Genomic DNA, 288,358 nt, shown 5'->3' on the forward strand with positions numbered 1-288,358 from the left:
AACTTTTCTGCCTGCTTGGCCATTTTCTTCTTGTACTTGGGTGCTGAAAAAATGAATAAAGAGAGAAAAATCTGTACCACGTAGCTGCATGGCCTCACCACACCCACTGAATGGCAGAAAGAGTCATCTCTACAATGTGGTGGGAATAAGAGTGAGAAGTATCTTGTGGTACCTCTAGAAAGTGTGTGCAAAAGGACAACATGGGTCAAACATGCTAATGCTGCTCCTTTGTGTGTACATGCGCGCGTGTGTGTGTGTGTGTGTGTGTGTGTGTGTTGGATGGATGGTTAAGAGCAAATGCATAAGAAACCAACAGCAGCCCTGAGAGTAGGTGGCTTGTTATGTCCATCAGGATAATTGGACAATGAACTATGCCAGAGAATCAATGCCAAGGCAGAGTACCAGACCCACGGTGGTTACCATATGGGCTTTGAGGTCAGAGAGAGGAGAAAGTGCAAGACCCAGTTCCACCACGCTCTTGCCAGACATTAGTGAGACCTTGGTAGGCTGTTAACATGGCTCTTTTATCTATGAAATGAGGATAAGAGTAAATGTCTGTTCATAGCCCCCTGCAGCATGCTGGTCCCTCAACTGCCTCAGTGAATCCCATCTCCCATATGTCCTTGCTATTATCCTCCCTCGTTGGTGCTAGGCTTGTCCATGTATCCACATGATTTTCTTTGACCAATCGGCTGAAGCTGATGATGCTGGCACATTGCCCTCTTGGAGTACTGCCATTGCCATCTAAGAAATCCAAGATAGTTTGGTGGAAAGACTACCACCAATATACGATACCCCAGGTGGCATCCCCAGATCAATACCAGATACATTATAATAATGAGATGGTCACCATATTGGACCATTCTACTCTAATTTAGCCACATCACTAGAAGACTGCAGTCACATGAGTGGCCTCAGAAGGACCAAAGGACAATTGTGCAACCTACAATTGTAGAATCACGCACATACACATGCACAAAGGAAAAACAGTTGTTATTTTAGACCACCAACTTTGGGGATGATTTGTTATATAGAAATAGTTTACTGGCTCTTGTCAGGATCAGAGCAGATAATGTGAAGTGCTCAGCAGAGTTCCTGACACCTCGAAAGTGCCCTAAACGTGGTGATGATTACCTTGCCAGGTCCAGGCCTACCAAATCCTGTTACCTGTTACCCAGCCCAATTGCAGCCAGTTCAGTTCTTTCTCCAAGCCCACTCCAAGAAAAAATATTGAGTCATGAAAAACCTTAACTTTGAATTTGTTTTTTTTAAATTGTTTTCATGTTTTAAGAAATTGATTTTCATGTACCAAAGCAAAAATAGTTAAGATTCAGATACTGCTAAAAAATCTTAATATTAAAAATAGAAGTCTATGTCCTGCCCACTAATCTAGCATCTCCTTATTGTATGAAGCCAGCATTACACTCCTTCCAAAACCAGACAAACACATTATACAAGACAAAAACCATGAACATAAGTGCAAAAATCCTCAGCCAAATATTAGCACATTGAGTACAACAAAATGAAAATATGATACATCAAAACCAAGTGGACTTTATCCAAGGAATGCAGGTTAGTTCAACATTAGAAAATCATTGAATATAATTCACCATATCAACAAACAAGAGAATGCCCCTGCCATGAACTTCCAGTATACAAATCTCCATTTCCAAATCTGCTTCTGGGAATCTTGATCTAAGAAAAATATGCTAGTGTGATCGGCTTAAGCAAGGGAGGGACCTGAATTGATTCACGTCTTAGAAAGTGTTTCAGCAGCCGGGCTCGGTGGTGCACACCTGTAATCCCAGTGGCTCGGGAGGCTGAGGCAGGAGGATCTAGAGTTCAAAGCCAGCCTCATCAAAAGTGAGGTGATAAGCAACTCAGTGAGACCCTGTTTCTAAATAAAATACAAAAAAATAGAGCTGGGGATGTGGCTTAGTGGTCTAGTATCCTCCAAAAAAAAAAAAAGAAAGAAAGAAAGAAAGAAAGAAAGAAATGGTTCCAGCACCACATTTCAGTGTGGGAAAGAAACTAAGGTCAAGAGGACCAATCAGGATCCTGCTCCAGGTAAGGGATGGAGAAAGATGATACCAGAGCGGTGTCAGGGAGGATAGAGAAAAGAAGGGCAATGTGAGGTCCAGAGGAGGCAGAATTGATGAGGTTGGGAAGGTAACTAAATGGGGAAGAGGTGGAGGGGCAAACCAGGCAACACTGAGATTCTGAACCTAGTCTACTCCACGAATGGTGAAACTCTTGTTTCTGGGACAGAAAACCCAGCAAAGAAAAAACAGGTTCATGGAGAAAACTGTGAGTTCTCACATTGGTCCTGAAATATGTTGACTAGCCCCAACCAACTTCTCTGAACCTTTGTTTCCTCCTCTGACAATGATAGTCCACATGGGGGTGCCTAGATTGGAACCCGAGCCCCTCTATCATCAGGTCCCCACAGTCTTTTCCAACCTCTTCTTTCCTGTCCCTCTCCCTCCCTCTTCCACTCTTCTCATCATACTAAACCTCCTTCCAACCCTCAGACCCACCATGTATGTTCCCTCCTTGGGGCCTTTACTCTTGATGATCCTTCTGCTTGAGAAACTTCCCTACAAGATCTGTATTTGGCCGCCCTTCTCACTGAGGTCTCTGTTCAATGTCACACATACTCCTCGCAGCAGATCTTCTCTGGGTTAGCCCCTCCCACGATGCAGTCATTCTAGGCCTCAGTATCTACCTGGTCTTCTTGGCGACACTTAGACTCTGGAAATCATCTTATTTGAGTTCTCCTGAGTTGTGCACTCCTACGGTAGAGGCCCTCAGGTCACGGGGACTCTTCTTTGCCTACTGCTGTTCTCCTGGCACTGGAACACTGCCTGGCACAAAAGAGGTACCCACGATTAGGGCAGAGCTGGAACTCATACGAAGGCAACTGGGTGCCGAGGGGTTTCTCAGTACACAGGACATCCAGTGCCGACTCCAGAAGTCCCAGGCCACCAAGAGGGTCGGTCACCCCAACTCAAACCCAAGTCTCCTCTGCCCAGTGTTGCCTGCCCAGTGTCTACCCTGCCTCTGGGATCCCAGCACGGTTCCTGTTAGGTCAGAGACCTCATGCTTTACCGCAGGACCTGAGGGAGGCCTCCAAGGGAGGCCAACAGAAATGAATGACCAGACTTCCTAAAAGAAAGGAATGAGTGACTCCCCAGAGTAGATGCCACACAGAATCTCCCTCCATCAGCTTGTTGGTTTGAACCAGGTGACCTGGCTGCTCAGCAACATCGTGGGTCAGGCCCTCAGCTAAACTAGGCTCCTCATCCAAAGCTGTGAGCTGTAATGAAGCCCCAGGCAGTGGGTTGTGCCTGCCTTTTATTTTCTCCATTTTCTAGCTGCTGGCTCTCAGCTATAAGCCAAAGACCTGCGCTGAAGGGGTTCAGAGGGGCTCACAAAGAAGGGAAAAGAAGTGTTTTTTTCTCCTTGGAAATTGTTTTCCTTCATATTTGAGTTTGATGATAAACCTTGCCGGGCTGAGCAGAAGGATGAAGAAGGGACTGAATGCTCAAAGGTGGGTCAGGATCACCACCTGTCCGTGCCAGTGAGAAGACGTGAGACAGGGAGGAAGTGCGCATGCCTATGAATGGTGAAGCAAGTCTGGGGCTTCCCTGGGAAGGGACAGGGACTAAAATAGACTGCTCTGCTTATCAGGTTCTAAGCCAAGAGGCAAGGAGAGAAATTTCTCATTCCATAGTCTCAGAACCTCGGCAACTGGAGAGAGGATGGCCGTAGAATCTACATGACTTGAATTTGAATCCCAGCTCTTCTAACACACACACACACACACACACACACACACACACACACACACACCAGGAAGATGATTTAACCCCTTCAAGTCTCAGTTTTTCCTTCTTTAAATTAGATTGCTGTTGAGAATTGGAGATTATGGACCTAAAGCACAAGTTACATGTAGATGGTAGCTGTCTTTACAATCATGACATTGCATGTCTACATCCAAAGGAAAAGTGCTTGGGCCAAGGAAGGTGGGTGGTTTTGTCCCTGGAGAATGAACAACTACTAGTGCTTTATGAACTGGCTCTGGCATCCTCACGGATGGCAGTGACAAAGCTGCTGACTTGGATGTTTGCTATGTAGGCTGACAAAGTCTCCCCCTCGCTCTCCAATACTAATTCCTGGACTTCATTTAGATTTAATAGATCGGATTTAACAAGCTAGCTGTTAAACTTGAACTAAATACCGACTGGCTAGAAATGCACTGTTTACTGCAAATTAGGAACAAAAGAGGCTGCTTTGATTAGATCTCTGGTATATCTCAAGCACAGCTTTTAATAATTAATTTGCCATTCTGGTAATACACAATAACTGGCCTATTAAGCCAAGAGTCCTGCACTTATTCAATGCTAACTTAGTGGCGAACAAACAAAATCTGAGTCAATAGTTGTTTCGCCAGTTATTAAAACTCCTCTCCCTGAGGATTTCTGTGCAGGAGCCAACCACAGGATTGGGCAGAGGAAGTCAGGAGCAGGTGAAAGGAACGAAGGGGCATGCAGGAAGCTGCTCGAAGCTAGCCTCTGCTCAGGCGGTTTTGTTACTATAATAGTCTGCGGTAGGGCTGGGGTTGTGGCTCAGCGGTACAGCACTCCCCTCACATGTGCGAGACCCTGGGCTCGATCCACAGCACCACATAAAAAATAAATAAGTGAAATAAAGGTATTGTGTCCAACTGCAACTAAAAAATAAATATTTTTAAAAAATAGTCCGCAGTAGGTGACAAAGAAACCACCTGGGTTCCCCCACCAGCACTGGACCAGCCTCATCCATAGCAGCTACCAGTTACGTTTGCTTTTTCCTTTGAGCTTTTTTTTAGGCTCTTTATGACCCAAAGACAGGGCCTAAAGGCAGAAAATGTGTGGAAAGAGGTAATCCTCATGTTAGAATCTTTTGCACCAAGAATAATGGAGAATTGATCCAAAAATAATGGAGAATTGAAGAATACAGCCTGAGTTGTAGTTGCCTACATGGTATAAATGTGAACAGTATGGGTTTTGGAGAAGAAACAATTAGGATGGTATTGATTGCACATAAAAGGAACCCCAACTCCAAACAGTGTACACATTAAGGAAATTAATTCTCACCCAGCAGGAAACCCAGAAATATATATAAGTTTCTTAGTTGGGATCGAACTCAGCTGCATATAAGTACAAATATTGGTGGTTTATATAAGATAGAAATTCCTATTTCTCTCACTTAAAGGAAGCCCAGAAATTAACTGGTACCCAAAGTCATCAAGGACCCGCAATTTCTTTAGCACATGACTTCCAAGTTTAAGTTAGCCTCATGATCACATTTTGACTGCCACAGCTCTAATCATGGTGCCCAGATTCCAAGAAATAGGAAGGTAAAGTGGGCTGAAGCAAAGGACCACTTAACTTTCATCGGCTAGCCTCATTCACAAGAGAGTCTGGAAAATGTGATTCTATATCTGAGAACATCACTACGCTCATCAGTATAGATTTTCTGTTATTTAGGAAGAAGTGAAAGCATTAGGAAGGTAACCAGCAGTTTCTTCTACTAGAGCCTTCTGGGATGTGTTATTTAGTACTCAACTCCAGTGTCAAGAACCCAGTTTTTCTCTATCTCCATTCTGCCATCTTGAGTATTGGCCTCATTCTCAGATTTGACAGCAAGTAGCTGCTAACTGTCCCAAATAACCCATCTGGAGGCGAAAAAGGAGAGAAGCTCTCCCTTAGAAGAGAGAAAACTCAGAATCCCGCCGGTAGATTTCCAATGGTCATAGTTAGATCAAGTGGAAAAATCAACCTCCCCTCTGGAGGTAAGGATGAGATCATATTTCTTGAAGCATATGGCTTCCTGGGGGAGGGTGGGAGAGCTGGCCACATTTATGTTATGTTAGGAAAGTAAAAGAAAGGTCGTAGGAGTGGATGCTAGATTCAAAGGCCAAGCCCGCCATGTTTAAGCTCAGGACCTTGGGCCATGGACTTCATACCTCCAGGCTGGGGTTTCCTCCCCTATCAAGTGGGGATAACACTGACTATCTTGTAAGGTGCTGTGAGGATGGAATAAGATAATGTATGTAAGCTACATTTGCACATAATTTTATGGTTCTGTATGTACAAACTGCACCATGCTCTTGTGACAAAAATAATGCCATAGGTCTTTATTTCTTTTAAAAAAATGGAAGTTGCTCAAGCTCCCATCCATCAGACTGGAGGAAGCTCAGTTATCACACTTTCAAGACATCCCTTCCCCAGGGCCTCTGCGGTCCAAACGGGAGGGTCCCCAAATTTCCACTTTTGAGCATAGGGCAGTCCCCAGTCCTTTACTCCCATTTCCTTTGCTGCTACTACTTCTCACTCCTTCAGAACAAGTAGTAAAATACTACTACTGGGGCTCACTATTGTAACAGTGGTCAAGAACGTCCTCTGAGCCACTCAGGGTCTGTGGCTTGCCACATGTCCAGTACCACTGCTCCATGCTGCCATGGGTGCCATTCCCCAGCTCCCTGCTTATGCCAACATAGCCATAGGAGGGCATCTCCTCCACTGGCCTCCCTGAGAACCAAGAAAAGCCCTAGAAGCCCCTGTCCAGAACTCCATGCCCAGTTCTCACAGGCACCCCCGCAACCATCCTCCCTGACAGCCCCCATCTCATAGCCCCAGAGGTACAGCACCTCTGAGGGCTACTCTGCCCCATAAGTGTGATTGGATAGGTTTCCTAAGCCACCCTGAGTAGAGCCCATCCTCACTGTCCTGCTTCTCAGCTTCAGAAATCCTCTGTCACCCTTACTTATTGATGTTATCTTACTTCAATTCTATCCACACCCCACACACTCACTGACAGGAGCTATTCCTCTATTCTTGTTTCATTGCTCCAGACTAGAGCCTAATGGCCCCCTGATATGCCTTCCACCTTTCCCCTGTTATGCAGCTACCATATAGGATGGGGGTAGTCCTTATTACCATGCCATAAATGTGATTGGCTCAGGAAACAAGCCAGTCAGCCAATCAGCGTTCCCTGATCCAAAAGACAGTGGTAGAGCCCTTGCCTAGGGTGCATGAGGCTCTGGGTTCAATTCTGAAACAGAAAGAGAGGGAGAGAGAATACCATCAAGAGATTTTTCAAGAAGCTTCTAGGAGAAAATAAGTTTTCTCAATGTCCTTCTAGATGTGGGGAGGTAAAGCCTAGAATTGTCACATCCATTTTGTTACCATAAGAAGCTAGACTGATGTTGGGTGAAAAACAGAACAGAAAGCTTGGAAAGGAACCAGCATTTGGTGGCATTGGTAAGCCAACCCAGAAGATCTTCTAATTAATTATGCCTTAAATCTATCTCTGTTATTGTTTAAGCCATTTGGAGGTGGGTTTCTCAAAGTTAGAACAAAAGGAGACTCAAGTAACCCAACAAGGCATAAGAAGTGGTATAAACCCTTGAAAAGGCTTCACTCTCCCTGGTTGAGGGGGAAGGAGGATGAAGGAGGAATATGTGGAATATTGACTTCACTTGAAGATAATTAGACTTCTAACAGAAGCCGGCAAGAACTCAAAGCAACATATTTAAATGGGGCTGGGGCTGGGGCTCAGTGGTAGAGCACTTGCCTAGCACATATGAGGCACTAGGTTCAATCCTTAGCACCATATGAAAATAAACAAATAAAATAAAGGCATTCTGTTCACCTACATTTACAAAAAAAATATATTAAAAAAAAAAGACTGAAGTGAAGAAACACATTCATGTGTCCACCCATCTCCCACCCAGCCATGCACTGAGAATTGGCAGGCCAGCTGCAGTGGGTCCCTCCATCCCTCAGCATCATCAGCTTAGACTCCATGGGTCATGGCAATGGCACCATTCTGAAAGCCTGAAGCCAATTCAGGGGATACACCTCACTCTCTTGTTTTTTGTTTGTTTGTTTTCTTCTGTATTTTACAGTACTAGGGATTATATCCAAGGCCTCTCACATACTAGGCAAGAGCTCTACACAGAGCTACGTATTCAGATTTTTCAAATCAAGAGATTTTTCAAGAACCTTTTAGGAGAAAATTAATTTTCTTATAAAACAAGATCTTGCTAAATTGCAAGGCTGACCTTGGCCTTGTGATGCTCCTGCCTCAGCCTCCTGAGTAGCTGAGATTACAGGCCTCCTGGTTTTAATGATACTCACTTTCTTTTCCATCTCCATGGCTGCCTCCTAAACTCAGATGCTTCCCACCTTGATTCCTGGTCCACTGGGGCAGCTTCTTGATGGTCACCTGTCTAATCTTCTTTTTGACAATCTGGTGCTATGAAGCATAACTCATCCAAGCATCAAGAATTCCCTTGATTATTCCGTTCTGCTCAAAAGTATATGGTGGATATAATGAATTTATAGGAGCCTGGTGCACTGGCATATGCCTGGTATCTGAGTGACTTGAGAGGCGGAGATCACAAGTTTAAGGCCAGCCTCAGCAACTTGGCAATACCTTGTCTAAAAAAAAAAAAAAAAAAAGGACTGGGGATGTATCTCAGTTATAAAGCACCCCTAGGTTCAATCCCCAATACCAAAAAAATAAAATAAACACTACAGGAGCATATTTTTAATTTGGTGGAAGAGGTACCAGGGATTGAACTCGGGTGCACATAACCACTGAGCTACCTCCCAAGTCCTGCTTTGTATTTTGTCTAGAGACAGGGTCTCACTGAGTTGCTTAGTGCCTCGCTTTTGCTGAGGCTGGCTTTGAACTCACAATCATCCTGCCTCTACCTCCCGAGCCACTGGGATTACAGGTGTGTGCCACTGAGCCTGACCATATTTTTAAAAATTTTTAAGAAAGGAAAAGGGAAATCTTTCTCTTCAAATTTCCTTTCCCCAAGGAAACCCATTGTTAACATTTAGGTATGTATCTCCTGGACTTTTTGCCAGGAATACATATATTTTGTACTTTTCTTTTTCAACAATGCACAGTAGGGCTTTATAAAAGTTACTATACTGCAAGAGAGGGACTTCCCTGGAATCACATAAAAAAACCATCCCTACATGGTTCCTCAGGGCCACATTCACTCAAAATAATGGAAATTTAAATTCAACTGCCCTGCTTGGGGAGTGTGCTGAAGCCCAGGACTCCAATTTTTGTTGCTGTTTTGCTTCTGTTGTTTCATTCTCCACTGGTTTAATTAGTGCATGATATTGTCTGAAGCAATGTCATTTTCATTCCAGTTATAGCCAGAGGCAGTTAGCACAAAATTCACAATATTTTTAATTCCAATAAAACTATTCAGGCCAATGGTCCTGTTTCAGCAACTTTGAAAGATAGAACACCCAGCATCTCAAGCTGCACACAAGATAAATGCTTTTGATCTTTAGAAAGAGGCCTTCTCACACCCGACACACCTATAATCCCAACCACCCAGGAGGATATGGTGGGAGGGTCCCAAATTCAAGGCCAATCTCACAATTTAGCAAGACATTATCTTAAAACAAAATGAAAAGAGCTGAGCTGTTGCCCCTGGGCGTGGCCCTGGGTTCAGTCCTCATCCCTCCTCTCTGGGTTTGAATTCCTGAGGGTTCACGTTTCTTGGTCTCCCAATCATGGCCCACATAATAGATGTAAAGGCCTGGCTTATAATTATACTACTGAGAAACTAATGTGACTCCATTTTAAAAAATAAATAAATAACAGCAGCTTCTACCTCAAGGCCTGTCCTAAGGAAGGGGGCGTGACCCTTGTCCTTGGAAAAACCCACAGAGCACTCCAAAGTACATACCCACCCTGCTGAGTTGTTTGTCTGTCTATAACGGGAGAAGTCTGCGGTGCCAGGTGTTCCTGACTCAGTCAGGCTAGGTGAGGACCCATGGCAACCTCCCTAGCAACCTCCAATCAGCATAAGACAGTGAAAATACCTGGAATGCCAGATGACCCCCAAGTAGTTTAAGGAGGTTGATAACATGACGGGAAACCATGTAGTTTAGCACGTACACCCCTCGTGGCCTAAACCAATCAGTTCAAATGAACCTCCCTCTTATACTAGCCAACACCCCTAACCAACTTGTTCCTGCCATTGAATGTGTAATCAGTGTTAAGAGTTGTTGTTTGACTTTCCCGCGGTATGGAATGATTTGCTGTGTGATGTTGTGATGCGTAGAGCATCCCCCCAAAACCTATAAAATCTCACTGAACAAAAGACCAGGACTCACTCCTTGGGACCGCTGCATGGGCAATGGTTGTGAGTCCAGGCTTGAGCTTGGAATAAAGACTCTTGTGTGATTGCATCGGATTCGGCTCCTGGAGGTCTATTGGGGTCCCACGAATCTGGCATAACACTACCACAGTGCTGGCTTGGGGAACCAACATTATACCAGGTTCCCCATTTGTTGAGGTTTCTCAGCCCTTCTGTGACTGGTCCCAGAGCACCCAGGAAGTGCTGCGGAAGTTCTTGGGTCCTTGTGAATCAGCTTCCAGACATGGAGGAGGGGTTAGAATCAGGTACCTGGAGACACACTGGCCTAGGTTCAAACCTGGCTCTACCACTTAAGAGTTCTGTCAATTTGAATGATTCACTTAAACTCTGAATCTTAGTTTGCTCCTCTGTACATGGGAGTTACAAAGCACACCTAAAAGGATTTGCAGGGAGACATGAGCTTCCAGGCAGGTGTCAAGACTTAGGAAATGGAATGGTTACTAGTGCATCCCTGGTTGTTAAAAGACATGGCTTCTGCCTTCGTCTAAGTAATTTCTGATCATTTCCCCAGCAACTTCAGCTCATCCTCCAAACAAAACACATCACAGGAAAGGGGTGGGTAGCCGAGAGGAGGATTGTTGACCCTGGGAAGGACGCTTAGGTGCTGCCAGGAGGGAAGGTGGCCAAGCAAGTCCTCTGTGGCACAGATGTTGCCAGGAGGCATTACTGAGAACACAAAGCATCCCCCAACCCCACCCCGGGCTGGCCAGGCTCCCTGCTTCTCACTCTTTCCTCAACCTCTCAGGCCCTGGCTGGGCTCCTCTTTCCTAGGAAACACAGATGGTCAGCACAGAAAATGCAGTTTGAATCCAAGCAGGCCTAAGACAAGCCCTCAATCATTCTGCCCGGGGGCAATGTAAAGTTTTCCCTCCCCACCCTGCATCTCTGACTCTCTCCCTTGTCTCTCTCTTTCTCTCTCCATGTCTTGCTCTCTCTCTCTCTCTCTCTCTCTCTCTCTCTCATACACACACACACACACACACACACACACACACACACACACACGGAATACTCTGCATACCTTCTATATGCTTTAGACTCCCTATGCCCAAACCACTGTAAAATGCCAACTAATGGTAGAAGAATCAGGAAATGCCCTATTACTTTCCTTTATCCCTAATCAAGGTCTCCAACTCCCTTCCTGATGGGGGAGTCAGCACTAAACAAATTCATGGAAATTTTGGATCCGTTAGCTGTGGGAATCAGAAAGACAAGTGTTGTTATTTGTCATGTGGGTGTTTGCTATCCTAATCAACATTTATTCAGACCCAAGGCGGATGTGTCACTTCGTAATGTATCACAATGCAGATGACAGATCACGCTGCTTGGTTTTGATTTTCATTGGCTCTCTGTAAAAGATGCACAAAAGACTTTTTGTTGAGATCTTACAATACAGCTCCACTTGTTGTATTCATGGCTAGAGATTTTTTTCATTATTATTTTAAGAGTGACACAAGAGTTAAATTTTTTAAAACATCAAACAACACAGAAGTGTTGGCCCCACATGGACCAGTCAGGTTCCCCTTCCTGGAGTGTAAAACCCTGATGGGAAGGCAACTGTAGCTGAGACATCTTACACATCTTCTGATCTTTTTTTTTCTTTTAAATATATTTTTAGTCGTAGATAGGTATAATACCTTTATTTTTATTTATTTTGATGTGGTGCTAAGAATCGAACCCAGTGCCTCACACATGCTAGGCAAGCACTTTACCACTGAGCCACAACCCCAGCTCACATCTTCTGATCACAATTGTAGAAGGCCTCCTGCTTACGTACCCACGCTGCTCAATTCTCCTGCTTGCCCCGGTCGAAGGGCATCTGTTCTTCCGTGGATGCCATCACTTGCCACCAGAGGAACCTCTATGATTCCATTGGAATGAGAACAGACTTTACAATTGCACAGACAGGCATTGAAAATGATGCATTCTTTATCGCCATGTATCTGTTCTTACTTTTAACTTGAGCCACCACACACATCCATTAGTACACACACACCATTCCCACAATGCTCTATGCAATACAAAGTGAAATGCACACAGTGAAAAAGTAAAAGTGCTTCTACCACGTGCAGACTTCCTGAGGAGTGATGCTGCTGTTTATAATTTGGGTCTGGAATCTCCCTCAAAGGCTCCCGTGTTGAGCAGTGGTAAGAGCCGGGGCTTTGGGGAGATGATTGGCTCATAAGGGCTCTGACCTCAACAGTGAATAAAGTGCAGAACTGACAGCATTACGGGGAGGTGGTGGCAACTGCAGGAGATGGGACCTATTGGGGATCGTAGGCCACTGGAGACATGCATTGGAAGGGTATTTCTGGTCCCCAGCCCCTGGCTCTCTCCCTTTGCTTCCTGGCCACCATGAGGGGAGCTGCCACACCCCTCTGCCATGACATTGTATCTTTGTCAGCACAAACAAAGATACAATGGAGCCCAGGAACCATGAGCCCAAACAAACCTCTCTTCCTTTTAAGTTGTTCACATCAGGCATTTTATCTCAGTAAAGAAAAGCTGCCTAACACAACTAATAACAGGTTAGCAGGTGTCCTCTCAGACATTTTTCTATGCAGTGGGGTGTGTGGTTTTCAATGTTTATTTAAACTACTATTTGCTAGGAGCTGCATTAAATCTTTTCACCTGCTATATTTTATCTAGTCCTCATAATCTCCTTTAATTCTCACAACACTCCTGTGAGGCAAGATTAATGTTCCATTTTACAAACCAGAAAACCAAGATGGGAAGACATCTACATAGTCCAGCTGCTCTCACAGATCCTAGGGCCATGTTGGTCTGCCATTGCCCCTAACTGAATGCCCCTCTCAGTGGGAAGGACGAGATGGTCAAGCTCCACACCCCATTTGCTGGCTGTGTGAAGCCAGGGTGTCGTGCATGGGAGAAGAAAAATGAGAGGAAGCTTTTTGTTTCTTACCATTTCCTCTTAATCATCTTAGAGCTATTTTAAAATTTTTTAATAAAAACTAATTCACTCAGAATAGAAATTAATAATCAGTGATTATCTCCTCTTCTTCCCTCTCTCTCTCTCTCTCTGACTCCCTCTGATTATTTTCTCTACCTTTTTATCGTCAGAAACAGACAGGCAAAGAAAAAAGATTTCAAAATAATCTCTCACTGTCTTTTTTCTCAACCCTTTTGCTTTTGGTTTTTCTTTGCTTCCTCCTTTTTTTAATCATAGGTGCTGATAAGCAAGAAAGAAACCACCACTGAATGAGAGAGGACATTTTAAATATTCCAGCTTTTAAACAATTCTTGGATTTCTTTCTCTGTCCCCAATCCTGGAGTTTGAGTGGACATTGTAACATACATGCAGCATGTACATGTATTATGTGGAAAACCAGAGATAGTAACCAGAGATAGTGCTCTGCGGATGTGAAGAGCACTGAGCAAAGAGGGAGTATATGTGAAACCTTCTGAGGTGGAAGTCAGGTAAAGTGGGTTCAAGTTCCAAGTCTTACAGGAAATAGCTGTGAACCTAAGGTTTATCACCCAATTTTCTGAAGTTCAGCCTTTTCCTTCATTAAATAGAAATAGTAACTCATTCTTGCCCTGCTAGCCCTCCCTTGCAGGTGGTTGTGAAAATTCACCAAGACTGGCATGTGAAAGTGCTCAGCAAAACTGCAAGGAGCTACATAAATATGTCACTATCCTTATTCTTCAGCCTCTGTCTCACTGCTCCTCAGGCTGAGATGGTCCACTACAGCCACTTTTTAAACTCAGGTGGCAAGAAATGGCCTCTAAGGTTTCTTTCTTTCTTGTTTCCTTGGGTGAAATGAACTGGAGATATTCAAGAGTGGGTCTCAGCACATGGCACATAACCAACATGTTGGCCCCACAGAGGACCCACAGGCTTCCTGTGGCAAGCTCAGAGCTGGTTCCTGGGAGAGCAAAACCAGAAGAGAAATGACAATGGGTGTTCTCATGCTGCCATCCTTACCAGGCCAGTCCAGTCCCAAATCAGAGATGTTGCTGTCCCCTGGATGGTCAGAACTTCTTCCAACCACTCATCCCCACCCCTAGATATTAATCCCAGGAGGCCTCCTATTCTGCAAGATTCTTCCCTGTAGATGGCCCTGGGCTCAATCACTCAGCAGAAGAGAGAAGAAATGAAAGTAGTAACTCTTTCAACATGTTTGGAGGCACCATTACCAAAGACAGAGAAACCCCCACGTAAGGGTCCCCTTTGCTAACTCACCAGGGTGCGTCCAGCCCCAGGAAGACATGTGGTACAGGTTGAATATCCCTTATCCAAAATGTTTGGCACCAGAAGTGCTTCAGATTTTGGAGTATTTGCATATACCTAATGAGCTACCTTGGGGATGGAACCAAGTCTAAACAGGAAATTAATTTGTTTCATGTACATCTTACTTGTATAGCCTGAAGGTAATTTAATGCATTATTTTTGCTGCCCCCTCCCCCTTTTTTAATATGTCCAGTCACATGAGGTCAGGTGTGGAAGTTTCCATTTGAAGTGTCCTGTCAGTGCTCAAAACGTTTTGGATTTTGGAGCATTTTGGATTAGGGATATCCTGCCTATATGGTGGTTAACTAACTGGGGTCTTAGTTGGAGTTCCTCTTCTGTTACACAGCAGAAGTCTCCTGGGCCGAGTCTCGCTCTCAGAACATTCCAGTTTTCCCATCAATGAAATGGGGGAACACCATCTCCAGGGATGAGAAGCCGGTATAAAAGACAGTGCTTGGAAAGCTTTCAGCACCCTGCAAGGTGGTAAAAAGTGTACAGTGAAACTGTTCAAAGGGTCCACTGGAAGTCAGCATGCCGCATCTGGAGAAATCTCAACCGTCTGTCGAGCTGAGGTCGAAGCTGCGATCCTGGGAGGCCCAGTGGAGTAGCCCTATTTTACAGGATGAAAGAGGGAAATTTCACCCATTTCTCCACAAACGTGGGGTGGGGAGGAGACAGGAAGGAGAGGACAACTAAATGAATGAAGGGGAGTAATGTGACCCCCACCCAACAAGCCCCTCAGAACTTCAGCGAAGTCATTACGCTCACGCGGCCTCTGGTCCAAAGGAGGTGGTGGGAGAGGTGTGGACCAGGTGTGGAACTGCACACCCATGTTCATGGGTGTGGGAGACAGGAAGTGAAGGCAGAGAGACCAGCGTAAGGACAAAGCTCCAGGGACTCAGAACAGAGAAAGGCTTTGGACCCTCCGGGGCCATGGAATAGGAATCTGGGTTCAGTCTAACTGGATCGGGAAAGAATGGGGAGGCTCCACCTAACAAGAGGGCTGTACCATTCTCAAGCTCATTATTATCATGAAGTTTTTCTGACTCTGCCCATAGTATGCAGAAAACCGGTGGCAGGTGATGAAAGCTGGGGCCCAGGAAGCTGGCACATTCTGAACCAGGGCTGCTTTCCTGAGGAGCCACCAGCAGGCTTTTCCCCACCTCTCCGTGGAGATACAAGGCTACCTCTGTGTTCACTATGCCCTGCCGGCGAGTGTCCACAAGTCAGTTCCCTTTTGCCTTTTCATATTCTTGCCTGCCCCTTTTCAGTCCGATATCATTCTCTTCTTGGGTCCACACTAGGCTGCTCACGATTCAGAGGCCACTCATCTGCACTGCGGTGAGCCCCCAGTTATAAATTACTTACCTACTGGCCATCATTTTAATGTAAATGGATTTTAAAAAGCAGCAAAGGAATATATTTTCATTTGGAGTTAAAGCATCCATTTTTTATTTGAGTTTGAGTCTGATCTAGAGAGATGGCAGAAGAATGGCTCGGAGGCTAATATAGTTAATGATTATGATGGAGATCCCAGGAGCAGCCATATTTCACTCGTAGCCACCTCTATCCCGGCTTCGCTGCCTGCAGTACCTTTTTTTTTTTCCCCACATCTACTTCCATTAACACCCACCGCGGATGATGGAACCATTATGATAATATCTCTGCTCTCTGCAGCCTCGATTGGTCTTGACACATTATCACCCTAAGAGCTCAGCCATGTCGCACTAAGGCCTATTTATAATAACCCTTGGCAGGAGCCACCAAAATAAAACCTGGTGCTTATGGGCCACCTTTCATCGGAGGAAATCAGAAAGCTTTACAAGCTTAATTAAGCTTCAGCATCTATCTGACTGATGAGAGGTGTGGGGCCTGGGGAAGCTGAAGAGGCACAGAATCGCTAATTGTGCACTGGATAAAGCTCCAGGCAGCAATGAGGAACAAAATCAACAGAGCCGTCGAGAGTTGCTTCTTTTCATGGGAAATGTTTGTTGAGTGAATTTCTTCAGAGTGGGCTGAGACGAGCAATCACAGGTGAGCGATGAAGGAACTGTGGCAAGAGTCTCTGATCTGTCTGGTCTGGTGCCTCCCAATCTGAAAAGGGGACCTGAGATTTTTTTTTTTTTAATCAAAGAGGATTAAATTAATCCAATACTCAAGTGCATTCAAGGATGAAAAAGCTGAGCTCCGCCAAGATGTGGTCCTCTGCCTGTGGGTACCCAGCAGCTAAGCTTACATTCTGTTCCATCTTTGCTTACCCAAATGTCCTTCCCACTCTAATTCAGACCTGCAAACCTCAACTTGCCCTTCAAGACTCATTTTATCATCTGCCTCCTTGGTGATGCCTCCTGGATTTCTCTGGCAGAAACAGGACCTTCCAATTCTGTGCCCTTTTTGCTTTCTATTTCCATCATAGCTACAGCAGTCGATAAAATTTATTGAGCATTTACAGTACATCTCATCCACATAATAATGAGGCAGGCACAGTTATCATTTCCACTTCACAGATGAGTTAACAGGCTCAGAGAAGTTAAGTAACTGTCCCCAAATGGCACAGATCATAAGTGCAAGATTCAACCTGGCAGCAGTTCCAGAAGACTAAACTATACTGCCAGCTCAGAAGCCCCACTGTGACGGAAGAGATGTCTACCTGTCTGCCTCCCTCTCTAGTTTGTAAGATCACCTGTCAGGGGGGATAGCATTTAGAAACATTTTGGCTACAAACAAGAGAAGTTCCAACTCAAGGTGGGTTAAACCACAAAGTCCAGAGAAAGGGTGGCTTCTGAGTTGATCCATTTGGGGGCATGACACCAAGGACTCTGGCTCCTTCTATCTTTCTGCTCTGCCATCCTGAAAGTATGAAGTTAGGTTCACCTTTCAGTTACAGGGTAACTGCCCTAATTCCAGCTCTTTCACCCAGACCTGAACGGCCATCTTTTTTCTGGTGTCTCCATAGTAGTAGAACATCTCTTCCAGGAACTTGCCCTGAATTTCCCTTTGTGTCTCACTGGTCAGAACAGAGACACGTGCCTCTGCCTTAACTAATTACTGACAAGAGATTGAAAGCACTATGACTGGTTTAGCCCAATAAGGACTTAGCTTCCCTTCAAACACAAGGCTCAGGAGAGGGAGATGGAGAGGTGCCAAGAAGAAAAAAAGGGTAGGTAGAGAAAGAAGAGAGGCCAAACAATATTTCCTGATACAGACACTAAGGACAAGAGGACGCTGCATTCCCCATCTATTCCTGTCCCAACCTCTGGCCTTTAGCATGGGAACAAGAAATGTTCTGTTAAACTAAATTATGATACAGAAAGAAATCCATGTCTCCAATGCACAGTCCAGAATTCTTACCATTATTTTGTGAAACGAGGGCTCAAATATGTGTTGGCAACTTTCTCTTGAATTTGCAAAATTAATTCACCAATGCTTCAGTCTCCAGATCTAGTCTCTAACACGAGTGACTGCATGGACTTTCTTCAAAAGCAGGTCAAAAAGAGAGCTACATGGAATAAAGAGAATTGAAAATGTTAGTCTCACCGTAATTGAAAGGGTTCATGTCAACCTTGACATTCTTTCCAGAAACACAATATGGGATTCATTCAAGCAGATAGGTTAATTGCATTCAAAGACTCTTACATTTCCTGACCTCCTTCTAGCTACCCAAAGGATTTAGCTGGAACCAGGCATGCGCAGTAGTCTCCTCTTATCTGTAGTTTCACATTCCATGGTTTCATTTTTACTCATTCAACCACAGTCTGAAAATATTAATTGGAAAATTCCAGAAATAAATAATTCATACATTTTAAATTGTGTGCCATTCTGAGTAGTCTGATAAAACCTCATGCCTTCCCACCTGGGATGTGAATCCTCTTTTTGTCCAGTGTATCCGTGCTTTATATGCTACCCACTCAAAATTAGCTTTCTCATTTCTCAGATTAACAGTCACAGTAGTGTTTATGTTCAAACAACTCTTATTTTACTTAATAGTGACTCCAAAGCTCATGAATAGTGATGCAAAGAAGGCACCAAGGGATAAAACATGGATTAGCTTAATCCAGGGCATAAACATGATTAACTCTGATACTAAGTTGCAACACGGCAGAGCATACGGAGTAATACATTGTATATATAGGATTTAGTACTATCCATGGTTTCAGGCATCTACTGGGAATCTTGGAACATGTCCCCTGAGTATGGCGGGGGGGACTAACACACACACACACACACACTCACAAACACACTTCTTAAAGGCCACATATGACATGAGATCAGTTAAGCAATTCTTAGACAACCCAGATCATGGTCAAATAGAGACACCAAAAAAAGGAAAAATTATCCCCAAGCAAAATTATCTCCAAGCATAAAAACAATATACCCTACTGGAAGAGAAAATGGAAAATAAGGACTATCTTAGTTCATCCTGCTATAACAGGATATTATAGCCTGGGTGACTTAAACAACAATTATTTCTCACAGTTGTGGAGTCTGGGGAGTCCAAGATCAAGGTACCAGCAGATTCTGTGCCTTTTGAGGGTACTCTTCCAGATTCATAGACAACAGTCCTCTTGCTGCATCCTCATGGGGTAGAGAGCTTACGGGGCTTCCTTTATTAGGGCACTAATCTTGATCACTTCCCGCAGGCCCCACCTCCTAAAACCATCACAATGGGGGTTAGATTTGAACGTATGAACTTGGAGGGGACACAAACATTCCATCCACAATAGGACGCCATAAATAATGGAACTGTAGCCCAGAGGGTCAGAGAATGGTCCAAGGTCAACGTTTGACCAACACAGACATCATAGTTGGTAGGAAGAAATATATACTCCTCTTGGCATCCCTTCTCTCTCTTCCCTGTTGTAAAGCATTGAGAAGGATACTCTTGGCAACCTCTATTTTTGGGAGACTCAGAACAGGTCAGGATGAAGAAGGAAGACTAGTGAGCGGGAACCAGAAGCTGGCTGCCTAAGGCTGGCTGGAGTCTCTGGGCTGTTAACAAGAGTTGTCCTGGGGACCCAGTAGAGCCCAGATGATCCAGCTCCATGGAGAGTCACAACAGCATCTGGAAAGATGCCAACTGGGGCATAAAGAAGGTGCACTGGGCTGGAATAGCAACTCAGTTAGGCCTCCCTAGACCCAATGAGGCTTGGTAGAGACAACAGAAGAAGAGAAGACGTTCTCCAACTGGACAATGGAACAGTGAGACAAGAAAAAAAAAAAAAACAAAATATAAAAACATTGAACATCAGGTCACCTTTTAAGCACTTTGATCTAGGGACTAATTTAATCATCATGATAATCCATAAGATTTGTCACTATTAATTACTATTGACCATTAGATATCATGTTTATTGGAGAATCCTTGGAAAACTGGGAATGGAGCCACCATTTGACCCAGCTATCCCACTCCTAAATCTATACCCAAAAGACTTAAAAACAGCATACTCCAGGGACACAACCACATCAATGTTTATAGCAGCACAATTCACAATAGCTAAATTGTGGAACCAACCTAGATGCCTGTCAATAGATGAATGGATAAAGAAAATGTGATATATATACACAATGGAATATTATTCAGCACTAAAAGAGAATAAAATCATGGCATTTACAGGTAAATGGATGGAGCAGGAGAATATAATGCTAAGTGAAATTAGCCAATCCCAAATTAACAAATGCCGAATGATTTCTCTGATTTAAGGATGCTAATTCATAATATGCTATGGTGGGGGGGGGATTAAATGAATTCTAGATAGGATAAAGGGGAAAAGGGGAGGGAGGGGAAGGGGAGGGCATAGGGGTAGAAAAAATAGTGGAATGTGATGATCATCATTAATTACTCTAAGTACATGTATGAAGACCCAAAGGATGTGATTCTATGTACAACCAGAGATATGAAAAATTGTGCTGTATATATGCAGTATGAATTGTAATGCATTCTGTTGTCATATATAACAAATTAAATTAAATAAAAACAAAATCTAGAGAACAATAAAAAAGATATCATGTTCATTAGTGATAATGTTAATAGTACTATAATGACTGATTTTATAGTTGAGTACATTGAGGCACAGAGAGGTTAAGAAACACACCCAACGACACACTACTGGTAAGGGGCAGGGTTAGATTTTTAAACCCAGTAATCTGATTTAAGAGTTCACTCTCTTCACCATTTCATTTAATAGCAGCCCTAGAGCACATCATAAAGCAAAATTCCATCTGAGTTTAATCTGCTTTGATTAAATGCAATACTTTTATATTTGGCACTATCCTAAGTAGTTCATAATTTACAAAGGATTCTAGAACCTCAACCTGTCAGTTAGCACTATATGACCTCAGGTTTGTCACTGCTAAGCTCCAGTTTTCCTAACTGTAAAGTGGGGACAATACTACCACTTGTGGGTAGGGTTAAATGGGATAAAACACATGCAGGATTTAGCCCCACACCCATCCCATAATGAACACTGAATGGGTGTTTGCTGCCACTGTTGTTATGGTTACTATTAATATTTCATTTGAGCTGCATAACAATCCCATGACTTAGGTAGGATTTATTATCCTCATTTCTCAGGTTCAGAAATTGAAACTCATAGCAGGTAAAAAACTAGCCCAAGGAACAAGCCAGAAAAGGAAAAGGCCAGACTTGGAAAATCTTCCAGCTTCAAGCCTTCTTCCCTGCTCCTAGCACTCAATCGCCACCCCCGCCCCTTCCCTGGGAGGCATGGTTATATGAGCCAGATCATTTTTCACACAAGACTGCAGGCAAGTTTGAAGATATTGGAGGTCTAGGCTTGGGGAGAAACTCTTGAGGAGTATTAAGAAAGTCTTAAAGGTGCAAATAAGTTCCCATTTAGGGACAGGCAAGCAGCACCTCATTCCCAAGCAACAGCCAGAGGACAGAAAGGACTGAGATTACACTCTCGTGATCTGTGTATCCTAGCCACCAAGGCTTGGTCTCTGCTGGGCTTTGGGGGTATCTTCAGGCTGGGAAGTAAAGAATCCTTTCCTTTGTCCAACAGGCAAAGGAAAGGATGTCTTTAAATGCCATCTAACATAAATCAAACACCCTTTTAAATCTGTATTGCACTTTAGGGTTAAGTAACACACCCAAGGTCACACTTAGTAAGTGGCAGGGCTAGTACATATGGTGGGGTTTATTCCATTGGTTTTCTGTAATTCTGCATTTCAACGCACTTATCAAAGTTTCTATTAGTACACTCAGTTCTGCTCCATGGTGCATTTAGTCCTGGGACTGAGACAAAGGGCCACTCAGTGATAAAGTCAGGCCAACTTTTAAGGTATAGATCTTAACCAATTTTTATTTTTTAAAAATATTTTTTTAGTAGTAGGTGAAAACAATATCTTTCATTTATTTATATGTGGTGCTGAGGATCAAACCCAGTGCCTCACACATGCTAGGCGAGCACACTACCACTAAGCCACAACTCCAGCCCCTTAACCAACTTTTTCTAAGCTCCTGTTTCTTCATCAGTACCCGTAATAAGATTAGGAGACCCTGGAATTTGTCTAGCTCTGAAGCTATTCATCCCAGGCTGAAAATCATGTGCTTCTGCCCATATCCTTTATGCAAAGCCCTCAACAATATTTTTTCCTTTTAAGATCAAGTTCTTAAGTGCTGGGAATGGCATTGGCCAAATTATATTGTTATATTGTGTACACCTATAAATATGTAACAAAAAAAATCCCATCGTTGTGTATGATTGTAATGCACCAATAAAGAATTTGTGTGTGGTGGGGGGATTAAGTTCTTATTTTGTGTCCTTTAGTGGTAAGGTGTTAAAAAAAAAAAAAAAAAAAAACTCCATACATGCCACTTGCAAAGTTTCATCTCATTGGCATTCCAATTATTTATTCAGCAAATTATTACTGAACACCTACTAAGTGCCAGGAATTGTGCCCAGGCAGCCCTAAAATAATGACAACAGATACTCCTCATACAGACAATGAAGGCTTCCTGGTAGTTATTTACTTATACCTTGTGTTAACGGCCAAAAGGCAAAGCCACCAACTACACTGGATTTCCCCCATGGCCTCCAGGACATGGTTTGGGCCCTAGTAGCCATTTAATACTCTCACAGTTTAAGTTAATTAATCATCCAGTTAAAATGTACTTTTCTTTAATTAGATGATGTTCTACTTATGTCCACAAGGTGGAGATCTTGCTTATAGTTTCAGGCTGAAAGCATGGTATGAAAAATACATTCCCAATTGAAGTTAAACCAAAAGACAAAAAATTAAATTCAATTTACTGAGCACTTATTTAGTGTAGTATACTATGTTAGGTGGTAAGAGAAAAAAATGATAAGACAGTCCCTACCCTCTAGGAAAACTTGAGTGAAGGGAGCTTGAACAAGGAAGGAATATAACATCTTTTAATGAATTAATATATTTGATGTATCCATAGGGGAGCTATTGTAATCCCTTCATCAGATAAGAGCCATAAAAAGGCATGACCGTGGTTCAGAACAGGTTCAACAAAGATCCCATTCTTCAGTCATATGTACTTACCATACCTGCCGAAATACTCAAAAGCATAGCACTAGGTCAGGGCTGGAAGGCCCAGATGTTATATGAGCAATGAGACCCGGATCTGTGGACTTTACCTCTCCAGATACAGCTTTTTTGATGCCTATGATGAGCCACAAATATTAGAGTCTCTGCCCTACAACTCAAGGGCATTTATTCTTTGGAGAATAAAATATACATGCTGCCAGCTGATGAGGTAGTACAGTTGAAAGTTCCCCAAGAACACCTGATGGGGGAATGAAAGGAGGAAAAGAAACACTTGTAAGGAAACATTTTAAAACTCTGGCTTTCAGGAGGCGGATTCCTCCCCCATAAACTCAACCAGGTGTCTAACTTGGGAATTTCTAAAGGGTAGATCCCGGATGCAATGGGATGATGCAAAGAGGGAAGGGAGAAGGCCAGTTGGCTTCTAAGAGAATTCCTGGTGGGTTGAACCCAAACTCCCCACCATTACTTTTCCCTTTAAATGATCAAAACTGGTAGGTCAAATGCAAACTGGTGTTCTTGTTTGGTTTTCATTTGTTTGACTGAAAATTATAGCCGGGGAATACAGTGACAAACTAAAATGGCAGTGAGGTGAAATATAAAATAATATATATAATGTAGAATAAGTTATATATACATATAATAAAGTTAAATGCATAATTTTCTTAAAGCAGAGAAAATCAAATGGCATACAGCCCAGAGACCTAGGTTTGCCTTTTAGTGTCTCCACTTTGCTAACTGTGAAATCCTGAGGAAGCCCCATCCCTTCTCAGTGCCTCAGTTCCCCAGTAGGCAAAGCAGTCTCATTTCTTCAGAGAAGCCATTCCTGACACCTCTCTCCCCAGCCCGAAGGTGATATCCAGGCTATGATGCCTTAACGGAGACCCGGATCTGTGGACTTCACCGCCCCAGACCAGAACCGAGGACAATGGCTTTGTTGAGTGGATGCGGAAGTGAACGGGAACCGGCCTCGGTGATCTAGGTGCACCACCAAGAGGTTTGATTCCCGGAGTCCCTGGGAAAGGCGGAGCAGGCAACCTCAGGACTCTAGCCCGCAGTGACCGGCGGGGTGGGCGTGGGGTGACAGGGGGATGTCGGTTGAAAGTTGCGTGCTACAGAAAGATTCCTCTCCGGGCTGGAGTCACATACTCGGTGGCTCCGGTAGATTCCCGGGAATTTACATAAGGCAGCGTGAATCATCCTGAAGAAAGCACAGGGACCCGCCCTGATCCTCGCCTGGCAGCGCCCGGGGCGCGGTGGGGGTCGGTGCTAAGTTTGTGGATCCGGCGCTGCCCCACGCGAAGGGACTGGGCGTTCACCTTCTCCCCCCCACCCCACCCCCCAGCCAGGGCACGGGGCGGGTCCCTCCAGCCCAGCCAAGAGTCAGGCTTAGCGCCGCCGGCTCCGACGCCCCCGCGCGGGCGCCGCCAACCCAGCTTCCTCCCGGCCCCGAAGACCCGACCAAGTGTGGGGCCACCTCTCCCTCCTGGAAGGATCCATCGCCGCTTTAAGGGGAAGAAGAGAGGAAGGGGCGGGGGAGCGGGGGGCGGGGAGCGGCGGCGGAGGAGGGGGAGGGGGATCCCCCTCGCTCCCACGTGGTCCGGGCGCCTGTGAATCGCGCCCGCCGGAGGGTCTCACAGCGAAATACAAAAGCAGCTGGGAAGCCGCGGCGAGGCGAGTTCCCAGCGCCGGGCAGAGCGCCGGACAGAGCCCCGCAGCGCCCCGCGGCCGCGATGGGGCTCAGGCGCCCAAAGCCCCGGAGCCAACAAGCTGCCGGGCCCGCCTCGCCGCCCCGACCCGGGCGCCGGGGCTCGGCTTGAAGCGGCGGCGGCGGCGGCACCGGCGCGGCCGCGGGAGCATGGGGAGGAGGATGCGGAGCGCCGCCGCCACCGCGGGACTCTGGCTGCTGGCGCTGGGCTCGCTGCTAGCGCTGTGGGGCGGGCTCCTGCCGCCGCGGACTGAGCTGCCAGACTCCCGGCCACCCGAAGACAGACTCCCCCAGCGTCCGGCCCGGAGAGGCGGCCCGGCGCCCGTGCCTCGCTTCCCTCTGCCCCCGCCCCTGGCGTGGGACGCCCGCGGCGGCTCCCTGAAAACTTTCAGGGCGCTGCTCACCCTGGCGGCCGGCGCGGACGGCCCGCCCCGGCGGCACCCTGGCGAGCGCAGGCGGCACGTGCCCGCTGGGCCGCCCGGGCTGGCGGAGCGCGCGGCGGTGCACGAGGGTGTCTTCTGGAGCCGTGGCCTGGAGGAGCAGGTGCCCCGGGGCTTTTCCGAGGCCCAAGCGGCGGCGTGGCTGGAGATTGCGCGCGGCGCCCGGGTGGTGGCCCTGGAGCGCGGGGGCTGCGGACGCAGTTCGAACAGACTGGCCCGTTTTGCCGACGGCACCCGAGCCTGCGTGCGCTATGGCATAAACCCCGAGCAGATCCAGGGCGAGGCCCTGTCCTACTACCTGGCGCGCCTTCTGGGCCTCCAGAGCCACGTGCCACCGCTGGCACTAGCTCGGGTGGAGGCTCGGGGCGCTCAGTGGGCGCAGGTGCAGGAGGAACTGCGCGCCGCGCACTGGACGGAGGGCAGCGTGGTGAGCCTGACGCGCTGGCTGCCCAACCTCACAGACGTGGTGGTGCCAGCGCCCTGGCGCTCAGAGGACGGCCGTCTGCGGCCCCTGCGCGACACAGGGGGCGAGCTGGCCAACCTCAGCCAAGCGGAGCTGGTGGACCTGGTGCAATGGACCGACCTGATCCTCTTCGACTACCTGACGGCCAACTTCGACCGACTTGTAAGCAACCTCTTCAGCCTGCAATGGGACCCACGCGTTATGCAGCGCGCCACGAGCAACCTGCACCGCGGTCCCGGAGGGGCGCTGGTCTTTCTGGACAATGAGGCGGGCTTAGTACATGGCTACCGGGTGGCAGGCATGTGGGACAAGTATAACGAACCGCTGTTGCAGTCGGTGTGTGTGTTCCGCGAGCGGACGGCGAGGCGCGTCCTGGAGCTGCACCGCGGTCAGGACGCGGCGGCCCGGCTACTGCGCCTCTACCGGCGCCACGAGCCTCGCTTCCCGGAGCTGGCCGCGCTTGCCGATCCCCACGCTCAGCTACTGCAGCGCCGCCTCGACTTCCTCGCCAAGCACATTTTGCACTGCAAGGCCAAGTACGGCCACCGGCCGGGGACTTAGCGTCACCCTGAGGAAGAGAGGAAGAACCGGGACTGGGGTGTGGATGAATGGGGGAAGGGCTGTCGCCCCTGCCACCGCCTGGGACCCGCTGGGCCAACGCCCAGACAGTGACCTGAGCGCAAAGGTGTTTAAAAACTAATGCTTCACCCACCTGCCCTCTTTTTTTTTTTTTTTTTAATCTCTCGCTTTTTTCTTTCAAAGTTCTAAGAGGGCGAACTCACCGAGGCGAGAAGTGTAACATTCCCTCCACCCAGCTTATAAAAGGATTCTTTCCTGTGCAGGAGCGGAGACTGGATCCGAAGAAACTGGCTGCTGGGGTTTGTTCCCAGGGTGACGGTCTCTGTGGGAGATGAACCCCATTCTTGGACATCCTCCCCCTCCCTTCCCAAAAAAGGAAAACTTCCGTTTGAGCGGTTGAGCTAATTCTGCAATTTCCTACCAAACGCTGTGCTGGTGGCCCCAGAGCAAGGCTGTGACATTGGCTGGTGGAGCCCCCTTCCTGTGTTCTGCCTTTGTTCCAGCGCAGCGATGGTGAGATCACTGTTCAGAGAAGGGGGACAGCTCCCTCCCGATAGGACAAAGAGAGCAAGACCTCCACACCCTGGGGAGTCCTGGAGACCCTGACAATTTGTCTGACTCATTTCTGAACTCTGTTTTGGCCTGAAGGCTATGAATGCACTGAGTCAAATACGAATTGCTTCTTCCTGCCCCTCCCAACTGACCAAAATTTTGACAATGACGATGTTCACCAGAAGAAAAACCAGTTCCATGCACTTTACTTTGTTTTATTTTAATTTTTTATTAAGAAAAACTTTTTTTATTTGATAGAATTTGCCTTCTATGTATATTTGTGCATAAATTGTGGTGTAAATATACTAAACAAACTTATATTTCAATAAAAGGGAGTTTAAAATTTAGAATTTTAATTCCTGTGGTTTTATATGTTTGAGGTATCTGATGCCTCATCTGCTTTCAGGATAAGCTTTAAGCTATTTCCCTTGTGGATGTGCTTTTAAAACAAAGGATGCATATCCACTCCATTTGTGACTGAAACTTACAGAATTCAACAAAGACAAGAAGAGCTCATTCTCTCTCCTCACTCAGATGAACCCAGTGCTGGAATTTTGAGTTCAGGGAGAGGTTGGGAGAGAGATGAAGGAAAAGTGTTCTATTTCCTAGTAAATAAAACTGATATGAAAGGATTTCACTGTAACATATTCCTATATGAATCGTTTGGTAAACATGCTAGAACCAGATGTGTGAACTAAAATATGACAAATGCCCCCTTCTTAACTAGTCACATGCTGCACATTATTTTCAGCGTTGTAATTACTGTGCATCACAATGTGTTCAGATAATAAGCTGAGCACATATTGCAAACAGGTAGAGAAAGTCATAAATTAATTCTTCTCTTTAATCTCCTGGCATAAATTCCATTGCATTCAGGAGACCATAATCTTCAACATCTGGAGCCATCCCGTTCTTAAATAGGTTGTGCTGATTTCCTGGTACTTACTATGGGGTCCCTTCAGAGCAGCCATTGTAAGGTTAAGAAAGTGCAGAGTACTTTGTACCTGACATTTGGATCCTTGCTTTTAGGAGACTGCAAACTTAAGAGAATGTTTTTGGATTATTTGACCTATGGGGGAGAGGATTAGGTTTTGTTTGTTTTATAACCCATTGGTGTTCTATTTTGGCATTTTATTTGGTTTCTGGACCCAAGTGATCTTGCCTATTATCTTCTTTTTGTTAAATGACTTAAAGGAACTTTTAGTTACAACTTTGTTTTTTATTTGACTGGAATTTGTAAATTTAGAGTTTTATAGATTCACAAAGATATTAAATTTCTGGAGGGGTCCCCTTCTCACTCTGTGCTATAACTGAGTATGTAATTTAACTATTTAATATTACCCTATGGTTTCAGTGCCTTGTGCTAAGCTAAATTTTAGCTGAAGGAAAAAAAAAAAACAGTCCCTAAGCTACTGTGTAAGGAAATTTTTTTCCACAGGATAGTCACAGAATGTACTGATAATGGCAAATATATCTTATTTAAGACATTATGAGACCTCTGATAATTACACCTTTCAAAAAGAAACACTTTCCATTTCTGATGATTAATAACTGAGATTTGCTGCCTAAATTAATAGAGGCTGCTCCAAGAAAAAAAGAAATTTTCAGCAACCTGTGTTTTTACCCAACACATTCATCAAGGAAAACAATGAGCAGAAATAAGTTAGAAGTTTCATATGTTGCACGGGAAATGCACCTCATACAGCTCCAGCTCTGGTGAGTTCTGGACCAGCAGCATTCTCTACATTCTTCCTATCCTTCAGTTCCAAGCCTGGACTTGACCATGGTTAACCATGAACAAGAAACAGCATAATTTGAAAAAACTCCTCTCAGATTCTTTAGTGAACCATATCTGCCTGTTGGAGAAATAAGTTTAATTACATGGTGGAGTTGTTAAGGGAACCAAGACTTAATTACAAAGAAGGGTTTTTAACTATTGCTATTCCTTGTGGATAATAGGTAGGCTGTGGCATGGAAAGATCAATTAAAGTTTGCCATGGTCAGTGAATGCTGTCGGGGACAAATCATTTTTCAAAGAAAAAAAAAAAACCCAAATCTTTCAGGCTGCAGCATGAATTGTGAAGAGTAATGGGTTCTGCAGGCAGATTATATTCTGAATTCTGTCCCTCACGTATTTACCTTCAGCAGGTCATTTAATTTAGTTCCCTCATCTGTGAAATGTAGATTCGATCAGAGTATTGTGGGATTTAAATGTTAATATATAAAACATACAAGGGCATAATAGATGCATAAAAAAGAACCACTTCAGATTCCTCTTTAAATTCTTGCTCTTCTTACAGTTCAATAAACTTCTACTAATGTTCTTCATCAAAACCAAATCTAGCTGTTTCTAAGACCAGGATCAGCTTTAGACCTATATTAATAAATTAATCCAATAAAGTATTTATTAAGGAACTTCTTCCCAAATTATGGAAGGGACTGGTTCATTAAGCCAAGGGAACAGGTTTGATTTCCACACTGGCTAAAGTGTGTGGTTTCAGAACCCAACCAGACCCCAAGCACTGGGGCAGCTATACTGCAAATATATGAGGGAGATTTAAGAGAGAGAGAGAGAAACGGAGATGGTTCCTTGCAAATCCATCACCACTTCTGGAAAGCATCAAAAAGTGATGAATCTTTGCAAGAACAATCCTCTTCCTAATTCCTTCTGCCAAGAGAAAGTAGGCAGTTGACCTTTTCTCCCTGGATTTGACTGTTGATTAATTCCCTCTGTCAATGACACAGTTCTAAACTCTATTAAACATGCTCACCCTCCTGTCTTCAAATCAGAAAGAAAAACAAATTATTTTAACACATCTCAACACTTTTCAACCTTCTGGCTACAACTGCTGCTGGGCAAGTCCTCTAAAACCTAGAGGTTGATTATGTGGATTAAATGAGTAAATATTTATAATTATTCTCAAAATAGTGCCTGGCACATGGTAGATGCAATATAAATATTTATTGGTAGGACAGATCATTTCTCCTCTAAGTCAAAAAAACAGAGGCACCTGGAGTTCCAGGCAGGATCCTCTTTCACAATCCAGCTCTATCACTGCTGTTATAGAACACTTTCTCCATGCTTCTGTTTTGGCTCAGGAAGACCAGCCAGAGTGTGTGGATCTGGCAAGAATTACCTAGATCCTAAAATTGTCAGCTGGTTGTCTTGTTTCTGAAAATGCCCTTTATGGGAGTCGTCTATGTACCACTCTGTTTTTCACAGGGAGGTTGTAATTTTCATTCTCATGAAGTTCAACAGCTTCAGGGAGTAGTGAGCTATGGAATTTCGCAACCTCCTGAGCCATTGTGAGTTATCCATGAGTCACGGATCATCCAAACCTGGGCACTGATCATTTGCCCCTCTGCACACTTGTTCCATTCCACAGAACCACTGATTCCAAAATGGTAGAAGGGTGGTAGGAGCACTAGAGAAGGAGGAAAGGGAGTCCAGTTGATTCGGAAGGACAGGAAATGCTCCAAAATAGAATAGAATACTACTGCCAATGTGGTAAAGAAACCCCCAGGGCAAGGGTAGACATCCACCTCCAAGCTTATTGTGAAGAGTAGAGTATGGTAGAAAGGATACTGGGAGCCCGAGACCCAGGCTACTTCTGACTAATTATATGATGTAAAAGTCATTCACTTCCCCTCTCTGGCTCCAGTTGTCCCACCTGGGAAAGGAAGGTGTTTGATTAGATTGGTAATTTCCAATTTTTAGGCCAGAACCCACAGTATGACACATACTTTACATTGTAACCCAGGACATGCACACTCACATAATTGAAACAAATGTGTGTGTTACACACTTTTTCTTTTATCCAATTTTACTCTATTCCAACTCTTCCTCTACTTCCTAATGCTAATGGTGACCCTACAAATTGATTTATAATTCATCAGTGGGGCACAGCCTGTATTATGCAAAACACTGGGTCAGATAGTCAGCAAGCTCCCTTTCAGCTCTCAGGCTCTAGGGAAATTCCATTTACAACCAGTTTACCACCCACAACAATTTTTCTCTGAGGAGACTACAAACAGGGTTCGATTTTGTATACTCTAAAAACAAGACTAAAGTGTGTTATTCAAAATGTAATTGGGAGAATCTATAAGCTGGTCCTGGAAAATAGAGTCTTTTTACAAATACTCTAAAAATACCTTAAATATGGGAAGTAATGTTCAGTCTGTTCCAACCACATGTGGGCAACTAATGCTTTATAGTAAAATAATAATAATAATTCTTTGTATCTCAGCTTCAACACAGCCCAAGGACGACTCAAGAGGACAGTTTCTTTTCTGTGTATTCATAAAGATCAGACGTAAGAGTCATAATTTTTTAATGTGACTGTTTTACCAGTTTCTCTTTCTGTGTCCTGCTGTGGGGGAAACTGCATTAATAAACTATGTCTCAATGCTGCCTAGCTGGAATTCTTCTCTCTGCAGGATTCCACCAAATATAGCAAATGAATGCTTATTTTATTTATCTTTTCACGTTATTTCCATTTTGGATATGTCTTCTTGAGAATTTTGGAATTTTTCTCTAATGGCACTTTATTATTATTTTTTAGGAGAACAGAGGACTAATTGTTCATTGAGTAACAACAAACACAAAAAAAGAACTCCGTTTTCCCCTTTCTTGGGTGCCATATGGTATCCTTTATGGTTTTCACAGTTATTTTACACCCTCTGCAGAAAAGTTAAGTAGCTTATAGAAACTGGCATTTTTCCAGTACCAGCTTATAGATTTTAATTTGCTGAGAAATTGTGGGTTAATAATAGAGACGTGTCACTGTTAATTTGATGGTGCCATGTCATGCATTTGTTTCTGCCTGTTTTTACACCTTTCTTACAATGACTTCTTAAAAAATGTGTTCCATTAAAGACCCTATCCCCATTCCACAAATGGCCTGGAGAGTTAAGTAAGAGAATACCACAGCTACTATGATCCTTTTTTTTTTTTTTTTTTAAGTTGGGTAAAATAGATGTAACACAAAATTTATTTTTTTAATCTTTTTAAGTGTAGAATTCAGTGGCATTAAGGATACTCACAATGTTGGGCAATAATACCACTGGATATCCAAACTTTGTTATCATTCCCCCAAAATACTCTCATCAGTAAGTAATAACTCCCATCTCTCCCTCCCCTAGCCTCTAATCTGTTTTCGGTCTCTATAAAATTACCTATTCTGGATATTGCATTTCAGTGGAATCACACAGTATGTGTCCTTTCGTGTCTAGTTTCTCTGCCTTCCGTGGCCGTGTACTGGTCATGGAGCCACATGGAGGAGGTAAAAGCAATATTGTTTGGAAACTGGCAGAACTGAATTTGAATCTGATTTCCACACTTCAATAGCCCCAGACCTTCAGACAAATGGATGAACTTTGAATTTCCCTCATCTGGAAAAGCCATGGAACATCTACATGGTCTCTAGAGCCCTTTTCAACTCTAGAAAGATGCTGTATTATTATGTACAGTATCTACACAGATGCATTCTATCCCTAACTTCCAGTTTTATTTCTCTGGTTGTAGATTCAGTAACCTTTTCAGTGCCTCCTACAGAAGTCCCAGGCCTTGAGTTCAGCATTGTGGATTCATGGGTGAGCCAGATAGGAAAGGAGCTCGCCCCTGTGGAAAGTGGTGGCCAGTGGGAAGTCAGAAAGTTATCCAGCAGAAGCAAAGTGTGATAAATGCAACCCATGGGAGGAAAGTGTAATGGGATCTTTTAGTAGGACTGACTTTTTAAGTTTATCTGGAAAAAAAAAAATCAAGGCTGACAAATTGGCCTGTGTTTATTCTCAACTTTTAGGAAAATCTTGAAGACAAGGAAGGTACAAAAAGAGCTATTTTGCAGTAAGTAGTTCCCTTGAATAACCTGTGGATGTTCTGCTGAGGAGATTGCTGAGAGGCAGGATCTCCATAGCTTGTTTTGGAGAGCTGAAGGGATAGTGGTAGTTTTCAGTAGTTCCAGCAAGGATGTTATTTTTCTGCAGCATGACAAATATTTAAATATTAATCATCCTGAGATTGGTTGCATGGGGAGTGTATGGTAGGAATTAATTTCATGAGGAAATTAGTTCTGTCAATAATATTAATATCTTCTTTTGCTGCATACACACTAACAAACAAGGCTTTGTATTAGGCATTTTGTAGGGTTGTTATGAGGATTAGCATTGCTATTTATAGACTGAATATTTCTTTTACAGATGTGGAAACTAAGGCTCACAGGGATTAAGTCAACTGCACCTATGGATAGAAGAAGTGGGGCTGTGACTTCAAGACACATCTGTCAGATATGTCTAGTACCAGAGTAGGTGAGATTTTTTTTCTCCCTTACCTTCCTTCCTTTCTGTATTTTTTCCTTTTTTTTAATATTAATCTTTTCTAATTTTTCTTTTTTCCAGATCTTGTCTTTGTCATCCTGTAACTTCATTATGAAGTATTTATGCATGGGTTTTAGGGTTTTTTTTATTATTTCTGATAGGAAAGTAATGTATTTCTGAGGCTGTGGATATAGCTCAGTTGGTAGAATGCTTGCCTCACATGCACAAGGCCCCGGGTTCATCCCCAGCACCACCAAAAAAAAAAAAAAAAAGAAGGAAAAAGAATTCATTCTTTTTTTCAATTTAGACACATTCTCAGTCATTGTCCTATCAGTTACTTTCTCTTTCTTATTCTTTCTGTTCCTTCTTTCTAGAAATAGTATTGGGCATATGCTAGATCGTCTTTCTGTCCTCTGTGGCCCACCTCTCTCACATATTTTCCATTTCTGTATCACTCTGAATTGCCCTTTGGATGCTCAGATCTGTCTTCTGGTTGACCAGTTCTCTCTCCAAGTATCTTATTGATTAGGTAATCCATTCCTGAAGTTTTACTTTGTGTGTTTAAACTTAATGACATTTTTCATTTCCAAAAGTCCTATTTGGTTCTTTTATACTGTCTTCTTCTTTTTCCATATTTTCAAGACTTTCCTTCATGAGTTCATTTACAAATGTGTATCTGATTACTCTGGTATCTGAAGTTCTGGAATAGTCTAATCCTACTACATAAAGTTCAGGACACCCAGTCAACATGGAATTTCAGATACACAATGGAAAAAAATTTAATACCTGCGTGTTGCATGCAATATTTGGGATGTGCTTATATTAGAAAATTGTTATTTATCGAAATTCAAAATTAACTGGGTATCCTATTTTGTTTGGTTTGTTTTTTCTTCTTTTCCCCCTAAATATAGCAACCTGGTTCATGGAGACTTTGTAGTTTGTCAACTCCTGGTCAGGCAGGATTTTATCTGTGCAAGCCCCATTTTGTTTGGGTTGAAGATATGCCCTTCCCAAAAGGTTCTCATTTCTTGAGTCAGGGGCCTCATCATTAAAGCCCAAACTGGCTCACTTGTATGTTAATCATTTTGCCTGGAAGTTGAGTCCTAGTAGGTAATACAAATTTAAATAACAAATGTGGAGGAATAATAAGAAAGAAGAACCTTCCCGGTACTTTTTTTTTTTTTAGGCATTTATATATTTTATTTACCATAGAAACTAAAAACAAAGAGTAACATAAAAATGAGATCATCTCATTTTAATGCTATTAAGGAATTCTAAATATTATTTTTTTTTACAATTTTCCCATAGCTTTATTGAGGTAAAATTAAAGTACAGTTAAAAGCACATATTTTAAATATGCAGTTTGATCAATTTGACATGTATGTAACCAATAAAATCAATATAAAAAAGCATTTCTGATACTTTTATTAAATTTGAAATCATGCAGACTGTGTTACCTGCTTGATTTATTACATTAGAAATCAATCATCTTAAGATATATAGAACCCCACCCCGACATGTCAACTATTTCAAAATTAAATGGCACGTGGGTTTTTTTTATTAGTTGCACATGACAATACAATGATCTTGACATATCATACATTTGAATCAAATGGGATATAATTTCTCATTTTTCTGAGTGTACAGGTTGCAGAATCACATTGATTATATAAACACATATATACATACAGCAATACTAGTGTCTATTTTATTCTGCTGCCTTTCCTCTCTCCCCTTCCCCTCCCCTCCATTTTTCCCCTACCAGTTTCCAGACTAAGAAAAGCTATCTCCTCTCACATCTCTCTTTGCTGGAGGATAGCTTTTTCCTTTGATGGTCCTGGGTTTATGGAGGGTCTTAGAAAGATCCAACTTTCCCTCCAGCTGGGGTACATTAAATTCAGTCTGATTTCTAAAATCAGGTGTTCCCCTCCCCCCACACAAACATACCAGGGCAGCCCCAGTTTCAGTTAGCACCTATCAATCTGCTTTTTGGTTCTCTCTTTGTTTTGGGCCCCTGGGGATTTTCCTACATTTTTATGAGCTCAGCTATGCATTTAAAAAGATGTTTGTTATATTTTATAAAACATTTATAGGTATTTTACAGAGGGAAGGTTTTTAGGTCATATTGTTTGCCTTATTGCTAGAAACAAAGTCCACCTGAGCGCCTTCTAACACTGCTCTCAAACCCCTGTTTTCAATAAACTGGCCCTTACTTGAGGATTAGATACCCTGTTTGATTATTCAGAGATTTCCCCACAGTGGAGACATTTACTCTAATAGGATTTGACCTGAAGTAATCCATGAAACAAGTGACCTGGGAGTCAATAACAAATTCTGTTCTGTTTGCCACTAGCAAATTTGAAGTATGATCCAGGAAGATGATTAAAAGGAAAAAAAAGAAAGGAAAAGATTGGGAACCAGAGGAAAAGGGAGGGATGGTTAAAAAGAATCACATGTGGGGGAGTGGCAAAGGAGCAGCCTTTGCCTCTGGTGCAGAGAGCCCTCAACTTGACCCTCAATCAGCATCAGAGCCCACAAAATGATGCCACATTGCCGAGAAAAGAGCCATTGCCTCTGCAAGTTACATTTAGGATTAAAGAAAGGTCAAGTAACTCCAAGGAAAATTATTTTTCATTTACAGTCAGCTTCCTGCCTCTGGCAGCTCCCAACGATGCCAAGTCTAGCCATCACCACTTGATCTTTGGCTCCTTGACATGGAAGACCACCCTCTGCCAACCTTTCAAAGAAAACAAAGCCTTTGCCATCACACACTGAATCTCAACCTTGCATTTCCACAGGCAGCACCCTGGGTTTCATTATTTAGTGAGCCTATCTCTAGTGACCTATTAGGGAAAAAAAAATGCTAATGAAAAAGAGGTTAAGCATCTTTGGCTTCTCAAGGCATTGAGCTAATAAAAGATGTCCAAAAAAAAAAAAAAAAAATGTTGCTGTGTGGGCTCCTTCTTCTCCACCTGTTCATTGTTGGGATTCATCCAAAGTCTCCCTGTGATATAATATTCATGACCCAACTCTATATAAAGTATGTGTCTTTTCTGACACTATGATCCTGGATGCATGACTCATGCCGTAAAAATTATTGTAATGATTCTGATCAGCAATTCAGAAGTTGGCGCTCTGTTTGAAATCCCTGTTGGGTTATTTTCAAGTGATTACTCATGGCCCGGGTATGTGTTACATGTACAAATACAGTTATGTTGGCTATTAGGCTATTGAAATACTTCTACTCACTTGATAAATATCTACTACTCCTCCAAGTCACCAAAGTGTCTCTTTCACTTTACCAACCTCTCCAGTCCCTCTCCTGAACAAACCCCTCCTTCCCAACTCCATCCCATGATCTAACAGCTAACAATACCTGTCATTGCAGGAAGTTTCTTGGGCCAGTTCCCCAGCATAAGATTAACAGTAATTTCTGGTTTCTTCTTATATGATTGGAACAGCATCCCTTGGGTATATGGTATAATGGCATGAATCCATGCAACAGTGGAGTTGATGTCCTAAGCCCTATCTTTGGTTCTTTTGCTTTATTCAGAGCCTTCCTTTCCTGAGCAAACAATGAAAAACCGCCACAGCTTTGCCCAAATATTTCCTAGCTGCCTACTTTGGGTCCAGCACTGTGTTAGGTCGAGGGGAAAAGTCAGTTAACCAGAAAGACATGATTTCTGATCTTCTAGCGTATAGTCTGGTAAAGAAGACAGACATTAAGCAAATCATTCCTGTAATAAATGGCATGACAGGAAAATACATGGCCCCATAAGAGCCTTAATAGGGGACAACCTCACATGGAGGTTGAAGGATGTGGCATTTAAACAAAGACCAGAGCAATGAGCAAAAGGCACCAGCATGAAGGGAGACAAGGGAGTGGAGAGCGTTATTTCAATCAGAAGAATGACATGTATGAGAGCCTGAGAGAAGGAGCCTGCTGTTCAGAAACGGAAGAAGGCAAGTTCAACCAGACAATGTGGTCCAGGGAAAGAATGGCAGGGTCTGAGGCTGCAAAGTTCAGCAGGTACTAAGCGCCAGGCACAGAGGGTCCTTAGGAAGACACCATAGCACGGTGATAAGCAGCTGAGTTCTAGGGGAGCATCTCTGGGTTCAAACCCTAGCTCTTCTGATTTCTAACCCTGTGACCTTGGGCAAGTTACTTAAGCTCTCCGACCCTCAGTTTCCTCATCTGAAAATAGGACAATAAAAATTATCTTTTATAGGTCAACACATGTAAAGCACTTAGAACAATGCCTAGCACCTAGTAAGGACTCAGTAAACATTAGACATTAATCACCAGGACCCAAGATAGAAGTAGAAGCACAGCCAGATTAAATGGCTTCTTTTCCACTCATGTTCACCCAATCCAAAGGTGGTTATGCAGTAAAATAAACTGAGTTTAATAATCCCATTTAAAAGGGCCACGACCGTTGCATCAGTAGCCCAGGAGAAGCTTATTTATTGATCCCCTCCCATGGCCCATTCTGTCCAAAGCAGATTCCATATGTCTTTGGAGGTTTGCTACTGAATCTTCCCTGTACCAATCTCCTAGCAGATTCCTTCAAAAATAAACAAATAAAAAAAGGCCACAGAATCCTTCTGTTGTGTCCAGATAGTGTCAAACAAGGCCATCGTGCACAGAGCTGTCAAAAGCAAAAACAAAATAAAAGAAGGATGCATAAAAGAGGTTAAAACCACCGACATTGATCATCATGTGGACTAGAAGTAAACAAGAGATTCAAAGTAGCAGAGCATGCTCAGGACCAGCAGCACTTCTGACAGGCTTACAAAAGACTTTCCCCCAGTGCTTAGCCGGAGCCTCTAGAAACATGTGGGGGCCTGGGAGGAAACAAATTGTCCTATGATGCCATCCCAAGATTACAGATCCCTGGGGATTCTGTGGGGCTGTCATCAAAGCCATCATTGCATTAATCACCGTGGGCAAGAACAGGAGAAATTGGAAGTGAAAAGGGCGGATTGAGTTCTTCAGGCTTTCCCCAGAGGATGCCACTTGGAGATGGCTCTGTGAAGGGCACTCCCATGAACTCAATAAACTCTGGGATTATTCAGGCTAAAGGCTCGATGTCTTCCCTTGAGGTCATTTTTTTTTCCCCCAGCAATCTGGTGGGCCTTGGAGTTTTTACACATGACCATGCTGCCGACCCATTCTGTGAAAGACCATGCAAGGGAGGTTTTGTTCGCATGACCATCCCCTTTGCAGAAAGAGCCCACAAAAACCTCTCCCACCGTGGGAACTAAGAAGGTAGAGGGACCATTTATCATGGTTGTGGCTACCCGACATCCATGTCTTCAAGAACATCTGGCTTGCCTTGGGAATATATCCAACTGTGGTTAATTCTAGTTACCCCCACACCGCCAAAGAGTGTGTGATCTGAACTCAGCAAACTGAGTGTTCCTTCTTAAGACTTTGCTTCTTAATTATTCCAACTGGGAGATACTTTGGGTGGGGAAGAGTCCTACTACCAGAAGTTTCTGCAGCTGCCTGGGACCTGTGTGTTTCAAGCCACTGACCTCACACTTCCTGCCAACCCTGGGAGGGCTCCTACTTCCTGCCATTAATTCCCATTTTGCTTACCTTTGCCAGAGTTTGTTTTTGTTGCTTACAGGTAAAGAACTTTGACTTAGGAAGCATTCAAAAAGTGGGAGGGCTAGAAGTGAAATAACTGAAGAGATTATCCCCTGAAAGAAGATATTTTATCTAATTCAGAGGAAGAGGAACAGCCTCTCCCCATCTGCTTGATGTGGTGCCAGCCTTTGACCTGGCCAGGAGCCCTGTTCTTACCTAGCTCTGTGTGTGTGTGTGTGTGTGTGTGTGTGTGTGTGTTGGTGCATGTTTAACAATTGGGTTTGGGTAGAAAAAGGTGAGAGGGTGTGATTTGTCATGTTTTCCCAATTTCCATGGTATAAACATTCCCATTGTGGCCAATTTCAAGCTACCAATGTGAAATCAGTACATATAGACTTGGAAAGACATACACACAATCAGCTCTCCTGAGCCGGTATTAGCAGGCTCCAACACACCCACTGCCTCTTCCCTCTACCTGAGGCAGTTGCACAGGGAAGATTCCAGCTAGTTATAGTGCCTAGCTTTTATTAGACCCTTTACCTTGCTCCAGGTACCATGCTAGGCACATTATCTCATCTAATTAACCTCACCTTTGGGGCAAATATAATTATTGCCTCCATCCTAGAGATCAGGAAACAGAAGAACAACAACAAAAACAACAGAGAGAGAGAGAGAGAGAGAGAAACTGTTCAAAATAGTAAGGCTCCGAAGTGGATGTACGTGATCTGATCCTGGCAACGGACTTTAGGACTGACTTGCCTAATCACAGTACTATGCTGATAGACAGAATTGGATTATGCAAGGTTTCTGCCTTCTAAGATGTGAGAGGTGGTATCAGACTCAAACATCCTGGCAGAAATGACCGTGACAATGTCCTCAGGTAAATTCAACACAGATGGTTTCTATTTGAATCTAAATTTTAATTTCTGTATGTACATTCTTATCATTTGGGTCCCGGCTATCATGAAAAGGATGGGAGATACCTTAAAACAGTCATCTCTAACAATTATCAAGTACCTACTGGGCGCCATTTATAGTTTATCTCATCCTCAGAACACTTTTTTATAGAGAGGAGTTGTCCTGCCCATTTTGGAGATCAAGAAACTAAGGCTCATTGAAAGCTGATCTACCAAAGCCAATACAACGAATAAGTAACCAACGCAAGGTGAATTTTTTAAACCCTCTTTATTTCATTGATGGAAAACCAGAAAGAGAAAGGTTAAGTAACTTGTCCCATGCGACAGAGTTAATCAGGGCTGATGCAAACCTCAGTTCATCTGCTGCCAAAGCCCGTGATCTTCATGCCACACCCAGTGACTTCTCTCTCCAAGCAGGCCCCCGGATACTGCAGCCAAAAGTGATTTTCCTAGAAAGCCCTGCCTGGGCCACTCAGGATGATGACTCTGCCAAGTGACCACTGAAGGGCCAACTGCGATTTTTTCAGTTTCGAGGACTCTCTCCTAACCTCCTGCCATTTGTTCCTTACCTACAAAGTCCACCCACACCTTTCTCCAAAATATTCGCCTTTTTTTGCTAAGATCAGCAACAGGTTAAAAGTCACATCAAAAGAATGAGTTTGGCTTCTGAATTGTGGTTACATCTGATCTTCTGTAACTCCCCTCTGGGGACTGGGCTAGATGGGTGAGGTGTATCACCGAAATGGAGGATTCACCTTGTGTATAAAGCTAGAGCCAGCTTTTGCCAAATCCATTCACGACCCAATATGACTGCCTTGACAGGTGAGATATGGATGAGGTGCTCCAGTTATTGGTGATAATGAGACTTTTCAGTGTCTGTCAGTTACGGAACAATTGATGTCATCAAGTGACTGGCAGCTTCCCGGCTAACCTACTGCTCAGAGGCAGGGCTGCTGAAACATCAAATACTTTAAGGAAGTCATTGATGCTGATTCTGGAAGGGTTAACACATCCCAATGTGTCTGCCTTAGCTCTTCCAGCAGAGAGAGAGAGAGAAGGAGGTGGGCTGGGGGTGGGATAAGTGCCATATTCAGGCACATATCCATAGCAAAACAGCAGAGAAACAGTTTTAAGCCATATTGCTCTCCGTTCTGGCTTGCATACTAATATCTTTGGGATTACTTTCTCCTTTGGCAATCTGTCACCTGTAACTGAGGAGGAGAGGCAATCATTAGAGAGCCTAAAGAGTCGACTGAGTAGTTTGTTTTTATAGAGCAGCCTTATAGGTCTTTGACCCAATTAGGGGACTGATGATGGGGCAGTCCTGCAGGAACACCTGAGAATCCCCAGAGCACCTCTCAAGATCCCTTCTACTCCAAATATGATATACAAAAGACACTCAGCCTGAGATAATTAAACATAAAAAATTAAACACAGACTTACCATATGATCAACAATCCCACATCTGGACATATCCCCCAAAGAACTGAAAGCAGGACTTGAATAGATATTTGCACACCAATACCTATAGCAGTATTATTCACCATAGCCAAAAGATGGAAAAAATCCAAATCCCACCAAGACATAAATGGATAAACCATACATACAAGGCAGAATATAATTCAGCACTAAGAAGGAGTGACTTCTTGACACATGTTACAACATGGGTGAATCTTGAAGACTTTATGCTTAGTTAAATAAGCCAGATGCGAAAAGACAAATGTGGGTTGGGTATTCCTTATCTGTTAATGCTTGGGACCAGAAATGGATTTTGGAGTGAATATTCTCATGCATGTAATGAGATATCTTGGGGATAGGACCAAAATGCAAAAATAAAATTCATTTATGTTTCATATACATAGCCTGAAGGTAATTTTATACAATATTTTAAGCAATTTTGGGCATGAAATAAAGTTTTGTGGCATAGAATTCTCCACAGGTGGCATCCTGTTGGCACTCAAACAGTTTCAGATTTTGAAACATTTCATATTTTGGATCTTTGGGTTCGGGATGCTCAGCCTAGATTGTGTGACTCCACCCACATGAAGTAACACAGAGTAGTCAAACTCAGAGAGACAGAAGGTAGAATGGTGGTTGCCAGAGAAGGGGGTGGGGAAAATGAGGTTTTATTGGTTAATGAGTTAATAAGTTCAGAGCTTCAGTTTGGGATGATGAAAATGTTCCGGAGAGGGGTGTTAGTGGTGGTTGCCCAATAATGTGAACATACTTAATGCCACTGAACTGTACACTTAAAAATAGTTAAAATGGTAAAATTTATGGTCTGCATATTTTACTATATTTTTAAAGACACCTAGCACAGTGGATGTAGTCAAGAGTCCTTGCAAAACATGAACCCAGTGAAAGACACTTTGGGTACTCATAATCTAACATGTGTCCTACAAATGTCAGCTGAATGTGCACATTTGTCTTGCCTTACTGATTCTTCCAGGAGATGTCATCAGTTTCTTTTGACAAAGGAGGAAATCAAAGTTCAGAGAGGTAGAGTAAGTTGGCCAGGTTCCATTGCAGTGGTAGAAAGAAGAGTCAAACCTTGATCTGCCTATCATTAAGTGCACTGCAATTTACATGTCCCAAAGTGCCTGAACAAGTACCCCTTGTTCAGGGTACTCATATGCCAGACAGTCAGATGAAGCCAAATTGTCCTCTCTCTGAAACATGAGAGACCTGAGAAATATGCTAGAATTCATCAGTAGGAGACAACTTGCAATTCATAGAACTAAAATATACTGTCTGCTCTGAGAATAGCTAAATGAAGAGAGACTAGGAGAATTTACCTAATAAAGATGCAACTATCTGTCATGTGTGGCTTTGGTTGGCTTATATAAATAGAATCATAGGATCCAAAACACTCTATAATTGAGAAAACCATCCCTCCACTGCACTGGTGATAACCACAGATCACTGGTTATTTTTCTAACCCTGGTTGGAATAACTTACTTATCATTAGAAAGGTCTTTTTCTTGGTTAGAAAAAGGTAATCATGTGTCATTCCCACTAAGTTCTTTTTTTTAAAAAAAAATAGATTTGAAGATATTGAAGAGGTACTCCCAGGTGGTGACACTCTCAATATTTATATTAGGATGTGTATTACTGTCTAATCCGGCAATTCAGCATAGTGTTTAAGCTCATGGCCTCTGGGATGTCATCTCCTGGTCACAAATCATGCCTCTAGCATATACTGGTATATGAGTTTAGCCAAGTTACTTCACTTTTCTGTGCCTCGGTTTCTTCATGTGTGATATGGAAACAATAATAGCACACAATTCATTGCACTGTGAGATTTAATAGCAGTCAGTAATGAACAAAAAAACTGCTCAAGCTGGTACCTGTCTTAAACATACATTGTACATTAGGCATTCTTATTTAATTTCTTTGAATACAGTGATGCATCTCATTTCCCAAATTCCAGTGCTAGGGAACGGGGCTGAGACTGTTTCTCCTTAGAGGTGCACCCACTCCTAATTCAGGAGAGGGAGAGGCAGAGATTGGGAGGTGAGGAAAGGTGGCTTTGAACCAAGTATAAGCATCACACATTCTCCTCTGGTACCAATTACTGTGATAAATTGAAGGTGACAAGTTATTTTATGACATAAATGCAAATCAGCATTCACTTCACTGTTATTTTCCAATGCCCTGGCACTTTAATGGTGCCCATAAGTTTGCTTCACTTGCAGCAAGTATCGGTATGTTCACAGTCAGCCAGAGAATTTATTTTTAGGTGGGGAGTGCAATGAACTGAGCCCACCGGCTGACTTAGAAAAATGATCACATTCCCATCCACAAATTATTCACAAAGCTAGTTAGCATTTGAGCCTTTGTTGGTAAAATAACACAATAAATAGAGATGTGTCAAAGGGGCTCATTTCCACCTGCCAGACTTCACTTTCTAAATACCAGGCATTCACGCGTTGGTGGGTGCCTGTGTGTTTATGTGTGTTTATTAGATAAACAAAAACCCATCCCAAAATGGAACACGCCTTGCAAGTAACAAGGAGTTGAGACCTTCTGCTTCTCCACCAAATGCTGCCAAGAAGAGAGCGTGGCTTCCTATCTGTTGCGCCCATGAAGCGGCGGCTGCTCTGTGCCTGAGACGGATGCCTGCGACTTCGACATGAAGGGAGACAAAAAGGAAAGACCATACTATTTGTTTACTTTTCACCATTTGAAGTTGATTTCTTGTCCTGGCAGTTCCACCAGCCTGTCATCCTTCTTTTCTGATGTTGATAGGTAAAGAAAACAAAAAGAAAAATAAAAAGCAAACAACACCAAAGAGATAGGCAGCAACTGTCACTGTAAACAGGACCCTACCCCTCCACCCACCACTCCTGGGCATGTCGACAGACAGTAGAGGCTGTTAAATACACAGCCTAATTAATTTAAAATACAACTTCGGAGAGACAACCCCTAATTGTTAAAAGCGCTTTTATTAGGACATAAAGATAATCACAGAATTAAGTCATTAAGAGTCATAATAAGGAAACGGGTGTACAAAACGAGACATAGTCCCCAATGTCACCCTTCCTCTGCTGAGGAGTTCGAGGCTGCATTCAATCATTTATTTATTAACCAAATATTTGGTGAGTACCTACCACCCTGATCCTGCTAGTGAGCCACCAAAAGAAAAGTCCTGTGTTCTAAAGATAGGTGGATTTTTTAAAAAAATATTTCTGCTTCATTCCTAGAACTGATGTTTGCATGTGTGAGTGCATGTATGAGTGTGTGTGTATATATGAATGTGTGTGTGTGTGTGTGCATGCATGCATGTGTTTTGCATCCTGAGATGTAATCAGTATGCGAGGGCAGGGAGGGCTGAGGGAAACGGGCAGTGAGAAACATTTTTATGCACACTGCAGAAAAGAAGGACTTTCTATCAACACCTTTCCTTAAGTGCACTGCATTAGGCATTCCGCCTGACAAGGTGCCACTTGGAGACAGTCTTAAGCCCTTCCTCACCCTCCAACTTGAAACCTGACATTGCTTCACATCAAATGTTTAATTTCCCATTGTTTGAAATAAAATGGTATGTAAAACATGTGTTGCCATGGATGCAAAATCTAACGGTGCATATAGAGGTTGCTGGAGCTAATAACTTTGGATCTGCCCAGGTAACCAGGGGCTACATGAGGCAGAGGAAGAAGTGACCCTCCCAAAAGTTCTTCCATTGCAACTGAGCAGCAGTAGGTTCACCAGCTCCATACTCTTCCTGGAGAGAATGTGTCTGCTCCATCTTTCCTCATATGCTGTTATGAGAGTCATTTTCTTCTCCATGGAATATTTCCAGGGTTCAAGTCTTTGTCTGGAAGTTTCTCTGAAGAAGCTCCTGAGCAATGCTGTTGTGATCCCTAAGCGAGGCTATACAGTTTTTCCTAAAACCAAATATACATTCAGTACGACTACACCCAACAGAAATGTGTCCCTACTTTCACAAAGACACATACCAGAATGTTCATAATAGCTCTATTCATTATAGCCCTAAACTGGAAATTGCCCAAATGCCCAACATTACAATGGAATAATCTAGAGCAATGAGGATGAATGAACAGTGGACACAACGGAGAATCTTGCAAGAAATGTGGAGGAAGAAAGTCAGACCCCCAAATGGGGGCATATTGAATGATTCTGTTTGTATTCAGTTTAAAAGTAGGCCATGCTAATCTGCGGTGACTGTAGTCAGGGTAATGACTGCCTTTAGGGAAAAAGGGAAAGAACTTTGGCCACAGACACAAGAGGGGGCTTTGGGTGATGCTGGTAATGCTCCATTTTTTAAATGAAATTATTGTCTACATTTCTGTTTGTGTGATATACTTCACAGCATGCGCGCGCGCACACACACACACACACACACACACACACAGAGTTTAAAAAACCTTCAAGTTGTCTTGTAAGCAAGCAAGGGTGACTCTTTACTCATTAGAAACTCCAGTTTCCTTGCAGCCTCTTTGTGGTTGAAACTCAGTGGAAGTGCATTTACCAGCATGTGTGAGGCCCTGGTTTTGATCCCCAGCCCTGAAAACAACAACAACAAAGTCAGATAACACAGGGCAGAAGCAAGACAGGTCTTTTTGCTCCCATTCCAAGGTGGCTTCTCAGTGCTGACAAGAAGTCAGGCTCCAGGCTCTAGGACTGCCTCAGTTTCCCAAAGGTGAACATTCTTTTGGAATATAAAAAATCAGAAAGAAAAAATCATTGGTTTTTTTTTTTTGTTTGCTGGTTTGTTTTTACCAGTTGTCAGAGGCACCTCCCCCAACACGCATACACATCTTTTTTACATCTGTGAAATGGGGACGTGTTTGACTGTTGATAGAAAAATGTGGCGTTGGCTTAATTGGCAGCATTGTTCCCCCTTAGGAGTACGTCAGACGTTGGTGTGTCTTAGGCTTGATAAAAGCACAGTACATTTCTCTACCATGGCATGTTTTGCTTTCTCTCTCTCCCTCTGCCTTACACAGGAGAAGCCAGGCTTTCCTGACCCCACCCCCCCCACCTCCCCCACTGCATGGTTTCAGACTCAAGATGAGCCAATGACAAGTCCTCAGTGTGAGATTTGGAAGGCAGGACAGGAGAAGCCGTTTTCTTCTGTGGCTACAAAGCAGAGGCATGGGCAGGTGTGAGATCCCAGTGGCTTCTAGCAGATCCTCAACAGTCCCTTTCTTTGGGTCAGGGTTGCTTCTCTGACTTTCAATCCCCCAGCTATCTTCCTTAACCCAAGTTTGGAATTCCCTGTACCATCAGCCTTCACTCTTAGAATACATGGAGTGGACTTTGTTTTTTGCTAATGAATCCTGACAAAGTAGAGTAATATAAAGACTCGCACAGTTCTGGGGCCTAATGTCTAAAATTCCGTGGTGCCACGAGGCTGCAACTATATTCTGAGTCTCACTTGAGGAACTGGTTCAGCAACAGAGCTTAGAACCTCTGTGATCCTGCCTCTGGCTCTTACTCTGACTTCACCCAACACCAACCATCAGCCCTGGTTCTCTAGGTCCAGTTGAGGTGGACCATCTTGGCTTTGGGCTCTTTCCCAAGTCTTGTTCTGCATGGACACCAAGTCCTGACATTAATTCATTCCCTTATGCTGGGGCTCTCTTGCTCCTGGGTGCCTACCCCCTCAACCACCTGACATTCACCCTGAAAGCAGTCATTAACCAGTCCCTTCCTCAGAGGGATATTTTCTGAACTCCTAGTAACATCCGACTCCCTGCTACATATTTCTGTTGCATCTTATATTTTTATTTTGGACTTAATTCTTTTCAGTGCTCAACTTCCACCAGACTGCAAGCTGTATAAGGCCCAAAGAACATACCCCTGTATCTCCAGCACGTAGCATTCCTCCTTGGGATAGGGAAAATGCTCAATAAATATGCATTAAATGATTGGTATTCAAAGTCCATCTTCATGGGTAAATAATGTATTTCCCTCTAGACAAATGGAACCCAGTTTTATAGCAGGTGGAACTGGCAGGAAAGAAAAGGGAGAATTAACATATATTGGGCACTTTCTGTGTAAGGTGCTTTGGTGCCAAACATTATCGTCATTTAATCCTTGCGAGAACACTAAGAGGTAGATGCTATTAGTGTTTCCATTTTATAAATGAAGGAACTGAGGCTGAGTAACCTGGAAGAGAGGTTAAGCAACCTGGCCAAGTCTTAATTCCCCATCCTCTATTTCATCAGTAATTGTTCATGATGTCATATGTCCCGCACACAGCCGGTAAAAATGTCTCAGAAATAGCAACAGTTAATTTCCATAGTAATTATGTGAGGTTGTTTTGAATGTGTCCTGATATTCTATTTTGTCACTTTAGCAATGACAGGCTTGCATTTCTGCAACGCTTAGCTACAGGGGCTTAGTCTTGACCTCTCACCTTTCCCGACTCTTTGAAATTGCTTCATTTCTCTCCCTTCAAAGGGAGCCAGCCCTGCTTCAGTTAGGAGGCCCCACAACAATTTCCTTCCAAATCCCTCTTTTTCTTCAGATTGAATTTCTTGTTCTCAGAGAGCCTCTCCCTCCCCCACTCCTAAGTAGCCACCGGGGCACATGACCTGCTGGAAAAAAGAGGTGGGTATTTAGCCACATAATATCAGGGCTGTATGCATGGGCCCTGGAATCAAAATAGGGGTTTAGATCCTGGCTCCACCTCTTATGTACAGTTGGGTAAGTTACTCTCTCTGCCTCCATTTCCTCATCTTTCAATTGGAAGCGATAATCATATCTGCTTCTTGGGATTCTTTATAGGATTAAGTGATGGAAGAAATGGGTCAGGCTCGGAGCAGCGGTTGGTCCATGCGACAGCTTGACAATGTGAGCATTCATCGTTATCTGTGCCATGTAAGAATTTGGGACAAGACATAAACAAACGTTATCCTGGGTCCAAACTTCAACCTAATCCCTCCTTTCTGTTTTGTTTGGTTTTCCTTTTCCAAATGGACCAGAGGCAAAACAACCCTGGGCTGTTTAGCAGTGACTCCTTGGAGAAAGCTCCCAGGGGAAGAATATCCCCCAGCAAGGGAGCCACCGATGTCCATCCTGCATTTGGTGAAGGATTCTTGGCCCAGCAGCTCCATCCTGTTCTCGCATCCCTCACCGGCACTCCTATGGCAGAAAAATTCACTCCTCTTTTTAACCGAATCACAGCTTTAATAAAGCTATTGTATTTGACCACAGGCTTAGGAAACAGTAATATAACAAAATAAGAGAAGATCATTAAAGTTCTCTAAAGCGAACATTCAGGCTCCTTCATTTCCAGTGTCCCCGAGCCTTAGATAAGGGATAAACATTTTTTAATCAAAATCTAAATAACAGTAAATCTCACTTTTCATTTCACTTCAAGTATTTTTCCAGTTAAGTATGTGGTGTTTTCTAATTTCCTGTATAGATCAGATGGACTATAAAAGCAGGGTTTTTTGGTTGTTGTTGGTTTTTTTTTTTTTTTTAAGTTTTCAGGGCACTTCTCTGACTGCAATTGCAGCACACATCTCTGGTTAGGCTGTCAGAGAAGCGAGCCAAGAATGATTAAAATTCTGGAGACAGATTTGTAAAAGAATAAGAACAAATAAGTACTGGGAGGTAAAAAAAAACACTTTGGGGGGATAACTGGATAAGTAGCTCAGAAAGAATAAGGAAAAAAAATACATTAATTATATGATCCAAAGGGTTATGGTCTGGAAAAAAAATTTAAAGGAAATAAGAGCCTTTATTTTCTCCTTGATTTTTATGTTTTTTTGTTGAATGACTAAGGACACAAACACTAAAGTTCCACACAGAAACTCAAGTGTCGTGACTATTCTTTGCTGACTGGTGGCCTTGGACAAGTCGCTAAACTTCTAAGACCCTCAAATGTATTGTGTGTATTTGACAATGGTAAATACCTAATTATTCATAAGATGGCCAGGAGAAATCAAGAGAGACATTTAATGCACTTAGCTTAGTGTCCAGTGCTTAATAAATAGTTTATATCATTACTAATACTTGTGGATATACTTATGAAAAACACCATGATTTTAACAATACAAAACTTCAAAGGAATTGTCCAAAGGGAACTTAATTGAGACATTTTAAAACTGTCTGGGGTAACACGGAGGACACCTAAATCATAAGTAAACCTGGAAGTGAACCAGCAAATGGGGATTTGACACTTCATCAACATCATCATCAAAAAAATTTTTTTCTACTCTATTTTATGGACTCTAAGATACATATTTTTTCACATTTTGACATCTCTAAAATCAGGAAGTCTTACAATACCTAGCATTTTTTCTTTCTTAGTGCTGTATGGAATGGTGGTACATATTCCAACTGATGACATCGGAGATTTGATGAAATATGGTATTAAGCATTAAGCATCTTGGTGCACTGTTCTGAGTAAATCAGCCCAGACAGCTCTGGCCTCCAAATAATTTAAAATGTTAGACAGACAGTATAAAAAGAACATTGAAACAACTAAGTCAACACTGCCCAGATACAGGGAGGATTTGCGTTTCTTTGTTGGCAAAAAAAAAAAAAAGTAAATTTAATTAGCTAGCTAACTAAAAATTTCATTTCATCATTTACTTATTGTGTAAACATATCCAAACTAATTTCTATGAGTCTTCATTTCTTCCTCTGTAAAGGTCATGTTGAGAATTGAGGACATTACTATGTAAAGAGGAGCAGCCAAATCAGCTCTTGGGTTGGCACCTAGGAGGTGTGGCTTTTGTCCTCCCTGTCCCCTTCCGGTAGTCCCCTGCTGCCAGAACTGATGCCCCTGACCTCCCTGAGCCCCTTACACAAAGGAGCCAGTCCATTCTAACCTTGAGATTTCCACTGTAGGATCCGTGGCTCCTATACCAGCAAGTCTCATCAGGCTAAAGTCAAGGTGTCACCAGGACTGCATTCCTTTCTGGAGGCTCCAGGAGAGAATTTGTTTCTTGCTCATGACCTCCCTCCTCCTCCATCTTGTCAGAAACAGCAGTCTAGGCTACTCTGACAAATTACCACAGACTGGGTAGATATCAGTGGGAATTGATTTCTCACAGCTCAGGGACCTGGGAGGTCCAAGATCAAGGAATGAATAGGTCCAGTACCTGCTAAGAGCCTGCTTCCTGGTTGCAGAGAGATGTCTTTTTGCTACGTGCTCACATGGCAAAGAGGGGAAACATGTTCTTGTGTTTTTCTTTTTATAGGGCACTAATCTCATTTGTGAGGGCTCCACCCTCCTGACCTTTCCACCACCAGAAGTTTCCACCCCCTAAACCCATCACACTGAACATGAGGGTTTCAGTGTATGATTCTTGTGGGGATACAAAAATTCAGACAGAATGGCAAACATCTGTGCTTGTCTTTGTACCAATTAGCACTCCATATTCTATTGTCACTTTCCTTCTTCAGATAGATCTCTGTTCCACATCTCTTCTGTGTTACTGTCATGACTTATATCTTCCAATTCTCTTTGGAAAAGTCTATAATCTTTACCAAAAAGGCTTTTATAAAGTCCTGGTTGTGCCCCATAAACTCCATGTTAGGGCCATGCCTTCTTATTCACAGCTGAGACTTTGTGGTGTCAGTCACAAGGACAAATCAGGGAACTACTCAGCAGCAGGTCTCAACAGGCTAAAGTCAAGGTGTCACCAGGTTCTGCATTTCTCTCTGGAGGCTGCAGGGGAGAATCTGTTTCTTGCTCATGACCTCCTTCTTCCATCTCTAAAGTCAGAAACAGCAGAGGGAGTCCTTCTTACACTGTGGCTACCTCCTCTGCTTCCCTCTTCCATTTTTAAGAGCTCTTGTAATTACATTGGACCCCCTGGACATTCTTGTACAATCTTCCTATTAGAAGGCCAACTGGCTAGTAACCTTAATTCCCCTTTGCTCATAGCAGCTTATCTATAGGTTCTGAGGACTGGGACATGTGAGGCCAAGGCTCTATCTACCATACTAGGTTACATTTTTATTAATAATAGCAAGCATTTGTGAGAGCCTAGTCAGGTACTGCTGGCTAAGCACTTTCCATGTCTTCTCTGCTTTTATCTTCACAATAACCCAATAAAGCTGAAGCCCTTATAGCCCTAATTTTAAACATGTCAAAGCCAAGGATATCAAAAATTTAAAAGACCTGTATAAGAAGATCACTATTGGGATTTGAACCCAAGACCATTTCCAAGCCTCTTGATGGCTAGACTATATAATTAGAGGTGGCAAGCATATCCATAGGAGCAGATGACTTGGATGAGAAATGAAGGTTCTGAGTAAAAGTTCAGGATACCTTAAATCAAAGTGGCTGTTTGGTGGATGATTTTTATAGTGAATACCCACTTAAATTATTTTCCTTGCAAGTAATAGACAGTCTTATCAGGATAGCCTATTCAAAAAAAAAAAAGGGGGATAGGTCAATTAAACTGAAAAAAACAAAGGCTGGGGCCTCAGGCAGGCAGATTAAGGACTTGTGAACTCATCAAGAATCGATTATTTTTTTTTTTTCCTCTTGGGTCTCCCTTCCTTAGAATTTTCTTCCTCTTGACTCTTCAAGTCAGCAAGATGATAACAAAATGGCTCTAGCTGCTCTAGCTGCTACCTCCTCTCAGCTTTCAGGTTCAGCAGAAAAAAATGGGGGTGGGGATCATTGCACCTCATTGGCTCTGCTGGAGTCCCTGGTCCATCTCTGAAGTGGCCACCGTGGTCAGGTTGGTGCATGGCTGATACTGAGCGCTGGGTTACAGGCACTTTCCTGATGGCAGGAGCGGAGCTGGCATCTTAGAACCTCAGAGTCAGGGGAGTGTGGGGAAGATGCTTTATTGTAAGGATTTATTATCTCCCATAACAAAAAGCCCAGAGGCTGACAGTTCTGGACTGGATAAATCTGAAGCTTATATTGTCAGTGGTCTAAGTACTCCTTTGCAGTCCTTTAGATTATCCCCGTGGTCACAAATGGCTTTCACAGTTTGCTCCCCACAACAAGATTCTAAAGCCAGAGGAAGGAATTGGTGGGGGTGGGGCGCTTTCTTTCTTACATGTCTCTTTCTGGTTTTGTTTTGTTTTGGAGAGGGTAACTGGGGATTGAACTCAGAAGTACCTGAACACTGAGTCACATCCCCAGCCCTATTTTTTGTATTTTATTTAGAGAGAGTCTGAGTTGCTTAGCACCTGGCTATTACTGAGGCTGGCTTTGAACTTTTCCTGCCTCAGCCTCCCAAGCCTCCGGGATTACAGGCGTGTGCCACCATGCCTGGCACAAGTCTCTTTCTTTTGTTCAGGAAGAAAAATATTTTCCAGGAAATCCCCCTGAGACTTGCCCTGATGCTTCATTGGCTAGAGCATGTCACATGTTCACCTCAAAACTAACTACGGGCAAAAGTGGATGGGATTCTCGTGAGCTACTTCCCTCTAGGATGGTTCACACCCTAGGACTGACAAGATTAATATCTAAATATACAGCTAAATCAGGGTTCTGTTCATAAGGAAGAAGGAGGGATGGCAGTTGAGTTGTAACCAGTGTGTCTGGAGGGAAACTGGGAAGTTTGGTCACCAGAAGGAGGTTGAGTGGGCACTACTGGGGGTGACAGAAACAAAAAAAAAAATGTATATTGAAGCTTAAACTGAGAACAGAGAAGGTGTCAAGATCTGAAACATACTAGGCACTGCACGGGGCAGTCACAGAGTCCAGAAATTAGTGGAAAATTGTGATTCATGCAGAGCTTTAGGCTCAAATATGGACTCTCAGAACCAGAATGTACCACACAGATTGTGGTAACTGCTTTGAAAAATGGCCCCAATCATCCCTCCCATCCTGCATGTCTTTTTATAACAAAACTTTGAAAGCCTGCAGGAGGTGAGCGTTTCCCCCCTTTCCTTGAATCTTGGCTGGACTCTGGCTTGCTTTGACAAATACTCTACAGTGAAAGTAATACTGTGCAACATCTGGTCTAGGCCTTAAGAAACCGTGAAGCTTCCCTTCTTGTCCTCTGGGAAGCCAGCTGCCACTGAAGAAGTGTAGGTTCTCCAGCTCCAGGGGCTATGCAGTGAGACAATAGCTCTAGAAGATGTGAGGGCTCAGGGAGGAGGGTTGAGCTGCCAAACACAGCTGCCAGGCATCTGAGTGACACCTTTTGGGATGTTCTAGGCCCAGTTGAAAGCAGCTGCATGAGTGGCCCCACCCAACACCATTCAGAGCAGAAGAACCACCCAGCCAAGCCCAGACAATTAGCAAGGTCCTGAGAAATGATGAATTGCCATTGTTTCAAATGAGGTAATAAAGGCTGGGGTGATGTGTAGCATGTAAATGGAAAACAGGAACAGGAATCATCTACTCTGGTTCACTCAGTGCTCAGCTGAAGAGCCAGCAAAGTTAAAGCCTTGTGCAGAGCCACAGAGGTTAGCACAGGAAGGGCTTGGGAGGAAATTTCTGTACTTTTTTTTTTTTTTTTTTGAGGAAATTTCTGTACTTTCAGTCCACTGCACGGTCCGTCACCTGGCATGATTATTTTTTTTTGCAGACAAAATAAGTGCACTTGTAACTTTAATTGATGTGCATGTAAAGTAATAAGTCATACTGAGTGTTTATTATGTGCTTGGCACAGAGCTAAATACATTATCTCATTTAATCCTCTCAATGAGCCTGTAATGTAGGTCTGATAAGACCACCACATTTTTCACATAAGATAGCTGAGATTAAAGGGTTTAAATGATGTGTTTAGAGTTTCATGGCCAAGTAGCTGTGGAGCCAGGGTTCAAATACAGATGTGGCAGGTTCTGAAATGCTTGCACGTTAGCCACCATGATATACAGCTTCCGCTGACTCACAAGGGCATTTTCACAGCAGATGGAGTTTTTCTTTCTTGCATGATGAAGTGATTCCACTCAGCCCAACTCTCATCACGTCTTAAATGTGCCTTAGGGTAGATATAGATTTCAGGATGAAGCCAGAGTAGATCTGTTTGGATTACTCAAAGAGTTCTTCTTTATTGAACATTTGCTCTGAGTCACTAGGACTCCTTCTGAGGAGGGAAGTGAAAAAAGTCTTTTGAGTTTTCATCTCTCAGAAAGGCTACATTCAAGACACTGCCCACCTCCCCCCACACACTCTCCACATTAGGATTCATGGACTCCTCTCATGCTTAAATTACCCATGAAGTAAAGGATGAGAATTGTAGGGTTGTGGTTTAGCAAATTTGTACTGTCTTGCTGAGCAGGAGAAAGGGGCAAAAAAGGAAGGGAAGAGAAATGGAAAAGAAGGGGTAAATGGAAAGGAAGTTGGATACCCAAAAGATAAAATATTGATCTAGGAGGATTATTTGGGAACTAGAAATCTAGGGCTGCCTCTTGTCACCCTCTAGGGAGGACTGTATGTGACAGTTTATACAGAATGGTTCTGGTCTATAGTCAGTGTCCCGAGGTTATGGTCAATATTGCACTTTTCATTTCAGAGTATCCCAGTTTGGATGACAAGTCCTTGACCATGCTGTCAATCCATTTCACTCTTAGCTTTCTACCTCAGGTTTCAAGGAAGAAAGCTTGGTACCAGATGCTATCATAAGTACCAAGGACACTGGGGTCAACAGACACAGCCCCTTTCCCAAGGAGCTCGCCATACAGTAGGGGAGGCACATAATAGCTCTCTGATTTATGAAGCAACAACAGCAGGCATGGCAGGGCACGTGGTAGGCAGTGAGCAGGGGAAGAGATGAGGCAGCCATGACAGGAGAGGGAGGGACAAGCCCAAACTCTCAGTTATGGCAGGGTGGCTTGGTTTTAGGGAAGCATAGTAACAATGGCTCTCAATGCCCAGATGCAATGCAAGATGCCCGCCCCCAGGTTATTTCTTTAAAAAGAGTTATCTTATGTTTGATTTTTTTCCCCAAAGGACTTCATTTTATGAAGTGATCTACTGGTTACCTTATAATTTATTTATTTATTTACTTACTTACTTATTTATGCCAGGGATTGAACCCAGGGGCACACAATCTCTGAGCCACATCCCCAGCCCTTTTTATTTTTCTTAATTTTAAGACAGGGTCTCGCTAAGTTGCTTAGGGCCTCGCTAAGTTGTTGAGCAGGAGGATCACACCTTGAATTTGTGATCCTCCTGACTCAGCCTCCTGACCTGCTGGGAGTATAAGAGTGTTCCACAGTGCCCACCTGATTACCTTAGTTTAAATAAAAGAACTAGGGGCAGGGGTTGTGGCTCAGCAGTAGAGTCCTTGCCTCACATGTTCGAGACCCTGGGTTTGATCCTCAGCACCACATAAAAATAAATAAGTAAAATAAAGGTATTGTGTCCAACTACAACTAAAAAAAAACCAATTATTTTTAAAAATTTTAAAAAAAATAAAATAAACACAGGGGCACTTAACCACTGAGTCATATCCCATCATAACCATTTAAGGAAGAAAGTGAAATTAGCTAAGAGAGAAAGAGAAATATGACTGCCCAAAGGGTATGATCTGATGCTAAAAGGCTGAGTGGGGAGACCCAGCAAGTCCTGTCTGTTCAGATTCTCCGTGGTATTTCTGGGCAGTATTCTGTCCTTCCAGGTAGGAGGCAAGATCCCTTCTGAAGTGGGGGGTGGGGGTAGTTTATGATCTCTATCAGATAATTTTAGTCAAAGAATTTTTTTATCACCAACTCTAAGATAGAAAGGCAGTGGGGAGATTAGGGTATATTTTTAGTTTTTATGCCCTGCCAAAGTGCAGAGAAAGCCTAGTTTCTAAGCCTACCTTGCAGAGAAAAAGAAGCAGGTGAAAGGAGGGAAGGAAAACGTCCACTTGTGAGACCTAAAGAGCCCCAACATTCTAACAGAAGATTATCTTTCAACTTCATTGATGTCAAGTTGTTCCAAAGCTACTATAGGAACCAAGGAAAAAAGACAGTATACTTTAACCTTGTTGTTCTAGTTCGGAAAGAGCTACAGGTGTTATGAGCCGGGAACTTTGGGTGAAATACACACACACACACACACACACACACAGCTCACCACATCACACACAGAAGACCAATCAGAGATGGAATAAGGTCAACTAATCCTAGCAATACAAATATGCTAGCAACCCTTCTTTGGTTTTGCTCATCTTCAGAGTTTACAAGAATATCTGGCCCCAGGAAAGCAGTCAATACTTACTGAGTGAATGAATGGCCCACCCTGAAACTCCTTGTTCTTCCTCATCCCACCTTATCTGAAGAGGCTGACTCGAAATTTCAGGATGGCTACCTCCTTCAGTTTTGCTCCTCTAATGTCTGGTCATCACAGTCTAAATTACTATGATGGCAAACTATTTTCTTAAAACCTTTTTATTTTTGAAATGTGATAATTTCACAGAACATAATGGGGAAATATGTTGCCTGTCACCCACCCCCCAGTCTCTACTCTTAATTATGTTATTATGATACCTGTCATCAAATAAACTTCTTCATTCATGGCTGAGATTTTAAATTGAGTCAGGTAGTGATAAAATGGTCTTAATCTAAAGAGAAAAACAAAGTTGGATTCCTACCTCAAGATGAAATAAAGACAAATCTTAATGTGAAAAATATTAAAATAAAAGATGTTGAAGCATGTATTTATGATCTTGGGGTGGAGAATGATTTTTTAAACAGAATGGATTTGATTATATGAAAACAAACATCTCTTTTCAAAAAGTACACCGCTGTAGACAATGTTAATAGGTGACAGATTGAAAGAAGATATTTTCAATGTGTAGAACTGACTACAGTTATATCTAGAAGGTAGAAGAAAATGCTGCAAAAACAATAATAAAATAACAGAGAACTCAATTAAAAGTAGGCAAAAATTATCAATAAGTTATTTACACAATAAGAGAAGAAACAATTGTCCATCTTAATTAATAAGCAAAGACACTAAAAAATAATGCCATAATGAGTTTTTATTTTATATCCATTAGATTCAGAAAAGTTAAAAAGGTAGATGATATCAAATGCTGTTAAAGAGAGAATAGTCAAGATTTTTTTTTTTTTTTTCAGTACTGGGGATTGAACTCGGGGGTGCTCTATCACTAAGCTACATTTCTAGCCTGCCCATCTGTCTTTCTTTGTTTCTTTGTTTCTTTCCTTCTTTTCTTCCTTCCTTCCTTCCTTTCAAATTGAGACAGGGTCTCACTAAGTTGCCCAGGCTGGCCTTAAATTTACAATCTTCCTTCCTCAGCCTCCCAAGTAGCTGTAATTACAGTTGTGTACCACCATGTCTGACAGATATACAAGATTTTAACAATCACACCATTGTGTTAAAAAAAAATAAAACAGAACTGGGCATGCCTGTAATCCCAGTGGTTTAGGAGGCCCAGGCAGGAGGTGTTCAAGTTCAAAGCCAGGCTCAGCAATTTAGTGAAATCCAAAGCAACTTGGTGAGACTCTGTCTCAAAATTTATAAAAGGGATGGGGGATATGACTCAGTGATTAAGCACCCCTGGGTTCAATCTCTGGTACCATAAATAAATAATAAATAAATAAAACAAGAAACATTCTTTAGTGCCATAATTACACAAAGCTTAACACATAAACAAGAGAAAAAAATTAAAAGACATACCCCATATACATACGTTACACATATACATTAATCAAACATATTAAAGATAGTTTCTGAAGGAGAAAAAGTTGGTGGAATAGGAGTGGGGTTTGGAGATAAAGGAGAAATAAAACGAAATAAAACTTAAATGAAATAAGAGGGTTGTCTTTCATAAACTAGGGACAGATAATGATCTGAGTGGTATGATTCACTGGCCTATCTGCACCAAAGTTCCAAAATAAATAAATAAATAGCAGGAACAAGCCTCAGGGAGATTTTCCCTCATAATCCCTGATTTACAAGGGCAGCACACCAACCTCTGAAATGCAAAGTCTCTAATTAGTTCCAGTCCAGAGATGACTGCCTTTCCAACTGGAGGCAAATTTGGGGATTTTAGTCACTCCCAAAGAGTGTTGATCTCACAGATGTTTAAGTGTCTGCCTTCATTCTTTTCAGCCCACACAGATAAAAGGCAAGACCACCCCTAAGAATGCATTTCCAAGGAGACAGTTTGAAAATCATCATTTTGACAAAAAGAATTAGCATCATCAGGGGGTTAGGAAACTGGCTTGAAGACCAGGAAGGAAATCAGAGATTTACTCACAATTGACTAGATGTTCTTTTAAATAATTCTCCCCCTGCCTGTAGTTTTCACACTGGTAAAGTGGAAGCATCCACTAGCAGGGAATTTGTAGAATGTATCCAAAGAAAACTGAAACAAGTATCAAGAGAATGTTTAAAATCTTGTGGTTATGAAAATAGGTATCTTGAGCAAGTAACAGATTGAATGTAATGGAAATATCTTGATCAGAGCTTATCTGGAGTTATCTTTGCAGGTGTTTATTTTTTGAAGGGGGAAGTGTTTAGAGGCTTATAATATTACCAAGCAGTGAAACAGTCACTTGTAAGCACTGAATGAACATGTTTAGAAGAATGTGGGGCCAAGGAATTATTCTGTGTATCCATCTCCAGCAGGCTTCTGAGGAAGAGAGTCAGGTCCAGCCTTAAAGGCTTCATTCTTTATATTTTGACAGGGCTGGGATGGGCTGGGAGATATTATATTTCACTGCGCTGACATAACAGGATAAGATATTAGCTAATATGATAACAGTATGAGATGAGAGTTAGATGATTTCAGGGGCTTGTTGGGGAAAATGAAACCAGACACTGAAGTGACAGTATAATTACACAAGAATAGGATTGGCTGAGGGGGTGCGTATACCTTTCCCAGTGGGTTTTGAAATTTCATTCTGTTCTCTGCTCAACTTCTCATGTTTTTTTTTTTTTTTTCCCCTAAAATTAGTTGTACTATGTTGTGAATCTCACTAAACTCAACTCTTTTCTGGAAAAGGTGAAGGGGATCGAAATTGATTTAACAGCTGGAAGGGAAAGATGGGTAAAGTTGCTGGTAAACAATTTGGCAATCTGGGTACCACCTATTTGTCCCACTAATAAATATGGTAAGACAGAGTAAGAGAAACCTGAGTTTGAATTCCAACTCTCTTACCTTCTGGATGGGTAGCCTAAAATGAGTTTCTTCACCTCTCTGAAAATACAATTCGATTTCTCATTTGAACAGAGTTCAAATGTCTAAAGATTTAAGAGCTAATATCCACATAACAGCAGACCCTTCTTAATTTAGAAATACACCATTGGTTCCTGGGAGTCTCACCTACATTCACAAAGTAGTCAAAACTGCAAAATGCCCTGACCTTCCACATCTGCTTCCCGCTGAGCATCCTGGAGATGCCTTACAGATGTGGCTAAGCACAGCCAGAAGACAATGCCAATGCCAAGCATGGTGATCAGCCCCATGATGACTCAAAGTTTGGGAGTAATTTGTTATGCAGCAATAGACCACAAATACAAATTTCCTTACAGGGTGAGGTTCTTCCATACCACAACACTGATGTGTTGGAATGGCTTTGGCACTGGGCAGCAGGCAGAGGCTGAGGGACTTTGAGGAGAATGTTAGTGGAAGCCCAGAGTCTTCAAGAAACTGTTAGTGGAACCCTGACGGTCTTTGAGAAGGTTACAGGGAAGGACTTAATGGGAAATGGGGAAAATGTTATTGAAAACTGGAGGAAAGAGGTGATTGTTATGTAGAGGCAGAAGCTTAGTAATACTGTTAACTGCAGTCATGTGGAAAGAAGAACATGTGTGGTACTAAGAACATTTCCTGGTAGAATGGGGTTTCATTATTGGTTTTTGCAGTGCTATGAATGGAGCCCAGGGTCTTGTGTATGATAGGCAATAGTTCAACCATTGAGCTACATCCCCAGTCCTCCTGCAGAGTCTTGAAAATTCTGGCAATATCTTCTGGCTAGATATACCAAAATGTGAAAAGAAAGGGATTATCTAAAGAAGGATTTAGGAAAGGAAAGAAAGAAAGAGAATCTAGAACTAGCTAGGTTCTAAAATTCCCAGCTTCTCCACATGGCAAATGATGCTAAAACAAAGAAACTGTTTCCAGTCATAGATTAACTCCAGAATGCTACCAGAAAAACATCACCAATTGATGAAGTGAGAGTATGGCTGTAAACCCCCTTTGTTTAAACCTTAAAAAGGTCTAAAGAGTTGATTTAGGGGAGCATGCAAACATAGGGTTTCAAAGATGACTTAGGGTATTGTACCTTAGCAGTTTCAACAGAGGGACTCCCCCATTAGAGGAAAAACTTATCTTGAAGAGATTTGTGGGTATCAGTTTTGTCCAATAGAGTGAAATCCATTAGATTTACAGGAGACTTAAAGAAAACTAAAGGTATTACATTGGCAACAACACTGCTAATGTGGATACATAGAGTACAAAGTGAAAGTGACCTTTGGGCTCCCTAAATTCTACTGGAAGGAAGCAAACCAACAAAACTATACAGCTGCAAACATGTGCTACTTTTAATATAAAAGGATGACTCAGAGAATGGAACCAAAGAATCCAAAGGGTGAAGTCAAGAATCATAGAAAGTTTTTCCCATGCAAGAGTAGACCTGAGCTATACCAAGGAAATTCATCAGATACCAACCTGGATTTAAGGATGCTATGGCTGAGTAACTCTTCAGATACTCCTATCTTCCCTCTTTTTTGAATAAGAATGTTTTTCCCAGTCATCTGAAGCCTGCCCCATGGTTGTTTTGGGATTATAAATGAGTTATAAATATGAAGAGGAACTACACTTGAGGAGTTGTACTTCTATACAGGAGACTTATCTGTACCCAAATCCAATTAAGGTGACAAGATTCTGGATTGACAACATAACTGGTTAAGATTTTTTGGGTCTTTGAGAAGTGAAAGTAATTGCTTTAAGAGATACACGAAATCGTTGGAGATCAAAGGGCAGACTGTGATATCTAGCCGCAAAGGTGGCTCCAAAGATTCTGTACCTCTTGGTATTTGTGCCTTTGTGTAATTTCTTCCCACACTGGATAGAGCTGATCTTGGTAACCAATAAGCTGTGTTGGAAACGATGGTGTGTAATTTTGGAGTTTAAGTCATACAAGACATAGCATTTTCCATCTTGTCCTCTCTTGCATCCAGGGCTTTGGGAGAATTCAACTGTTATGTCACTAGGACAATCAACAGTACTGTAGGAGGTGCTGAAGCCCCCTGCCTACAGCACACGTATGAACCATGTTGGAAGCATATCCTGCATTTATAGGTTAGCCTTCAGGAAACTATGGCCCAGTCAACAGCTTTTCTAAAATCTCTTGAGAGATCTAAGCCAGAGCGTTATGGTTTGGACGTGAAATGTCCCACAAACGCTCACATACATGTTAAGACAATGCAAGAAGGTTCAGAAGAGAAATGATCACGTTGTGAGAGTCTTAACCCAATCAGTGAATTAATCCCTTGATAGGATTAATTGAGTAATAACTGAAGTGTAGGGTCTGGCTGGAGGAGGTAGGAATTGGGGGCATAGATTTCAGGTATATATTTGTATCTGGCAAGTGGAGACCTCTCTCTCTGCTTTCTGATCTCCATATGAACTGCTTCCCTCTGCCACACTCTTTGTCCATGATGTTCAGCCTCACCTGGAGACCGGAGGAAAGGATCCAGCTTTCTATGAACTAAAACCTCTGAAACTGTGAGCCCTCAAATAAACTTTTCCTCCTCTATAGTTGTTCTGGCCAGTTACTTTAGTCACAGTGGTGAAAAAGCTGAGTAAAACACAGAGATACCCAGTTGAACCCTCCCAGATTTCTGGACCACAGAAACTGTGTGAGATAATATTTTGTTTTAAACTGCAACATTCTGAGAAAATTTGCTATGCAAGGGGTCTATCTCTGGATGTTTCCAAAGCTTCCAAATCTAGAGGGAACTGAATGGTTCTGATTTCCATGTAGAGGGGTACAGAAGATCCACCACATTGATATTGGCACACTATGAAACCAGAACTTTATGAAAACCCTTTCTAATAATTTCATCAGCTTCTGCCTCACAAACCCTGTCTTCACGGGCTCAAACAAAGATTGTAAAGTGTCAGATACTGAACTGCACAGTATTACATTTTAACTCTGTCAGGTTATGATTAAGGAAAAATAATAATAATGATAACAACAAGCATCTCCCTCCTCTCACCAAAGATCCTAAATGCACAAATGCCCTTTAAAGACATTGAAAAAATAGTTTCAGCCAAGTGAGGTGGCACATACTCATATTTCCAGAGTCCCAGCCTTTGGGAGGCTGAAGTAAGAGGATTACTTGAGCCCAGGGGTTCCAGGCCAGCCTGAACCAAATAATGAGACCCTGCCTCAAACAAAACCAAACAAACAAACAAATTTTTTTTTTCCAATGGAAAAAGATTCCTAAATGCAATAACATGTTTTTAAAGGCTAAATTGCTTCCTGTTTCGCTAGGGAAGGAGGTGGAAATAACCAGGTAAGAAACACTATTCACTAAATATACTAATGTTGGTGTTTGAGTTGGCATTGATTGCATTTTGTTTTCAGAACGGTGCATCAATCCTTGTTTCCAATGCAGACACAGAAATAATTTTCAGAGAAATGAATTGAAGGAAAAAAGAACTATATGAAATTGGAACAAAACAAACCTAATGCTCTTCAGAATTCTTTAGAATTGTTCTGAGGTTTAAAACAAAGTTTCTAAAAAATAAACATCTAACAAAATTGCTCAAAGATTAACCATATATTATCCACAGAGACACTCCTTGTACCCTAGTATTTTTTATGAAGATCATCTGGAAATTCTAGCTTAAAATTATGTAAGGAAATCAATGGAAAACTGACACCATTCCAACCCCTTCCATTCTTATCAACCATATTCCCTCCCCTATGTAAAAAGGCCCTTTTCCTCTCTCAAATACCAAAAAAAAAAAAAAAAAAAAAAAAGCTTTTCTGTGAATGAAAAGACATCAATATGGTCTAAATACAAGCAGCCAGACAAAAATACCCTATATATTTAAAATACATTTCAAAACCTCCTCTAAAGGGCCATTTCGAGCACTAACTATAATTTGTGCAGAAGTAATAATTAAAGCTTAAAGAACATTCAACAGTGCAGGCATCTTTACAATAACCCATGAGATAGGTGTTACTATTGTTCAACTTTGCAAAGTTCATTTTTTTTTTTTTTTTTTAAGATGGAAAACAAAATGATGAATTAACTTGAGTGTGACCACAATGCCGATTCAGTAGTGGTCCTAGGATTTGGGAGCCCTGGGCAATAAGTCTTCTAACACCAATCTTTTAAAGAGTCATGCAAAGATTTGGCACTTTAATCCTTTCTCTTGGAACCTAATGTGAATCTAGAGGGGCTCCTTCCATAAAGGAGTGAAGGAGTCAGACTGGAACTCTCACTGGACAAATACTCTGGATAGCTCAGTCTAACTCAAGTTAGGCTCTCGGGAAAAGGGTCTGGACCCCTAGGAGGCAGGAATACAAATAGACTTTGCAAACAGACAAAGCTTAGTCCGCTTAGGATGGGAAACGTTTGCTTGCACAGCCTGACTCTGAGATTCCCTGGGCCTAGGAGAGAGAACAAACATAGCCCTTCTGGGGCCGGTGGAAATCCTGAGAGGTCAGGTTCAGTATGGTAAACAACACGGTCCTGGCACCTTGTAGAACACTGGGGACTGTGCCTAGCAGCTGAAAGACCGAAGTCCACCCGGACCCCAGACTAGAAGAGGTTTATGGGGAAGACTGACACCTCCAGGGAGGGAGCGGGGGAGGCGGGGCCCAACGTCCGCCCCCGCAGCGAGCCGGAGACTGCATCCCTCCTCGTTTTGCCGGGGATGCTGCGATCCCGAGTGGCGGAGCTGAGCCCCGCGGGAAAAGCAGAAAAGGGCCGTTGCCACTTTAAGTGACTCAGGAAGTGAAAGGAGGACGCCTGACGGTGAGAGGAAAGTGGAACCGGGGCGGTGCGGGCCGGCGGCGGCCGCGATCTCCCCGGGCAGCGGAGGTCGAGCAGCGGCGCGGCGCAGCGCGGGGGCCGACGGGGCGCGAGCGGCCGCGCCGGAAGTGCCGGCAGCAGAGGAAGCGCTGCGCAGCGCCGCGCGAGCAGGCCGAGCCGGCGGGGAGGCCTTGAGCTCGCGGCCCGGCGAGGGCGGCCGCGGCCCCAAGCCCCGCTCCCGGACGTCGCGCGGCCCAGCCGAGTGGCGACTCCCGAGGAGGGGACCCCGGCGCCGGGGGAAGGGAAGAGAGGAGGCCGCGCCGAGGGGAGGTGGCGAGCCCGCGGTCCCGGAGGCCTCGGCCGCGTCACAGCACCCACATGGCCTCCGGAGTGGGCGCGGCCTTCGAGGAGCTGCCTCACGACGGCACGTGTGACGAGTGCGAGCCAGACGAGGCTCCGGGGGCCGAGGAAGTGTGCCGAGAATGCGGCTTCTGCTACTGTCGCCGGCACGCCGAGGCGCACAAGGAGAAGTTCCTCAGTCACCACCTGGCAGAGTACATCCATGGCGCCCAGGCCTGGACCTCGCGAGCCGGCGGGGAGGGGGCTGGGAAGGAAGAGGTCGGGGCCAAGGTGGAGCAGGACGGGGAGGTAGAAAGCGAGGCGGGGGAAGAGAGCGAGTCGGAGGAGGACAGTGAGTCGGAGGAAGAGAGCGAGACGGAGGAAGAGAGCGAGGACGAGAGCGACGAAGAGAGTGACGAGGACAGTGAAGAAGAAATGGAGGATGAGCAAGAGAGCGAGGCGGAGGAAGACAACCAAGAAGGAGAGTCGGAGGCAGAAGGGGAAACCGAGGCAGAAAGCGAATTCGACCCAGAAATAGAAATGGAAGCCGAGAGAGTGGCCAAGAGGAAGTGTCCAGACCATGGGCTGGATTTGAGCACCTATTGCCAGGAAGATAGGCAGCTCATCTGTGTCCTGTGTCCAGTCATTGGGGCTCACCAGGGCCACCAGCTCTCCACTCTAGATGAAGCCTTCGAAGAATTGAGAGTAAGTATTGGGTATTGAAGAGCAAAGGCCTAGGGGTCAGGACAGGTGGGTTTCAATTCAGATGACCTCGCAGTGACTACATTTGACTTGTCCCTCAAAAGCTAGACTATTCAACTTCCTGGGAGCTGTTGTTATTCACCCTTTTTGGTTGAACAACTTTGAGAATCACTTGAAGGTATGGCCATTAACCTGAAAAAACGTGTACATATGAAATCTAGTGTATAATTTCTGAAAAATTGCAAGCCTCTTGTCTCTTCATCCCAGGCAAAGCATTCTTTAAAAGTTTTTGACCCCCACTTTGGTCAGTCTCCAAAGCACGATCATTTGTCAAAACTAGTGCCTTGACCCAGAGTTTTTGATAGAGGGATCTCTGCTTCCTTAAAAACAGGAAACCATGATTTTGTCAAATAAATCCAAGCAGTGATTCCTCTGCAAGGAATACTCCCTAGGGTAGTGATTTTCATAATTACTTGATGTGAGTCTTGGATGCTGCTTTTTGGTTCTTCATGTGTGAAACTTGGTAGGAGTGTAAGAGGGCCAAGGCCAAATGGGGGTAGAAATGAATGTTCTCAGGTTTTCTGTCTGGGCTTTTACTTACCTTGAACTTTGCTGGTACTCTAAGAACAGTGTTTTGCAAGTAGTAGAATTTAGTAAATATTTGTTGAAAAAATGAATTTCCAAATGTATTTGTATTTTGGATGCTCACAACAAGCAAGAGAAATTGATGTTAATCAAGTTGAGAAGTTTGTGTGATCAGCATTAAGTGATCAGTACATTAGTAAATGTCATATTATGACAACTTTTGCTCCCTAAGCAACCTTACAGTTGCTAGCATTGAGATAAAAAAATTTTTTTTTGGTACTGGGAATTGCATCCAGGGGAATTTTACTAAGAGCCACACCCCCAATATTGTAATTTTTTTATTTTGAGACAGAACTTTGCTGAGAGTCTTGCTAGGTTGCTGAGGCAGGCCTCTAACTTGTGATCCTCCTGCCTCAGTCTCCTGAGTCTGGGATTGCAGGCATATGCCATTGCACCTAGCTGGATAACATATTTTGATAATGAAAATCCCTTGTATTGACATGTTTCCTTTATTATTGCTATTATTATTGTAAAGTACACATTCAGAAAGTATGTAAAAACATGCACAGTAACAATTATAGAGCAAATAGTGATATAACTTCCACCCAGGTAAGAAGTAGAATATTACTAGCAATATTGACACCACTTATACACTTTTCCAGTTACAGTCGTCTCTCTCCCCCATAGGTAACCACTATCCTGACTTTGGGGTAGTTTCCTTGCTTATCTTTATACTTCTACCACGTATATATACATTCCTAAATTTATTTGAACTTGACACTATTGGTATTATGTTTTTATTATACATTCTTTTGGGTTTTGCTTCAGTTTTTAAATGCAAGATTCATCCATTGAGTGTGATTCATTTTCGTTGCTGTATTGAAGTCTATTTTATGAATATGCTACAAGTTACTTATTCTGTCATAGATGAATATTCTTGAAGCTTTGGACTGTTACAATATCAGTATAAACATTCTTGTTTATGTGTCCTGGTATATGGTTACTTGTGTTTTTAAATAGATTATGAATCTGGGAGTGAAATTGCTGGATCACAGATTATGCCTATCTTCAGTAATATTAGATGCTACCAACTGTTTTCTAAAGTGGTCGTACCAGTTTGCACCTGCATGAAGAGTATGAGTTCCGCTTGCTCTATATTTTCACCACTACTTGCTGTTGGAGTTTTTCATTTTTGTCAATCTTATGGGCATTTAATGAATGGTATCTTATTGTAGTTTCTATTTGCATTTCTCTGGTTACTTATGACTTTGAGTATCTTTTGTATTTCCTCTTTTTTGTGAAGTACCCCATCAGATCTTTTGCACATTTTCTAATGGAGTGTGTATCTCTTTTTTTTTTCCTCATTAATTTATAGGAATTTTCCATGTATTTGTTCTTGATTTCTTTGTTGTTTTATATGGGTTTCAAATATCTTCTAATTTGTGTTTTTTCTTTTTTTTTTAAGTTCTTGAATGAAGATTTTAACAAGCTATAATTTATCAATACTTTATGGTTTGTGCTTTTTTGATCTTATTCCACTTAGTAATGATTTTTTTTAGTGAAAGTAGGGGTCTATTTCATTTTTTGCCCCCCATCCAGATAACCAGTTGCTCTAACAGCATTTATTGAAAAATAACACACTTTGCCAGGTGTGTGTGGTATGCCTGTAATCCCAATGACTTCCAAGGCTAAGGCAGGAGATTTGTAAGTTCAAGGCCAGCCAGGGCAACTTAGCTGGACCTTGTTTCAAAAAACAAAAAATTTAAAACAAGCCTGGGATTTTAACTCAGAGGTAGAACACTCCTGAATTCGGTCCCCAGCACTGCCAGGAAAAAAAAAAAAAATGCCCTTTATATGCTGATCTGCTATGCTGTCTCATATATCTAGTATTTGTGAGCATGTGTCTTGACTTTCTTTTCCATACTGTTATAGTATATTTCTCTGTGAACAAAATGTTTCTCAGTTACCATAGCTTTTAATATCTGGTGGAGCAGGTCCTTCTACTTTGTTCTTCTACAAGTGTTTCAGCCAGCCTTATTCTTTACATTTTGTAGAATTATGCTATATTTAAAAAAAATTGTTTATTAGTTGTAGTTGGATACAATACCTTTATTTTATTTATTTATTTTTATACGTTGCCAAGGATCGAACCCAGGGCCTCGCACATCCTAGGCGAGCACTCTACTGCTGAGCCACAACACCAGACCTATAAAAATTTTTTTTTCAAGATTTTTTGGAGGTATTTTTTGGGTATTGTATTGAATTTATAAACCAATATAAGGAGAATTAATATCATTACAATAAAAAGTCTTGTGGTCCATTTATTTAGGTTTTATTGCTTCAGTTATAGTTTTCATAAAAGATCCTTTGTGAAGTTTATTTTATATATTTCATAATTTCATATTGTAAAAATGTTTTTAATTTTTGCTGTTTAATTACGTATAGGAATTTGATTAGATTTTCCATATTGGGTTTTTCTTTTTTTTTTTTTCTTCGTACCAGGGATTGAACTCCAGGACACTCGACTACTGAGTCACATTCCCAGCCTTATTTTGTATTTTATTTAGAGACAGGATCTCACTAAATTACTTAGGAACTCACTAAATTGCTGAAGCTGGCTTTGAACTTGCCATCCTCCTGTCTCAGCCTTCTGAACTATTGGGATTATAGGTGTGTGCTACTGTGTTTGGCCTCCATATTGGTTTTTATATTAAGCTATCTGCTAAATTCTCTTACATATCCTAATAATTTATTTGAAGTATGATATATTTTATAGTTTTTAATAGATATGTTTCATCAGATTAAGAAGATTCTCTTTTAGTCCTAGTTTGCTAAGTTTTTCTCAGATATTTCTTAGATATTGAATATCAAGCTATTTTTCTGCATTTGTTGGAATGATCTATGTTGATGTGATGAATTAATTGATTTACTTTTTGTGATTAAATTAAAAATCAGAAATATGTTCACATATCTCTGAAGCCTCTGTTCTTTGCTTCTTCCACTAGCTGGTAACCATTTTTATTAATTCTTTGCTTATTCGGGTTTTTTTATTTTTTTGCTTGTTTGTTTGTTTTGTAAATAGAAGTGTATACATATGTATATGGCCTTATTTTCATCTCTTCATGTTTGTATGTTTTATAATTAAATCAACTTTGCATTTCTGGGATATATTTGACCCACCTTGGTTATGATGAAGTATCACTATGTTTTTGTATTTGGTTTATTAATAATTTATACAGTATTTCTTTTTCATTATATTTATCAAATTGCCTATAATTTTTGTTGAGGGGGGATGCTGGGGATTGACCTCAGGGGGCATAGGGCCTAATTATGTCTTAGAGGCTGGCCTGGAACTTGTGATCCTCTTGCTCACTAGGATTACAGGTGGGTGCCAAAGCCCCTGGCAGTTGTTCTTTTTTTGTACTGTTCTCATGAGGTTTTGTTGTCAAGGATATGCTGGCCTCATAGTCTAAAACAGGGTATAATATTTCTGACATGTCCTGTTCTCTCAATGTTCTAGAAGTATTTTTGTAAGATTGGGTATTTCTTCCTAAAAGTTTGATAGAACTAACCATGGATGTTATCTGGACCTTCTTTTCTCTCCCTCCTTCCCTCCCTCCCTCCCTTCCTTTCTCTGCTGGAGATCAAGCCCTGGGCCTAGAGCATGCTAGGCAAGTGCTCTATCACTTAGCTAAATCCCCAGCCCAATCAGGACCATTCTTTTCTCATATGTAGCTATCCTCTGTTTCTTTTAAGAGCAGTAGGCATATTGATTTGTAATCTTGTCTCTGATAATTCCAATATGTGAAGCATTTATAGAGCTCTATCTGCTGGTGTTTTTGATTTTTTTCTTTGAAATTATTTCTCTCTCTCTCTCTCTCTCTCTCTCTCTCTCACACACACACACACACACACACACACACACACACACACCCCTTTTATGCTTGACTGAGTAACTGAGTTGCCTTTAAAATATTATTTTTGGGGTCAGGATATGGTGGCATATGTCTGTAATTCCAGCAACTCAGGAAACTGAGGTAGGAAGATATCAAGTTTGAGGACAGCCTCAGTGACTTAGCAAGACTCTCAGCAACATAGTGAAACTTTCTCAAAAAAGTACTGGGAATGTAGTAAAGTGCCCCTAGGTTCAATCCCCAGTACCAAAACAAAACACCAAAAACTGTGGAGGCTCTTGAAGACTTGAATGAAGCTGTATTTTTCAATAGAAGATTTTGGCTTGCTTTTAAAGCTGAGGCCTGAGAATACAACTTCTGTAGAACTCCCTTAAACTAAATTAATTTTTAGAGGTTTCTAGGGCCAGATTTTCAGGAGGGCCTTCCCAGGGTTACAGTCTCTTTTTAAAGATATTTCTTTCATTCTCATTCCTTCTCTATTTTGTACAGCTTCAAAATACTCCCTCCAGTTCTTGGAGGTTCAGATAATGGCAAATTTACTTTTAGTTTGCCTTTACTCTGGATTTTACTCTTTGACAAGGATTGGAAAGGTAGAGAGTCTCAAGTCTATTATGAAAAGGATCTTCTTTAAATGTTCCAGTCCAAGCTGGCCATAAGCTTTGCTTTCTTTTACCACTTCCTCCCCTCCCACCTCACCTTCACTCCCAGCCAAATGCAGTCCATTTTCTGGGAACTAATAAGTATCTTCAGATCTAGGGCTACTTCTTGTAACTGTTTATTCTAACATTGGAACATTATTACTAACTAAACTATAGATTTTATTGAATTTCACCAGTTTTTCCCTGATGAGTTCTATTTCAGGATCCTATTCAAGACCTCACATTACATTTAAAAATTTTTGATGATCTTATTAGTTTTGAGAGTGTTAGCCAGGTATTTTGTAGCATGTTTCTTAATTCAGATTTGTCTAATATTTTCTCCTTGGTGAAACTATAATTATGGGTTTTTTGAAAGAATATTAAATAGCGTTTTGTGCTTTTTAGCACTGTTTCCTAGAAATCACTCCAAAGATTTACTCCTCCCAACTTCCCTCCCTCCCTTGCAGATGCAAATACTTTATTAGGTATTCATTAAATTAAGATACCATGTTTTTCAACATTACAACATTGATTTGGTTACTTTTCAGAAATCTGTTTCTGGATCTTTTTGAGTCTCCTCCTTGATTATATGTCATATTTTGCTGATTCTTTTTATGTCTCATAATTTATCATTTAATGCCAGACATTGTGTTTAAAAGAACTTTTAGAGACAAGTAATAATTTTTTTCTTTGTTTTTTATTTTATTTCCTCTGTGTGTTTGTACGCATACTAAGAATTGAACCTAGGGCTTCACATATATTTTTTTCTATATAACTCATATAACTATTTTTTTTCTCTTTCTCTTTAGAAAGGGCACATCATTTGCTCTCTTGGATGTGAGGGAGGGACTAAGACTGGGGAAGGGACTGATCATTCTGAATCAATAAAGATTTGAACATAGTGGGAGCTTAATTGCAACTTTTGTTTCAGTTCTCCTCTGGTTTAAAATATTTTAAATGAAATGCACATTTGCTGTTAGCCAGAGAGTAAGTCTTTTGGATTATTAAAAGCGATTCATTGTGATGATAGGTAAAAGAAGATTGTTGTTTTACTGCATTCATTCATTTGTCCAATAAGTATTATAGATTAGCTGAGAGTAGTACTCTCTAAAGTTGAGGATATAGCAGTGAACAAAGTGGAAGACGTCCCTACTTCTGCTGAGGTTTCATTGAATTAGAGGTAAATAGAGAAGAAAAAATAAGCAAAAATTTATGTATTATAAATTTTAAAAAATAAGCATAAAATGGAATTAGAAAGGTATGGGCATTATCCTAGCTCTGCATCTTACTTTTTGACCTTGGACAAGGTATGTAACAATTTGACTGTGTTTCCACATGTCTAAAATGGATATAAGAAATAAAATACATTTTTTTTTGTGTGTGTGTGTGAGAATGACATGACTTAACAGGTGATAAGAGACTATACCATTTTTAGCCCTCCATGAGTATTAGTAGTTATTATTATTAATATGAAGAAGCTATTTAAACATGTAAATTTAGAGTTGGGAGGAATTTGTACAATTCATGTTTTAATACCTCAGCACTGAATCAGGCTGTGAATGACTGATATTGGTGGTATAAGGCCACATTTTTGCTGAGGTTTGCTGATATTTAGGAAAAAAACAAATGTAACAGTATACCAGAATGGGAAGAAAACCAGAATTATTGTACATCAAGAGGGGAATAGGTGTAGAAGCAGCCTGCTTAGGCCAAATAGAGGTGAACACCCTGAAGAGGTTCAACCCTTCATCACCGAAACACTGTTTTGCTTTTCTCCTTGTCTTTGCTATATTGTAGTTCAACTCCATTGGATTTAGTCTCTGGAGAATTTTGTGGGCCTAATATTGAACTGAGCCTGGACTCTAGCTTTACACTAGAAAAATAGTTACACAGCATACTTGTCACTCATCTCGATCATGATTTCTCAACTCAAATATGCAGGTTTCTCTTACTTTATAATCTCTGGCTCTGGGTCATTGAGACAAAGGAACTTCATCTAATTTATAGATTTCCTGATATGGAAGTTCTCATGTTGTGAAGGGAATTTACATTTAGAGGTACATTTATTGAATTTTTTGTTGCAGCAAAAGTATAGTTAATCAGTACTCTTGGCCAGTAGGTGGTTCTTCTTTTTTTTTTTTTTTTCCCTTTTTTTTTGGTGCTAGAGATTGAACCCAAGGCTTTGGGCATGCTAGGCAAGCACTGTAACACTGAGCTACATACACCCCCAGCCTCTTGATCAGTAGTTTTAAAAATTATTTTGAATATAATCAACATTAGGCAAAATGTATTTTAATTGTGACCTTGTTCATACCCTTATGCACGCATATGATATACCTGTTAGATAATTCAAATGGAACAGTTTACTTGGCTGCCTATGATGTGTTGTATTTCTGTTTTGTTCAAAATTCTAGATCCTCCCACTACATTGATTTTATGGCACACTATGATCATGTCCTGTGGTTTGAAAAACACTTGTCTAGTTCACCCTAAAATAATCTGAAGAAAAGGAAGAGTCTTAGAAAGTGGCAAAGGGAGAAGTGGTTGGCATAATTCAGCAGGTATATAGCATCTGAAGAGTTCTTAACATGGCTTTGCTATGAACAATTTCAAAGGTTTGGAAGCCATACCCTCTTGCCTTTGAGTTTGCCTTTAAGTCATATTTGGGGAGAAACAGGTAAGTGATATTGGGAACAACTATAGGGGGAAATGGAGTAATTGAGGGGGTACTGGGAGCGGTAGCAGGATGGTTGGAAGGATAATAGGTTTATGCTTAGAACAACTGACTCTAGATGGGCTGAAGGTGGAGGGATGCCATGTTGTATCCCATAGTGGTCAGTGGTGCCTGTGGTAGGGAAAAGAAGGTTAAAGGTGTACTATAGTGTACCTATTTATATATTTTTATTTCTTCTAATTTTCTGAAAGGATATAGTACACTTTTTAATAAGAGCATGAAGAATTGGCTACACAGTAGTTTGACAAGTGTCTTTTTATTCAAAATAAGAAAAAAATCTAAGGTAAAGGAGATGGCTTGGTATCATTAGTTGGAGCCACTCCTAATTGGTTCTCTGGGACTCCCACTTTAGCCTAACATTCAGAATACACTTTTTTTTTTTTTTTAATTTTTAAATTTTTTCTTTTTTTTATTATTAGTTGTTCAAAACATTACAAAGCTCTTGACATATCATATTTCATACATTTGATTCAAGCAGTTTATGAACTCCCATTTTTACCCCGTATACATATTGCAGATTAACATCGGTTCAACATCCACTTTTTTACATACTGCCATACTAGTGTCTGTTGTATTCTGCTGCCCTTCCTATCCTCTACTATCCCCCCTCCCCTCCCCTCCCCTCTCCTCCCATCTTCTCTCTCTATCCCATATACTGTAATTTATTTCTCTCTTGTTTTTTTTCCCCTCACTTCCTCTTATATGTAATTTTGTATAACAATCAACAAATGGGCCAAGGACCTGAACAGAATGCGCTTTCTTAACCTGTTCTGTCTTAGAAATGAACAGGACAGGCAGTGCCCTAATTTTTTAGAGTTTACACTCTAGTGTGGGTGAAGTAGTTTTGGATGATGATATGTACTACGAAAAAAATAAATCATGGTTATGAAAGAGTCAGTGGTGTGGTGGGTATGGAGGGCATCTCTGACTATATAGTATTTGGGCAGAGACCTGAAGTATGAAATCTTGCAGAGATCAGGAAAACCTTCTATTGTGTTATCATTCAGTGGTGCTTACAAAGTCACAGCAGAGACAATTGGTTTGGTTCATAAACTTCCTAGAAGGGATTATTTGGCTTTGGAAGTGAGAGATTAACATTGTTCTAGCAATTGTAATGCAGTGTTAGCACAAATAGAAATACTCTATGGCTGAATCTGTGCTTATGGAGATCCATTTTTCAGTTACATTTTTCAGGGGATTTGATATTAACAGTGATAGAACTTTATTAGAGAGACTACAGGGCCTCTGCAGGGTTAGGTGGAGTAGGATACCCTCTTTTCTGTGGTATCCTGTGAATAGTGATCAGATAGTGTCTCTTACACTAGTCTGAAAATGTCTCTTTGCCTTTCCCTCATTCACTTTTATTTTCTTTTAGCACACCATAATTGTGTCTTGTTAAGTGTTTGGACTCTTCTACAATCTTTTTTTTTTTTTCCCTTGGCTGGGGCTTGAACCCAGGCAGGTGCTCTACCACTGAGCCCTTTCATCAACCTTAACTCCTAACATTATATTTTATAATCTAAGAAATTTTTTAAAGGCCTGGGAGAAAAGAGGTTAAGGCAGAAAGGAAGGTGAATGTGAAGTCTAGAGAGATGAACTTTGGTGTTGGGAGGGCAGCAAGAAAGCTATTATAGGATAAAGTGGAGTGAAAGAGGAATAATAGGAGGTGAGGTCTGCAAAGTAAACTGTTTATCTGTCTTGACTCCACATTTGAATCACTTGTGGGTGGGGGTTGTTTAAAGAGTAACTGTGATTAGTTTCATCCTAGCCAATCAAATCAAAATCTCTCAAGATGGGGCCCAGGGATATGTGTGTATATTTAAATAAACTTCTAACTTTTAGTATTGTTTTAATTTTCAGCAAAATTATACAGATAGCTTAAAAGAATTCCTATATGCTGAATGTTGTTTCCCCTATTATTAACATCTTACTTTAATGTGATACATTTGTTACAGTTAATGAACCAATATTTATACATTATTAACCATAGTTCATAATATACTCATATTTCCTTAGTTTACCCCAGGGTCCTTTTTCTGTTCTAGGAGTTCACCTAGGATACCACATTAGGTTTAGTCACCATGTCTTCTGGTTATTTGGTTCTGGGGATTGAACCCAGGTGTGCTTTACCACTGAGTTACATCCTCAGCTCTTTTCTAAAATTTTTTTTTTTTTTTTTAATTTTTGTGACAGGCTCTTGTCAAGTTGCAGAGTCTCACTAAGTTGCTGAGGCTGGTCTTGAAATTGTGATCCTCTTGCCTCAGCCTCCCAGTCACTGTGACTATAGGTGTGTGCTACATGCCCGGTTGTAAATTTTTAGAAAGACAACCACAGCAGTAAGGGTCCATACAATTAACATGACTTTTTACTGTCAATGTCTGAGAGATAGGGGATCTTCTCAGGTTCTGAAATTTCTGACCCTCTTTTTCTGTGGTATCCTGTGAATAGTGATCAGCTAGTGTCTCTTGCACTAGTCTGAAAATTTATCTTTGCTTTTCCCTCATTCACTTTTATTTTCTTTTAGCATAGCCTAATTCAGGAATAGTGATTAAAAATAATATTACTTGGGCTGGGGATGTGGCTCAAGTGGTAACGCGCTTGCCTGGCATGCGCAGGGCGCTGGGTTTGATCCTCAGTGCCACATAAAAATAAAATAAAGATGTTGTGTCCACTGAAAAACTGAAAAATAAATATTAAAAAATTCTCTCTCTCTCTCCTCTCTCTCTCTTTAAAAATAATATAACTAGCTAGCACCTATATACTATCGTGTGCAGGCATTTTTTAAGTGCTTTGTATATATTAACTTTTGTAATCCTCATGACAACCCCAAATGTGCGTTCTTCTATTATATCTACTTTACAAAAGAGGAAACTTAGGCATAAGAGAGGTCAGATACTTGTCCAGGATCATACAGTTGGAAATTGGCAGAGCTTAGCCTGGGGTTTGAACAGCCCACCTTTAGAGAACAGGTATAGGTTTTTAATGCTTTTTCTCCCAAGACTCCAGTGATCTCCTTTTTCTCTTCCTTGACCTTCCAATTAAATAGAATGAATTGAGAGGCATTTTATACAGTTACACAATTGATTTTCAGAGTAAGGTTGCTGATGTATTGAGTTCCTCTGGGGATAAAGGACTGTATACCTTTGACACCAACCTTTTAACCACAACATACTACATGGAGTTTTCCCTGTCTGCCTGTCCATTAGTGTACCCAGTTCAATTTGGGATGACAGCTCAGTTTCATGCACTGAACTCCTATTGGTTGTTTTAAAATCCAAAACAGGGACTAAACTTGCAGTAGGAAGGAGTACAGATGTTCATGGACCTCTCAGAAAAGGAGAGTATAGACAAAGAACCTGAAATAAAAGCTTTAGCCCTGATATATGGAATAGAGAGAAGTCCTGGCCCTGGAGAGATGGATCCTATTACTTGTATGTGTAAATGTGTATGTATGTATATATGTATCATTGTGATAGGGATTAAGCCAACATGGTATTGTGGGGGTGAGTAAAAGTTGATATCTTTTTTAGATGTCAGAACTAATCAAGAATGAAAAAACAAAATACTCCAAATATATTAAAGGCTTAATCCATAATTTATAGCAAATAAGCACATGGCAATGACTTTGATGTATACTCTAGTATGCTAGATAATTCTTATTGAACATTTAATTATATATTAAACTCACTTCAGATGTGTTTAGCTAGTTTTCTTTTAATCAGCTAGTAATTTGTTTTTAACTTCAGTAATGGTATTACAGAAAACTTCCATTATAATATGTCCAAACTGTAACATATAGTTAGCTTCAGTTTCAGAGTCTTTTATTTTTTAAAGTTAATTTTATTTATCTCTGTTTTTGAGCACTTACTTTGGTGAGATGTGTAGCACATACTGAAAAGAATAAGAAGAGGTTTTTACTTTAGAAAGCTTGTATCCCATCAGGAAAGAGAGTCTTTTTTTGTGTGTTAAGTATTGGAAGAGAGGCACAACAGTATGATGTGTGACTTTAGAGAAAAGAAAAAATATTTTTAATTGGAGGGTATGGAACCAGGAATGGTTTCTTGGAAGAAGTGGTATTTGATATAGACTTTAAGAGATGGGTAGAGCTGGACACAGTGGCACATGCCTGAAATCCTGGCGGCTTGGAGCCTGAAGCAGGAGGATCATGAGTTTGAGGCCAGCCTCAGCAACTTAAGGAGGTCTTAAGCAACTTTGTGAGACCCAGTCTCAAAATAAAACTGGCTGGGGATGTTGCTCAGTGGTTAAGCGCCCCTTTGTTTAATCCCCGGTACTAAAAGATTAAAAGACGGAATAAATAAATAAGTAAAAAATGGGCAGGGTTTTACAAGGTAGGTAGAGGCTGTTCAGGTAGCCCTTCTCTCTGTTCCCATAACAACAGCTTGTGCACTATTTTTTTTTTTTTTTAGTAATAGATGGATACCATGCCTTTATTTTTATTTTTATGTGGTGCTGAGGATCGAACCCAGTGCCTTCCACATGCAAGGCAAGTACTCCACTATTGAACTGCAAGCCCAGCCCCTTGTGCACATTTTTGTCCCACAAAATATTGTAAACTGTTTCAGTATTAACTCTTTCCATGTCTGTCCTCTATGGGTTAAGGACTATATGTTATTGATCTTTGTGTTCCTGACACCTAGCACAATGCCTGCTAGATAGTTAGATACATGTGAAATACTTAGTAAATGGTATGATATGAAGTTTAATAATTTCATCTTAATCCTAGGACATTAATGAAGGCTGAGAGTTTGCATAGGGGCTTAGCATATCAGTATTTATATTGAAATTTAGTTCAGATACATCTAAAGTAATGAAATAACTTGGGAAAATTCAAAATAACAGCAACTCAAACAAGATAGTTATTTATTTCTCTCTCATGTAAAACAAGTCTGAATGAAAGAAGTCTAATAAGATTGGAAGAACCATGAAGTTAAGAGGTATTTAGACTCTTTCCTGCTCCTCTTTGTCATCCTTAGGGTGTAGTCCTTCTTATGGACCAAGATGACTGCTGAAGGTGCAGCCAGTTCTTCCAAATCAGAAAAGTGAAGGCATACTCCTCTTTTTAAAGGAAGCTCTCCAGCAGCTCTCCCTTACTCTTCTCCTCTTTGTATTTTAGGTCCAGTGAACCCTTGCAGGGTATAACCAATATGAGTGGTAGATTTTGAGGATTGAAAATGCTTACCTTTGGCTGAGGTTATGACACTATGGAACGTTTAATTATGTGTTAACTCACTTCAGATGTGTTAGATTAGGTAATTTTAGTTCAGGTAATAATCTTTTTTAACTTCAATAATATTATAGAAAACATCCATTGTAATATGTCCAAACTTTTAAGATAGTTAACTTCAGTTAACTGTCCCACACAGTATGTCCAGCTAAAAACTGAGGTTCTGTTACTAAAGAAAAAGTCTTTGCCCCAGTTGTCTTTGCAGTCTGTGAGTTTGATTTCTGGCACTTGTACTTCCTAGCTGTGTCATGTTGGGTGATTCATTTGGCCTCTCTGAGTCCTGGTTTCTTATTCTGGGCATAATTGTTTCTCATGAGTGGGTTATAGTGAGGAGAAGTAAGATCACAGATCTTGTAAGGAGCTTAACATGGTGCCTACAGTATAAGAAGATGTTTAGCAATTGTGGCTCTTTTTTATTACCATTAAAGAGCCATCTAAGGTTCTGCTCTGAGTTCAGTTCTAGACAAGTTAGTCTGGCAGCAGTAGATGTTCTGGACACCAAGTTTTCTTTGGGTGAAAACTGTTCAGCCCCCTCTCCTTCTGCTCCTTCTGCCTGCTTTAATCTGGTGAGTTGATAGGCTGTTGAAAAACTCATCTTCAGAGAAGAAGCTCCTATATATTTCAGTGTCCTGCTGGTGCCTTATGCATTAGCTAAACAAAACACAGTTGGTAAGTCTAATTTTAGGTTCACAAGTCTTGCTGGTTGTCCTCTTTAGATTTTGTTTTACATTTTGAACTGTGGGAAATTTTTATAGAAGACTATGGGAGGCTGAATGTAAGAAGTCTAATAAGGTTGGAAGGACCATGAAGTTAAGAGGTATTTAGATTCTTTCCTGCTCCTCTTTGTCATCCTTAGGGTGTAGTCCTTCTTATGAACCAAGATGACTGCTGAAGGTGCAGCCAGTTTTTCAAACAGAAAAGTGAAGGTCACACTCCTTTTTTTTTTTTTTTTTAAATTTATTTCCATTAAAGAGCCATCTAAGTTTCTGTTCTGAGTTTAGTTCAAGACAAGTTAGTCTGGCAGCAGGGGTAATTTACCCTCTACTTTTGGGTTAGAAAGTATCCTCTATTTTCTCTCCCATAGGCAGTTATGAAGAGAGGTAAGGGTAAGTTTATTATAGGCACCCTTACTCTTCTCCTCTTTGTATTTTAGGTCCAGTGAACTCTTGAAGGGTATAACCTGTATTGAGTGGTAGATTTTGAGGATTGGAAATGCTTACCTTTGGCTGAGGTTATGACACTAAGAGACAAGTAGAAACTTTTCTGTTGAATTTTGAGAATGTTCTATAGATGAGAAAAAATAATAGCTGTCATTTATTGAGCAGTTTGAGATCAGTTGCTTTTCATACATTACTTAATGTGATACTCAGTATAACTCTGTACCAAGCTGTGATGTTATGATTCCCATTTTGTAGGTGAGGAAACTGACACTCAAAGAGGTTAACTTTGGGTGGGTGTTACCCAGCTTGTCAGTGGAAGGACTTGGATTTGAATCCAAGTCTGACTTTGAAGTATATATTCTTTCTAACATCTCATTTGCCTATACTCTCAATTATTGCCACTCACATTAAGCTTTCTAAGTCGCACTGACATATTCTCTTGATGTTTACTATCTATATGAAGGCATTTTTTATGTAAATATTCCAAAATCATTTTTTTCCCATTTCTTTGAAGATTTTGAGACACGTCCTGCAAAGTTGCTTAGGGCATCCCTAAATGCTGAGTCTGGCTTTGAACTTGTGATCCCCCAAGTTCCTGGGATTGTAGACTTGTGCCGTCATGCCTGGCTGGTACTATAAACTTTTTACACATTATTTCACTTAATTTTTACCACAGTTTTTTCACATACAGTATTTATTTAAGGTATGTTTATATGTTACTTGAAGTTAATGACATAATTTTTTTTCTTTTAAGCTCTTCACTTATTCAACATATGTTTATTGAAGGCTTGCAATTTGCCAGGTGGAAGCTGGTTCTGCAAGGCTCAGGAGTAACCCAGGAGGCATAGAATCTCATCTACACATGCCTGATATTATACTAAAGCTGAGAACCTTAGATCACATGCTATCTGGGGTTTTATTCCTGGGGGAAGCTTGACTCACTTGGCTGAAGAGTTGTAGGACTTCCTGTCTAGGAGGAACAAGAATAGCCTTAGTGACCTGACTTTTTCCTTTTTTCTTGCTAAGAGTTCTCAGAGTTAACTGTAGAAAGTGCTGGAAATGTAACATCCTGAGATAAGCCTAGATTCCATTTTTGTTCCTCCTAGACAGGAAGTCCTGCAACTAACACAAATACATGGAACTAAATCTAAAACCCTTCTTCTATCATCCCTAATACCAATCCCAGTAGTTATTACTTTTCTTTTACATACTTACATCACCTATAGAACATATGTTTATTATGTATATTATTTTACAATTTTTTTTTAATTTTACACTATGTCTTGCTGTATGTATGGATCTACTTTATTCCTTTTATTTGCTATAAGGTATTCCTTAGTTTGTTAATTACATAGCTTATTTAGCCTTTCTCTATGTATGAATGCTTAGGGTGTTTACAGTTTTCAGTATTACAAGTAATGTTGCAATAAATATCTTTGTGCATGCCCCCTTGAAAGATGAATCAATGTTTCTCAAGAGGAAAGGAAAAGTGGACTTGCTAGGCATGTGACTTCAGAGAAGCATTTCCATTTTACACTTTAGTCAGCAATATATGGAAGCCCCCAGTTTACCTTAAACCCCTTAACACTTGCTGTTATTAGATTACTTTTTTTTTCAGTCTGATGGGTAAGAAATGATATCTTGATTATGAGTAAGTTTAAACATCTTTGGATGTATTTATTAACCATTTTACATTTCTTCTATGTCCATGCCCTTTTGTTGGGATTTCTTTGGGGTTTAATTGTCTTTTTCTTATTAATTTACAGGAATTCTTTTAATATTCATGATTAATCTCTTCTGTTGTACATGTTATAAATTTTTTTATTTTTCATTGTTCTGATCCTGGTTTTGCTGCTTTTATTTGGGGGAACAGTTGAGAATTCACTATCTCCTTTTATTGTGTTATCATGAAATGCTAATTAAAGGGTGTATGAGCTCTGTGATTTTTGGGGATCCTCATTTTATTTCTACCAGATATTATTCTTAGCTGTAAAGTGAGAATACACTATCTTTTAGAGTTACTGTGAAATGCCAATGAAAGAGCATATGAATATGTTTCAGAGAATAAAAAATAACTTAGTATGTAAGGTATTTTTTTTTTTTATCATGACTCACTTCTAGAAGCTGGCTTTTGTGAAGCCTTTTACACTTCCACAAATTGATCAATTTCTCAGGGGTAGGTGTCACAGCATGGTGCTTGTCTCTTTATTCTGTACTTTTTTGGGGAAAGAAAATAGTACATAAACAAGATATGTTCACATTGAACTGTGTTGTTGGAATGCATTGGTGGATGAAGGTGCAGTGTGGATATCAGGAAAGTCCCACTTCTTCTCTAGTCATAATGCTTGCCTCAAGATTGATACTCATACTCGGATGCCACCTTCAGACCTAGATAGACCCATGTTCTGTGTTCCATGCTTTTGAAGTCCCCTCCTTTGACCATGCCCGTCACCTTCCTGTTACCCGAGTACCCAGGATCCAAAAATTATTCGATAAAATGTCCTGAGCCTGCTCTGTGGTCCTATGGAGACTCTTCCTGAGTTCATCTGCTTGCAGATGGACCAAAGGCATTGAACCCCACCCCTGGTATATATGTATCCCTAGGTTTCAGGTGTGGCTAAAGGGACTGTTTGAGAGGTGTCTTCTCAGAGCTTGGACAGTAAATAGCTTGAACACCTGTGTACAAGGCTCCTTGGGGTACAGAAAGGGACTGGAGAATGGAAGAAAGCAGGGATTGGGTGGGGAGGATTTGGATCGGCATCCTCCATACCAGCTCTGCAGCTGTCAGGGTCAGGTCTGCCCAGAAGAGCCTTTCTCTTTTGACCAGCTGCTTTTTTTAATGTTTTTTTTTTTTTTAAGCCATTGGGGAAGGTTTTCTTCACCACTCATTTAGAGGCTGAGGATAGCATTCTCAACATAGAGCCCAATTAATCTTTGAGAATAATTCTCAGAGAGTCAGCTGGGGAGGCCAATGGGTGAATTTCCTGATTGGAGATGCTCTTCAGGTGCTGCTGCCTGTCCCTAGGCGAAGGCAAGCCGCCTGTGCTTTGTGTAAAGGAGGAAGGATTCTGCTGACACTCTGCATTTTTATGAAAGAAGGTGAAGGGCTCCCTTATCTTTCTGTACAAGGCACATCTGCCTGCAAACAGACTGTCTGCTTCTTAGGAATTCCTTCCGTAGTTCTGTTTTGCTGAAAGGTTCAAGGCCCAGTTTGCTACATTCCTTTCTGTTTTTAGAGCCATGGGGAAAGTCATAACACATTAGGCTTTTGCTGAAGAGTTTAAAATGGGTGCTGGCAGCTGGGATGGAGTGAAAGAGAGCTTTCCAGGGACAAATGACCTGCTTGTTCAACCAATGAGAAGCAGAGTAGAGGAATGATATCACTAGACAGGCTTTATTGTCTGATCATCTGGTAAAAGCAGGATTGTCTGACAACTTAACCCTTTTTTAGGTACTTCAGATCTCTCTCACTCCCTCATATGTGACCTCTAGATTCCTTTTCCCAGCTGTCTTTTTCTGAGACCATAGAGATTAAAGATTGTTTATAACTCCCCTAATTTCTGCAATCATTTTAAGAAGTAGAAATTAGTACAATGTAGAACCATAGTTAGCATAGAAATGTGATCTGTTCAGAAAGCATATCTAAAGCAGATATTGGTCATAGTCATGTTACATTTGACTTTTGCTTTCATATGTAGACTTGGGAGAAGGAGTAGATTGGGAGGGGAAAGATTTAACATTTAATGTATTTTAATCCTTTCAGTGGTTCTTACTAAGTATTTCCTGTTTTGGAGCAACTGAAATTAGCTCTATAAATCTCCTCAATGATCTAGAGGCCAATTTTGAGTAAGAGATAGTTGTAGTGTTTGTTTATTATCATCCCTTCCCCTATAAAAATGACAATAAATTTTTTTTTTTTTTTTTTTTTTTTTTTTTTGTGGTACCACAGATCAAACCAAAGGCCTTGCACAAACTAGGCAAGTGTTTCTAACTCTCAGTTACATATCCAGCCCACCTTCCCCTCAACCCTTTTTTCAGTGGTGTTGGGGATTAAGCTCAGGAGCATTTGCCACTGAGCTACATCCTCAGCCCCTTTTCATTTTTTTCTTTTAAGACAGGCTCTTGCTAAATTGGCAAGCTTGAGTTTGGGATCCTCCTGCTTCAGCCTCCCAAGTAGCTGGGATTACAGATGTATGTCACCACACCTGACTCTTCTTATTTCTTTATGCCTTCCTTTCTTCACTGGTAAAATGAATGGTCATACCCTGTGCAACAGAATTGTTGAGATAAGAAAATAAAGTAGTTCTTAAAATTGCAGATAATGACACACGTGCGTACACACGTTATCATTAATGCACATTCATGTCTTAAGGTTAAGTTTGTTCATTTGTGCACCAGGCTTTTTACAATGCCTTCTTATGCTGGGCTCAGGAGACAGAGATATAAAAGATGTAGTTCTTACCTTTAAAGAACTTTTAAAACAAGAGAGAGACAAAGAGTAATAATAAAACTATCTCATACTCCTATTGTGTTTACCCTGTGCTAGGCCCTGTTCTGTGAATCTTGACATATTAACTATTTAATCTTACTACATACCTATGAAATAGGTACTACTATAGTTAGTTCCAATTTATAGGTAAAGAAATACAGACACAAGGAAGCTAAGTGATGTGCCTAAGATCACACAGCTAGTTGAGATTTGAATCTGGCAATATGGTTGTACAGTCTGAACTCTTAAGTTTGGGTTGACCAACATGATAGTCACTAGCCTTCTGTGGCTTTGGAGTACTTGAAATGTGGCCCAAATTGAATTGGGCTATAGGTGTGAAAAAACAAAATTCAAAGATTTAGTGCGGAAAAAAATGTAATATATTGAAATTACATAGTGCAAATGATAATATTTTAGACATACTGAGTTACATTAAATACATTAAAATTACTTTCACTTTTTTATTGTAGCCACAAGAAAATTTAAGTTATATACAGGCTTACCTGTGAGGGTTCTTGTTACATTTCTGTTGGACTGTACTGCTATAAATCATTACACTGTAATAACAACAGGTGACATTTGGAGCATTTACTATGTGCCACATACTGTGCAAACACTGTTTCAATTAAACCTCATAATGACCTATTTATTTTCCCCAGTTTTTTAGAAGATTTTGAGAAATTCAGTAATTTTCTTTGGTTAGTCATTGATAAACCTCAGATTTGAAACTCTATTTGTCTGATTCAAAAACCTTGTACTCTTAACTGGCACATTGTAATTCTGTTTTCTGTTAATCTTGGATGGTTTTCATCACATTTATTTTTATAAGAATATTTAGTATTGCATAGTTCTGTCACTGATACATAAAAGTTTAAAATAAAAATCAGTAGGCCATAAGATGCAAATTTCTTTTGCAGGGCTTTGGCCTTCAGTGAACACCAGCACAGTTGAGTCTGAGATGAAGCAGTGAGTCAGCCTGTACAAATTGCATTTAATTTTCATTCTAGCAGTTCTTTCAGGTCACTGGGCAATTTATGTCCTAACCCTCTTTGTCTGTAGAGAAGGGGAAGGGGTCAGTGCAGTGCAGGTCTCCCTAAGTTGTTCAGTTCTCTTGGATGATAAGAAGAAAAAATTGCTTTCCGTTTCATTGTCCTCTGAAATTCTGTTTATAAGAGAAAAACAAAATGCTCTCCAGTGACCCTTGACTTTTCTTTCTTCTAGAGCAAAGACTCAGGAGGACTGAAGGCAGCCATGATAGAATTGGTGGAAAGGTTAAAGTTCAAGAGCTCAGATCCTAAAGTAAGTATTGTTTTGAAATTGATTGGATGTTGGTACCCCAAGCATTTTGTTCTCCTTGAGCTACATTTGAGGAATGTTAATGATCATCTCTCTGAACATTACATTAAGGTCTAATTAAAGCCAGGCACGGTGGCACACACCTATAATCCTAGTAGCTTGGGAGGATGAGGCAGGAGGATTGTGAGTTCAAAGCCAGCCTCAGCAAAGGTGAGGTGCTAAGCAACTCAGTGAGACCCTGTCTCTAAATAGAATACAAAATAGAGCTGGGGATGTGGCTCAGTGGTCAAGTGCCCTTGAGTTCATTTCCCTATATCTTCCCCCACCAAAAAAAAGATCTAATTAAGCCTACCCATCAAAATCAGTATTCTGATATTTTTGTAGATATGTCATGTTTTCCCTCCTATTTTATGACTTAACAATACATAATCACTAATTATAACTGTAGAGAAATGCATTTTTAATATTTGTTTACTTGACTTTTGAGATTTCTATCCCCTGTGTATATAAATCCAACTGAAGGCATTTGAGATACTGATCAGCATAACGCTTGGGACTGGAACAGGATACAGGACCCATCCAGTTGGTGTTCAGAACTAAAGTCTTGTCTCTCCCCCATGTACTGAAGCCAGCTGCCACTGAATATCCTTTTGTTCTCATGACCTTGAAGTTTAAGTGTCTAGTTTTTTTTTGGAGGGGGCAGGGTGTTGGGGGCTGGAGGGTTGATATTCTAGGGTTTGCCATACCCAGGTGGAGGTGGAGTGGGAACAGAACATGCTGCAGGAATTATAACTAACTCATATTCCTTTCTCCTTCCTTCTGAGACACTTAATGTGGTACTGCCACGTATTAGGACCAGCTGGGCTCTGCCTGAGACTCAAAGCCTTTCACAATAAAACAGGGAAAGGATCTTAGTTTATTTTACTTTTCCTGTCTCCTTCACCCTATCCCTGAATTCCTTATAAAGGGAATGGGTCTAGCATTTCTTGAGTACCTACTGAGAGTGGGCTAGGTACCTTACATAATTATTGTAAAATATTCATAACAAAATTTAAAAAAAATTTTTTTTATTTGTTTTAATTAGTTTTACATGTCAGTAGAATGCATTTATGCATTTTGATATGTCATACATAGATGGGATATAATTTCTCATTTTTCTGAGTGTACATGTTGCAGAATCATATTGGTCAGGTAGTCACATATATACATAAAGTAATAATGTCTGTTTCATTCTACTGTCTTTCCTATCCTCACATCCCCTCTCCTCCCATCACTTCCCTCTACCTAATCTAAATTAAAACTGTTCTTCCCTAGCCCCCACCTTATTGTGAGTTAGCATCCACATGTTAGAGAAAGCATTTGGCCTTTGGTTTTGTGAGATTGGCTTATTTTGCTTAGCATGATATTCTCTAACTCCATCCATTTACTGGCAAATGCCATAATTTCACTCTTCTTTAAAACTGGATAATATTCCATCGAGTGTATTTACCACATTTTCTTTATCCATTCATCTATTGAGGGATACCTAGGTTGGTTCCATAGTTTAGCTGTTGTGAATTGAGCTGCTATAAACATTGACGTGGCTGCATTACTGTGGTTTGCTGATTTTAAGTCCTTTGCGTATAAAATGGTGGTTCCGTTCCAAGCTTTCTGAGGAATCTCCACATTGCTTTCTGTCCCACCAGCAATGTATGAGTGTACTTTTTTCACCACATCCTTGCCAACATTTATTGTTGCCTGTATTCTTGATGATTGCCATTCTGACAGTAGAGAGATGAAATCTTAGAGTAGTTTTGATTTGCATTTCTCTAATAGCTAGTGATACTGGACATTTTTTCATATATTTGTTGATCAGTTGTATTTCTTCTTTGAAGTGTCTGTTGAGTTCCTTAGCCCATTTATTGATTGGGTTATTTGGTTTTTTGGTGTTAGGTTTTTTGAGGTATTTATATATCCTAGAGATTAATGCTTTATCAGAGGTGCATGTAGTGAAGATTTTTTCCCAATCTGTCTTCACGTTATCGATTTTTTCCTTTGCTGAGAAGAAACTTTTTAATTTGAATCCATCCCATTTATTGATTCTTGATTTTATTTCTTGAGCGTTAGGAGTCTTGTTAAGGAAGTCAGATGTTAGGCTTATGTGAAAATTTGGGTCTGTTTTTTCTTCTATTAGGCGTAGGGTCTCTGTTCTAGTGCCTAAGTCTTTGATCCACTTTGACTTGATTTTTGTGCAGGGTGAGATATAGAGGTTTAATTTCATTCTGCTACATATGAATTTCTAGTTTTTGCCAGCACCATTTTTTGAAGACACTATCTTTTCTCCAGTGAATGTTTTTGGCACCCTTATCTAATATGAGTTAGATAACCATATTTATGTGGGTTTGTCTCTGTGTCCTCTATTATGTACCATTGGTCTACAAGTCTATTTTGGTGCCAATACCATGCTGTTTTTGTTACTGTTGCTCTGTAGTATAGTTTAAGGTCTGGTATTGTGATGCCTCCTGCTTCACTTTTCTTGCTAAGGATGACTTTAGCTATTCTGGGTCTCTTATTTTTTTTGAATAAATTTCATGATTGCCTTTTCTATTTCTATGAAGAATGTCATTGGGATTTTAGTAGGAATTGCATTAAATCTGTGTAATGCTTTTGGTAGTATGGCCATTTTGACAATATTAATTCTGCCTATCCAGGAACATGGAGATCTTTCCATCTTCTGAAGTTTTTTTCAAATTCTTTCTTTAGTGTTCTGTAGTTTTCATTGTAGAGGTCTTTCACCTCTTTTGTTAGAATGATTCTCAGGGTTTTTTTTTGTTTTGTTTGTTTTTTTAATCCTAATTTCTCTTTCATTGGATTCATCGCTGATGTATATGAATGTGTTTGATTTATGGGTGTTGATTTTATATCCTGCTACTTTGCTGAATTTATTTATTCTAGAAATTTTCTGGTGGAATTTTTTGATCTTCTAGATACAGAATCACGTCATCAGCAAATAGTGATAGTTTTTGAGTTCTCCTTTACCTATTTGTATCCCTTTAATTTCTTTCTTTTGTCTAATTGTTCTGGCTAGAGTTTCAAGAATGATGTTGAGTAGAAGTGGTGTTGTCTTGTTCCAGTTTTTAGCGGGAATGCTTTCAGTTTTTCCTCCATTTAGAATGATGCTGGCCTTGGGTTTAGCATATATAGTGCCGCAGTCTGGCTGGGCACAAATCACGAGCCACTCACAGCTTTGTAGATTCAAACAGCAATTCTTTATTCCCGATCTCACACCGGCCTTCTACAAACACGTTCTGGGGAAATCCACGTTCTCTGCCCAAATCCACACACCCACTGGGCTTCTGTCTCCCAAAGAATACTGTCTGAATCCCTGAGAACTCAAGAGGAACTCAGGCAGCAGGATACGCCCTATTCCCAGCAGGAATAATCTTAAACCTGGAACCGCCCTAAACCCGGATCCGCCCTGGTCCTTGAGCAAGGTCACCTTACATGCAATGTTACTGCAAAATGTCCTATTTCCACGAGTCCTTCCACTAAGCAACATGGGGTACGCTGGCAAGGAAATTGTCATACCTACTTGGCTCCCAGCATATAGCTTTTACAATGTTGTGGTATGTTCCTATTATCCTTAGTTTTTCTAGTGTTTTTACTGTATTTTGTCAAATGCCTTTTCTGCATCTATTGAGATGATCATATGATTCTTGTTTTTAAGTCTATTAATATGATGAATTACATTTATTGATTTCCATATGTTGAACCAGTCATGCACCACTTGATCGTGGTGCACTATCTTTTTAATATGTTTTGTATGCAATTTGTCAGAATTTTATTGAGAGTTTTTGCATCTATGTTTATCAGGGATATTGGTCTGAAGTTTTCTTTCCTTGATGTGTCTTTGTCTGATTTTGGTATCAGGGTCATATTAGCCTCATAATGGTTCCCTCCTTTTATGATTGGAATAGTTCCCTCCTTTTCTATTTCATGGAATACTTTTGAGGAGTATTGGTTTTAATTCTTCTTTTGAAAGTCTTGTAGAACTCGGCTGAGAATCTCTCTGGTCCTGGGCTTTTCTCCGTTGGTAGGCTTTTGATGGTGTTTTCTATTTCACTAGTTGAAATTGATCTGTTTAAATCATGTATGACCTCATTCAGTTTGGATAGGTCATATGTCTAGAAATTTGTTGATTTCTCTGATATTTTCTATTTTATTAGAGTATAAATTTTCACACAGTTTCTAATTATCTTCTGCATTTCAGACTTGTCCCTTGTGATATTTCCTTCTTTATCTTGTATTTTAGTAATTTGAGTTTTCTTTCTTTTTCTCTTCATTAACATGGCCAGGGGGTTATCTATTTTATTTATTTTTTCAAAGAACCAACTTTTTGTTTTGTCAATATTTTCAGTTGTTTCTTTTGTTTTGATTTGATTTCAGTTCTGGTTTTGATTATTTCCTGTCTATTACTGCTTCTGGTGTTGATTTACTCTTCTTTTTCTAGGTCTTTGAGATATAGTGTTAGGTCATTACTTGTTGACTTTTTATTCTTTTTTTTAAATATTTTTTTAGTTGTAGTTGGACACAATATCTTTATTTTTATGTGGTGCTGAGGATCGAACCTATGTGAGGCGGGCGCTCTACCAATGAGCTACACCCCAGCCCAGACTTTTTTATTTTCCTAATGAATGCACTCAATACAGTAAACTTACCTCTTAGTACTGTCTTCATAGTGTCCAGAGATTTTGATATGTTGTATCAGTGTTCTTATTTACCTCTAAGAATTTTTAAAATTTCATCCATGATTTCTTCTACTATTTATTCATCATTCAATTGTGCATTATTTAGTCTCTATTTGTTACATAGCTTTGATTTTTTATTTCATCATTGGTTTTTAATTTCATTCCATTGTGGTCTGACAAAATGCAGGGTATTATCTCTGTCTTTTTTGTATTTACCAGAAGTTGCTTTGTGGCATAATATATGGTCTATTTTAGAGAAGGAGCCATGTGCTGCTAAGAAGATGGATGAAATATTGTATATATGTCTGTTAAGTCTAAATTATTGATTGTATTATTTAGTTCTATTGTTTTCTTATTTAATTTTTGTTTGGAAGATCTGTTTAGTAATGAGAGAGGTGTGTTAAAATCACCCAGTATTATTGTATTGTGTCTGTTTGACTCTTGAAATTGAGAAGGGTTTGTTTGATGTACATAGGTGCTCCATTGTTTGAGGCATAAATGTTTATAATTGCATATATATATATACTTCCTTTAAGAAGTATGAAGTGTCCTTCTTTGTCTCTTCTGATTTGATTTGAAGTCTACTTTATCTGAGGTGAGAATAGAAACCCCTGCTTGTTTACACAGTCTATATGAGTGATAAGTTTTTTTTCCATCCTTTCACCTTCAGCCTGTGGTTGTCTTTGCCCATGAGGTAAGTCTCTTGAAGACAGCATTGTTGGGTTTTGCTTTTTAATCTAATCTGATAATCTGTGTCTTTTGATTGATAAGTTTAGGTCATTAAAATTCAAGGTTCTTATTGAGGTATGACTTGTATTCCCTGTCATTTTAATTTATTTCTGGTTTTTGATTTGTCTCAGTTTCTCATTTGGTTGAATGTCCCTTTAGTGTAGATCCTCTCTTTGCTGGTTTCACTTCATCCTCATGGAATATTTTGTTGAGAATGCTCAGAGAGTAGGCTTTCTAGTTGTGAATTCTTTTAATTTTTGCTTACCATGGAATGTTTTAATTTTATCTTCAAATCTGAAACTTAATTTTGATGGATATGAAATTCTTGATTGGCATTCATTTTCTTTCAGAACTTGAAATATATTATTGGACCTCCTAGCTTTGAGGGTCTGGGTTGAGAAATCAGTTGAGATCCAAATTGATTTCCCTCTTTATATTAATGGATTTTTTTTCTCTCTCACAGCCTTTACGATTTTAATCTTTATTATCTGTGTCACTCATTTTCATTATAATGTGTTTCGGGTGGGTCTGCTGTAATATTGTACATTTGGGGTCCTGAATGCCTCTTATATTTGATTTTCCATTTCATTTTTTTAGGTTCGGGAAATTTTCTGCTATTATATCATTGAAAATATTGTGCATTCCTTTGGTTTGTATCTCTACTCCTTCATCTATTCCAATAACTATTAAATTTGGTCTTTTCATGTTATCCCATAATTCTGGGATATTTTGTTCATGGTTTCTTACATCTTCGCCACATGTTCAGCTCTACTTTCAAGATTATATATGTTATCTTCATTGTCTAAGGTTCTGTCTTCCAAGTGGTCTAGTCTGTTGGTGATACTTTCTATTGAATTTGTAATTTGGTTTACTGATTTCTTCATTATGAGGATTTCTGCTTGTTTTTTTTTTTTCCCCACGATCTCTAACTCTATTGAAGTGTTCTTTCACTTCCTGTATTTGTTCTTTGATTTCACTCCTCATACTATCCTTTACTTCATATATCAATTTAACTATATACAATCTGAACTCCTTCTTGGACATTTCTTCTACCATGTTATCGGTGGCTTCTGTTGTTAAAACATCTTGGTTTGCTTGGGGCCCTTTATTCCCTTGTTTTTTCATGTTGTTAGTGTGTTTGCCTCTGCCACGCGACCAGCGCTGGCTTCATGAAAGAAGGTTCGATTCATGAGTAATTGCTAGGGAGTTTTAAATTAAAGAGACAAGACTCTTATTACCTTTAATACCAGCTCCAGGATGGCTTCTCCTAGCTCCCGCCTCCAGCCACCTAATGTGGTGGCAAGGTTTACAGAAGAGACTATCGAGAGAGAGAGAGAGAGAGAGAGAGAGAGAGAGAGAGAGAGAACGAACACACCAGGGAGTAGGCTTTTATTGGGGAACAAAAAATTCCAGGGAAAATCCCATCCAATGAAGGTTAAGGGGGGCAGCATCCCAAGGTCAGTGGCGACGATTGTTCTGCAGGGCATGGCCAGACACACCTCTGCAAGGACAAGCCCTCGGACCTGGGAAAGTTTGGGGAAAGCTCTTAACACAGCTATGTCTAAGTGCCTCTCACCCAGCCAGGGAGGTAACTCAAATCATGTGCGAGGATGGCCTCCCACATTTGCCCATCTAAAAGTATGGCTCTAAGGCAGGATAAATTCTACCCTGTAGTCCTGTAATGTCCCTGAAGGTTTCCAGCACTTCACCTTTACTGGTAAGACCAATATCAACAGCACCCAGTGTACACACTATATAGCCTTAAATCTAATAGCTCCCCACTAAGGCATCTTCTGCTTTCTTGCATTAAACCAAAGTGATGAGTTCAATAACTATCTATAGTACAAACAGAAAATTTGTTAAAATGATTTACAATTTCAGATGGTAGGTGAGAGAACAGAGGTAGTGTAATATGCAATATTCGCGAGGGAGGAAGAGAGAAACTAGAAGTAAAAATTCACAGGAAGAGTGGAAGAGGAGCCAACAGAGATTGACTGTTTTTTTGGAGAACAGTTGAAAAGAAAATAGACTTTTGGAAAAAAAGTTGGAAAGAAAATAGTAACAGGAAGAATACAAACAAAGAGAAAAAAAAATAAAGACATAAGAATACAACAGAAATGCAAAACACCATTCATATATCATTGTCCTCCACACACTGATGAATAAAAAACATCCTGTTCCAAATATCGTAGAGAGATTAGTGAATCAAAAAATAAAATAAAATAAATCTTGCTGGAAAGTTGAACTGTGTCTGTCAGTGTTCAACAGTTTCTCAGCCCTGTCTCTGTCGTCTCTTGGGATCTCCAAACCCAGATCAGCCCTCACAGACCCAGTCTCTATTCCACCAATCTGGGCTTCAGATTCTTCAGGCTCTGCCACACTGCAGTCCCAAGATCTCAGTGCTGCTCCTACTTTCAGAGAGACCAACAGGGATACACTCATGCAAAGGAGCAACCCCAAGATGCAGCAGCAAGACAAGGGCCACCAGCACTCTGAGCAGGAAGACCTCAGGCAGTCACCCCCCATACTGGGTCTGCAGGTCCCAGCTGGAATCCCCAGACAGAGGCTCTTGTGGTGGTAAACCTGCTAGCACCCAAGGCCCAGGCCCTGACTGGTGTCCCAAAATGGGTATAGCTCTGTGCAGCCAAACCTGGAGTCTCCTTCAGAGCAGTCCTCTAGGCCATGGTAGCAGTAGTAGTGGCAGAGGTTGTTGGCAGCAGGCAGTGGGTCAGTAGTAGGGGTGACTGTAGAGGCAGCTGCAACTGCAGCTATGGAGACAGCATCACCAGGAGATCTTCGGGTATCAGCAGCAGTGTTGGCTTCTGTTGCATCCGGGGCAGCAGTTTCTTCTGTGGCAACAGCACCCAGAAAGAAGACCTCCACGTGATCTCAGGCTGGAAGCAGCGGAATCAGAGGTAGCCATGATTGACAGGAGACTCATTTCAGCGGCAGTGACCATGGAGGTAGCCTGGGAAATCACATCGGTGATTACCAAGGCAGTACCTAGAGAAGAGATCTTTGGGCACAGCAGTGGCTTCTGCAGCAGCCCAGAAAGAAGTCCTCCAGGCAACCTCAGGCTGGAAGCAGCGGAATCAGAGGCAGCAGCAATCACAAAATTTTAATCATTTTAAGTGTACAGTTCAGTGGCATTAAGTACATTTACATTGTTATGCATCCATCATCATTGTATGTCTCCAGTATCTTTTTATTATCCCAAACTGAAACTCTGAGCCCATTAAACACTAATTTCTCATTCCCCTTTTCCCTTACATACTTAAAAAAAATTTTTTTTGGTACTTGTAGATGGACAGAATGCCTTTATTTTATTTGTTTATTTTTCTGTGTGTTAAGGATGGAACCCAGTGCCTCACATGTACTAGGTAAGCGCTGTACCACTGAGCTACAGCCCCAGCCCCCCTTATATACTTTAGATTAGTGCAACAACCCTGTAAAATAGTTATTATCCCTGTTTTGTCGATAAGGACACTGAGGCTTAGAGAGGTGGAGTTATTTGCCCCAAATGTGGTATGATGTAGAGGTGAAATTCAAATTCTGACTCCATGCTTGTATTCTTTGTTTTATGGTATGCCACAAACTAAGCACTAGGTTTTGTCTCTCTTCTCGTATTTACTCACATTGTGCCTTTTTTTTCTAAGCTAAAATACGATATGAGACAGAGACAGTGACAGAATCTTCAGAAGGCAGCTGTGGCCACCAATTTACAAAATAATTCTGTTTTCATATGCCATTGAAAGTATTGGGGCATTAATACTATCTTTTGTCTTCTGGTGTAGTTAAGGTTCTGGAGGTAGTGAATATTTTAACAGAGAAAAATTTAAGTAAACTTTATCAACTATCCTAATAACTCAGTGTTCAAGGGCAGGTACTATAAATAGTTTTTTCTTTAGTGAACATGAACCAATTAATTGTTCATGGTTACATGAACAATTTTTTTTTGTTTGTTTCTTTCCTTTCCTTCTTTCCTTCCTTCCTTCCTTCCTTCCTTCCTTCCTTCCTTCCTTCCTTCCTTCCTTCCTTCCTTCTTTCCCTCCTTCCCTCCTTCCTTCCTTCCTTCCTTCCTTCCTTCCTTCCTTCCTTCCTTCCTTCCTTCCTTCCCTTCTTTCCCTTCTTTCCTTCCTTCCCTCCCTTCCTCCCTTCCTCCCTTCCTTCCTTCCTTCCTTCCTTCCTTCCTTCCTTCCTTCCCCAGAGGCACTTTATCACCAAGCCACATCCCCAACCCTTTTTCATATTTTATTTTGAGACAGGGTTTCACTGAGTTGTTTAGGGTCTTGCAAAGTTGCTTAGACTGGCTTTGAACTTGTGATTCTTCGGCCTTGGACTCTCAAGCCGCTAGAATTACAGGCGTGCACCACCATGCCAGACTTAACCAATTAATTTTTAAAGCTCACTGAAAGCCTTTCTTACATGTTTCTCTGGATTCTGAGGGAACCATTATGCTGAGAGAGGTATATTTTCTGTTTTTGCCACACCCATGTGCTTATAGCAGGGTAGTGAAGAAGGAAAGATGATATAGATAAAGTACTCTAGCTTCCTTTATGAAAACATGTAGTGCTTCTAATGACCCACTTGCCAGCGTTGAAATGATTAAGTAGAAGGATGAGAGGAATCTGTGGAAGCCTCAGAGATTCCCCCTGGTGCACCATAAGCTAAAGGATATTTTAAGCACCTGATTTGATCCTGAATATGTGTGTACACACATACCAGCCTTTTACCTTTGAGACTCTTCGTAGTCTATCACATACGTGCTTTATGTACTTGAAGCCAGCTTGAAGAAAGGTGAACCTAATTGCAGAATGACTGTCAGGTCAGGAAGGAGGGTAAAAAATAGGACACTTAAGTATATAATTTCTATAACAATGAAATTTTCCCAGGAAATAAATTGGTGTCTTCTAAGAGAACCCTTAAGTTTTTGGTCTGTTCTGTTTTCCCAAAGCATCCTATCATACCCTTTTTGAGTTGGCCTATTTAAGAAGGAAAGAATCTCTCAGGTTTTATGTCCTATTATTTCCTAGGTGTAGTGGCTTTATTCCATAGAAACACTGATTTGAGTCATGGAGGACTGAGCACTCCCTATCACTTCCTTTAAAATTGCCTAAAGCATCACAGAGCTTGATTAGTCCAGACACTGAAGTCTGCTGGGGGCTGGGTTAATTTTTAACTTAGAGTTTTTCCATAGAGTAGTGGTAGATGCCTAGATTAAACATTTTTTAAAATTATAAAACAATGTATGCTTATAGATGAAAATAAATCAAATATTCCTAAAGGAAAAGTAAAATTAATTCCCCTCAAGTTAAGCACATTAACAATTTGGTCTATAATCTTGTAGACATTTTTCCTTTTTAAAATTTTTTTACAAAGGTCATACTGTACCTGTAAATTTGTGATTGCATTTTACATTATGCATAATATCTTAAACAAATTCTTCTGTATCAGTAATATAGACTTAATTCTTCCTATTGAGATACCTCACTTTATCTTAGACAGTTGTCAGACCCTTCATTTATTCCAGACCAGTGGTTCTTAAAGTTTAGTGTGTACGAAAATCACCAGAGGGTTTATTACAGTACAGAGTGTTGAGCCCATTCCCAGAGTTTTTGACTCCCATAATCTGGGCTGGCTAGAGAATTTTCATTTCTCTTGTGGCCCCAGGGACCACACTTTGGGAACCATTCTGCTGGACATTGGCTATATTCCTTCATTCTTATTTTGATTTCTTTTTAAACTCTGTTCAACAAGTAGTCAGAACCTGGATAAGACTGATTTACAAGAAAATGAAATACATAAAAATTTAGTCTTATGAAACAAATAAATCAAGCAGAGATAGCAAAAGAATAGTTAATGGGAAAGGGAAATGGATTGAAAAGTCAGCTCAGCCTGCCTAAGAGGACAGGATTACTTTAAACCATTATTTTCAAAAGACTAGCAAAGCCAAAAAGAGGGAATGGGGTTCTGGTCAGGATTTAGGAGGATGATCAAAGCCTATGTCATGATTTGGAAGTAGACTGAGTCCCCTGAAATCAAAGAAATATCAGGAAACATCAAATCCCAACCACTAGTGGTGGTTGAGTAATGGGCAAAGGACCCAGTGAAGTCATATGCAGGTATGTTATTGGAGCCCTTTCTAAAGGGGTATATCTCTAGGCATCTAAAATCTCCTTCATTGTGGATGATTACTTTTAATAACAATCATTAGTTTTTAAAAAAGGATTACTAGGAAGTAGTCTTTTAAATAGCAAACTATCCAAATGTATTTGACATGATTCAGTTTACAAAAACTTTTTTTTCTACCCAAACTTTCAGAAACATCTATTGCATAAGACAGTGTTTTGGGCGGGAAGGGGGTACTAGGGATTGAACCTTGGGGTGTTATACTGAACTATATCCCCAGCCCTTTTTATTTTCTTTTTTGAGATAGGGTTTCTTAGGTTTATGCTCTCTAAGTTGCTGAGGTTAGCCTGGAACTTGGGATCCTCCTGACTCAGCCTCCCAAGTCCCTGGGATTATAGGTACGTGCCACTGCATCCCTTTGTAAGGCAGACTTTTTATCTGTAGATTTCTTAGGTTTATGCTAAGCTTTAGGGAAATTAGAGATTTAATTTTGGTTGTATGTGTGTACACATGTCTGGAGTTTTAAGAAATGTAAGGTCACAACTTTCCTGACCATTATCTTTCATAGTTTATCAGAGGAAACCAATGTTCTGAAAACACATTGATTCCCTCCCCATCCTTTCCCTTCCCCAGTTCTCTGAAATCATTGAACCAAAAACATAACATGCTAAGTTCAATCAGACTAACCTCTTATTATGCAGTTAATATCAGCTGCTATGTTATTTCCATATATTGATTGCTTTTTGTTCCTCTAAAATGTGCTGTTGTTTCCTATAACTGTTAGGCTTGAAGCAAACATACACAGTTATGTCTCAGATTCATACAACCTTATAAGAAATTATTTTCAAAAAAAGAAGCATCTTAAAACTCCATCCAAGTGGATTACATTGTTCTTTCTGACTGGAGTGGGATTGAACATGGGATCTAGTCATACTAAGACTACCTAAAATATAGCAGTTTTGTTGTTGTTGTTGTTGTCTCCAAATTCTAGAGGTGTTCTTACTGAAGTATGAAACCAAGGAACTATCTAGCAACATGAAATTACTTAAATAAATCTGAGAAAGGTTTTCTTTATTATTTTTATTTAACATTTATATGGCATTTGTAATTTCAAAATAACTTTATAATCATTTTTCATTTATTGATGATATTGGCATGGAATAGCCCAGGACTTCACTCTTCTATACTAATCAGAATGTCAAAAATTATAGTTTTGCACCTACAAATGATAATGAATATAAGCAAAACCTAATTTGAATCCTTGTTAGTGTTCATATTCTTTGTTATTCACAGGACCAAACTAGGCTTCATCCTGCTTCTTTCCTGCCATTAAGACAGGAACATTCACTGGAGCAGTGTTTATTCAACTAACTGAAGCAAAGAATTGAGATGGCTAAGTAATAGTTACATATAACAGTGTTCCTTTGGTTGAGGGTTATTAGAACTTTTGACCTATTTCTGTGCTTTTGGTTAAAAAAAAAATCATAAGGAGAGAATCTTGGAGAACATGTGTTTATCTTGTATCTGTAATGCTTATTCTGCATTATGTGTTACAACAACCTTATGAAAATAAAAATTCGTCCTGTTTTATGGATGAGCAGTCTGAAACTTAGAGGGGTTCAGTAGCTTGCCCGTAAGTGGTGAGATTAGAACTTAGCTTCAGATTTGTCCTATTACATGTTCTTTACCCCCATACTAGGGCTGAATCTGTGAACAAGCAGACATACATACATATAGCCTGCCATTTCTAGTGATACCGCCTTTCGCAATTTATTTTTACCTCATACTCTTCTTTTACTTTGCTTTACTGGGATCTTTCAGCTATAACTTCCTTTATTCCAGAGCACAAGGACTGGTGAATGGTCTTTTCCAACAGAAAACATGGGAAGATGGCAAAAGAACAATAATGCCTAGAGAATTTAACCCTGGTTAAATGAAAAACTGAAGCAAGTGCTTCAACAGTTTGACCTGATGGATGAAGGACACCATTTGGGGAAAATATTCAGGCTTTCTTATGTCCAATCTAGGCTCTGAGGCATGAAATTACCCAGAAGCAAATGTGGCACCTTTTCATCTTTTAGACACCTGGGCATCAGAAAGGAGAAACAGGTCTTTTCCCTCCTTTCCCATTCCTAGTCCTTTATCAACACAAAACAATTTCTCTCTTGTTATCCTTTAGTTATAAAAATAATATACATTTTCTATGGAAAAATGTGGAAAATACAGATAGTTGTAAAGAGAAAAAAAGCACCTGTTCTTCTGCAACCTGCTGCAGTTTATAGACTTTGAGTTTTTTAATGTAGATTCTTGAGCCTCAACTAGAGCACATAATTCAGTAGTTTTTGAGAAGTTAGATGATAGTGATGCACATGATCAGTGACCCCATTTTGAGAAATATGTGAAAAATGGGATAATATTATGCTACTTTGCCTTTCAGACTGAAAATGGTATTATTTAATAATTGTATTATAAACTATATTATAAACCATAGAACACATATATGGTTTTATTTATCAAATCTGCTTTTGTAATCTAATAGCATTCTTTATAGATGCATACATTTTAATAATCTGAATCTACTTCCATCCATCTTTGAGCCCCGTTAGAAAACTAGAATCCTGAAGGCCAATCTGCCATTACTGTCAAATGGAAATTTTTACTTAATAAGGCATTTTTTCTTAATGTCACAAGCAAATTCTGTGAGAGTTTTTTTGTTTGTTTTGTTGGTAGACTTGGCAATAATGGTCTAAAGTAATTCAGGCACAGTGGAAACTGTTATTATAAAATTGAATTCCTAGTCCTGTAACTTAGTCCTGTAACCAGCCCTAACTACCAGTTTCATAGCATCAGCCTTCCCACTGTTCAATATATCTTATATATGGTGACTGAATCCGGCTCAGTTGGAAAGCTGAGGCCACCTGCCCTAGTCCTACCACTTGACAAATGAGGAAATGGAAATACCAACAGGGGGAAAGCCAAAAGTGTAAGAAAGCCAGATCAGGTTGACAGTTTTCAGGGGTACAGCTCTATAGTTTTCTTGGTAAGAGTGAGGATGTAAAAAAGTTGGAACCCTCATATATTTATGATGGGAATATGAAATGGTGCAGTCATTTTGGAAAAGCCGTTCCTCAAAAACTTAAGCATGGGTCTGGGATTGTAGCTCAGTGGTAGAGCACTTATCTAGCATGTGTGAGGCACTGGGTAACATCCCCAGTGCAACATTTAAAAAAATAAATAAATAAAGGTCCATCAACAACTAAAAATATATATATATTAAAAATTATGCATGGACTTACCATATGACCCAGCTAATCTTGTGTATATACCCAAGAGAAATGAAAACAGGTTTACATAAAAATGTACATACCAGTGTTCATGGCAACATTAGTCATTCTCTCCAGAAAGTAGAAACTGCCCACATATCTATCAGTTGGTGAATGGATAAGCAAAATGTGATCTATCTATACAATGGAGTATTATTTGGTGATAAAAATAGTACTGGGTCTGGGGTTGTGGCTCAGTGATGGAGCACTGACATGTGTGAGGCACTGGGTTCAAACCTTAGCACAGCATAAAAATTAAAAAAAAAGGGATTTTGTCTATCTACAACTAATATATATATATATATATATATATATATATATATATATATATATATATATGAAATAATACTGATAGATGCTATAACATGGATGACCTTTGGAAATATGGTGTAGAGAAAGAAACATAATTCTCCTCTAACCATCAGAGTTCTTAATTGGGATGGATCTTTTTAACAAAGAAAGATTATCAAAAACCAGAATTTTATTAACATGTAGAACCAACGTTGCCGCAGTCTGGCTGGGCACAAAATCACGAGCCACTCAAGCAGGAACAAACTTTATTTTTTGAAACTGCCGCCAATGCTCCATACGTCCGGGAAGATGGCCGATCCACCCACGCCGCATTCTCCCGGATCCCAAGAGGAAGTTCCTCCTCCGGAATTCCCTCCTACCGCACCTCCCCAACCAATGGGAACTCTCCAGGAGTCCTGTAGCAGGCCGAGGTGGACAGCAGGAGTCCAATATCCATATGAATGCAAATCTTAACATAATCATATCATCTCAATGGCTAGCTGGCATCACCTTTCAACCAAAAATGCCATGCATCATATTACTTGGCTGTGGCTCTTAGCATCTCCCCCCTTCTGTTTAATTAAGCAACAAGCAATGTGGCTAGGGAGTGTGCCTGTTAGGTTTGTCCAATTCAACATATGGTTCTTACCCGTCATTGGAAAACTGACCTCTAGGCGTCAGCCTCCTGTCTTAGGTTGATACCACTGCAATTGGATCATACCCTTCACTTGACTACCTGTCCAGCATATAGCCATACTTGTGGATAGGCCTATGCACTAGTGGGGGGGTGAGGTTCTTTGCCTCACCTCTGTTGGCCCTCAAAATTAGACCATCACTAGTAGAAGAGAGGAGGATACAGAAATGCCATGACACCAAGTCAATTGATGGCTCTTTAGGAAAAATTGCAACACTGGTGACACATCAGCAAAGATACGCCAGCACTACCATAATTCGCTGCATCAACAGATAGATCACAATGCATACAAGTGATACATAGTCCAGGCAAGTTCTGTAAGCAGTTTAAAGCGGAGGAATCTATCAATATGTCCATATCCTCCCAAAATAAATCGACTCCTTGAATGAGCATTACTTGTTGAGTTATTATTCATTGATGCATCAGTTTATACAGTTTGTTGTGATAACTATCAAAGAAACTGTAGTTTGGTTTCATCTTTGTCTTCACTGGCACTGGGATGAATATAGGAATTCTGACAATGATGCTAAAAAAAAATTATGTAACATTTCAACAGGTACTAAGAAAACAATTTTTTGAACAATTTACATTATCCTGAACAGAATTATTAAATATAATGAAAAGGAAAGGTGAAAGTAAACAAACAGATCTGTTAACCTGCTTATTTGTACACATATTAAAACAATCCTCAACAGCTGTTTACCCAATTTAAATTAAACCATTAAAATCACGAGAATAATAAAAAAAAATTCGGATCCATTTATTCATGAGCGCTCCTCATATATGATATATGGACATACACACATACGGACATACAACACAAAACAGAAGTGTGCACACGTAACATGCAACACATAAGACAATAGTAAAGGCCTTGTAGCTTTACCTAGGTGAAATCTCCATTGCAATGTTTAAAAACTCCACAGTCAAAAAATAAAACTGATCAGAAAAACATTAACCTAGGTCTGTATGAGCTCAAAAATAAAATAGAACTTTATGATGTGGGAAAAAGCAATAATAAAATAGATATTGAAAAAAGCATCCTGGTTAATCACTGTCGCAGATGTAAGAATAGCCAAGCTGGAGTTCTGGATATCAGCTGTTATGGATTTGAGTCAAATCATCTTCTTTTTGATCTGAAGAAATTGTTTTGGTTAATCTTTCTGGAATCCAAATCGGCTGCTGTTCTCCCTGTGGAAACACACAAACAGAGCCCTGACTCCAGACAATCACTGGGTCAGGACCTTTCCATTGTCCTGTTAGAATATCCTTCCAAAGTACGTTAGATTTTTTATGTACATTTTTTGGATACAAATGTCTTTCCGCAGCACTAAGCCCTGATGAATCCAAATTTAAAAAGTTTAGAGTAAAAAGGGTTATTTTAAGTTTATCTTTGGGGGATATATATACCTCTTTCCAATTCCCTCCTTTTGTTTTAATAAGTACATTTTAATAGTTTGATGAACTCTTTCAACTATGCCTTGTCCCTGTGGATTGTATGGAATTCCTGTTATGTGAGTAATGCCAAATGATGAGCAAAATTGTTTAAAAGAGGTAGAAGCATAACCAGGACCATTATCTGTTTTTAACTGTTTTGGAACGCCCACAGTGGCAAAATTTTGTAAGCAATGAGCTATAACATCTTTAGGTTTTTCTCCGGCATGAAGGGAGCCCATCAAAAATCCGGAAGAAGTATCAACTGTAACATGCAAATATTTTAATTTTCCAAATTCTGGCAAGTGTGTGACATCCATCTGCCAAATATGGTTAGGTATTAGTCCTCTAGGATTGACTCCAAGATTAACTTGTGGTAAAAATGTCACAATTTTGACATTGTTTTATTATATGTCTGGCTTGTTCTTTAGTTATTTTAAAACGCTTTTGTAAAGTATTAGCATTGACATGGAACCTTTTATGAAAATTTATAGCTTCTTCTATTGTGGAGAAAATATGTATGTCATGTGTAGATTTATCTGTTAATTCATTGCCCAAACTAAGGGCTCCAGGCAATTCTGTATGTGCCCTGATATGTCCTATAAAGAATGGATCTTTTCTGTTCCAGATTAGACTTTGTATAGTAGAAAACAAAGAGAAAACAGTAGAAGAAGGGGAAATCCTACCAGCATCTTCAAGGGATACTATAGCATTAACTACATACTGACTATCAGAAAATAAATTAAATACAGAATCTTTAAACATCACAAAAGCTTGTAATACTGCATTAAGCTCTACCTTTTGAGCTGATTGTTTGGGTACTAAAATGTAAAAGTTTGATCAGGGGTAACTACTGCTGCTGTACCATTATTTGACCCATCAGTGACTATATTTGGAGCATTCATGATAGGGGTTTTTCTTGTCATCTTTGGAAAAACTACAGGATGCTTAGACCAAAAAGACAGCAAAGGATTAGATGGTAAGTGATTATCAAATGAAACATTAGATTTACACATGATTATTGCTCAAGTATTTAACTCATTAGCTAACTCATTAATTTGATCCATAGTATATGGAGTAATAATTTTATTGGGAGAAATCCCAAACACTCCCTTTGCTGCTTTTATTCCTTTGAGTATTAATTGTCCTACAGCCTCAGGATACCTAGTAAGAATAGTGTTAGGAGAATAAGATAAATGTATCCACAATAATGGACCTTCTTGCCAAAATACTCCTGTAGGAATATTTTTTGTTGGTAGTACAATAAATAATAAAGGCACACTTATATCAATTCTATCCAAATGCATATTTTCCATATATGTTTCAGTGATTTTTAATGCCTTTCTTGCTTCAGGCGTTAACATGCGGGGTGAATTTGGATCTGATGGACCTTTTAGGATATCAAATAAAGGTCCTAGCTCTCCTGTTGGTTTGCCTAGATAAGGCCTTATCCAATTTATGTCTCCCAATAACTTTTGAAAGTCGTTAAGTGATTTGAGTTGATCTACTCGTATTTGAATTTTTGGTGGACGGACCATGGTTGAGGATAATAGAACTCCTAAATAATTAATTGGAAGATTTAATTGTACTTTATATATTGCTATCTCTAATTTATAATTTTTTAATAAATTTGTAAGTGTGGCATAACATTCTAGCAATGTGTTTTTATCTTTATGTGCCAATAACACATCATCCATATAGTGAAATATTTGTAGTTCAGGATTTTGATTTCTAAGTGGCTGGATTGCTTTGTTAACATAGTTGGACTATTAGCCATCCCTTGAGGGAGTACTTTCCATTAATATCTCTAATCAGGACCTTCATGATTTAGTGCAGGGATAGTAAATGCAAAATGTGGACTATCCTCAGGATGAATTGGAATTGAAAAAAAACAATCTTTAATATCTATAGCTAAAACATACCAGGTTTTTGGTAAAGCAGACAATTGGGGAATCCCTGATTGAGCAGTTCCCATAATAACCATCTCATTATTAATGGCTCTTAAATCTTACAATAATCTCCATTTACCAGATTTCTTTTTAATGACAAAAATGGGAGTATTATGGGGAGATATGGAAGGTTGTATATGTCCCTCCGCTAATTGTTGTTTGACCAGGTCATGGGCTACTTGTATCTTTTCTTTAGTCAGGGGCCACTGAGAAACCCACACTGGTCTTTCTGATTTCCAAGTAATTTTGATTGTCTCAGTGGCCCTTTCTGAAAATCCAATCCATGTCTATTTATTCCTTGATCTATTTGAATTGGTGCTGCTATACCTTGTTCTTGTTCTCTTAATCTTTTTTCTTTCCTAAAGCCTTGTCTAGACCTAGTAGTGGGCGCGTTAGGATTGATGTTATTTGTTAATGTCAAACCTAATTGATTTAGGACATCTCGTCCCCATAAATTTATAGGAAGATGATCCAATACGTAGGGCTGTATAGTTCCTTCACATCCTTCAGGATCCTTCCAATCTAATACCATTGCACTTCTATGGGGATTATTCGCCACTCCTAGGCCTCGAAGCGTTTGAGTGGCTTGTTGTAATGGCCAATGTTTTGGCCAATCTTGACGAGATATGATGCTAAGGTCTACACCTGTATCCAGTAGCCCATTAAATTCATGTCCTTGAATATTTATTTTTAGCATGGCGCGAGAATCTAAATTTAAAGACAGCATAGCCCAATCTACACCTGTGGAGCCTAATCCCCTGGAACCTCTTTCTATAGTACTACTGAAAAATTTATCATGCAGGCTGGGTATTATTAATAACTGTGCTATTCTATCTCCTGGTGAAATTACTAATATACCTCTTGGAGAACTAGCTATAATTTTTATTTCACCCTCATAATCGGGATCAATTACCCCAGGACTTATCAAAAGTCCTTTTAGTGTAGAAGAACTGCGTCCCAATAATAAGCCTACTGTTCCTTGGGGAAGAGGTCCTTTTACTCCTGTGGGAATGATTTGAACTCCCATCTCTCGAGTTAGTACTGCTCTGGCAGAGGCGCAGATGTTCAACCCTATGCTCCCTCTAGTTTGTCTGATGAGGGATTTAATGGATAATTTGTCCTGGGTACTACCCTGATGGTACTGCTGGGTTCCTCCATTGCCCTGTATACTTGTGGTTTTTGGGCCCCAGAGCATTGGGCCCTCCAGTCCGTTTTTTGGCAGTGGAGCCTGATGCCTTTCTCCACGATATCATGGTAAACACTTGGTCCTTGTCCGTTTTTTGATAACGGAATATCCTCTATGGTGGTTTGAGAACGGGATTCATTAGCCCAATGTCTCCCTCTATGGCATCGTGGGCAAATACCCGGTATTCTATTTCTTTGATACCTAGCTTTGTTAAACCCTCCTCCTATGGGGCAACTTCTTTTAAAATGTCCTTTTTGATCACAATTATAGCATGTTTTTGGCCTGGCATCTAAAGCCTGTTGTACTGCTGCCAAGACTTGCCCTTGTTCATTAATGTCTTTACATAATTTAATATATGTGTTTAAATCTTCATGTCTAAATGGTCTAATGTCCTCTCTGCAGCAATGATTTGCTTGGTCATAAGCCAGTTGTTTTATAAATGGCATTGCCTGTTCTGTATCCCCAAATATTCTAGAAGCTGTTTGAATAAGCCTATCTACAAATTCAGCGTAAGGTTCATTAGTTCCTTGTATTACCTTAGATAATTGTCCTTGTAAATCTCCATGCCCCTGTAAAGTTTTCCATGCCCTAACCGCATCTACAGCAATTTGTGCGTATACGCCAGGATCATATTCAGTTTGTTGCTGTCGACCCTCATAAGGTCCTTTTCCTAACAACATGTCTAGATTTCTTTGAGGGTAACTGGCTGCTGCATTTCGCCTAGCTGTCTCCATGCAAAATTCCTCATTGGCAACCTTCCATAACAAATATTGTCCTCCATTTAGCACAGATTGACACATGTTAGCCCAATCTGCTGGCATCATGTCCAAGTTGGTAATGGATTCAATCATGCTCACAGTGAAGGGTGCTTGCAGCCCATAGGTTGTTACAGCCTCCTTTAATTGCTTCACTGTTTTGAAATCTAAAGCACGGTGAATTCGTTGCCCTCCTGCCTGCTCAAGTACAGGGCATGCTAATCTTTGGGGTTCTGCCTCAGGATTCCATCCATCAACTACGGGAGTTGAGGGCTGCTCAGCTGTAGATGGAGCTGTTGGTTGAATTACGCCCTCTGTGATAGAATGGAGTTAGTAGCAGCCTCCTGTTGTAATTCCCCGCCTGATGGTTGTTTTTCTTCTAAGCTTTCTTCCTTCAAATTTTCCTCTGTCTGACTAGCTCGAGAGAGCTTCTCTTTTGCTTGACCTAACATGTTTTCTACCATAGTCTGGACCTCTAACAATTTACTTAACAGTCTTTCGGTTTGTTTTTTACTAGTTTCTAATCTACTATAAAGGTAACGCAACCCAATAAGATAGCATAAAACAAAACCGAAACAGAATAAAACAAAAACGGAACAAAAAATAGTTGTATCAATTTTCTCTTTCTCAGGGCTGAACAACTTCAAACCTTGAGCCAACCATTTTTCCCAGTTTGCCTGAGAAAATTCTAGGGATAGGCAGCTTGAAACAAAAACAAAATAAATCAAAACAAGAACACATTGTTTTTTGAAATGGTCACCCATTCTCTCGCCTTCCCTCAGGGGCGAACAATTTTACTCACCTCCAAGCTTCAGGCATCCCCAGCACGGGCCACCAATTGCCGCAGTCTGGCTGGGCACAAAATCACGAGCCACTCAAGCAGGAACAAACTTTATTTTTTGAAACTGCTGCCAATGCTCCGTACGTTCGGGAAGATTGCCGATCTACCCACGCAGCCTTCTCCTGGATCCCAAGAGGAAGTTCCTCCTCCGGAATTCCCTCCTACCGCACTTCCCCAACCAATGGGAACTCTCCAGGAGTCCCGTAGCAGGTGGAGGTGGACAGCAGGAGTCCAATATCCATATGAATGCAAATCTTAACATAATCATATCATCTCAATGGCTAGCTGGCATCACCTTTCAACCAAAAATGCCATGCATCATATTACTTGGCTGTGGCTCTTAGCACAATGTCCAGGAAAAAAGTAAATCCCAAAGAAGTGCCTTGAGTTCCTGCTTAAATACCATAGAGGGAAGGCTGGTTATGGGAGAATGCTCAGGAAAATTTGGTAAGCAAGGATCAGTATGTTATGCATATTTAAGTTGTTTAAGTGTAAACCTCCCTTACAAAAGGGTAATTTTCCTTGTGTAAAAAAAAATCAGGTCCAAATAGCACCAATGAGGCACATTTTGTGATGGCATATACTGGTCTCCTGTGGTCATATTTAGGGGGTTATCCTGTCCTGAATCCCATAGATAAGTGAAAGAAGCTATTTCTAAAAGATGGGATTTATATGATTACACTTCATATGAAATGTCCATATTAGGCAAATTATTTATAGAGATAAAAATAGACACGGTGTTTATGATTGAGGGGAAGGGAGTGTGTGACTGTTAATGGGTGCAAGTTTTCTTTGGGGATGATGGAAATGCTCTAAAATTGATTGTGATGCTTATACAGATCTGGGAATATACTAAAAACTACTGAATTATGTACTTTAAGGAGGTGAATTGTAAGATGTGTGAATTATATCTCAAGCCATTGAATGAAAAGGAAAATACTACCTGAATCACTTTTTTTGACCCTTCACTTGAAGCATCAATAGTGGAGAGTAGCTATTTCTTTTCTTCTCAACAAGGATGAGGGTCAGAAACCTGGTGTTAGCCTCTGGCAAAAAGAGGTAGTGTATTGCAGTTATTAGAAAGCTTAGGCTCTGGAATCAGACCCCAACGCCACCCCATCAACTCCAGTATTGACAGCTCTGCAGCTTTGGCACATCCTGTGCTCAACTCCATTTCTCAAGCTTTTGCTTTTTCATCTACATAATAGGGGATTATAGAATTTACTTCATAGGTTGTTAGACTTTTACATGAGATGATCCATGTTGGGTGCTTAGCACAGTATTCTGTAAATGGTCACTGCTTGCTACCCTCTCCTAGTCCTCGGAACCACCACTACTTCTAGTAGAAGGACAAGGAAATGGGGGCAGTACCTCTGCTACAAAGTTCAAGAGACCCTTCAAGCCTTCCTAAGAAAAGGCTTGTTTATAAATAACTAGATTCTATACTTTGATCAATTAACACTTCGCAAGATTAGTGATACTTATAGATTATGGGTTTTAAAAGGCCATTGATACCTCTTGAGTTATAATGACATGCAGATAAATTGAGTTGAACCTCCACAGTTGGGTTCCCTTGGTGTGGCTGGATGATTGGCTCAATGGCTTGCTTGCTTGCTTGCTTGCTTGCTTTCTGGGCCTTACCTCCTTCAAGTAATTGGCATTAATTCAGCATAGCTCTATTGTTTGTGTAAGTCAGGGCAGATGTATCTGTCTTGGAAGTATGCAGCTGTGAGTTCAGATATTATCAATAAAAACAAGAAGCAATTATGTTTATTATTATAGCGCAAACACTCCAGATAGCAAAACTACCTGGTGCCAAATTAAAATAAATAAGTCACCTTTAAGAGAGAGATTAGGAGATATATCCCTACTTTAAAGTAAATACCATTGAGAGTCTTTGTCTCCTTTCTGCTTCCTGTTTTCCTTTTCACTGCAATTTTACCCTTTCACTATTCTTCCTTTTGGGGGCCCCAGGCTCCTTATTGAACCACTGCTTTCATTGACTATAGGCATCTTAAAACTAAAGCACGCATGGTTTTTGAGTTGCCTGGTATGCTGGAGCATTGTTTTAGAAAGCAAAGGAATTGAGCTTTAAATACTTAATAAAATTAACATGTTATGTTGTTCTTTTCTCCCTGTTCCATCTCCTCTCTGTACTGACAGGAAACTTGATAATATACTCTGCCAAAAGCTTGAAGGGCTGATTATGCAGCTAACAGGAGAGGGGAGTGGAGCTGTCAGGGCTCTCCCATAGCAGCCATGCTTCTCATTCTCAGTACAGGATTGTATTTGACATTTAATTTAGGAGTCTGGGTACCTAGATATAAAACTTTACTGTGATCATAGTGATAAAACCAGCTAGACTTTAATTTAAGGGCCTTTTTCTATCCCCCTCCCTCCCCTTTTCCTGTTAGTTCAACCTCTCATTCATGGGAAATAAAACTCAGGTTTGCTCAGCAAAAAATAGGTATCTTCTTTGATATCGGAAGACTGTCTACAAAGTGCAACTTTCAGTTTACTGTAGGTTTATATGTAGATGCACATATATAATGTTTGTGTGTGTATGTAAATATATACATACACACACATATTTATTTATTTGAGAACAATGCTTCTTCCCTGATCTAGTCTGAATTTAGCTAAAGGACAAACTTCATCAGTTCTCTCCCTTTATAAGAGAGATTTCATTTAACCCAGTGATCAGTTGCTGCCACGCCTTGTGTCACTTTTGCTAATTATGTAGCAGGTGAAATAAGTTCTACAGTAATATGTCTTTAATTCCTAACTCAATTCAATTAGGTAAACATCACAATTCTCATTATAGTTGAAAAAGTAAGGATTTAGGAGGTAAAGTGCCTTGTTCAAGGTTACAGGGCTTATGATTCTACAAAGTTGCTATGTGATGTTTATATGGAATATTAGTAGTTGTAGGAAGTTAGTAACTTTTTTATCTATAGAAAATAGATTGAAAATGTTAAGCAATTAATAGTTTGCTCAGACTTTCAGAGTAAAAAATTTTCTTGTATGACGTGCTCTTTTCTCGTTTCCTTTTCATTTCAGTTATAGTGAAGGAACACAAACATTGGCATTAGATGACAAGAATCCACATACTAACACTTATTATCACTCAGTATCACTCAGTGTATCTGTGCCTTCAATTTCATCTATAAAGTAGGAGTAATCATAGTTCTTTTTTTGTTAATGAGTACTCACAAAGTGGAGATTTTATTTTGCAATGTTGGGAATTGAACTTTCCTGTGCATGCTAGGCAGACATTCTACCACTAAGCTATATTCTCAGCCTCCAACATAAAAGCTTTTGAGGAGATGAGAATTAATAGAGGATCATTTAGTATCACAATATTTGGGGATCCGGAAAGCATTTTAACAGCTCTAGTTAGTGAGCACTGGTGTTCTCGGATAAGCTCCCCAAAGGAGAGGAGTAGGATTTCATCCTGCACAGGAAAGAAAATATGATGAGGCAGGTTGTGAGGTTCAGGAGCTGCTCTTCCAGTCCATCTTTCCTGTACTCACTGTGCTTTCCTTCTCTTATCACTGAGGTAGACTCAATCTGAGATGATTCCCAGTGAGATCTTGTTAAGCTAGAAAGGTGTCTATGGTTCCCTGACAACCTACAGCCAGTTACTGGAACTGAGGCAAGGAGCTATATTGATATCTATATTGATATTTTTACTCCTCAATGTCTAGGATACATAAGAAAGTTTTTTCACGTGTTCCCTTGGAAAATTGAATCTGAATTCCCAAGTGTGGAGGCTCTCTTTCAGAAAGCTCATTTAAAGGGACTGTTTATGATAGATTAGTGAGTACCACACCAAAAGCACAAGTATATAGTAAGTAACTGTTCACTTACTATTATCTCTCAGCAGAACCATTCTGCCGATAGTCCTGTGTCCCTGGAAGGGTACACATAGTTCTTTGCATGTGTTATTTTATGTAAAGTTCAGAAAAATATTTATGAGAAAGATATTAAACACCCCCCCTCCCTTTTGTGGTGCTGGGGATTGAAACCAGGGCTTTGTACATGAGAGGCAAGCACTGTACCACCTGAGGTATATCCTCAGCCCCAAGCTCTTTCTGAGTTTCAGATTCAGTCTTCAGACCCCTTTCTATCCACATCATATTCCAGGGGTTTTACCATTGTGACCCTCTATAGCAAAGAAGACTCAGAAATAATAAGGCCTGCATCCCAGTAGCCTTTCTGAGTGTTCTTCATGATACACAATTCCTCATGATTGGTAATGTAGTTTCCATAGTGTACAAGTAATTGTTGATTTGCACGGAAGGCATTTGGATAGAGAATTGGAATGTAGGTTGAGAGGTGAGTCTTGTTTTTAAATTGCTTTTATTTTCAGCAGATAGAGTAGGTCTTCTTTGTATATTCAGGTGCAATAGGCTTAAAAATAGTGTAAATTCTGTGTAGTTGCCCCCTCAAACTTTCAGTGTCATTTTCTACCTCCTGCTTCCTACACAGCAGCTTCTGAAGCAGAAGCTAATTTTAGATTGAAAGAATCAGAAAAACAAGATGGAGTAGAAGCTCTCACTCTTATCCTTGGTTGATACAGGTCCTAGATGTCTCTGGGGACTGTTTTCACATTCCTACAATGCTAGTCACTCAATATTTTTCCTACTCATTAAAAAAAAAACACAAAAACTCAAAAATTTGTGATGGCTTTCTTCATTGCTACCCTGGCGTCAGGGAGACACATCCTGAGAGCAAGCAGTAATGTCAAGTCAAAGTGAGCCGCCATCCCTGATGAACTGCTTTCTGGTACATCCAGTTCAGTGCCATGTTGCTGGGTTGCATATCAAGTTGCATTGGCAATAAAGGCATAGAGCAGCTGTTAGCATGAACAAGGAATCCTGTGAGGAAAGGCTGCTACATAGCAGTGCCACTACCATAGTGGTTAGATCTCTAGCTCTCCCACTAAGGGCTGCTTGTCAGTCAACCGTGAATATGTTTTTCTCAGGTAACTGGCGTGCAGAGTTGCTGTATACTTTATAACTTTAGCAGATTGAATTCAAGTGCTTATCAGGCTCTTTCAAGACAGAGCCTCTCGGGAACATGGTCCTGAACCCCTTAGTACTATGTGTTTACATGGGCACGTATATTTGATTATATATTGAGAAGGGAAAAGCATAAAGGGAAAGAGATTCATAAAAAGTATAGGGTCATATGTTTAAAAACACAGTAGGGACTGGTGGGGATATAGCTCAGTGGTAGAGTGTCTGCTGAGCATCCAAAAGGCCTTGGATTCAATCCTGAACACTGTCAAAAACAAATCTCACAACAACAACAAAAAAAAAAACAAAAGAAAAAGAAAGACAAAACAAAGCAAAAAATATAATACTTAGGCTCAGAGTGTCAGATTTATAGTCTCAGGAAGAAGTACTCTGGGAGAAATAGGAAGAATGGAGTATTCTGACTGGAACTATTGAAGAGAGTGTGATTCTGGAATTCAAAGGTGCAAACCCAGCCAAAGAATATCTGAGTCAAAGCTAATCACCAAGGCAGAGGGATTGAGGGGTACATGTAGTCATTAAGTCTGAAACAAAGGTAGGATTTGAAGTCAACATGAGAAATGGAGATAAGAAGGGAGAAAAAAAAAAAGATAAGAAGGGGGCTGGGTTTGTGGCTCAGTGGTAGAGTGCTTGCCTAGCATGTGTGAGGCACTGGGTTCAATCCTCAACATCACGTAAAAATAAAGGTATTGTGTCCATCTACAACTAAAAAAATATATATATATATTTTTAAAAAAAGATAAGAAGAGACAAATGGAATCAAACAGGGAGAAAAAGTTGTTCAAGAAGCTGGAAGTAGGAATCGGATCCTGACCAACTTCATCAAATCACTCAGAAGGTCTTTGTGATTTAGAATTTTGTTTCTTCATCAAATCACTCAGAAGATCTTTGTGATTTAGAATTTTGTTTCAGCAAGTTACTGGCACAGGGGAGAGTGGGACTAAGTTTAAATAGCCTAGACGCGATGGGCAGACAGGGCTTAAATGGAGCCATGTAGAACAGGTCTAGATGTTTAGTAGAGAGTAGTGGAAAGGAATGCAAAGAAAAAAGGGGGGTTTTAAAAATGTGGGGGAATTTTCTTCAGTGTGACTGGTGGTGGTAGAGGGGCTTTTGTCATTCAGTCATAATGTGTTGATCAAACTGGCATGGTGGGACACAACTGTAATCCCAGGTATTGGAGAGGCTGAAGCAGAAGGGTTGCAAGTTTGAGAGCCAGCCTGTTCAACTTAGTGAGACACTATCTCAAAATAAGCTCAGTAATAGAGTGCTTGCCTAGCATGCATGAGGCCCTGAGTTCAATACCCAGTCCCCTCAAATATAATAATAATAATGCATTGCCCACTATTATGGGCAATTTCTCTTCCAGACAACGAGAAGACCTATTATCTGGGGGTAGAAAATAAAGCTGACTCCAAAGTTTAATAATCCTGGTGAATTATTCCTCCAAGAGTCTAGAACTTATTCAGTTGTATCATTTTAGAGAGAAAAGGAAACAATTTGGCTTTTCATTTTTTTATCATAAAATATGAGGCCCTGAAGAATTCAGTGACTTGACACAGCTGATTGTTTGCAAAAACGAGGTTGACTAAAATCCAGGGCCCCTTGACTTTTCATCTTGAACTTTCTTCTGTACTAGATTGCTTACCAGTTGTCTAGTCCTAGTTCTCAGAGGCTCAGTTTCCTTTTGAAAAGCAGGATGCTAAATGGAGTGGTTGTGGGTGCACTGTCTTTGAAATAGGACTAATCTGAGCTGAATACCTGCCTTATTGCTTTACCTGCTGCATAACACTGGACTGCATAACACTGGACTAGTGACTTAACCAACTTGGGCTTTGATTTTTCCTAACATGGAATGAAACTCTTGTTGCCTGGCTGAGCATTAAATGAGAAACATGCATATAATGGTAGCTGGAAGACTGCCTAAAACATGGTGAATCTTAGTATTGTTTTCATTATCATTATTCATAAGCCCATGTTATTTAATACTTACTGCACCTATTATTTGAAGGTTCTTTAAGGACCTCAGTAATCTTGATGCCCTTCAGAAGGGCAGGTTTTAGTGTCTGGAAAAATTCTGATAAATCTCACTACCCGATCCAATGAGTTATCTAAAGCGTGAAGCCTTTTACTTTTGCATATCAATGAGAAATAGAGACCATCACAATATAGCCAAAAGGGCATCTACTTCAGTATTTTGTATAACTACAGCAGCACTAAACCTCATTAACTGCTTGTATTTTTAAGTGGGAAATGGGTTTGACTGAAACAGAAGGTATATCTAATTTGGTCTTCCATTCCTAGTTTGCTGAGAGTTGTTATCAAGAATGGGTGTTGGATTTTGTTAAGTGCTTATTCTCCATCTGTTGATTTGATCATAGGATTTTTCATTTCTAGCCTTTTGAAGTGAACGGATTATATTAACTGATTTTAAATGTTGAATCAGTCCTTGAATACCTGATATAAATCCCACATTTGTGTTTCAGTATATAATTATATTTATATATTGATTGACTTGATAATACTTTGTTGATTTAATTTTTTCTTGAAGCCACATTTCTTTTTAAAAATCATTGTTAAAAAATAAGTATTACAGGGCTGGGGTTGCAGCTCATTGGTAGAACAGTTGCCTAATGTGTGAGGCACTGGTTTCAAGTCTTAGCACAATCAATCAATCAATCAATCAATCAAGTCCATCAGCAACTAAAAAATATTTTAAAAAATAAGTATTACACATTATTTTAGAAAATTTGGGCTGAAGGAATAGGGAGGGGTGAAGTTTGGTTATAGAGCAAGTGTGTGGCATGTATAAGGCCTTGGGTTCAATCCCCAGCAGGCTCCCCCACTTTAAAAAAAAAAAAATTAACAGCAAAATACTTGTAATTCTACTACTCAGCGATAATCACTATGCAACATTTTGGTGTATTTTTAATTGTCTTTTAAAATAGAAATACAGCATAGCAAATACCATTATTACTTAATTGCATGGATCTGAGGAAGAGGTTTCTTGGTGATCTGTTAATGGAGATAATGAAAGGAAATGAGGAGCATACACATGGCTGAGCCTCTAATGAAGATGAGAAAGATGATTTAAGGAAGAATTTAAATGTTCACTTAAGTATATTTTTTTCTTTGTCATTCTCAACGCCCCATTATAAAACCTATCCAAGTTAGACTTCTGACAGTGTTACTGAGGATCACTAAGAATGATGTCAGTGAGCATGTTTGTGATGGAATGTAGTTCAGAATTTATCTCTGTTTCTAGGCTTCTTAATAATTTTCCTAATCTAGGAAGAGTGCAGTTGTTTTATTTGCAAACAGTGACTATTTCAGTCATACACAAGACACAGGGCATGGTAGACGTTGCCATTGGTTGCAAAAGGCCTTTGTCCTTAACGATTGAAACTTTTCCTTGCCTGCCATCTCTGAAGCCTGGCAGAAATTTGGAAGGAGCTCTCTCAGAGTGAAATATCAGAATAAATGCTGGAACCTATACAGACGCCCTAACTTTAAGCTTCCCAACTTCAAAATTTCCATGGACCCTAGCAGGTTGAAAGGATATTGTGTGCTTTGGGAGTGGAGACATTTTGCAGCATCTGAAAAAGTTTGATTTCCATCTCTTTTTTCTGTTTGTGAGTATTAGGGGAGGTATTTATTTTTTATTTTTTTGGTTCTGGGGATTGATTCCAGGGATGCTTTATCACTGGGCTACATTCCCAGCCCTTTTTGCTTTTATTTTTGAGACAGGGTCTCACTAAGTTGCTTAAGGCCTTGCTAAATTGCAAAGGCTGGCTTTGAGCTTATCATCCTCCTGCTTCAACTTCTGTTGCTGGGATTACAGGTGTGTGTCACTGCATCTGGCTAAGAGAGGTATTTAACATCTTCACATTCTTATTTCTTGCAGTCCCTAATTCTTAAAATGTCTTTTTTGGGTGATCTCTTTTAATCCTTGAAGGAAATTTAGCTAATGGAACAAATGTTTCTGAGCTCTTTAATCAGCATAGACTTGGATGCTTTTTTTTTTTTTTTTTTTTAATCATTTGCTGGGCTTTTTTTAAAATTACTTTTTTAATTGTAGATGGACTCAATACCTTTATTTATTTATGTATTTAGTGCTGAGGATTGAACCCAGTACCTCACACATGCTAGCGAGCACTCTGCCACTGAGCCACAACCCCAACCCTTATGCTCTTTTTTTTTTTTTTTTTTTCCTACTACTGACCCTGATCCATCCAAGTTCATCTTAGCAATGCTTTTCTGGAACAAAGCTTTCTTAAGCCATGATGCTTTTTAGCTATTATGCTTATTGATTTATAATTTGCTCCTAATTTAGGGGAAAAAAAATAAAGTCTGGGGGAAGATTTCTTATAGGCCAGCTAGTTAGGCGTTAATGGCTTCCAGCCCATGTCAAATACATTGAGTGGGTGATATTTTTAAGTTCAGGCTTCTTAATTCAAGGTTTTATGTTTTTAATTATGTATGTGTAAAATGCCAGTCTGCTTGCTGCTTGGGTCTTGTTTTTCTTGGGAATATGAAATATAGAGCATATAGAAAGTGCCATGGAGTAAGATTTAACTCTTCAGTTGTAAATTCTTCAACCCACGATTTATTTGGGGGGAATAACAGACCAGTTGGAATAACAAATATACTGTTCACTGAGGAAGCATCTTTATTAGAAAGAAGTGGAAAAAATAAACCTGAAGCAATTAGAAAGGGATCATTAGAGGCAATATGTTGTGGCAGAAAACATACTGGACTGGAACAGAGGGGTATTACTTTTCTGTTTTTTGGGGTTTTTTTTTGACACAATACCTTTATTTATTTGTTTATTTTTATGTGGTACTGGGGATTGAACCCATGTGCCTCACACATGCTAGGCAAGCACTCTACCATTGAGCTCCAACCCCAGCCCCAGAGGGATATTTCTAAACATGACTTTATTATAGATGAAGGGCTCTTTTGCCCTTCATCTATAAAATGAAGAGGTTAGACTAAGATATTCACTAATATGATCTGAGTTTATGCAAACAAACCATAAGTTTTTCCAAATTACAAAAGCCATTAACGCCTAACTAGCTGGCCTATAAAAAATCTTCCCCCAGACTTTTTTTTCCCCCTAAATTAGGAGCAAATTATAAAACAATAAGCATAATAGCTAAAAAGCATCATGGCTTAAGAAAGGTTTGCTCCAGAAAAGCATTGCTAAGATGAACTTGGATGGATCAGGGTCAGTAGTACGAAAAAAAAAAGTAATTTTAGTAAAATTCTGTTTAAGTAATAACAGCGTTTCACCATAATGCCACTAAAACAAAGATATAGCATCTTGTTTGTAAATTAGATACTGAAGGTTTTGACAACTTGGGGACTAGTTGACCAAAGGGAGGAAGCCCTTTTCAAGATTTCATTTGTGTTGAGAACTAGGTCCCTTGGTGAGATTTTCTTAGACACACTAAGTGCCCCTGATAAGTACTTCAACAAGGAGTGAGAGATTGTTCTTTTAATCCAAATAGTTCCCACTTTTGGCTTTATTGCATTTTTGGAATTCCAGACTAAGTTTTTGTGTGGGGTGAGGAAAGTTTGTGGCTTGAAAAAGTTTTGGCAGTTATTAGTTAGATGCTGTATAAAGGGGACTTTTCACTTCACTAGTGTGTCACTTTCTGTGGTTAATCTAGCTCACTCTTTTCCAAGTTTATAGAATTGGTTTTTTATGTAACATCTTGTGTATTTATACTTGAGAGATAAGACTATATGCCTCACACTGGAAGAACTGAGGATAGGCTGAAGAAGTCTCAAGAAACTCACTAAAAGACGATGTTGGAGATTTCCAAATAGCAGGTACCAACATGAAAGACCTGGTTTTGGAGAACTGTGAAGTTTTTATCCTGAAGCAGGATAGAACTTTGATGAGGAGAAAGTGAAATAGAATCTGAGTGGGAGTTTTGAAAGCAGGAATTCCTTTCCACAGGACTCATCCTTCTGCAAGTCCACTCTCCTAGGGAGTGTCTTCTTTGGACTCCAAATTTGAATGAATGCTGTTACCAGAAGTCTGTTTTTACAGTCTTGAACTAGGTCATAGAATATCTATCTGTTAATTAATAGAAAATGCAAGTGGAAAGAACACATAAAGGTTTTACAGTGTAGATTATTCTGCCTCCAATTCTTATTTGTGGCTTGCTCTGTATAAAATCAAGTGTCATGTTTTAAAACTTACATGTAAAGCAGGTGGGAAAAGAATTTAATTTTTAAAGCCTATGATTTATTCACCTGCTGCAGTCTGGTCCACAATTTTTCTATGATGTCAGCTTCTTTGAACCACTTGTGTATATGAGGTCTAATAAAATAGATTGCGGTCAGTTTTTATTATAGTTTCCATTTTTAGTCACTTGGAACTATTAAAAAAGATTCTTAGGCAGTCAGAAAAGTTCATCCCTGGGTGAAAACTCTCCAGTTTGATCTATGAGAGAAGATCCTAGATCATTTAAGACCTAATTTATTTCAAGGGTAGGGATCCATTGATTAATACCATGATTAAGGCAATAACAACCCTAGCACATATACACTAAAAATTTAAAAATTATATATTCACAGATCATAGTTCTCAATCTTGATACAGAAAATGCAAAGGTATTATAATATTTAACATCCACTGCCCTGTTTTCTCCAGCACCAGGGAGAGCACCTGCAGAGAGTATGTGCATTCTTAAGGGCTTATATCACTTAGTCATTGTCCGTGTCATACAGACCTTCTTTTGCATTGATGCTGTTATAGCAGTGTTACAAAAGCTATGTTGAAGGTATCAAACTTCTTTCAATTTTTAAGTGGCTAAGTAAAAATGACTTCATCTCTTTTCCCCCTTCTTCGATCTTTCTATTCCTCAGTTTCTTTGCTTAGGTTTTCCCACTTTGATTTCTTTGCTTACAGACTATTATGTTAACAGAGCATTAGATCGAGAACAAGAAGATTGGAAACCTAGAGCTGTGGTTCATTCCTGTAATCCCATTGACTCCAGGGACTGAGACAGGAGAATTTCAAATTTGAGGGCAGGGCAGTCTCAGCAACTTCGCAAGACCCTGTCTCAAAAGTGAAAAAGGGCTGGGGATGTAGCTCAGTACTATAGTGCTCTTGGGTTCTATTTCAAGTTAAAAAAAAAAAAAATGGTGAAGGATAGAGTCCTTTCCTCTCCTGTAGGTATACAGCTGTGTCACTTATATTCATAGAAGAAGGTACTCAATTAAATAACGACTGCTATCTCTTTCAGTCCCAAAAATCTCTCCTGGCCTTTCTCCTTTTGTCTATAGTTCTACCTCTTCTCTCTTCTCTATCTCAGCTAGTTATAATATGTATAATTGCTTAAAAAGCTGGGGTTGTAGCTCAGTGGTACAGCACTTGCCTGGAATGTACAAGGCTCTGGGTTCAATCCCCAGCACTTCGAAACAAACAAAGCCTTTATAATATAAACCCTGTTGTGAGGAAACATCAATAAATGTAGTTGCTGGCAACATTTAGAGTATTCAGAAATTCTTATTTTGGTAGTTTCTCCCTTTGTTTGGCTTTTTTTTTTTTTTTTTTTTTGCCTTAGTCAAATATAACCTACAGTTATCTTTTATTTGGTTTGCAGTTGCTGTAAAATAAAACAGTAATATATTTTCACCCTCAGATAGTAAAAACGTACTTGATAGTATCCAAAATTAGTAAGGATGTAGGGAAATGATTATTTTTATACATTGTTATAGGAATATAATTGGTACACCTTTTATGGAAGGCAGTATGTATAAATTGACTATGATTTCAAAGGTCTTTAAAGAAACTCTTATATAAATTTTAAGAGGTATAACCAAGGATGTTCATTGCTGTATTGTTGGTAATAGTAAAAATTCAGGGAGATTCTGTATTTCCATTAAGAGGAATTGTTAAATAAGATAATGTATAACTCCATATCTTACAGATTGAAAAAATAATACCAAGAATGATCCTGATCTGTATGCACTAAGATATTTTAAGGAGAAAAAGCAAGACACAGGTGCCATATGTTCACTGGAATCCATTTATATAAAAACTACATAATTAATCTATATACATAAATGTATATAACTGTATAGAAAAATAGGTGAGGATACATAGCAAACTGTTAGCATTAATTGAGGAGAGAAGAGGAATTGCCTTTTTTTGCTATATATACTTATCTGTTAAATATTGAAGAAGTAGTCATATATTACTAGTATAAAAATGTACAAAACCAAAAGCAAGAACAGATAGAGAATTCATGAATAATGAAAAAGGCAAAAATATTAGCATAAAATTTATCAAAGGATTTAGGGAAACATTGTTTAGATAATATTTACAAAACTTCAGGATCAGATAGAAACCAGGGCTACTAAGCACTTTATAGCAATAACTGTACCCTTCCATTCTTTGTATGTCCTACTTATTCTTCTTACTTGTTTGTGCTTTACAGGTAACTCGGGACCAGATGAAGGTGTTTATACAACAAGAATTTAAGAAAGTTCAGAAAGTGATTGCTGATGAGGAACAGAAGGCTCTTCATCTAGTGGATATCCAGGAGGCAATGGCCACAGCTCATGTAACTGAGATACTGGCAGACATTCAGTCCCATATGGATAGGCTGATGACTCAAATGGCCCAGGCCAAGGAACAACTTGATACCTCTAATGAATCAGCTGAGCCAAAGGCAGAGGTAAATAAAAATGCCCATGATTACTATTAGCAAGAGAACTAGGAGGAATCTGATCACTGTGTTCATTAACTCTGGAAGTATCCCCTTGTTGCCCCTGAACACAAATGAAATAATAGCTTGGATAAGGTGTACATGTTTTAACCAATGTGTAAACTAGTGTGGAAATACTCACCACTAGCACTTGTACCCAGTGGCTGGGTTTGGCAAAGAATTTTTATCCACCATGATTTAAAGAATTACCAGCAGTGGGGCAGATAACAATCCCAGTTAAGGAGAAAAGCCAGAAATCAGAACCAGAGAAAGGATCAGTGACACATCCCAAGTCATGAAATGAGCCTGTAAATAAAGTCCCTGTAGAGATGAGAACTTGGTTATAAATGAGAGCAAATTAGGAAGAAGAGCATGAAGTAGGCCAGAATGAAAGATTTGGACTCACTCTGAGAATGAGTGAAAGAGTGGTTTAAGGTGGATCTTATATGGAATCAGTTGTATACATTGGGGTCATAAATGTTGGGTTGAGTGGCAGCATGGATCTGGCATTGTGGCTCATGCTTATAGTCTCAGCTACTCAGGATACTGAGGTAGGAGAATCACTTAAGCCCAGGCATTCAAGACAACCTGGGTAACTTAGTGAGACCTTGTCTGAAAATTAGGGGACACACACACACACACACACACACACACACACACACACACACAAGCTGGGCATGATGGTGCATGCCTGTGATACCAGTGACTTGGGATATTGAAGCAGGAGGATCATAAGGTTGAGGCTAGGTTTAACAACTTGAGACCTTCAGCAGCTTGGGATGTAGCTCAGTGAGTAAACATCCCTGGGTTCATTCCCCAGTACCCTGTCCCCACAAAAAAAAAAAAAAAAAAAAAAGAGAGAGAGAGAGAAAGAAAGGAAGAAAATTTTTTTAAAAATGTGGATGAAAGACACAAGGTAAATTTGAGTCACCAAACATACTGTATCCATTTATTTTGTAACAGGGTTAAAATGGTCTTAGGCATATTAAGCATTTAGGATCTGTTTTTAGAATATTTCAAGGCAATTTTTTTAAAAAAACAAAGTTTATATTTCAGCCTCTAGGGAAAAGCTAGTGTTCTTCAGATTTCATAGTGTTAAGGTGAAGCTTTGGGTCAAATATATACCAGATAGATTGAGGGTAGCTTCTTCCAGAAGAAGAAAACCTAGGAGAGTCCTGTGGGCATGCCAGGACTGCTGCTGACTCAGTGAGCTCAGCCTTTACTGTGAGTTTTGCGTTTTTTTGTTTGTTTTAGAGAGAGAGGAGAATTTTTTTTTAATTTATTTTTTAGTTTTCGGTGGACACAACATCTTGGTTTGTATGTGGTGCTGAGGATCGAACCCAGGCCGCACGCATGCCAGGCAAGCGCACTACCGCTTGAGCCACATCCCCAGCCCAATGAGTTTTGCGTTTGTGCAAGAGAACCTGGCCTCAAAATAAACCAGTGAATGGAAGAGTTAAGATGTAAACCAGGTTGCAGGTATTATCCAACCTGACAGAAAACAGGAGAGACAATTGGACCATTATTTGGTCACCTATCCAAGGCTCTTGATTAATTTTCATCAGTGTATGAAAAGGGTATTTCTTCTTATTTTAATTTCATCCTCCCTAGAATTAAGAAAGCATGTCACTAAATAAATTTCTAGATAGATAAGAGAGTACTTTATAGTCATCATTTCCTCTAACTCTACTATCAGCATTTATTAACTCCATTTGACAGATGGTATATTGAGATTCAGAGAACTCTGGAGAGTCTGACCCAGTGTCATCTAGTGAGTAAAAAATAGAGCCAGGATTCAGTTAAGTTTGTCCTATTCCAGTACCTGTGCTTTCTCCCTAGAATGTTTTGGATGCTAGGTGTGCTTTTGTTGCTATGACAAAAATACCTGGCCAGAACAGCTTAGAGGAGAAAAAGGTTATTTTGAGCTTATAGTTCAGAGATTCATTTCACGAGCAGCTGACTCTATCACTCTGCGTGAGGCAAAGCACCTTGGCAAAAGGCATGGTAGAGAAAAGCTGCTCACCTCATAGTATCCAGGAAACAGAGACTCCAGTGATCCACTTCCTTTAGCCATGTTCCACCTGCCTACAGTTATTACCCAGTACAGTAGCCCTTTCAAATTACTAATCCACTGATTAGGTTATGGCTCTCATAATTTAATCCATTTACCTCCTGCATTAACACAGGGGCTTTGGGGGGACACCTCATATCCCAGCCATATGATTCTGCCCTAGCATCCAAAATCTCATGTACATCTCAGTGCAAAACAAGATACCCTATATTAATGAGTTGGTGGTGCTTCTTTTCTTCAAGAGTCTATATCCATAAGTCCCTATAGTCAACAGTTCCAGCCTTCAAGATTCCTTCTCCAAGAGTTCCCATAGTCTTAACAGCTCACGCCTTGCCCAGAAATCCAAGTCCAAAGTGTCTTCTGAGACTCAAGGCAAATTCTTGGCTTTGAGCCCCTATAAAGATCAAAAGCAAGTTACATGTCAGAATGAACCCAACTTCTATGTATAACTACAAAGCTCTAATTTAAAATGGGGAAAAAAAGCAAGTTACAGGCATCTAGTATGTAATGTCACAGAATAAACACTAAGCATCCCATTTGTATCTGTAGAAAAACTAGAATTCAGTGTTCTTGCATGCCTAAGACACTGTACCATGTAGAGGTGATCATTTTGTATCTTAATAAATAAAAAAGTTCAACCAGATTTAACTTAAGAGATCAATAGTTTATCATTGTCTCAAATTGAACCCTTATATTTATTCTGTGTGTTGATTAGATCGTTCCTTCAAAATTAAAGATTGGATTTTGTGACATCCCTTTCACTTAGTTTCATTTCAAATAACGAATTTAGCCTATCTCACCATCATCTGTCCTTTAAGAACCTCAACTGACAGAATTACTCTTAGGAATGCAGGAACTGATAAGACTTAAAGATCAGACTGTGACAAAATAAGCTATTAAAAATAAGAAGTAGCATTCAGCTGGCTAGAGCTGTTAGATAATCTAATAGCTTCTTGTTCCAATAAATCTGATAACTTACTGGTTAGAGCAAATATCTAGTACCTTTATTCAACAGAGAAATTCTTTTCTTCCCTTTGCATAGTGTGGTATTTAAAAAAATAATCATCTGCATTTTGAATTTAACCAAAAGATTCTTCTCAACATTTTGTTCTTCTCCAGCATACAGCAAAGTTTAAAGGATTTTATGGATTATACCCATATACCAACAATCTAGATTCTAATCCATTAACATTTTGCCAATCTTTTTCATTGCGTTTCTAGCCGACTTTTCAACCTTCCACTCATCAGTCCTTTTTATTTTTAGTTGTAAAGCAAAATAGAACTTCTGGTTCTGAAGAACTATGAACACATTCCATTTTACTTCTTGTACTAATTATAGCAAAAGTCCTTGTCAAAAGTCACCTATCAGAAGACTTTCAAGGTGGAGAAAGATGGCATAATGACTGGGAAACTTGGAATTCAAGGAATGGCAAGGCAGTGAATTACTTTGGGGTTTTCCTTGATTCTTATGTGTCCTGTCCTGAGTACTCCACAAACTGGAAGCATTAATGCTAAAGAAAGAAAGCAAATTCCCATGAAAAGCCAGCTCTCTCTAACCAAAGGACTGGAAAAGGGAGGTCTAGTTGTAGAGAAACACTTTTGATCATACGTGCTTATTCTGGAGATATTATGGGCATTTTTGTCTTTTGTACAGTTTTTAAAAGAGTACTGAACTACAATGAAATGATACTAGAAAAAAGTTGTTTCAGATGGGGCATCATTTAAAATGATATATGTATAGCTTAAGCATTTATTTTAAACTATGTACACTTTTAAAATTCTGAGTCAAGGCTTTTTTGAAAATATGATTTTGCTAATTGGAGTTAATTGTAATGTTTCTAGTATAAATCACATCCATACTGTACCATCTAAAATGTTCGATTTTATACTCTTTATACTGGAAGGTATACTGTTGAAAGCAAGCTGAATGCAAAATCTTAGGTTTTTAAAAATTATTCTTGCATTTTGCATTCATCATCTACAATCAGAACTGCCACTAATTTTGTTTTAAAGACAGAATGAGAGAGAGAGAGAGAGAGAGAGAGAGAGAGAATTTTTTAATATTTATTTTTTAAATTTTTCAGTGGACACAACATCTTTGTTTGTATGTGGTGCTGAGGATTGAACCCGGGCTGCACGCATACCAGGCGAGCGCGCTACCGCTTGAGCCACATCCCCAGCCCAGAACTGCCACTAATTTTTAATTCCTCTATTGAAGCATTCAAATTTTCATGAAAACAACTTGTAAAAGCAACAGTTGTCACTCTTGTACTCATTGTTTTGTTAATTAATTAAATGTGTCATTATAATTACTAGCTCAGGTGAATAAGCAGGTTTGGGATTAAGTTTGTTTGCCTTGGTGAGGTAGAAATGGAAGGTTACATTAGAGGGTGGCCTGCCGACCAAGAGCATTGAGGATGTTTTAAGAAGGAATTTGGGAACATGGCTTAATACAACAAGTCCTTTAAATGGAAGTTAAACAGATTATCATTCCTAATATTTTTGAAACCAGAGTGAACTCACAATAGCAATAGAAAATAATCTTAAATCCAACAGTTTCTTGCCCCTTCTCCTTTTCCTGAGTAAATATTTATTATGTGTCTTGTTCTGTATATGGTGCAGTGAATTCTCACGGAGTTGAAATCCAAAGAGGGAAACACTTTATGATGCTGTCACTGTTGGTTTTCTTTTCTAAGTACTAACCTAGAGGATGAACTATACAGATATGAAGGACAGAGGAGGATTATGTGACTCAAGCGATTAGTGAGGAAGTTTCTGAGTAAGAATTGATCTTACAGGATGGCTAGGATAGCTAGACTTTCAGAACAGAGTTGTACATTTTGAATAGCAGGAACAACATGCGCTCATCTTTGCTAGCAAGTTAGCAGGCATTTAAATGTCTGCTGCCCTATTCAAAATGGCCCTATATTTCATGTGTGTGTGTTCTTTTACTCATTTATTCCTCCCTTCATTGGTAAAAAAATCTCATTCTGGCCTTCCTCATGGTTTGCAATAGTGAACATTATTTCTGAAAAGAAGTATGCATCTATAAGCAGAAGAAATGAATGAACCAACAACTAGATATTATTATGTCCTATGTCCTCTGTTCTTTCCCACTCTCCCTATGAAATGTTATTAATAATTCAGAGAAAGTACAATAACAACCACCATTTGTTGAATACTTAAAATGTGGCAGTCTCATATATAGTTTTACACAGGTTTTCTCATTTATTTTAATCCATATACTGACCCTTGGTAAGAGTTAGAATCTCCATGTGCAGATGAGGAAAGCATAACTTAAGTAAATTGATAAAAGCTTAACTATTGAAATTAATTTGTTTTTATAATTCCAGTTTCTTAACCCTGGTATCAAGATGTGAAATTGTGAGGAGGAAAAAATTTAGATTTTTTTTCATAAGTTATGTTTCAACATCCTAAGAGCTGAGTGTAGTGGTGCATACCTGAAATTTCAGCAACTTAGGAAGCTGAGGCAGGAGCTTCCTAAGGAAGGAAAGCCTTAGCAACTTAGGTTGACCATATCTTTAAAATTAAAAAAAAAAAAAAAAAAGGACTGAGGATGTTCCTCAGTTGTAAAGTGGTCCCTGGGTTCAATCCCCAATTCCAGAAAAATAAGTAATTAAAACTTCAAAAGATAATTGAAAAAATGTGTTGAGATTTAATTGTCATAGATTGTTTTGTCACTCATAAGAAATTTAAATTATATGACACTTTTCTTGATGTATTATAGTTTTTATGGGATATACCAATGCATTAAAATACAAAGAAAGTTTTCATTGTCTTTGTATTTGGCCCTCCACCACTCACCCCACTTTCCTCTCATTGTGAATACAGATGATTACCACCCCTATCAATATTTTAAATCCATAATACTCTGATGACTTCTTGCCGGGTGTGGTGGCAACTTGTTACTTAGGAGCCAAGGCAGAAGACTCACCATTTCAAAGCCAGCTTCAGCAGCTTAATGAGTCCCTAAGCAACTTAGTGAGACCCTGTCTCAAAATAAAAAATAAAAAGTCTGGGGATGTGGCTCAGTTGCCCTTATTTAACCTCCAGTAGGTAGTCTCATTAAACGCAGCATTCTTGCTACAGCTGTCCTTTATAGGCTTGTACCTATCTTGGCAGTCTCCTTTTATGTCAGTTATACTCTCAAACTTACCCCCACTTCCCCTTTTCTTAAGTTACACAGAACTCAAATTTTTTTAACTGTACATTTATTTATTCGTGTGTGTGTGTGTGTGTGTGTGTGTGTGTGTGTGTATTTAAAACACCTTCACTCTTGCTAGTTCAATGTTCTTCCCATCTTTCTCTGTTGTCAGCCTGGGAAAATTCTACTTACCTCTTAAGTGGCAATACATGTGTCATTTTCCCTGTGAAGTCTTCTCTTGGAGAGGCAATATTTATTACTTTACTTTTGACTCTTAAAGCATTGTGTTTATATTTTTTTAAGAGCCCCTAACATTTAATTCATTTTCTGTTTCCCTTTCTGCTGATTGGAAGCTTCTAGAAGGTTGGATCATTATGGGTTATTTATCTTTTATTCTTAGCACCTACATACAGTTAATTTTAAATAAATCATACTGAATTGCTACTGATATTCATAAATAACCTTTATAAAGTATATCCTTTGTCTCAGGCACTACGCTTAATAATTCTAGGCATTATTTAATCCTTGTACTCACCTTGTGATTCAGAGATAGTTATTGCCCCATTTTACAAATTCGAAAATTGAAGTTAAGAGAGGCAAACTACAGTAACACAAGCAAGTAAGTGATGAACTCAAAATTTGGACTCAGGGCATCTGGCTCTAGTTCATTGTCTTTAGGAATCATTCATTTTCATTTATTCATTCTCTGGGAAGTACACCAGAAGATATATTCTCTATTGAGACCATTACTGAATGACTAAAGAAGAGATATAAAAGATATTCTGTCACCAAAATAAGCGAGCTCTCTCGAGAAATGCTTAAGAATCATTTGAACGATCTCATTTGGTCATAAACACCTAAAGGAAGCAGCTGTGATTCTTGAGAGAATAATAAACATTTTTGCAAAAGAATGAACAAGAAAAAGAAAGCTATTTTTTGGCTAAAGTTTATTTGGTTCATCAAATGCCAGAACTACTGTCTTAGAAGACCAAAGTCTAGATTAATTCATTATCTTGCCCAAGGATACATAGTTATTAAGTTTCAGAGCTCAGACTAGAATCCCAATTTCCTGAGTCCCACTTCTGTATCTTTTCTACCTTAGCATCCTATATATTAGAGTTTCTATGTTCATATTTGGATAAAAGATGCTAGACCAAGGCAGAAATAAAGTCTTTGAAGGAAACAGCTTGATGCTTTTGGAGCTGGTCAGCTTTTTGCCTATGACCTGCTGCTATTTTGAGGCTCTCTGTTTGCTCAGAATCAAATATTACTGGTCATACAAATAAAAAGGTGAGGCCATTATTTAGGCCTCCTAGGTCTATGCATTCATCTCTCTGCTTGCAAGAGCAAATTATCAGTTCATTTCTGCTGGGCAGTTTTAATATAGGATCACATTAGTTCTTATCTTAGACCTTGGACATCTGTTGGTTTGTCTTTGTTACAATAAATGCACAATGTTTGCTTTCAGGTTGGGAAAAGAAAATCTAAATTGATCTCTGCCAATAATGATTTCTAATACTTATTCTTTCTCTTGTCTTTCAGGGTGACGAGGAAGGACCCAGGTAAGATCACATTACTGTTGCTGTCTATTCTCAGAATTCAAGTAGAGTGACATTTGTGGCCTTTTAATGCCCCATGAAATATGGACAGCCAAGGAATGGCACAGAAAAGGGATCTCCATCTTCAGCCAGGGCTTTGAAGACCTTATTTTGTAAGATCCTATCTCTCTCCCCATCTGTGTCATTTCCTGCCTGTAACCTTCAGATAAAGGTAGATTCAAAAGTATGTGATGACAGTGACTTTCCTTTATTCTCTAGCACATTCAGAATATCTTTTAAGAGCAGGCACTACATTTGAATGGTTAGGTGGATCCACTAAATAAACTTTAGCTTGTTCCTTTTTGATTGGAATTTCTTTTTTGATTGGAATTAGATTGTTTTATTCTTTAAAATTCTTTATTCTAATAAAGAATACTGGATCTATAGCCAGTATTCTTTATTTCTGACCTATAACAATTTTATATCTTACCCAAGTCTCTGAATTTTAGGACACAGGTGTAAAAACTTTGTTTAGGAAAAAAAAAATGCCATTGTTATTTCTGTATCCACAGTTGGATAAAATTTAAAAGTAGATTTCATGATTGCCTCAGCCTTGCAGTAAACCTGGATGTTAGTTTACTTACTTTTTCTGTCATGCAAACAGACTAGGAAGTGCTACAGCTGTGCCATCAACACAATCTAGGGGTATTTGTACCACGTAAAATCACATAGGCTCAAGGACTTTTAAGGTTGGGAGCAGAAAGTTCATCTAGCTACTGCTATTTAAACTATTTTTAGCAGAAGTGCCCTTTTTAAGTAAGACCTCAAGTTGTAGAACTATTTTTCTCTATTTAAAGTTAGGGCCACATCCATTAGTGAACCTTTTTTCTTCATCTCAGTAGACCCTGAGGGACTTTTGCAGAGACCAGGGTTCCTCAGAACTCAGTTTGAAAATCACGTAGTTCAGTTCCCTCATTAAGAGAAGCTAAGCGAGTTGTCCAAGATTAAGTGACGTTAGCAAGGATATGACTTTTTAGTTTTATTTCAAACCAACAAATTCAATTCTTTAACTCTTTCTCTTTTTTCTTCTTCCTCCTCACATCCGAAATCCTTTCTTAAAGTGCTGAATGTTATCCCATATCTGCATTTCCTGGTGCTTCCTTCCATTGGAAACTCTAGTTCTCAACCTCCACTCTAGAACTGCAAGAAACTATCTAGTGTCTTATCTGCTGTAGCTAAAGCCACAGGCACCCTGCTTTAAACCTACAGAGCCTCAGGGAGTCCCTTCTAAGTCTTCCAGCTATCCTAAGGAACATGTTCCTTCCGTGTTGTGGTTTCCTCACCTCCCTTCTGTTTATCTATTTAAAATATATTTGTGACCTTGTTATGGTCTAGGCCCTGTGGACATATAAGGCAGAACCCTATTTATGTGGATCCAGAGTCCAGACAGGTGAGCATATAACAAGCACTTACACTGTCAGGGAAGTGATAAAGAAAGTATAGGCTACTTGAGGAATGGCTCCTGGTCAATCTTGGAGGAAAAGGGGAAGCTTACCAGACATAAACAGAGGTCTGAATGATGAGAAAGCAGGCAAAGAAGGAGCATGGATCAGTTGTAGATAGAGAAAAACTTGTATAAAAGTTACAGACAAGGGAATAGAAGAAAGAAAGCAGAGCCCAGATCATTTAGGACTTCAGGATAAAGCCGGGTATTGGGCTTTATCCTGAAGTCAGTAGAAAGCCACTAAAGAATTTTTAAACAAAAATTAATTTTAGCAGGTTTGCATTTTAGAAGTCTACATTTCCTCCAGAATGGAAAACGAATTGGAGGTGGGTCAGGTACCTAGGAGACTGGTGTAGACTAGGTGTCTTAATTTAACATTTTGTGTTCTATAGCAATTTACCTAAGGCTAAGTACTTTATAAAGAAAAAATCTTAAGTTCTGGAGATTTAAGGACTTGGCATCATCACCTGATTGGCTCTGGTGAGGGCCTCATAGTAGATGGCATCACAATGGTGGGAGCATGTGTAGAAGAGAGATTCAGGGGAGGTGCCAAGCTCCTTTATAACAACCTATTTGCTGGGAACATATCTAGCTCCATAAGGCCTGCATTAATTTCTTCTAAGGGTGTGCCCCTGTAACCTAATCATCCTTCATTAGACCCTCCCCCCTTAATGTTTATACCACTTGTCAATATCACCACGCTGGGGACCAAGTGTCCAGCCCATGAACCATTGGAGGACTAATTACATCCAAACCACATCATTAAGCTACCAATGATGGGAACCTAAATCAGTATCTCTTCTGGTTATTGACAAGATTTTTACCTTTTTGCATAGATGTTTGGTTCTTCTTGGCATTTCACCTCTTCTATTTTCAAGATTAGCTCTACCTCCTATTTTTTTTGGGGGGGAGAGGGTACGAGGGACACTTAACCACTGAGTCACATCCCAGCCCTTTTTACTTTTTGTTTTGAGGTAGGATCTCACTGAATTGCTTAGGGTCTTGCTACGTTGTTGAGGTTGGCTTTAAACTTGTGATCCTTCTGCCTCAGTCTCCCAAGCCACTGATATTGCAGGTGTGTACCTCTGTGTCCCGAATAGCTCTAGCTCCTTAAAATCTAGAAATCCAGGCCAAACATAGCTCTACATCTTCTTTCCCCAGAAAGAGAGTTTAAACAAGACCACAATAGAGAAAATACTTTAGCAGAGGTAATGTACAGGCTCCATAGGATGCAAATGGCATTTTGTTATGAGAGAACTTTCTTAGGCTGAACACATTCATCTTTCTGGCCACATTGATTGAAAGAATACAAGGACCTTAAGAAGAGACTAACTCTCTTCAAAGATACTATTTAGTATGAAGTACTGACTCTGGAGTTTAATTGCAGATACCTTCGTGCCATTTTGACAAGGCAGTGGTAAGCCATAGAGTTTTATTACTAGCAACCAAAATGTCAAGCTGTCTTCCTTGAGCTGGGCTGCCATGGATGTGAGCAGGTTTCTCCTGGACTGGGACTTGACAAAACCCTTTTAGGGTTTTGGTACATTGAACTCTTGAAGAGCATGTTCCAGTTTACCAGAAAGAGGGAAGAGGAGTCAAATTTTGTTAGCCTTTAAATTTATACTTGTTGGTTCCATTCAGTTTATTTGTATCAACTATCATTTGGCTCAATTTATACCAATTAGCACTTCAGGGCAGATTGCTTTTCATATGAAATTTCTCATTTATGATATGTACTTTACCATTTCAACAAGACAAAACAAAATTTTGTTCTAGCAACTACTGTATTACTGACAGTTGATGCATAAGGGTAGCAGATAAGAAATGTGGGTCTCTCTTCACAGAAGATGGATGAGGAATGACTCTGGAGACCTTGAGTTTAAATTCTGCTTGGATTAGTATGCCTGTGTGTCCTTTGCTGACATTATTTCCACCTCTTCTTACTCTCTACAGAGTAGAGGGAAAAATAGATTTCAGTCAGTCTTCAATCAGTGGAAGGAACAAAAGAATATTCCTGTCCTATGGAAATATTTTTTAAAATATATTTAAAATATAAATTTATTTAATAGATCTTCCTCCATTTCTGCCAGCTGGCGTCTCCTTGCCTTCTTTTGACTTCCTGAGCTATTTGATATGAGGTGAACAGATACTGAGCTTTTGGTCATGTCTGTTCCTGGCCCATTATTGTATAGCTGTCCAGTTAATTAACAATTATTATTGTCATCACCATCATCATCATTTTAGCCACTACTTATTGAAAGTTTATTAAGTCTAAAGTACTTTTGTATGTTCTCATTTAATCCTCATGTAAGGTTTATGATGCAGTTAACCCACTTGTCAAATTTGTAAATGCTTGGAGAGATTAACTTGCCCTACTTCATAAGACCAGTAAGTAGCCAGAGGCAAGACCTGAATTAGTCTGGTTTCAGGGCTCATACACTCAACCACTCTTTGGACTGTCTCCAAGAGACCAACACACTTCTCTCTGACCCTGTAAGAAAGCCAAGAGGATTCACATACAGTACTCAGAGGATCACTTTGGTCTGGTTCCTTTATTCTGTGAGTTTTTAACTTGTTCTGACATTGAATTGCTGTGGCTTCTTGTTTTTACAAGCGACTTCTCTCCTTATCCTCTACCATTATACAGGTGTATTTCATTATCTCATCCTCACATAATATCCTCTGAGCTTCAGCAGCAAAAGAGGTCCTCTCTGTGGAGCAGCTAACCAAGCCTTTGACCCCATAGAACAGCTGCTGTCTGTTGCTCTTCATGTGATAATTTACTCTTCAAATCCATGACATACACTCATGTAGTTGGCAGAGATTTTCGGAGGGCTTAGAGGAGCAAAAGTCCTAATATGTAGAACATGGATATTAACTGCAGTGGAGTCATCTAGATAATAGGGTGTCTTTGAAGCCCAGAGTGATTTTTTCACTCAAGAAAAAAAGCAATTTACACTTTGGCAGCAATTTTTTTGTCTTTTCTATGCTATTATGGGAGATCTTGTGTTTGCTCCCTCTACAGATTGGCTCCTTCCCTGCTCCAGCCAGAGCCTGCTGAGAAGTAATATATATTGGAGGAGAAGGGATGGCAGTATGATCTGCTGGTGGGAAAACAGTTGTGCAGAGGAAGAAAATCAGAGGGAAAGACCCTTAAACTCTTGTGCTCAGAAAAGAATGAGCAAGATCAGGATTAAATTTTGATTTGCTGTTGAGATTTTCTATGATTTTTTTTATTTTTATTTTTTTATTGGTTGTTAAAAACATTACAAAGCTCTTGACATATCATATTTCATACATTTGATTCAAGTAGGTTATGAACTCCCATTTTTACCCCAAATACAGATTGCAGATTCAAACTAAGAGGAAAATGGCTTTTTAATAGTAACAGCCATTCTTGGAACTTCTGTAGAATTTTTCATCTTCAAAGTTGGCTGTTATTCAGGCAAAATCTCCTGCTGAGATCAGTATGAATGTGACCCATGCTGATTCTGTGATCCAACAGGAAATGTATTCTGAAGAAGTAAGAGCCAGAGGAGTCAGCAAACCTGGCTTCTATTCTTGATTCTGCCACTGACTGACTGACTGACTGACTAACTAACTGTGTGACCTTAGGCAAGTCATTTAATTTTCGTGTAAATTTAGCCTCATTTCTCCCCACTCCCACTTCTTCCTCATTTGGGGGATACAATTGTGATAAGGAACAGAAAAGTCTTGCATCAGATATGAAGTGGAAGAAATCTGCTTATAGATGAGATAATTTGGTAGATTTTTAATCTCAATTTTGTTTCTTGAAAAAATTATCTTGAGGCTGTATGCTAGATACTCTTTCCCCGCCCCAAATGAATAACCTTATGTTCTTGAATATACATTTCTCTTTTTGACTATCTAGAGGTTATAGAAATACAATAGAATTGAGTCAGTGGTCTCCTTAAATTTCTGTTGTCTTACTGGAAACTTATGGTTTAGTTGTTTAACATCATCTTCATTTCAGAATCCCTATCTGGAAGCCAAAGAAAGTGACTATTATTGATGACATGAAATATAACTTGCAGGGCTGCATTTTATGCAGAGTGAGGTTCCAACACCTAAGTTTGTTGATGTCAAATGCAAGCCTCCTTGTTAAAGTATTTGATTTTTAGAAATTTGCCTGTAAGAGTCACAACTTTGTATTGTGCATGTTGGTTTATTAACCAGAAAATCTATTCGCAGCTAGAAAATTTAACCTAGGTGCCTCTGATTTACTGCATTTGCCTTCAAATAGAAACGTTATCTAGGAGAAGCCTGTACTCTACCATACATCTGCCTGCCCTTTTCTGATTCCATAATTCTAAGGAGAAGGCCCAGTAGAAAAGGTCCTAGGTGTCACTTTACATTTTTGCACCTACACAGTTCAACTTTTATTTCCATTCAGTACAGTAGTTACCATGATTGGCAGGTTAATCTTGTTTATATATTTGACCTCAGAGCTCATCAAGATAATACTTTCCAATAGGAGCTCTATTCCCAAACCTCTTAGACTGAAAAGACTTTATTAAAAGTCTTTTCTTTATTAAAAGAAAAGACTTTATTATTTGTTTAGCAAACATCTTTGTGTGCCAGTCCCACTACTATGCCTCAGGGACATGAGGATGACTAAGGCCTATTTTGTTCCTACATTTAAAGATCTCAAAGTCTAGGTTGAAGAGAGAAGTTTAATTTTAATTTTATATTTACATATAGGATAATCATTATTGTCTTAATTACTAGAAAGAAGCATTTATGGAATACCAACTAAATATTTATATTTAAACATATAAATATATTAGATCACTTATTTTTTACAACAGTCCTAGTAAGTGATTGCATTACCTTCATTATTTCTCATCTGAGATGGAAATATTGCATTGCAAGAAGGTTTTATATTAAGGATATCACATGGCTAAAAACTGGTAGAGCCAGCATCCCAACTCAAGTAGTCTGACTCTGGAGTGCAAACTTTTAATCACTGCACTATAAATAATTCTATAAAATAAATATGTCGATTAGATAACTCAGAATAAAAAAATCAGAACAGATGGCGTTTCTTCTGGCACTTGACAGGTAGGTAGGGCCAGACATTTTCAAATAGAACAGAAAGGTCATCCTGAGTATAAAAGCTCAGAGGAGTGAAAATGCATATGCTGTTTGGGGACTAATGGGTAACTCTGAGACTGGACTGTGTAGGAGATGAAACTAAAAGGTAGGTGCATCCAGCTTATAATGAGTCTGGTACGCTATGCTGAAGTATCAAAAGTTTGTAGTATTTTCTGTTATACTTTACTTCATGACTGCAGCATTATCCCAAGAAATTCAGACAGACTTCTGGGTCTTAAGCGTTTCTTGCTATAGTCATGTGTCATGATTTGTTATAGGTAAATTGTTTGTGCCTCAGTTTCCCAATCAAAATCTCACATCTTATACTGAAAGGACAAACATGCTATGAAGCATTAAAAATATTCTCCTTTTGGGTTTATTATTTTAGATAGAAAAATAAGAAACTGAGATAACGTAGTTGTAAGAGGAAATTGTTCATTTGATTTGTTTTATTTACATGCCTATTTTGACAACTCTTGTTTTCCTCTAATTTAAAATAAAGTTTGGAAAATAGTTAACTAATTCCTTATGATTAATGGAGAGAAGCAATGTTAAAGCATAACATTTTCCAAATAGAGGGCCATAGATGCTTTACTTAAAAGTTAGTCAAAGAATTAAATTGACGTGAAAGAATGACTTTGGTCCCTGAGATAAATCCAATAGGAGTCTGGCCACAGCCTCCTTCTCTTCTTCCTTGGTTGTTTTCATAGTAGTTTTTGGCAAGGACTAAGAATAGATTTTAGGAAGTCACAAAATTCTAGTCTGTGTTTTAAGAATAACTAAATTTGATGTCCTTGGTTATGCCTCTTCACCTGTGGGCAGTTTTGGCAAAATTGTTATTCGTGGTGTCTTTTTCATTTTAGGAGAAATCTGCTAGTCTCAAGCATCTTCTTGCTTCTTCCCAGTAAAAGGCAGGCAAAAGATTAATAATTCATTTTTCCATAGCTTCCACGGGATGCCCTCTTTCACCACTTCTATTATATAGTTCTTGAAACTCTAGCCAGAGCAATTACACAGAAGAAATTAAAGGGATATGAATAGGAAAAGAAGAACTCAAACTATATATATATATATATATTTTTTTTGCCAACGACATGATTCTCTACTTACAGAATCCAAAAAATTCTACCAGAAAACTTCTAAAATTAATAATGAATTCATCAATGTAGCAGGATATAAAATTGATACCCATAAATCAAAAGATGATTCATTCATGATGAATTCTCTGAAAGAGAAATTAGAACTACCCCATTTACAATAGCCTTAAAAAAAAATAAAATACTTGGGAATCAACTTAACCAAAGAGGTAAAAGACCTCTACAATGAAAACTACAGAACACTAAAGAAAGAAATTAAAGAAGACCTTAGAAGATTGAAAGATCTCCCATGCGCTTGGACAGAATTAACATTGTCAAAATGGCCATACTTCCCGAAGTGCTGTACAGATTCAATGTGATTCCAATTAAAATCCTAAGCTTCCTTTCTTTTTTGTAAGCTCTATATGGCTGAACTGCATTCATCTTTTTACCCTATAGCAAGCATCTGTAACAGATGCTAGGAACACATGCTTGGTAGGTTTTGCTTTTCTTTTTTCTTTTCAAGATGCTTTAAATTTTAGTCAATAAGTGCAAGTTTTCTTCAATTTGGAATTATAAGAAGATGGCTTCAGAACTTTTTAAGAATTGTTAACAAAGGCTGAGAAAAAACTAGGGTACCCTAAATGGTAAGTGTTTGCGATGGTCCAAAATGTACTTATTTGTACCCATGACTTACATATAAGTCATTGTAGGTTCATGAAAGAATTATTTTCTTAATCAAAAGCTGGGGTTTCAGGAAAGAAAAATATTTTCTTATATAAATGCCTCACTCCCTCTGCTTCTTAGCACTACTGCCAGTTGTTCCCTATAGGTTACAATGTGGTTGTAAAATGCAGAGCATTTTTTTCCTTCCTTCTTACACTCTAGTTCCATCAATTCTATTTAAAGGAAAGTGAGATTAAGCATGAGAAAAACAGTGCAGAGAAGGAGGAGCTGACAGAATTGCAATGGAATCAAAGAAAGAAGCATTTCTCATCCACTCTGGTTACTAGATGCATCTTGGTCTATATGCTGTGAGCAGTGTGTCATTTTATTTCACCTGAGGTATTGGTATTGTTACTTGAACAAGGATTAAAACTGACCAAGATGCCAACTTTGTCTAAACTTTCAGGGTTGTTCAAAATTAATAGTTAATCAGCAATAACAATGAATCGGAGCTAGACCTACATATATTATATCAAAGCTTTAAAACAATTCTATATAGTTTGGTTATTCTAACCCCCTTTTTGTATTTGAGAAAGTTGATACTATAAGAGAAAAGTGATTAAACTATGGTCATACAGTTAGGAAATGATGCAGCTAGGATCAGAACCCAGATCTATCAGGCTTAAAATTCTGTACTTTCACCCATTATACTGTAATGCCTTTGTCAGGAACTGGAAAATTTTTATTTTCTAACTTTTTGGCTGAAGATAAATAAAGCTGATGGATAGGATTGTGACAAGTCAATAGGGATTTGGCATTTTTATTTGATTTTTTTTTCATTTCTTTATTGAATATCAACATTTTGAGAAGAAAGTTGAGGTGTAGCTTGCCTGGCAAGTGTCTAAAGTGGAATGAACAGCAACTTCTTTCCCCAGACAGGTAAACATTAGTTTACTCCCTGGCTTTTGTGGGGCCAGCAACTGCTATTGCTTCTTCTGAAAGAGTCACTGTTCACCCAGTGGCAGGTGCAGGCCAACTGTTGCCATAGCAACAGTAGGAAAAGCAAGCAGTTTAATTCCAGAACTGATAATTAACTGGGGGTGGGGTGGGGGAGGGGAGAGAAATGGGGGATAATTGTTGCAGGAGGGAAAACTTAGCAATTACTGGCAAGTTGCATGAAATGAAAAGGCCAGGCACAGATGCTCCAGCCCAGCATGCCCCTAGCATTCAGCTTTCATCCCCTCTGGTTAGAAATTTTTGATAAACTAAAAGTAAGTGTCAAGTCCCCCCAGCCAACTAGTCTCTTTTAGGAACCACATGAATGAAGAGGAATGTTACATAGGTTGTGAAAAGCAATGCAGGGTCCCAGATGAATGACATTACTCAGCCAGAAACAATCCGGAAATGCTGTCTAAACTCTATAGGAAGAATTGTGCTTGGGGATAAAATGTGACCCATAAAACATACATGTGAATTTCTACTTCTGTGAATGGGGAAAATGGAGGAAGAGTGGCTTATTAGGAAGAAAATAAAAGGAGGACTTATAGAGGTGATGAACTTGTTTAGGTACTTAATTTTCATGACTTCTAGTCTGTCAGTCCTTCAGAGATTGTACTAAAGCACTCAAATGTATGATTATCTCATTTAATCCGTACAACAGCCTAGGAAGAAGACACTGTTATTCTCATAGCAGACACAGAGATACTCAATACTTTAACTAAGGTTAATAAGATATTGTAGTGAATTCTCTTGTCCTATTGATTTTTTTTTATAAAATAGAATATATACTACTCTATAAGTAAATCATAGTACCAGTATAAAACAAAATCAGACAATTTATAATAAAAAGGGAAATAATATTTTTTCTAATAAAATTCTATAGGCTACAAAATAAAAGTTCTTGAATGACTAACATTAGAGAATATTCTCTTGTGCTTTTGAAATCTGTCAGGCTCACAGGTCAAGATTAGCCCCATGTCCCAAGCCCTGATCAGGTGAATTTAGCTCGATCAGATCATGATTTTTTTCTAACATTTTCTATGGCTTAGACTAGGCTAATGGTTGGTGACTTCATGACATTACACAATGAAGAGAAACTGTGAAGAGAAACTGCCCATAATTATTCTGAATGATCTATTTTTACCAAAATTCCATTATGTGTGTATTTTTCATAAGAAAGATTCTATCATGTGTAACAAAACTCCCCTTAATTTATTTGTATATGAGAGAGAGAAGGAAGATGGGATTTTACTTTAAAGCAATGGGTCTTAGTGGGAGGAGAAATGTAACATTCATTTAGCGATATTTATGGAACACCCTTGTCCCAGCATTGTCTTTGGTAATAAGGATACAGTTGTGAACAAAACATTCAACGTGTCTGTCCTCAAAGAGTTTATGTTCTAAGAATTTCAAGTAAAAGTCTAGAAATTTAAATAGTGTATGTAATTTAAAATACATTTTTAGGAGACTCATTGGTCACTTCAAGACCCTTTATAGAAATTAAAAGTTGCCCAGTTCTTCTGTTTGGTAGGAAAATATACAGAGATTAGAGTAAGAGACCAGCATAGATTGATAATCCTTACTTAAAACTCTGAGCTTACCCACAATTTTTAGGTTTGTCAAACTAGTAAGTTGATGTACAAGCAAGCCTGGTAATGGAGATGGGCTTATTTCAAGGAGCTCTCATTAATGTGCTGCTCATCAATAAAAAGTATATAACCTTTCTTTTATTAGATTAGATCAGGGTCATGATACAAAATGCTGTTGGAAGAATTCTGCCTTTTGTTACAACAAAATTAATTCAGCATTGCTTAGAAGTCTAAAAAAAGAAATCAAAATCAATGAAGTCAGAAAAATTCACCATCCACTTTGAAATCTCCACAAGCCTTCAGTCATTTCTGCAAGATCCATTCTTCTTCCAGGTATTTAACACATTTTATCAAGGGTCAACAATATTCCAGGCAGTGCTTGGTGTTGGGCTATAGTAGAAAGCAAAACCAAATGCAGTCCCTTTAGCAAGTGGTCTCCTTCACATTCCATGGGCATACATTTATTTTGTGTTTGCGCAACTCTCTGCTAACTTAAGAAATCAGCACTCTGTTAAAAAGTTAAACATAACATGCAGCTATAAATGGAAATCAAACCAATATAAGGTTTCCTGAATATATGAGACAACAAGAAATTATTTGAGTTGTAGATTGGCTCTTCTCCAAACTAGGGTTCCATGGTCCAATAAGTTGAGCAAAAGCTACTTATTACCTACTTCTTGGGAGTTCCAAAGGCTCCATGGTATAATAAAAACTTACAGTAGTCCTATGAGAGTATCCTATGATAATGGAATGTTTACTTGGTTTATCCCAGTGTTCCCAAAATTATTGAACAGAAAACTCTTTAACTCCTTTCATTTAAATATCCTTTAGAAGTGATGTTCCTCAAAATATAATATGGAGAATGCTGTTCATTCTGTACCAGATGTTGGTACCAGTTGCTAATGATTTGCCATCTAAAAAGATGAGAGAAGAAATGTTAGGAGTTCATATCTCTTTAGTTTGAAATCTCCTTATATTTTAGTTAAAATAACTGGGACTCATATAACATTTTATGCTATTATTGATATGGTTTATTTCTACCATAAACAGAGTATCAAGGGTACAAATAATGAAGCTAATGCACATTTGTAGGAAAGAAAGGGCTGTGGAGATTTTAATTTTTTAAGTTTTTTTTTTTCTTTTTTTAGTTCTTGATAGACCTTTATTTTATTTATTTATATGTGGTGCTGAGAAGCTAGTGCCTCACATGTGTCAGGCAAGTGTGCAACTACTGAGCCACAACCCCAGACCGAGATTTTAACCTAAAAACAACCAAACTTGGTTGTCCATAATTCCATCTGTTCTGGTTTTTTTTTTTTTTTTTTTTTGAGAGAGAGACAGAATGAGAGAATTTTAATATTTATTTTTTAGTTTTTGGCAGACAGAACATCTTTTGTTTGTATGTGGTGCTGAGGATCAAACCCGGGCCGCACGCATGCCAGGCGGGCGCGCTACCGCTTGAGCCACATCCTCATCCCTGTTCTGTGTTTTAATCTTAACAGTTTAATTCCTTTATATTTTTAACAAGAACAAAATTGTGGTACCACTGAACACCAAAAATCTAGCACATTATGTCTAACACAGAGTATGCCCTTAAACACTGGTTGAAGGACCGAATGAGATAGTCACAAAAAACATTACTAAATACAAAGCAGTGTACAGTAATGACATGTTTCTAGTTTTCAGCCAGTATATTAAAATGGGCTTATCCTTATCTCATAATAGTGCCACTTACATCCAGTAGCTCTTATCCACTTACCACATGTTGGAAGGAACCAAGAAAAATAATATATATAAAAATATTGTGCAAACTGCTAAATACTATATTTAAAGAATAGAGTTTTTTTGTTTGTTTCCCACAAATGATCATAGAAGTGCTCAGCATTCAGTGTATCAGGAATTTCAACAGTATCTCAGTTTTCTGACTTAAAGACCAAGAGCAGAAACAATGAGACTAGGATTTCAGGCCTTCAGTAGAACTTATCTGTCTTTAAATTTTCTTATCAATAATCTCAGAGGCATTACCCACTCTGTGTGAATGATCATATAAGATAATTTATGTGAGAGTATATGAAAAAATAAGAAATGTAAATGACGTGCTGTACTCTTTAGAAATATGAAGTGTTAAACAAGTGAAATAGGATTGTATTATATAGTTAGGTCTTCTTATAATGGTATTTGTGATGATATAATTGTGTCTACAGCTGAGGTTCAAATATAAGTTATTTAAAGAGTCATTTGATTCTGCATTTTTATAATTTACTAGTGTACACAGATGTTTCTTTTTTTATTTTATGAGTCCTGAGAGGTGGTTTTGCTGTCTGTATATTAGGGAGATGAGGGAATTGAATGAGAATAAGAGACTTGTCCAAGGTTGCCCAGTTAGAACTGAAAGTATCAAGAGGCAGGATTTAAAGAAGGCCTTCTATTCTATATCCCATGTCTTTTCTCTTATCAGTACCTTTGCTCAAACAACCCTCGTTTTCTCCTCTTTCCAAAATGCTTTCATCCTTTACTTTGCATCTTAGTAAACGGCATCATCCTGTCCAAACCCCAATCCAGGATGCGCCTTTATCATCTTCTTTCCATTTTATCATATTCCAGTCAATCTGCTAATCAAAATACTTCCTACCACTTCCATCCCTCCATCCTTGTCCAGGCCACATCATTTCTCCAAGGATCCTACTGCCTTTTGCCTGTTGCCACTTTTACTCATCCTTCCCACCACCCCCACTCTCATTCCATTTCTCACATAGAAGCTCAAGGGAACAAAATTTCAGGGTACAAAGAAGATCATGTAATTCTTGAATTATGAATTGTATCACACCCAGAATTTGCTTCAGAAATACCCAGGGGAAAGCAGGCCTACAAAGCCATGCAAGACAAGTCTTGTCTCCCTCTGTATCCTCATGCTGACGGTTCACCCCATTGCTCACATGAACCACACTGCTTTCGTACTCTTTTTCATACAGATTGGAGTTCCTGCTTACATCAGGGACTTTGTGCCCTTACCTCCTGTGTCAGGGCCCTTCTGCCTGAATGAATGCTCATCCCCAGATCTTCATGTGACCCATTCTCTGATTTTATCCAGGCCTCTGCTGAAATATTATTCCTTCACACCTTTATTTCTTACTCTGCTTCAGTTTTCTGCATATACTTGTCACCACATGAAAAGGTGTCATATATTTTAACTCATTGTTTTCCTTCTTCCTCACTAGGAAATAGGTGTCATGAGGTGAAAAGCTGCCTCATTTACAGATCCTGTATGCTGTAGATCATAACAGGTACCCATTTGATTTTGGGGGGCGGGGTGTCTAGGGGCATTTGACCACTGAGCCACATCCCCAGCCCTATTTTGTATTTTATTTAGTGACAGGGTCTCACTGATTTGCTTAGCACCCTTGCTTTTGCTGAAGCTAGCTTTGAACTCACGATCCTCCTGCCTCAGCCTCCTGAGCCGCTGGGATTGCAGGCATGCACCACCACACCTGTGTGTTAGTTTTTCCCTCATTTGATTTTTTTTTAATAAATAAATTGCTTTGTAAACCCTATTTTGTGAATTGTGGAAAGAACCCTGGTTTGGCATAGATTCACTGATCACACCCATCCCTGTCACCTCATACAGGTTATTTACCTTCAGAAGTTATTTCTGAATTTTTGTTATCCATAAAATGTCAATAACAAAATTATAGAACTTGGGTGAGAGATTACATGAGCAAATGTATGACTCATTTGAAAACAGCAAGGTCTTATGAAAGAGAAGGAAGGTAAATGAAAGAAAAAGCATGTGTGTTCCTCTCAGCCTGTTCTCCTTTAGGAACCATTGGTCTTATACAAGGAGGATTATCTAAATCTACATCTTCAGTGTTTCTCTGCAGCTCAGTACCCTATGGCTTGACAGAAACTTGATGGTGACAGTGTTAAAATACCAACCCAGGGTCTTCATTCTTCCTGAAACTCTGGCCTAAAAAATAACTGGTCCAAGCCATATGGTTCCCAGATAGTTATTGCCGCAGTCTGCCTGGGCACAATTCAGGAGCCACTTGTCAAAAGAAACTAGCTTTATTTTTAGAACCACACAAGATAAACAAAACAGCCCCTCAGGAAAAAACCCTCAGAGCCCAACTGCCATCACCGGCTTCCCACAAGCCACACACCCCAACAACCTCTTCCTCCCACAATCATCCTGCTCTTGAGGCCTATTGGCTGGGTCGCATGGGCAGAGCCAAAAAAGTCCCCCAATGAGCAGCTCCGTGGTCTGAAAGGGCAGGGAAACAGCCCAATGAGCATCACCGCAGAGGAGCCAATCAGCTAGATGTTGCTGGGGCCGCTGTGAGCCAATCATCAGCTGGCAGTCTGAAAGTTTGCTGGGGCCCCTTCAGCTCATCAGCTGGCAGTCTGAAAGTTTGCTGGGGCCCCTTCGGCTGTGGCTCTCAACATCTCCCCCTCTCTGTTTAAACAAGAAGCATGTGGCTTAGGGACCGTGTCTGCCTTAGGTTGTCCAATAGTACATATGGTCCTTACCCGTTATTGGATGAGCTGACCTCAAGGCGTCAGTAATTGGATCTTACCCGTCATTGACTACCAGTCCAGTATACAGCCACACCTGTGTAGAGGTCTTCGTACCAGCGGGGGGGGGGGGGGGGGGGGGGGGTGTGAGGTTCTTTGCCTCACCTCTGTTGGCCCCCAAATTTTAGCTGAACGATCATGACAAACAGAAGGGAGGAAGATACACCAAGCCAGCTGATGGCTCCTTTTGGAAAAATTGTACCACTGATGACACCATCAGCATAAATACCCCAACACTACCAGAAGTTGCTGCACCAACAGATACTTCACAATGCATACAAGTGAGTTCACAATGCATATAAGTGATACATAGTCCAGGCAAGTTCTGCAAGCAGTTCAGTGATGGCTATTGCAGAAGCTGTAGATTGGTTTTATCTTTGTCTTCATGCACTGGGATGAAGATAGGAAATCTGGCAATAATGGCTAAAGAAAAATTATATAACATTATATAACATTCCAGAAGGCACTAAAAGAAAACAATTTTCTTAGCAATTTACATTGTCTTCACTGAAGATAGGAATTCTGGCAATAATGGCTAAAGAAAAAATTATGTAACATTCCAGAAGGCATTAAAAGAAAACAATTTTCTTAACAATTTACATTGTCTTTAAGAGAATTATTAAATATAATGAAAAGGAAAGGTGAAAGTAAACAAACAGATCTGTTAACCTCCTTTTTTGTTCACATTTTAAAACAGTCTTCAACAGCTGTTTACCCAATTTAAATTAAACCATTTAAATCACGTGAATAAAAAAAAAATTATTTGGATCCATTTTTTCATGAGCGCTCATCATATATGACATATGGACACACGTACATTCAAACACAAAACACAAGTGTGCACACATAATACATACGACACATAACATAATAGTAAAGGCCTTATAACTTTTTACAGGTGAAATCTCCATTGCAATGTTTAAAAACTCCATAGTCAAAAAATAGAACTGATCAGCAAAACATTAACCTAGGTCTGTATGAGCTCAAAAAAAAAAAAAAAAATATGGGAAAGGGCAATAATAAAATAGATATTGAAAAAAGCATTCTGGTTCTGTCGTAGATGTAAGAATAACCAAACTGGAGTTCTGGATATCACATCTTTTTGGTCTGTAGAAATCGCTTTAGTTAATCTGTCTGGAATCCAAATCAGCTGCTGTTCTCCCTGTGGAAACACATAAACAGACCCCCGACTCCAGGCAATCACTGGGTCAGGACCTTAGTTAATCTCTCTGGAATCCAAATCGGCTGCTGTTCTCCCTGTGGAAACACACAAACAGACCCCCGACTCCAGACAATTACTGGGTCAGGACCTTTCCATTGTCCTGTTAGAATATCCTTCCAAAGTACCTTGGGCTTATATACATTTTTTGGCCACATATGCCTTTCCGCAGCACTAAGCCCTGATGAATCCAAATTTTAAAAGTTTAGAGTAAAAAGGGTTATTTTAAGTTTATCTTTGGGGAATATATACCCCTTCCCAATTCCTTCTTTTTGCTTTAATAAGTACATTTTAATAGTTTGATGAGCTCTTTCAACTATGCCTTGTCCCTGTGGATTGTATGGGATTCCTGTTATATGAGTAATGCCAAATGATGAGCAAAATTGTTTAAAAGAGGTAGAAGTATAACCAGGTGCATTATCTGTTTTTAACTGTTTTGGAACGCCCACAGTGGCAAAATTTTGTAAGCAATGAGCTATAACATCTTTAGGTTTTTCTCTGGCATGAAGGGAGCCCATCAAAAATCCAGAAGAAGTATCAACTGTAACATGCAAATATTTTAATTTTCCAAATTCTGGCAAGTGTGTGACGTCCATCTGCCAAATATGGTTAGGTATCAATCCTTTAGGATTGACTCCAAGATTAACTTGTGGTAAAAAGGTCACACAATTTTGACATTGTTTTATTATTTGTCTAGCTTGTTCCTTAGTTATTTTAAAACGCTTTTGTAAAGTATTAGCATTGACATGGAACTTTTTATGAAAATTTATAGCTTCTTCTAGTGTAGAGAAAATATGTATGTCATGTGTAGTTTTATCTGCTAAATCATTGCCCAAACTAAGGGCTCCAGGCAATCCTGTATGTGCCCTGATATGTCCTATAAAGAATGGATCTTTTCTGTCCCAGATTAGACTTTGTATAGTGGAAAGCAAAAAGAAAATAGTAGAGGAAGGGGAAATCCTACCAGCATCTTCAAGGGATACTATAGCATTAACTATATACTGACTATCGGAAAATAAATTAAATACAGAATTTTTAAACATCACAAAAGCCTGTAATACTGCCTTAAGCTCTACCTTTTGAGCTGATTGTTTGGGTACTAAAAATGTAAAAGTTTGATCAGGTGTAACTATTGCTGCTGTACCATTATTTGATCCATCAGTGAATATATTTGGAGCATTCCCGATAGGTGTTTTTCTTGTCATTTTTGGAAAAATTACAGGATGCGATGACCAAAAAGACAATAAAGGATTAGATGGTAAGTGGTTATCAAATGAAACATTAGATTTGCACATGATTATTGCCCAAGTATTTAACTCATTAGCTAACTCATCAATTTGATTCATAGTATATGGAGTAATAATTTTATTGGGAGAAATTCCAAACACTCCCTTTGCTGCTTTTATTCCTTTGAGTATTAATTGTCCTACAGTCTCAGGATACCTAGTAAGAATAGTGTTAGGAGAATAAGATAAATGTATCCATAATAATGGACCTTCTTGCCAAAATACTCCTGTAGGAATATTTTTTGTTGGTAGTACAATAAATAATAAAGGCAAACTTATATCAATTCTATCCAAATGCATATTTTCCATATATGTTTCAATGATTTTTAATGCCTTTCTTGCTTCAGGCGTTAACATTCGGGGTGAATTTGGATCTGATGGACCTTTTAGGATATCAAATAAAGGTCCCAACTCTCCTGTTGGTATACCTAGATGAGGCCTTATCCAATTTATGTCTCCTAATAACTTTTGAAAGTCATTAAGTGATTTGAGTTGATCTACTCGTATTTGAATTTTTGGTGGACGGACCATGGTTGAGGATAATAGAACTCCTAAATAATTAATTGAAAAATTTAATTGTACTTTATCTATTGCTATCTCTAGATTATAATTTTTTAATAAGTTTGTAAGTGTGGCATAACAGTCTAGCAATGTGTTTTTAGCTTTGTGTGCTAATAATACATCATCCATATAGTGAAATATTTGTAGTTCAGGATTTTGATTTCTAAGTGGCTGGATTGCTTTGTTAACATAAATTTGACACATAGTTGGGCTGTTAGCCATCCCTTGAGGGAGTACTTTCCATTCATATCTCTGATCAGGACCTTCATGATTCAGTGCAGGGATAGTAAATGCAAAACGTGGACTATCCTCAGGATGAATTGGAATTGAAAAAAAACAATCTTTAATATCTATAACTAAAACATACCAAGTTTTTGGCAAAGCAGACAATTGAGGAATCCCCGATTGAGCAGGTCCCATAATAACCATCTCATTATTAATGGCTCTTAAATCTTGCAATAATCTCCATTTACCAGATTTCTTTTTGATGACAAAAATGGGAGTATTATGGGGAGATACGGAAGGTTGTATATGTCCTTCTGCTAATTGTTGTTTGACCAGATCATGGGCTGCTAGTATCTTTTCTTTAGTTAGGGGCCACTGAGGAACCCATACTGGTCTTTCTGATTTCCAAGTAATTTTTATTGTCTCAGTGGCCCTTTCTGAAAATCCAACCCATGTCTGTCTGTTCCTTGATCTATTTGTATTGGTGCTGCTATACCTTGTTCTTGTTTTCCTAATCTTTTTCCTTTCCTAAAACCTTGTCTAGTCATAATAGTGGGTGCATTTTGGTTGATGTTATTTGTTAATGTCAAACCTAATTGATCTAGGACATCTCGTCCCCATAAATTTATAGGAAGATGATCCAATACATATGGCTGTATAGTTCCTTCACATCCTTCAGGATCCTTCCAATCTAATACCATTGCACTTCTATGGGGATTAGTCGCCACTCCTAGGCCTCGAAGCGTTTGAGTGGCTTGTTGTAATGGCCAATGTTTTGGCCATTCTTGACGAGAGATGATGCTAAGGTCTGCACCTGTATCCAGTAGCCCATTAAATTCATGTCCTTGAATATTTAGTTTTAGCATGGGGCGAGAATCTAAATTTAAAGACAGCATAGCCCAATCTACACCTGTGGAACCTAATCCCTTGGAACCTCTTTCTATAGCACGACTGGAAAATTTATCATGTAGGCTTGGTATTATTGGTAACTGTGCTATTCTATCTCCTGGTGAAATTACTGATATACCATTTGGAGAACTGGCTATAATTTTTATTTCACCTTCATAATCGGGATCAATTACCCCAGGATTTATCATAAGTCCTTTTAGAGTAGAAGAGCTGCGTCCCAATAATAAGCCTACTGTTCCTTTGGGAAGAGGTCCTTTCACCCCTGTGGGAATGATTTGAACTCCCCTCTCTGGAGTTAGTACTGATCTGGCTGAGGCGCAGATGTCCAACCCTGCGCTCCCTCTGGTTTGTCTGATGAGGGATCTGATGGACAATGTGTCCTGGGCACTACCCTGATGGGGTTGCTGGGTTCCTCCAGTGCTCCGTATATTTGTGGTTTTGGGCCCCGGAGCATTGGGCCCCCCTGTCCATTTTTTGGCAATGGAGCCCAATGCCTTTCTCCACGATATTGTGGATAAACACTTGGTCCTTGTTCGTTTTTTGATAATGGAGTACCCTCTATGGTGGTTTGAGAACGGCATTCATTAGCCCAATGTCTCCCTCTACGGCATCGTGGGCAAATACCCGGTATTCTACTCCTTTGATACCTAGTTTTGTTAAACCCTCCTCCTATGGGGCAATTCCTTTTAAAATGTCCTGTTTGTTCACAATTGTAGCATGTTCTTGGCCTGGAATCTAAAGCCTGTTTTACTGCAGCTGCCACAATTTGCCCTTGTTCATTAATGTCTCTGGCATCTAAAGCCTGTTTTACTGCAGCTGCCACAATTTTCCCTTGTTCATTAATGTCTCTGGCATCTAAAGCCTGTTTTACTGCAGCTGCCATGACTTGCTCTTGTTCATTAATGTCTCTACATAATTTAATATATGTGTTTAAATCTTCATGTTTCCATGGTCTAATGATATCTCTGCACCAACGATTCGCTTGGTCATAAGCCAGTTGTTTTACTAATGGCATTGCTTGTTCTGTATTCCCAAAAACTCTGGTGGCTGTTTGAATAAGCCTATCTACAAATTCAGCATAAGATTCATTAGTTCCTTGTATTATCTTAGATAATTGACCTTGTAAACCTCCATGTCCTTGTAAAGTCTTCCATGCCTTAACTGCATCTACAGCAATTTGTAAATATACACCAGGATCATATGCAATTTGTTGCTGCTGATCCTCATAAGGTCCCTTTCCTAACAACGTATCTAGATTTCTCTGAGGATAACCAGCTGCTGCATTTCGCCTAGCCGTCTCCTTGCAAAATTCCTCATTGGCAACCTTCCATAACAGGTATTGTCCTCCATTTAGCACAGCTTTACACATATTAGCCCAATCTGCTGGCGTCATGTTCAAGTTGGTAATGGATTCGACCAAGCTTACAGTGAAGGGTGCTTGAGGACCATAGGTTGTTACAGCCTCTTTTAGCTGCTTCACTGTTTTGAAATTTAAAGTATGGTAAATTCGCTGCCCTCCTACCTCAAATACAGGGCATGTTAATACTTGAGATCCTGTCTCAGGATCTCTGAACTATCCACTGCGGGGGTTGGGGGCCTCTCAGCATATGAAGGTGGCCTTGTCAGTTGGACACTTACGTCCTCTGGTGATAGAAAGGTGTTAGTAGCAGTCTCCTGTAGAGGTGGTGCTGTTGGTTGGACACTTAAGCCCTCTGGTGATAGAAAGGTTTTAGTAGCAGTCTCCTTTTGTAACTTTCCCCCTGATGGCTTTTTCTGCTCTAAACTTTCTTTCTCTGTCTGATTAGCTCGAAAGACCTTCTCTTTTACTTGAATCTTTTCCTCTTTCTGACTAACTTGAGAGACCTCCTCATTTACTTGAATCAATATGTCTTCTCCTTCCTCTACCTTTGTCTGAATTGAAGGCTTTGGACTAAGAAAACCAGATACCAATGCCCACAATGCCAATGTGCCAGCTGGCAGAGTTCCTGGGCTGTTCTTTTCTATTCTTTTTAAATCTTCACCATGGTGGTTCCATTGTGATGTATTTAACAACTCCTCCTTAAAAAGCCATGGGCTACATTTTTGCATTGTATCAACGTATGCCCTGACTGTTCTTGATTTTACTGAGATGCCTTCTTCCTCTAACAATTTACTTAACACTCTTTCAGTTTGATTTTTACTAGTTTCTGATCCCGTATTTCTACTATAATACAACCCAACAAGATGACGCCAAACAAAACCGAGACAGAATGAAATAAAAATGGAACAACAAAAATTCATTATAGCCTTTCTATCCTCCTGACATGTGCATCCTTCCTTTCTCCCTATCTGTTCCTCAGACGTAAATAGTTTTTCCTCAGAAGTGAGCGGTTTTTCTTCCATCTCACTCATCTCCAGGGACAGGCAACTTAAAACAAAAATGAAGCAAAACAAAAGAGGAATCTTAAAATGGCTCCCCATCCTCTCACCCTGCCCTCAGGGGCGAGCGGTTTACTTACCCTCAGTCGCTCCCCGTGCGAGCCACCAAATGCCGCAGTCTGCCTGGGCACAATTCAGGAGCCACTTGTCAAAAGAAACTAGCTTTATTTTTAGAACCACACAAGATAAACAAAACAGCCCCTCAGGAAAAAACCCTCAGAGCCCAACTGCCACCACCGGCTTCCCACAAGCCACACACCCCAACAACCTCTTCCTCCCACAATCCTCCTGCTCTTGAGGCCTATTGGCTGGGTCGCATGGGCGGAGCCAAAAAAGTCCCCCAATGAGCAGCTCCGTGGTCTGAAAGGGCAGGGAAACAGCCCAATGAGCATCACCGCAGAGGAGCCAATCAGCTAGATGTTGCTGGGGCCGCTGTGAGCCAATCATCAGCTGGCAGTCTGAAAGTTTGCTGGGGCCCCTTCGGCTGTGGCTCTCAACAGTTATGCAGAATATACTTATGCATCATAATTGTTGCATGCATCATAATTGTTGCATGCATCATAATTGTTGCTAAGAACCAAGTAATGTTAAAGTATCTAGGAACAATTAATTTAGCCTGGGCTACCTAAATGATAGGGAAGATTTTCTTGATTATTCTCAGTCTTGTCTTGTTTCAGAAACATGCCAGATTATGCTTATAAATGAGTAAGCTTATATTGCTCAAACTAGATCTGTGCTAATGCTCGTTGCAAAGAGAAAGTTCAATCTATGCAGTTGCCAAATTAATTTAAAGGAATTGACTCTCTTTTTTGTAAGCATTCTGTGCCCCAACGTGTGCAGGACTCTTTTTAGAAATACATGACTTTGCTATCCTCTATCCCTAACTATCCAGCCTCTGTGGTGATTTCAGTAGTTCTTATCCTTGTCTCCCCGTGCTTCACCTAAGAAGCCATCTTGCTTACTGTCTGACCAATGTGAGTACCCATGGTTTCAAAACATTATTTTTGATAGTAGAGACTGACAGGTAATACAATAAAGTCCTGGTTGCTATATGTTGTATTGATAACTGTGAGTATGGATCTTGTAGCAATGAAATTCCTACAGTAATGCCAGATTTAGACGTCCAGGAGCCAAATCCAATGCAATCACACAAGAGTCTTTATTGCAAGCTTGAGCCTGGAATCACAACTGTTCCAATGCAACAGTCCCAGGGAGCGAGTCCCAGTCCTTTGTTCAGTGAGATTTTATAGGTTTTGGGGGGATACTGTATGCGTCACAACATCACACAGCAAATCATTCCATACCTCGGGAAATTCAAAGAACAACTCTTAACATTGATTAGCTCATTGACTGGCAGGAACAAGTTGGGTAAGGGTGATTGGTTAGTAAAAAAGGGGGATTCCTTTGAACTGATTGGTTTAAGCCACGAGGGGTGTACATGCTAAACTACATGGTTTCCCAACATGTTATCAACCACCATAAACTACTGGGAAAGTCATCTGGCATCCCAGGTATTCTCCCTGTCTCATGGTGATTGGTGGTTGCTAGGGTGGTTGCTATGGGTTCTCACCTAGCCTAACTGAATCAGGGACGCCTGATGCAGCAGATCTCCCCTGTTATTTGTAGGTAAACAACTCAGCAGGGTGGGTATGTACTTAGGAGTGCTCTGTGGGTTTTTCCAAGGTCAAGGGTCACGCCCCCTTCCTTGGACAGGCTTTGCTCTGAAGTAGAGGCTGGTTTCTCAAAAATGGAGTCACATTAGTTTCTCACTACCAAGTAAGGAAAGTCTAATCATTAATGTGCTATTGTTCAAACCAAGGGATGATGGGAGGGATTTTTTTCCTGGTATGAAAAACTGGACTGTTCTTTGAGCTTTGCCTGCTGCTGCCTCTTCTCCCAGGGTGAAGGGAAGGAGGGTGATGAAGAGGAAGGATTGGTACCTGCTTCTGGAGACAGCAGGAGGGATGAGACAAATCATAGTACCTAAAGAGTTTCCATTGAGGAGGTGGTGACTCAGGTGTAGGGCTGAGATCATGCCTTCTAGCTTCCATTTTGGTTCTTTTCTTCTTTCTGAACTGAATCAAATTACAAATGTGTTTATCAAGGTGATGAATGGGAATAATAACAACATTAGAAAAATTATAATAGAATCCACTCACTCAATACCTAGTACGTTTCTAATAAGTGCTGGACACTTCATATGTGAATATTGGCTTGGGTCTAGAGACTATGATTGGAGGTAATTTTTTCCTTTTATTTAATTATCTTTACTTGTCTTTTGGTTGTGGTTGCATCAGAGAGAAGTACATGAATAGTATCTTAATTAAAGGGAAATTATTGTAAGAGGAATGGGAATAATCTTAGCCTCCTTATCAGACTCATGGAAATATCATTCCTGATCTGGTACAAAGTTGATAGCCAACGTGTATGTTGCCCGCTGCTCACTCTAATACTCTACTGTTAGGAAGATTTGGCTGTCTCATTGTGCCATGGCAATTTCTACAGAGTTGAACTTGGTTGCCTCTTTGTCTGTGAATCCTTTTTTGGTCCTCTAATCTTTATAGTTCATTTTTGGGCTTATCACTTTCTTCTCTGTTCTAGAATTATATATCTGTTATATCACATCTACCCTATGAGCTCCTGAAAGGCATTCATATTTGGGGTTTTTGTTGTTGTTTTTCTTAATCTCTGTAATGTGTAATAGATCTGTTGTATTATTTGCTTACTGTGTGAATAATACTTTGCCATATTTTAAACTTAAAAAATGACTGACTTAGACTCTTAAACCCATGGCTGTTCCCTATACAATTATTATTCTGGCCCCAATAGCTAATACTGATTGAGGGCTAGACTGTTACATGTCATAATTCCATTTAATTCTTACAGTAACCATAGGAGTAGACAATGTTACTATCGCCATTCCCCAGATGAGAAAAATTAAACATAGGAAGATTAAATAATTTACCTAAAGTCACAACTAATAAGTGAGTACGACTGGTGTTTAAACTGAAGCTATCTGGCTGCAGAGTCCAATCACCATTATAGTCATGTGCTGAAATAAATAAAACTACTCCCATCATGTCTTCTTTAAAGATGAATTTCAGTCTAGTTGTTCAAGGCTGGTTTCTTTGCTGTTTTTATTTAAAGCCTACTCACTTGCCTTTTTTAAAAAATATTTTTATAGTAGTTGGACACAGTAACTTTATTTTATTTTTATGTGGTGCTGAAGATTGAACCCAGTGCCTCACATGTGCTAGGTAAGCGCTCTACCAACTGAGCTACAACCCCAGAGCCTCACTTGCCTTTTGAAGGTTATTTGAGGCTTCAGAGAAGGTGAGGGATTTAGCAAGGAGAGCTTTGGAAGGAGTAAACTGTACTGGAATGTGGCAAGAGACCTTCTAGAGAACTTTGGGCAGTGCTCTTCTCCCTATCTTTGGCAAGTTACTGGCCACAGAGGTTCTTTCATGACAGTGGCTACCCTTTCAAGCCCAGACCTGTGTCTTATAGACGTTGAGGTTGGAGAATGGTGGACTATCTGAACCAACAGTAGTGTAGGCTACTCTCTGGAAAAGCAGAGTGTGAACTCAAATTTATTGTCCTGAAACATTTCTCAAAATGAACAGACTGTGTATTGACTCCTGCTTTTCCAACTGAGGCCACACTTCCCCATTCTTCTTTTAACAGTGTTCCTAGACAGTCATTTTTCTTCTTCCTAGTCTTTGAGTGATAGGGCTGACATCTGGCAAGAAGGAAATTATCTTTTTCTTGAAAGGTTTTATCTCTGTCAGACCCTAAAACTGTTTCAAAATTGCCTCTGGAGCTCTGAGTCAAGGTGAGAAGGGCCCAGGCCAGATTCCCGACTTCCTGAGGACTGAAAATAAGAATGAGGTCTTGCCCTGAACTAATCACAGTCAATGAACAAGTCTTTATTGAACCTTGACAGATGCTCAAGTTAGGATGAAATTTTGGCTCTCAATTTGCTTATAGGGAAATGGTAGAAAAGAGTTCAGGTTATAAAAGTGAAATGTGTATTTCACACACATCTATGTGTTCTCAGAATCGGTGTGATACACTGGTTAAAGAATATGGCCTTTGGAGCCAGAGGTCCTAGGTTTGAATTCTAGCTTTACTGCCTACTAGCTATGTAACTTTAGCCCCACTGTTTAAACTTTCTAGGTCTTGGATTTCTCTTTTGTAAAATGGAGAGACAATAATAGTATCTAAAATAAGGTTGATGTGAGACCTATATGTATGATTTGTTCAATTAAAAAATCTGCTTGTTTGTGCGGGATATGAATATGGTGCTGAAACATCAAATGTTTATGCTGTGTTATGAGATGTCCCCCAAAAGCTCTTGTTAATGCAGGAATATTCAGAGGTATAATTTATGATTACATTTTGAGAGCTGTGGCCTAATCCATCCCCCCTGGTTTGAAAAGACAGTCTGACTGAGTAGTAACTATAGGCAGGTGGGATGTGGCTGGAGAGGAGGTAGATCACTGGGGTGTGCCCTGGGAGGTTTATTTTTCCCTGCAGCTCCTTCTCCCATCTTTTGCTTTCTTCTTCCTCACCCTGCGGTGAGCTGAGCAGCTTTCTTTCTCTGGGCCCTTCACCCATGATTGGAGTCAGCCTTATATAGACTATTAACTCTTCAACTATGAGCAAATAAACTTACCCTCTTCTAAGTTATTCTTATTGGGTATTTTGATCTCAGTGACATAAAAGCACTAAAACAACTTATTTCACATACTACATATCTGCAGCTTTAGCTGCATTCCCTTCTCCTTTATTCTACTATGAAGGCTGAAGGAGAGGCCCTATATGGGGCATATTGGCAAAGGGAAAAGAACAGTGGCAGAATCACACAGTTCCTTCCAATAGAGCAGGGACTCACTGCTGTGGCAGAGTGAGAGGTGATCTTAGAAGGGGAGAAGAGTCCTGAATGCAGTGATTCAGGTGAAAAACTTTGAAGTTCTAGATCTAGATAAGAATAGAAGCAATGGGGAGAAAAGAATAGGTGGTGCAAACAAGGGTGGGAAAACAGAGTGACTTAATGAGTGGCTGTATTTGAATAATAAAGGAAAAGGGTGGCTAAATCAAAAGCCCAAGCTTCAAGAATAAGCCTGGCTCTGGCACTGCTTAGTTACATAAACCCAGGAAATTCCTTGAATTTCTCTGGGCATAAGTTTAAACATTTACAAAATGAGAGTCTTGAATTTGATGTGGCTCAAAAGGTTTCTTCCATCTCTATCTATGACTCTAAAACTCCAAGGACTCTTTTCTGGAAGGCCTCAGACTAGTGGAAATGGTGCTATGGGAGGGAAATTTAGTCAAAGACAAAAGATGTTATTACAACTCCATTTTGCATTTGAGTATATTTGGGTGTGTACCTATCCTTTTTGCTTTTACTCATAGCCTTCACTTTCTCCTTGGCTCTGTTGTTAGTCCAAAAAGGAGAAAAATTTATTCTTCATCTTCAAGGTGAAGGACCTTGAGTTTGCTGGACTAATGTAGCTTTCTGTTCTCTAACATCTTTTAGTATCCTGGTATGATAACATCTTCACAAATGTCAGCCTAGAAGTCTGGGAAGGACCTTATTTTACCCTATTACTACATATCCATGGAATCAAACCTTTGCCAGTTCTTTTCCCCTTCTCAAGGGCATGCTTTTTACCGCTCTCTTGTTCTCTTTTATCCTTTAATTGCTCCTTCCCCATGGGAAGAGTCTGATCAGTGAGAGTCTAGCAATTATTTGGCCCCTCTATTGTGCAGGATTAATGTGCTAACAGTTCATGCACTAAAAAGACATTGTGCTCATATCTTTCTCTCTCCTTTTGTTTTCTTGTCTCACCTGGTTCAGGGAGGGTGGGCCTTTCCTACTTTTTGATCTCCATTATAGTAAGCAGATTAGCAAGAAATTGCTTCTGATAGACTCAGATATGTCTTTGGTCTAACTTATCCTTGTGGGTAGGTAAGTAAATCAGCACTTCCTTTCAGGGATTCAGGTAACTTTTAATTAGTAGGAGAGGTGGCAGGAGGCACCTACTGTGTCCTCAGATACTAGTCCATCTAAGTCAGCATTATAGTAACTGGGTCTCCAGAAAAAGTAGTATCATGATCACAATTAAGCTCCTTAAGTTTTTGTTCTTCCTGTTTAAAATTGGAGGATATAGTGAGTAAGTGATACTGTGACCTTTAGCAGAGCCCTTTCAACATCACATCACAGTTATTAATGGCTTCCTGTCACTCTTCCTCCGTTTTGCCAGTAAAAAAAAAGTACAGTTATCAAAGAGGAAACTGTGTTTCACTTTGCATCATGGGTATTTTATGAATCTGAATTGTCCTCAGCCAGTGTCTACTTGACTCGTGTGTTAGAGTACTTTAGAGGAATAGAAGCAGCTCAGAGGGGGTGTGTGTGTGTGTATGTTTGTTTTATATATATATGTAATTATACACACATAAATATGATTATAAAAGGTGATTTATTAGATTGGCTTATACAGTCAGAAGTTGGATAATCACACAAAGGCTGGCTCTGAGGAACCAGTAGCTGCTCATTTCAAGAAGCTGGAAGCCTCATAAGAAGAGGGACCAATGATATAGCCCCAGTCTGTAACTGAGTCCTGGAAACTAACCCCAGTCTGAAACTGAGTCCTGGAAACTAACTCCTTTGAGAATCACTGGTGGGAATTCACATTGGAAGACCCAAAAAACTGGAGTTTGATATCCACAGGCAGTGACAGCAGCCATAGACACCTGCTCAAGAATAATCCAGCTTGGATCCACTGTGGCATATTCTTTCTTTTGCTTTTTGTTCCACTCAGGCCCCCAGTCTGTTGGACAGTGCTGCCCACATTGGTGCAGGTCTCACTGTCCAGTTTGCTGTCCCACATGCCAGTGGTCTCTGAAAACACCCTCATAGACACATCTAAAAGTCTTTTAATCCTAGGTTTTCATACCTGTCTCTCAGACAATTCGGGTAAACCATCACAACCCATAAATTGTATTCCCAGAAAATTCAGTCCAGCTTCATATCGTGACATTTTAACTCTTTCAGCTAAAATGCTGGTTTGGTACTTTCTTCCAGTGGTCTTTTCAGTGAAGTTGTTATTTTGACTTTATAGTATTAAATTTCTTGCTTAGTATGGTATCCCTAAAGACAAGGGTTGTACTGTACTTAATAGTTTGGGTTCTTTTTATAAAACTAATTCCCAACCCTATCCCATCCATTGTTGGGATATGTAACTTTTCACTGGCAGACTTTGAATTAATTCTGACATGATATTGATAGAGAGTATCCTTTTTTTTTTTTTTTTTTTTGGCAACTGAAATGACAGGCTAACTGGGTTGAAATGCTTAAATCATTTGTATACATAGTTGCAGCCCAATTGATTTGTTACAGAAAAAAAAATTAAATCTTTATTATTTTTTCTATTACTTTTTTTTTCACGAGACACAGTTAATGGACATTGCTTTATTCCACAAGCCTATGTAACAGATACAGTATGTGGCACAACAAAGATAAAAAACTAGACCCTACTCTCGAGGCATTTGTAGTCCAGTGAGCATAAAGTTGTTATATGCCAGTATCAATGGTCACATAGAGAAATGTCTTAAGTGGTATGGGAGGCAGAATAAAAAGTGATTGGTTCTTCCTGGGAAATGAGGAAATTTTACAGATGTTGACTTACTCAGACCAGTGATCTGAAGAGAGCTGTACAGGAGTAAATTGGTTGGTGGAGAATAGAGAATGGACATCATAATAGTAATTGTTCATTATAAGGGGAATTTGAACCATGGTTTGCAATGGGAAAAATAGATATGATTTTAGTCTTTGGTCAACATCATGCTTTATTTTGTAAGGAGAGAGCTTTTAACATCATCTTTTAGTTCTCTGTTATAACTCTCTTGTTTCTTATTAGTCAACTACTGTCTAATTGTAAGAAACAGAAGTCCACCTAAATGTTCAGATGACCTGGGGCATAGGGGTATAGAATGGATATGTTGCATTTCATAGGACTCAAAGTAAGTACTTCTGTGCCTGGTGGAGGTAGGAGTGGGTGGTGGTTAGGACCGGAGAATGCTCTTTCGGTGTGTATGTGTGTGTCTCACATTTTGGTCTTTTTCTCTTTCTGGCTTTACTCTTCTCTCCTGGAGCTTCCTCTGTTTACTTGTCTCTCTCTCCTTTTTCCACTGTAATTTCAGCTTTTCTGGATGCTCTTGACTCTGCTCCACAGGAATTTTCTGATGTAGAATTCACCATTACCTCACAGGGTCTCAAAAGGAAATCTACCAATTCATCTGTCTGCTAATTAGCTGCTCTTGAGTTAGGAGGTCATAGCTAGTCCAGTCAGCTACAGTTAAAAAAAAAAAAAAAAATAGGTGTGGGAAGAAGTATTTTGTTTTTAGGGCTTCTCTTCTCCAAGGTGGAGCAGGATAAATTGGGAAAGGAAGGCAAAATTGAAAGGTATTCTGCTACGCTTCTCTAAGGAGGCTAAGATACACAGTCTAAGATGACAGTTTAAATTTATCTAACACACAGTTGTTTGTTGTTAGTTTGTTTGTTTTTTTAAATAAACATCAGGGTGCCCCTAATTGCCCACATTTAGTGTCCATCCCAGAACAAGTTTTCATTTCTTATAGACTTAGTGTTTCACAGAAAAACAGTGACCATTCAACCAACACAGGACTCATCTCTGCTTGTCATTGACTGTTGCCTCTTTATAGATAAAGAGTATATGAGGACCATGAATTTGGAGTCACTGGTTTAGTTCCATCTCTTACTAATTCAGTAACCAGGAATAAATTCCAACTTCTTAGAGCTTCTGTTTTGTGATTTGCAAAATAATCTTGATTTGTGCCTCACCAGCTTCCCTGGGGACTTTATGAGGGGCACGTGATACATGTGTGTTGAATGATTTTGTGAATAGTATAGCATTGTATAAATGAGTTCAATTATTAGTGAATTATGTTAGACATGGGAACAAAAATTGATTTTTATTTTTCAGTTCACATGAGGTACTAAAGAAAAACTCCTTTGATATCTGCTTACCTATGGCAAGTCATGGCTTTAGACAAGATTCATAAACACAACGTTTCTGGTTCTCTAACCCCAACACTCAGATTGTCATCAACCACTTGGAGTTCCTTGATTGAAGATGTAATGGAAGGCAGTTGGTGTAAGCACCTGCATCAATGTGCATGTTGTAATGGCTCCCATATAAGATAGAGGAACTTTTGTTTTATTTGAGAACTATTTTAATCATAATGATGGTGCTAAATGGGCTATTATCTCTTAGTTACATTGTGATAATAGGGTAAAAAACCATAAATGTGATTTAACTGAGGATCATCTTTACTTATATGTGGATAAAAAAAGAGACCAGACTTTTATACAAGTATAAAAGTCATACTTTTATTAAAAAAAAAAAGTATAAAAGTATACCAGACACTATACAAGGTCAGACTTTTATACAAGTATAAAAGTCATACTTTTATTAAAAAAAAAAAAGTATAAAAGTATACCAGACACTATACAAGGTCACCTCCTCTGTCAGTTACAGGTTGAATCTGTGGTAGATAATCCTAGTGCTGCTGTTCTGTTCCAGGAGGGAGAATTATGGAGAGATGTAATGTTGGGGGCGGGGGGAGGGGGAGGGGAGCGCTGCTAGCAATCTTTCTTTGCGTTTCCTATGGTTATGTCTCTGGGCTATTGTGGGAATGATGCTTTGAAGCATTATTCTCCTAATGTTCTGTCTTTGGGAAAGAAGATTATTCATATATATTTTAAAATTTACTACCACAAATATATTATTTCAAGAGAAGCAACTTGATGTAATTGAAACACCATGAGCTTTGAAGTTAAACATGGATTCAAAAGTCAAATACCCAAACACCACATTAACTAGTCGCTAATGGATATAACCTTGGGAAATAACCTCTGTGAACTGTACATTTTGCACTTATACATTAAAGATAATGGTACAGATATGTGATCTTCTATAATAGGGCTAGCACATAGACACTCCCTATTGTAGTTTAGATATACAGTGTCCCCCAAAAGCTCATGTGTAAGACAGTTCCGAGGTGAAATGATTGGGTTATGAGAGCTTTCACCTAATTAGTGAATTAATTCCCAGATATGGATTAACAGGGTAGTAACTGTAGGCAGGTAGGATGTGACTAGAGTAGGTCCATCAATGAGGAAGTTTGTATTTTGTCCCTGCTGAGCAGGGCACTCTTCTCTGCTTCCTGGTTGCCATGTCCTGAGCTGCTTTCTTCTATCATGTTCTATCATGTCCTTCTGCCATGATAATCTTCCTCAGTTGGGCCCAGAGCCAGGAAGTTCCAACCCTTGACTGAATCTCTGAAACTGTGAGCCAAACTAAACTTTTCCTCCTCTAAAATTGTTCTTGTCAGAACAATTTGGTCACAGCAGCAAAAAGCTGACTAAAACATTAAGTGCTTCCTGTAGTCATGATTTTTCAGGTTTACATTCAGGTGACAGCTGATCATCAAATGGAAGCTACAGTAGAAATTTTAACCACACAGTAGGAAGGCTTCTCTCTAAAACCAAAGGCCATCTCTAAGGCTGCTCACAACCCTGTGCTGTAATATAGCATTCACTGGATGGTATTTATTGAGCTTCAGGGAGAAGGAACGTTGCTCAAGGCCCATCAGAGAAAAGGTAAAATAGGAAATTTAGGTGAGGAATGAGTATTAAAAACTTCAATTTAATTGTAGGTGACCAGAAAAACTGTTTAATGTGGATTCAGACTTTGGGTATAGACTACAGAACAGAATTTAAAGAAGTCTCATTATTTAATCCCCTGATAAGTGGCAGGCACCCTACAAGTAGCTTGCATACATGATTTAATTTACTCCTTATTCAGTCCTTCAAGATAGGTGGGATTATTCTCATTTTGCAAATGAATAAAAGAAGCTAAATAATTCGTTGAAGGTCATATAGCTAGTAAGTTAAGGGCTAGGCTTCAACCTATTTCTGTCTGATTCCAAATCCTACCTTTTTTCCTACAAGGCCTATCTACCACCAAATCCTAGAGCCCTCTTGCTTAATCCAGTAACTTCTACTCTGATTCTCAGATCCCAAGAGGATTCATGAAAATAGAAACAAAGTATATGCTCTGTTTTCAGTATTCCAAAAAATTTAATGGGTAGTCTTAACATTAGATGCAATGGGTTTATACTTGTGAATAAAAATACAAAGTTTCTTTGTTTAGGGTAGAGTTTATATTAACTTGTTTTCTCCCATCATGACCTCATTTTTCAGTTATTAATAATGCATTTAATTCTTATAAGAAAACTAATCCAAAATACTTTTCTGTCAAGACTTTTAAATTCTAAAGGCTATGGAGAGTAAGTAGGGGTCCTTGATGGTAAAAAAGATTATGAAATAATAATTGAATATAAATACTGCAAACTGATAAGTCATCAGTCAAATCTGGCCAAAGGAGATGGGGGTTTTTTGTTTGTTTTTTATTTATGTATTTATTTTACAGTAGAATGCATTTTGACATATAGTATACAAATGGCGTACAACTTCTCATTCCTCTGTACATGGTTCAGAGTCACTCCACTAGTGTAATCATACATGTGTGTATATAGGGTAATAATGTCTGTCTATTTCTGTTGTCCTTCCTATCCCCATAACTCCATCCCTCTCCTGGCTCCCCTCTACACAAACTAAAGTCAAAGGAGGTGTTGTTTGATTCTTAAAGTGTATATGTGTGGCTTTTGTTTTATTTTTTTAGATTTAAATTTTTGAATAGCATTTAAAAATTTAAAAGATTTTCATATCACAAAGCAGCCTTTTCACCCTCTTTGATCAAAATTCTGTCAATACTAGATCCACATTTCTCCATGATAGTGACCAGGTGGAGCTGCACTGTTACTTAGTTGGAGAATGTGCTTCTAGTGTACCATAGCCTCCCTCTAGCCCAGTCCATTCATTTATGTTACCTGTCAGGCCCTATAAGCATTTGAATCTGTGATGTTTTAGTCTAGTTCAACTTACTCATGTTGTAGCATAGTTATAGAAGAAAACCATTCCCTGATAACACTCACTCACACCTTTAGTTCCCTGTACAGTTTTGTGACCCTTTATTATTTTATCTTTCATATAAACATTCATTTTCCCTGAGGTAGGTCACAGTCTAACCTCATGTCTTCTTACATGCTCAGGACCTACTTACTAGAGTATAGTGACAAACAGTATGGGGTTTGGCATCAGAGAGTCCTAGATTAGGTTACTAACCCCACTATTTACTAGGAGTTATTTAAGCTGTTTCTTCAGCTTCCATTTTCTTATCTGCAAAATGGAGATGATTAGTGCTTATGATATGAAGTGAGGACTGAATGATCTATTAGTCATAAGGCGCTCAGTTACAATGATAACATTTAATAACCAACTAGTGTTGGTGACTCCTTTACTTTGGCTGGACATGCAGTTGGCACTTACTTGAGGCTTATTAAATGAACAGACTAATCAGTACAATGAATTGAATGTATGAGTTAGATGTGTTTGAGCAGTAAAGTAGCTATAAGGGATGTTGTCACCAAAAGTGTCTCTAGTAGGCCTGGGAATCACAATGTTTGATGACTTTGAATTCCCTGGTTTTGATGAGACCATAGGAAGCACATTGGTGGCAGAATCAGCACCTAAATTTCTTTAAAATAGATTTATGATCTTACCTCTGTGGAATAGCATCAGGCATTTAATGTAAGTTGATATAAGGTTGAAAAAAAAGAAATAAGTTTCTGATATACTTGCAAGGTAGACTCATGCTCAATGTTTTGAAAATATACTCAGGTCTTCAAACTTGTTCTGTGGGATAGACTCCCTGACACAGCAGCTAGAGATTATCTCCCTGAAGAATCATAGCAAATGCTAAGATTACTGCTAGAAGGGGGAAAAGCATTAGACCACCTTCTGGGGCTCCTGGTTTGTTTTCTCTTTTTACAGACTTCAGGACCAGGCAGAGAAGAACTAAACTCTTTAGTTTTGTGCCATCCCCGTCTTATTTAATTGTACACTGATTCTCTGAAATAGTTGACTATACAGATTATGAAACTGAAGCTTAGAGAGATAAAGGGATATATTCCACTTCTCACAGACATTGTAAATAACTGAGCCAGAACTTGGCTCTTTCTACAACTCTACATAGCCTCCAAAAGCCAACCTCAACACCCTTAAGCATACACAGTGCCTGTTAACCCCACTTCCACACAGTCCCGAAAAGAAATTCAAGTCTAGCAGAATGGTTTTATTGAGTGAACACACACTGCCCTCTTTCTTTTTATTCACTTTCAGCTCTTATTAAACACCTAACCACAGCACTTAAGGATACTGGGTAAATAAGATCATTGCTCTGGTAGAATTTAATTTTAGTGGAAAGAAATAGAAAAAAAAAACTTTTGGAGGTGAAATAGGATTGTGTTATGTAAAGTTAGGTCTTTTTGTAATGGCATTTGTAAAGGTATAATTGTGTTTACAGCTGAGGTTCAATTATTAGTTATTTAACAATCATTTACCAGAAATGACCTAGGAAACAAGAAAATTGGCCTTGAATCTGTGCCTTTGTTGTTATTACAGGTGTACACAGACATTTCTTTCCTTATTCTGTTAGTTTTCAGAGATGGTTTTGCTATCTCTGTATTAGGGAGATGAGGGGATTGAATGACAGTAAGTGGGCTTTTCCAAGGTTGCCCAGTTAGAACTGAAAGTGTCAAGAGGCAAGACTTAAAGAAGGCCTTCTATTCTATATCCCGTGTCTTTGTTCTCATTGCTACCTTTGCTCAAAACACAATCCTTCTTTTCTCCTCTCTTTCCAAAATGCCTTCATCCTGTCTCAGACCTGTAATCTAGGAGACACGCTCATCATCTTCTCTCAGGTTTTTCATATTCCAGTCAATCTGCTAATCAAAATACTTCCTACCACTTCCATCCCTCCATCCTTATCCAGGCCACATCATTTCTCCAAGGAACCTACTGCCTTTTTTTTTGCCTGTTGCCACTTTTCTCATACTTCCCACCACCCCCACTCCCATTCCATTTCTCACATAGAAGCTCAAGGGAACAAAATTTCAGGGTACAAAGAAGATCATGTAATTCTTGAATTATGAATTGTATCACACCCAGAATTTGCTTCAGAAATACCCAGGGGAAAGCAGGCCTACAAAGCCATGCAAGACAAGTCTTGTCTCCCTCTGTGTCCCCATGCTGCCGGTTCACCCCATTGCTCACATGAACCACACTGCTTTCGTACTCTTCTTCATACAGATTGGAGTTCCTGCTTACATCAGGGACTTTGTGCCCTTACCTCCTGTGTCAGGGCCCTTCTGCCTGAATGAATGCTCATCCCCAGATCTTCATGTGACCCATTCTCTGATTTTATCCAGGCCTCTACTGAAATGTTGCTTCTTAAGACCTTTGTTTCTTACTCTGCTTCAGTTTTCTGCATATACTTGTCACCACATGAAAAGGTGTCATATATTTTAACTCATTGTTTTCCTTCTTCCTCACTAGGAAGTAGGTGAGGTAGAAAGCTGTCTCATTTACAGACCCTGTGTGCTGTAGACCATAACAGGCACCCATTTGATTTTTTTAAAATAAATCAATAGCTGTGTGAACTCTATTTTGTGAATTGTGGAAAGAACCCTGGTTTGGCATAGATTCCCTTAGATTCACTGATCACACCCATCTGTCACCTTATGTGGGTCATTTACCTTCCTTAGTTATTTGAATCTGTTATTCTAGTGGAAAGAAATTGACAAAAAAAAATAATAAACCCTAAATGAACAAACTAATTTCAGATTTTTAGAAAATTGAACAGGGAAAATTGACAAAAGGGCTGGAGAATGGAATCTATTATAGATAAGGTGTGCAAAATGGGCAAAGTAGTATATATTGAGCTGAAACCTGGCTGAAAAAAGGAATCAAACAAAAATGGATGTGGACAGCATTATAGAAAAGGGCAGAGTTCAGATCCACATCAAACCCCTTCACATTTTAGATATTTTTTTTCTTTTTTGATGTAATGTCGTTAGCCTCAGTTACTGTTCACTGCAACTGGGATGTTCAGGACCCAGATATGGTTGCATCATTCGGAAACCTTCAGATTTCTTGTTATACTGATAGAATTCAGACATCTCAGAAAGGAGCTGCTGGATGATATGAGCATTTGTTTTGATATCAAATGGGTTGCCCAAGATGTCTTTGATCATCACAAAACAACAAAGAAGAAAACAAAAATGCTAAAATAAAAGCAAAAAAATATTATTTTTGTATAGATAGAGTATAAAGACTAAATATATGGTATGAAATAATTTGGGGAGTAGTGAATGCAAATAGGGATAAAGTGGAATAACTTTTAAAATTACAATATCACTGCCTAGACCTATGCTTTCCCAACCTAGAGTCTATGAAAGTAATAATAGGAATTAGAAAGTAGCTTGCTATGTTTCAAAGATAAAACCAAATAATAAGGCTATCCAGGCTATCATTGACCTTTCAGATAATTCTTTTATTGGTTCAGTATTTCAACAAATCTTTAATGATTTATCTACTGTATCTAGTTGTATGTCAAGTAGTGGAAAATGTTTTGAATTACTAAAATAAGAATTTTTGTTTCTGAGACATTTTAACAATCTAGTAGGATTAAGAGACAAATAATTTAAAAAGAATATATTATGTACCAGTAGAGATGTTTATGGAGTGCTCTAAGAAGTCTAAGGGGTGGGGAGAATTGTAATCCTATGGAGGATACTTCTAGAGGAGATACTGTTAAATCTTAGTCTTAAAGGGCATATATAAATTAGCCAGTTAGATCCAAGGGAATAAAATTCTTGGCAGAGAAAAGATCACATACTTAATATATATAGGGCTTTTAATTCTCTAGAGTATTTATGCATTGTATCAGTTACATTATGTTCAGCTTTCAATAACAGAAAACTGGTTACAGTAGCTTAAAAAAATAAAGGTTGGTTTGTTTCACAGAACAAATTTGGAGGAAGGCTACTGCTGGCTATGGTTCAATGGCTTGTGTGTGTGAGGGCTGCCATGTGTCTCTTAAGATTTCCTGGACTTTTTACTTTATGATTGTAAAGGGACTGTAGCATTATATCCATGTTCAAGTATAAATAGGGTATCAAAAGAAGGGCCATGTCTCTGTTAATAGGAAAGTAAGCACTTTCCCAAGAAACACACCCCTCAACCCTATCACCACCAAACTGGAAGACTCTCTGCTTCTACACTATCATACATGAACTGAACTACATGGCTACCCCTAACTGCAGTGTAGGCTGGATATACAAATATTTAGCCCTTCAACCCTCCATAGCAGAAGGTAGCCAGGAGAATAAGTTAGGGGGGTAACTCCTGAGTCAGCCATTCAGTAGTATCCATCACACATATCATTTCATTTGCTCCTTGTAATAAGCTTGTGAGGTGGGGAGAGTGAGTTTTATTATCTCCACTATAGTGATAACAAAAGTTAGTGATTTTACATATATGCCTGTTATGCATCTAAGTACTTTATATATGTTCTCTCATTTCCTTCTCCTGCAGTCCAGGGGTTGAGTAGGTTCTCCTTATTTTATAGATGTATCCAAGTAATATATCTGAGGTATAGGCAGACATTGACATAATTTTCCCAGCATCACAAAACTAGCCTACAGCAGATACAGGGTTCAAACCATAGTTCTCCACGATGCCAACCTGATGCTCTTCTTGATTCTTCTGCCTTTTAATTATCAAAATTCCCCCTGTGGATCCAGGAATGTGCCATCTCACTGACATTGCCCAGAGCCCTTGAAGCTACCCCATGCCCTGTTACTCCTTTTAATTTACATGACCCACTCCTCTTTCTTCATTATTGCTTTTATGGACACAGAATCCAGCAACACATTATTTTAAATGTCCTGCCATTATGAATGCATTTCCTTTCATTGTAATGGCACCAACTATAATGAATACATTTTGTTTCTGTGCAGATGTCACTGGCGTTTTCAGTGCTCCATTCTAATTTATGTTAGAAAATGAGTGCTTCAAGTATTGCCCAGGCTCCTATTACTCCAGAGGAAATGAGGGACACCCTGTGTGTGTGCATATGTTTTTGCATTCATGGAGCAGATAGAATGTTTTGGTCAGAATGAATTGTATGCCTGAAATGAGAGGCTAGGCCTTTCCTGGGAGGGCATATTGAAGGTAATTTGCTGTGCATATTAGCAAACCTGTGCAAGCAGGTTTCTTTGTGAATGGTTTGGTCTACTTAATAGCTACACATTGTTCTCATATTTTTGTGTTAGAAGGAAAAACTCCACTTCTTTAGGAATCCAGGTTTGGGGCACACCAAAATCCTCTTGCCTTCATGTACACAGGCAAAAAAGGTTGCTGATAGGCTGAGTGTTAACATTCACCTTGTTCATTAGCCAACAGTGACATAACCTTCAGTGTTGGGGCGAAGAGTGAGACAGTTCCACTTGGAAGCAGAATGTGCTGGGATTGAGATTAGTTATGAGAATTGATCTTTATGTTGAGAGCTGGCTCATTCCGTAGAAGATAGTAGTAGTCAGACTCTCACACTCTGGATTGTGGAGAGGAGTTAGGGTACTCAACTATCCAATAAATGGCCTTGTGTTTCAAGAAATACCTCTCTAGGCCTATGTAGACATTCAGGCAGTCTATAGGGGATTCTTGATATGGTATATTTATATATGTCTTTCTTAGTCTTGGGATCTCAGCAGTTAAAGGGTATTTGGAAGACAACTTGTGAGACCTAATATTATGAGTCCTCATTCAAGGATTCTGGAAATTAAAAAGAAGGAGGGGTGGTAGTTTACAGAATATAAAAATATAAAAATATCCTAAGTTCCTGTGAAATACTACATGTCTATCTCATATCTTTTCCAGCTGAGTCTTTTAAATATGCAGGAGTTGTCCCTTAATAAAAATCGGCTACTTAGTTTAAAATTACTGACTCAGTAATTACAGTGCAAATCAAAGCAAGAATAGTGGTTGCAAACTGAATTTAGAATGAGTTATATGTATGTATTTATATACACATGTACATACAGTAAACATATGTTAAGGGGTCTGGAAGTGTTTGTTTTGCTTCCACCTATGTCCCAAAGGCCAAAATCCTTTCTAAAATTTGACTTGGGGAAGAAGTAAAATGTCTCTATCTTTAAGTGATTTTAGTTATCGCCAGGTTTTTACTGCTAAAAATCTATCAAGAACTCAGTTTATACAATTTCAGTATCTGTAGTGTCTCTCCTGTTTCATAGGGGGTGCCTTTCCCTCTTTGAGTCTCTCAAGCCTTAATTTTTACATGGTGCATCACCTGACTTATGTAAAAATAGGAAAGACATACTTGGAAGAACTAGTTTTCCCAAATCTATCTAGAAGTATAAGCCTAGATAAAACTGGTGCAGTAACCTTAAAGACATTATTAATTCATGCTAGAAAGTTCCTAATGTTTGACCTATACTGAAAAGTTTACTCGTTTATAAGAAATTTTATAGAATCAAAAATACTGTTTGGGGGGATTAGTTAAAACGCAAATGACTCTAACTCTGTGTAGAATCTTTGAGTCGTATATTTCCCAATTTTGTGAATTCATATATCAGTGATGCCTGCTGTATCCTCTAAAAGAAAACAGCAGGGGGTAAGACTATTCAGGCACTGTATATCTAGGCGCTCTGCTCTGCAATTCACCATTTCCTCAGGAGCAGTGATTTAAAGCACATTTTATTTTTGCCCAGGGTTAGTCTTCCTTCAGCCTGGAAAGCCTGTTTGAAAAGGATAAAGAAGTGAGGATGCAAATAGAAGTTGCCTCCTGCAGTGCTGGCTTCAGGTTTCTGTGGACAGAGGACCAGAAGGCAGAACAGCTTTGTGATACAACTGCAGGAGACCAAAATCCAAGAAAAATCTCTGTTCTCCAAGACCCTTTTGGTATTGAGATTGGCCTTTATAGTGAGGAGCAGGGACAATAACACAATAACAGCCTGATTCTCCTTCACTTCACTACTATCTATGCATTAAACTAACCCATTTTAAGAGCCACCCATTTTAAGAGTTCTTAGCAAATGTACCTTTAGGGGACTGTATAACTAGAAGCAGAGCCATTTGCGTTAATTCATCCTATATATGTCTTTGGCCCCCTAAAGCATTCAAGGTTCCCTGCCATCTGGGTATATAGTACAATTTCTAGTCTCTAAATAGCTCTGCTTCTAGTCTTCTCTAGGTGACTGAATCATATGGAAGAGGACCAGCCCCAGAGAGAATGTGGTGTCCTATTTCCTGGACCCAGATTGTTTGCTTTATAAAGTATCCATCTTTTGCTAGGTATAATGGTAAGGACTTTTGCCGAAGTCTGGCTGGGCTAGCCGCTACGAGGCACTTGTAGGTTCAAACAGGAACTACTTTATTGCCCGAACTCTCACCGGCACACACGCGCACTCCTCGTAACTCTCCCAGCCCTCCACCGGGCTCCGTGAGAACTCAAGGGAACTCCCCGAGATCTAAAAAGTAGCGGGTGCCCAAGACAGCAGGAGCCACCCTATTGCCGGACAGCAGGGGTCTAGATACAACTGAATACACAGCCTGTTTCAATACAGCATCATCCAGTCACAGCAATTATTCACAGCTTAACTTAATTATCATCATCTTAATGGCTTGCTGGCATCACCTCTCAATCATTCCTTCTGGCAAAATGCCAGGCGCCATCCCAACTCAGCTGTGGCTCTCAACAGACTTTAACGTGGTTTCCTATTTAGTTCACAACTACTCTGTTAAAAGGTTTTATTGGACCCATTTTACAGATGAGGATACTAGAACTCAGAGAGGGAAGTGACCTTCCCTACCTCAGTTTCCAGTCCTTTTCTTTTCAGTGGCTATTAACAACTAGAAGATCGAAGATAGATCCATCAAAGAGTTTGTATCAATTCAACTAAGATAGGTGGGTCGATGCTTCTTTATATCAGGTGGACCAAAGAAGCTACCACATTCTGCAGAACCCTCACACTCCTACTAATTACCGAGTCAGAGTGATACAGAGCTGGCAAGGATTCACAGTCAACCCAGCTTTTTTTCACTGTAAAAATATGGGTTTACAGTTGAACAGATGTAGACTTCAGCAACAATCAAGTCATTCACCTCTCTGAACCTATTTCCACATCTGTAAAACAGAACCAAAATGCCTTTTTCACAGAGATGCAGTCTTAATTGGATAAAGAAGAGACTGTAATTACTGATGATAATGAACTTGCCTTGAATAAATTTTTAGAAATATATAGTTGCTTGAAATGTCATTTTGTTCTGTGTTAGCAAATGTTTTCCCAATCCTCTAAAGTATTTTGGCCCCAGCAGGAGAGTGGTTAGAAGATAGTGTTCTTCAGTTTCCCAAAGGCTGATCCATTCTCTAGAACCAACTTAGCTTTTTAAGTCAAGTTTTTTTCCTCCAAGGTAGGAAATGGGCATTTACTTTCTGCCCTCCCCATCTTATAGTTCTTGAAGTATTCTCTCACCTCCCTTTTGTGATTTCCTTAATTGCTTTTAATGGTTGCTTGACACTGGAAAGATATTCCCAGCAGGCTGCTTGTTCCTTAATGTGAATTTGTGGCTGACCTGTGGGAAAGCTATGCTGGTGGGCCTTGGGACTGGAGGAGGGAGCAAGACTCGGTTCCAGCAAAGTGAGATGATGGGTCTCTGAGCAGCTGGCAGGCAGCTGGAGGAGTGGCTCTGAAGATTGCTCTCATACCTTCTGTCACCTTGGTCCATTGTATCTGGAAGTATAATCAGCAGAGAATTATGGTGAACTCAGAGTTCTTAAATGGTACCAGTAAAAGCACAAAGCAAGACAGAAACAAAGATAATAAACACAGGGCAGCTAGCAGTACATTTTTTTCAGTGTCTGTTTTACCACCATAAACAGAAATGGCATCCTTAGGAGCACCCTAGATACAACTAGAGTTAATCATCCATTATATCACAGCCCTATCACCTGGGGACCTAGACTGTTACCCACTTATTTTTTTCTTTTTAACCTTTTAAGTATGTCTTCCCCGAGGGGAAGGTGATTGAGATACAGGAAAATACAGATCCCTTGTATCTTCATTCCACATATCTTCTTAGATACATAGCTAACCAAGGCTGTAAGTGATAATAAAGATACCCTCAAGCAGCAGCTCTCTGTCTAGAGGAGGAAAAGCCAGGTATTCATACCAGGTTAATATCACCACCAGTACCCTGTAATAGTAGGTGATCATTGCCAGGCAAATTAATTTCACATTAATTGCTTCTTACCCAATCTTGTTTGACCCTCTTGAACCTTCTCATTTCATCTAAAACCACAAGGCCAGGACTTTATAAAGATGCTTCCAGTATTCACCACTGTTCACAGCCATCATTTAGAACTCCTCATGTTGTGTACCACTTTCTAGTCTTTGCATTGAATTATTATCTTCTCTTTGCACATGACTCACTTCACCATTCTTTGCCAGTTTTTATGCCAAGCTTGCCTCTTTCGCAGGTGTTTGAATATATTCTCTTGATCAAGCCACTTTCTAGCTCACAAGTCTTTGGTATCCTTCAGTTCTTCTGCTTTCTCATGAATAGTTTAACCACTGAGTTCCCTGTGGCCCCCCAGCAGGATACTTATTCGGGGAACCTGAGGGTGTGAGATGATAGTTCCTAAAGGCTGGAGTAGTCCACACAGTCTTTTTGGAAGATACAGACGTTAAGGCTGGTTATGATTTGGGGATGGAAAGAGAAAAAATATTTGTATTCCTTACTAGAGCAAGAGAGGTCTTGTTATGACTTGTTAACAGTTGTTAAAACTGTCATTGTGAAGGAGGAGTTTAGAACTGGAGCTGTCACAGAGATTTAAGGATTATCTATGGATTTCAGTGCCATTACTGCTCTTTACCAGGGAGGAAGGAAGGGAATGAAAGAAAATATAGCCTCTAGTAAGGAGTTGTATCAGTTGAATTCATGGAGTCGTTCTGCTCAAGAGCTAAGTGGGTGATCATCTTGCCTTTCAAATAGACCAGTACAGTAGCTCCCAGGACTAGTTGCCAGACCCCTAAGGTTAGTTTGACTCTGTTTCTAAGGTCTGATCTTCCCATCCTCTTTAGTGGGCAGGAAGAGGTATATGGTTAGCCTTCAGAGGCATTGGTCCCAGCACTGTCAGAAATCAGACCAGCTAAAGAAACAGTTTGGGAAAGAAAACAGCTTTCTCTGCATTTGAACATGAAACAGGTAATTCCGTAGGCTTTACTTAAACTTGTATACACAGAATTGTCACTCTTCTTTGTATCTTTTTTTTTCTTTCTTACATAGTTTTTTAATTTAAAAGCAATTCTCAAAAGAATTTTCTCATCTTTTCCCCCAAAGTAGTTGGCTGAAATATTTATTTTGTTACCATTCCCTCCCTCCTACCCTTTTCTGCTGTGCAGAATGAATATTGCCATGCAGTGTTTCAAGTAATGAGTGAGTTGGAAAAGCTAAATATCTATGCACTTTGTTTTAACTTCTCAGGCTGGTGTAAAAGAGCCAACTAATATATTTATTGTTTTGTAAACCTGAATTTGATAACAACTCAAAATGTGAGAGCCTTAAAATTCATTCAATCCAAGGAGGAAAAAGGGAACAGAGCCATATGTAGTAAAAGTCTAATGTGTGTGTGGCACTGTCTTGCATACTATTTCATGAGAAAAATAAACACTTGCTAGCATTTCTCATGTGCAATGTGCTTTTACTTTCATAACCTGGGACTTGAAGTAAGGAAACTGAGGCCCACAGGAGTAAATTTTCCAGTTGATCGGTGGAAGTACTGTATTCAGACTTTGATTTCTCTGTGCGCTTTCTACTTCTCTCTGTCTTTCTGAAAGGTATGGTTGAGAGTTTTGACGTCAGGTAGCCCTGGCATCCAAATTGTTGACTCTAGCCATGAGTTAGGCAATCTTAAATGCAGATTAGACTTTATTTATTTTTTAGGGGCATATTTCCCTAGTGTCCTTTGGGATATTTGGGTTACCCTCTCTGACTGGGCCTGTAATTAGGCCAATAGAAAGCAGTTATCATAAATAAACCATAAATTTCCAGGTATCATAAATAAATGTTCTGACACATAAACAGGTTCTTCTGCATATAGGAGAAATGATATTGAAAAGATTATGTCATTTGGGTATCATAGAGAGCTGGTTTAAGGAGAGAGAAAAATGTATCTTTAATAATACTTACCTGCTCCTTTCAGCATTCTGTACTTAACACTCCAGTTCTGATACTTCAAAGATTATCAGTTTTCTTTCCCCAGCAAGGCCTACCATTCTACCACCTCATCCCATCAACTTCTGTGATGACATTTGGCTCATTCAGGAGCTCTACTGTGCTCAAGTGGCTTATGGTGGTCCTGTGGCCTCCTCTCATCTTATAATATATACTGATTTTTAACTCTAGGGCTTCAGAAAGAACTTTTTAAGTAGAGTACCTTAGACTAAATAATCAACTTTAATGGGGACTTTAGACTCAAAAGTGTATGGGAGAAGATCATTTGAAAATTGGTGAAGGCCTTGGCTGTTTTTTTCACTTGCTATCATGTTGCTTATCTATTAGTTCTTCCAATATAGGACAGTTGAGTTCAGAGCAATGGGCTTTCTTCAGTCTTGAGATTGGGTAGGACATACAAAGGATGAAAAGCTGCAGTTTTCAGTTCCTACCCCTCTCAGATTTGACTCTGCTGTTTGGGGTATTCATGTGTTTGGGTTATCTAGTGATGACCAGACTAAGGCTCTCACCCATCTGATGGCACTGAACTGCCATCCGAAGAAAGCCTCTGGACTGACTGAAAGTAAACTGGATCTCCTCAGCAACCTTCCTCCCAGTAGGGGCAGGTTTCTACAGTCTAGACCTGTTGACTGCATCATAAACTTTCGAAGTATGGAGTATATTGTGTATATATACATATGTGTGTATGTGTGTGTGTATATATAGTGTGTGTGTTTTATTATATATTATATGTAATATGGTGGAGTATAGTTGGGGATGGGTTTCTTTTCCATTTCCCAGGGAGGCATAACAAGACTGTTGATTGCAAGGGGAGGAATAGGGCTGGGTAGTAAATAGTCAGGGAACCAGGCAATAGAACAAGGACCCTGTGTTCCCTTCTACAGACATCTACTCTACAGTTACCCTCATCTCAAAGAAGTTGTGCTGGCAGAGATGCTTGAATTACTACTCTAAGACATCTCAATGTGTTACTGTGTTTCCATTTCAGAACTCTCACTGTCCCTAGCATGGGTCTTAAATTGGACAAGTGAAGCTGGCTTTGGCAAAGAGGAACCCTAAGCTCTATTTGGGAGTTAGTGTTCTTTCACTTCAGACCCCCAGCATCACCACGTTAATACATGTGTCACTATTCCAAACTGAACCTCAGATCTGATGGGACAGTCACATGCAAGCAGTCTGATGCCAGCCTGCCCCCACACAGGCTTTATATTGAGATCCACTGGGTATTTTGTTTTTCTTTTTTTTCCTGAAACATCTGTTTGTGCTGCCTTGGGGAGTGTTGCACAGAACACAGCCTGTATATTTTAAACATAGCCCTTGTTCACATTTTGAGAGCTGGCAGTGTGGTAGACACCATATGGAGCCCTGACACCCTTCTCATCTATTCTTTTCCATCTACATCCCCCATCGTATGAGATTCTTCAAGCATGAACCATGAACATTAGCATTTTGAGCTGCTGATGAGTCACTCTCCTCTCAGTCTATCCTCTCATATTTTATCTGTAGTTCTTCTGAATTCTTCATAATTCCCTGAATGTGCCCAACTGTACACATCTTTAAAAGTTTGCTCAAGCTTTTTCCTTCACTTGGCATGCCCTCTTGTTGTTGTCTTTCTGGAAAATAACAATCCATGTGTCAATACCTAGTGATGAAGTCATTTCTGACACTGTAAGTGGAGCCCACCACTTCTTTCTCTGTCAGCCCATGAAGTACATTCTTTGCCAGAATGCAAGGTCCTTTAAGGTAGAGACTCTGATTCACCTTTTGTGTACTGTCATTTGCATTTAATAGGGCTCAGTTCAGTCCCTGTGAGGTGAAAGAGAAATGACTAACTTCAGGATGGTAATGATATGAAAACAGTTGAATTTGAATGTTCACTACACATTAGGCAGTATGCTGAACACTTTGTCTGTTGTCTCATTTAATACTTGGCATCAATTATAAGAGGCAATACTGTATCCTGTCTGGACAAATACAGCCAAGTTGACTTTATACACTCCACTCATATGACCTCCACTCAACATAATCTCCTGCCCAGCGTTAAAAATAAGGTATATGCCTTGGTTGTAGTTCCAGCCCTACCTATCTGGGACTTTGAACCACTTTATTTCTCTGCTCCTTGTTTTCTTCATCTGTAAAATGAGTGTCAGTCTTATTAGTGCACAGTATTATGAAAACTGAATGTAAAAATTTTGGTTAAGTGATTAGTTCAGAATCTAATAAATAACAGCATCCATTTAGTGAGTACTTATGTCATTATTGTCTTTTTACTGCTGAGGAGATTTTATAGAGGTATCTCACTCAAGGTCATACTGCCAGCATGTGCCAAAGTTTAGTTGTATATGTTTTCTACTATTAGTCACAACCACCACACTACTAACCCAGCTCTCCCACTTCTGGATCTGGGCTTCAGCTGACATGTCATCAGAAGGAAAGTGTGGAATGAAGGAAGCGATGAATTAAGCACCCCTTCACGTCTACCTTGGCCTGGATGACTTAATACCTTCCTCATCTCTTTCCCTCTGACAAATGTCCATATGTGGGATAGATGGCTTAAAGTCATGAAATCCAAGCCTGCCTTGAGAATAGCTCACAGCTAGAACACAGAGCATTGGAAGTTGCCACTTGAACAGCTGTTCTATAGGAAAGCCAGATGAGAACATTTCCTCATGGCGATGAATTGGTTCTTCAGATTTCCTTGTTGGGGAAGGTTAGACATGAGCTTGTTTCTACTGTGTCTTTAGTGACAAAGGCATTCCCTGCCTGTCAACCACACCTGTCCTTTACCACTAAGGCCTACTTGTTTGCTAGAGTAATCATTGTTTATGATACAGTATTTTAATGACTAGGGTACTAGTCGTTAAATATGTGAGATCATTCCAGTGACAATCAGAAAAAAAATGGAATCTAGGTTCACCTGTAGAAGTGAAATTCCTGAGCAGTATCTTCAATACCAGCAAGCAGCCCACTGTTTGCCTGGGAATGTTTCTAAGAACATTTAATTATTTATGGGGTTGCTTTGGTTAGTTGTGTATTCGCTTAATTTTTGAGACAGGGTCTAACTTTGTTCAGCCCAAGCTGGTCCCTGGGCAACTCCTGAGTTCACACAATCTTCTTGCCTCAGTATGCTCAAGCACATTACCACATACTAGAGATATATCAGGGAACAAATAGTTAAAAGACCCTTGACACCTGAAAATAAATTTTAGATAATGGTCAGTGCAAAGAAGACAATACAAAAATCTGATATAATATTGCAGAGATGGTGGGTTGGCTATTTTGGTTTGCTTGGTTGGGGACAGCCTCTGAGAAAGTGACTTTATAACTAAGGCCAAAATGTTAAGGAATCAAAATGTTAAGGAGTCAGTCATTCTAAGATCTGAAAGGAGGAGCTTTTGAGACAGAATGGCAAGTGCAAAGACCTTAAGGTGGAAACAAGCTCAACTTACTTAAGGAACATAAGGAAAACCAGTGTGGCTAGAATATGGCATTTATCAGGTTGTAAGGGCAGGCAGGGGCCAAAGCAAGTAGAGATTTGTGAGCAATAGGGTTATATGGAAGGATTTTTTTTTTTTTAAGTAGGGCAATGATATACCTTTTGTACATTTAAAAAATACAATTCTGTGAATGTAGTCTGTAAATATACAATAGTTAATTAGAAGTAGAAGTAGAAGCCAGGCACAGTGGTACACATCTGCAGTCCTAGCTACTGGGGAGGCTGAGGCAGAAGGATCTCAAATTTGAGGCCAGCCTTATCAATGAGACCCTGTCTCATAATAATAGATAGATAGATAGATAGATAGATAGATAGATAGATAGATAGAGGGCTGAGGCTGTAGTTCAGTGGTAGCACATCCCTGGGTTCTATAACTATAACAACAACAAAAAAATGTTTCTAAGGGGGCTGGGGATGTGGTAGAACATTTGCCTAGTATTCATGAGGCACTGGGTTCAATTCCCAAACTGGGAGAAAAAAAAAAGAAAGAGGAAGACCAGTCCAAGCAACTATAATAATTCAAGTGATCGATGGTGATGACAGTAGAGAAGACAAATGGATGGACATGGGAAAGGTTGTGCACAGTGAGTCAGAAGGACTTTCTGTTGGGCTCACTGGGATAGGGAGGTGGTACCAATTCTTAAGGGTTTGAGCACAGTGCCTTTCAGAAGCTCATAACCATGACCTAATCACAAGAGAAACATCAGAAAAAATCCTGATTGAAAGACATTCTGTAATGTCCTTAAAAGTACCCTCAAAACAGTCATGATTGTCACAAATAGAAAAGTCTGAGAAACTATTAAGGTGGGGCTAAGGAGTCATGATAACTAAATGTGGAATTCTGGAAAAGAAATATATAGAAAGCACTCAATATTTGAGAGCTGTTATGGTGTTACCAACAAATGGCCTATTATCAAACTCTAAGAGAACTGGTTTGAGAAAGAATCTTGAACAAATGACAGACTGGTGTGGGTGACCAATGTTGACTGTCTATCTCCCTCTCGCTCCCTCCCACCCCACTCTCATATAAATAGTCTTAGAGAGACAGTGGGGGTTGCAAGGTGGTGTTTTTAAGAGCCTGAAACTCCTGACTTGCAGGCAGTCTCACTCCACCATCGGCTCATTAGTATGTCTGTTGGCCTCCCTCGCCTCCCTCAGCCTTGATTTGATTTCTTCATGTGATGTTACTAACTACAAATATATTGGGCACCTACTATGTGACAGGCCCCATGCCAGGCTCTTTATACATATCTCAAGAACTCTATACATTAATTTCACTTAATCCTCTTAAGACCTCTTCTAAGCAGTTACTAAATTGTCCTCCATTTTCAGATAAAAATACAGAACTCAGATCCCACAGCTAGTACATGATGGAACTGTAACTCAAACCCAGGGGGTTCTAACTCTTAAACCCACTATCTTAACCCTGTACCATATGAAAATTAGCACTAGGTCATTAAGGGTTGGTATGCTTCCAACTTCTGAACCTCTTCTCAGGGTCATCATGGAATTTGAAAGACACACACACACACACACACACTACAACTACTACTATTTATAGTGATCAGAGATTAGTATCAAGAGGGTATTTATTTATTGATTCCTTCTCCCTCTCTCTTTGGTAACTTATAACATACAGCGGCTGAGGCAACAGGAAATTTGAAGGCCAGCATTGTATTAAATCTTACTTTTAAGATTTCAGTGGAAGGAAACTGCTTAAGAGAGATTTGGCTTCCCTTATTCACATACCAAGAGAAGATAGGGAAACTGGGTCAGGTGTTATCCTGAAGGTGTGGGGAAACAGGAAACGTAAACCTTGGGCTATTTTCTCCTTCTAGCTCCTAAACTGCCAGACCCCATTGGAGGAATATGAGATAGGTTCTTTTCAGCCCTCAACACAGGACACCCTCAGTGATATGAAATCCAGTATTGCTATGGGAGGGAAAGAAGGTTGGGAAAGAGTGGAGAAAAGGAAAAACTTACCTCCACCATGGCATTTTCCTCTCCAAGTTCAGTAGGAAGCCATGTAAATGGAAGTTATTTCAGAGAGAAGGAACAGATGAGACATACATACATATGCTTGTACACGATTACACACACACAATCTCATGCCAGGTCAGCTTTCCACAGGGTTTTTGAAAATGCCCTGTTACTGGCAAGGGTGTGGGGAAAATGAGCATTCTCATACCTGCATGAGTAATGATTGTAAATCGGCATAAGAAGGTTTTTGGAGGGCATATTAATAATAATGTGTCAAATGCCTTTAAAAACGCAAATCCTATGTTCCTTAGAGAAATTCCTGATTCTAGAACTAGGGCAGGAAATATTCAGGCTAAGCCTGAAAGATCTTGTAGTTCCGTAAAGTAAGGAAGTACTCAAAAGCAAATCAAAACCCACACTGATGGGAATATGTCAAGGGACCCAGGAACCAACAAAAAGAGCTCCCAAAGCTGAACAGTTTGAGCAAGAAAATAAGTAGTTTCAGATCATAACCCAAAGTATGAAATAAATTTTCATGAACCCATACAGACATAAACAATAGAAGCAATAAAGGAGAAAAGACACATCTTATTTCAGAGTATTTCAAATAATTATGTATATGCCCCACCCTCAAGGGGAGGGAGCACGGCTCCTCACTTTTAAGTATAAGGTGCTCTGAGTAGCTTCCTTCCGAAGAGTACACTGTGGGAAGGCAGGGCATAACAAAGCAACTTTACCATGGAAAAACCTGACAAGCACTACCTCAACCAGGTTGGTCAAGGTGAGCTTAAATAGTAGCAGATTATATTCAGCTTGACTCCTTGATAATTTTAATGATAATGGCACTTCACCTCTGTAGTTTGCCTTCCAGAAGCTCATAACCATGACCTAATCACAAGAAAAACATCAGAAAAATCCTGATTGAAGGACATTCTGTAAAATATTTGACCAGTACAGTACCCTCAAAACAATCATGATTGTCACAAATAGAAAAGTCTGAGAAACTATTAAGGTGGGGCTAAGGAGTCATGATAACTAAATGTGGAATTCTGGAAAAGAAAAGAACATTAGGAAAAAACTTAAGATATTCTGAATCATTTCTTGTTGATAACAGGGGAAACTGGGTATGGGAACACATTGGCCCATCTTTATAATTTTTTTAGTAAAATATTAAGTTATTCTAAAAATTAAAATCTATTGAAGGAAAAAAAATACAAACATGCTTTTTGACCCAGAAGTTTCCCTTCTGGAATTTTTCTTTGGAAATAATTAAGGATGATTCACCCACAATGATGTGTGTCAACAGTGTTGTGGGTAGTAGTGAAAAAATACAAATCAATGTCCAATGTTAGATATGCTAAGTTCATACAATTCAATCACAAATCATAGCCTTACAGAAATATATTTCAGTAATTCTTGATTGATGGTTGTTTGGAAAAAGCAAATTAAAACAAGCTTGTGAAGTATGATAAAAGATAAGTATGTATTTTATATATATATAGACAAGGAATATGGGCAGATATATTTCTGAGTGTGCGTTCGTGGTGATTATCCCTGGTAAATAACACTGTGTGATCTTTTATTCTCTTTATAGAAGCAGTACCTGTTTGTAGAAAATAAAAGGCAACTAAAGTGGAAAACATTACTTTTTGAATTAAAAAAAAAAAAAGACTAGAAACTTGTTTGCTAAATGTAACAGCAGCAAAGAATTCAGTACAGAAGAAGGGAGTCTTGGGAGCAGATGAGACATTGGAAGGCTAAGAAGCCCACCTTTTACTTCTGTTCAGGTACCTCCCTATAGCAGGACACTGCCTAAGCAGGCCTGTCATCTTCCATGAACTCAGGCCACCACCCACACAGGTGCTGTTGAGTGCAAGAAGGGTGGCCATCTTTAAAAATGGTAAATAGTCTAGTAGAGGGTTCAGAGATTAAACTTGGCACTGTAATCATAGGTCATACTGGAGATCAAGCCTTTTCAAAGTCCCCTTAATAGATCCGAGGAGGCAGAACCAGCTGTGAGGATCAAGTGGCAATCCTTCCATATTAATCCTCCCTCTTACCTGTCTTATCTGCCTCCACCCCCCAGTTCAAAAAAAGCACTTGCCAGATATCTTCCATCTCACCAAAAAACCTTTGTTAAGTCCAGTTTCGTTTCTGAGGACACTAGAATCTGATTGCTTAACCTAAATCTACCATTTACAAGCTGTGTATCTTGAGCAAGTCATGTAACCTCCCTGGGCCTCAACTTTCTCTTCTCCAGAGATAATAATACCTACCAGAAGTTATAATCGTTATCTCAGTTTTCTTACACATAGATCTGAGATAATACAAGAACTATTGTTAGGATACCATGAGATTGTGTAGAAATTGCTTGGTGCTGTTGTGAAATGTTAAGTAAGTCCTTTGTAAATAATGGCAATTTTTGAAGGAAAGAAGGCTCCTAGGATAAAGCAGAATGCAGTCTTGAGAGCAGAGCCCTTCTCCTTGTCTGTCTTGTGGTTTGAGAAGGAAGATGCAGTAAGGAAGAAGCCAAATCACTTTTTTAAGAAACACAAAGAAATGAAGAATTTCAGGGCTTTTGCTCATACCAGAGCTTGTTCTTTTGTCTGTTCTAGGTGCTAATCAAGCAGTGCCATTTTTCAACCCAGTGTTAGAACTCGGCCAAAAAGAGGTGAAAGACTTGAAACATTTAGGCCACACTTCAGGTTGAGGTGATAGACAGTGGATAACTAGAGGGGTACAGGAAGCAAAGAGAAAACACTAAAAGTGAGAGTGAATTAATTAGCTCAACAAGTGCTGAAGTGGGAAGGGAGCTTAACTTTTACATGATTTGGAGTCCCAGCGTCACATAGCAGAGCCAGGCTAGAATGCTAGTCTTCTTGTGTTTTTCTCAGTTAACCCAAGGTAACTTGAGGACATTTGTACCTCACTGTAGGTATCCCTCACGGCATTCCACAGATTGCAGCTAACTTGAGTTTTGATCCTTTACAACATGGTAACCTGTTCATTTTGAGGCAGATGAATGTGTCTAGGAGAGAAAGGTCTCATGATCATCTGAGTGTGCAATCTCCCCAGCAGGGCTTGATCACATACTTATAAACTAGGCAGCCACTTCTTAAAATAATGAAAGCTCAAGGTTTCTCAATTAGCACCTTGTACAATGCCTTTGTTGCTTAATTTTTGGAGAATGCTAAGTTTATCTTTTTGGATCTTGACTGAATCTAGCCTTCCTCCCTTGTCAATACTTCTTAATTTCTGTATTCTCCTGAGTTGAATATTCCTTTTACAGCAATAATTAATAAATACCAAGAATTCTGCAAACATGACTGATGCCAAATCAAATTAAGTTGTATTATATGCTTACAAAAAGAGACTATTAAACTCAGAAATTTAGAATGCCTGTTCTTCTTACACCCCTAGCTAGAGTATAAACTCTAAGGACAGAACTGAAAAGCTGAGCTGCCTACCTGCATGGACTAACTAAAAAATTGTCAGACAGTGAAACCTTTGTCTATCATAATCACTTTATCAGCAGGTATGGAGGGTTTAGTGAGACTGGGACTTGTGGTATGCCTTTGATAACACTTCAGTTTTGTAGGCACCACAGCACAACAGAAAGGATTCCTCAGTGTGTGCCTAACTCAGATAGGGGACACAATCTTCTGGCTGGACTCCTTAATCCCATTTTTGTCACCCTAAACTATATTCCCAACTAGGGAGGTATAAAGTTTAACATCACCCTCCCAATTTAGGAACTTCCAGTTCCTTTAGCTAAAATTTTTGTTTTCCTGTTCTATAGAAGAATTTAGGAAAATATTTGCCTCCTTGCCCATTTGAGGTTAACTCCTGAAAATATAAATATATCAAGTTTAGATAGTTTCAAAAGATATGGCTGCTGATATATTGTTTAGTTTACACAAACTTTTACGTCTCTTTTTGTCAAAACTTTGACACTTTGGCCTTAGCCTATTAAATTTACAGACAAGGTTCACTATATAATTTAATTGGAAAAGCCAGTTCTTACAGTCAAGCCATCTAGCAAAATCAGACTTGCTTTCTGTCAAATCAAGCTGATTTTATTTTTTCAGTTTGAATAAAATGTCAATGCACAACTCATGACTGCCATCTCAGTTTTGAATTTAAGTTCTTGGATCAGTGTCTAGACAGAGGAAAGTGTATAACCATGCCAAATAGTGTATGCCTGGGTAAAATCAGAGATTGTTTCCTCTTGTAGACTCCTTGTAGAAGTGGCATGCAAAATTGTTGCATGTAGGTTTCAGGAAAGTGAGAAATGTGCATTTTTTTTTCTGACGTGGGAGTAAGGTGATTTTGAAAGTGGGAGTGGATAAAAAAGAACTTATAGACCACAGGCACATATGTTCTTAGGAACAGCGGTTTTAGGAAGGACTATATATAGAAGTTAAGGATTTGCACATTTGTTTCCTTAGAACTTCTCATATCCAGACACTCCTTGGAAAGTCATTATGTACCCCAGAGGTATGTGTGCTACACTGTTAAGACCACCACTCTGAGATACAACAGTACCCCCAAACTAGATCAGTCAGTGACTGAAAAAGTTAACTAAACTTTACTCAGTTAATTGTCCTCATCAACATTTCACAGAGGTAGAATTTTCTAGAGAACTGTCACATAGAAGGATCAGCACTATAGAACTCAGTCTTTCTGTCCAGTACCTATATTTCAGTAGGTCTGGAGTTATCATTAAGAAAGCTTCCAGCAAGCCACACAGGATACTGTTTGTCTCTAAATATTTGAAGGGAATTTGGGGATAGGAACATGATTATTTTGAAACGTAATGTTTCAGGTGCCAGAATGAGAAACATTGAGAGTTAGGAGGAGGCAGTTTTTAATTCAGCATAAGGAAGGAGATCAATACTTTTTATCATTTGTATTGTGAAATTCCATAAAGCTTTTATAACAAAACTGTAAGCTAAATAATGTTACCATGAGGAAAATGAGATTCTGAGAGGGCTAGTAATTCACACATGGATTTCAATCTAGTTTGGTCTGGTGATCCCAAAGCCATTATATAATGTTGCCTGAACCTCCCCCCAGTACCTTTATAGAATGCTATCTGCCTAACATCCTAGTTTATTAAAAATAAATGCTTTATGCCTGTTCTTCTGACACAGCAATCCCACATCTATGAGTCTTCTTAAAAATAAATTGGCAAGCCAGGTGCAGTAGTGCATGTCTGTAATCCCAGTGGCTCAGGAGGCTAAGGCAGGAGGATTGTGAGTTCAAAGCCACCCTCAGCAAAAACGAGGTGCTAAGCAACTCAGTGAGGCCCTGTCTCTAAATAAAATACAAAATGTGGCTGGAGATGTGGCTCAGTTGTTGAGTGCCCCTGAGTTCAATCCCCAGTACCGCCCGCCCCCCCCAGCGCGCGCGCGCACACACACACACACACACACACACACTCACAAAAATGCATTAATAGGCACTGAAAAGAATCTCAATAGGGGCTGGGATTGTGGCTCAGCAGTAGAGCACTCACCTAGCACGTGCGAGGCCCTGGGTTCGTTCCTCCGCACCACATAAAAATAAATAAATAAAATAAAGATATTGTGTCCAGTTACAACCAAAAAATAAAATTAAAAAAAAGAATCTCAATAACCTCTTGAATGCCACTCAAGGCAGAAATCCTAAGTGTTGGCTCTTAGATGTTTTCAAAGGGGAAATGAATACCTAAGTGGAAGGCTGTGTTCCTTCACCTGGGCATTCAGGACTTTTATATACTATTTCAGATAGAATCTTACAAGCATAAACTTGCTTGCATACTAGGTAAAGGAGGAGTATTTCGGAGAGGAAATGCTGCCTCATACCAATGATATGTTGTTATTGTGAAAAATGGGTTATTAATTATGTAAATAAGATACTTATCTTTTGAAGATGCTGTTTTGAAGAAAAAAAAGTATGACCATCACACCCTTTTGTCTCACCTACTAAGCTGTAAAAGTCTGTAAGGGCATGTATTGTATTCATCATAGTCTTTTGTGCCTAGAATTATGCCTAACACATGGTTGATACTCAAGTAATATTTAGTAATTGAAAGAATACAGTAAATGATTTGACAGAGTCCCAAGGACTTATGTTTTAAAATGTGAGATAAACTTTATCTTTCAGATGCAGGAACCGTCTCTTTTAGGGTAATGAGAAACAATTTCAATCAGTCAAGACTTCTGACCTCTTCCCTATGCTTTTCTCCAAGTCTGATAGTAAAAAATTTGACAACTGGAAAAGAATTTATGTATAATTTGATATTCCTGATTTGTAGTTTTGGACCTCTTTGAGGCTATTATGAAAATTATGGCCTTTCTTAGACAAAGGAACACACAGACAAAACACTGTATACAATTTCAGTGGGTTCATGAACCCTTTAAAATATGTATCTCAGGAATTCTAAAAAGTGAACTTCAACTTAGGGAAAGAGCACAGTCATCATGCTGAGCCTCTTGTATGAAGTAAAACTGACAAGGTAACATTAAGAGCTTGCTTTGAATATAATACCAAGGGGGAGAATATAGTGCTGGTTTCAACCATGTCTTGATTCTTGTGAGAAATTTTCATAAAAGGCCCTTTGTTCCCATCAGAACAGATGTCATCAAATATTGATGTAATGACAGCTCACTGGCATCCTCCATCCCATGATTCAACAACCAGCAAGAAAACAAAGTGGAACTAGGGCAGAGGTTTGGATAGGGAAGTTGACTTAGTTGGTTCTTTTGGACTTCAGTGTGTATGTAACGTAATTTGTAGGCCCCGTGTCTTAAATATTTTCACCTTTAATGGAAGTATTAGAAGTCTGTTGCCTAGGGTATTTTCCCTAAAGCCTTTCCCAGATAGACACACACGACACAGATTTTGTGTAGATATTGATAATATCTTGTGAGAAGCAAAATTTTTAGGTCATAGCTAGGAACTGATACACCGTGGAACTTTACTTTGTCTACCAGCTTGACTGCTTTAGAGTTTCTCTGGCCAAAAGTAAACCTTAAGCTTTAAGGACACAAACCTTTCTGTAACTATAGGATTTTTATATCTCGAAGAGCTTTACTTTCCTCATCTGGTTCATGGGGATAATAATAGTCCTGTATCTTAGGAATGGTGTGAGGAGTGATAGGAAAAATGGATGAAGAACACTAAGCTCAGATTCCTGGCCCACAATAAGCACTAAATCAGGTTGGCTTTTGTTATTATTTTAAAGACACAGTAACTCTATAAGTGAGTGAGGAGATTCTAGGCAAGTTTGCTACTTTTTCCCTTCTACGGGTGAGCATCCCTGCCACCTTGTCTCCATTGTTCCTGCCTTCTCCTTGACCCTGACCCTGTTTAGAAAGTGCTCTTTGTCAGGATCAGACCAGAAATGTTCTGACTGAGCAGCTGAGATACTAGCCATGCCTCTGGGACTCTACAACTCACTTTTTGGCTGCTAGAAACATCACAGACATCTGGAATACTCTGGTTAGGGCATTAATGACTAGCCATTCCTTCCAACTCTGTCCTTCCTTCCTTTTCTTCCTGTTGTAATTCACTCCCTTTTTTAAAAAAGCAGTTTGTTTGTTAAGCACGTCTATGTGCCTTAAATGGTACTACTTCTAGATGTACTGTAGTTGATAAAATATTAACTACTCTTACATGCTCTAGTAGGGCAGAGAGAGAATAAATAACAAATAAAGTATAAAATGTGGTGAGGGCTGTGAAAGAAATAAGATAGAGAATAACCAGGGAATCCTATTTCAGTAGAGTGCCTTCTCTGAAGAGATGATATTTAAACCCAGGGACTGACCTGTGGCAGGAATTGAAACATTGCTTTTTATTCCAAGTGCAGAATGCCATTGATAGCTTCTCCTTGTTCTCCTAACAACAGGTGATTTAAGCCTTCGAAGAAATCAAACTCCTAATTTTCACCATACTTTATTTTGTCAATTAAGTTTACAAGGATTATGATCCTCCCCTTCTCCTTTTTATAGCTATTCATGTACTGTATATAGGCACTGTGCATTTTTGCATTTTGTATGTATTCTCTCAATTCTCTAGTCACCCAAAAAGTAAGTTTTGTTATCATCATTCTCCCAGTAGTCAGATACAGAAATCAGAATTCAAAGAAATCAAGTCACTTGCCCATATATGGCCACACTGCTCAGTCATGGTAGTTAGAACTTGAATCCAGGTATGTCTGACAACAAAGCTGGTGCCATCAACCAATAGACTGTGTTACTCCCTTCCTGTGACGGCTTAACTCACCTGCTTCTCCTTTTCCTTTGTAGTGGTGCCAGTGAAGAAGAGGACACATGAAGGCTTGCCATCAGAGTGGAAAACCACCCCTTCCCTTGTATGTGTGTGACAGCGTGTGTGTAATGGCTTCTGATTTCTGTGAAGGCTGCCCAGCAACAAATGTACTTCCACTGGATATGTCCCCAGATCCATAGCAGGCACATATCTCTCCAAGGAATGACCAGTTTTATGCTTACCACGTACTTCTCATTCTCTTGTTGCAGTAGGTCAAGGAAAGAGCCTTTTTGATCAACCAGGAGCAATTGAAAAGGGTCTTTCAGGGAACTCCGTAATGGCTGCTTTGAACTGACTCAGGAAAGCTAGCCCCTATAATATTGTGTAAGTCAACAGTATACTTCATTAGGAAGGACCTGGACTAATCATGAAAGGAAGTCAGAGCTTTTTGCCTACCTGCAAACAAAAAACCTACTTTGTTCATACTGAAGCATGAAACACATGAGGACAAAGTGGGGCCTTATTGACTCATGTCCACAGTCTCTAAATAGTCCAGTTCTACCTTTGTGAAATGTGGTGCCGTGAATTAGGATGGATGGCCTGAAAACGAGGTTGGAGAAAGAGTTAAAAGCTAGAAAGACACAGATATTTTTAGCATATGAGGTTATCCAGGACTTCAGATTCATAATTCAGTGCTATGGAAATGAAAAAGATGATTGAAGAGGTGGAAAGGAAATGACCTGGGGGTGGGACACAGAAAAGAGGACCAAAGAAATCTGATTAAAATTTGAAATCAATATTTCTGAATTTAACTTGCCTGCGTTTCCAAAATAGTCACTAAAGACTCTAATAAAACCTGGATTGTTTAGATGAGTTCTGCAGGTTTTATGGGCTTATCACAACACGAAAGGCTAGAAATGTGTATTGCCAAATGGGAACTTTCAGTGTAGATTTTTGCCATTCCCTCTGCCAGGTTAGCTTAATATGGCTTAATTGCAGTATGGGGAGAATTCTTGCTACTCTATAGATTGCTGAATTCAGTTCCATCTCCCAGCAAATATCCCTTTATTTTACATTAATTGGAATCCTTCCCTTGGCACTCCCTACCCACAGATCTTCAGGTCATCTCTTGTACCCTGGCTCTCTCCTCTTCAGTAACATGAGCAGAGATACCCTGGAGCTTAGATTTCCTGGCCTTTCTCCATTTCCAAATCACAATTTCTTATATCATTATACCCCCTGGGAAGCACTGATGTGCTAGTGAAATATAAAATTGTAAGCTCAAAAGCATGCTTTCTTCCCGAGATGTCAGTTTTCCTTAACAAATGGTTTGAAGTCAGGGGATAACCTTATTTTTATATAAAACAAAGACAGTTATATTATGGAATAGAATGTTCGTACACATAAACTGTTAAGATAAAATGGGAGACTTGGAAGGTTTGCAAATGGGCTATGTGTTCCCTCCCTCTGCCTTTAGTGGTGTTTCCATGCTCACTTCTGAGGAACACAATTGGAACTATATCCAAGCCCCTTGGGATTGCTCCTGCCCAAGGTCCTAAACTTCTAATACCCCTGAGGCAGAGCCAAGGAGCCTGCCTTTAGGGAAAGCCCTTTATTCCTGCCTGTCTGCTTACCTGCCTGTGATCTGTGTGATAGCTTTGGGGCCAGCTGCTGAGTGTGTGTGCAGGATAGTTTTGAGGCAGAAACACAACTTGCTTATTGTAGGAGTCCTGTTTATATCATTTGTATTTATGTCATTGTTCAACACTGTGCATGTGATGAAATGACTTAATTCCTTTGAGACCAGGAAGCTACCAAGCATATATGCTGCTAGTTAGGGTTATCCTAGCTCACTGCATATGCAAGGAGACTGGGACCGGGAGGAGTTTGAGCTGTTTTTCACCAAAAAAAAAAAAAACTCAAACTGGTGTCCAACAAGTGGCTAAGATACTTTTGGTGCTTCATTTATCTGTCTGTAAAGACTGGAGAATTCAGTGTACTGCTAGATAACAACCTCCAACCATATCCACAAAACCATCCTAAAAGATGGACCAATGGCCACTCTTGAAAGAGTTTAAAATATCAGAAGATTTAAAAGACTAGGATTTGGAAACTTGTATTGTCTTTCCCCAATAATCATTGTTTGATCTTCAAATGGTAGCCTTTTATTAGCAATGGAAAGATCATTGGCTCTCCATACCTGATCATATGTTATTACTTTAAGTTAGTATTGGAAAATCCAAACATTTATGCAGTAGATACTAACAGAATTGTAGGAATATGTGCCAACTTGTCTCAATAAATTATCATGTCTGTAATCCTCAAGGAAAGCACTTTTGCTTTTACTTAGAAAGGGTCTCAGATTTGCTTTATGGGCTCCTGCTGTCTTCAGCACCTGATAAAACTTTAACCAGAGAAGCATTAAACAGCGCAGCAGCTTCTGCCCAGGCTCCTAAGTTCCTGCTGGCAGCATTTATCAATGTACAAACTAGGATGCTTCCTGCAGTGGCACCAGCTTCCCCCCAGAGCTGGAGCATGCTGTTTGGCCTTAAGCCCCAGCATTCTGAGGCTTCCCTCCTACCAGGTCAGTAGAAATGAGAGTGCTCAGAATTGTGTCCTAACTGGTTGCAGGCAGAAATCTTTGGGGAGAAGTCATCAAGGGATGCAGATAACGCACGTCTTCAGAATGAATCAGGTACTCACAGCAGTTCCTGACTGCCCTCCAAATGTTGGGTTTCTGGATGCAGAGAGGGATTTGTCCTTTGATTTGGTATCATTAAATCCAGGACAGTCCTAAGAAGTGCTTGAACTCTCAGATTATTGCCCAGGAATTCCGGAGAGTAGCCTATATTAGGGATCTACTATGAGCCAGGCCTTGTACTACACCTTCATTCTTAGATGATAAAACAGAGGAAGTCATTGTCTCATGTTGCACAGCTAGGAAATATTGGAGCCAGTTTTGAATCCAGCTCTCCAGCCTCTTCAGAAATTCCTGTGTCCCATCCCACGGGACACCTACCAATACAGAGGGAGTCAAGATTTCTGGTTCTCTTGCTGTACTCTGACCATTAATTTGAATTTTTCTCAAAAAGACACTTCATGGCTATAGTTTGGGCTCAGAAATGACATTAAAGTTGCTTTATTCCTCTGCTTTAGCAGACGCTTTAAGTACATATTGCTAACTTGGGCCTGCCCCTTGCTCCTGAGGGAGCCTTTCCTTTTTAGTGCCATTTCCCATAAATAAGGTGTTTTTCAAAATAGAAAAAGTGAAGGGTGTTCTGCTCTCTCCTCTAACTTTATTTAAAAGCATCTACTACTTTATTCCTTCAGAAAAGGAAATCTTTGTATTTTAGTAAAGGTAATCTCTCTTCCTGTGCTTTATTAGGTGAACCAATTCAAAGTCACAGTAAATCTAGACTGTCTTATTGATACCTGGGGCGGGGGGGGGTGGATATCTAAATGATAAATGTTATGTGTATATATGTACACACACACACAATTTAAGAATGAGGGGAAGCTCTAAGGAACCCTTCACTGTTTTGCACGCTACCTTCTTCCCGCCTGATTACAAGTCCCACCAGATGATTGGAGTTTACATGTTCATTTCCAAGAAGAGTAACTCCCTGGTGGAGGTTGTCAGCTCCTAAAGCACTGAGCCAAGGTGACAGTCCTGAAGGAAATTTCACTCCAGCTCTCCTCCATAATTGTATTTGTGTGCCTGACCATTTGGTGACCCAAGCCATTTTGGTCACTCTGCTGGGGCCTGTGGGCTCAATTGCAGAATTCACAAGCTTATTGTTGTGGCAGAGCCTAGGAAGTCCTTTCCCCTGATGTAGAAAATATCCTCCTTCTGATTCCTGCAAGTCTGCCCTCATATAATGGCTGTTCAACACATGCTTTTTAGTTGAAAATCTCATTATGGATCAAGTCCACCCCAGTCCTAAGAGAAAAAGAAAGCTCACACAGGAGACTCCAGGTCTCATATTTCTTTGCCTAGCAGTGTTTCTTTAACCTGCACTCCCACCCCCACCTCCAGCTAACCCATTCCTAGAGCCATAAGACCTAGGCAGTTCCTGGGAGGGACAATAGTACCGTGTGGAATATTGGGGACCTGCCAGGTAAGACAGGCTCGTGTGGAATACTGAGCACACCAAAACAAGGAAGGGACAAAGCAGGAAATAAAAGTAAATGAAGACACTGGAGGTACACTGGTACAAAAAAGGCCACAGAACCCATGCTGGGTTTGATATGACCATGAGGGGACAGCACATTTATACTTGATGGGAGTAAAACCTGACTAGTCTTTTTTTACAGTGACAGGCCACACTGCATGAGTGAGTAGAACCCAACAAACCCGTTGTTGTACTCTGCCTGTTTTCCTGTGCAGTCACATCTCCTCTTCCCCTTCCACTAAACAAGGGAACACTCAGTCTTTCAAGGGAATTACACATTTGAGTTAATGTTTCAGTATATCATTTTCATACTGTAAATTATTTTGTAAGAGAGATTTACTGCTATCCCAGGATGTTCAGACTCGGCGCCCCTGTGCATTTGGAAATCAATAAACTATTACTGGAAATACCATTTGTCTCTTGGAGTTGTGCACAAAGGACCCTGCTAGGTGTAAATATTCATGGCGATTTACATATCTAACTGGTACTGCTAGAAAAGATGGTGTTTGGGTTATTAGATGTGGGAGGCTAATTTACTCCTGACTTTCCCCAGAGTGTCTTAGGAGATCCTTGGGAAGTGGCAAAAGGGCAGACTAAAGATGGTTATTTAGAGACATGTTTTCTCCTCTGAGTAAAATGACCAATGTCTTGGTTAATTTTACAAGCAAAGTATATTATAACAAAGAATACTTGATGTTTTAAATAACATTTGAAGCTTTATAATTTGTATTAATTAGGAAGAAGGTCCAATTTTAATTTTTACCCCATTTTGTGTGTATATATATATATATATATATATATATATATATAAATTTATATTTAAATATATAAATTATATATATATATATATATATATATATATATATATATATATATATATATAAATTAAAGCTAAGCCAGCAAAATCATCTTTGTGAAACTTGAGAAGTACATATTTGCTTATAATTGATGAAGAGATGGAATTAAGTTTTAAATAATTTTAAGTCTCCTAATAGAGCAGAAATTGCATTAAAACCATAAGTCATATACTCAGAGACTTTCAGGGGCCACATGTGAAGGACAGAAATAGTAGAACCATGTGAATTAAAAAATAAAAATAAACTCTGCCTAAAGACATTAAAATGCAGTGTTTAAAAATCCTAAAACTCACTAGCAGATGTGTTGGGGGTGGGGATTGGGGTTCAGTTTGCCAAACCTGCTCTGAATTTCCTTCTGTCATTTTATCTTCACTGACCCTTTTAGTTGCAGACTATGAGAACTTTGGGGAAATTGTCCAAGGTAGGAAGATAAGCCATTCAAGGTCACCTAATAAGCCAGTCTACTGAAGCTCAGGACTATAGACTGACTGTCTCCTATAGCAATCATTCGGCCCTACTTCCTCCCCAATTGCTGAGGACACTACTTGTGCCGGGTGGGATGGCCTTACCAAGCACTGTAGCACTTGAGAGTCTTCAGTTTATTAACCACAATGTATCTGGAGGTTTTCTTCCCTACTTCCTGGTGCCAGAACTTCAACATCATATCCTGTTGCCCCAGCTCTTCTAGTTTTATTATCTTTCCCTCAGAAACCTACAACTCTTAAATATCTTTTTAATTGATGTTTTCTTGGTGCAACTTCACAGAACCTTGTTTCCTTTGCACACATAAAAGGGTAAGATTGCAGCTTGGCTGGAATATCTCCTGGTCTTAACCAAGGTACCAGAGTGAGATGCACCTAACAGAAAGTCAGGCTTCTGTTCTATAATGGAAAAGATATTACAGCAAAGGAAACAGGAACAACAAAGACTTCTCAAAGTCATTAACTGGCTGCGCTGAGCATGTGTACTTTGTTAAATACTGCAGTCTCCAGCTTTAAAACATTTTTGTTAACAATAATAGCTACCATTTAGTGAGCTCCTTGCCTGAGCCGGGCGCTTTCCAAGTTGCTTTTCACATTATGTCTCACAGTACTAATACCATCTCTCATTTTATTGTTCAGGTTATACCCTAATGAGTGGGGAGCCAGGATTTCAACCCAAGTCTAGCCCTTAATCTCTTCATTCCTTGCTGTACTTGTTCTATCTTGTATTGAGAATTATGTCTTACCCACTCCCAGTACTACCCCTGCATTCTGGCCTGGGGGCAAATGAATTGGCCCTTTGCTAGGCCTTGCTCAGTGAGAGTACAGTGAAGGAAGGAGGACTAAGGATAGCAGTGAAATCCTCCTTTATCCTGGAACTCCTTTCAGAAGGAGAGAACAATTAGACTTGAATTTTCTTCTAAGGCCATAAATGATGAAATTACCAAGAGAGGCAATACTGTGCCTTTTTTTGCTATGGTGCTAGAATCTTAAAAGTCAGCCAACTCTGACACTGAGTCTGTAATTTAATTAAACATCTTGAAGGTGTCTTCAACAGCTTGACATAAGGCCAGCTTCATATTCTTGGAAAAAGATAGGTGGAAAAGAAAAGCTATGTATTTAGAAGTTCACTTACTGAGTTTGGCTGTCATGGCCACAGCGTTCAATTTGCCTTATGAAAATGACAATCTTTATGCCATTTTAGGATTCAATAGCAACCCATTTACCTAGGGCTCAGCCATCTTGACAACTCTACCAATCCATACTTCCTGAGCCTAAAATGCAAACAGGTGGTTTGACAATGAGAACTTGACACAGAGTTGGAAAAATCAGCAGAAGTTCAACACTCAAAATGAGCCAAAAGTAGGAAGTAAGCAAACAAGGCTCCTGACCAGTTGAAGTAAATGCTGTAAAGCAAACACATAAGAGAAAGGCCGTACCTCTGTACATCAGGCACCTGCTCAGAACTTATTCTTACTTCATACACAATTCAAAATGTTTGAAAAGTTTCTAAGCCTATAGCATATTAAGGAAGAGAAACAGACTTTCAGAGAAACTTGGGTCAAGAAAGAAGAAGCGACTAAAGGGCTTCAGAAATCCTTTTTGTGTGGAGAAGACTTAAGCAGCTCCATACACAGCTCAATCCCAGAGAGTCTCACTGTATCAGGACAATATGATTAAATTCAACATGATGACCATAAGCATCACACCCAAGAAAACTAAATTCTGCCTGGAAGAAGGCAATAATTTGTAGGGTGAATATTTTAGAAATATATCATAAATGATAAGACTTGTTAGGGATTGAAAGGAATAAGCCCTTAACAATCTAGAACATTCAGCTAAACAAAATATGTGTCCTTTTACCTGAGGATGCATTGTTCCACAAGTCTCTTTTGTTTAGGCTTTTTTTTTTTGTGTGTGTGTGTGTGTGTGTGTTTTCACATATCTGTAAGTGACTTTCATGCTACAGTGCTTTGCATATAATGGCATGAACAATGGAAGTGCCAAGTTTTCATTGAGATGAATAAAACTAATAACCAGAATACAGGTCAAATTCTGTTAGAACAAATACTGCTACTATAAAAATCACTTAAGCATCCCTGTTATCTTTAAGTCCTGTCAATTGCCCATTTATTTTAGGCAAGAGTCATTATAACAAAATTGCAGTATAATAAAAAGAAACTGTATCCTCCCCACAAGTTGGGTGTAACACAATTGAACCTATAATAACAGATTCTCACTTTTATTTTCCCGGCTCTTTGCTTGCAAGAAGAATAAAACTTATGTTGACACAATACTAGCATGGAAAGCTGATGGTTAGTTGTTGCTAGGAGAAGAAAGAATTCAGAAGCAAAGCAAATACGGAGTTGTATGGCAACCTCTCACTAGGGAATTTGGTGTCTAAGGCCACTTTTGACCCTAATCTGTGTTGGAGCCATTAACCAAAGAGTTGCTTGCTTATAATAGTGATGTAATGTACATATTAAGCCCTGGAATGAAGACATGATTCATTTCTCATGGATCATTGAGTACTTTGTGGTAACCTGGCCCTGATTTGATGACCCTAAGATAAAAATTCAGAAGCACGTGACTGAAACTATCATTTCTCCCATGATGCACTTCAACTCTGAATGATTGTGAAAGCACATGCCAAGTTGATTATATATAGAAATAGTCTTTAGTCAGCTGCATTCCATTTGGTATACAGGCAAGTATTTTTCCATGCCGATCTTCCTTTTGCTGGTAGTAATGAGTTTTGTCATTTGCTATAACATTATCTGACTATCCATCTTTCTTTTACTTATGACTTCATTGCAACTAACATTTTGTAACAGTCTTAATAGCAGAGGGGATTAAATCATAATTTACTTCAGAACTGTACAGTCAGTAATAGGAAAAGGAGGGGGGAGAGAGAAAGAAAATTACCTATGTTTTCCTGATGATAATGCCTGGCTTAAGGCCTCAGATTCGTATCACGCTCCAAAGAAGTTCATAAATTCCAGGCAGTGCTCAGACTTGGGAGGCAGGCAGTGTCTCTTCACACTTCACAGTGACATGAGTGGTCTGTTGAAGACACGCCATTATAGGATATGTTCACCCCTGCTTGCTTTCTTCCCAAAGCCATAGTATAGTTAAACATTTGTGTGTTCCAGGCCAGGAGATCAGATTAAAGCATTGACTGCTTTGCTTGGCTCTTGAAAACACTTGAATCCAAGTATCTGGCTTGAGGGTGGCCATTTGCTGTGCACCATTTTTATTAGGACATCTGGAGATTAGAGGTGTTAATTGGAAGTAATTTTTCTGTATTTGATTTCTCCCCACGCATTTTGAGAACTTTTAGATCCAGCTGGATGGCTGAATCCTAGTATCAAATTCAGCCTATTTCAAGTGGGCAAAATGGGCAAAACTACAAAGGCAGAAAAGATTGCTCCTAGACTTGGTGGTGGTGGTGGGAGCATCAGGGGTGCTTTGGGTAGGGAAAATGATAACCCATAATAACAATAGAGATGGGTATTTTTCTGTTTGCAGACTATATAATCAATTGTTGTGAACTGTAGTCACCTTGTTTTGCTACAGAAGACAAGAAGTTAGTCTTATAGAATCATATATATATAATAAAACTGTATTTTGGTACCCATTATCCAAGCTTCTTTATCCCTTCTCTGCTGCCCTTCTTAGCCTAGTGACCACCAATTCTCCTTTCTACTTCTATGAGATCAACATTTTTGGTTTCCACCTATGAATAAGATCATGCAGTATTTGACTTTCTGTGCCTGATATATTTAATACAATATAATGCTGTCTAGTTTCATTCATGTTGTACAAAATGACAGAATTTTATCTTTATTATGACAATAATATTCCATTGTGGGGCTGGGGATATAGCTCAGGGGTAGAACGTTTGCCTAGCATGTGTGAGGTACGGGGTTTGATTCTCAGCACTACATATAAATAAAATAAAGGTCCACTGAAAACTAAAAAAAAAAAATTTTTAAAAAATATTTCATTGTGTATATAAACCACAAGTATCAAATTATCACCCCATGAATATATACCGTTATTATGTGTCAATTAAAAATGGATATTTTCTTAGCACACCATTTCCCATTTGCCAACAGGTGTATTCTGACCTATTTTCCCCAAACTCACACATCCCCTAGAAGATCCTGATCTGTCTTGTCAAACAAAGACATTCTTCTTGAGATCATACCTAACCTATTTGTGGCCAAACTATGCTTGCCTATTTGCTCCAAATAAGGATGCCTCTCCCCTTTGGCATGAAGACAAAAATGTAGAGGAAGAATTAGGTCTTTCGCCATTTCTGGGATGGTGAGAAAATCCATCTGGAGTGTTTATGCCCCTCTTAATAGCCAAGGTATAGATATTCTTTTATGTTGTACTATTGAGGTCCGTCACTGCCCTCAGAAAAGACAATTTCACAATGACTGACTTCCTACTAATCACTAGAACGTCTATGAGGACACGCATAACTGCTGCCCATCCTCAGGCCTGGCACATGGTCAGAGCGAATAAAAGACCTGGTCTAGTTCACAAAGCAGTCAGAAGTGATCCAGAGTTCAGGCTTCCCCTGCCTTTCATCCTCCACCTCCTTCCTCCGCCTACTCTTCCGGTTTCTCCATCTGGAAACCATAAGCTTCATGGATTCCAGGCACAGATTCTCAGATTTCAGATGTTTGGGAAATTTCTCAGCTTGGGTCATTCTTCAAGAGTAAGAGAATTTAATTTGGGAGGGAAAAAACAGCTGAGACCCTTCCACAGAAGAGAAAATAAATAAGGTGTGGTGTGTATCCGTCCTCTCGTCAACTCAGTTCCAAAGCCACACACAATGTCTAACCTCAGAAAAATATTCAGACTCCCCCAGGGAAGGAACAGAATGGAAAAACAAAATCTCCACTCATAAAAACATACTTTCTCCCTTCTATGGTATAAACACAACTGGCATCAGATAATACGATGTAATTGATTTTGCGTGTGTTAGTGGGAAGAAGAGGGTCTCTTGAGGGTAGACTTAAGAGCAATGGAATGAAGCAAAAAATAAAATTTAGACCCCAGTTGTAGGGAGGAAACTGTTAACATTATGAACCACTTAACCCTACTGTTGCATCTCTAGGAAAAGGAGCAATGTGCACCCTTTGTCTTCAGAAAATGGAATGAGCATTCTCTCCATACTGAGTATTAGGAGCAGACAGACTTGGTTCTAGTATGGCTCTGCTCTTTACTAATTGAGGAATTAGATGAGCAGATGATCTGCAGGACTCAGTACAATGCCTGACATTATAGGAAACACTTAAAAATGGTAGATTGTGATTCCTATTCATTAAACTGACACTTGACCATCAAAAAATGGAGAACTCCTAGGGATGTGGTAGATGGAACTTGCCCTTACTGAGTCTTTAGATCCTCCTCCAGGCTATTGCATGATCCTGTCTACTACATGACCTTGTTACACATTTTCATATCAGACAGTATCACCTCAAATTATGGTATGAGTTTATTTGTTCATATGGCTAATGTCTGTAACTCTTTAAAGGTTGTATTGTTTGCTGTTGTATTACCAATGCCAACAAAATCACCTGACATGGAGTAGCTATTCAGAAATGTTTGTGGACTTACTGATTAGCTTTCAGATCCAGAATTACTCCAGATACTATATCTTGTGCAGAAAACTGGAAGATGCCTTTGGCGACATCTACCCCAGCATGAGCATCCAAAACAGGTGGCACTAACAAAAGTCACCTGCTTGTCCCAGAAGAGAGAAGAGAGTTGGGAGACTAACCACCATCCCTGCTATGCCACTTACAGGCTTTGGAGGCTTCTGTAGGCCATTATTTCTCTCCATACTCCACACACAGGTTGGAGGCTTCTCAGTTCCCTTGCAGCTCTAATACTGTAAGATCTTGACAAAGTAAGAAGTGATAGCAGGAATGTGAAGGTGCTTCCTCTCTTTTTGCTGCCCATGTATGGGCACATATGTATGTGTATATGTGTGTTGTTGGGTAGTGTGCAGGTGTGAATATGTGCACAGGTGTGTATGTGTGTACTTGATGCAGGAGAACTGGGCTCATATACAGATTATATGGAGAGCAACCATTCCCCCTAATGTGCAGAAGCCAGGAAAAATGTACAGTAGTCAAATAAGTTGGGAAGTCAAACAGTAAGCTAATAAAGTTAAACTCACTTCCTCCCTATGGAACTTCCCAGAGCTTTTTATATGTGCATATGTGATGTGGAGCTTCAATGTAACAATTTTTTCTGAGTTTCTGGATGTAACAATGTTCTGGTTTCTGGTTGTCCCGAGGCAATTTTAGGAAACACCAGGATGAAGGTGCTCAGTAAGTTTTGTTGAGTTTGACAGGCGTTTTCTGGACTGGGAACCTCAAGTGTAACGTCATGAAGATGGAAGTTTCGTCCGTCCTCTAACAGAGCTGACCATGAACCATACTCATTCCCTTGGATGTTAGCCCTGAGGTCACCAAAGAAACTTCAGGTGCCCTTGGGAACATGAGTGTGGCAGGCAGCAGCATGTAGGTGGGAGGTGCTAGTGAGAAAGGTATATGTGCAACACCACGGGGAGTTAGGCCCCTTCAGGAAGGTGATGACTTGGTACACCTCCAATGACTGAAGGTGGAACCCAGGCTTCATGCATACTAAGCAAGTACTCTACCACTGAGATACATCCCTGTCCTGAAACTGCTCTTTAAATATCATTAGGTCAACATTTATTTAAAGGAAAGCTTGGAGGCAAGTGTGGGGGAAGGCTTTGAAGCAGTGTCCCCACCTGCTTTCCAACCTCAGAAACAAAAGCCCTTATCCCCTTTTTGGAAGATATTTAGTGACCATCTGTTGTTGTTCCAGCTTACCCTTTTCAGGGCCTCACCCCACCCTCTTCCAAGTATTTCTTCCACCCCACACAATCATTTCCCTGAAGAGAGATCTCGGAAGTTCGGTTTTTGGTTTTCACAACTTTATTGCAATTTCAGTGTAGTTTCTGCACCACTGTTCCAGCAGCCTGACAGACTGGTCATGTGTGTGTGTCCTGCGTGGGGGACATGTGTGTCAGACTGGTGATTTGGTGGATTTAGTGAGCAGCATGCAGTTGGGAGATGCTCGTAAGAGGGTATAGAAAGTGTATGTGACACCCCATGGGGTCATGGGCTGTCTCATACAGAGTTCACACTCCTAAGTAAGAAGAGACACAGGGTGGTGTTTTGTTAGGGGATTGTTAGACCCACTGGAATGTAGCCGTAGGCTTTAGCAATGGTAAGGAATAAATATCCCCACTTGCTGGGACAGCTGTCTTTCCTCCGCCTCCTCCCTCTCACCCTTCACTCAGACTCCTCCTACCCCTCTCTTCCAGGGACATAGGAGCATCATCCAAAGTCATTCACAGACAATAAGAGTGCCTTACAAAGGAATTGCCTGAGTGGTGCCCAATTGTCACCTATCAGGTGACCATTTTTAAGAAATGTGCAACACCAAGTATAGCCTTGAGTTGGATCAACCCACCATCCCATTTCATGTTACTCTTCCCCTGACATGACCAAACACCAAGACAACCAGTTAAATTAATTGGAAAAAAATATCACTGCAACCAGCTGTTCAGGAGAGCTTAAATAGAACTACTGGGTGGGTTGAATTATGCACTCAAAAAGAGCTTGCATAGGCACAGCTGGAGTGAAATCCTTTCATGACCTTGAACTTAGATCTTTATATCAACCACGAACTCAAACTTTTTAAAACTAAAGACTTAAGATGGTGACGTTTCCAACAATAAGCTTTCAGTTGGCTTTCTCATCCAAGTGAAGAGGCCACCTTCATCAGGCCCAGGGACCACTCTCTCTTGAAATGGAGGTGTGTTCTCTTTGAGTGAAATAACGGGAGCATAGATTCTGAATTAGAAAGCCTGGATCTGGCATTTATGAAGTCACTTTAAATAAGTTACTTGTGTGCCCCATGTCTCCAGTTTCTCAAAAATGGGAACAATAATAGAACTGACCAAATTGGGTTGATGGGGATCAAATAAGATAATGAAAAATGCTCAACACTGTGCCTGGCACATAGTAAGTCCTCAAGAAGTATAACAATTATTTTCAACATCAGCATTATTATTATTACTTGATTGATGAAGTATCAAAAAAGGTTTTTTGAAGAGAAATTTGGTGATATCCAGTCCCATTTCTAGAAACCTCCAACTAAAAGAAATATGACATATATATAAGCTTTTCACATAGAAATGTTCATATAGCATTGTTTTTAACAATAAAAATGTGGTAATTACCCAAATATCCATTGACAGGGGACTAGCTAAGTATTTTAGAGTCCATCCTTGAAGAGGAACACTCTACAGAAGGTCAAGGGTGGACTTCCCACTGCCTGCTCAGCCCAGCCTATGAGGCTTCTAGAAATCACGGTAGCCTCCTCGTTTAGATTGGCAATCACAGCTTTCCTTCCCGCAATCACAGAACATTCTCTAGGATGCTAATGAGATGATTTTGTTTTACTGGGAAGAGTGGATTTGTGTCACTCAAGCCAAACTGAAGAGGCGCAAGCCCTGAAGAAAAAGAGTATGAATGGCTTGATTGAAAGATACCCTGCTTCCTGGTATAATCCCAAATTGTTACTGTGACCTTTAAGTCATGGGGCTGGTAAGGTGGACGAAAATGGTCAAGATCTTAACTTTTGGCCACTGGTAACCCTCCTTAGAGCTTTTTACTGTGGGAGAAAGGAGGAAAGGTTATCTGCTAGGCCATGTCCAAGCACAGAAGTGGAACGACTTTCCCCATCCTTCATGACTCCCCAATTGCAATGCTTTGATCTGTTTCCTGGGGTTTGTTTACCTGTTTATTGCAGAGAGAAACAGTGCATTAGGAGTAGAGACAGGGCCCTTAGCCACTGTCTAACCTCTTTTCTGCTGCCTTTGATTTCCACCAACCAGAAGCACTAATCACGATTCCTGTCTCCAAAACAAGAGCTTTGCTCTGTTCACCCAAGGTTCTTCTTTGTTTGGGGTTCTTCTTGCTATCCCTAACCTGCTCTGTGCTTCTTTTTCCCTGGACCCTGTTTTGCATTACTTGTGTTGGCCCCATTGTATTATAGTTTCAAGAAAGACCACAAGAAGGAAAAGAATTGTAATAATGATAGTCTTTATGCCTACAAACTCTTCCTCCTATGATAGTGGTCCTGTTACATCTATCCTTGAGCACTCCATTTATACTTGACCCTTCACTGAAAGTCCCTCCTTGCATTTGAGAGGAAGAATGAAAAAAGTGAGGAGAAAGTTTCCTCACCCCCTAGAGGCTAGAATGTGCAATAAACAGTGAGTGTGAAAGCATAGTGCTACAACGACAAGCTGTTAAGCAAGGTAGAGTGAGCTGTGGTACAGGCAGGTGCAAGGCCTAACTACCCTGAGGGGAGACTGAGATGCAGTTCGCCCTCAAGAATCATTCTTTCTTGTAAGTCAAGACTGACCTTTGTTCTTATTTCAGAACACTTTTTGATGACTATTGGCACCAAGAAATGAAGGATGGCAAGACTGAACCTTGGCATCTCAGCTCTTGCCCCTACAGCCAATTTCCCCATTAATAAGAACTGGAGAGTGTGTTCTCCATGCAGTACCAGAGTAGGCCAGCAGGGGTCCGACATTAGTTGCTTTTAACCCAAAATGACCAGCTCTTGGCAATGACGTGAATGGTGAATGAACTTGATATGAGACATTAATAGCTGTGGCTTGAGAGAGCAGAACTCATAGGTATAAATAATGCATCCATTTTTGTAGTAAGACTATAAACAGCCCAGCCCACAGGGCATTGATTTTCCTTATCCACAATGAAGTACTTGGTTTAATCCAGTTTTCATGTTTACCCAGAAAGTATATTAATAAAGAGTTACCTTAGTCCAAGAGCTTGGACTATCCAAATTTGTGTCTGGAACAAGTCACCAAGTTCTGTTTGGTCTCTATAAAGAAGATACCATGACCATAGGACCAAAGGTGGTATAATACAAAAGAAAGAGTTTTTAAAAATAAATTAAATGTCTCTAACTTATAGGCCCCATAATAAAGAAAAGCATGAGTTTAGTATGTCTGTCTTAAGGTTGGTATTTCAAACTGTGAGCTCAAGTCTTTACATCACCCCAGAATATATTTTTATTGTGGATGATTACTTGTTACAACAATTCTTAAATACCTAAGAAAAGCATTGCGCTTTCCAGTTTTTAAAGTTCTTTTACACACATGACCTCATCTGGTCTTTTCTTGCAAGAAAGAAATTGTTAGTCTTGTTTTATGGCCAGTGAATTGAGGCTCAGACAAGTGAAGAGAGTTCCCTGAAATCACACAGCTGGTAAATGGAGAGCTGGCAATTTTCCATGCCAATGTAGCAATTAAAGTCCATATGTAGGCTGGGATTGTGGCTCAGTAATAAAGCACTTGCCTCACACATATGAGGCACTGGGTTCCATCCTCAGCACCACATAAAAATAAATAAGTAAAGGTATTGTGTCCATGCACAACTAAAAATATTTTTTAAAAAATAAAGTCCATATGTATTAAAGGACTTTTACATGTGCAAATGTTTACATAGTGCAACCCTATTCAGAACTGTACTTTTTTTCAGCAGTTAACCTGATTTTACTTATTACCATCTATTTATATCTAGTTGCTAAGCTGGACAGTAATAATACTGTCATTTCTTTGAATTATGGATGCATGCTTTTCACTAAGTACACATTCCTTCTCTTCACACAGTCCTGCTCTCTGTAAGGTAGCAGGAACTGGTGAGAATCCAATCTACCCCAATACAGAAATTTTCTCCAACTCCAAGAAACTACTGTTATCAGAGAAAACCCAACTGTTTTCATCATCTCCACAATCTGAAAAGCTTAAAGAACTATTATTACTTTTCTAGATGAGGAAATTAGTGCAGAGAGGCTAGCTTGCCCAAGTTTACAAAACTGTAAAGGTCAAACTGAGATTTGTACCCAGGTAGCCCAAACCCCTACCAGGTTCACAATCACTGCAGATACTGAGTGCAAAGACTGGCACAGAAAATGTCCTAGGAAGATCTGTAGAACTTCTCTATAAGAATCCAAGGTGGTTATGAAGACTAAATGAAAAGGAATATGTTATTGTACCTTGGAGAATAAGGGATTTGTGTTACAGATTTTTAAAGAAGTCAAATGCAATATGGATTCAAATATGTCCATACATATTTGAATAACTTTATAGACAAGTTATGATTTTGAAACCAACCACACCGAACTGGTCCAGTCATCTTAGAATATCACCTCATTCCCTCTCCCTCCCTTTTATTTAAGTTTAATGGTTTCAAGTACAACTAAGGAAAGGCACCTTGAGCCTGGCTCCTGGCACACCAGAGATGGCTATGGCTGTTTGCCCAAACCCTCTTGTTATTCCCCTGGACTGAGAACTATGCTCTAGCATTTTGTAAACTGCCCCTAAAACTGGCACTTCAGACTGCCTAACAGGTATCTGCTCCCTCTTCTTGCAACACTGGGTGCAGGTAACCCCTTCCTAAGGTCTCCATAACCTGGCCCTGCTTTCCAGTTCCCAGGGCTGACCTGACTGGTCTGAGGGAAGTCCTGCCCTTTGGTCATGCGTGGTTCAGAAGTAAGCCTGAGACCTGCAAGGGCTTCTGTGAAGTTTTCTCATTCCTAAAAAATCCATGAGAGAGTCCAGCCTCCTTCTTTCCCTAAACAGCACCCCCACCTGACCTCAGGGTCAGAGAAGGAAGCTTACCTACAGCTGAAAAGCAGAAGGCCATACAACTTGTGCCCAAAGCCATCTGACATAAGGCTGCAGTCCTCACAGAAACTCCCCTGAGGAAGCCTTGTTAAGGGCCTTCTGCAGGTGAAGAAACTGAGGCTGAGGAAGGTACAGAATAGATAACCAAATAAATAAACTGGAATTCAACCCAACCCAGATCTGTTTCCAAAACCAGACTATTCTTGGTCTTACCATTGTGACCACTTTACATTGGTCGAGTGTAAAAACTAGTATACTACTGGCTAAACTCGAAGACACTTGTGGTTCACCCATCAAGACATGCCTTCTGCTTCTCTGCTCCCTTGTCTTCTTCAGCCAAGTCTTTCTACTCAAAATGCCTTCTCTAGTTTGAATCTTAAATGTCCCCAAGGCCCACTTGTTAAAGGCTTCATCCCCGTAGTAGCACTATTGGGAGGCGGTGAAGCCTCTAAGAGGCAAAGCCTATGGTAGGGAGGGCCTTAAGTCATTAGGCTGTGCCCTTAAACAGGACAGGGGGACCCCATCCCCTCCTCTTGCTCTCTTTTTTGCCTCCTGGCCATGAAGTGAGCAGTTTTGCTCTGCCACATGCTCCTGCCATGATGTGTGGCCCTGCCACAGATTCAGAAGCAGTGGGGCCAATCATGGGCTAAAAACCTCCAAAACTAGGAGCCAGAATCAACCTTGTTACTGTACAGCTTGATTTTCTCAGGTGTTTAGCAGTGGAAGGCTGACCAACACGATGTCCTCGGCTCTTCTCTCCAACCCTGACATTCCACCTCTAGGTTGAACTCCATGAAAGTTCTGTCCATGAAATGCTCTAGATCTGCAGCCCAAACCCAGTTCTTACCTGAACTTCTGACCTCATCATTTGTGCCCCAGCTTTGGCAACTCCCATGTTTCTGTTGCTCTTGGGGGTTTTAATTTACCAACATTTAACGCTTGTCAATGACAAGTAGGTCTCCCTGGGACCTGTTTCATTGGGGATATTTCTTTCTTCCACACTGCTGCATTCTGTGTTCCTCTGTTCCCCACTGTCAGCTAAACGAGGCACCTCTCCATTCCCAAGCATATTGGTTTGACTCACTCTAGATCTTTGCTCGGCCATATTTCTGCCTGGAATGTTCTACCTGTCTTCATGTATAGCCATTAGTATATTAGTTTTTCCAAGTGTTTTATCTCCTTCGATGCCTGTGGACTTCAGTAGGGACTCTAGATGGTCTCATCTTGCTATCCTCCCAGCACCTAGCACAGTGCCTGGTCCAAGGGAGATGTAAATATATGTGGAATGACTAAATGAATGGATGGATGGATGGATGGATTCTACTCTGATATGAGAAGATTGAAACTATGCAAACTCTCAGGACCAAGGAAAAAAGTCTTCTTTGGAATATATCTCCCAAAAAAGTAGTATTTTATAATCAATGGGGCCTTACACTCTTTTAAGTATTTAAATGACTGTGGGTCTCCCTCATGTATTTTAAATAAGATTTATTTTTGGTGTTTTCATAGGTAGTGCTGCAAGTCTAATTTTTTTTAAAACCATCGGTAACACCATTGAATTAAACCCAGAATGTGCCAGCTCTGTCCCCTCACCCCACTCCACACACAAAGGCCTGATGGGGTTCAAGCAGCCTCTCTTCTCTTTGTCTTTCTTCTGGGATTGATTTTTCTATAGACAGTCTGAGTTGGGAGTGGATGGTTCTGGTGGATAATTGAAATCCACAAATCCATCACACTTGACAGCTTTGACCTTCTCTCCTGATCAGGTGTTAATAAGATGGAAAGAGGAGACATTGAAGTTTGGCCTCATCTCCCTGCCTTACCCCCAATCAACAAATAATGAAAAGTCAAGTATGTTCAAAAGGCCAAGAAGGATTGAATGAAGCGTTCACCCTAACCACCCTCCTGTGCAGCTCCTTGAGCTATAACAACAACAATAACAATAATAAGGATTTAAAATATTTATATTTTTTAAAAGTCCATTTGGAGAGAGAGTGTTGCCGAGTGATTAAAAGTATAGGCACTTGGAAGCAAGCAGTCATGAGGTCAAGTGCAGACACTACCCCTTTCAACTGGGGATAGTGAGCAGGTTCCTGAGCCTCTCAAAACACTGGTTTCCCCATCTGTAAAACCTACCTCACAATGGTTTGGACTAAAGTCATAAATGAAAAGATGCTCTATAAAAAGAATCTCTTGGGATCTGCCTAGGCTCTGGCTCTCTCCCTATTGGAATCTTGTCTTGCAAAGAGAGTAGGCCTGGGACAACCCTCTCTACTCTGTCCTGCCTCACCCCAAGACAGAGAGAGAAATGACACAGAGAACTGTGGAGGAGAATTTAGCATGTGAGTCCTGCAGACAGATTTCAGGATTTAGGAATTCCAGCTCCATCTAGGATGCCCAGGCAACGATGCTTGCCCTGACTATCCCAGTTTTAGCATGGAAAGTCCTTAATCCTGGATAGAGCAGGACATTTGGTCATCCTCACTCCATTCCTTAATGAGCTGTGATCCTGACTAACCTTAAGTCTCAGAATCTTGGGGAATTTGAGTAATTTTAAAATCATCTTTGGTAATCAGAATGAAAGAGCACCCTCTCACAGAGATTCAGCCAATTCAGGGTCTGCACTAATCTCCTACACGTAACAAAAGGCCCACGGATCATCTCAAGCTGATCTGTCTTTAAGATGTTACCAGGAGCCTGGGCTTGGGGTCATCTTTTCCCCTGGGGTGAAGGGAGACTTGTTGACCACAGCAGGCCACACACTTGGCTGACACTCTCACCGGGGTTTGATCTCCATTAAATCTTGACTGTTTCTAGGCTAGGATGAACTCAAAGACAAAGGCGGCCAGTCGGGTTTAAGGAAACAGGAAATGTTCTTCCTAGGGGACCAGGTGTAGGCTGGAGGTAAGCAGAAGGTGAACAGAAATGGGGCCGCTGCTTCTCTTTAGTGAGAGCAAGGCCATCGTCTTCCCCAGGTGCACACAGTGGCACCAATGAACCTGAACATCAATTCCTGCTGCTGTGCAGGGTGTAGGGCCAGGTCAGCCCACAGCCTCGGCTTTACAACTCCATGCCCTAAGGGAGCCTTCCAGTCCCCCTTCCAGAGCCACATGAATGTGAGGGGACCACATTCTGTAGTCACTGACCTCTCCTAGGTTGGCTTTCTGTTTTTGTGGCTCGCATTTTATAGTTTGTTGGGTGTTTGGAATTTGGAAACAATTTTTCCAGGTAAACAGTATCAATATTTCCATCTTCTAGATGAAAAAAAAAAAAATCAAGGCGCAGAAAGTTGAAGGTATTTTCACAACATCTCAGAGCTAGTATAAAGGTGAGGATTGGCAGCAATGATCTTCAAACTCTGCCGCAGAGTGTAGAAAAATGATTTTGAGCAAATACCTCCAATCTCCAATGTGTATACATAATTTATTTATGAATTATAGACATAGCTACCATATTAATATATTCAGTGTGTTAGAAAACATGAAAGTAAACATTAAAAAGGAAGGAGGCCAAATATATAAATAGAAGGCCCAATACTTGTTTCTCTCATCCCAATGTATCATCTTGCACCATTAATGAAGTGGGTCTGTTGGAGACACAGGGCAAGTGACTCCTGTAGCCAAGCAGGCCGTAAGTAAGTGGAGTGGACAGAGTGAAAAAGAACCAACAGTCCAGGCAGGATAAGAAATGGCAACTGATTCTCAACCTCAGTATTGGGTGCAATGGAGAGCAGTGGGGACCGTGACAAAAATGACAGCAAATCTCCCATCTAAAGGGATCAGCTGCCACTCAGTTTCAGACAACAGTGGCCATTTAAGAATGTGGGCCGAGGGCTTCTAACTTCCAATTTTTCAATACCAATTAGATATCTAGACTTTGGCGCCCATATGGTCTTGACTTTGAACTCGATTTCTACCTTTAACAAGTAATTTAAACTCTCTGCATTTCCACTTTCAGACCAGTAAAATGGAAATACTAGGCTTCCTGGAGGTTAGTGATGAAGTTTAACACAGTGCCTGGCACATAGCAGAAGCTCAATAAATACTATCTAGTGAGGAGGCCCTCCACAAACCCAGCCTGCTGACTGCTAACAATGTTGTCTTTCCACTCTCAAAATGCTTAAACCCCGTTCCTGGCAGCCAACTTGAAATCCTGAACTTTGCAGATATCATTCTGCCATCCAGAAAGACCATTTTTTTCTACCCCAGTCTCAGACCTTAGAAGCATCCAGAAGCTGAAAGAATGAGCAACTCTCTTCCTAGGAGGCTGTGTGGGAGGCCCATGGGACAAGGGATGAGCTCTGGAATGGGAATCGGACAGTCTGATCCTGGCTTTGCCACCAACCAGTCCTGTGGAGTTAGACAAATGCCTGATGTACCCTGGGCTTCTGTTGTGCCATCAGGAAAGTGGGCACAGTGATATCTACCTCGAGAGAAACCTGGAGAGCCTCATGTGATACAGTGTGCTGGATTCTCTCCACCAGCCTCTCAGTCCTGGGGCCCACACTTCACACAACAACCTGTGACCAAGTGTGGCAGGGAGAAGGTAGTCCCATACCAGGTGATCCACTTCTTGGTGGCCATGAACTGTCCTACAATTTAAGTTGATTCCAATACAGTCTACCCAGAAGGGACATCAGTCCCTCAGGTCAGGGCCCAGTCCCACTTCAGAAGCCAGGTGCAAGACCAGGCTGTCACCTGTGCTGCTGACCTTCTGGCTACAAATCAGAAGTCCCCATGACTCCCTCCTTGGGTTTTATCACCTGCCAGAACAGCTCACAGAACAGCTTACTTATTAAATTACCAGTTTATTATAAAAAGATAAAACTCAGGAACAGTCTGTTATAAATTGGATCCAGAATGTCCCCCAGAGGCCCACTCACCTGTTAAAGGCTTGATTCCCAGGCTCCGTGCTATCAGGAGGTAGTAGAAACTTTAAGAAGTATGGTCTACTTGCAAGTCTTCTGGTCATATGGAGAGTATGTCCTCCAAGGAGATGTTGGGACCTTAGCCCCTCCTCACTCTTTTTGCTTCCTGGCCACCAAGAAGTGAGCAGCTTCCTCTGTCTTGTGGCCCCACCATCATGTACTGCTTAGCTGCAGCCCCAAAAGTAATGGGGCCAACTGACCATTGACTAAGACCAAAGTAAACCTTTTCTCTTTCTAAGTTTATTATCTCAAGTATTTCATTACAGTAACACAAAGCTAACTAATACACCATCATATGGAAAAGATGAATACTGGTGAAGGGAAATTTTCCCTCTGTCCTTTGAAGAATCACTGTAATAAAATTATAAAGATATATTATTCAAAGAAAAGACATACAAGGTTATTACTTGCTTGAGGAAATTATATATTGTGATAAACCCACGAGCCAAATATACACCCCTCTTTCTATGGGGAGTATCAGGAAAATGGTAAATGACCTTTGTGGGTTTGGAGAACACACAATGGCCTGGAACAGACAGAACAGAGTAAGTGATTCTCTATGGGACTGAAATGAAGGACAATGTTTGTGACAAAAGTCTGTCCAGTGTGTAGGCAGAGTTCAGTCTTTTATGACACATGTTTAGTGTTCTCTGATCAATAAAAATTTCAATAAGAAGATGAAGGTCATAGTGCTCCTCTGTGAGCAGATCTGGTCAGGAGCAACTGTGCAGAAAGTCTTTCCCTGTGCCGGGCAGTACAGAGAGAAGAAAAGCAGAGGGACCTGGATTCTGAGCCACCTTTTAAGGCCTGTAAATTTCTGTTAGATCAATTGCTCAGCATGCAGGACACTCTGCTTTATTTGGAGGATATTGTTCTTTGAGTCCAAATGGACACATGGGGCGAGGCCTGGGGAGGCGGGGAGCTTCGGTGCTTCTCCAGGTGCGCCGCTCTCCCAGTGCTTCCCGATTCTCCCACCTGGACGCCCCCTGAACTTTGCTTCTTTGGAGGTTTCTTTAAGCAGGCATATTGATGACATCATCAGTCATTGATGACCAAGTGAATCTCCAGTCCCTCTCCCTTTTGGGGGTCAATGGGTGAGGCTGAAAGCTGAACCTCTATTGATGTGTTTGGTTCCCCTGACAGCCAGTCTTCCATCCCTAGGGATTTTCCAAAATCACCTCAACATAAACTCAGGTGCACTTGAACAGGACTTTTTATTATCAGTCACCTTGTCCCTCGTATCATGTAGGAAATTCAGAGGGCTTTTGCAGGGGGACAAAGACCAACATGTATCTCTTATTGTAAATCACAGCATGATACCCCTCTTCTCCCCTGGAGTCTGATCTCAGTGGACTGCACAGCTGAGACAATTCTCCCCTGGTTTCCAGTACAGTGCTGCAAGTGAGATGCACCAATAGGTGATCCACAGAAGAAGAAGAGAGAGATGGGAGTGTTTATTCTCCCAGCGCCCTCCATGTCTGGCCCAGGGGCCAGTGGCTGTGTATGGAAGACCACCGTTCCTATCAAGCAGCGCACTCCCAGATCCTCACCCAGCTTCAGCTCCCAACCCAGATGCAGCTAAAGCTTTTTCTTTTGGCTTCCACTTTCTCCCTTACCCCTTCCAAAGAGTGGTGGAAACAGCTCCCAGTCCCGCTGGTCCCAGGAGACCTCACCACACCGTATGTATTTCCCCTCCCCCTCCCACACCTTCATAAATGGTCCCTGGTTAAATGCTCCTCAACTACCCTCATCATGTCATCTGTTTCTATGAGACCCTGGCCATGACACACATAGTTATCATATTTTTTCATCTCGGAGCCTAGGATATAGAAGCCACTCCAGCAGTGTTGTTGGAATTCATGTGAGATCATAAGTTTTTCTGCTTTACCTCAGGCTGCCAGAAAATTCAATTATCCAAATGACATTCCCTGAATGTCCCAGGTCATTGAGGTCCAAAAACATGGATGGGAAATTAGTTCAATCACAAATGTTTGTCATGAACCTATAATCCACCAACTCCTGAGCTAGATCCTGAAGAACCAACCGAAGGCAAGCTAATGTTTGTGTTTTAATGGAATTTATAGTCCCTGAGGATCATGTGGGAAACATTCTCCCAGGTGGACAACCTCTTTGCAAACCACCATGAGACCAACTGACTGGCCAGAGCTCCCATGGTAAGAGGGTCCAGGGCTGCTCCCTTAGAACTGCAGGAATTTATGTTGGTTTTTTGCAGCCAACACCGTGAGTTAGCTAACCCAATGCCCATACAGACTTGTAGCCATCTGCCAGGTGAGTGGCCAGGAAGCACAGTCCTGGCTAATGAGACCTGAGCATAAGTCTCGGGGAAGCCCTTGCTTCTCTTATAAATTGAAACAGGCTCCTCTGGCATAAACTCATATTCTCTTTTTTTCCTCTTGCCCTTTACCTGCTTAGAACAAAGACGTCATGCTTGGAGGTACCGTGGCCATCTTATACTACGAAAGCAAGTCAGTACTCTAAGGTGACAATGTAGAAAGACAGAAAGGGCTCGTGTCACAATACCACCGAGTTGCTCCATCATCTCCCTCTGGCTCCAGCAGACGTCCTTAATGAGGCCTGACCTGTGTTTAAATTCCTTCCAGGTCCAGCATTCATTTCCACAACTCTAGGTCCAGGAACTCAAGGTCACTCACAGGGTCTTTGGTGGGTGACTGAGTCATAAGGATGGAGCCCTCGTGAATGTGATTCGTGCCCTGATGAACAGAGCGCTGGAGACCTCTCTGACCCCTGTCACCACAGTGGAAACAGGAAAAGGTGAGGGAGAATGAATCCAGAGGTGAGTCCTCACCAGAGGTGGACTCTCTGGCCCTGGTGGCAGCTGCTGGAATTGTAGGCAAGGAGGCAATGGGAAGTAAAGGGAAGGTATCTTTTTTTAAAAAAAAATCAATTATTATGTTAATGGGCTCAAACATGGCTGCCTCTCTTTCGGGAAATCAACCTCAGCCCTCAGCAAAACAAGATCTGGGGACATCACTCTCCAAGGGTATTGTCGATGCACTTGAAGGAGAACATCTATTTGAATCCTCACAAGGAACGTGCAAAAGGAGTGCTCCTCCCTTTGATAGGGAAACCAAGGCCCAGAGATGTGAAGGACTCACAGAGCTAAAGGAGCAGTTATGGAACCCAGGGCAGGTTCATGCTAAACCCTGGGAGCTTCTTAAAACCAACTGGAGGGGCTAAGCCTTACCCATTCAACTCATTTCCTACCAGTTTTGAATCTGGACTTCCCTGCCAGTTACAGTCTCATTAATTCAATCACCTGTGCTGGTTGCCTCCTAGGTGCCAAGAACTGTGTTTCCAGCAGCTTCCAGAGGATGACAAGTGAACCATTAGTAATGATATAATTTACATGGTTAAAAAAAAAAAAAAGCAGCTCCTAAGGAGTGTCCCTTTCAAATTGAGTTACTTTTTCACTATTGAATAAATTATAATTGGGAAAGCTAGTAAAAGAACCTTCTTTTGGTGAACCAAGCCAATCAATACATGCCACTTTAAATTCTCCTTTCTGCTTCTCTCCTATTCAGGCAGGTTGGAGAAAAAGCAAGTGTCTGAGAGCTGAGATTACTGGGCTAGATTACTTAATGGAGTGATTTTTTTTTTCTTCTTTTTTTTCTGAGAGCTCTGTTTCTAAAGAATAGACAGCCTGAGGCAGGCTGTGGCACACTTCCTTGCACAGGAAGGGCTCTCTAGGCTTGCCAGCTGCCTGACTACTGGTCACTGGGAATAGCCCCTGCAGGAATCTGCTGGGGAGTGTGGCCACTGACTGGCCCCAGGGTTCGTTCCTGACAGTTGCCATCAGAATTAACCACAAAAGCAGATTCTGTTACAATAGGTGCTTGCTATAGGACACATTCATCCACATCCAAAATCTGTAGACCTTGGTTCTAAGTCTCAAATGCAGCCCCCTCTGCCTTGTGGGCATCCAAGTGGCCGTGTTTCCTTCTGCAGACCAGATCTCCCGAGTCCACAGGTGTCGGTGGGCTGCTCCACACCCCTTCCACCTCCTCCCTCCTCATCCTCTCTCACCCTTTCCATTTCCTTTTCAGTGCAATAATTAAAAAAAAAAAAAAAAAAAAAAAAAAACCCTCTCTGCTCTCCTCCCCACCTTACAGGAAACTCCCTGCCCCCTTCCTCCCTTCTCCTCTCTCCACACCTCCCTCAGGATGCAGGTCTGGGATGGGAGAGGAATCTCCCCCCTCCTCTGCAGTGCACCTATCAATCAAATCCCCAGCAGGTTCGCTGCCTATGGACCTGGCAAGGGTGGACGGCTGAAATAAGGGTGGTGGCCAGTGACAACAAGGCCATAAATCTATCCTGTGTAGTGTCCTTTTTCCTGAGGTCCAGGAAGTTTGGGGTGCGTCCAGTGGCGTGGGCCATGGCTCCAGAGTGTGGCCTTTGAGGAACAGATGTTCGGGGACTTGCCAATGTCCGCATTTGTCAAATGGAGACAAAAATGACGTCTACCTTACAGGTGTGTAATGAGGATCCGATGAAATACTGGAGGGAAAAGGGTCCAAAAGGTCAAGAGTCCTGCAGAATAAATCATGGGGCCCAGTAAGTCTCCCGTCTTGATTTCTTTCCCGTCTGGCTTCCTCTCAGCTCCTGCGAGCCCACCCTCTCCGGCCTCCTGCCCTGCTCTCCGGCTCCTCATGTCCACTCTTTGCTCATCTCAGTCCCTACCTTACACTAATGCCCAGCAATCTCTCCAAATCTCGCTACTCAGTAAGGCACATCCCCTTATAAAAACTCCAGCAATTCTTCTTTGCCAAGACAAGAGCAGTGGCCGTGGACAGGATTCTAAGAATGAGCTGCCCAGACTCCTCCTTGTGTCATCTGCTCCCCTCCAGTGTGATGAGACCTGTTCCCAGGTCGAGCTGTCCCTGCCCACTTATGTTATACAGCAAATGGGAGAGCAGCCAGGTGGGCGACATCAGAGGAGCCCTTTAAAGGGCTTTTCTTCAGCTGGTAGCAGAGGAATTTAGAAATTAGAAGCATGAGGAGGATTGAACAACAGTCAGCAAGGAACTGGGAATCTCAGTCCTAGGCCCACAAAGAATGAGTGAGTTAATTTTTCCCCAGAGACTCCAGATAAGTGCCTGGTCTGGTCTATATCTCAATTTTAGCCTGTGAGACCTTGAGAGAAAGCCAGATGAAGCCAGGTGCAGTAGTGCATGCCCATCATCCCAGCAACTTGGGAGGCTGAGGCAGGAGGATCACAAGTTTGAGGCCAACCTCAGCAAATTAACGATACTCTAAGCAACTTAATGAGATCATCTCAAAATTAAAAAATCAAAAGTGCAGGGCAAATGTGGCTCAGTGGTAAAGCACCCCTGGTTTCAATCCCCAATACCAAAAAAGAAGAAGGAGAAAGAGAAGGAAGGAGAAGGAGGAAGAAGAATAAAGAAGGAGAAGAAGAAGAGCTCTGGAGTGGCTGTGGACTCTCCTACTTGTTGGCAAGTTACACATCTGTGTTTTTCCATTATCTCATCTATTCAGGATAATTCTAGAATCTTTCTCATGAGACTGGTGGGAGGATTAAGTGAGATAATACAGCAACAGGCTTAGTATACACGAAGTAAAGGCTGAATACATTATTTTTTTTTAATTTGTACTATTCTTGTATTCTCTGATGAGCTTCCCTTTAAGTCAAATGGTTTATTTATTAACCTGGAAAAATACACTCTTCTTGCCTCACACCAGACCCCTGCCAGGCACACCTTCTGCCTCTCAAATGCCTGTCCTTCCAGGCCTGGCTTGGATTCCTGCTCCTTCAGAAGTCTTCCCTGACCCCTCCAGCTCTTAAGCAAATGTCCTGAGAGCCAGAGAAAGGTGTAAATGCATAGCCATTCTCATACATAGTCACATAAAATTATAGAGTTTTTCCTTATCAATGAAATGTCTGTTTGCAGAAATATCTGGGGAAATCTACGAACATTCAAGGCAGGAAATAAGCTAGCATTTGCACCGTTGTTAGTATTTTAGTAGATTCCCTTTCAGTCTTCTTGCTTTTGTCATTCATGTATATGTAACATGCAGATAAACCGCTGCCTTTCTAAGCAGAAATCCTGGCCTTGGCCTGGACAAGGCATCCATCTGCCTGGGAGATAGGATTTGTTCACACTAGAATTCAAAGAGAAAGAACAATGTTCTTTCAGCTCTAGTCATGCAAAATAGGATTATGCAGGAAGCCAGTGTATTAAGAGATGTTTTAGCCAAGGTTCCTGTATTAATTTCCTATTGGTGATGTAGCAGATTATTAGAATTTGCGGCTTGAAACAACCCACATTTATCCTCATTCAGTTCTGGAGGTCAAAAGTCTGAAATTAGTGGTATGGGGCTCAAGATAGTATTAGGGTTGCTTCTGGAGGTTCCAGGTGGACCCTGCTTTCCCTGTCCAAGTTCTGGAGGTGCCTGGATACCTCAGCTCATGGCTGCTTCCAACACTGCATTGTCTCATAGCCCTGACCCCTGCCTCCCTGTCACCTGGGACCCACCTCTCTCCTTCTCACCATGGCTCCTTATGGCTAGTGTCGGGGGACCAAACCAACTCTGCAAACAGGTACATTAAGCCGCTGTGCAGTGGTTAGAGAGGAGTCAATAAGGCCGCTGTGAGGAGCCTTGGTGTTTGGAGGGAGCCCAAGAACAGGAAGCTGCTAGGAAAGCGGTTCTCAAAATAAAATTATCATAGCAATAGCTGACATTTATTGAGCATCTATGTGCCAGGAGCTATACTGGGCCCTATTTTAAAATAGTTGCTAGAAAAAGCTATTGGAATAGCCACAGAATCTGAGATAAAAATTGCCCAAGTTCCAGCCATCTAATTAAATCAATATTTTAATTTTTTTACACTCATATATTTTATCCATATTCATTATAATACTATAGCTAAAACCTAGAATGTTAATTTCCACTTTAATTTTTACCTAAATAATATTTTCATTTTGCAAAAAAAAACAATTAGTTTATCTCCCTCTTTTGTTTTTCTCTTCTTCTGTACTCTGAACAGTATTAACAGTCTAAGAACAACCTTCTACAAGTCCATCCATGCTCACCTAAAATTATAACAGTAAATATTTATTTAGCACATATTATAAGAAGGGCCTTGTTGGGGCTGGGGTTGTGGCTCAGTGGTAGAGCACTTGCCTAGCACATGTGAGGGCCTAGGTTCGATCCTCAGCACCACATAAAAATAAATAAATAAAATAAAGGTATTGTGTTCAACTACAACTAAAAAATAAATATTAAAAAAAGAAGGGCCTTGTTTTCACCATATCACCTCTTGTCACTCATTGAATTCTTCCAACCATATAAAGGAAGCACTGTTGTTATTCTCAAGTTACGTGAACTGAGGCCCAACAGACACAATATATTCAGAAACCTAAGCAAATCTGTAACACAAAGGAAGTTGTTTTTAATCACTTAAAAAAATAGAGAGAGAAGAGGAGAGAAAGAAGAACACAGTGTTCCTTCCACTCCAGCTGCTGTGGAGTGCAGTATATTTTGCCATCACTTGAGGTCAATAGATCCAGCTCTGATTGATTTTTAAGGAACAGCATGATGCTCCCTGTCTGCATACACCATCCTTTATTGGCTATATTGGTAAGCATCCACACACTCTCTTTCTTTCCTTCTTTTGGCACTACAAATGATATTGCAGTAAATATTCTAGAATATAAATTCTTAGGTACCAGCACTTTTGTTTCTGTAGAGTACATACAGTCTACAGACTTTGCTGAATCTGGAAGCCTCTATACAAAATGATAAACACAGCTATAAGCTGAGCCAAAGCATAAGACTCTCTTGAAATATGTGAGCTCCCCCTTGGTCAGTGATAGAAGATGCACCATTTATATGGCCAAGGGGGTGGTAGCTAAAGAAGACACACAGCCAAGGGGGCCTTGGCTGGCACAGAAGGAGGAGGCTAGATACGGCCCTGCCTCTGTATGGTTTTTTCCTGTGGTTTCCTTAGGCCTCTCTGGAGCATTCAGTTATAGCAACCATGATGCTTCCAGTACAAGGTGTATATCTTCTAGTATCAGTGAGCTTGTTCCAAAGAGAAAAGAGGGTGAAGAAATGAAATCACTTATCTTCCTTTCTGTTTCTCCAATATCTTAGTCTGTTTTCTGTTGCTGTGACTGAATATCATGGACTAGGTAATTTATAAAGGAAAGAGGTTCATTTGACTCATGGTTCTGAAGGCTAGGAAGTCTAGGAGCATGACACTGGCATATGGTGAGGACCATCTTGCTGCATCATAAAATGGCAGAGGATATAATGGGTCAGGCAGCAAGTGTGCCAGAGAAAGCTTGCTTTTATCACAAAGCCACTTCCACAACAGCCCATGAATTCATCATCCATGAAGGGATCATGAGGGCATTTTCCTCCCATGTTCCCAGTATATGAACTTTTAAGAGATACATTCAAACTGTCACCCAGGAACTATTTTGCTGTATACTGGGGAACCCACTTTAGACTGCAGAATCTACCTTTCAGTAATTGAATCAGTGGGTAAGGAAAATGTTATGGTGGAAGGGGAAATGGAAGATGGTGTAAGAGATGAATGAGGAAGAGAAAAATGACAGATGCAGATTAGACAGAATGAAGAGAAGTTCTTGACCTGCCTAGTGAAAGAAATAGTACAATTGTTTGATATGTAGAAATACATATATATATGTGTGTGTGTGTGTGTGTGTGTGTGTGTGTGTGTTATGTATTTATGTATATTCATATTGGAAGGCCTCTTCAAGTAACAAAAACTAACAAGCTAAAGCACTGACTACCCTAAGCTTAAGAGCTGATTTTTCTCACATAACAAGAAGCCCCAAGATAGGCAGCTGCTGGTTCAGCAGCTCAGCAACCTCAAGCCCAGTCTCTGAGGGTTTCTGGGTCAAAGAGAAGATACATTAGTAATTTTTCTAAATGTTCCTACATTTCCTTGCACGGGGGTCATACCATTTTGTATTCTCTGGGGTACATTTTATATTATATACTAAAGGTTCATATTCCTACTGGATAAAAATTTTCTGGACATTAATAAGAAATTCCCTAACAACTCAATGGAAAAAGGGGCAGAATATACAAATGGCTATCAGGGGTATGAATTGTCATTAAATATGTGGTGAGAAGACCCACATTGTCAGAATATGAAAAATGAGAATTGCAAGTTGAAACTATATTGAGATATCATTTCTCACCTATCAGATTAACAAATATCCAAGGTCTGATAACATACTCTAGGGACGGGGCTGTGGGAAGACATTCTCCCAGAAGTTGCTGGTGGAGATGTAAAAGGACACAATCTTCATGGAGGGGAACTTGGATCACCTAGCCTCCCCCCATCTGCCACACACGAAAAAAACTATTACCAGTTCATCTAACCTCCGGCACAGCAATCCCACATCTATGAGTCTTCTTAAAAATAACTGACAAAAAGACCAAATGACATATGTACAAGGACATTCATTGCAAGTGATGATAATCGTAAAAATATAGAAGCAATCCAAATATTCATTAATAGGGGATTGATTGAATAAATGATGATCTAACCAAACAACCCACTATTACACAGCTCTAAAAATGGATAGGAAAGATCCTATCTACTTACATAATTTGATTCACAGTATATTAACCAAAAAAGGCAAGGTGTCTCAAGTGTGCTGTTGTTCAAGAAATAAGGATACATGAAGATACAAATAAGTTTGCTTATGTTACCAAAAGATAATAATGGAAGCAATAAAAATAGATACATATAAGGAGAGGAAAGGAAGAGGGTTGGACCACAGACTTCACTGCACATAATTGGTTTTGTATTTAACTTTGGACTATGTAGATGTTTCAAAACTGAAAATTAAATGAAGATGAAAAGGAATTTATAAAAGTTGTCAAAACAGAAAGAAATGATAATAATTGTGTATCAAGTGGTGATTTAGCCACACGAAGAAGAGTTATTGCAAACAACTCCATATAATAGTATTTTGATAGCAAATACTTAATGGCATATATATCCTAAGGATGAAAAGAACTATGAAGAAATCTTAAACTGCGTTCACTGATATATAAATCAGGAAGGACTAGATGATGTTATGTTGTAGTAACAAATAAACCCAAATCGCGGTGGCTTCAGCAACTCCCGTGCCTCTTGTTTATCGCATGTGGGCTGCAGCTTGGCTCTGTGCTGTCTTCCCTCTGTGACCCAGGCTGGGGAAGAGCGTCTGTCTGGGATATTTAAAGCCAGTCACTGAGGCAGAGAGAAAAGATACTCAGGCGCTTAAACCTTCTTCTTGGAAATGACCAACATCATTCTTAATCCACTCCTATTTTATTAGCCAAACTTCACACAGCCGAAGTTCAAAAGGCCAGGGATATAGAATCCTCCACAGAGATTGCTGCCAGACATGAGAGCAATGATTCAGTCTATTCCAGAGAGGAGCACTGTTGCTACTGTCATTTTGAAGCCAACCTATGTAGATGATAGGATCTGCAAATAAGTTCTTTTGTTAATGTAATTATGGACCAAAATTTTCAGAACAAAAAAATCAAGAGACACAAGTAAAAACTCAAGTGAGTTAAGACTCTGTAATCTTGCATTTTAATTTGAAATACCATATGATTTCATATTTTATCTTTCCCCAAAGTGACCTGTTGTCTTTTGCGGGGGGATTATACACTGGGGAAAAGGTCCAGTGATCTACTCTGTTATGGTTTAGATAGGAGGTGGCCCCCCAGAAGCTCATGTGTGAGATAATGCAAGAAAGTTCAGAGGTGAAATGATTTGAGTTATAAAAGCCTTAATCCAATCAGTGCATCTACCTACTGACATGGATTAACTTGGTAGTAACTATAGGCAGGTAGGGTGTGGTTGGAGGAGATGCTCATTGGGGGCGGGCCTTGGGGTATATATTTTGTCCCTGATTAGCCTAGCTAAGTTTCTCTCTACTTCCTGGTGGCCAGGTCCTGAGCTGCTTTCCTCCTCTGCACCTTCCACCATGATGTTCTCCTCAGGCCCAGAGCAGTGGTGTTGGCTGTCTATGGACTGAAATCTCTGAAACTGTGAGCTCCTATGTTGTTCTTGACAGGTCTTTTTGTCATAGCAATGAAAAAGTCAACTAAAACACACCTTTTGTTTATTTCTGTTTTTCAATTATAACTATGATTAGAATGTAAAATTGAGATTAATATACTTAACAGATAACAGATCCCTAGTATTGGTACTGTGGGTTATAGGGGAAAAGCAGGGCTCTGTGGAAACTACCCTTAGTCCTGGCCATGATAATAAATCAGGAATATTACTTCATTCTAAGAGGAATTACAGAGTAGCACTTCTTTCAAAGACTTACAAGATGCAGGGATTGTGGCTTCCATCACTTCCCCATTCCATTTACTTTTCTAGCCTTTGCAAGAACCAGACACATCATGGAGAATGATGGTAGATCACTGTGACCCCAACCAGGTGGTAGTGCCACTTGCAGCACAGCTGCTGTGCCAGTTGTGGTACGTCTGACATTTGATATGTGGCTGTCAACATAGTGAGTTTTTTCCCTAATAACAGGGAGGTCAAAAGCAGTTCTTTACTTGGCAGTAGGCATCTCCATTGTTCCTCTGTTGAGAGATGCATTAGTGAAAAAGAGGTAGGTACCATGGGGAGTCTGGGTCACCTGTTCATGTCACTCACTTGTGCCTTCTATATTTGGTCAGTACAAATTCTGAATGTGTCTTTTTTATCGCACAGTGGATTACTGCTCTATCCACCCAACCTTATGACTCACAGGATCTGTAATACTCAGATCACAATTTTAAAAATCTGGTACACTGTAGTCACTTGGCATCCCATGGCTAGGCATTTAGTCTCTGATAAGGCTCAAGAACATGCCAGAATCAAGGCATGACCTTGTTATATAACCCTAGGGATCTCTGCTATATCTCTTTTATTGCAATGTGTTAAAAACTCCACAGCATTATAATCTATCAGGGATACTTGTAGTAACATGAGAACTGCTGGGATACATCCTAAATAGCAGAGGAATTTGTGCTACTTCCTGGACATGCTGGAGAGTCCTTCTTTGCTCTGAGCACTTCTTGAAACTGGCATCCCTCTGAGTTCACCCAATAGGAACTGAATCTGACTCTAGAGGCACTAACAGAATGTTGACTCCACCCACAAATGGACTGTGTTACGTTGAAGTCCCTGTGATAGTCAACTTTTTGTCACTGTGGTCAAAATACATAACAAGAACAACTCAGAAGAAGAAGAGTTTATTTTGGCTAACCATTTCAGAGGTTCAGTCCATGGTCATTGACTGACTCCATTGCTCTTGGGCTCAAAGTTAGGCAGGACATTATGGCAGAAGGGGACAGCAGAAGAAAGATGCTCAGATCGTGGTGTCCAGAAAGCAAAGAGAGGAGCCTGGGACAAATTCTAATTCCCCAAAGGCATGCCCCATTGACTCACTTCCACCAGCCATGCCCCACTTGCTTATTACCACACAGTGATTCATTGAAATTATTAATCCACAAATGGATTGATCCATTGATCTATTAAATCATTTTACTTCTGTCCATTTCTGCACTATCACATGGGCTTATTGGGATATATCTCATATCCAAACCATAACAACTCCTCCTTAGAAGTTGCCCCCAGAGAAAATTGGTTCTCCACATGTAGAAGAGTGAAACTAGACTCTTATCTCTCACCCTACACACACACCTCAAAATCGATCAAAGACCTAGAAATTAGACCCAAAACTATGCAACTCCTAGAAGAAAACCTAGGGCCAAAACTTCAGTACACAGGCACAGCCAATGTCTTTCTCAAAAGGATCCCTAAAGCTCAGGAAATAATGCCAAGAGTTAATAAGTGGGATGGCATCAAATCAAAAAGCTTCTGCACAACAAGGAGATAATTAAGAATGTGAAGAGAGGACCTACAGGATGGGAGAAAATATATTCTAGATATTAATCCTCTGAAAGAGGATTAATATCTAGAATATATAAAAAACTCAAAAAACTTCACATCAAAAAAAAACCCAATTAATAAATGGGCAAATGAATTAAACAGACACTTATCAAAGAAAGAAATACAAAATGGTCAATAAATGTGAAAAAATGTTCTACATCATTAGCAATTAGGGAAATGCAAATCAAAATTATGCTGAGATTTCATCTCATACCAGTCAGAATGTCAGCGAGAATACAAATAATAAATGCTGAAAGGATGTGGAGAAAAAGGGACATTTTAAAACTGTTGGTGGCATTGCAAATTAGTACAACCTTTTGGAAATCAGTATGGAGTTTCCTTCCTTAAAAGACTAGGCATGGAACCACCGTATGAACCAGCTATACCACTCCTCAGTATTTATCCTAAAGAATTAAAGTCACCCCACCACAGTGATACAGGCACTCCATGTTTATAGCAGCACGATTCACAACAGCCAAATTATGAACCCAGCCTAGGTGTCCATTAACAAATGAATGGATAAAGAAAATGTGGTATATATACACAATGAAGTTCTATTTATCCATAAAGAAAAACAAAACAGTGTTGTTTGCAGGGAAATGGATAGATCTAGAGACTGTTATATTAAGTGAAATAACTGAAATTCAGAAGGTTAAAGGACATATATTTTCTCTCATATGAAGAAGTTAGAGAGGAAATAGGAAAATAGGGACTGATCTCATGGAAATCAAAGGGAAATCAGTAGAGGAAGGGCCCCAGGTATGGGAAAGAGAGGGAAAGTGCTGGGGAGTGATATTGGTCAGATTAGATTGTGGTGTGCACATAAGAATATGTGACAAATCCCAGCATTATTCACAACTACAATGCACCAAGAAAAACAAGGGGGAAAAAAAGAAGTGGCCCCAGAAATGGAGGTGGAAGAAAATTCTCCCTGTGGGCAGAGCTTCCAGTGGCACGTTGGCTTAATGTGTGGCAATGAAGCCAGAATTAGACAGGCAGCCAGTATAGACAGGTAAATCGAGTCAGGTCGGGTCAAGGAGGCCAATTTGAGTGAGACCAGGAAGTTGGAGACTGCCCCCTGAGAGACTGAAATGCCTTCAGAGCCCTTCCTCCACCCTTATCAAGATGACCTGCCCCTGCTCCAACCTGTTGCTCAGGTAACCTGTCCCAGGAATTGTGCCTCCTACAGGGAGTCATAAAAATTGTTAATTGGTGTGCTCTGGGCTGCTCCACCTGGCCCTTCTCCGTCCATCTGCTTCTCATCTTTCAGCCATCCCACAGAGCATCTCCTAGTTTCCTAGACATATAAACAGGAAGGAGAGAGATAAGGGGAAGGGAGCCGGAGAACAAAGGAAGCCTAAGACATAAAAAAGGCAGAGCACCCTCACTTCCTGGGAAACAGGAAACCAGCTATGGCACCCTTCTTCCTGCCCGGAGAAGTGTATGTTTACTTTTTAAGTAAACCCTGCATGCTTCCCTAATGTTACACTCCAACACGTGAGGGAGCAGAACTTGCCACGGAAAACTGGTGGTTTCAGCAATATTGACTCCTTGGCAGCAATGAATAGCTTGGCTTATTAGTCAGGGGCCAAAAGAGAAAGATTACAATGCACATGCCTCTTCCAGTGTACTCGCCCTGCAAGCCATTCCTAGCAGGCCTTTTGACTAAGACTCAATCAGGACATCCCATTTTTTTTATCCAGTTACCAGGTGATGAGGTACACGGGGAATACTGTATGTTATGGTTTTGAGTCCTATGTGTCATACCTGCTTGGTAGTAAAAGGTGGGTTTTTGTCTGTGATAATAGAGTGTAGGATTCCACTACGATGAATCACCCAGTTTGTTGACCCTTAAATGTTGGTAGATAGTGGTTGCTATGGCTTGAATGTATACACCAAAATTCATGTGTCAGAAACAATCCCCAATGCAACAGGGTTGAGAGGTGAACTTTCAAGAGGTGATTAGGTCATGGAGCACCATCCTTATGAGTATATTAAAGCCATTCTCAAGAAAGTGGGTTAGTTATAAAGAGAAAAATTGGGACCTTCCTCTACCCCACCCATTCATGAGTGCATACATACTCTTGCCCTTTGTCCTTCTGTCATGGGACAATGCAGCACAATGCCCCTCACCATGCCAGCACCATGGTCTTGGACTTCTTTGCCTCCAGAACCATGAGCCAAATAACTTCTATTGTTTTTAAATTATTTAGTTTTGGGGTATTTTGTTATAGTGGCAGAGAATGGACTAAGACAGTTGGAAAGACACTGGATAAGATCAGGAGAAAGGAAGCCTGTGAATGAGCTATGTGAATCATCTTATGGGAGTGGACACAAACCATCCAGTTGATATTAGCTAGTCCCTCTCTTTGGCCTATGTAGTCCTTGCACATGGGTCCATGAACAAAGTAGCCATGGTGGGAAGGGGTCCAAAATATGGATTTCTTTTTGTCAAAGCTGCTCTAGTTTTGAGCTGAGTGACCAACATGGCAGCAGCAGAGACTGATTCAGAGTCCTCAATATAGTTCCATTTCAGGGTCACCAGCTCACCTTTGGTGGCCAATAGATTATATCAGGCCCTTCCACTTTGGACTAGAAAGCAATTCTTCCTCATCAGAATCAACATCTACTCAAGATGCAGGTTTGTTCCTTTTCCTACAGTGCCTCTACCAGCATCACCATCAAGGGGTTAACAGAAGACCCAATCTATTGACATGATATCCTATACTACCTCGTCACAGACCAAAGAGTACATTTTATTACCAATGAAATATGTGTTCAAAATCACAGGAAACAATGTTTCATCCCTCAGTGACTTAGTGAAGTTACAGCTAAAGAGCCAGCTTAGGAACACCTTGCCAGGTCACCATACTAGGTGTGGCACATTCACTAAACCAGTCCCAGATTGTGGTGCTAAAATACATGGGTCCAGAAACCACGTGTTGAAAGGAGAATTGATCTTTTCACAGTCACTCCCAATACAGATGTGCAAATTTTTAGCTTCCTATTCCTATCACCATAGATTCTGTCGGATTCAAGGTCTTGGTACCTAGGCAGGGATAATTTTACCAGGGTATATGGTAAGGATTTTACTGAACCAGAAATTGTAGAACCTAAAATAGGCAGTGGAGATGTGAGATGATGAATATAAATTTTGATCACTGGGCCCAGCTGTGGCCGTGGACACTGTCGTTTCACTTGCTAAATCTTTCAGGTCATCTGAAAAATTGCAAGTGGCACACCCTTGAAAGAACTGGATTTGCACCTCCCTTTATAGCAAGAAGTGTGGACAGTTTGGTCCCTATGAGACCTGAATATTGTAAGAGGATGGAGGCATGTCCGAGAGTCTGGGACGCATAAAGCGGGGTGTAGTAGATCTTGTAAATGCACCACCCCAGATTGACAATGGCCAACCTGTACCAATGGGCCTTGGCCATCTGCCACTTTCTGGGTCAATGCCTCCCTAACAATGACTCACACTGTTACCTTGATTGGAAAGCTGTGCCCACACACAACTTTCACAGTGTGCACTGAGGGGTCCCCATGCATAGTGGTGAATGTCAAAGAGAGGCCACTGTGACCACACACTGGTTGGACTGGCCACGTGGAGACCCTGATCTCCCCGTAATTGTAACCAGAGATGCCAAGAAAGGCAGAGAAGGTAAGGGCATGTGAGACAGCAGATGTCAGGCAGTCTAAGGTGCAGTCATTTCATACCTCCTCTCAAGAGGCTCTGAGCATCCAAACAATTGGCTGTGTTAATTGTGAAGCAGTCTAGCCTGGGAGGAACAGCTCCCTGTGGTTAGTTAGTTCCCCCTCTGCCTTTGTTTATTTACCTAGGTGTCTCTTTACTTCCCTGGGATGGCACTCTTGCCAGTTAAGTGTGAGCACATAGTTTTTGTCTCTGTCTCTATTTCTAAATAGAGACAGGGCTGAGTATGGCTGTGGAGAAAGAATCACATGTGATAAATGCAGGCCTTCATGTTGTACCAGGAAGCAAGAAATAATGAAAAACTAATGGTGTCAAGGCAAAAGGACACAGAGGCCAATTTGAAGGGGCTCTCACTAGCCAGAGATGGGACAACTCAGCATCCAAAGAAATACTGACAGCAGTGAATTTAAATACATTAAGTATATTTTTTAAAATTATGAGTTCTTAACCACACTAAGAAAAAAAAAAAGTATCTGTTAACTTGTCTACTGGCTCAGTACTCTGAAAGAATACAAAGAAAAAGACTAGGTAGCTTTTTTGCCTTTTCCACAAATGGTTGATAAGGGACAGTTCTTTGTAGGATAATTCTATTTAATAAATGCAGAAGGAATGATAGGTGAGAAAATCAGGGTTTTGCAAACCCTAATGAAATAAAGGACTTGGCAATGTCATGGACAAGCACTCACATCATTAGAAAGAAGTTAACAGACAATTTGGTTAATGGCAAGACCAGGCTAACATTTCTGAACCCACTGATCATTCTCAGTTTTACAGAAAGTGGGAGAAGCAGGTAGCCTGTTTCTGTGAAATGATGCAATACAAGGCACCACCCTTGAGCCTAATCAAGCTTTCAACTCTGCCCAACAGTGTGCAGGAAATTTAGGGAATAAAGAAACAAGTTCAACAACACCACAATGATGTGTTGATCAGCCCAATCCAGAAAGTGTGGAATTCTATAAGAGGGCACAAAAGCAGCTTTTTCAAGAAATAAAATATGTCATCTGACCTTCATATGTTTCCTGATTAGAACAAAGCAACCATTAGTCATCTTTTTAGGCAACAGGGAAATTTGACCATTGCCCGGGATGAGATGTTATTAAATGATTTTTGTTCCTTTTCTTGGATATGATAAGGGCATTATTGTTAAAGTTTTTATCTATTATGGATGCATAGGAAATATTTGGGGGTGAAATGATATGTTTTCTGAGATTTGTTTTTAAAAACCCTCAAAAGAGTGTTGTGGGTGGAGCTCAGTGGTAGAGGGCTTGCCCAGCATGCATAGGCCCTGCACAAAATAAAAAACCAACAGAATCCCAAAATTGAAACCAAAAATTTGAGGGAAAAAAATCAGGGAAGGGGGAGAAGGATAGATATGAAAAAATAATGGGGAATGGGTACATGGGGCACGATTTTCTCTCTCTCTCTCTCTCTCTCTCTCTCTCTCTCTCTCTCTCTCTTTCTCTCTCTCTCTCTCTCTCTCTTTTGGTATGTGCTGGTTGGTTATTCTACCTTTTGTCTCTTGGTCCATCCTCTGCTCTCCTCTGCCTTGCTCTGCACCCTGGGAGGCCAACCTTTATTGACTGAATCACTCGGATAATTTGGTTGGCAGGTTTTCATTTGCGTTTAGTCAAGGGCAATCACTAAGCTTAGATCCAAAGTGGGAGAAAGATCAGGGTGTTTATTCCTCTCATTCCCTCTCTGCCTTCCTGTATTCTCACAGCCTATGTTCTGCTCCAGCTGTTGGATTAGTTTGCTAGGGCTACCATGTACCATAGACTGGGTGCCTTAAACATCAGAAGTGTGTTTTTTCACAGTTCTGGGGGTTGGTAGCTTGAGGTCAAGGTATGGACAAGGTTGGTTTCTCGGGAGGCCTCTCTCCTTGGCTTGTAGATGGCCATCATCTTCTCTCTGTGTCTTCACACGGTCTTCCCACTTTGTATGTGAGTGTCCTAACTTCCTCTTATTGTAAGGATTCCAGGCATATCAGATTAGGGCTCACCTTGATGATCCTGTTTCCAAATGCTATCACATTCTGAGGTACTAGGGAATTTGGACTTCAATGTATGGATTCTTGAATGGTTAAAGGTCAACAAACCTTTTCTGTAAAGATCAGACAGTAAATATTTAAGACTTTGAGGACAATATAGTCTCTGCTACCACTACTCAACTCTGTAGTTGAAGCACAAAGCAGCTGTACTTAATGTGTAAATAATGAGTGTGTTCCAATAAAACTTTATTCATTAAAACAGGAGGCAGGCCTATGGGCCACAGTTCACCAACTCCTGCCTCTGATGATAGCTCCTATACCTTAGCTTCTTTCCAAGTACTCACTTCTCAATGGTCCCTATCCCTTGAGCCCAAAAGGTGGTAATAGCTTCCTACTATCACTAATTCCTGGGTGCCCTGCTTTCCCACTCTGGTTTTATCAACCCTTTCTTGGTCCCCCCGCCATTCACCTCTTTGGCTAGGTGTCTTTTGACTGCATTGCTCCTTTCTGGTTAGGCACAGTATGATAATATGTGTTGAAATTGTATGTTTCAAACAGTATATGTTTTAAATTTTCCATCAAAAAATAATAATGAAAGGAAAGGACAGATTTGGAATGTCAAGTTGACAGGACCTGGTTCTTGGCTCTGTGGAGGGCCTCCAAGGAGGCCAAGGTGGAGACCATGACAGGTGCTCAGGAGTGAGATCCTCCTTGGGGCTGACCAGGCCAGAGCACACCGAGGACTGATCCAGCCAAAGGGGCCAGGTGACGTAGTACATCAGTCACCGGGTTCAGTGGCCACCATCTGGGGCCAGGCTTGGGCCTGTCACCCTTCGGCTAGCTCAGAGCAAGGAGTTGCTCATACTAGCTGTTCTTCAGCAGTGACCAGCAAGGATTTGGGTGGCCACCCACTGCTCCTGATGCCACTCCTGTGGCACCTCCACACACCCCACTACATCAGAGAAGGGGCAGGTGAGAAATATGAGAGACACAGGCTTTTGTTTTGCTTAAAGAGGCTAACCATGACTTCCAAAAACTTGCATCAAACTCTTTTCATAGTAATGGATTAAAAAGTAAGGTCCTCTCTTGGCATTCACAGGAATGGGTTCCAGGCCCCTGCCTTGGATACTAAAATCTGTAAGCATGCAATTATTTTATGAAAAATAATGCAGTATTTGCATATAATCTGTGTACATCTTCCTATATACTTTAAATCATCACTACTCATGATCCTAATACAATGTAAATGCTATTAAATAGTGGCGTACATTGTTTTAGAGAATGAGCAGGAAAAGAGTCTCCATATCCAGTATAGATGCAATTAAAAATTTTTTGGATTCATGGCTACAACTCCTGCCGGAGCCTGTCAGCTTAAGCGTTAGTTAGAAAAATCCCTGAGCTTCAAGAGCTGAAATAGGTTTGGGTGGGGTGTTTCCTCTGCAGATATGGTCTGGGAGGAAGCCCTGGGAACCACAGGAACCAAGGCAAGCTTCCCAGAAGGTAGAGATGTTTCCATGAGCCTCTATCGTGGAGCCGGTCATCAGTTCTCACGCAGGACCCTTCGGGGTCAGTACAGCCATCCCCCTGCACCCCTTCTCTGCCAACTCCTGGGATCTCCAGGAAATGAGGCCAAGGACTTCCAGCAGCCCCCCCCCACCCCGCCTTCCTCCACATATGAACCTTGCTCTCCACGTGTGTTGCTCAGGAAATTGCCGGATTTCCCCTGCCTGTGGCGCTGGCCAGCAGCACAGCTGTTGCCCGACTCACCTGCCTCTGGGAGAGGAAATGAGGAGGATGAGCTCATTGGAAGGGAAGCAAACCCAGGTGAGGGCGAGCCAGAGGGCACGGGGTATGGAGAGGGCCCTTTGTTTAGGTGAGATCATGACCCCCATTCTATTTAGGGTCCCGATCCTGGACATGCTTATGAACCTGCATCTAGAATGCTTTTCTTCATCCAGCATAGCCGGGAAGTGAAAGCGTTGGTGGGTAGTCAGAGGGATGGGCAAGAAATGGGAATTGCCATCATTTCACTCATTCATTCAACCAGCATTTATTAAGTGCCTGATTGGAGCAGCGGGTGTTTTAGAACAGGATAGAGTGATGAATAAGACAGTAGGGTGGGAGCAAGAGAAGCAGATGCTCACATACGTGTGTAGACACTTGTGTCTTACACATATACTTATAGTTGACCCTCTGTGGGTTCTGCAGACAGGGGTTCAGCCAACTGCAGGTCAAGAATATTGGGGCCATGCATGATGATGCACACCTGTAATCTCTGTGGCTCAGGAAGCTGAGGAAGGAAGATTACAGGTTCAAAGCCAGCCATAGCAACTTAGCAAGGCCCTCAGCAATTTAGTGAGACCTTATCGCTAAAGAAATTTTTTTTTAAAGGATGGGGGATGTGGCTCAGTGGTTAAGCACCCCTGGGATTAATCTCCAGTAAAAAAAAAAAAAAAAAGAAGAATATTTGGGAAAAATTTGTGTACTGACTTTTTTCTTGGCATTATTCCCTAAATGATATACCATAGCAACTAATTTCATAGAATTTATGTTGTATTAGGTATTATAAGTCATCTAGAGTTGATTTAAGAGGAATTGTGTAGCTAGCTTACATGCAAATACGACACCATTTTATAAATAAGGGACCATTTTATAAATAAGGCACATGTACGCTGCACACCTGTATGAACATATACAGTACATACACACATAGCAAGAGATAAGAATGATTAATAAGGAGGAAAAGAAAGCCGGATGAGGGGAGGTAGAAGGTCAGGGGGTCAGGAGATTTCCTGAGGACCACTCTTCAAAGCTGAAGGGTCAGCAAGTTCAGAAAAGGCCTTCCCATCCCCCAGGATCCCTGCTCAAGCCCGACACAAGGGTCACCCAGACCCCACCCCAGCCTGCTGAGCTTGGAACAGGACAGAATGATGAATAGGTGTGCACCAGTCCCATTGTAAGATGAAACTGAGGCCTAGAAGGATTGAGAAGTGGGCAGGTTCACACAGCTGGAGGGTCAGGATTGAAGCCTCTCTGAACCACCAGGCCCTTAATCACTAGGAAGCTCTGAGCCTTCCAGAAACTCCCGTCTCTCCAGAAGCTGAAAAATAAGGAGGCAACACAGGGAGGTGGCGCATGGCACAGTCCAGGGCCAAACCTCGGGAGCTGGGTGGCCAGTGGGGCAGCTGCAGCGGAAGCAGAGGGTCAGGAGTGGGAGGAAAGGGCGGCCACGCTGAGCTCCATCCTCCGTGCTGACAGGGGCTCTGTTGGCCGCAGCAGTCGTTAACGCATGCTCTTCCTGTGAGAACCAAGATGGTCAACATGCCAGGCCTTGCAGGCCACAGGTCTGTCCTGACCACCCACTGGCTACACCCTGGGGATGTTATTTCATGCCCCAGCCCCTCCAGTGCCTCTGTTTCCTCGATTCTAACATGGCAACTGCAGCCTTACTCCAGGGAATTGTTGACAGCGTTACGTGAAATGACATCTACAAAGTGCCTGGTACTAAATAAACACTGAGGCTTCCCTCACAGGTCTGCAGGTGATTGAGGGCTGGCTCACACACCTGGTCCCAGCTGCCAGACCTCTCTCTGCCTCACAAATCCTGGTATCAAGGAAGTCCCACCCTCATACTGATGGAGCTGGGGCTGCTTCAGCCCCTTAGAGGAGAGGCAGACCTCACCCGGACTCAGACCTTAGCTTCCTTTATCCTGTTCAGTCCCTCACAGCAATCCAGTCCCCTTAATAGAAAGGAAGACTGAGGGTCCAGATGCCAAGTGCCCAGTCCCTCTGTGATGGTGTCCCACCAGGAGATCTCACAGCAGGGAGGTTGAGAGAGCAGCAGGCCAAATGGTGTGGAGGTGAGGGAGAGAGCATCCTTTTCTTTCTTCCTGTGCTCCCAGGACAGCATTCAGAATGTCCTTAGGTGCCACAAGCCCCCAGGCTGCTCAGATACTCAGGACTGGCCCTTGCTTCCCAGTTTCCCTGCAAACCGCCTCCCCACATCCAATTTCCTCGACTCCCCACCCCATGTTCCACACCCTCTGGGACTTCTAATCTCACAAATATATTTGAATAATACTTAAAACCAGCAGGGCACTGGGAAGAGCTCCCAGAGCGCATTTACAGTTCACCAAACTTTTCATTCCTTTGCAGGGGCTAGACCCCCTGGGTTGGAAGGCACCTTGGCAGAGTTTTTGGAGATATTTCCAATTTGGTTGGAGAAGGGGATATGACACTTTCTACCATTTGACAGATGAGAGAACTGAGCCTCAGAGAGTTTATGCATCTAATAATACCCTCATTTTTGGATCGTGCCAGAATATCTGCCATGAGATCAGAAATATAAATGTTATGACATGTCAAGAATTTGGCATAGTTATCTGCCCCTCCCACCTCCCAACCCATTTCAAGCTGGGGGAGATATTAGGGTAAGGTAAAAAAGAACAATTGAAGTAGGATAGTAAGAGGAAGAATCCCAACTGGATATGGAGAAGGAGAAAGTTAAAAAGGGTTATTTGCACAGATAGAGCATATTCACCTGTTCGCAATTTTAAATTCACCAAACCTAACCCATTTTCCATAAATCCATTTACTGACATCTAGAAACCCTACAGAGAAATCTATTTCTAGTCTCCTTTTGAAGAGTTATTTAATTCCCAGGGAGCATGGCCCAGTGGCAAGATATTTCCAAGAAAAGGGAGGGGAATCTAATTCTCTATTTGGTTTAATTTTGTTCTGGAACACTTGTGAAGGCTCAAATCCAAAGGGAGAAAAAATACTCTCCTACTTTAGGCAGCACAGCAAGGACAGCAAGAGAAAGCAAAAATTTCCCTGTAGAAAGAGTCAGGTCCAAACTCGTTCATATTTGCACCACTTTACACATTTATAATTTGCTTGAACTTGAAGGGAAATAGGACTTTCAAGGGAAATTGGAAAAGATGGAGCATGACAAATACTTCTGTCCTGGGAAGGTTTGAGAGGGAATGTACTCTCACTGTGGAAGAGGGAGGGAGGGAGAGAGGGATGGATGGATGGATGGATGGATGGATGGATGGATAGATAGATGGATAAGTGGGTAGATATATGGTTATGCATGTGAATGAATGGATGGGTTGGTTGCTGTGTGGATGGATGGACAGATGTATGTATGTACATATACATGTGTGGATGTATGGGTGGGAGGATATCTAGAGATGAGTGGGAAGGTAGGAAGGTTAAGTGACTAGCTAAGTCCTGTTCATGCTTGAATTGTGTTTTGCCTACGTGTTTATTTCAAAAACATTTGAATTAGTTGCTCTCATTTTTAGTTCAGAAAATTTTGCCTAAAAACTGGATTTCTGTCTTCTCTTAAAAAATCAGGAGGTGGTACAAACCAGAGACCATGGTTCTCCAGGGCAACAACTGACTAGAACACAGTAGTGGCTGTCCCCAGAGAAGAACTATGCATGCTTCTGTCCTCCAGAGCCCTGCCTCTCCACATCAGCGGGACACCTGCCCGCCTTGCTCTTTTCAGTATCTCCCTGCCCAGTAGGTGTTTGTTAATACAATAAAGGGCCTGGTGAACATAGGCCCTGTCTTAGTCCATTCAGGCTGTTATAACAAAATACTTTAGATTGGGTAATTTGTGAATAATGGAAATTGATTTCTCACGGTCTGGGTGGCTTGGGAAGTCCAACATCAAGGCCTAGCAGTCTGGGTCTGCTGAAGGCTGCTTCCTTCTTCATAGATTTTGCTCTTGCTGCATCCTCACGTGGTCCCCTTTAACCTTTTTTGTAAGGTCACAAATCCCCTGCATGGGGCCTCTGTGTCATGATCACCCCCTACAGGCTCCACCTCAATACTGTCACCCTGGCAATCCTTCCAACGTATGAACTTGGGGCGGGGCGGGGCAGGTGGTGGCAAAGTCAGACCATAGCGGGCCTTTTAGTGAGTCGGCCCATAGTAAGTTCATTATTCAATGCCTGTGTCCTCGGGCCCCTGAAATGAGATTCTCCATGTCCCTTTGCTTTACTTGCATGGTCCTGTCCTCCTAGAGGACGGAGATACAGGTTACACAGTCAGGCCCCTTCTTATCCTTGGAATGGAGACCTAGCCTCTTAGCAAAACATGCAAAGCACTTCAGGGTCCAAGTTCCCACAGATCTATTCAAGTGCACCACGAAGCCCACACTCAATCTGCTGCAAATTGAAAGACCTCAACTGGCTCTCCTCCCAGGGAGGGCAGGAATGGGCAGTTGTCCGTGTTCCTGCTGTTTACTTTGGTCTGTCTGGGAACTCCTCATCCTGTGAGCCTCAGCTCAAGTATCACCTCCTTCCTGAATCCTTCTCTGACGTTCTCCTCTATGTCCCCACCACATGGACCATTACACTTCCCTGTGTGACTGTGTCTCCCAGGAACACATGGCCTTGTTCAAGCCTCAGGGAGAATGGGTGGATGGATGGATGGATGATGGACAGATGGATGGATGGATGATGGATGGATGGATGGATAAGTGGGTAGGGTGATGTGACCTCCAGACTAAGTAGCCTGGGACCAGATGGCTCTCCTGTCCTCCCTCCGTCTTGCCACTGAAATCTATGAAGTCACACACTCAGAGAATCAGAGCTTGGATATGAGAAGAGAAAGAGATGGAAAAGAAGGACTAGAGAGGAAGAAAGAAAGAGAAGGGCGGAGAGAAGAGATTTACCCTCCAAGATCCAGCGCACGTGTGTGACCTCCGCCCTCTCCAAACTTGAGCTACCCCATCTCTGTGTCTCTCTGCCTTTAGCCCCTGAGCAGCTACTCAAGTCCTTACTTTCCAAGGTCAAATTCTTCCCAGGAGGGAACTCAAATGGCCCAAATACCAACCAAATGGCCTTGTCCATATGGACCCAATTTTTGCCCAAGGCCACCTCATAGATTGACAGTCAGTGTGTAGACTGACTGTCCCTAGGAGAGGAGATCAATCCCCCGTGTCCAGTGAGTGGGGTTGTGAGGTGCCACGAGAGGGTTTCAGAGGAGGATCCCCCAGGAGGGGGCCAAGCGTAGCCGACAGCCTGGGACCATGTCAATCAGCTCCACCAGTCATCCAAACATTGGATTCTCTAATATTTAATATTTATTGATTAATGGGTGGAAAATACTGAGTTGATTGTTTGTAACTAGCTCATATAGAACCCCCCAAATTAAATAAAAGGGAGTTAGACATCAGAGGCAAAAAGCAATTTCCTCCAAAAATTCAATTTGTTTTGTTCTCTGCGCCTGATTGCGTTTGGGTTGGCCCTGATTTCCACAAGACCTCCCAAACCCCAGCCTCGGCTTGTGCCTGGAACCCAGACAGGGGCCATTTCCCCAGCCCTGACCTGGGTCCTGCAGGAACAGGGAGACTGCAGCAGGGGGTCTTCTAGGGGTCAGTCTATCAGGGAGTGAAGGTGACCAGCTGTTGGATAAATGCCTCCTAAAACATCCCCCAGGCCAGAGACCTTAGCTAAATATATGTAGTAAGAATCAGCTTCTCTTTTGGCTTCAAACAAAGGAGAAAGGCAGCCCCAGGGTGTCCTTGTGCCCAGTTGCTGAAGAGCAGCGTGTTCCCCTGCAGGGATGGAGCGGGGTGCTCCTGTCCCCTCTGGCCCCTGTACCCACGAATCTCACAGGTTCCTTTGCTTAGGCAGACATTCGTGGGTGTCTAGGGCTTATTCCCTCCTTTGCCAGGGACAAAACCCAGCCTCCCACCCCTACAGGCTTTAGTGAAAGATGCCAGGAAAACCGAGCATAGAGAAATGGGAGTCTGGGGAGAATGCTTTGCCGGAGGTCAGACCTCAGTGTGGGTACGGCGCTGTTACGACATGGGTTTTTGCTCATCACTAAAGGAAACCTGGTGTCCACCGCTCTCCCTCACATGGCCTCTGCTCTAGCTGTGCTGGTTTCCTCGGGAGTCTCTGGATATAGATGCTATTCCCTCACAAATGCTTTGGGGCCTTTGCATTGGCTAGTTCTCCTGCCTGGAACACTCTTCCCCTTGACAACTGTCTGGCTTGCTACCTCGCTTCCTTTTGGTCCCCTGTGAGGCTCTCTCTGGTCACCCCGTCCTGCACTCGTCCTACACAGGGTGTTACTCTAAATACCCGAGGCTGAGTACTTAGGAAGAAAAGAGGCTTATTTAGCTCACGGTTTTGGTGGCTGAAGGACTGAACAACACGGCGCAGGCTCTGCACAGACCCCCTTGGCTGCATCACATCATGGCAGAGGGCATCATGGCAGAAGCACATGCGGGAGAGAGAGAAGACATTTCAAGACAGGAAGCCCTCTTTCTCCAAATTCCAGATTGAGGAGAAAGAGGCCCAAGGAGCCTTCACGTCAACATCCACGTGCGGGTGCACGTGCGGGTGCACATACGTGTGTCCCATTCATGTAGAACTCAGGCGTTTCATCCCCGTCACTGTTATTCCAGCTCTGGTTTTGGAGGTCTGGGTGTGCACACGTGTTGTGAACGGCACACACGCGTGCTCATGCTCTCACATGCATGGAAACAGTCACACGCAGACGTGCACACCTGAGCTGGACACACAAGTCCCTCGGGGGAGGATCCGTAGCAGGGCAGCTACTTCCCTGGTGCCGACTCGGAGGACTAGGGGGAGAAATGGTGCCTCACAGCCAGGTGGCCCTCAAGTCCCCAATAGACACCGTCCCTGGTCCACGTCCTCGGCTCTCTGTCCTCAGTGCCACTGAGAGAAGTAATGCTGAGCTGCAGAATCACACAGCCAGAGTTGAAAAATGCAGTGACCTTCTGGAGGACTTTCCTTCAAGGCACCCTGAAGACCAGACCAGAGGCAGCTTCCAGATGAAACCGGCACCTGCTGAGATCAGCTGGTGAGACCCAGCCCACCTCCCACCCCGTCACCCTCCCCGCCATGCAAAAGTAGTATCCTGGCAAAACCATCAGCTTCAGAATCAGGCATCTGGGTATCAGCTCTAACACTTGGTAGACAAGAAGCTTCTCTGAACCATGGTTTCATCATCTGTTGAATGATCGGCACTCCCCTGTAGAACTGGTAGGAGGATTTAAGCTGGGAGTCACTATGTATTGCTGCTCAGAGTGTGCACTGCACAAATCTAAGGAGCAACTATCGATAGGAACTACAAAGTCAAGGATGACTCTAGAATCGTGTGAGGCACAAATGATCCAACTTACATGGTAACAAAGGTATGAGATGGTGTTCTGTATGTACACAGTAGATGCTGAATAAATATGTGCAGAAGGGCCTGTGTGGCCTTTGGTGCAGGATGGTTCCAGAATGGGAAATGTAGCCACATAACACATGAGGGGACTTCAGTGGTGGGGGGACATGGGGTCGCCAAGGGATCATTTCACAGAGCCCAGAGTTTAAGAAGTCACTCGTGGCTTTCTGCTTACTGAGCTTTTTCTCGGTGAGTGATCTTGCAGTGTCAGGAGGAGCGTGCTCTTAGGTGAGGTGAGATTTGATTTAAGTGGCCCATAATTGCCCTTATCCATTAAAATAATGTGTTTTTTTTTTAACTTAAGCAATTTACAATATCCTTCTAAACATAGTTGATCTATAAAAAGGAGCCTCTGAAAGCACAGAGCTCCACCTTGACCCTCAGAGTCTTCCTCCACTCAGGCAGAGATGGGAGTGTCACTCTCTGCTGAAGTCAAACATTAGACCTGGGGCATAACCCAGGGAAGGAAGTTGCCTTTTAAACACACCATTCGCATCTGAAAAACTGAGCCCTTCAACATATGGCCCCTGGCGGGATCCCCTCCGAACAGCTGGCAGACAAACTTAACCCACCCACCCCAGACAGGGGCCTGGAGGGTTCCAATCAGCCCAGAATCCTGGCTTCAAAATGTGAACAAGTGGGAGTCCCCAGAGAAACATCCAGACCTGCCCAGAGACAGTCAGCAGCCGGAGGAGCCACGCCCCCATGCCCTGGAGCAATTCAGACCTCACCCAGGTGCCCATCAGATACTAAGGGACCGAGGGTGACCTGGAAGACTAAAAATAACAGTGAGGAAAAAGTGAGAGGCAGAAAGTGAAGGGAGGGAGGGAGGGAGGAAAGGAGGGAGGGAGGCAGGGAGGGAGGGAAGGAGGGAGGGAGGCAGGGAGGGAGGGAAGGAGGATGAGACAGGAACCCAGAGCAGGAAGCAAAAGAGCACTTTTCCCCGGATGATCATCAGTAGCTGAAATAAGAGAGGACATTAATAAGAGAGGGTTACAAATATAAAATGAATGAGGTTTGTAAAGAAAAGGACAAGAAAGAACCCAAGGAAATTAAACACAGGAGAAGAGGACTGAAAAGGTGCTAGAGACAAGAGTGTGTCATGAAGGACATATTCCAACAGGGAGGGAAGATGAGAGGGAGATGACCTGTCTGGAGACCCAAAGTCCAAACAGAGAAGAGAGAAGACGGAGGGACAGAAACACCCGGGAAATCGTAGAGCATGTCCTGCATGGAGGGATGTTGAGCTTTCAGAGAGCCTAGGAGGATGAGGAAATTCTCCTATCAGAGCCTGTCATCCCCAAACTTCAGATTGCCAGAGAGAAGGAAGATCATGGGAGCTGTCAGGGAGGAAAAGAGATCCAAAAGGCACCAAAATCAGAAGAAAAGAAGACAATGTTTTTAAAATTCAGAAGGAAAATTATTTCTCATCTTGAATTCTATAGCCTGCCAAGCTATCGGTTAAAAATGAATATAAGATAAAGCTGTTTTCAGAAAGGCAGAATCTTCAGATATTTACCTCCCATATACCTTTCTAAAGAAGTTACTGAAGGATATGCTCCCTGGAAATAAAGGAGTAAATTGAGGAAGAGGAAGAGGATCAGCAAGTAATCCAGCACAAAAGAGAAGAGAAAGGAGATTTTCAGGAGGACAGAGAATAAACACCATTTAGCAGTTCAAGAGGCAAACCAATCCAGAGTACAGCGAAAGAGAGGCATCTCTAGGATTTGAAATGAAAATGGTAGATTATTTGACATGCTGGGCTGTGTGGGGAGGCATTCTATAGTTGTACAAAAGATTCACCAGAAATTTGAAGAACACCAAACATTTTTGAAAAATATAAGTACAAAAAATATATAATTACTTCATAAAAGGACTATTCAAAACTTCTCTCCATAATATCTCTTTTTTTGCAAGTATGATATGATATTTTAAAGAAAAATTAATTTTGGAAAGCCTTCATATCAATCTCCTAGAACAATGAGAGAAAACTTGCTATATGTAAATTAAAATATATACTACAAACGGAGGAATCAAACGTCTGGTACCAGCTTCAACATGAATTACAGCAGTGGATATAGAGAAAGCCATCCTGGCTGGCCGTCATAGACAAGCTAAGGATATGAGAACAAGAGTTATTCAGTACATGGTATGGGCAGAGTTGTCGAAAAGGCTTGTGGGATTCTTACATTGTTCCTTCTGGATTTCACAGTGTCAATTACCTTGTCCACACTCACAGGCAGCAAAAATAACCCTCTCTTCTCCTTGCTAATATCTTCTATTCCAACTGTGTCTCCTTAATCAATCTAAGTTCCTCCCATTATTATAGTAAATAATTTAGTGCCAACATGGGTGCACCATGGAAATACAGAGAGATTTTAGATTTCCAAATACCAGACTCGAGCCCCAAGCCTGCCGTATCAGGCATAATTGGACACTTCACTTAGCTTGTTTTCAGTGTCAGTGTCCTGTGTGCAAAATGAAAATAAAGGTGTTAACAACTTCTATTCCACGAGGTAGTTGTGAGATTCAAATGATAAAAAGTTCTGGAAACAGGAAACATCATGGAATGATCAGGCGTTATTACAGCGGCCATAACATCGCTTTACACATTATACTACTTTTCAGACAACTATTACCTGTTTTTAATTTTATTTTTATTTCAGGGATAATGCATTTTCACCCAGAAGCACATACAACATGTGCTTTAGGCATGGTAATCTGACATTATAATGTCAGGCAATGACATACTTACCAATTGATTCAACATTTCTTGTCAGAGACCAGGACACTGGATACATTTGAGTTGACTGCGGTGTTGGGATGAGCTCAAGGTGCTCTGGTATGTGAGAAACACATGACAAAGGAAGAGCTCTGTAACATCTCAGTTTATTGGTGATGGTGGTGGGGTGCTATTTCCATGTGTTTTGAAGTACTCTCATATTTGGCCTTAGTTTAGTTCCAAAGGTGGATTTTCATACTCCTAACTATATTCCTAAGAGCAGCCTGAGTGAAAGACAAGAAGCCCAACAACTTTCTAAAGAAGTTACTGAAGGATGTGCCCCTTGAAAATAAAGAGCAAAGGTGCTATAAGAACACATCTTCCTCTAATTGCTAGAGATGATGAACATTTCTTTCATATATTTGTTGATTGATTGTATATCACCTTCCAATAAGTGCCTGTTCAGGTCCTTGGCCCACTTATTGATTGGGTTTTTTTTGGGGGGGGGGTAGCTTTTTGAGGTCTTTATATATTCTAGAGATTAGCACTCTATCTGATGTGTGAGGGGTAAAGATTTGTTCCCAAGATGTAGGCTGTCTGTTCACCTCACAGATTGGTTGTTTTACTGAGAAGAAACTTTTTAGTTTGAATCTATCCCATTTATTGATTCTTGATTTTAATTCTTGTGCTATATAGGAGTCTTATTAAGGAAGTTGGGGCCTAATCCGACATGATGGAGATTAGGGCCTACTTTTTCTTCTATTAGACACAGGGTCTCTGGTTTTATTCCTAGGTCGTTGATCCACTTTGAGTTGAGTTTTGTGCATGATGAGAGATAGGGGTTTAATTTCACTTTGTTACATATGGATTTCCAGTTTTCACAGCACCATTGTTAAAGAGGATATCTTTTCTCCAATATATGTTTTTGGCACCTTTGTGTAATATAAGATAATTGTAATTTTGTGGGTTAGTCTCTGTGTCCTCTATTTTGTACCATTTGGTCTTCCAGTCTGTTTTGGTGCCAGTACCATGCTGTTTTTGTTACAATTGCTCTATAGTATAGTTTAAGGTCTGCTATAAACATTGATGTGGCTGTGTCCCTGTAGTATGCTGTTTGTAGTATGTAGTATTGTATAGTGATGCCACCTGCTTTACTCTTCTTGCTAAGGATTGCTTTAGCTATTCTGGGTCTCTTATTTTTCCAGATAAATTCCAAGACTGCTTTTTCTATTTCTATGAGGAATGCCATTGGGATTTTGATCAGAATTGCATTAAATCTGTATAGTGCTTTTGGTAGTATGGTCCTTTTGATAATATTAATTCTGCCTATCCAAGAACAAGGTAGATCTTTCCATCTTCTAAGGTGTTCTTTGATTTCTTTCTTTAGAGTTCTGTAGTTTTCATTGTATAGATCTTTCACCTCTTTCGTTAAGTTGATTCCCAAGTTTGTTTGTTTGTTTAGGCTATTGTAAAAGGGGTTGTTTTCCTCCTTTCCCTTTCAGAGGATCAGTCACTGATTTGCAGAAATACCTTTGATTTATGGGTGTTGATTTTATATTCTGTTAGTTTGCTGTATTCATTTACTAGTTCTAAAAGTTTTCTGGTGGAACTTTTTGGGTTTTCTAGGTACAGAATCATATCACCAGCAAATAGAGAAATGCAAATCAAAACTGCAAGATTTCATCTCACTCCAGTCAGAATGGCAGCTATTAAGAACACAAACAACAATAAGTGTTGGTGAGGATGTGGGGAAAAAGGCACACTCATACATTGCTGGTGGGACTGCAAATTGGTGCAGCCAATATGGAAAGCAGTTTGGAGATTCCTTGGAAAACTGGGAGTGGAACCACCATTTGACCCAGCTGTCCCTCTCCTCGGTCTATACCCAAAGGACTTAAAAACAGCATACTACAGGGACACAGGCACATCAATGTTTATAGCAGCTCAATTCACAATACCTACACTGTGGAACCAACCCAGAGGCCCTTCAATAAATAAATGGATAAAAAAGTGGCATGTAAACACAATGGAATATTACTCAGAAATAAAACAGAATAAAATCATGCATTTGCAGGAAAGTAGATGAAGTTAGAGAAGATACTGCTAAGTGAAGTTAGCCAATCCCAAAAAACCAAATGTCGAATGTTTTCTCTGATATAAGGAGGCTGATTCATAGTGGGGTAGAGATTGGGAGAGCGTGGGAGAAATAGATAAATTCTAGATAGGGAAGAGGGGTGGGAGGGAAGGAGAGGAGACATGGGGTTAGAAATGATGGTAATATAAGATGGACATCATTATCCAAAGTACATGTATGAAGACACAAATGGTGTGAATATACTTTGTATACAACCAGAGATATGAAAAATTGTGCTCTATGTGTGTAATAAGAATTGTAATGGGGGCTGGGGATGTGGCTCAAGCGGTAGTGTGCTCACCTGGCATGCGTGCGGCCCGGGGTTCGATCCTCAGCACCACATACAAACAAAGATGTTGTGCCTGCCGGAAAAAAAAAAAACTAAAAAAATAAATATTAAAAAATTCTCTCTCTCTCTCTCTCTCTCTCTCCACTCTCTCTTTAAAAAAAAATGAATTGTAATGCATTCCACTGTTATATATAACAAATTAGAATACAAAAATTTTTTTTTAAAAAAAAGAACACACCTTCTGGGCTGGGGTTGTGGCTCAGCAGTAGAGCAGCTGGCTCACGTCTGCTGTTTCTGGCATGAGGGATGCCAGAATGTGGTATCATCTTATCCACATAAACTAGGTATCTACCTTCAACATGTTGTGCTTTATGAATTTAAACATGTTCTTATTTATTTTCTTTTCAGTATTTTATATTTACGTTTCCTTCTGCCTAAGAAAATGGTTTGGGCATCTTGGGTTGAGCTGAAATGCATAAATATTTCCCCATTAAAATTTGTGAAAGTTTTATTTATTTATTTATTTTACTTAGTGGCTTTTCACTTAGCCATAGAATTTCCAGGATCAAATTAAAGTCCACTGAAGGAATACATATTAAGCAATACATATAAGGAAAGAAAATATAAGTAGGCTAGTTGGCTTGGCAGAGAACATGGTTCTTCCACTCAAGAAAATAACAACTACGAGTGTAATTAAAAAAAAAAAAAAAGTGATTTATCCCACTTTGGGAGGATGGGAGAGGAGAATAGGTTAGAAGATGCTCTAACGAGAGTATATATTCACCTTCCTTATGAGGAAGTTCCTACGTGTCATAAAAATGTGAAAAATTAAAAATATTAACTTAAACATGCTATTTAGAAAAACAGAAGTAAATGCCGGAAGAAACTTTGATAATCATTGAGCACTGTTGCCTCTGGGAGCAAGGGCTGGGTGAAGAAGGGCACAGGACACTGGATTTTCTATCAGTATTATGGGAATATTTTACTTTCTAAATGAAGTAAGATCCTTAATTGAATTAAAACTACATTTAAAGAGGCAATAAATCATCATCAGAGAGAGCTCAGAAAATACAAATAAGGAAAGAGAACAAAATAAAAGCCTTTCATAATGTATCCATCCAGAAAAGCTGCTGATAAAATCCTGGCACCATCATTTTGAATCTTTTACTATATGATCTCACAAACACACATTTAAAAAATAAAAGTGAGATCATATTGCAAACATGGTTTTGCAACCTGTATTTTTTCCCTCAAAGCAATTGTGAAAAATGTTTTCCATGTCAATGTTTATCTGCCGCATCACTACAGTGACTGCTTACTCCCCATTACATGGAGATACTATCAATTTTAAGATTCAACCCATCATTTACTATTAATTATTCAATCAACCTATTTTTTCCAGCAAACAAACGCAACCTGAGGTTCTTTTGAAAAAATCAGAAAGGAATGTTCTCTACTCTGGGCTCAATTGTTACCATCAATAGTTTTTATTTTGCTTTGCTAGCAAGAGTGAGTTTTTGACTTGCCCCGAGATTTTCCCCTCTATACGGTGTCTTTTAAAATTTCTCTCCCTTTACAACTGTGAATGGAATGTGTGTGCCAGGTGGCAGTTCTTACTCCACGGTGACCTATTCCTCATCTTAGGAGACAGCTCCTCATCTTCCTTGCTGGAATCCCCTCTCCCTCTCTGGCAACCCTCTGCCCATGTGGTTTGTGTGGCGCCAGCCTCACCATCAGGCCCAGGGTGACCACGAGGTCTCGCCAGTCACTCACCCAGGCCATCTTTTATGGCCTCAGTGTTGGTTCAGGGATGGACTTGTAGCCGGAACCAGTCAACCTGTGACTCTCACTGGAAGCTTTAGGAAAAATGCTCTCTATTTAGTCTCTCCCTCTCCCTCTCTGTCCTACTCCCCCCGCCCTCTCTTATGTGCTAGGATTGAACCAAGGGCCTTGCGCAGGCTAGTTCTACCACTGAACTACACTCCCAGCCCTTTTTATAATTTCTTTTGACAGAGTCTAAGTTGCCCAAACTAACCTCAAACCTGTGATTCTCCTGCATTCATCATCCAAGAAACTGGGAATACAGGTAGGTGCCACTAGATAGGACTCGGGTCCCCGAACGGATCAAAGTTCAAGTCTGGAGTGGCTGGGAGCCATTTGCCATTGCAAAGAGAGAGCCTGTCTGTGGATAATATGAGAGAGGAAGGAAGATGAGCCAAGAGATTGAAAAGGCAAAATGCTGGTAACTTCTCAGCACCTGGATACAGCCCTGCTTGATGCTCTGGGTCAAAAAGGTTATAATGACTTCTTTTCTTAATCTGTTTTGAGTTGGAGTCCTGTCACCTGCAAATGAGTACATATACTAATAATATATATTCAACATCAAACAATTCAAGGACCAAAAGATAGAAAGTGAAAATTAAAACTTTCCCTTCTTATCCCCAAAGTCTCAGTACAAACTCCTCAGAGTCAATCACTCCTCACAGTTCCTTGAATATGCTTCCAAAATAGGTCCATGCTCTTAAAAATATACCGTGTGTGTGTGTGTGTTTCACTGGGATTGAATCCAGGGCCTCACAAGCACTTTACCACTGAGTTACATCCCTAGCCCTTTTCTAAATTATATTTTCCCCAATCTATACTTGAACTTGTGACCATCTGTCCATGTCCCAGGTCACTGGGATTACAGGTGTTGTATCATGGTGCCGGGTCATACAATATGGCAAACTGTAAATATACAAACAGAATCATACTACCCATATTTCTTCTTTATCCCAGGGCAAATAATACCTTTCCTAACCCACGTCTAGATGTTAGCTTCATTTTTCCTAAAACCTGCAAAGGGTCTCTTCTATAATATACCATAATCTAACCAGACCTGAACTGATAGCCATTTGAGCTCACCCATTTCCTTATCCTTAAAAGCAAGTTGTGAGAGCACCCGTCTTTTACAGTTCTGAAAATGCAGAAAGCTAGAGAAGCCCATGTTTCCGGTCCAGCCTCCTTTCCAGGGGAATATAATCTAATTTGCTTTTGTGGGATGTGGTGAGTAAAGGCTAGTTGCACAGCATAAAACAGGCTTCCAGAAATACTCCTACAAAGGTACAGGATCTTAAGTCATGTTTCAGTGAAAACACGTCCAAGGACAGCAAGTGCGGAATTGTGTGAGGGTGGAGGAGAGTAGTTTGAAAGGTAAGGCACCCGGAGCTAATCCGCGGAACGTTCTTCCAATTGTCAAAGGTATGATCAGGTTTTGAGTCTCATCAAACTTTGCCAGAAACATATTTAATAATGCAGCAGACAAAACTATAAATGGACCGTGTGGGGTTTTTTCCTTTTTGATGGGAACTGTAGAGAATAGAATGTATCAGGATTTCTGTCTTTGCAGGGCCAAACCTGTAGCAGTACCTCAAACAGCAAGTCTGTGTCTGTACAAAGCGGCATGTTTTATGCATCGCGGCTATCAATAATAAAAAACAAATTTTGATTTACCGTTGCTATTGGGAAGACTGCACTATCTTCCTGTTTTCTTTATTAAAAAAATGTTTCAAAATAAGTGTCATATGAATAAGAAGTGATCAAAGCGTAGGCAGCACACCCTCCAAAATGGGGAAAAAGTATTATAAAAACACATCAGACAGTAAGTTAATAAAAACATTGTTCTTTCTCTGAATTTTGTGATGCTTGTGGTATTTGTCAGCTGCTTAAAATTTGTAGCTTTTGTAGTTTCTTTTCTCACTATAAATCAATATTCATTTTTTGTGCCTGAGTTGTATTTGTAATTTTCTGTTATTTAAGGAGGCTCTTTAAAATTGTATGAGCATCAGTCTCTGCACAACTCGGTACCGCACCTGGTGGGAGGTGAGCACACAGGGTCTAGAACCGCACCACACAACTTCAGGTGTCAGCTGGGTCATCTGGCAGCACACTCAGCCTCTCTGAGCCTCAGTTTCATCACATATGAAGTGGGGATAAAAGGCTCAGAGGGCCATCGTGAGGATTAAACGAGTTAATATCTCTAATGAACCAAGAACTTGGGCGTCGGGAGGAATCAGTAACAATGGTGTTTATTTCTTAGGATCTTGGGCAGACCCCTTGGAAGGGTGGGTTCCTAGACAGGTGAACCTGGGCCAAAGGTGCCCAGTCTATTAATATTTCTGGAGAATGCCGAAAGCCCTCCAGAAAGCTGAGCCAGCCTAGCCTCCATTGTATACACGGTGACGTGCATCAGGAGCCGGAGTCAGGAAGTCCACCCCAGTTGGCTTGGAGGCTTTGGTTCCTGAACCTGTCCAGGTGGAGCTGGTGTGGTGGCTGTTGGGAGTGGTGGACTCTCTCCCTACTGACATTCCTGTGATCTGTCAGCAGCTCACATTTATGAAGCTCCTTGCCTTTTGTTAAAGCATGGTGGCCCTGAAGGTTAGGCAGGACGGACAGAGGTTTTTAACTTAGGGAAGAAGAAACAGAGGATCAGACCAGTAAGGGTTCTATGCAGCAAGAGGAGCCAGGATCCGGGTCCTCCAAAATCTAATGCACTTCCCATGGTACCTTGTTGCCCCTCAAAAATCCTTATATTAAAATGAAATACACTCCTTCAAATGAAATATATTCACAATGAAATATACGCTTTTCTCCAAGTTAGTTGGGAAAAGTAGCCATTAAGGCTGCATTATAGACTAAGAGAGCACTTCTTAGAAAAATAAATTTAATTGCAGCCTCTTGATTCAAATCAAATCCACTCTGTTTTAAACTTTCAATTATGGTAAGATATAGCTGTAGAGAATGTGCTTTCCATCCTAATTTGAGACCTCAGATGGCAGCTCCTTTTGTAATTCTATCTTTAAAAAACTGCCTCCCCCAGCCCCGAATCTTGTTATCTTCTCTTTGACTTGCCAAACAAATCTAGTCCAAAAAACAGAACTGATTAAATGCCTCAGGGAAGGAAGAGAGAAGCTCAAATCGGGAGAGTCTGCTCCTACATGTTCAGGCTAATTTAATTTTTCTCATATGACAAATTAGAAAAGAAAAGAAGAATTAGCATAGAAGGACAATTCAGAATAAACTAGAGGTGTCACGTGTCCCAAATTAGGACAGAATTTCATAATCTGTTTTTCTGTGGATATAGTAAGTTTCTGGCATGCAGGAACCAGCAGGATGAATGCTTTTGTGTTCCAGCGTTACTCAGCCAGGGGGAGCTTAATCCCAAAGTGAGGAGCAGCCCACAGTGAGCTGTGCCCCAGGCTCTCTGTTTGGTGAGCAAACCAACCACCATGTTAGTGTAGCTGGCTGCAGCTGGCTAGTTGACATGCAATGCCAAGATGCCTAGGGCTTGTGAAAGTGCATTCAGGTCTAGCCATTGGATGATGACAGATGACAGACAGACAGACAGGAGACAGATGATAGACACATAGGTAGAAGATATATAGGTGATAGGTACAGAGAAGATGAAGAGAGATGATAGATAATAGATGACCAACACACGTAGATGATCATAGAAGGTTGATGACGTTGATGATAATGATAGAGAAAAGATGACAGTCATAGATAAAAGAGAGATGATAGATAGATAGATAGAAGATAGATGATGATGATAGATGACAGACAGATAAATAGTAGAGGATTTATTTGGACATAGAACATGGCAGCTTCCATACCCCTTTGTAGCCTACCAACTCTGGTAATTTCCAACTCTGGTAATTTCTGTTCCTTGAGCTCTAAGAATTCTCAAAAGTCCAGCTCTGTGTTTTAGTCTGCTTTTTTTCACTGCTGTGGCTAAAAGATCTGACCAGAATAATTTTAGGGGAGGAAAAGTTTATTTGGGAGCTTACGGGGTTTCAGAGGTCCACAGACAGCAGGCTCCATTCCTTGAGGCTTGAGTTGATTCCCAGAATCTCTGGGAATCTGGGTAGCAGATTGAGTTGAGGCTGAACATCGTGGCAGAGTGTGTGGTAGAGGGAAACAGCCCACATGATGATCAGGAAGCAGAGAGAGACTCCACTTGCCAGATACAAATATATACCCCAAAGCCACGCCCCTAATGCCCTGCCTCCTCCAGCCTCACCCCAGCCTTCAGGCGATTAATCCACTGATTGGGTTAAGGCTCTCGTAACTCAATCATTTCTTCTCTGGGATTTCTTTTGGAGACATTGGGGGACACCTCACATCCAACCATAACACTCTGTAGTGTAATTACAAGGGCAACTTTTTAACCTGCAGGACCTGGTACTCAGTAGCCACAGGAAATTTCTCTCCCTCCTTTGCAAAGAACAGAGAGATGCTCAGAGACTGACATTTTTGAACTATCCAGGGATTTTTCTTTTAAAATGAACTTTACAACAGCTCATAGGCCAAATTCATCCAAAACAAGAACTGGCAAACTTTCTACCTGTTTCCTGGTAGAATAGAAGGAGAAAAGAATGAGGCAGAGTCTGAAGTTGCTGAGCGCCTGGTTGGAGTATCAGCCATGGTGGGCTGGTTTATCTTAGTAAGTAATTGAAATCGACTCTGGAAGGACAGCAGAATAAAATAGACATTATTATTGCTGTGGGTATATACGTGACTGCATGACCAATGTGATTCTGCAACCTGTACACTCAGAAAAATGAGAAATTATGTCCCATCTGATTCAAATGTATGATATGTCAAGATCATTGTACTGTCCTGTGTAACTAATTAAACAAGTTTAAAAATTTAAAAAATTATTTTAATTAAAAAATTTAAAAAAAAAATCGACTCTGGTACATTTAATAAAAACAAAGTGCAGGGACTTACTGAAAGTACCTATGATAGTATGCAGATTTGTGGAGAAAACTAAATAAGAACCCCAGAATCTCTGGGAATCTGGGTAGCAGACATTAATAAAATGGAGTTACGCAAACAAAACAGCCTCTGTAAGGATGATTTTCCCATCAACCTGCTCCACCTGATTCAAAGTGCTGAGGGAGAATATCTGATGAGGTCAACCTTGGTTCCCGCAGGTGACAGGGGATACAAGGCAGGAGACACAGAACCCAAGGGGCAGAAGCCTGTATGCATTGTGCGGGAATGATTCCTCAGAGAGCATCTGCCTTATTAAGAAGGGGACTGGTGCCAAAGGTATGTGAGCAGGCAAAGACCATAGACACCCACTAGGTTTTAGTTTCTGTCTATGACTCAAAGAAAGCGCGAGCTTTACCCACCTGCGCTTCCCAAGGTTTTCAGCTCAAAGTGTGACATACCCAGGACTCCATTTCCAGAAACTAAAGATTGTTCACGGGAACCAAATTTCTCCCTCCTCACCTCCTCCCTCATCAAGGACAAGCTCACCTCCACCTTCAAGAGGTAAGGACAGGGGAACCTGAGGACTAAGCAGCAGCAGGAGCTGTGACAGGGAGGTGCAGAGCATATGGCAGCACAGAGCAGGGACACCTGGCCTGACCCTGACTCCAGAAGGGCCAAGGGGGAGTCCAGGCTGAGGGACATGTGGGCAGGGTGCAGAGAGAGGGTGGGAAGGCGGGAAGGGGACTGTGTGATCCCTCGGGGGAGCGGTCAGTTGGCCTGGGGCAGAGGGTTAGAGTAGATCGACCCACGCGTCCCGGTTCCTCGCCTCTCTCTGCAGCCTCAACCTTGCGATGGCCAGAGTAAAGACAGCTTCTCTCCCTGTTGGCTCTGGCTTGCCCAAAAGGCCTGGTGGAAGGGTTAGTGTGACCATGCAAAGAGCATTTCAGGAGCTTGGGTGTCAGGTGTTGGGGGTTCCAGGCGCCTCCATGAGCCACAGCCACAAGGAGAGCACACGGCAGCCAACCCAGAGGTCCTAGAAGGAAGGATGAGTGACACACAGAGAAGAGCCTTCAAGTGGAGCCTCAGACCTGCATCTGCAGGGAGAGCCATTTGGCCAGGGCGGTCCAGGTCACCCACCCGCCGCCCAACAGGGCCTGTCACAGGCCAAGCTGAATCTATGCTCAGGGCAGTGCACTCTGTTGGAGGTTTGCGAAGTCCCATCAGATTTGATTTTTAAAAACTCACTCTGCACAGGAAAAATAAATAAATAAATAACAGTAATAAGCTCACCGTGGGCAGTCTGTAAGGGGCAAGGGTAGAGAGAGACAGATTCCCTGAAGTTACCAACCTTGTTTTTAATGTTCTTGCTTATAAGCCTTTCTAATGATATAAGAGTACACTTTTATTATGTAGTAAAAGAAGAAAGCAACATTGCATATTCATTATGAACTCTACACGAATAGAAAAAAACGGTGCATATGTAAATACAAGGAAATATACCTAAAGGTTTACAGTGATTATCTCTGGATGGGATTATAGTTATTTTCTTTCTTTATAATTATATGATTTTTATACAAGGTCACGTATCATTTTTGTTATTATATAATAAAATTATACCACAATTTATTGGGCACGTGCTACACTCTGATTTCATAAGTTATTCTATTTAATTCTTGCTCCCTTTTTACGCTGAGGAGACTGAATTTAAAGGAGAACACTTTGACCAATGTCAGGGTACCACTCCATGGAAGGCTGAACTTGAACTCAGGTCTATCTGACACCAAGGACTGAATCATCAAACTATGTGGGTTTTGTTTGTTGTCTTCTGTTTTGTTTAGTTTTGTTTATTTTTTCTTCATTTGTTTTTGAGGAAATGCCCAGATCTTATTTGCACAGATTTGATAGAGTTGAACAGGTACATGTACCTGAGTAACCCACACCTGAAATGAGATACAAAGTATTTCCATCACCCCAAAGTTTTCTCTTCCCTGTCAATCTTTACCCTCAGCCTTCAGTAACTGCTGTTGTGATATTATGTACACAATATTATAGAAAATGGGCTGTTTTGTTTTGTTTTGTTTTGGTTTGGTTTGGTTCTGGGGATTGAACCCAGGGGCACTTAACCACTGAGCCACATCCCCAGCCCTTTTTATTTTTTTTTATTTTGAGACAGGATCTTGCTAAGTTGCTTAGGGCCTCAGTCAGTTGCTGAGGCTGGCTTTGAACTCATGATCCTCCTGCTTCAGCCTCCCAGGTCACTGGGATTACAGGTGTGCACTGCTGCACCTGGCTAGATAATGGGCTCTTTGGGTACCATCCTCTTTCTGTTAGCGTAATATGCTGGAGGTTCTTTTATGTCAGTGGTTCTTTGTTATTGCTGAGTGGTCCTCCATTTGTCTGAATAGGCTGAAATTTTTCATTCATTTTCCTACTGATGGACATTTGAATTGTCTCCACTTTAGGGCCATTAGAAATAAAGCTCCTGCAAACATCACATGGAAGTCTCTGAGTGTATATGTGTTTTTATTCCTCTTGGGTAAACACCTAAGAGTGGAAATGCTGGGTCAGAGTAGATGTATATTTAATTTTGTAAAAAAACTAATAATAAAAATATGCCTGGTCTTTATCTTCAGATCCTGACACAGAGCTCCTAAAACCCTCGCAATTTCCTGAGTGATAGGATGCTAGGAACATCTTTCATTTTAATATTTGTTCTTTTACACTGTTTCCTGACACAAACCTAATAAATCCCTTGCCGTTTCCTGAATGACAGGAGCATCTCTCATTAATGAGGTGACCTTCGGTGGGGTCCTGGCTGGTTTCAGGATGGGGGCTGGTCACTGGAAGGAGCAAGCCACAACTGGAAGCCTAGAATCTTCAGCCTCACCCCCCACCTCTGGAGAAGGGAGAGCAAGTGGAGATTGAGTTAATCATTGTTCCTGCCTCTGTGATGAAGCCTAGATAAATGTGCCTAACCCCAGAGTTCAAAGGGCTTGCAGGTTGGTGAGCACATCCCTGTGCCGGGAGTGGCTCATCCCAACTCCACAGGACAGAAACCCCTACCTTGGGTCTCCCTCAGACCCAGCCTACGGATCTCTTCATCTGGCTGTCAATGTGAGCACTTCCCCGAGTCGGTGAGCTACTCGAGTAGATCATTGATTCTAAGGAAGGGGTTGGGTTATAGGAACCTCACTTTTTGTAACTGGTTGACCAGAAATATAGGTGACAAGAGGAAATTTGTAATTGGCATCTGAAGTGGCTGCAGTCGGTTGGACTGAGCCTTTAACCTGTGGAGTATAAACAGCTTCAGGGTTTAACTGAGTTGCAGGACAACCACTTGGTGTCCAGAGAGTTGGAGAATTTTGTTAGTGTGAAAAAAGCCACACATTTGGTGTCCGCTTTGAAGTATTATAAGAGTATAGAAAGACTTGGTTTTTCCGTCTTTAGTAACAATGCTTGTATCATTTTACACACTTGCCAGTAATGTGTGAGAGTTCTACTTATTCCTCCACTTCACCAACACTTAGTATTATCAAACTTTTTAATTTTAGTCACACCGGTAGCTCTGTAGTGGTATATCATTGTGGTTTTAATGTCCTTTTTTTAGTTTACTTCTTCGTAATGACCAGTGATGTTGAGACCTTCTTCACATGCTTACTGACTACTTCTATGTCTTTGTTTGAGAAGTGGCTATTCAAGTCTCACGGCCTTTACTTATAGTTGATGGTTAAGTTGGTCAAGTTTTCATGACTATAACAAATACCTGAAACAATCAAGTTATAAAGAGAAAAGGTTTATTTTTCACTCATAGTTTTGAAGGCTTTAGCCCACGCTTGACTGGTCTGTTGCTTTGGGGCCTGTCTCAAGGTGGCTCATCATTGAGGGAGTACATGGCTGAGCAAAGCCACTCACCTCATGGTGGGGAAGCAAGAAAGAGTAAGTAAGGAAGAGTCTGGGTCCCACAAATCCCTTCAAGGACACACCTCCATGACCTGAACACCTCCCACCAAGCCCACCTCTCAACGTTCCCACCTCCTCCAGTAGCACGTCGATGGAACCATCTCTAACACGTGGACCTCTTGGGGGGGAAATGGCAGTTGTTTCTTCCATTTTCCTCCCAGTCTCATTCCCCCCTCGTTCCTATTTGGAATCCACGGACACGTTTATTATACTGCCTGAGGCTTTGCCAAGGTTATTGAGCCTTTGTTCGTTTTCTTAGTCCCTCTTTGTTCTCTCTGCTTCAGTTGAGATCATTGCTATTGACCTGTTTTCAAGTTCACTGAGCTTTTCTTCTGCAGGGTCCAACCCAAAGCTAAAGGCATAGAATGAATTTTTCACTTCATAGATTATATTTTTCAGTTTTGTAATTTCCAGTTGCCTCTTTTTGAAGTCTCTCTCCTTTAAGATATCTCTGGCCATCTTTTTCTTTTAATCCTTGAATTTTTGTTATGGATGCTTTAACATATTTTCTGTTGCCCATGTGTGTCATTTCTGGGAAAAATTCTCTTTTTACTAGAATTTATTATTCTCCTGGTTATAGGTCATATTTTCTACCACTTTATGTGTCTAGTAATTTTTTTATTGAATGCTGGACATTGGAATGCTATAATGTTGAACCTGGAGTATGTTGTCTCGATTTTGAGTGTTGAGCATTGCTTTAGCGATCCGGGTTTCAAGGCTCACCTTGATCCTGCTGAGGATCAAGTTGTTACAGTGGGTCAAGGGTGGCCCGAATGGCAGGCCAAGAGTAGGCCTAAGGATTGGCCTACGTGAGTTTCAGCTGAAAGCTCAGAGTCTTCAGTGAGATGGCTAAACTGCGGCTGCCACAGATCCAATGTCTTCCGTCTCTGTGGAACCTCAAGAATCTCTCCAGCTTACAGTCCCTTGGTAGCTGTTCTCTGCCAGCCTGTGCAGAGTCCTGTGCACCGTGCAAGTTCTTATCTGGTCAAAGACTGAAGATAACCCCCATGCGGCAACCTGCCTCTGAAGTCTGTCCTCCACCCACAAGACCCCGGCCGTCGGTTGGGATCTGTTTCCTGGGTCTCCATTTAGAAAGTGTCACCGGCAGAAATCAAGAGGGAAGGTGCAGCTTGCCTCATGTTTTTCCTTTGCTCAAGATTCACTGGCTATATTTTTGTAAAATTTTCACAAGCACCGAGCCAAGCTCTTGGCACATATTAGGTGCTTAGTAAGGTGTTTTGAAAGAAGGAGGGTGTGATGAATTTGGCTCCTTTAAGTCCTACTTCTGGAAATACCCAGGAGGCTATTCAAACGTCCCACCCAGAGAATCAGTCTCCATCTCCTTCACCCACACTGAGCTTGTCCTCAAGGGTAACCAGCTTCCCTTCAGAAGCTGGCAAGCAGTTTTCAGTTTTGTTTGGTGTGGGTTTTCTTTTTCTTTTTGGTGCATTCTCGGGATTCAGTCTGTAAAGCTTTGAGCATGTAGAGAATGATCAGAACGACACTCATCCACGGTTAGGATGCACACAGTCCTCTGGGGGATTTGATACACTTTTTCCAAATCAGCTAAATGCTCTCTGGAAGAATCACGGGTGGGGGGAGAGGCTGTGAACAACTTAGCATGAATCTCCCTTCAGAACGGATTCCAGAAGCCCCGCATGGAGATCTTCATGTTGCCAAGAAAAAAGCCTCTGAACGCTTTCTGGAGTGGGAGGAGGAAGGCAGCTGTGGGGGAGGGGAGTCCCCCCACCCCCTCCCCCCACCCCACCCCCCCCGCCGGGGCAGCTCCAGGCTGAGGATGCTCTTAGGAGGAAGAAACCCCCAGTGACCACCTCCTAGCTGCTGGCATTCACCCCCAACAACCGTTCCGACTTATCTTCCGTGGCCCATTTTCTGGACCAGTGAACAAATTTTCTTTTGTTTTTGTCCTGACTGGGAAGAGCAGGTCTCCAAAGGAAGGATTGCCTCAAGCCTGCTTTGGAGATTAAGACAGGATTCCTCACACTTTGCCATTATCTATTGACTGACTACCTCGTCTTTAACACACACACACACACACACACACACACATCAATGCCAGCCTCCCTTCTGTGAAAGATGTGTCATTTGGCTCTGTGGCCCAAAACACCATTCTTTCTTTCTTTTTTTTTTTTTTTTTTTGGTACTGGGGATTGAACCCAGGGGTGCTTTACCACTGAGCCATATCTCCAGCCCTTTTTTATATTTTATTTAAAGACAGGGTCTCACTGAGTTGCTTAGGGCCTCACTTTTGCTGAGGCTGGTTTTGAACTCATGATCCTCCTGCCTCAGCCTCCCGAGCTGCTGGGATGACAGGTGGGCACCACCGTGCCTGGCTCCCTGTTCTTGTCTTACAGACCCTGAGAGGGTGATTTGAGCTCAGAGTCTCTAGAGTTTTTTGCCCGTGGGACTCACTTTCAACTAAAATTTCCTCTTCATCCACAAGCACTTTTCTCCTCAGGCTTGCATTTTGATTCAAAAGCTCTAGACAAACAAGGGATTGAAAAGACTAAATATGTGAGCGTTTTAATTTTCCTCTGGGGGGGGGGACAACAAGTTATGATTTTCTTCCAAGCAAACAAACTGTTTTCCATATGTTTCCAAGAGAAAACTGCTTTTCTGTTACGTTCTGCATGTTCCATGGATAATTCCAGTGGGGAGATCCTAGGAAGCAGCACGTTTTCTTGTGTTGCCGGGGAAAATGTGTTTTTGGAATCATGGAAGAGTCTCTGAGCTCCAGTAATGGGGCTTGGGAGCCCACCCCAGCTCTGTGCCTGAAAGGGCGCCAGAGAACATGGGAGGAGCTGGGTTTGCTTTCCACAAGCTCTGAGGGCTGCTGGCGGCGCAGGGCTGCGGGTGGGGGAGGCAGTGAGGCCTGGCCTCCTGGTCTTACTCCCACCCCTGCTCTCAGAGCACCTGCCCCTCACCAGGGGTGGGAGTGGGGTCTGTGCACTCTGCAGAAGGTGGTCCAGAAACAACTTGTGCAGGTCCAGAAATAACCTCTAGATCCTGGCTCCTGGGGCCTGTAGCCCCTGCTCTCAAGCCTTGGAGAGGAAACTGCCTTGGAGAAGCTGCCCCTTCTCTGCTGCAGCACGTGGAAGTGTTCCCGGCTCAGGAATGACCTGGACCCTCCTTCGGGCTGTGGTGTTGCTCCTGGGGTGTGAACACACGCTAGGCCCCTGTCCACACCCCAGCACGGCTTGGCTCCCACGGGAGGCCCCCTTTCCTCAAGGCTGGGGTGGGCACCCTCCTCCTGTGCCGCCATGTGCTGCCCTCACCTCGTTAGGATTCTTCACCCACTTATTGTGAATAAGTTCTGGGAGAGGAAAGGGCCTGGAAGGCACCGCAGGGAGAGAGGCCTCTTCCTGTCTCAGTGTGACTTCCCCTTTCTGCCTCTCTCCCCGGTGGAGAGCAAGCTGTCCTCTCCTCCTCAGGCCCAGCCAGGGCCGCCCCTGGGGGAGTCGTGAACCCTGGTCCTATTTTCAACTATGCTGAGAATTTGAAGTTTCGAATCTCCTTCCAGGAGGGATCAGCTGGGTAATCAAAGAGACACAGAGAAGGCTCTTGGGAAGCGACCTGCTTCCCTAACCTATGGGGGATCCACCGTGGTGGCATCCTGATTTTAGAATAGGCCTACTTCTCCTCTTCTGGGGTGAGGGTTGGCCTTAATGGCTGGCTTCCAGAGAACAGGCTGTTGCAGAAATGATGATGTTTTAATTTTGAGGTTGGGTCGTAAAAAACAAATGGACTGTTGTTTCTGTGGCTCTTCCATCTTGCTCTGGGGGATGCTGGCTGCCATGCTGGATATGATGATTCCAGCAACCTACAGAGAGACCCACAAGTCAGGAGCAGAGGCTTCCTGTCGGCAGAACGGCTCAGTGGCCCATCAGGTCTCCAGATGACCGCAGCCCCAGCCAAACCTCGGCCACTGTCTCCTGAGACAGCCCAAGCACAGCCCCGGGGCCCAGCTCTTCCCAGACTCCTGGCCCTCAAGAATATGTAGGTGATAAGTGTTTGCTTTAAACCACTAAGTTCTGAGGGTGATTTATTAGATAGCAGTAGATAATTAATATAATTTGTCTGTGTGCTTGAATTTACGTAGGAAAAGAAGGAGAAAGCAGGGACCCCTCTGTAAGAAGAAAGGCTCCCTCGTTCCAGAGAGGAGGGGAGAGCTTGTCCGCAACCAGAACGGTCATGTTCTGAGCTGGAGGTCTGTGTCCCAAAATGCCCAAGTTTAATCCAATCCCAGATGAGTGACATTGGGAGGTGGAGCCTGGGGGTGGGGAGGGGTGCGGGTTGTGCTAAGGTCCTAAGGGAGAAGTCCTCAGGAATGAAATTACTGTCCCTTCCCCCCCCCTCCACTTTTTGGTGCTGGCATGTTAAGCAGATGATCTACTAGTGAGCTACACCCCCAGCCCTGGAGGATTAGGGTCCTTATAAGAGGACCCCCTACCCACACTCCTGGGCTCTCTTGTGAAGACACAAGGAGAAGCGGGCAGTCGGCAGCCTGGAAGAGGGTCCTCACCAGAACCAACCATGCTGGCACCCCAGTCGTGGACTTGCAGCCTTATAGCAGGTAAGAAATAAGGTTCCCTCATTCATAAGCCACCCAGTGAACGTTAGAGCAGCGCCTACTGGGAGAGTAGTCACTTGTTCTGTCTCCTGGGAAACCGGACCAATCTTGGATCCCACATTTCCAGCCTCCTCTTAACGCTCCTGTGGCTCTAAATGAGTGTGAACCTAAGTTGGCACGTCATAGACCAGTCCTGTCTGCGGGCTTAAGGCTGCTCTATAGCGTCTGGCAGAGATCAACTCACTGAATCTTCATAACCGCCCTGTGAGATACTATTATTGTCCCTGCTTTACAGATGAGGAAACCGAGACACTGAACAATAGGTAACTTGCCAAGCAGGTTTTTCATGTTAGGAAAATGGCCATGACACAAATGAAAGCTTATTATATGACATAATTTTAACAGCTACTTTTAACATGGTTTCCTTTAACACACTACCCAAACCTGCAAAGAATAGATCAAAGTGTCCTCTTTTCAAGATAACAGAAGAAAGGCTCAGAGAGGTTAGGTGACTTGCCCACAGTAACACAGGAAGTAGCAGGCATGGGTTCTAAGTCTCGGCCTGCTGCTCCCAAAGCCTTCTCTCCACAGGGCTCAGCTCCGTTCCCTGTTCCCACCAGCCTCTCCCTGCTCTCAGCTTCAGAGGTGTGTCTGGTAAATCCAGAAAAATCTCCCAGGTGCTGGCCAGCTGCCTAAATGAGGAACAAGGTGACAGCCCCGAATTCACACGTCCCCAGGCACCTCTTGGCAGCTGTGAGTCTGTGTCACTGTGCTCTACTGTAGCGTTGGGTAAAAGAGTGAGTGACATGTGAGGAGCAGGCAGGATACACAGGCTGCAGGAGCCCCAGCTGGCTGGCCTAGCGGCAGGAGTAAATCCAGAGGCACCAGAGCCCGTGACATTCCCACCTCTGGGTTTGGCTCTGCTTCTTGGGATGCACAAGGAATTCAGAGATGGGAGAAAGTTCTCTCCGATAGTCACAAGAGAAAGGGACCCTGGTAGATACGTCATGAAAACCCCAGGACAATTTGTGAAATGAAAAAAAAAAATTATATTGTGTCCCATCGTCCTGCCAGTCCCTTCTGTGTGGGTGGAGAATCTTAACTGTTAATTGTCTCCTTTCTAGATAAACCGTGACTTAAATGAGCAGCCCAGATGGCCGCCCAGTGAGCTATGAACACTTGGTTCTCCCTGCATTTCTCTGAGAAAGTGGCATGAGACTGTCTTTTGGTACTTGAGATGGTGGAGCTTTGCCATAATTCAAAGGAGCCGTGAGAGCTGTGCGGTTAAACCCTGGGGGCTGAGGGATCACCTGGAGAGCAGGTTAGAAATACAGATGCAGTCCACACCCAGCAATTCCGATTCATCGAGTGCTCCCCGTGGACCTGCACTGGTAAGCCATCTGTGGCACACTCACAGAAACTCTGGGCTAACAGTTTCTCCAGGCAGAGTCAAGAAAGCATCCCACATCCATCATCCCTGAAAATTACTTAAGACGGTGACCATAAGGAGCGGGTAGTGGTTGAAGTGTGTAGGACAGGGCTTCGGAGGTGCTGGTTCCTGGGGCTGTAGAGTATGTAGAAATACACCATGTTGGGCACTAGGTGTTCCCCATGGATCTGCATTGGTAAGCCATCTGATACGTTTTCTCTTCGTATATGATATTGCAATAAAAGTTTACAAAAACCAGTTCCTGGGGGATAGATAATATAAATATAAAGGTTGATCTCAAAGGGGCATGAAGGAGTTTTAGGGCAGGATGGGACTGTCCTATATGTTGATCTTGGTAGTAGTTGCATAACTGTAAATGTTTGTCAAACAACTAACAAGATTAGCAACTTCTTGAGTAACATAACCAACTGACATGTTGGGAGAAGAAAAAACTAACTAAATCACTTTAGAAAATCAGATCCTAGTTACATATTGTAAAGCTACAGGTAAAAGAACTATGGAACTATTATATGCTAGTGAAGTTAAGTTGTTTTTCATAAAGGGCATGGGTGATCAATTCTGAAATTATTTTTATGTGTATACTAGGTTCATGCAAATAAATAAATCTATTGTAGATAATGAAGCCAGCTTTTTCAATATCAAAGAAAGAAGATAAAAGATGATGGTAACGGAAGAATCAAAGGAGCCATACAGTAAATTGGATTAGAGAATAAAGTATGAATTCATGACTTTTATTTTATTTATTTTTTATGACTTTTATTTTATTTATTTTTCATGGTTTTTAATATAAATTCATCCAGAAGGCATAGGAGTAGAAATAAATGTGTGTGTGTGTGTGTGTGTGTGTTGCACATCTTCTCACACACTTCACATACTTCCTAGTTTTCCCTCTTTTTTTAAAAAAATTTTTGTTGCTGAGGACTGAACCCAGTGCCTCACGCATGCTAGGTGAGCGCTCTACCTTTGAGCCACAATGCCAGATCCCTAGTTTTCCTGCTCGAGAAGCTTAGAAACAATGATACCCAGTAACAATGGGCACCCTTAGTCTAAGATATTGGTTTCTATTACCTATCATCCTATGATAAAAACTGGGGATCCCTAGGAAAATGATTGACACCAGGTCCTGGAAAGGGGAAATACAAGATGAACCTGGAAAATCTTGTGAAATCAGAAAGGAAGAAAGTATCCGGAAAATGATAGCTGACGTTAATAGGGACCAATCTGACAGAGCAGCCAATGGTTAAATCTGGGGCAAGTTGAGCAACAAAATAAATATGAAAGAAGTAGGTTATAAATCATAGAATAAAATAAATACCCAAGGGTCTATATTGATATAATTGAATAAATAAGTAAGAATGAAAGGATAGTACTTCATCAGAGCAGAATTCCAATTAACCCACTTGGGAATACAGTTATAGAAAATACCCACTAGACAACAATGGAGTAATAGTCACTGCAGGCAACAGTCAACAAGAGATGGTAAAATTAGTGTGTGAAACTGTAATGAGAACTAGGATATTTGTATAGTCTCAGAGAATCTCCCTACAGGGCACTTAATAGTTGCAAAGGTAAAAATAGTAACTTTGCTATAGAGAATTCTAGTACACACCACTTAATCAAAATATCGAAGTAATAATTTCAATATTATGTATATTCAGATATGATGAACTGAGAAGAGCAAAATGTCACATCAGTGGTTTTCTTGTCAAAAACAAAAAACAAAAACAACCTCAATCTATTCATGGAAAAAAAACCAGCAGTATCAAGTCCTGACAAGGACATGAAACAAGTAGAATTCTCATACATTGCTGGTGAGAATGTCAAATGACATGGTCACTCTGAAAAATGTTTTGGAAATTGTATATATAGTTAAACATGCACTTATCACATGACCTAGCAATTCCATACCTAGGTGTGTACCTGACATCCATGAATGCTTCTGTCTACACAAAAAACTGTGTACACACTTCTATGGCAGCTTGATTCATATTTTCCCTAAGCTGGAAATAATTCAAAAGCCCATCAACTGGTGAATGAATAAACAAATTGTGGTACGTCCATACAGTAGTGATATCTTAGCAATTTAAAAAAAAACTACTGTTAGAACAATAGGAATGTATCTCAACTGCACATATGTTAAGTGAAATAAGTCAGACCCAAAGAGATCTATATTCTATGATTCCTTTTTTTTTAGAGAGAGAGAGAGAGAGAGAGAGAGAATTTTAATATTTATTTTTTTTTTTTCGGCAGACACAACATCTTTGTTTTTGTATGTAGTGCTGAGGATCAAACCCGGGCTGCATGCATGCCAGGCAAGCGCACTACCGCTTGAGCCACATCCCCAGCCCAATATATTCTATGATTCTTTATGACAATCCTGGACAAAAAACAAAAAACCAAAAAGCCTAGATGAATTAATAATAGGTAGTTGCCAAGGGGTAAGGCCAGGGAAGAGGTTGATCTCAAAGGGGCACAAAGGAGTTTTAGGGCAGGATGGGACTGTCCTATATGTTGATCTTGGTAGTAGCATAACTGTAAATGTTTGTCAGAAATTCAGAACTGCACACTAAAAAGGGTGAATGATAGTGTATTGAAATTGTAAATTTTACAACAAACACCTGACCTTTAAAAAAAAAAAGAAGAAGAAGAAGAAGAAGAAGACTCTAAGCCAGAACCTTATGTTTCTAGTTTACTAATGATTGGAAGAGTGTTGATAATCTTGAGAAAACATCAGATAAACCCAAAATAAGGAACATTCTACAAAATCACTATTCAAAAGTGTCAAAATTATAAAAGACAAAGATTGAAGAACTGTCCCCAGTTAGAAGAGACTAAGGATACAAGACAATTTAAAGCAATGAGGGAATCTTAGATTGGATCCTGAACTGAAAAAAAAGATATTAGTGGAAAATAACAAAACACAATTAAGGTCTGTGGATTAGTTAACAATATTGTGACAATATTAATTTTTTGGTTTCAATAATTGTATTGTGGTTATGTAATATGTTGCTATTAGAGGAAGCTGAGTGAAGGGTGTACAGAAATTCTCTGTATTATATTTGTAAGTTTAAAACTCTTTCAAATTTTCTATTTGTCAAGACCCTTTGAGATGTAAAAAGGCAATCACAGAGGGGGAGACAGTATTTTCAATACATATAACCAACAAAAAACTCCTTCCTGTAAAATATAAAGAAATTTTACTAATTAATAAGATATTCATATATATGTGTTTGTGTATATGTCAAATGGCATGTGCACATATGATATATATATATGTGTGTGTGTATGTGTGTGTATATATATGTTCAAGGTACTTCACAGAAGAGTATATCTAAATGCCAATAAGCAAAAGATATATGCAATTTCATTAATCATCAGGAATACACAAAATAAAACCACCATGAGACGCTGCCACACACTTAACAGAACTGGTGTAATTAAAAGAGAATAATATCAAGTGCTGGCAAGGATGTGGATTAATAGAGGACTTTCATAAGCCTTTGGTGGAAGTGTAAATTGGGACCATCTGCTGACAGTGATAAGCAGAGTTAACCCCCCAGCAATTCTGCTTCTAGGTCCATATAACTGGGAGGAAAACGCAGACGCAGACAGAAGCATGGTACCAGTGCTATGTGTGATCATTCCAGATGTGTATAAACCAAATGGTGACTGCTAAATCCTGACGATTCTATGAGGCAGAATAGTATGCCACGGTAACAGTGAGGAAGCCACCACTGCACACGACAACCCTACTGAATTAGACAGACACAATAACCTGCAAAGAGGAACAGGGCACCCAATGGCTTCGAAGCCAGAGCAGAGCTTATCTTTAGGAAAAGGCAGGAAGTGACAGGGAGGGGCATGAAGAACAATAATTACACAAACGTGTTCAGTTTCTGGAAATGCATTGAGCTGTGTATGTGTATCTGTATATATGATATTCTTACAAGAGAATTTACTTTTTAAAATCTTCTGGAAGGTGGAGAATAGAGAAATAGAGGTATTTATATTAAAAATATTAAAAGTTCCTTTGTGTCCAACATTCCTCTATATGGGGGAAGAAAAATGCCTAGGATAGCCTTTTAAACAAAGATATGCTGCAAAATCCAAGACTTATATATGCTGAAATAGTAGGAGCAACATAAATAATACCAAAAGCAAGCAGACAGAAAATTAGAGAAGAAACTAACCATACAGTCTGGATATCTAAAAGCAAACAATAATAACAACAAAAAATAGCTTCCAGTGAATCCAATTGGAGAAGTGAAAAATACATGCTTTACAGGATAATCAAACCCCCATGCCCGTGGTGTTTCGGGAATCTGCCTTCTCAGGGTGGAAGACACGGGTTACTTTAAGGAGCAAGGATAAGGAACGAAAAAGCTACACTGCATAATGAAAAGGGCATCAGAATGAATAGAAGATAATTCCCTTGGACATGAAATGCAATCAAGTCAAGACCTATATTTTATCTCTGCTGGAGGCAGTCTTATTTGTTAGTAAAGTACTGGGATAATCAACCATTGTTCTCCCTGCCAAGACTGTCAAAACAAATACAAGCTTCTTTGCTCAGTGCTAAAAATGTCTAGGCCTTTGGAGAACAGCTGGGCAGAAAGCAATCTTGTTCAATTTCAGCACATTTTCCCCCAAGTATTAGGCTGTCCGAACACAGCCCACATCAAAGCATCCCAGGCACCCACTGCAGGGACAGACCTGTCATGAGAACACATCTTATCAAACTCAAGCAAGCAGAACACACAATGAAACCACTTTAAACTTGTCCAACTCCCTGTCGAGAGGGGTGAGGACTTTGAAGCATAAAAAAGCTGCTCTAAACAGATCATTCCTTAGAGGTGCTTCTTATGAATATTTAAAAAAAATAATGTTGTTGTGCTTGCAAAATGCTATATATTGATAAGCCTCCGGGGGCTTTAGCAGTGATTTGTGATCTCTTGGTTACCGATATCAATGGTGCCAATGGGACATCTTCTCTTAAGCATTTGCAGGATTATTCTCCTGCTATGAAGTCGACTCTCATTAAAGCATGTCTTACTTGTGCCTTCATGACTTGTATTAATTAGGAGGTGTGTCAGTTATGATGTCTGGGGATGCAAGTAGCTAAAAGTTAATAATCAGCTCAACCGCCTTGAACAATAAGAACATTTCTTTCAATCAAATAGCAAGAATCCTGGAGGTAAAGCAGTCTGAGGTGGGTTAGCCCCCTAAGTCACTCAAATGATGCTGTCGGGGACTTAAGGTCTGTGATCTTTCTGCTCTTGATCCTCGTGCTAAGGCTCCTCGTGGTCATAAGACTGGCATCATACCCATGCACAAGTGTCTAGAAGGAAGGAAAGTGATCCTGTGGGTTTCTTTTCATCTGGGAGAAAAACATTTTGCCCAAGGATTCTCAACAAATTCCCCATCATATTTTATTGGCCAGGATTGTCACATACCTGTCTAAACCAATCACTAGAAAGGCAAATTGGGTCACAATGCAGCCATCAGACTCAATGATTTCTAAACACAGGGTTGGGATCCCTTGCTATGAAAGGAAGGAGCAAGATACCCAAATAAATGTGGAGTCCTGACAACTAGGAAGGGGAACAGGCGGCTGGGTGGGCAACCCCCTCTGTATCGGCTACAATGAGGTTGCAGGGGAAAATAAGTTTGGGTTAATTGAAATTTTGACTTAACTGTGGGATATGTGAAAATTCTTCTAGATTGTTCCCCTGGCTATTGAAAACGACTCCCAAATGTATTAACTCACTTTCTTTCCTACTGTGTAAAGTGGAATGATACCTCTGGTGTGTCTATGTCTAAGGCTGCCTCCTTTCCCCCCTCCTTCAAAATCTCTTCTTTTATCTGCATCTGCAGGACCCCAGGAGAAAGCCTCTGGCAGCCATCTTTGTACAACGGGATCCTGTCCCCCTGGCCAAAGCTGATTGGAGGTGAGGTGGGTAGTGTACCTAACGGGTTCTCATCTCTTCTGAAGAATTTGGAAAGGGAGCAACAGCTGCTTGCACCAGGCTCTTCAAGTGATTGGGCCTGTAACGTCACCTCTAGAATCGTGGGACAGTTGTTTTCTGTCATTTAAGAAGTGAAGAAAAAGCTGGTGTTTGTGAAAGTAAAAATGAAATAGATACAGAGAAAGAAGTAGACACGAGTTTTGGCTCCATAAAAACACATTGATATATCCCCTTACACCACACACACACACACACACATACACACACACACACACACACACACACATACTGGTACTCATGATAACAAAACACACACACACACACACACACACACCAGCTTGAGGTAGTTTATATAACCAGCAACAAGAGTCCTAACCAACACATGAGAACACAAGTGTCCCTTTTCAGTCACGACTGAGGATCTTGTGGAATGTTAGGGTCTCCATGAAGAACCCCTAGTTTTCATTATTCAGAACACTGTGTGGAAAACCAAAAAGTCAGACCTGTCATAAGTTTATTCCAGAACCTGCTCTAAGAATTGCCTTTGTTCACTTTCAGTCTTCACCATTGGTTCAGTTTCAATGCTTCAACTCTCTCCCCTAAGAAGCACTCAGCAAAGCATCCACAGGGCCCACAAATGACTGTGATCTGTGTGTGTGAGTGTTGTGTTGCATCTGGGAAGGGTAGGTGATGGGACCCACATACATTGAGTTCCAACTGTTTCCCTTTCCTGGATGGTTTACTTTAACCCCCATACTGGTACTCATGATAAAACCATTTTATCGTTGAAGAAGCTGCATCTCAGAAAAGCACATTGATTTTGTTAAAGTCACGTGGCTGAAACCCAGGTTCAGTTCTCCCAGGTCCGTGGAGAACCAAATTTGATGCTATTTTCACTCTTCCATGTTATTACACAGGGGGAAAAAATGCCTTGACCGGATGTCCTGTTAGAGAGATTCTGGTTCACTGACATCCAACTCTCTTAGAATTGTATCATACTGGAGATTCTCGACCTTGAGGGAAAGAATCAGGGACAGAGAGATCTCCCAGCTCCAGACATACTAGGAACATTCTGCATATTCTAAATAAAACATTGCTATATCCAGTAGGAACTAGGATAGCAATTTTTAGCACCTTATTTATAAAGGTGGGAAAAACAAAAGCCAAAGAAAGTAAATGAGGAACACAAGATCTTCAGACAGACCCAGGAGCCACTGCGGCCTTCTGGCTCTGCCTGTCTCGGTAGAAGAACATTCTGGAGCAGTTGATCTTTCTTGGCTAATTAAAGGTGATTGGAGTTTTGGAGTTGGCATGGCTTTTGCCTCCCCTCAGCCCCTGTCTTTCACATCCTTGGACACCATACTGTCTGCGGGCTGTCAGTTAGCAAGTAAGTCTAGAGAAGAGCTGGTGTTGGCTGAAGTCAGCCCGGACAGAATGAGATTAGGGAGATCCAGGCAAAACCTTGAACCTCAATGTGGTTTGAACCTAGTAAAAAAATCATGCAAGTGCTTAAATCAGACTCTGAAAATGCCTCAAAATGGACACAGCTGTGCAGCATAAAGCTCCCGTCTGGAATAAGCAAATCGGAACCAGACTTTTCTCTTCTGATGCTCTCAACTCTTCTTTATCTATTGAATGTTTTTGTTTTATTTAGATTTTTTTAAAGCCCTCACCTTGATTTGTTGATCACAAAGGAATGTTGCCTGCTTATTTTAATGCATTCCAACATTACCAAGGTAAAGTGCAGAAAGGGAACATTTGGAGTTGAGTCTGAAATACCGTCAGTAGCCCTTCCTGTAAAACTTGCCAATGTCAAGGCTATGTTAAAGAATGTAAGCTACAGGAAAACTCCAATTAGTCAAAATGTCCAGGGAATGGGAGATTCCAGGTTATTTCAGAGAAAACCTTTTTCACATCAACTCTTTTGACATTGGAAATATTACCGAAAAGTATGAGTTGGGTTTCCTGTCTTTAAGAAGCACAGTTTATTCCAAAAGTAATTTAATGTTCGTCTGACAGTTGAGGGTCAGGCTGTATCACGGGTTAAGCATTCTGGACCCCAATTCCCATTGTCCAGAAAAAACAAACCAAAACTAAACAGGAGATTGGGGAGACTTTGAACACCACCCTTGGACATGTTTTTGATGTCCCTGAAATGAGCCTTTTCCTTTTGTATTTTGCTCCTTTCTCCTTGTATAGAGGAGGGAGAAAAACATCTGCGAGACTTGGTGCCTTGCCTGCATAAATTCCAGCTAAATCAAGATTTTCCCATACTTACAGTTTTATATAAATGCTTTGGTCATCAGCAGTTGGAAGCCATCCTTCCTATGGCCTGTGCAGGAGAATTGGGAGAAGTGAGCACCTCCCTCAGCCACCTGCTACCTTCCCCACCACCACTGGAGAGCAGATCAGCAGAATTTGGTCATTTCTTCCCAGATCAGCTGTCACTGTCTGCACCCGGCTCCTCAGCATCCATGATGTTTCTTTGTTGTAGGAAGCTCTTCTGTGCACTGTGGACCCACACCATCTCAGCCCCCACTGTTTGGAGGCCAGCAGCACTCGTTTACCTCCTTAACCATGACCACCCAAAATGTCTCCCGATATTGCCAGATGTCCTCCAAGGGACAGAGTTGCTCCCAATTGAGAATTACTGGTCTAGACATGGGTTCAGTTATTTCTCTTTTATTTTCCCTCCCCCTGTCATCAAGATTATATGTTTTCTTGACCTTGGCAAATAATTTCATAACATATTTCCTGCTCTATTTCATGGAAGAACAAAAATAATTCTCTGATGAAAGTCATATTTTGACTTGAATTGCATGAGGCAGGCCTTGTTATAACACAACCACAGTTTCCACGTTGTTTTTGGAAGGCAGTAAATTTGTTTTCTGCTTCGATCCTGATTTTGGTTTTTAAGTACTGAATTTTCATACTCTACTCAGTTCCCCTGGAGGTCATTGTCATTACGGACATCAAATCGACGTCTCAGGCACAGTCTCTCATGTCGTACCATCTCTCTCAATTTCATTTTTGCATCTGTCTCGAAATTATTTTTGCTGCTGTGGCTAATGTTCAATGTTTTTTCACTCACTGTTCTTTAAAGCCCATTTATTCCCTTTTTCCAGTGAGTTCAGTTTAAATCTTATGTCTTGTACAATATTTTGTGTATTGAAAAAATCTGTTAAATGTGTTAAATTCAGGTAGTAAGTTATAGATGCCCGATTGCAAGCCTATGGTAATATTTCTGCCATAGAACGGGGTAATAGTTGAAACTGTTTTGGAGAAGCAGATTTTGTGATTAGGAAAGTTACCCATATATGTTGATTGTCAAATGTCAAACAATTCAGTTATGCTACAGTTTGGATTTGGAATGTCCCCCAAAGGCTCGTAGGTTGAAGGCTTGGTTGTCAGTGTGGTACTGTTGGAAGGTGGTGGGAATTTTAAGAAGTGGGGTCACTGGGATTGTGCTCTTGAAGGGAATTGCGGGGCCCCAGTTCCCCTTTCTCCCTCTCTTCTACTTCCCAGTCACCAAGAGGGGAGTGATTTTCTGCCCTCTGTATTCCCTCCATGATTTCTGTCTCCCCACAGGCCCCAAACAATGGGACCAACTGACCAAGGGTTGAGACCTCCAAAACTAGGACCCAAAATAAACTCTCTATCTTTATAAATTGGTTAAATCGGGTATTTGTTACAGTTACTCAGAACTGATGGACACAAATTAATAATTCATATGATATCTATTTTGGACCAAATAAGCGTATGCACACTGAGATTTTTCCAGATTCATCAGAGATTTTGCATGTATTATTTTTACTTAGATTGTAAAAAATGGAACACAAAACTGTAGATGATTTCTGAATACATAAAAATATTTCCAGGTGGAGGCTAGAACTCAGTGGTTGTGCATATGTGAGACCCTGGATTCAATTCTCAGCGCTGGAAAAAAAAAAAAATTCCATGTACATAGACAAAGGCTAGTATATAAAAGTTAGCATTGAACAGTTGTATTGATTGTAACAAATGCTTTCTCCTATTCAAAGTTTTCTATGGATTAGAGTTTACATAAATTTTAGATAGCACATATTTTTTATTACCTGAAGAAGCTTTCTTGTTCACTTAAAATACAAAATTGATGACAAATCACTTGTGATAACACCACCCAGTGATGGTCACTGTCAACAGTCTTTTTTTCCTTTTACAAAACAGATCATCCTAAATAAATTATTCTTTATCCTGCTTTTTAAATCATAGTGAGTATGAATATAAATATACAGTTATCTATGGGTATCTGAGAGGGATTGTCACAAGTAAAATATCATAGTATTTACCTGTAACCTACACACACCCTCCCTACATTTTAAAGTGTCTCTAGATGACTTACATTACCCAATACCTTTCTCGAATATTATTTTATTGTGTTATTCAAGGAATAGTGATAAGAAAAAACATTCTATATATATTCAACACAGATGCAACCATCATAGGTCAACTACCTCTCTGATCTGAATTGGTTGAATTCATGGATATGGAACCCATAGATAGGGAGGAACAACTATTAACTTGTGTATTTCTGTCTGATATTATGGGACTTTTGGAGATTTCCAGTTTCTTCCATTATATATATTATGATGCAAAGAAGATCTCCATACAAAAATCTTTCCACACGTGGTTAAGCAACTCTTGCAGCTAAAACTTGAGAAGACAAATCCTAGGTCAAAGGGTAATTCCCAAGGCTCTATACATATTGCTAAATTATCTCTGGTTTTCCCATTTTCTGTCTTTCCTTATTGGCAATTGTCTTGAAGGGTCTCCATCTTGTTCTGTCAGCCTTCAGGCCTGTGAAGACATTTCCCATGAGAATTCTTCAGATATGTCAATGTAATAAGATCCATTGCAAGATATCTGTCAACAGCTCCCTGGGCCCATCTCACACCATCTGTCAGTGGCAACTCTAATATATTTTGGGAAGATGCTCATACAGTTGCCAAAAAAAAAAAAAAGTTTGCAATTGAATCAGTTTTTCCAATCAGTTAGGATGCAGAACTGAACTGCATTAATGACATGTGACAATCTTATTATAATATCCAGAGACTCCATGTAGGAATGTGTCCTTGTGAATTTAAGGGCAGGCTGCAAGATGGGGTAGGTGGACTGCCTTTTCTCGAGAGTGCCACAGAGCTCACACAATTACAAGTGTAGTGCAAACTTGGCAGCAAGAACTGATAGCCAAGACTGGGGAGAAAAACATCACTGAGGTGCTGAGCTCTATCACTTAGAAAGGTAGAGTCATAGTCTGACTATTACACATACAACTGGTACCTGGTAGTGGGTTTGAATTCCATGCCACCAACTGACCTTTGATCAAGACAAACAAGAAGGCTAACTTATGTACTCCCAGGAAATGGAAAGGATCAGCCTTAATATATTATATGAAAATGTTTTGGATATTAAAAAGCACTATACATATGAGTTTATTAGTGCTGTCATTGCATTTTTACAGGTTCTGAACTGTTAGGTTCAGGATTTAAATACCTAAGATCCCATTTATCTTATTTTGGATGCATAAAATTTTAAGTGCCAGGAATTGCTTGTTGTTATTCCCTCTCCAGACCCTTCCTGGCCAGTTGAGTCCCATAATCATAGAGCCCATGTGAACCTTTAATTTTCAAGGGGCTGGTGTGTATGCCAGGTATAGAAGTGGCGAGTTGTCTCTGCTCTCAAACAGACATTCACAGGTTCTCTTCTCTCTGTACCACTGGTTAATTGAGTTACTTTCTGACATGTCACAGACACATGAACTCCCCAGGTACCCCAGGCTGCTCCTTAGCTCACTGGACCTTGTCATTTCCTTTCGAGTCTGAATAACATGGACCACTGAAGCCAGGGCAGACAGAAACCACAAAGAGCACATGACAGACAGAGGTCAAAAGCCCACCACCTTGTCAACAAGACAGACCCAGAAAGCAGGCCTCCCTGAGCTGCTTCTCCCTCTAAACAGCTTTAATAAGAAGGTTGTCCTTAACTCAAAGCAACCTGCTTGTGTCTCCTGCACGTGGCCTATTGTCGAAGTTAAGAATATTCTGATCTCTCTCTGCATTTATTTCACCTGCATGTGTCCTGTGCGCTTATTCCCATACTGAGGACAGAAAGAGAAAAGGATGGAAGAACTAACATTCTTTTTTGTTGTTGTTCTAATTAGTTATACAAGAAGAATGCACTTCGATTCATTGTACACAAATGGAGCACAACTTTTCATTTCTCTGGTTGTACATGATGTAGTGTATCATCATTCAAACAATCATACAGGTACCTAGGTAATGATGACACTCTCATTCCACCATCTTTCCTAACCCCAAGCCCCCTCCCTTCTCTTTATTCTCCTCTGCCCAATCCAAAGTTCCTCCATTCTTCCCTTGCCTCCTGCCATTATGAATCAGCATCCACATATCGGAGAAAACATTTGGCCTTTGGTATTTTGAGACTGGCTTATTTTGAGAAGTACTGACTTTACCTATTTTATTGTGTGCAGTTGTCCCAATAATTCTGCAAGCCAGGACTTACCTCTTTCAAAGAAGAGGAAACTGAGGCCCAGAGAAGTTAAGTATCTCATCTTAACTCACAGGAAAAGAATGGTAAAGCCAGGACAAGAACCTCAAATTGTCTGATTTTAAGGTCCCTGTTCTCTCCATGATAGTACTGAGGAAGTCTCAGGTAGGCAGAATCCTTCTGAATTGACATCTAAGTGACCTTGTGTCTATGACACAATATTCCATCTCAGATGTTGGAGAGAAGGAAATGGGAAGGAAGTGAATTATAGAGAGATCTAGTCACAAAGTGACACGAAATATTCTATCATTTTCATATTTCAAATATTCTAACACTTTCACAAAACACATATATTTTCACCAGGAAGCAGGTTTCTCATTCTTAACTGAGCCTGAAAGGGCTCTGGTAGCCACCACTTGGCCAGTATTCTGGGCAAAAGTGGCAAAATACCTTTCTTCCCTTCCCTGATATATGTTAAAAACGACAAATGAAAATCAACCTAAACTCAGCATCTCTGGAGGCTGAGGCAGGAGGATAAGAGAGTTCAAAGCCAACCTCAATAACTGAGCAAAGCCTTAATCAACTCAGTGAGACCCCTTCTCTAAGTAAAATACCAAAAAATGCTAGAGATGTGGCTCAGTGGTTAAGTGCCCCTGAGTTCAATTCCTGGTACCAAAAAAAAAAAAAAAATCAGCCCACACCAAAAAACAATAAAAAACCCTGATCCACTACAAACAGGCCATTGTCAGAGGACACGGAACCAGAAGGCCTAACTGTAAAACCTGAGAACTGGGTTTGAACATGAGAGGAAGAACAATGAGGTCCACTCTGGCTTGAATTTGAATTATGGATTTGCAGGAATACTCTCTTTAAAAAATTAAGCACTGCTGTAGCCCTTCTGGGGACATGGGCTGAGAGAGGGGCTTAGTGGCCAAGGATCCTCCTACACCATCCCTCAGGTGAAAAGAGTGACATCATATGCATTTAAAAGGCAGGGTGACCAAAAACAGATACACATGGCTCCTACTGAGGAATCAACCCTTGTCTGTGTTCACTTTAAGACATAACCAGCCATCACTTAAATAATAAATTGGACAGATTCCCTCGCCATAAAAATGTCAGTTTAGATAGGAAATGGAAAAGCTATTGGCTCTAAAAGCACATGTTGCAGTTTCTGTCTTTTCAAGATAAATGTGAAGGGACAAATAGCCTCAGGTGAGAATCACTTTCCTGACTGAAGGGCTATGAACTGCCCTTCCGCTCCTGTTCTTAGGCTTCACCTCAACTTTCCCGAGGGGCAAATAGCTCTTGCCTTGCAAGAAAGAGGAAATCCCAGCCCAAGTAGGGCTTCAAGGAAATTTACTGAATCACAGACTGCGGGTCTGGAAGCAGGGCTTGCTGCAGACACTGATTCAGAGTGTCTTGTGCCCAAGATCCAGGGTCCCCGCCGTCCTCTTCCTGGCTTGCCTGCGTCCTCTGACGGGCACTCTCTGCAGGCAGCAAGATGGCCACAGCGGTTCCAACCTCCCATCTCTCGAGTCCAGCCAGGACAGAGCGAGTCTCCTTCCCAGAATTCCCAGCAGAAGCCTCACTGTTCTTCTGATTGGCTCTAACGGTGGCATAATGACCAATGAACCAATCACAAGAAGCCAAAGAAACGCAAGGCCCTGATTGGCTTAGGACTAACTCACAGGCTCCACCTCTGAGCCAGGCGTGTGATAACGGGGGAATCAAGTAGCTGAGGAAGGGGACCCATGGTGCAAGAGGCAAAGAGAGAGGGATTTGATTCTAGATACCCCAAAACGACAGATGTCTTGCATAGTATATTCCTACTCTGAAAATCTGAAATCCACAATGGTCTACTCTGAAAATCTGAAATCCAAAATGATCCAAAACCCAAAACTTTTGGGGTTCAACAAGATGACACAATTCTGACAGTTAATGTGCACAAACTTGGCTTTATCCAAAATATTGTATAAAATTACCTTCAAGCTGTGTACATAAGGTGAATATGAAACCTAGATGACTTTCGTGTTGAGACTTGAGTCTCATGCAAACACTCCAAAATCTGAAATCCACATTATTTCTGCTCCTAAACATTTTAGATAAGGGATATTCAACCCTGTCCCCCGAACTTCCAGGGCAGTTCCAGAAAATTCTTCACTGATTACCGACAGAGAGGCAGTTCAGCTGGCAGCTCTGATTTCCTGGCAGCTGGCAGGTCAGATTTTTCAATGAGCCTCAATCAAAGATTGAGATAAGAATAATCTTGAAAACAGAACACAACTCACAGGCAAAGATCACCCTCCCGAGAAGGGAAGAATGAGACTGCCCCAGTAGAGACTGTGTTATCATGGTGTTCCCCAAGAGAGCAAACCACCCACACAGGAACTGGATCCCAAGTGTTGACACAGTACTCTCTTTGGGAGGGAGGCTCATCCGGGGCTGCTTCCTCCCTGGTGTGCCTGGGGCTGCTTCTCTCCCTCCACTCTGGACACACACATAGATCCTCTTATGATGCTCCATGGAAACCAGAGATGGAATGAATCAAAAGTGGTGGTCAGAGGAACCATTGTTCTCCCTTGTAAAATAACCAAACCCTTGTTAATCTGTTGCCAGTCTTACATTTCTCCCAGCGAGGTCCCCATTGGATGGAGGTTGTAAACAGGAAACTTGAAACCCTCAGTTACCCTTTGTGTGACTTATTGTTTATGGGCAGCTGCAGGGTATTGCCACCACAGAGCTTGTGCCTGGGGGTGGGTTTCTAATGGGAAGAAGAGCAGTAGGCATTTCTAAGACACAGCACCCAGAGGAGAAAATAGACTTCTTCAAAATCAGAGCAGAAATGAGGCTCAGAGAAGGGCAAAGAATCCTTTATAAACAGGTGACAGATTTGCAAGACTGGCAAAATCTCTCTTAGCTTTACTTTGTGTACCAACAGCATAACCACCCACAATGGACATAGGAAAATGTAAAAAAAAAAAATTCCAAATTTGTTTTCCATAGTCTCATTATTGATGATACTGATGTTTTGGGGTAATAGGAGTAAATTGCAAAGCATACCTCAGAACTGCCTCCAGATGTGGCTTGCGCCCATGCTCAAAAGATTCCTTTTGCAAAGATGATACTACTTGAACTAGGTTAAGAACTAGGACTCAGACTGTCTGGCTGTGGCTCTCAGCTCTGACATTCACTAGCAGGGACTTTGGGGGAAGTCCCTGAACATTTCTTTGACTCAGTTTTCTCACCTGCAATTGGGGAGAAAACAATGGTACCTATCTCACTGAGTTACTGTGGCATTGTAAGTTATCCTGAGTAAAGAACTTAGAACAATAACTAAATGCTAAACATAGCAAGTGCTTGTTTGTGTTAGCTGTCCTTATATTAGTAAAGAATGACTCTAGCAGTACAGTATAGTGCTCAGAATCTGGGTTATTTTCCTTCCATTAGATTCTAAACCCTGTGAGGTTGGGAACATTGGTTTTTTTGTTCTCCTGTGTATCACTGTCTAGAACTGGGTAGCCACTGGATTTGTTTGTTGAGAGAATAAATAGATCAAATCTGCCTTCACGTAAGTCACATGTAGGACACCAAGCTGGGGGTTCAGGTTGTGTTTTTCCCAGCTCCTTTCAAACCTCAGCAGGGACTGGTGTGTGGTGAAGCTCAGGCCTGTGCAACCTTTCTGCAGCTGTCTTGGGTTTCCACTCTGTAATTTCTGGAAGCTTGCCACCCCTCACCTCCTTACAAGTCCAGAAAAACAAATGAAAGGACTGGGTGTATGGGTCAGAGCCCCTGGGTTGGATCCCCAGCACCACAAAGCTACACAAAACAAAACAAAGTATAGTCTAAATCCACGCAGTGAAAAAAACAAAAAAAAAGGTTCTCTTTAAATAAATAAAAATGAATAAAGCAATATTGTTTGTCAAACAGGCGCTTTACCAAATAAAACATTTCTCACTGTATGGAAGGGCTTTGAAATGGACCAAATAAATTACTTTAATTCAATGGAAATCGAGGTGTTATCTTGGGCACCCTTCCAGGTCATTTGATTCTCTGGAGTCTCTGCTTCTTTGTGCCCTTGAACTATTTACAACTTTGTATGTCCTAGCTAACTGGTGCCTAGCAATACAAAAGTTATCCTCAATGAACAGACGTATTCATTCTCTTCTATTGTTTAATGACCACAAATTTAGCAACTTAATATACCATGCACTTATTATCTTATATTTTCTCTGGGTCTGGGGTCCCCGCACAGTTTTCCTGGGTCTTCTGCCTAGAGTCTCAGCAGGAGAAACCAGGGTGTTGGCCTGGGTGGAATCTCAACTGGGACTCCTCTTCCAAGATCACCGGTAGCCAACTTCATCTTGCAGCTCTAGGATGGAGGGCCAGGGCTTCCCTGAAGGCTGTTGAGAGAGTCGGCCTGCCTTTCCCCACCAGGTTGCCCTTGCCACAGCTTGCTTTTCAAAGGCCTTGCCGAAGTCTTCCTGCTTCACATCGCTTCCTTGATTAGGTCAGACCCATTCAGGATAATATCCCTTTTGATTAATTTGTCTTGAAGATTTAATTACACCTTCAGATCCCGTCACCTGTGTCATCTAATGTTTCCTGATCTCGACAATGAGATCCATTGTGCTGAAGTGCTGCTTCCCTCAGGGCCTACACGCTGGGGGGTAGGAATCTAGAATTCAATGACATGTCAGTGAATTCCAAAATTGTCTCCCCTATCCTCCTTCAGAGGGGTTTTTGCATCTATTAAAGCAGATTTATGTCAGTATTTTTGATTGCCCACATGCCTATGTATCTGCTTTTTGAATTTGCCCTTGAACCTGTTGTAACATCTTACTAGTTTCCTCATTAATTAATGAGTTAAATAAAAATTTGACATGTATTCATTTTATATTTGTATGCGTGATTTTGCTTTTGAAAGTATTACCTTATAATATCAACTTTCTGTGAATATTTATTTTATACTTTTCCTTAAAAACAATGGGCATGTTGCTTACTTTTTTACATGCAAAATTAAAGGATCTTTTCCCTTTTCCATAAACTGACCGAAAGAAGAACTTGACTTCTAGCTTTTGAGACTTAATATTATTCCTTGCTTTGAAGAGATGATATTTCTGTCTCTTACTGGTCTCATTTTAAGTGAGTTAATCCTGAGACTTAGTAATACAACTATCATCACATTGGCATTAGAGACACCCATTCCTAGATTAATTGCCTTTGTTATGAATAAATAATATTGGCGTTTCCTGATAACACTTCCTCTTAGAATCCTGATATTCCACGATATTGCTACTAGGGTGGGCAGAGAATTGTCTCTTCTGCATGTTCAAAATGAACTTTTTAAATCACTAATAGCACTTGTTAGAAACAAATGTCAATAAAATTAGGTATTATCTCCCCATGCCTAGCATGGGGGCTAGTACATAGTGGGTCTTTAGTAAATGGTAGCCCTCTGTACCCTTCCCAGCCTCACTGGGAGGACTGAAGAGAGGAAGCCTCTAAAGGCTCCCAGATGATGGACCCATCTGGGGGCAGAGCCAGCCCTTCAGTGCACATAGTCACATACAGCCCACTCTGGATCCCTTCCCTAAGCAAAATCTTCTGCAGCCAGAGAAGCACATGAAAGCTTAATACCAGTTAAATAATACATAATCATGAGATCGTTACCCTGCCCCCTCCCAGTCAGCTGACCTCATGATGTGCAAATGCTATGGGGTGTACAATTTCAAACGACCTGAACTCCTAGAGAGGAAAAGGAATTATTCTGACCAGCTACCTGGTCACACACTGGTACTCTGCTTTCCCTTTCCAGTCAGGAGCCGAGGTGACCTCTTGGACAATCATCACAGAACTCCTTTCCCTCCCCGGTTTAAAAGGCATTCTCCTAATCTGTTTGCCACGACCACCACCCTAGGGCTCCCATCTCTGCCTTCCAAAACAAGGACTCTGGAGTCACTCTCTTTGCCTCCAAAGCCATTAGCAAACATGGAGCATGTTTTTGCAAGGTGTGTCCTGGAGAGACAGAAAACCCGAATGACTGCCTTAATCCATTTTTCATGCGCAACACAATTAAGAATGAAGAAAAAAACCAAACTAATTTAGAAATAGCATTAAAGAGGGACCTGAAGATGGGGAAGGAAGTATAGTTGCGATGTAAAACCCAAAAAGGCAATCAAACGCAAGCAGTGAAAACTGTGGAAATTGTTTCTGAATCCACTCTTCGGCTTACATTCTCAGCTGGCTGTATTGATTGCTTTTATGTAATTTATTTGTTAGAATTTCTGCTAATGGACACTTTGGGATCATCTTTTGCATTTAATGTAGCTAACATTCATTGATCAGGTTATTGGCTTATTGGTTACCTACTTAGCTGCCAAATGATTCTCTATGATTGCTTTTTTTCATTACACATTTTTATTTCAGGAGCGGCTTCTATTGTGTCCCATTACACTAATGGAAATTATTGATATTGAAATTACTAGGCATTGAGCTCAAGAATTCTGTGATACACCATTGCATTGTGTTTCTTCAAGATGTAGATGTTTTTGCATAATTAGCAGTAAATATTGACATGTTGGTGAAATTAGTTAATTAATTTAATTCAAGGCAAAAGAATAAGAAACAAGGAAACACCAAATATTTTGCATAACCATGTAGATAAAAATGAATACAGTGACTTTCCTGTTTTCGTTTAACACTTTGCGTTAACATTGATCAGCTCAAGTGTTTTGGACCCTGGTTGTTGTAGTGAGGCATAAGTTACAGATGGAAAAGTTAGGCCCAGGGAGGCTCCTGTCTGTGTTGTGTTATCCAAGTGGTAGCCAACATTCACCTGGGGCTGTTGAACACTTGAAATATGGCTAGTCCCAATTGAGATGTGTTCTAATTATAAAATATGCATCAAATTTCCAGGACTTCAGTATAAAAAAAATAAATATAAAATAACTATTTGTAGTGACCATGTGTTGAAATGAAAATATTTTGAATAGTCAACAATAAAACATATAATTTTCCACTCAATTGCCTTTGTAATATGAAAATGTATTAAACTAATACATTTAATATGTATTAAACTAATAAATGTATTAAACTAATAAAATATATGCTATCTAAAAAATAATTGATATTAATCACCACTCTTTAATGGGACTACTAGAAAAATTTAAATTACATAAATTTAAATTTAAATATTCTGTAGTTCACAGAATATTTCTTTGCATAGCTCTGGCCTGAGTGGGTAGTTGTTCAGCAATTCACTGCCTGACATAGAAGCAATCAGCCACATATGGCAGGTATTCTTAAATGTAAATTATTAAAAATGAAACACAGTATAAATTTAGTTCCTTAGTTGTGCTAGTCTCATTTCAAGAGTTGCAGGCTGGACATCCCTAATTTGAAAATCCAAAATGCTCCAAAATCCAGAACTATTTGAACATTGAATGACATCACAAGTGGAAAATTCCACACCTAACCTCATGTGATCCATCACAATCAAACACAAACACACTGAAAATAATGCATAAAATCACCTTCAGGCTGTGTGTAGGAGTTGTACAGGAAACATGAATGAATTTTGTGTTTAGACTTAGGTTCCATCCCCACAATATCTCATCATATATGTGCAAATGTTTCAAGATCTGAAAAGTTCTTAAATCTCAAACACTTCTGGTCCCAGGCAATTTGGATAAGGGATACTCAGGCTGTATTGCCACATGGGACTAGTAGCCATCATACAGATAAGAAGATACAGCACAGATACAGGAGACTCACATCCCGGAAAGTTCTATTGGAAAGTGTTAGTCTAGCATATCACTGGGCAAGCACAGGTACCCAGAATTCCTCTCCACTGAGCCATTGTCCAGGGAGACTAAAGGGAAAAGGCGCGAGAATAAATGTGACATCAAAGGTAAAACTGTGCAAACAGCGATAACGGAGGTTGGCAGGGATTGTTATTATTTCAGGTAGGCGTCCTTGGAAATTCTAATCTCCAAGTACTGCTTGGAATATAGCTTCAGTATTTATCCTTTGAGTGACCACTTAATTTTGATGGACAGAAAAGATGCAAATCAAGCTGAAAAAAAACTTATGGTATTTTAATAAGTCATAATAAGAACTTCTATTTGGGGCTGGATGTTGAGAGCGGGTACTTAGCATATGCAAGGTCCTGGGCTCCATCAGCACCAGGGAACAACCACAAAAAGAATTTCCATCTTAGTTCCAATCCCCTCTCAGAAGGGGCCTGGTCTCTGTGGTCTGAAGTTACTGGATGAAATGGGACCTGAGGTCTAGCAGCCAGAGAAGCCCAGTGCTTGTTCCTCTGAGCCTCACTGCCTCCCGGTCCAGAGGGTGCTGAGAGCTGCATATTTCTTTAGAGTTCAGGGGCCATGGGATAGGGAGGCCACAGATTTTAAAGCGTTAAGGAAAATTTTCTATGAAAATCAAGAGTCAAAATTATCCACTGGGAGTTTCTCTCTTTCTTTGGCACACCCTTTTTGTGTAGTGGTGGTGCATGTGTGTCTAAACACATTTATTTGGAAATATATATAAGTTTTGTTACCTTTATTCTGTTTGCCCAGAAGTGCAAATATCAAGAGTTTCCCTTACTATATGCCTACATGTTACTGTTCCTAGTTTTCAGAGGAGAAAACGGAGGGTCCCAGTGGTTAAGTCTGTTGTTCAAGGTCACTAGCTGGTTAATAGCGAAACTGGGATTTAAACACATGTCTTCCCTGAAACCAAACTCTGATTTACATCAAAATAGCTCTCTGGGCACCTGAGCTGGAGCCCAGTGGGATTCCCTGCCACTGGCATTAATGTGGTTATAAATGAGTTAATACGCTATTGCTTCTGAGAGCAGGATTTAGCCTGAGAGAGTCTCCCTGGACTCTGAGTACAGAGGCTAAGGATTTTCGTTTTGTCACTGATAAATGGTCTGATCCCATATTCCTCATTTGTAAAACTCTGGGCATATTCGCCCTGAACAGATTGTTCTCTGCCAGCTTGGCTTCCCATGGCACTTTGGGATAATTTTTTTCCTTTAAGATTTTATAAAGCTGAGTGTAAAATGGGGATGTTTTCATCAACGCTTAAGCATCTTTAGTGAAGCTAATTTATAGAATTTAAATGCTCCTCTCCGGCAGTTTAAACCCAAATTCCACACCAGTGGGGGGTGGGGGCTGAGAAACAGGAAATGGCTTCATTTCATTGTTCCTGCTTAACAATCAAAAATTAAAAGGCCTCAAAAGTGCAAGCCAGAGAGAATTTTTCAGACATTCTCTCCTCTGAATCTGAGAGATGGCAATGAAAACAAACATTGGGCTTCTTTTTTTTCCTCCTCCTCCCTTGCCCCACCTCACCCCCCCACCCTGTACCTCTGAGGTGATCCGGCCCACAGTGCACAGTGCTAATAAGCACATACCCAGCCTTGCTCCAGTCCCCTGGGCCAGCAGGTTCCCTCCCAGCCTCTCCCCTGGGCATGGAGAAGAAGAACCCACTTTAGGCAAGGCCCAGGACTTGTGCAACCACCAGAAAGTTTAGCTAACAGCCAAAGTCTGCAGTAGGTTCCCGCCCCGCGCACCCCCCTGCCCCTGCAAGTTTATTTGTTTATTTTTTTTAGCTACTTTCTATTTCTAATTTATATTCCCGCCTTTGTTTTAGCATCTGTCTTTGCTTCCAAGTGAAGAAGAACTGAATTGTCCCAGCATGGAAGCAGGTGGTACAGAAATATGTAGAGATTTATTAGAAGGGAGCTCTTTCACCTCACTTCTCATCTATAGCTTTAAGAGCTTAAGACCCTCTTTGTGCCCTTTGCCCCTCAATAGGAACTGTACCCGAAATGTTCTATATCTTCCCCGGATGTGCTGACTCCTTTGTTGAAAGAAATTGTGCATAGTTGCTGGATGCGGTGGCGCAGGCTTGTAATCCCAGGGGCTCAAGAGGCTGAGGCAGGAGGATGGTGAGTTCCAAGCCAGCCTCAGCAAAAGTGAGGCGCTAAGTAACTCAGTGAGACCCTGTCTCTAAATAAAATACAAAATAGGGCTGGGGATGTGGCTCAGTGGTTGAGTGCCCCTGAGTTCAATTCCAAGTACCACCACCCCCCAAAAAACAATTGGGCATGGTTAACACCATTCTAGCTTTCAGAGCAGGAGATGAAGGCTGCATAGTAACAGAACTAGTACAACAACTAACATCTTGTGTGACTGTGCTGCGTCCTGTGCCACATAATAGACACCTCATCTCATTTAATTCTTACAACAACACGGAGACGATGATGATCAACATCACCCCATTTTGCAGAGGAGAAAACTGATTCTGTAATTTATCTGAAGCCATATTCCTTGCAAGTGGAACAGCAGGGTGGGCACTCTGGTCCCTGTCACGTGTACCTCACATGCCTCAGGGAGCAGAATCTCAGCCTTGCATAGCTGATGGAATTGGAGGGTGGTTATAAAGTAGGAATAGAAAGTAGCTAAAAAGAAAACAAATTAACATAATGGAAAAGGAAAGAATTCCCCAGACTGGCCTCCAGCTCAAGAGACGAGAAGTCACGATAAATCGGGCTCTATCTCGACACATGAAATAGTTATGTACTGGAAAATCATTGAGTCGGTCCAGGGTAAGGTGGTCTGCACTGCAGCAATGAATATCTGAACTATTAGTGACTTAGCAGAGTAAAGGTTCATTTCTGACTCATGCAAAATATACGTGGAAGCCCCAGGCAGATGAAGAGGGCATGTCATTACTTCATGATGGTCCCTCGGAGCCCAGCCCCAGCTTCAGTCCCAGTCCCAGGTACCAGGCACGTGAAGAAGGAAACCTCCAGATGTCCCCCACCCCTAAATTTCAAGTCACATCCAGCTATTCACGCTATCGAGGACTGGATGTTCGTGTCTCCACTAAAACCATGCTGAAGCCCTAACCCCCAAAGTGGTGGTACTTGGAGACGAGACCTCTGAGTGTGGGTTGAGGTTAGATATGCCCGTGAGGAGGTCTCATGGACAGCTTTGTTATAAGAAGAGCCAACAGAGAACGCACTTGCTGTCTCTCTCCACTGTAGGAGGACACAGCCAGAGAGGCCATATGCAAGCCAGGAAGAGAGCCCTCACCAGGGACCAAGTTGGTTGGGCCCTTGGTCATGGACTTCCCAGACTCTAGAATAGTGAGAAAATAGAGTGCTATTGTTTAAGTGACTCAATCTATGGTATTTTGTTTTAGTGGCAAGAGTCGACCAAAGCACATGCTTTTCTGACTAAGGCCTCAGACATCATGGAGCAAGACAAGCCATTCGCTGCACCCTGCCTCAAGTCCTGGGACATAGGTCCGAGCCTGTTGAAATGGAGGCTGGGTTGAGGGTGGCTGTTTCGGAAACCACAGATCACCTAAACACACTGCCATGGTTTAGACCTTGAATGTTCCCCCGGGAAAGAGCTGTGTGGTAAAGGCTTGGTCCCCAGGGCCATGCTGTTGGGAGAGGAGATGGAGCCTAGTGGGAGGCCCTTAAGTCATTGGTGGTATGCCCCTGAAGGGCACAGTGGGACCCTGATCCCTTTCTCTCTCTCTTTCTTCTTATTCTTTTTTGTTTCCTGGCTGATAGGATGAGTGGTTTTACTTGGCCAGTGCCCCCCCCGCACACACACACACACATACAATGCACTGTATTGCCACAGGCCCAAAGTCATGGCCAATCTGTCATGGTCCGGACTTCCAAAACTGTGAGCCAAAATAAACTTTTTCTCTTTTAACTATTTCAGGTATTTCATTATAGTGATGGAGACTGATTCATACACACATGTGTAATCAATTTGCACTGCCACTGAGTATAACTTTCATTCATTCAACAAATATTTACTGAGCACAAATCGAGAGCCGGCCACTATTCTGGGATTCCCCAAGGAACAAAGCAGAGAAGACTCTGTCTTCATAGTGCTTATATTGTACAGGGACAAACACTGCTGTCTTGGAAAGAAAAAAGAAAAAAAAAACATTTAAGTTATGTATTTCTAGTTAAAATAATAGTACTCACTAAAATTTGAGAAATAGAAAAACTGTATTTAAAAATACCAAAAAAAAAAAAAAACTCACAGAAAACAATAATCATCAGGCAGAAATAATGCATAACTACTTTATCATATTGCATTATTTTATAGTCTTTTCTCCAAACTGGAGTCACATTGTGTATCCAGTTTTATATCCTGCTTTTTTTCCATTTAGAGTTATTGCAAAAATTTCCTCATATTATTTAAATATGTTTTTTAATGGTTGCATATTGTTCCAGCTTGTAGCAATACCAATTACTGAACCATTCTACAACTATTTTACATTTCGGTTGATTCCAGTTTTTCACTGTGATAAGCAATGTCTCGAAGAACAACTTTGTACATGAATCTTTGGCTGCATCTCTGATTAGGTCCTTAGAATATAATCAGAGCAGTAGGGCTACTGGTTCACAGGGTATGCAAATGTTCAAGCCTTTGATAAATATTGCCAGATTGCTTTCCAGAATGTGAGTACCGATTAACATCCTCACCTGTATTTTATGGGACGCATCTCTGGTATTCTTGCCAATATTCAGCATTAGAGTGTTTCTAATCTTTGCCAATTTGTTATATTGAAGAATGGCATTTCATTTTAAGATTGGTTCACTGCCCGTATTGCTCAATAACGACTGGAATTTGCCTAAACCTGAGTATTTTAATCTCAATTCTGGCACCTTCTAACAAAATGGGCCATCTCCCTAAGCCTCAGTTTTCTTTCCTGTCTAATGGTACTTTTTTTTTCTGACTTCTTGGGTGCACTGGTTGGATTAAATGAGTTCAAGTTCATGGAGTATTTTACATTGTGCCTGTCTCAAAATGAATAGATGATAGCAATAATCACAGATGTGATCACTCAAAAATGATTCCACACGTGAGTAGTTCCAGCCTTCCCTCCTTTTTCTGTGTGTTAAAGAAGATCCTGATTTTGCTTTACCTTTTTTCTCTCCCTTCTCTCTCCTCTGCAGCTGCCATTTTGGAAGCTTTTGTGAATTAGAATGAGGAGGAATGAGAAAGGAGAAGGACAAGGACACGCATTGGCTAGGATGGACCACCCAATACCCAGGTGCTAATAACAGAGTTTATTCTTCTGCATGTGGGTCTGCTGTTGGCTACAATATGGCTGATGGGGCCGGTTGGGCTGAGCGGTTCTGGGCATGCTGTGGACTGGCCTGACCTGGCTCTGGGCAACGAATGGGTTCAGATGGGTTCCATGTGTATTCAATGTGGGGCTCCTGTTGACGGGGCAGAAGATACTTAGCACATATTCTCACGGTAGATCACTGGAGCTCAGGAAGTCAAGCCAAAGGTCACCAGCAGATTTAAGACCTATATACCTGTGACATCTGTGGACAGTCGGGGATCTAGAGGGGTGTAGGCAGTCAGGGCAAGATGGTGAGTGAGGAGGTCAGGGGCAGGGCCGGAACAAAGGAGCGTGGACAGGGTCTTCTGATGAGGTCAACTTCCTTCTTGATAAAAGTACTCATAGACCTAAACAGGGGACTCAGTCAGACAGACACTCTGTACTCTGCTCCGCAGTGGGGGATCCAACAGAAAAACTAAAACAGACACGTGGACAGAGTGGGCACCCATCAGTATCAGTGAGGAGCATGTGGACAGGGTAGGAGATAAAGAAAGGAGGAAATTCCAGAGACCCTAAAAAGAACAGGCCCAAACTCCCTCACTGGATTCCCAACTCTGGGGTCCCTTCTCTTCGGAGAATTCTATCTCCGTATCTCTGACGCCTTTGCAATATACCTGCTGCTTGCTCTGTGTCCTGTTCGACTCTGCTGAATGGAGACAATGAACCCAGCACTCCTAGATGGTAGCAATATTCCAGTGGTCCAGGAAGTCTCCTCTTCCCACAGAGGGAGGGGGAAAGAGTGAATATTTGTTGAACCAATAATCATAATGAGTGTGTCCAGCAATTTGCAAGAGGAGAGTACTCAATGGGACAGTGTAGGAAAAAAAGGGAAAGTGACTTCAGGATACGCTAGGTATGAGGGAGAGGGTATGCATTAGGAGGTTCTTCTTAATTTCAAGGAGGCTCTAATTAAGAACTCCTTGTAAATTGCTTTTTGTCTATTTGGACTGTGCTTTATTAAATGTTCCTTCCCCTTGGGACTGGCCTTAGGATGTAATGGCTTCAACAGGGTTGCGTGATGGGAATGATACTATTTTTTCCTACCACTACAACCCTGTGCAGCTCTTTTGCTTTGGTGTTGCAGATCTTTGAAGCATTTTTCTAATGGTTCTATTTTTTTTTTCTTCCACTAGAAGATCAGCTTCCTAAATGTGATTTGCCAAGCAGAGGTACAATCTCCACAGGAAATGTAACAGATGTCCCACTGTCACCTCATTTAAAGTAGGACAGACACCAAACTGGAAAAAAAGTTGAGCAGAAGGGCTCAGGGGGAGAGAATGAGAGCAACCAACTAGGTCCCAGGCATGAGTCCAAGCTCCAAATTCACTTACAGAACCTTCCAGTGGAATCAAATTGATGGTGCACTCAGGGCACAGCACTGATCACATAGAGCCAAAAGAGATCTAATAAGAGGAACCAGGTCATTTTAGTGGCCTTAATTCTCCCTGTAAAAGTTTCCGTTTGCCTTCTTGGAGACCATTGGTTTGGAACTTGATGGGCGTCTGAGGCTCTGTTGGTGGGTTTGCCTGGCTGAGCAGGTGATTGGGACGCCACCCACAGAACATTACTAGCCTCTCTAGTCCTGTGACGGCTTGTTAATGAATCCATCCCCAAATTTTGATTCTTACTCACTTTAATTATAGATAAACCAACTGAATGGTGAATGTGGGAGGCCATCCTCGCACGAGATTTGAATTACCTCCCTGGCTGGGTGAGAGGCGCTTAGATACAGCTGTGTCAGAGCCATTCCCCACCCTTTCCCAGATCCAAGGGCTTGTCTGTGCAGAGGCTTGCCTGGCCACTGTCCTGAAGACCCAATCGTCGCCCTTGACCTTGGGATGCTGCCCCCCTTAACCTTCACTGGATGGGATTTTCCCTGGAAAGTTTTGTTCCCCAATAAAAGCTCACTCCTTGGCGTGTTCTCCCTCTCTCACTAGTCTCTTCTGTAAACTTTGCCACCGCATTAGGTGGCTGGAGGCGGGAGCTAGGAGAAGCCATCCTGGAGCTGGTATTAAAGGTAATGAGAGTCTGTCTCTTTAATTTAAAACTCCCTAGCAATTACTCATGAACCAAACCTTCTTTCATGAAGCCAGCGCTGGTCACGTGGCAGAGGTGAATTGATCAGCTCTGCTTATCTCTAAATGTTGTCTGTCTTTAATTTCATGAAAACCTATTTATTTATTTATTTGTTTGTTAATTAATTAATTTATTTTTGTCTCAATTTCTCAAAAATCCAAGTCAGGAAGAATTACAGTATAAGAATTATGCTAAGTATTTGGCCCTCAGTCCTTCTGGAACTGTGGCACGGGCATAAGTGGCCTTAGTATCTATTCGGTTTTTATTGGAATAATGGATAACACATGTGCTCTTAAAAAGACACTTTAATTTGAGTGTTGGAGGAGGGAATTGTTTGTGATTCTGTCTCAAGTCATTACCAGATATTTTTCCAAAGTTTTTTTTTTCTCCCTCCCTCAGTCTATGGCCAGATTAGCCATCTCTGCTTTCTATAAATAGGAAGGGGGTGTGTGTACCAGCTTCCCTGATACTGTCTCTTCCTCAATCCCATCATGTCCCCAAATGGTCCTTTTGTCTGTCTGTTTCTTTTCTAACGTCCTGGTAGAGGCAAATTGTAACATGGCTTAAAGCCTAGACAGGATTTGGACAACACCAGCTGAATCTTCGGCCATCTCCTGTCTCTTTAGGGAAGCCCTTTACCTCCCCTTGTCTCAGTTTTTTTTTTTTTTTTTTTTTCATGCTGAAAATGAGGGCATTGAGGCTGGGGCTGTAGCTCAGTGGCTGAGCGCTCGCCTCACATGCGTGAGGCATT

At 40.7% G+C, this 288,358-nt stretch overlaps 2 protein-coding genes across 2 annotated transcripts; both read left to right on the forward strand.

The window, feature by feature from the left end:
- Positions 1-24,882: 24,882 nt before the first annotated feature.
- On the forward strand, positions 24,883-26,958 carry Fjx1 (four-jointed box kinase 1). Its single transcript, XM_076844344.2, has one exon. It carries the CDS (start codon positions 24,883-24,885, stop codon positions 26,194-26,196), a length of 1,314 nt encoding a protein of 437 aa, XP_076700459.2. The 3' UTR covers positions 26,197-26,958.
- Positions 26,959-63,948: 36,990 nt separating this feature from the next.
- Positions 63,949-191,850, forward strand: Trim44 (tripartite motif containing 44). Its single transcript, XM_076847062.1, has 5 exons — positions 63,949-64,984; positions 84,968-85,045; positions 120,593-120,832; positions 128,641-128,660; positions 187,845-191,850. Exons 1-5 carry the CDS (start codon positions 64,319-64,321, stop codon positions 187,870-187,872), a joined length of 1,032 nt encoding a protein of 343 aa, XP_076703177.1. The 5' UTR covers positions 63,949-64,318; the 3' UTR covers positions 187,873-191,850.
- The last annotated feature ends 96,508 nt before the right edge of the window (positions 191,851-288,358 follow it).

The sequence above is a fragment of the Callospermophilus lateralis genome, chromosome 2, assembly GCF_048772815.1.
Source record: "Callospermophilus lateralis isolate mCalLat2 chromosome 2, mCalLat2.hap1, whole genome shotgun sequence".
Taxonomy (NCBI): domain Eukaryota; kingdom Metazoa; phylum Chordata; class Mammalia; order Rodentia; family Sciuridae; genus Callospermophilus; species Callospermophilus lateralis.

Coding starts and splice junctions, on each gene's coding strand:
- Fjx1 (XM_076844344.2), top strand. CDS start 24,883: ATGGGGAGGAGGATGCGGAGCGCCGCCGCCACCGCGGGACTCTGGCTG.
- Trim44 (XM_076847062.1), top strand. CDS start 64,319: ATGGCCTCCGGAGTGGGCGCGGCCTTCGAGGAGCTGCCTCACGACGGC. Junction 64,985..84,967: donor AAGCCTTCGAAGAATTGAGA/GTAAGTATTGGG, acceptor TCTTTCTTCTAG/AGCAAAGACTCAGGAGGACT. Junction 128,661..187,844: donor GGTGACGAGGAAGGACCCAG/GTAAGATCACAT, acceptor TTTCCTTTGTAG/TGGTGCCAGTGAAGAAGAGG.